We start from the raw sequence: 288,358 nt of genomic DNA on the forward strand, positions 1-288,358 counted from the left end.
AAAACGAACCCATCCCAGATTGGGAGATGCGGAGCCAGGACGACTATAAAAAGAAACTAGAATAAGGGGTGTGCGTGCAGGTTTTACGAGAAGGGCGACAACCTCTTGACGTGTGTTGCACCACCGTGAAAGGTCGAGCGGTGTGTGCGGAACTGAACTGTGAATATAAATTGCAGATTTACCTGGGCTGAGGGAGGAGGCGGTGCAACGGCGATCAGGGATAGATGGTGAATGGTATGCGCAGAAACCTGAAAGGCGTGGGAGTGCATTATGCTCTTGCAGTAGGAACGCCCATGCCCTCAGCTTTCCGTCGCGAAGGCGGATGTTCACTTCAGAGGCCTTATTAGCGAAACCGCGACAGTTCCACTGCACCACCACCGATGATGATGCGCTATCCATGACGAGGCCGAAGAGCTTCCACGATGAGGGATGTCACCTGCTTCATCAGCGCTAATATCTTGTCCACTGTCGGGGTAGTCACGGCTAACAGGTGGTCGGCACCTGATTGTGGGCCAGTGCTTACCCTAGGTGATTCCTCTGATGATTGCTCCCGAGTTATGAGAATTCTTCGAGAGGATTGAGAACGACGCTGTTCCCGGCGCTGGGTGAGTTCGTCTAGTCGGCGGCGAGCCTCCGCGATTGCATTGTCTAAAGCTGTGTCTTCATCTGTAGTATCCACATGTGATGGATGCACTGGACGTTTGGGCGTACCATTTGATCCGGGAAGGTGAGCCGCTTGTGCATATGTACGCTGGCGAGGAGACATATGGTGAGCAGCAGGCTCAGATAAAGGAAGTTCAGGGAAGTCGTTGTCGTCACATGCGAGAGCTGCAAAGCGATTACTTGTAGGAACATCCATTTTTGCAGGCGACTTGTGAAACTTCTTCGCTTGCTTCTTCTTTGGACAAGCGGGGGAGCGAATGTCATGGTCCGGCGATTTGCACAGGGCACAATGAGCTGTTGGTTCATTCATGTCGGCCACAGCTGCTGGATTAGGGCAGGTATTTTGCATATGTCCTTCTTTGTGGCAGTGATAGCAAAAAATACGACGAGGTCGGAAGGGCTGTGGTTTGACGATCGCACCGTAGTAGGTAAGGTACTTCGGGAGAGTCAACGGGCCTTGCAGGATGAGCAGGTATGAGCCCCGGCGACCCATAGGCCGTGCTTGCAGTACAACATGAGTTGAGCAGCGAATATTTGCGCGCACCTCCTCGGGAGGGCTCGTGCTGTCGACATGATAAACCATGCAGCGGAGTGTGTCAGGACCAGAGGCAAAATATATTTGCACCGGGACATGCTTGCTGTCATCCAGGGGGATCCGCGTAACTGCGCAAAGTTTCTGGGCGTCCATCAAGGATGACAAGTTTACCGTGATGGTGTTCGATGGGCGATGGACGACAAACCCGCAGTAGTTCGAAGAGCCAAGGGCATGGTCAATTGTGGCTTGAACATTCCGGGCAGGGATGGCAGCTTCTGTGTGTCGCAGCTTCTGTCGCAGCTTCTGTGTGTGTCCATCAACCGCCACATTCGGACTTCTAACTGCAGTAGCATGGTATCCGCTGTGACGTTGCCGGCATTTGCATATATCACTTTTTTTTCTAATTATTCATTTCGACTCTCTATCTTGATTGCTGTCTAGAAACTAGGTTGTTCACAACCCAGTGGGCAGGCTGTGATGACGTCAGAAGGTCACGTTACCTCTCTCGACCAATCATTTTTAATTTCCGCCTGCCGCGGTGGGCTGGATGCTCACAATCCGGTGGCAAAGTTGGCACCTGCCACGGTGGGCCGGTTATGATACGTCACAAGGTTTCGTGACCTCTCTCGTCCAATAAGCGAATTTCGTGACACCGGACATTGGTGGGGTTGTGGTGTGATGACAATTAAAATGCTATCGCATTAAAAATAGGGTTCAGCACGGTTATTCTATGTGATTTTTGTGTTGCCTGGGAAATTATTCCCCCAGCGCCCCATCGCACCCATATATATCCTCCCCGGTTATAGGAGGCACAACATTAGCTTAAATAAGCCAACCACCTGATCTCACCTGAACGTGTAGACTTGAACCATAAGCTGTGTGGTTGTGCATGGAGTGACGCCTACGCCAAGAACAAGGAATATTGGGACAAAGTGCTAAAAGTGCTTCACTACACGACCAGCTTCGGGCTGTCCAGGAGGCCCGCGCGGCGGCGGAGAGCTTCGGGCTCTCTGTGCCGACGTGGGAGCTGCCCTCTACACCTGGCGCCTAGCGGAGTGTCCTTCAGGACCCCTACTGTGGGATATAAAGTTTTACCACTACCACCTGATCTCAGCACGGCCTGCTTTTCTAGCTTCTAGAGGACGCTCAACAGCTGCGGTGTGACCCTGGGCGTGTACGTTAGGACGCGCAGCTGACTGCCTCTCACGTGGCGCCTCAGTCGTTCTACAGTCAGCGTTCGGGGCAGACTCTGATCAGCTGCGCATTACAGTTGTAACGTATGGGTCGAGCGGATATACCTCTCGAAGAACGGGAGGGACGTGAACAAGAAGGAGCGTATGCCCGCCGCGGTGGCTCACTGAATGGGCCTCTCGGCTACTGAGACGGAGTACCTCCATGGGTTAGAAACCGGCCGCGGCGGCCACGTTTCGATGGAAGCGAAATGCACAAGGCGCTCGCGTGTTGTGTGATGTCAGTGCACGTTAAAGATCCCCAGGTGGTCGAATGGTTCCGGAGCTCTCCACTATATCACCTGTTCCTCTCTTTTACTTAGCCTTCCTTCCTTCTCTCATGGCGCGGTTTAAGTGTCCAGCACCCGCCGCGTGGCGGCGCAGTGAATGGGGCTCTCGGCTACTGAGACGGAGTACCTGGGTTAGAAACCGGCCGCGGCGGCCACGTTTCGATGGAAGCGAAATGCACAAGGCGCCCGCGTGTTGTGTGATGTCAGTGCACGTTAAAGATCCCCAGGTGGTCGAATGATTCCGGAGCTCTCCACTATATCACCTGTTCCTCTCTTTTACTTAGCCTTCCTTCCTTCTCTCATGGCGTGGTTTAAGTGTCCAGCACCCGCCGCGCGGCGGCTCAGTGAATGGGGCTTTCGGCTACTGAGACGGAGTACCTGGGTTAGAAACCGGACGCGGCGGCCACGTTTCGATGGAAGCGAATGCAAAAGACGCCCGTGTGTTGTGCGATGTCAGTGCACGTTAAAGATCCCCAGGTGGTTGAATGATTCCGGAGCCCTTCACTATATCACCTGTCCCCTCTTTTACTTAGCCTTCCTCTCTTCTCTCACGGCGCGGTTTAAGTGTCCACCACCCGCCGCGGTGGCTCGGTGGTTATAGCGCTCGGCTGCTGACCCGAAAGGCGTATAGGTTCGATCCCTGCCGCGGCGGTCGAATTTCAGTGGAGGCGAAATTATAGAAGCTCGTGTACTGGGTGATTTGAGTGCACGTTAAAGAACCCCAGGTGGTCGAAATTTCCAGAAGCCTTCACTACGGCGTCTCTCATAGCCTGAGTCGCTTTGGGGCGTTAAACCCCTATAAACCAAACCAAACTACGTGTCCCCGGAAGAGTGAGACAGTTACTGCGATTTTAGTTTCCTTTACCTCAAAAGCCACTGTAGAAGGAGCGAGAGCAACAACGTAAACCAGAGCTCCGCTTTTCGGACAGAGGTACAATGTCAAATGCGAGCAGAGGAGCGCGCTAATAAAAATACTGTGCACTGTCGTTCGGGGAAATAATAACAAAGTGAGCTCTGAAGTCGCGCTTACACTCGCGCTGCAAGTGCAGCATTTTTTTGATGGTCGTTTGTTAGTTCTTTCTTTGGATTTCATATCTTCTTGGAGGGAGGGGGGATAGAGGGGTATCATAGGCGAGTGCCAGAGAAGAAATAGATTGATAATTGGAGCTCTCACAGTTGCTGGCAGACCGATTAGTTACTCGTCAATAAGCGACGACACCATTGTTCTAAACTCTAATTTCCGGCTCCTTAGAGGGCTGCTTTTTTAAAGCATGGCGCATATCGATGGTTTAGCAACTGTCGTTTTTGTACAGCAGTACAACATGCAGTTATTCCCACCAGTACCATGACCTAGTATTCGGCATTAAGGGCCTGAGTTGAGGAAACGAGTCTGTTCGCCGGAGGAGTCTGGTAATTTTCAGGCCCGAAGCAACACCCTCTTTCGTCGACGAAAAGCCTCTTATCATGCCAGTAGGCACTGCATCGATACAAAAAGACAAAAGTCACCGCCGGCGCACCAGTAAGGCTGGTCTTACCTGCAAGTATGTCAAGGCCGTCCATTCCTCCTCATCATCGTAGACATCATCCACGTTATATCCACTGCCTCAAGTTAGAACTCTCCCGAGAAACGGACGCTGTCACCTCTATCCATCCAAATGTCCTAATCAATGCGATAGCATTTAGGCTGTCGTCTCACACACACACACACAAAATTCCGGCTTCTCTGTGACGAAATTCTCTGATTGGTCGTGAGAGGTCACGTGGCAGTCCGACGTCCACACAACCTGCCCATCGGATTGCGAGAAAAAATGCCCACCTGGCAGGTGATATTTAAATTAATGATTGGTCGAGAGAGGTCACGTGGCGTTGTGACGTCATCACAACCTGGCCATTATGGTACGTGGCAAGGAAATTAATTGAAATAAATTCAGTGCAGCTGTCACCCGCTTACCGGGGTGCTGCGCATAAGCTTTACGGGGACTTGGGAAGGGCAACCTGGGTCTCACAAGCCACACCGGTGGCTGCGTTTGAAACAGCCACCTGCCAGGGCAGTGGCGCATCGCTTAACCGCTGCACCACTGCGTCAGTAGTGGTATGAGGACTCCCCGCGATCTATGAATGTGAGCCTCTAAGCCATGTGACCACCAGTGGATCAATCATAGGGAACCGCCAAATTTGAAGCACCCCCAAAATTGGCCCACGTCCAAAGATTCCAAAGGGTTCCCAAAAGTTTGGAAGAGGCTAACCCCAGAAAATGAATTAAGATAGATTAGTAGGTCGATTAAGGTTGGTTAGTGGGTTGGGTTAGTACAATCCCATATGATAATCCAATGGAAGATACTCGAACATTCTAGAAGGGAATGACTCATGCATACCATATAGGGACATAGATTATATTGGGACTGAAAAAAACAAGAAAAATGTGTCCCAGCCCTCATTGAAACGTTTCCAACCGCAGTTTTGACGGGAAAATTGGGCCCACCACATGGACGGGCGCTTGAAAAGAAGACTCATTGTATACGCCAGATCAGGCAATCTAAATGCTGTCAATTTTTATTTAAAGATGTGGTTAAGAAGTCCCCCAAGTTTTTTATCTTGCATGCAGTGCGTCCGATCTGTATCTCCGCGGCGCGTGCTAAGCACCGTTCTACAGAACAGCAGCCCAGCAAACGACAGGAAAACAATAACACGCAACACAGGGTGTTTTTAAATTGTTCTTTAATAACAGAGCCTCCTGTCTTCCTTTGGTGACAGCAGCACAGTCTTGAAAAGTCATGGCCACCAAGTATGTATGAACATTTGGTTACCTATGAAAACTTTCAAAAGGCGCCCGAATACAACATCCCGCTGTGAACACCACGAAAGAAAAAAAAATAATAAAAAGCTAGACGCACATTAATTAACATTAAAGGCGCATTAATTAACATGCTCGTGCTCATCATCAAACGCTCGAGGGAGAAAAAAGAAATGAGAGGAATAAAAAACAGCCTGTGTTCGACAACACGATGAACAACTCTGACAATCAGCGCCGCGCGCTCTCATAAACGAGCGGCGAAGATGAAACTACAATCAGAACTTTACGCGTGGCCCTTGTTCCAGTTGTATTCAAAAAAATGAAACGGAGAAGGAGACGGTATGCTATAGAGTTGCGTTCGACGGGGCATAGACCTCAGGCGGCATTTTTCTCTGCTTTTTTTGTATTCCTTTGATTTATCTGGTCTGTATTGAAACAACGCGAAATTAATCACAGTTGTGATTAGAGTATAATTACTGCTGCTGGTTTCGTAACAAACGCCATGTATTTCGCCTTTAATCTGCATGTGCCCGATGCAGACGTGAATGGGTGCGTAAAGCATGCGTGAAGCCAACGAAGCGTGATTGGTTAACATGACGTACCTGGCCCCGCTGTCAAAGCTTGCGGCCAGCGTTTTAAAGTTGGATGCACAGATTAGAATGAAATATCTCCGGATAGTAGACAATAATAAAGACAGACAGCCTGAGACAGATAAGATTACCCCCTACACTCAGAACATGAATTCTTCTATACAGGAGTAAGAAGGGAGTAAACTGCACTCTAGCGCACACCCTTGTATAAAAAAAGTGTGCGCTAGAGGACAGTTTACTCCCTTTTTACTCCTTTCTGTTTAGAGCATAGGATACCTTCCAGCCATAGCCTTCGGTTTGTCAGCTTATCAGCAGTCGCGAGGTTCGCTTTTCCACGGAAGTGCTAAACTGACGTCGTACAACTGTAAGAAATAGCGAAGGGAACGATCAATTCCCCCTCTAGAACCAAATTTATTATTACTTCTGTATCAGACTAGAGAAGTCATTATTGGGTTCGTGCGCACAGAAGGAAGTCACTGAAAAAAAAAAAAAGATAAATAGCTGGGACGTCTGCACTACTAGGCAGCATATTGGAAGTTCCCGGGTTAACGTGAAACATTTGCTGTGCATCAAAGGAGAATCGAGGGCTCCGAAAGCTTGTATCTGGACATATGAAACTGATGTGAATTGTCATGTTGAGACACGTTAATTACACTTCCTGCTACCTTAGTGCGTGAATTGTCACAATTCGTGTTGTTTTAGGTTGCTGCCATCCTCTAATCGAGAATGCGCTGATAACGGCAACGGCTCAGTACAAGAAGTCGGATTTTATTCAGGTGGCGTTCACAACCCAAAGATTTGTGCACGGTAACAAAACTGTAAACGCGATAAATACTTTTTTCTTATTCAGAGAGATAAGTGCAGTTCCAATATGCATAACTAAAGTTAAAAGCCTTCCAACCTACTAGAATCGTTATCGGCGTCCTTACAATAAGATAACATCACAGAAGTCATACCTTTAGGCGACAGATGTGTTAGGAAGGTTTTGCCTCACTACTGCGTGCCGTGATAACGTCACGTGACAGCATTCCGACAAAATGACAACAGGGCTTTTTATCCAGCCATGCATACGTCACAACAACATGCGACCGCCTTCTGGACAATCACAACCTGTTTCGCCGAGTTTGGGCTTTCAACGCATGGCTGCCTGCGTGGTACAGCTGTCGCTATAGCTTATTCGAGCAGTGGAGCGAAATGACAGAGCAACGATATCCTCAAGACATTTCAAGGCATCCAACCTGAAAACGCTGAACGAGCTTTCAAGTGACCATGCGGGCAACAAAATTGACTTTTATATCGCGACAAACGGCCCTGGGGAAAAGAAAAGGAAAGCTGACGTCACGGGTTTCTTTGTTTCGAGAAACGCATGCCAGGGCCGGGCAAAATCCAGCTTCCTCGGTCTTACTATTCTACAGAGGTTGTCGTTCCTGTACATCTTTATATGAAAAAATATGCTCAAGAAAAACAGCAAAAAGGCACACAATACAGACTCGAAGAGGGCGTACGAAGCTTTCCAACCTTCGTTTTCCTCCGAGAAAGGTTGTTTGTTTCTCAAGGTTTAGTTTGTTTTTTTTTGCCACATGAACAAGACGTCTTGTGTGCGTCTTTCAAGAGTAACATAGGCTTGTGTATATATACGCATGTAAATATATGTATATATATGTATACAAAGCCTTCTTGCGAAGAGTAGCGCGGCGGGTTATTTGCGATCCGGCGATTCCCTAGAAGCGATGCACACTAAAGCTTGAGTATATTACACACCTATTTTTAGCTTCACGGTTCCCTAATGAAGAGAGCTTGTTTGTGAGGAACATTATCTCGCTGGTATAGTAGTTTTAATAGCGGAGTGGTCGGCTGCTTCCAAGCACGTACGGTGAAGCCTACAGCGCCCGAGATAAGCCTATGTTCAAACCATTTTGAGAGAGAGAGAGGAAAAAAAAATGTTCTGGATAACGGAGCCTTCCGTTGACAGATCATGCGACGCACTTGTGCAAGAACAAGCGTTTAATAAATTAACCTGTTATTTAACTAAAATAAACTGTTCGCATCGACACCTGATTTTTGACCTGGTGAATTTTTATGTCCAGATTGTTTTATGACGTATGTTACAGGGTGCCATGATCTCTAAAACAGGCACCGTCGTATTCGATTTTCCAGCAATGAAAAGAATGGATATTGCAAGAAACCAATTCCCGCAGCATGAATTTAAGTAACTTTGGTTAAGTCCATGTTCTTTCGTCTTCGGGTATTCATCAAAAAGAAAACCGTTCTAAAGTTATCACAAAGCAGCGGCGACGATAACGAGAGAAATTTATAATTTATCACTGCTGCCGCGGCAGAAGTGCATCGGAGCGAAACGCCGCTAGTAATGCTAGTAATATATCCGCAAAAAAGATTTCCTTGGTTTGGCTATCTAGAATTAAAACTACAAATGAGACTTATGTGCACGTATGTTCTTCAGCTTCCTTCAGTTTCTTGTACGAGGAAACTGAGAATAAAACTTCAACATCACCTTCAACAATCATAGATGCGTGGCCTAGATTTCGCGAAGCGAAAAAAGAAATTACGATAAACTGATTAATGCGCGCCAACTTGTATCTGTCAATAACGGGGCAATCATTTCCTGGATTTAGCTTCTCGATCAGGACCGGTGACAAATGCGTATCTACACTCTGAACACAAATACGCCTATATGGGAGTAAAAAGATAGTAAGTTGCCTCTAGCGCAGTGCCTTTTATAAAAGGGAGTACGCATGAGGACACCTTACTCCCTTTTTTTACTCCTTTCGTGTTTAGAGTGTGTCCTGTGCACCCGACACAAACCGCCTAAGTTTACTAGCACAGAATGTGCAGTACTTACAACGCAAAGGGAGACGGAGAGAGAAAGAGAGAAAGAGTAAGCGATGCTGCAAGCTACAAGTATGTTCTGCTCGGCGCAAACAGTAGTGACTAACGCGCATAACTGCATGAGATCAATTTAAGGAATAAATAGAGAGACGCTAGAGAGAGGCTGTCCTCTGATGCAAATGTAGTCTATTTGTCGCACTGGTAACCTGACGTTTGGCGCAGGTTATAGTTGTGTGTCTTAAAGAGGAGCTAGCGAGAGCATTTGAAACGCCTATGAGGATTCTTGCTCACACTGGAAGAAACAAGGTGAACGGGAATTTGTGATTAAAAACCTAATTTTATGAGGAAGTAACGACTAATCTCACCGACTAATCCGCGTGAGAAAAGGTGCGCGCTAATACGCCCCTAATCTGCCCGAATCCACACATGCTCGTTGGGTTAAACTTGCGTCCATTACCTGTTTAGATTACTGTACTCGGGAAGAAAAATCAGATCAACGTAACACACACAAAAAAAAGAAGCATACATAAAAGTAGGACACCTGAGAATGAGAATGCATCTTTTCTCTTGGTAAAATGCGAATGCGCTTCTAGAAGTGGGAACGAACAAAGACCGCAGTAATTTCAAATTTTCTTCCTCACTGTAGACATAACGATCGATGAGGATTAGGAAAAAAAAGAAAAAACAAGAAGAAAGCAGAGAAAACTCGTGCAGCAAAAATTCACTCAAGTGAGACACTGCAATCCGCTAATGTGCGTCAAGGAGTAGTGTGGCTACAGGACACAGCTTGATCTGATTAGAACAGTACCGATACATGAACATCAGAAGAAATGTTAAAGAAAGATACAAAGTGGGAATTACGCTAATTACCAGCAGCATTTCATTCGTGCTTACGCCAATATTAAAATGAGTAGCACTTTGAGCTTCCGGAAAAAAAAAATGTATACATGCACATACAAATGCATACAATGCGACATTACGATGGGCGGCATTAAGAAATATATTTATTAATTTTAATATTTAAGCCAACATTGCTATCTGACGCCTGCTTTAAGCTAAGCTCTTGGTTATCAGCTCTGCGAGTCTTTTTTTTTTTCCTTTTTCAGATGACCGTATTACAGGCAAGCGTGTTCACACTATTTTTTTTTATTTGCTTCTGCATCTACTGCTCACAGGATGGCTACAAATGCTAACTTAGGCATCTTAATTCTCGGCTTTACCGGAGGTTGAAAGGGAACATAGAATCTCGTGGTTACTTGACGCCCTGTCCACTCTAAAGTCTGAAACTCTGATCATTGCGGGGTACGAGAATGACATCGCAGCGCCCTTGAGAACCAATGCCTGGAGAGCCTGTCCTGTCCAGTGCCGTAAGTCAGCGTTCTTAAAAAAAAATACGAGATTTTTTTTTCTTTCATACCATCGATACTTCCCTCAGGAACACCGACATTTCTAGCTCTATACTTGGTCTGACTGACATGAGACGTTGGTCCTTTGATTCCGCTTTTATATACAACCTGACTATATTAAACAAACCACAGGATACAACTATGCTTACGTACAACGTAATCCGAAATGTGCTATAGATTAACATACTTAAATAAAGACGCGCAGCTTAACAAGATCTGTTGTGTGTACCTAACCTCATTGGCAGATTCACCGACGCACCAAGAAACCGTTTTGACATAACTGATGTCCAAATAAAAATAACAACAGGAAAAAGAAAACAGCAACAAGGGCAGAGAGCGAGAACACAGGCTGGAAGAACAGGTCTGCAAGGGAGCTCGAGTTCTCGTCAAGGCAGACAGCGTTATCGCGCTAGTGAAGCGCTTCATGGATGAACCCCGCCCGCGACAAAAAGACACTACGGCGGCGGCGGCGAGAGAGTGTGGAAGCGATGACGTCACCACTGCAGCTATGTACACGAGTCCTTCGATGCTAAGTCGGCTAGCTAGCTAGGAAGTATACGCCTCGCGAGTGTTTATTTATAGGTAAATAAGTAGGGTCCTTCCAGAGGACACTGACGTCACATCCCCCATCGAGCGATTAGCTGCGCATGTGCGTGTGTGTGTGTGAGTGTCACATTGTCACCTCTAACAGCAGTATGGACGGTCGCCACGCATTTCATGTTTTCCTGCCCAAGGTAACGTACTGTATTCCACTGTGCCCCCAAGTCCGCTTCATTTTTCTTTTTTCGCAAACTCAGCACACGCATGCACCACACACACATATACACACAAGCTCTGCAAAGCTTCACAGCGCCGGAACTTCCTCCGGCGCTCATTTCTCGGATGAATAAATAGAAAAAAAGCACACCAACACCGCCACTCTGTCGGCTTTGAGAAGACGCAGCAGCAAGCTTGTCACGTCCACAGAAAATGCACACTGCATGGTTCCGAAGAGGGAAGAAAAAAAAATATACGCTCAATCGAACATGTTCTTTGCACTTCACTGTGTCACACCACTGAGGAATGCTTATGAGATGAACAAGCTCGAAGGTGACGCTTCATCAAGCTTTGCCGAAGGTCCTTTTCTTTGGTTAACTCTTGTACGTCTTCGTTTTCACATGCTATAGGTTGCCGCTCCTTCTGATCGCCGCGATTCACTTCCTTCTTCGTATTGCTTACACCCAGCAGCAAGGCTTCCGAAACATTAACAGAAGGACAAACGATAAAATAAAATCTGGGGAACACCTAAGTGAACATTCGGGAAAATGACTAGATGAGTAAACAACATCTCTATTACAGCTTGACGGCGAGGTGGGGGGAGGTAAAAAAAAAGGGGGAGAATAAAAGAAGCCGAATTAGGGCGACATATGCACTGCGATGCAAGCAACTACACCACGTGTGCACTTCAATCCAATTCAATCAGCTTCTCGGCACAAGGCGTCAATTTCTATCGAAATCGTGCAGTCCCCATGTACGCGCGCGTAGGCTCTGGAAAAGAGAAGCTAGGAAGGGGCACGTGGCTTTAAATAAAGTATGAACTGTGCCATCTCCGAGCCGAGCAGCCTAAAGATACGTGACACTAATAGCAGATGCGCAGAGCCAGTACTTGAGTAAGTGTAGCCAGGTTCCGTGAGGTGCAAGTTAAATGTTGCTACCGCTTTCGAAGCACTAAGCCTCGTTACGCAGAACGTTCCTAATAATGGAGCCGGAGTGAGTGCTTGGGTGGTTGTTTCAGTGTACTTAATTAGCACGCAAGTGATAGCTGGTTTATGCACACAACAGGAAAACAGGTTTACCGAGCATTTGGGATATATGCTCCTGGTGAAGTCGAGCCCTGAAAGAAGAACTTTAGCAAGTTTCTGATATTGCGACTCAAGTGTTAGTCCTCGTACGCATCTTCCTGCGCTAAACGATTGGTTAGCGCACATAACTTTTATTGCGCAAGTTAATCAAAATGAAATAACTGTCATTTGAATATGTGGCCGTGACAAGTGAACGAACATGCCTTGTCCCTTTGTTACAGTAATGCATCGGGATATTTTCTTTATTGATAAAATGAACATGCCTTGTCCCTTTGTTACAGTAATGCATCGGGATATTTTCTTTATTGATAAAATCGCGTAAGTGTTTAACATACTTAACTGATTAACTTATATGAGAAGCTTCGCTGTTGTTTGAAAAAAATGCGTGATAGTAAGCGAAAAACAAATAATTTTTTCTTCGCAGTGCATTGCATCTCTCTGCGATGGCGTTTCCTTTCAAAATTCTAGCGGCTCAGGTAAACCGTCCTTATCCCGCACAGAAGAGAAGGAAATACAATAGACAACGTTTTTAGTGCCACTTAGTGACGTCCTCTTAATCGCACTGTGAGTGCTCTTCAGGGCTTTATGAGTGGCAGAGCAAATATAGTATTATGCTCCCTCATAGCGTGTGAAGCTTCGGCGGCGGTGCGCGTCTCTAAAATCCAGTTTGTTCCATTTTGTAAAAACGATAACAAAAAACGGGGACAAATGTTGACATTCTTTTGCCCGACTCGAACAGAGCCTTAAGGATCGCGCCTTTCCCGAAATTTAAACGTTGAAAAAAAAAAAAAAGATCGGGGAAAACGTCTGCCCAGATAGTGGCTCGAAAAACATAGCTAAATTTTGGTTTCGCCCAAAGGAAGTTTGGAGACGATATGGGCTATATTAAGCCGAGAACATAGTTTGACACTGCTATACTGCGACATTAATAGTCTTGACGTCAGAATCCGGAACCATAGAGTGATTCATGAAGAAAAGCAAGGCCCACAGTTTACATAAAATGCACTGAATTTACTGTTATAGTATTATATTGTTTTTCATTCCGACGTCATTAAATGTTTCTCCTGCTCCTATAAAATATTATAAGAGCACCTTTTCCTTTCTTGAGCGACGTTCAAACGAGCAAGAGCTCTCGTAGAAGGCCGAAAGAGCTATCGACGAGATTCGCCGCAAAGGTCGGCCGTAAAATGCTAAGCCGGCGGCTTCTTGCAGCTTACCACGCCATCAAAGACAACCTAGTTGTAGTCAAAAGCAATATAAATAAAGATATCGAGGCGCAGCCCCTCGCGCTAACCTGGTTTACGAAAGGCAGGACATTATACGATCACTGAATAGAACTTAGGCTTAAGAAAAAGGCGAAGATAATTGAGCTCGAAAACTTGCAGCCGTAAAAATTTCCGGCCCTCAGCACCGCCAGTGCATACTCTCCCCAACTTAAAGCTTCTGTCTAGCCGTTTCTTAAATTGACATAGAAGCCGTAAACACTTTTAGCTTCTTTCTGGTCCGGTTTTCCTTCCCACTTTGTTCGTGGCGGACATCAGGTTGTCGGAAATACCTTAACCAAGCCCAATGTTGATATATTTCTGCAAACAAAAGGTCCTGGGTGAATATCACGCCTTTGAGAGGCTGAGGTTTATGTCTGGACTTTGACTCCGAACTTTGATACAGAGTTCACTGCGGGTGGCACAGCGTGAAACAGACGAAAGACAGAAGTAGAAGACGACACAGACGAGAGCTGACTGAACGCGTCTTCTACTTTTGTCTCTCGTCTGTTTCGCGCTGTACCACCCACAATGAACTATTATTACCCACTCGTCCAGCTATCCATTCTTCCTCTTAGAATAAAGAACGGCATGAATCAGCCAAACGTGAGTGCAAAATGACTAACACAAGCAGTAGGAGGTGATTAGTTTCGAACCGAGTGCTTCCTTTGGCATTAAAAAAAAAAAAATCCATTGGCATCACAAGGAGAGCGTAAGAACCTTCTGGAATGCTATTGGTTTCAGAAAATGCCATCAGTATGGCTTGTCTAGCCATGAAAGCGCTATGTTTCGCTCGCGAAGCTTACAGCTATTAGCGTGCATACTTCCGGTGATACAAGCTGTAACAGGTGGCGCGCAAGAAATCAACAAACGCTGAGTGGCAACAAACAACGGATTAATCTGTCTTCTTGAATAACTTAACAGGCCCAGCCGCTAAAGTTAACATTCGCTGCCTAGTTAACGCAGTAAACGCGACAATGATGCGTCGCAGCAACTACAGTGCGTCGGGTAAGTAGTAACAGCAACGTAAAAATAAGGCAAATAAAATCAATACATCTGGAAGGGAAACAACAACGAACATCTCTAAACGGAAGATACAGCCCTCATCTATATGCAGACTCGCTTAACAATCAATGCCAACAATCGAACGCTGTCAAGGCTTTCTCCGCAGGCACGATGCATCCCTTGTGCAGCGACCTTTCGCACGCCGATCACACGCTATAGTAGAGTGTGCCGAAGACCCCTGGCTGCGGAGGAAACAACAGGCAACAAACGCGTGTGCCGAGGAAACAAACGCAGATGCACACAGTTCGTCGAAGTTCACATGTTCTTCTTTGATTCCGCGCACGTTTTGTAGTATATTCCATTTTTTTTTGCTTCACGCAACCTTTTATATAGACGTCGAAGGAAGAGCGTCAGTTTCGCCCGGTTATACGTCGCGAACGACGAGCACTCGAAGATCACTGCGAAGAAGACTCGGTGTCTCGGCTGTCGTCGTTGTCAATGTCGCGAATCGCCGCACCATCCGCCTCGGCCGGCCTGTAGTGGCGGCGTGTGTCCCGGGTGAGGAAAGGCACGGCACTTACACGACACACACTCCTCATATATGAGGCTTTGGTTGTTTTTTTCCGGCTTTAACACAGCACCAGCAGGCGATTGAAGCAGCATCAGCAGCAGACGACCGCACCGTCTGAAGCTTGAAGCCAGCGCGAGCAAGCGAAGGGACTTGGATGTAGTGAACGGCGCTCGACGCCAATATTGGGCTGCGCGGGTTTCTCGCTCTGGGGCCTTCTTTACCCTCCCAAGATGCTCCTGCTAATGTCCTCCCTTTTTAAGTGAGAGCTTCATTAAAAGCCCGTCGCCCTATTGCTAATCAAGATATATTAACGAAGTTACTAATTACATCATTTTAAGTCAAAAACTAATAACTAATCACCAATTAAGTAATCAATTAAGTCACTTTTAATAGCGGCGAGATGTGTTGAGCAACCTGCGCCTGTTTTCGGGCATACTTGGTCATTGTGCCAATAAACCACAATGTGTCATATTGTCACACGCAATTTTTCTGCCTTGTCATAGTGAAAAAATTCTGGCGGCACAGCAGAACCTCTGGCCGAACTGCGATTTTGTACGTGGCAACATGTCGGCTGTTGAGGAGGTGTCGCGACTGGTTTGAGGTCTTTTGCAAATCTGAGTAAATAAAATAGGTTTCTTCTTTAGACAGCACATTAAACGAGTGAATTATATCCAGAAATACTGCTGTGCAACAGACTGCAGCGGGTGAATAAAAGAGCGGTCGCATTTGGCGTGTCTTTTCCCTCTTGCGTTTGGTCACTGAGTCAAGAGGTACGCTTAGCGAACGCAGCGCTTGATCATGTAAAAGATTAACGAGGTATTCTCCACAGGCGCATTCACTAGCAGTCTTGTCTTGCACCTTTTATTTAGCGAAGGAAGCGCTTCTGAAGTAGTGGTTAAGTTTGCGGAAGCTCACGGTTTGTCTTGTTACACGACCAGTGAAACCTGGAAGACGTAGTTACATTGAAACTTCGGCCAGAGCTAAATTAAACATGACGTTCCCTACCAAGTGCAGCTTACTGCAGGGTGTTCTTCGAGGCAAACACATGTCGCACATATTCATCAACTGGTCGTTCCGGCATTCGATATCCATCGGGTTGTGTACCATGTGTACACGTGACACCTGTCGGCCAAAGCCATCTCCCCTGAGGCTTGCTTTTCGCCGGATAGAGCAAATCAGTGGACAAAAACCTGACTGAAGAGCTTTCGCCCGTTATGTGCGTTATGTATGTGAAAAAAACACACTGTTTTTCCACTAAGAAATGGCCGGCGTGACAAAAAAAAAAGAAAAAGCCGTGGAGCACTCTGAAATTGCCAGGTCAAAGACAAAACGCAGCACCCCAGAGCGGTCCCACGCAGCCCCGGCGCCAGCCAAGCGAGCGAGCTAAGCGACTGCGCATAAACTTAAAAACGAAGGAGCGCTCGAGTCACGCAGGGGAAGCCGAGCCGGAGGCCCTAAGCTGGCCAGCGCCGCAGGCCGCCGCCATCGTGGCAACGGCGCGCGGAACAGCGCAGGGCCAACGGGTCAACGCAGGAGCCGACGGCCGTCGGTCGAAGCGGCTGTGGAATGAGCCGCTGCTGCTGAAGTGGAGACGACGGCGGCGGCAGCAGAGGTGCTGCCTCGTCATCCTCCGCGGTGCTGGTGCGTGGCTGCTGCCGGCCGAGCGGGAGGCTCCACTGACGGCGGTCCTGTCAGTTCTCGGTGGAACCCGAGCGGGCCACCATAGGCGGTTGGAGGACGCCCATCCTTCCCGTACCCGCACCTCCTCCCCCGGAAAGGTTGACAGTGGACCAGCTGGGCCGGCTGCTGAGCGAGGCCGCGTCGTCCGGGTGCAGGTGCGTGTGCCGGGGCTGGAGCGGCGGCTGCTGCGGCTGCGGCGGCAGCGGCTGCTGCTGCGGCCCCCCCAGCACGGCGCACTCCGGCATCGAGCCCGGCGGATAGGACTGGCTGGACGCCGGCGGCTGTGGCTGCTGCAGGACGTAGGCCCCGCACGAGCGCGCCACGGCCTCCGGCAGCGCCTCGAGCTGCTCGTGGATGGCGGCCAGCCGCTCCTCGAGGGACGCCAGCCGCTCGTCGAACAGCTCCTGGCGCGCGTTCATGTCCGACACCATCTCGTACACGGAATTCTGGGTCTGTCGCCACCGGCCGTCACACCAGCACGTCGGGTGGGCGAGATTGTGAAGAGTCGCGGCGGGCGCGTTGCAGCCGGGGACGTCGACAAAACGGCATCACACGATGGGGCCGATGGTCACAGGGGTCCAGGGCCAACCAGATGACCAGGGTGTTGGGGACACGGCCGAGAGATGCCCGCCATGGGCCCCGGTGGGTTTGCGACGATTTTGCCGTTCACAGGCCACCATCGAAATTAAACGAGATGGTGAGAGGTAGTTGTAGAGCGGGTGAGGTGACGATGACGACGCCACCAGAAAGGTTTTCAAGGAGTTGTAGCCGAAGACGGACGCCAAGGTAGCCGGGTGAAGTTTTGGTAGGGAAAATTGAGAGGGAGAAATGAAAAGAAATGTTTTGTTAATAAAATGCACTTTAGCGCAGTCGAAGCCGTATTTTGCAGTGATTATTTTCCGTATCCTTTATTAGGCTCCTTCGTCGTTTATCGCTACTACCGTTGACGTTAAGGTTGGTAACTAGCTAGCGTTGTGTGGCGCTGTCCCTGGCAACAAATGCAGGACTCACCAGTCACAAAGAATGCACCAGAAATAAGAATAATTACAAAATAATATTCATAGGGTCGCACTGTGCACTCATTTAGTGCTGCAGCCAGTGATGTCAGTGTTCATGTTAGCAAACAATGCCGGTCTCCGGCCCTGACCGGTCAACAGTGAGGCGAGAGAACTGGACGGAAAAAGAATCTTGACAAAATACGGCAGTTTGCCTCCCTTAGGTGCTAAGCGTATTGTTTTCTTTGCGTAACCGATGAAGATATAAAACAAACCCGGCCTAAGGATCAGCTATTCCAAAAGCATCGAATGCTAATGATGAGAACATATGATCAACAGAATACATGCACCTACAAAAGCACACCTCGAACTATTAGGAAAAACCCGTTAGGCCACACTTGCGTGCGAAATCAATCAATAGTACGTCCGCAACCGGAGCAAAAACAGAAAATAATGCATATGCAAAAGGTATTGGCCACTCCAAAAGATTCCAAATGACAAAAAGCATAGGAAATGCAAACACAGTTAACAGGCCGCTTCACGCCTGTGGGAACGTTGTAGCTACTTGTAAAAAAACAATTAACAAGATAGTGTAATCGCTCAACTGATGATTGTGACGCATGTTCTCGAGTACCACACCGTTCGCTTTAAGATAAATAAGCAGCCTTTAATGAGTGCGACAGAAATTATAATTTCTTCAATGCTAGCGCAAACTGAGTTCGTCCATTGACATGGCTTTCTTCTTTATCGTGAGCTTTTCTGCAGCGTAGTTCACGTTTCTTTGTTTCAGTTTCCTCGACACGTTATGTCTGCCCAAATTTATTCACTGGACAAGATTTAAGACGTAAAATTGTGCCAGTTACATAACGGCAATAGTGCAAGAAAAAAATATCGTTTCGAGGGCGTCGCGAAAGGTCCACGAAAGGAAGCCTTACCTTCGCCATGTCCGTAATTGTGTTTGCGTTGTCCATAAGCTTCCTTTGGTCCATTTTAACCTTTCTGAGGCTGCAGCGAGAAGAGAAAGAAAACTGTCTAAATCCCAGACACAAACAACAACAACAACGGCGAAAACAAGAACAGGTGCAACTGAGCACAGTTTGCTCTCACCCACAGGCCGATGTGAGGTCTCACCGCTAGTTCACTTAACTTTATCCGATCGCAAAAAGAATGAGCATAAAAATTAAAAGAAACTGTCAGACTTTTCGGCGAAAAACTGGAATTCACGGATAGTTGTACAGCGTCGCACGACTACAAGTGACACATTTTCGAGAGCCCATCCTTCGCCAGCTGATGGAGATGAAGGTCCTGGCACAGTGACCGCCAGGCCCGAAGGAGTGCCAGGCGGGCCAGGGCGTCATGTCTGCGCTATAGGCTCCTGACTTTTCCGCACGCATGTCCTTATTTGACATGCTTTATTTTAACTCACCTCTCTTTCATTGTTCAACCTTCACATTCCCCATTCCCTTTCCTCCACGGTAGGGAAACAAACCTGTAGCTTTTACTTGGTCGCGTGACGCCTGGGCAACGTTGGATTTTTTGAGCAGTAAGTAAAAGAGAAATACATTATTTGGCTACAACAAATCTGCATTCTTATTTTTTATTTTATTTTATTAATTCTTTTAGCCTTTTGAGCACCTGTCAGTCGCGGCCTGTGTCTTGGCCGATCTCCCGCATTGGGTATGCGCCATTATCCTATTGAGGACAACAACGACGACGACGACAACAACAACAACTGAACGACGCTGACTCCAAAAGCGCCGCAGTTTACCGCCAAGAAAGCGCCTGACACAACAATCACAGAAGAAAGTGGGAAGAAAAAGACAGGCTCAGTAGATAAGGTTTCAAGAGTTATTCGTGTCGGGAGATAAGGAGCCGCCTATTCCCCGCTGTTTTTGTGAAAGGAGCTGGACGTGAGAACGTAAAAAAAGACACGCCATTTGCTTGCACAAAGAGTGGTACACCCATTGGAGCAGGTTTCGCAATCCCACGCTGCTACCATAGCTCTGAGCCGTTGTCTTTTTATTCGCGCGGCACCATAGCTGAGCCTAGACGTGATAAGCGCTTTGGAAATCGAGCACTGAACGGAGACGCAGTGCAAAAGAAAGTCGCGATAACTGTGAACACTATAACGTAGCAAAGATCGACGCGTGGCGCGAATGCGTTAGAGGAGGAACTGCGCCTCTCACCTGTAAATTGCGAGGAGGAATTTGCGCTGGTGCGCTCTCACTTTGGAAGGGTTCACACGTTTCACAAGCCTAGTGTTTTTGTAGATGAGCCACGTCTCCCGTAGAACGTTGGCCGCAGCGTTTTTCAGCTGAAGGGGAAAAAATAAAAATAAAGCAAGTGAAGTATGTGACCGGGAAAAGGCAGGCAAAATTGTGCAACGGTGTATCAACAGCCCGCATTTGACTTCTCGTGAGAAGTGAAGTAAAGAATTCTTGCGTACGCGATCAGTAGCGCTGAATCACCGCAAAACCTGAAGGAAGTAAGGAACGATGCTGGCTACATTTTACGTGAACAGATGGGGTACACTGTTGCTGACTGGACGAGCATAACCATAGTTAAGCAGCATCTTTCTCCTCTGTGGGATAAAGTACTCTCCCAATGATCCCCAAATATCCCTGACCTGTGCCCTCTTTACTATGCCAACTCATCCACATTTTCCGTCGCATAAACTCTTCCCTTTTGCCACAGCAGGCTATCGATTATGTACTTTTCGCATCATATATTTAGCTCAAGGCCATTTATTCTTTTCGATTTCAGCTATGACAGTCATTTCCACATGTAAGATAACATTCTCTTACATGAGCAGGAGGAATGAACAGATAGCGTCTATGACCTTTTAAGTAACTAGTAGCAGATGAAATCAGATTTGGAAACTGGGAAAGAAGTGTTTCAAAACAACTTTCATAATGAAGAGAGGAAGACACAAAAAATAGCCAGAAATGTACATGAAGGACCTTGCTAACAGCATTTTAAGGGCTACAATGCTTACGAAATGGGGATTAATCTGCCTGCGCTGCAAAGGTGCAAATGCATATCATTTTAACTTCTTAACAAAAAGTTATAGCATATGAAAAAAAAACAAGCCCAAAAGCTTAGCGCAGATAAAACACTAAGCAAATTATCTGCGACTTCTGGGAAACAGCTGAGAAAATTTCCTACCCCGTCCAATATACTATTAGTTATATTCCGCTCTTGGCATTTGTTGATATTTTTAGTAGAACAAGGTCACGATTTAACGCCTAAAATTCTCTCTGCATTCTATGCTAGAACTGCTTGTCCCCTAGCATTTTGCACGCTGCTGAAAGAGCGGCAGTTTTCTCCAGTTTTTACGATGGCGCCCGACGAGTACACGCTTCCCGCAAGCACTTTCGAGAATTTACGATTCAACAGTCACGCTTGGCACACTGTATTTCAAACGCGAGATCAAAAAACGTAGAGAAATTGCGCGCGATAAAGAAAGCGCGGGGAAAAAAAGCGCGCGGGCAAACTCACCCTTTTCGTCAGCTGAGTGTCCATCATAAAATTGTGGACGTGCTTCTCGGCTCGTGTGAGCTCCAGCTTGCGCGCTATCACAGCAACAACCAGGGCTGTACAACCGGCCCCCTGCGAACGGCCCGGGAAGACACACAAACAACAGGCGGTGAAAAAACAAGCAAACACCAGGCGTTGCATTGCTTATACTGCCCTTGATTTTTTTACGACACGTGCTGGTGCCACACGCAGAACTATGACTGACGCCTTGTGTACGTCTACGGCTTCAGAACATGCCCGCGCCGAGAGTACCGAAAGTAAGACCCGAGTATACTGATCCGGAGTTCCCGGGTTCGAACCCGACCATGGCGGCTGCGTTTTTATGCAGGAAAAACGCTGAGGCGCCTGTGTGCTGCGCGATGTCAGTGCACGTTAAAGATCCCCAGGTTGTCGAAATTATTCCGGAGCCCTCCACTACGGCACCTCTTTCTTCCTTTCTTCTTTCACTCCCTCCTTTATCCCCTCCCTTACGGCGCGGTTCAGGCGTCCGCCGATATGAGACAGATACTGCGCCATTTCATTTCCCTCAAAACCAATTATTATTATTATTATTATTATTATTATTATTATTATTATTATTATTATTATTATTATTATACTGAGAAGGTAGCGACATTCTGCTGAATTTTGGTGTATGTGACTGCAGGGGTACTGAGAACTTTTCGTGATCATGAATAGGATTTAGCTTGTGCATTAACCTGCGTGCTTATAGGATAAAACTTATGAAAACAAGTAGGTGGTAACACTAGGCCACGGTCGATCCGGGGCGTCCTGTGTCACTGTGCCGGCCAATCACAACTGTAGACGAAATCAACTTTTTAACGTTTGGCTATATTAAACAGGCGGGCATCTAAATTCTAGAGCTCATAATTTCTTCTCGTGATTAGCGTCTTGTTTAGGTGACAAGAGAAGCTTCAACAACGGACTACTTTTTTCTCGTGGAGGAATTCTGTGCGCCGGTCCTAAATATGGGCGGAGCTTCACTGCAGACTTAAGGTGTATCCGAGTGTAGGCATGATAAGCACATCTATACGGGTGTTTCACCTTAGACTTTACACAATTAAAAAAAAAGGGTTTCTGAGTTAGGAGAGCGTTTTTTTTTCGTCATAGCATTGTCATCGGTTTGGTACAACAGAATGCGACTAAGACGTGCTAAATAGCAGACTGGTTAGCTAATATTGAGTAAACTTTTTAACTATTACTGTTCGGCTCCTTAATTACTGAGAGGCGTGTAGCTCACCTACATCGCGCCAAAGTACATGTGCTTTCGAGAAGCTTGCAGGCAAAGCAACCTCTCCAGTGAACGTAACTTGTTGACACAGCGAAAATTTGTTGGGCCACAGCGCCGAGGGTAACCGCGTTTTCGAAATTCTAAAGAAACAGATATGGATATTACATACGGTGGGCTATATGTCTTTCAATAATTAAGAAGCCTAAAGGTAAAAATTAAAAAGTTCACTATTCAACATTAGTTAAACAGCCTGCTAGTCAGCACGTCTTGGCTGTGTTCTAATGCACTACACCGCTGACAATGCTACGCCGAAAAAAGCGCTCTTCTAACTCAAGAAGTCTATTTAAAAAAATGTGCAAAGTCTTAGGTACCCTGTATATGCCATGGCTCTATCCCTTGTGCGACAAATGCGTGGCATGCACATTATGCGCGGAGTCTTGGTTTTGCGAGGGAGGACTCGATGGCGCCAGATTTCTTCCTCCAAGAATTGTGGTAACATTTATTTTCACACATATTCATTTTTCACTACGCATTCGCCTTACTACAAAGACGTAGTAGACGGCTCCGACTTGCGGTGCCCGCTTCTCTTCGAATCGCATCTAAACAAAATAAGTGTTGACAAATGGAAAGCGCGGGGTAAAACAAGACATGGGATGGACAGAAGACGAATGATGCGAGCGTTACTCCCGCCCCGTTTATCGCAATGGTAGCGCATGCACCCTGCCCATTCGCAATATCTTCATGGAAGCGAGCTGCAAGGAAAACACCAGCTTGTGAGAAACGTGGCTTCTTTCGCCCTTTCGAAAGAGGACGGCGCAGCCCGCGGGATCTCCACTGCGAAACGCAGCACCGTAGAGACACCCACACAGGCGTAGAAAGGAATACGCGAATGGGCCCGGTCATTTGCGAGGTCAGCTGATTTAATAATTCAAAGAGCATGTGTTGCTCGCCAGCGATGCGGGATAGCTACGCGGCAATCCGTTCCCTTAGATTATTCATGGTTTTTATTTATATTTATTTTTTCATAAACCTGTCTTTCGATCCATGTAGTTGTGCCACGATGTGGTCCATCAGCCGAAGATTGCACGAATTATAGGATATTCGTGATATGTGCATTTTACATGGGTCCGAGGAGCTGTAACGTGTAGAAGTTTTTTTTTTGTTGGAAGAAACTTCAAGCAAAACTGCACTCTTCTTTAGCCGGCAACTCAAAAGCGTAAAAATACATACATCGAAAGATCCCAAGTGACACTTCACGATGATGATACCAGCAGCAGTGAGCCGGGAACTCTGAAGCGATGGAAGACATTTAAACAATGCAGAGATACGTCGCCTTGCTTCACTGTCCGATAAATGAGCGAGTGTAACATTTTATTGCACAATCCACATCCTTGCTGTGAAGCGCAGGTGAGCTAGTGGGTCACACGTGAGCATGAGAGGGTCCAGTAGCATTGGTAACCTAACGCGTGGGCGATGTGAGCCGTTAGGTGAGACCAGGGAACGGCGCGAAGATCCAGTGATGGAGCAGCCCAACTCTCCGAGATGACAGAAACGTGGAAAAGAAGGAGGTAAGGGAGGAAAAAGTTTCTTGACTTCCCGTGCGTGTATTTTTTGCACCAGAATAACCACCCCAGACCTGAAAACGGGAAATTACCCCCCGGCTAATAAAGTGGTCCGTTATCAGAGCCTGCTCTGGAAGTTGTTCGACAAATGTAGTTTAGTATGCTATATACGCCTTCATAGTTCACGTGCAGCCCGAATTAATTCCGTGATAGTCGGCAGCCCCGTTGCAGGTCTTTCGAATATGGCTTTGCACACCCTCATCATTCGCTCGTGCTGCACAGAATTATTTGGCCGTTCAAAGAGGATGCGAATCGATCCATTTAGGGCCTGACCGAGGATTGCAGTGGCGCGTTTGCAATCGTTACGCCTGCATGGCTGACGTGGTGGCTCTGGGTATTTATTACCAAGCACCGATGCCTCGGCGTCATTCGAGAATTCCAACCGAGCCGAATGACGCCTCTCATAAAAGATACCCTGCAGGAATGTCTGTACTGCATCTGTCTATAACGCAACCCACTCGGTTGCCCGAGAGAATGCTCAACTCGTTTTCATTACATACGAACACATGAACGTCGTCAACGTCGTCCTCTCAGCTTTTTGCGTAGAGGAGCACCGCTGTAGACAGAAGCGCCCTCTTTCAGTAGCTCCGTTCTCTTGCGAATGCGTGGTTCTTCACACAACAACTGACAGTGTTGTGAAAGACGCAGTGGATGACTAGCCCGGAATAGTGCCAGCTATGACTTGCCAAGAATAACAAGCGGTATTTTGCGGGCGGGATAAAGATGAACGCACGTCACAAGCACCAGGCATCCAAGGGACGTTGACCGCCGGGTCGGTGTGACCGTCAGCACAAAAATTCAAACCCGTCCCTGAGAACAGCTGCTTACGATATGACTCATTCTGGCGAACGACGCACCCACGGCCCCGTATGAGAGAGACCCATAGAGCTCCACTCGACACAGACGTACACACTTAAAGATTGGAGCCGAGCGAACGACGTCACTTGTACACAGAGCAGCCTCAGAAAGACGCGCGACAGCTCTTACGAGTTTCCACAGCTTCCTTGCGACACGCCATAAATAAAGGGGGGCACGGAGCGGCGTTTATAGTCGATAAAAAGTTTTTACTTTGCCGTCGGACTCGACAGTTTAGTCCCACGGAAACAGAGTGTATGTATACGGGGCCTACGCACGTGAAAGCTTGCAGCGAGCTGGCGAGGGTTGCTACATGGTCCGGCTGCAAGAGGACATGACCGGCATATGTTTTATGGCGCCTGGCGGCCGGCGACACGACCAGAGGGTCTCGAAATCTCTCCACTCGAATTGTAAACGTCGCTCCAAGAGTTCGCCGCCAATAAAAAACGTGGAGTGCAGCAAGTTCGGTGTACGTGGAGAATTAAATGCACAGTGGTCAGTCTTGAAGCGGGTCCCATTGCAACCTGTGGCTGATACAAGTGGCCTCACTGACATTTGTCAAACTTTTTTCTTGAGATATGTCACGAGAAAAAAAAATGCCGCAAGAAGCAGGGAGCGAGATAGCGTCGGAAACCAAGCCTAGGATGGAAAGGTACCGAGGAGCTCCTACGAAAGCAGGAGAGATGACTGACTGCAAAAACGAGCGCTTTACCTAACCAGCTCAAGAAAATAGCCTAATTATCGAGGAGGCACAGTGAACACCCGTCATTAGAAAAGTTTGTATTGGCACTTGGGACAAGTGCTTCGAAAAAAAAAAATAGGGGCGGCAAATTGGGTTTATGCGGAGAAAATGTGATAGCATTTTTCTTTTACTCACCAGTCCATTTCAATTCTGATTCGATTCTACGTGTATTCCAGGTGTAATTCTATTCCAATTTTGATTCTATTCTCATTCTTTTCTTATTCCTATATTCGTAATCGCTTCTTTAATTCATTTTTGCTTAATCCTTCTTAGTCCCCCTTCTCTCCCCTACAAGTGGCGAGGGGAAGAGGGACTGTTGGCAGGTGGCAGGTGGACAGAGGAAAATGGCTCCCAAACACCACCGTACACCTGCCCCGGTTGCCAGGTGGAGGCTTCACACAGAAGTCAACGCTGTCTCCAACGCCAGTTTTCGCTTTCACGGCACTCCTAATGTTATCGAAGTGGGTAGCATAGTCAGAAGTGGGTAGCATAGAAATTCCAAAGGAATATGGTCTGAATGACGATAGCTATCCGAATACAGCGCCTCTGATAATAGCTTAGGCTGACTTTTTTTTTTGAAAAAGAGCGGTAAATGCGATAAGTTAAAAGAAGCCCAATAAGTAAAATTACGCACAAAGAGAAGACAGCTGACGAGGCAGTTCAGTGTACATGCACGAATAGATTGTCCGCGAACTCGAATCTTACATGAAAACATTTTGGCGGTCCGATCCTGAAAAGGGACGGAATTCGATAAAACAACCAGAAATCCTTCCCGCGTTAGATCAGATTAAGTGAAGTCAGGAGACCAAACCAGCAACTGAAAAAGCGAGTGTAAGCGGAAGCATGGCGTTAGTTTTATCTTCGTCGCAGAGTCTGCGATGTCTCGTCCAGCGGCACTGTCACCACGATGCGACGAAATCATGTCTTCATGGGACGAACTCGTGTGTTTACCCTTGCCTGCCCCACGAAGTTAGTCGAGCCGTCACTGCAGATAACAATAGGCTGACCGATTTTAGGACAGGCTGCCTCTTCCCTGGTTACATACACATATTCCGTGTCGGTCAACATTTACTTCGTCATCTCCCGTTAACCAACCAACCAATGCCAATACAATGAAAATGCGAGAGAAAAGTTCCAGCTTTTTTGTTCTTGCTAACCGCTACATTGCAGATCAGCAAGAGAGTCAGATTTTTCCGGAAAATATGAATACGATGTGATATGTACTGTATTGGTTCCTACATAACGAATAAAATTCGAAATACAAGGCTTATTTGTGGGCGCCTAAATGTGAAAAAGCTGCGCACATGTACTGATACGAACGCATACGAACAATTCACAGCAAAGTTTCTACTCCTTCCAACGCCTGCTCATCTAGCAGTGTGCCCTCTGAAATTGTGATCTTGACTGGATGATCTTACAGTACTGTGCCGGCCTTTCTGTCAGCCGATAATATGAATTTGTTGGAATAAGTTTGCTGTAAACAGCGGTAACAGTGTGAGAATTCGGTAATCATTTTTGAACAGAAACGAGAAATGTTGACATTCGCGCAGTGAGTCCTGTACATGATAATCAGAGCAGTATGACACCCCTCATAACGCACGTGCAGCTTCTTCACGTTTAACATAACATAACACAACATAACACAACACATCATAACACAACATAACATAACATACATAACATAACATGACTGAAAGAGACAAGGAAAAGCAAACTACAAGTGGAAGCAGCGGCGCTGCGAACAGCGCAGACTATGCTGCGCAGTACACTTATACAGCAGCATTGGAATGATAAAGTGTTGATATATTCCTTTCTTCTTCGAACATAGTCTCGGGGGAGCATTACACATTGATTTTGGTTCAAGTTATCTGGAGGCTAGACGTCAATAAGGTACAGCCCCGGATACAGTCGCTGAGCCTACTAATGTTCAGATCATGTCAGTCTCGCATTTGTCTATCAAAATATGACTCACGTAGTCTACATACAAACAAGCAAAATTTTTGTTTGGACTGTGCTTTTTCTGGGCAGCGTTTGCATAGCTCTAGCATGCCTTAAGTGCTATTTTGTGTCCCGTCTTTCGCGTTGTGTATGCTGTACTTTCAGTACATATTACCGCTCGAGTTCTTCGGTGCACTTCGCTGAATCGCTCTTTGGTCGTCTCGTTACCAGCAGAGGCAAGCCTGGGGCGCACAATCCAAAAACCAATTTCTCGAGACCGTTGATCCGGAGTTCCCGGGTTTGATCCCGACCGCGGCGGCTGCGTTTTTTTGGAGGAAAAACGCTAAGGCGCCCGTGTGCTGTGCGATGTCAGTGCACGTTAAAGATCCCCAGGTGGTCGAAATTATTCCGGAGCCCTCCACTACGGCACCTATTCTTCCTTTCTTCTTTCGCTCCCTCCTTTATCCCTTCCCTAACTGCGCGGTTCAGGTGTCCAACGATATATGAGACATACTGCGCCATTTCCTTTCCACCAAAAAAACCAATTATATATAGACCGTTAACGTTAGCGCCCGACGTGGTGCGACAATAGTGTTCTGCCGAGAGTCGTCCGGGGTAAGCTTAAATTATATGCGTCAGCGTCTTAAGGGGAAGTGAGATATAAAGAAATGTTTCAGTCGAATGACAACGCGCTTTGTTCTCTCTTCCCTCCTCCCGCAATTCCCAGACTTTCCTCATCTGGTTCCTTTTGTCAATCTTACATGCCCTCTTACTCGGGCCGCAGCGGAACAAGGAACACGCTAATTAGCCGAGCAGGCTTGGTCTCTCGCGTAATAAGTAGAAGAAGCAGATCGAAGAAAGAAATAAAGGAAGAAAAAGACATGGAAAGCGGGAACAGCAGCGCGCATAGATCGGGGGAATCTTTAGGGAAATCATGCGGAGGCCGGCAAGCACACGTCGCCGATATAGATAGAAAAAGAAAAAAAAGTTGAAGACGAAGTCGAGCGGCCGAAAAGAAATGCGGTGTCGTCAATGAAGCGAGAGTAGATCTAGTTGCTCGTCGGCTAGAATCAGGAGGCGGCACAGAGGCGACAGTGCAGCCGTTGCCGTCGTCGCTAAGTAAATGAGGCAGCCGACGCCGCCGCGGAGACGGAAGCGCCAGCTAGCGGCCGCGTATAGAAGAAAAAAATAGGGAAGGGAGTGGTGGTGGAGACTGGAGGAGGCGTCAGAGTAGAGACACTGGGCACCGCTAATTCTCTTATGTGCGCAGAGCGGAGGAAGAATGAGGAGCCGATATTATGCAAGGGTGGCGAGAGTATATTCTTGAAGCAGCGATATTCTCCGTGGTAACGTCGCTCGCTGGTTCACGGCTCGAGAAAAGATGAGGGGAAGAAGGGGAGACGGAGAGGGGGGGAGGGACGGTTGTGTCTCGTCGCTAATGCGATAGAGTCCCGGGACGACACAAGTCGCCGCGCCGGGAGCTGTTTCGCGTGGCGCGACGCGAGAAAGAAAAAAAAAACATCACCAAACGCCACACGGAACAAACGTCGTTAGCGTTGGCTGTTGCTGCTGCCCTCTGTCGTAGGGAACGAGCGATGTGCTTCCAGGCGGTGGCCGGGGTCGGCTGGGGGATGAAGAATAACGAATGGGAGAGGAAATAATTTGCAGTCGCGGGTCAGCCAGAAATAATCACACCGAAAAAAAAAAGATTAGTGAAGAGGCGAAGGAAAGAAAAGCAGCTATTGCAAATGAACTCTCGAGGAGATCGCGCGAGACTGCAGTACGTTTTCTCGGCGCTTGCATAAGTGCCTGGGGGCGCGCAGAAGCAGGCTTCCTTTTAATTCGGTGTCCGAAATTTCCGATTCTTCCGTTATCGTCGAAAAAAAAAAGCCAGGCAAACAAAGGAATAACCTGGAGCAAAAAAGAGGAGAAATTAAGGAATAGGGGCGCAGTGCCACTCATTGTACCCAGGGCGACGGTAAGACGAGTTCCGCTTCTTCCGACCTCCGGAGTTCGGCAGCCCAGGAAAGTGATCTAAACCCATTAGTCGAGAGTGAGCTTCGACCATTGCAGGGCAAGCTGGAAGCTTCGGAAGAAGGAAAATTTTCTCATTGTGTGTTCAGTTCCGCGAGGTCTAATTCGAGAACCCGATTCCATTCTAACTATTTTTCATTTGAATTCCTCTGCTCGTGAATCATCTCGGACAGCGCGACACCTCTCCCATCACCAAGACCGGCCACTCGTTGCAGAGAATGACAAGAAAGAAATAGGACTGCAGGAGAAAAAAAGCCTTGATACAAGCTTAGATGTCGTTCGAAGCGGCGTCTATGAGGCTGTCGCTTTCTTCCTTACTAATCATTAAAAAAAAATAGTATCTACATGCTTTCTTGCCTTTTCGACGCACAATAAACATAAATTGTGGCTGCTAACTCTCATTTGCTTGTTTATTTTATGAACTGTATTATTTGCCTCCAATTAAAATAGGAACCATCGTTGTTCATTACTACTAAAATTTTCGAGGTCTCATGTATTACAAGTGACCTGAGAAATGATACATTTGGCTTAGTTCCTACCCAGCTCGTACTTTTGGTTCAGTCGCGAAAATAATCGCAAGAGAGTGTATTAGCATAGCATAAACGAACACTAGATTGCCATATGCCTTGTGCGCATGCGCTGCGCCAGCTGCACTCCCAATCTGGCCGCGCAGCTGCTCCTGCGCGTGCGCAGCCGGCGTACGGTATTCTGGTATATGTCCATGCCAGAGTGTCTCTGCTGTGCAAAACACTTAAATAGCTCATGAATTTGAAGAACGGCGCAGAGCGGGTCGAGTATTTCTCCCTCCCTCCCTCACTCACTCACTCACTCACTCACTCACTCACTCACTCACTCACTCACTCACTCACTCACTCACTCACTCACTCACTCACTCACTCACTCACTCACTCACTCACTCACTCACTCACTCACTCACTCACTCACTCACTCACTCACTCACTCACTCACTCACTCACTCACTCACTCACTCACTCACTCACTCACTCACTCACTCACTCACTCACTCACTCACTCACTCACTCACTCACTCACTCACTCACTCACTCACTCACTCACTCACTCACTCACTCACTCACTCACTCACTCACTCACTCCTGTGCAGAAACAGGCATCACAATTTTGCAAACTGCGGCTGTTGGAGCGTTCAAAGCGAGGAAAAAGACATACTGGCATATTAAAAACCGCACTGTCACCTTCTTAACCTAAATTCCACAGAAGCCTTGCTGTTGGAACACACCCAAAGTAGAATCCCAATTCAACATGCCAATATCGTCTTCTTAGAGCACTACAGAATGAAGGGATCGCAATATTATTATATCCTGTTCTGTAAAAGAGCTACAGTGGTGTAAAAAATGGAGCTTTAAAGCTCACTATTCGACCAGTTTTGAAAATTTTAGATGTTCAGAAATTGAGGGCCTAATTAGATATTCTTTTTCCAGTTCTCACTAGATTAAGAAACGTTCTTTTAAATGCGAGAAGCTCCATACTCAAAGGCAGAGGTGCTGTCTAAAAAAAAAAAAACAATTTCTTCTTCTTGTATTTAGGTATGGATCCTGGGGGCGGAACTTCCTCTCATAACACAAAACAGATAGTAGCGCAGTTGACCTTCATACGACGACCGCCCTTTTTGAACCCTGTCAGTTTATCCTCCTCATTCGTGCTATGTCGGCAGCGACAAAAATACATAGCCATTCCGCTTCGCTCCATAGCATGATCGACCCTTCCAAGTGCAGGAACGTGCAGGCGAAGCAATAGCTAGCAAGTTGAACGAGAAGCATGTTATAGTATCCCTGTTATACCGTGAACTTGACTCCATCTAAGAAATTGGCAGGCGCCCCAAAAGATAAAAATACATAAATAAATCTTGAGGAGCCAACGCTGGCGTGCAGCATGAAAAGGAGGAATAATTTACGTCAAAACTTATCTTTAACTAATGAGTAGCGACCCTAATTAAGTTACAACAACCTCGTCGGAAGATTCATCATTGGAGCGTACTCTTTCCGACCAGCAAAAAAAGAAGTTAACAGAAAAAAATGATAAAGTCTGCATGGGCTTAAGACGCGTGTTCATTTAAACACGAATAAATGATGCAGTGATTTCGAAACGTGTTTCAAGTTTTCTAGTAACTTTGACAATGCTCATTTTTTCGGCTTCCAGGCTTACCTACGGCCATCGAATTTGTATTCAGAAATCTTATCATGCGCACCGAAAATCGAAGCAACTCCTGCGTCGCAATTTTCTTCCATTACCGTAGAAACCGGAATATGGTTTATTGTTTATGGGGGTATAACGTACCAAAGCGACTCAGGCTATGAAGGACGCCGTAGTGGAGGGCTCCGGAAATTTCGACCAGCTGGGGTTCTTTAACGTGCACTGACATCGCACAGTACACGGGTCTCTAGAATTTCGCCTCCATCGAAATTCGACCGCTGCGGCCGGGATCGAACCCGCGTCTTTCGGGCCAGCAGCCGAGCACCATAAGCACTGAGCCACCGCGGCGGCTCTAAAAACACGAATAATCCGAGGGTACCACAGTATTTTGTAATGCTCACCTGCGCGCAATACGAAAACGAAACGACTTCGTTCCAAACCAAGCGTCGTTTTTGCGTCATGTTTTAAAACGCGAACCACGGCAAGGCGTGACAAAATAGCTGCGTCATTGAAATAAACGTGCTCACCTCTTCGACGAATACTTACTTCCATGTTCTGCGAATTCGCCACACACACACGCGCGAACGAGGAAAATTTCGAAACAGCGCGTACGGACTGCTTCTATCTGCTTTCCCAGCTGTTTCTGTACCTCACAGGAAAGCAAAAGGCAGACAAGTCGCGAAACGGTCGTTCGGGCCAACGCAGTGTCGTACACAAAACCCAACCCTCAAACGACGTCCTCACTTCTTCCTATAATGCCGAGAGATCGCGTAGTCGGCATACCGGCCTAGCATACCCCGAATACTTGCAGGCAGCAGAAAGGGCGGGCAAAAAGCAAGGAAAAACAATAAAAACAGAAGCCGCGTGTTCAGCGTCTTTGCCTTAGTTTCTGCTGCATCTCTCCCTTTCTCTCTCAGGACATGGCCTCCACTTCCATAGCTTGGCTCGTAATCCATCGTCCCCTTTTCGAGCTTTTATAGCGTATGTGTGTCTGCTTCTCCGCCCCTGCCTCACTCCCTCCTTAGCTGCAAATTCTTAGAACAGCGGAGGATTTTAAGAACGCCAGCTTACCTCTAATCTGCACCGAAAGGGTGGAAAGAAAAAGGAAATTGAAAGAAAGAATGTGAAGAAGGAAGAGAGAGTGACAGAGAAAAAGAAAAAAAAAAACGGGCAGAAAATGACGCCGAGTTTGAAGGACCAACAACAGCGACAATAGCGGCATGACACTCAGTGGTATAGAGTAACGTGTAGAAATGAATGAATCTGCAGGCCACGTAAAACAAGTGCAAAAGGAAACTGACGCAACTTTTACAGAACGGCTCTTCAGCCTGCAGGAGAAAAACGTGAAACATTGAAAAGAAAAACGAGAAGGAAATAAGTGCTTGATAGAATAATAATAATAAAAGAGATATAGAAGTGGAACAGGATGGAACGGCAGGGCTGTAGCTTGTTTTATGTCTAGCGACGGCCTCGTCCTCCAGCACATGGTGCGCGGGGCTCCTTAATAAGGAAGAAGAGGTCAGAAATGGGTTCCTCTCCCACTTCTCACAAAACCCAGTGAAAACCAGGGTCAGAAGGCGGAAGATATGGGATGGGAAGAAGGGAAGATATGGGATGAAAAGGATGAGGAGCAGCAAGGAGATCCGGTAGGGAAGAGCGCCTCGTGAAGCAATCCAATGTTGCAAAACTGGGTCGCACGCGCGCCCTGGGCCGGCCACGTGGATCACACACTTTGCAGCTGCGGCCCCGCGGAGGCCTTCCGGCCGCTGTGCGTCGTCGGGAACGGAGCTTTCTTTCTTTCTTTCTTTCTTTCTTTCTTTTTCTTCCCTTCCTTCCTTCCTTCCTTCTTTCTTTCTTCCTTCCTTTCTTTCTTTCTTCCTGTTTCTTTCTTCCTTTATTTCTTTTTCTCTTTATTTCTTTCTTTTTCTCTTTCTTTCCTTCTTTCTTTCTTTCTTTCCTTTTCTCTTTCTTTACTTCTTCCTTTCTTTATTTCTTTCCTTTTCTCTTTCTTTCCTTCTTCCTTTCTTTTCCTCTTTCTTTCTCTCCTTTCTTTCTTTTCTCTTTCTTCCTTTCATTCATTCTTTCTTTCTTTCTTTTTCTTTCCTTCCTTCCTTCTTCCTTTCTTTCTTCCTTTCTTTCTTCCTTTCGTTCTTTCTTCCTTCCTTTCTTTCTTCCTGTTTCTTTCTTCCTTTCTTTCTTTTTCTCTTTCTTTCCTTCTTTCTTTCTTTCTTTCTTTTTCTCTTTCTTTACTTCTTCCTTTCTTTATTTCTTTCCTTTTCTCTTTCTTTACTTCTTCCTTTCTTTTTCTCCTTCTTTCTCTCCTTTCTTTCTTTTCTCTTTCTTCCTTTCATTCACTCTTTCTTTCTTTCTTTTTCTTTCCTTCCTTCCTTCTTCCTTTCTTTCTTCCTTTCTTTCTTTCGTTCTTTCTTTCTTCCTGTTTCTTTCTCCCTTTCTTTCTTTTTCTCTTTATTTCTTTATTTTTCTCTTTCTTTCCTTCTTCCTTTCTTTCTTTATTTTTCTCTTTATTTACTTCTTCCTTTCTTTCTTTTTCTCTTTCTTTCTCTCCTTTCTTTCTTTTCTCTTCCTTCCTTTCATTCACTCTTTCTTTCTTTCTTTTTCTTTCCTTCCTTCCTTCTTTCTTTCTTTCTTTCGTTCTTTCTTTCTTTCTTCCTGTTTCTTTCTTCCTTTCTTTCTTTTTCTCTTTATTTCTTTCTTTTTCTCTTTCTTTCTTTCCTTCTTCCTTACTTTCTTCCTTTCTTTCTTTCTTTTTCTCTTTCTTTACTTCTTCCTTTCTTTATTTCTTTCTTTTTCTCTTTCTTTACTTCTTCCTTTCTTTTTCTTTTTCTCTTTCTTTCTCTCTTTTCTTTCTTTTCTCTTTCTTTCTTGCTTTCTTTCTTTTTGTTTCCTTCAATTCCTTCTTCCTTTCTTTCTTCCTTTCTTTCTTTCTTTCTTTCTTCCTGTTTCTTTCTTCCTTTCTTTCCTTTTCTCTTTACTTCTTTCCTTTTCTCTTTCTTTCCTTCTTCCTTTCTTCCTTCCTTTCTTTCTTTCTTTTTGTCTTTACTTCTTCCTTTCTTTATTTCTTTCTTTTTCTCTTTCTTTACTTCTTCCTTCTTCCTTTCTTTTTCTCTTTCTTTTCCTCTTTCTTTCTCTCCTTTCTTTCTTTTCTCTTTCTTCCTTTCATTCTTTCTTTCGTTCTCTCTCTCTCTCTCTCTCTCTCTCTCTCTCTCTCTCTCTCTCTCTCTCTCTCCCCTTTCTTCCTTTCTTTTCTCTTTCTTTCTTTCTTTTTCTCTTGCCTTCTTTCTTCCTTTCTTTCTTTTTCTCTTTCTTTCTTTGTTTTTCTCTTACTTTTTATCTTTTTCTTCCTTCCTTTCTTTCTTTCCTTCCTTCCTTCTTCCTTTCTTTCTTTTCCTTTCTTTCTTTCTTCCTTTCTTTCTTTCTCTCTCTCTTCCTTTCTTTCTTTCTTTCCTTCTTCCTTTCTTTCTTTTTCTCTTTCTTCCTTTATTTCCTTCTTCCTTTCTTTCTTTTGCCGTTCAAGCATGACCAAGGAGAATGAGCGTGTCAAAATATTTAAATGTATTCATCATTATCATCACCCCGACTACGCCTACTGCAGGGCAAAGGACTTTCCCCACATCATTTCAATTAACCAAGTGCAGCGCCAGCTGCGGCCATCTTATCCCCGCGAACTTCCTTATCTCATCATCTACCTACTGCGGAAAGAGGAAAAGAAAGGCATCGCTAACCTTGCAGAAAAATTAGCAGTTCGAATACAAGAGAAAGGATAAAGTCTTCGCTGTATTCATGTCATATCGCTTACTCGCTTTGGTTAAAGGCAGTTTTGTTTCGCAAGGTGTTCTCTACTCTAATTCGGGCCCCTTCTTTTTATTACGCACTCCTAGATCCACATGTGTTCATGAAATGACCCTGTTTCGACCCCCCCCCCCCCCCCCTCTTCTCCGTTCTGGGCAGGGTAGAAACAAGGGCTTCAAACGACTGCCAATGTTTTTGCAGCAGGTTACAAAACCTACAAAGCGTTTCTCCATGGGCTTCAAAACTCCTCAGCCCGATCCTAAGAGATGTGCGACGTTCCCAAGAACAGAACAAAGAATGGCCGGAAACGCATTTATATCAGTCGCTGCTACTCGGGCGTAGAACACGGATGAGGACTTTGGGAGAAAAAAAAGGAAAGCGGGTGGAATGGTGGCTCAGAAATGTCGAAGTGTTTTGTTGAGATATCTGTCTCTGATGCGGCTATAGCAAGGTACTGCTTTATTTTTCTACCGATAGATGACACTGGAGGGATAATATCGGGCTGTCGGCCAAATGAGGCTGTCTGACCCTCCTGCTTTTATTTTTATCAGCGCGAACACTTTGGCATGTTGCAATTTTCGGCGACAACACAATTGTGAGTCTGGAGACTGACTTGCTTTATTGTGAAAACTTCTGGACGAAATTCACTTCTGGTTGGTAAATAATATATTAGTCGACTAGCCTAGAGATTGAAAGCAATATCAGCTCATATACAATATTATTTACTGACAATAATTTTTCTTTAATTTACTCACTAAGAACCTTACCACTTTTGTCAAAGTATCAATATTAGAAATACTACCGGCCTATTACCTAAAAAGCGAATAAGAATTGACTTAGTCATTGGAAACAACGCCACACAACGGGAGTTTCAGTTACATACTAGTGGCACCACTGCGTAAAATGGCATTTTTCATTTCACCTTCGCTGCGAATTGGCAACGAAGAGTGGCAGTTTGTCTTGTAATCATATAAATTTCCTACGCACCTCAGTAATGCAGGTGGCGTTGAAGAGAGCAAAAAGAAGAGAATGGGCAGCGGTTCGTACTTTTTGATTGTCTTACACGCCGCACCAGCCCCCCCCCCCCCCCCCTTTCGCTCTCCTTTCCCACTGGGTCCCCCGACAAGACTTTAATGAATACGTTTTCGATTACTGCTCCATAAGGCACCGGAAAGATTAGTAGGGTTTGACGATTTTAAGTTTGGTGAGTGGTACGTAATTGGCAACATGTTAATTTCATGACAACTTTGAACGACGAATTACATGGTAAGATTAATGATAAATCAGCCAAGAAAGAGAAAAAAACAATAAGCATCAGTGGCTGGCTGAAAGAGTTGGTACCGGTGCCGGCATTTGAGAAATATAACCCCCTTAAACCAATGACATTACTTTCTGCCTAGACACGCAGGTGTATCTGCAGCATTCACGTTACTGCGATGGCGTGGAGGGCTCACACAGAGGATGTGACGAATTAGGAAGGGCGGGTATATGCACTTGCCATGAGTCCCGTGGTGACCGCGATGCCCCTGCCACAGTACGTGTTGGGCACGATGTCTCCGTAGCCCACGGAGAGAAACGTGATTGCCGTCAACCACATGGTGTTCAGCAAGTTTGCATGCTCCTCGTCGTGGTACCTGCGCGGAGAGAGAGGAAGGGCGGAGAGAACGCGGTTAGGCACGGCTGGGCGCCAGGTATGCGGCGCGCTAGACGCGTACTGCATGAGGGACCGAGGGACACGTATGCTAGAGTTCAATTAATTTGTTTTCACGTCGTCAGAATGATTCGAACCCCGGTAAGAACAATGGTAGGCGCACTATACACGAGGCCAGACCGAATCGAGATATTAAGGCTAATTGCTGCTGGTAATAAGACAGCGTTAGATCAAACTTGTACGATATGCAGATAGGAAGACGCACGCACGCACGCACGCACGCACGCACGCACGCACGCACGCACACGCACACACACACACACACACACACACACACACACACACACACACACACACACACACACACACACACACACACACACACACACACACACACACACACACACACACACACACACACACACAATGTGCGCGTGAACGAATAAATGAATGAACGGAAGGACAAACAAGCCGACATCAGTCCAACCAAGAGCCCTCATGAATAATGGAATATAGGACATCAAGAATACATCTACTATTGAGCAAAATGAGTGCGCGCGTAAAATAGGATGCAAGGAGAGTGCGTAACGTACAGCAAAGACCCTCAGGTGTAAGGCAACTAGTACATGTAGTGGTAAAAACAGCTACGTGGTATTGTTTCGAGCCAATCTTTTTTTTCCGGGTTATTTAGGCAAATTCCATCAGCCGATCATGTAATCGCTGTTAAATAGCTATGCTCAAGAACGAAAATAGTGGACTCACTCCATTATGCACTGCACAAAAATACTTTGCAAAATATGCATGTTTACACGGAAGTCACTAGGGTTCCCTCCTGCGACTTACCTCTCTCCGGTATATAGATTTACATGCAGCCTCTAGCAAACATCGTAGTACAGTGTCCCGCATCGAGTATGTATGCTCATGTGCTCAATATTTCAGTAAGTCTACCATGCACACATTCCTGTAGGCAAACAGCTCGATTACGATCAGGTACTCAATTAAAGGCTCTAACGATTTCGACATGGCACGCCAGAGACATTGAGCTCGCGCTAACAGTATGCTCCGTTCGTGCCTTGCACCCTCGGTGCACTTACGTAAGGCCTTACGTAAACTTGCTCGCGTCAACGCAGCTCTAAGGTAACGATCTCGCGTTTGCAAACAAGAGGCTTATGAAACGTCCGACTTCACCCGGTTCGCATGGATGTGTCACCGCTTTGCGTCCGTTTGAGACTACGATGGGTTCGCGTGCGCTGCAATTGATGCGATCCCTGCTGATTACAGTCAAGTACCGGTGACGGCTTCCTCTTTGCTTCGCTCAAAAAAGAATTTGAGCCGTTGAAGAGATTAGCGTACATTCATAGACCACCCGGCTGTTTTCATTTTAAGGTATTTTACAGCCATTTAAACTTTAAGAATTTTCCCCGTTATAGCGATTAATCCAAATGCCTCATCATCATAAGCCGGGTTAGGCGACAACAAGAAAAATTCGTAGTGTTTGTTGAACTTTCCTTAGTTTGAAATGAAATGAACAATGAATCTTAATCCATTATGCGAAGCGGATTTGAAACCCAGCTATAGGCAAGTTATGCGTAGCGTATTTGTTAATTTATGAAAACTTTGTTTCGCTATCACAAGGCTGGCAGTCATTGCAATCAGTGGCAGTGACAGCAGATTTTTTTTTCTCTTTTCAAACCTTTCTTTGTGCCAGAGTTTAATGTCAGGAACAATAAAGGCAGAGAAGAAGTTTAGCAGGAAACGTACTTAGAAGCAAAGTTAGGGGTATAAAGCGTACAGAAATAAAAATGAAAAAAAAAGTTGCAGACGTTCTCACAACGTGACGTGGCTCGTAGGCCCCGTGGCCAATGACAATATGGCTCATGTGACCATATTGTGTGGCTACGTCATTTAATGCAGACGATGGCGAGGAGATCTTGACGGAATAGGGACGGGGTCCTGCCCATAATATAACTGGCACGGTAAAATGAAGAGATGATTAAAAAAATGATAACATTCCGGATGATAAGATAATGATATGTGATAATATTCTAGCAAATGGGCAAATAAATGGCAGCGTTCTCGGTTAGAGCATGCTACGGCGCCGTTGGTACCACTTAGTGCGAAGAAAGTCACCAATACAACTATCTTCGTAGTGCGCGGCTCGTAACTGAACCGCGCCTTTTAGTTTGACCATGTCAGAGGAGTCTCAGGTCAGGTGGAGGTCCGGAAGGATCAAACGAACGTGAGAGCTCTGCGCCAGTGTGGCGGGCAGGGACAAAAAGCGCTCTTACCCGCGATTGTGAGGCATGTCTTTTTTTTTTTTCCTTTGTGACTCTGAAATTCCTTATCGGTGCGGATATTCGCCATATCCGACGCCGCTGGTCCCAGTCACGCACATGTCACCCGAGGTGTCGCGCCCAACCATGACATGCGCGCACGTGCACGCTATAGCTGAGATAGCAGACACCTACGTGCCACAGATTTGTGCCAAGAGAAAAAGCGCTCTTGTTGGAAACCCTGCCAGTCTAGTCTAGTCTGTTGTTGCCAGGAAGAAAGAAAAGGAAAGTGCACAGGCCTGCCCACTGGCTCAAGCCGAGCCACAATCACTACCACGTGCAGATAGTAGGAGAGTTGAAAGATGGGATAGAAAGACAGGATAGTAAAGACGCGCTAAAGACAAGGCCGATCCCGGAGGTAGTGCAATACCGGGCGAACCGGTGGCGGGAGTGTAGCATCCTTCAAACTCTCCGCCACATTTGCAAAAATAAGTCCAATTGGACCCGTAACAGATACTCTACAGGGTCCGGACATGCTAGTTCTGTAGCTCCTTTTTATACCACTGAATGCCGCTCAGTTCGGCCGGGTTGGCGAACTTGTCCTTCGCGGCCAAACTTTTTTTTTGCCACGGCAGAGAGAGCGAGAGAGGTTAGAGTTAGTGCCAGTGAGCGCCTCCCTACAGCTTATAATTAGAGATTAAGTGAACGAGTGATTTGAGAGATAAAGCGACAGATAAAGAAAAAATCGCATCAACAGCGTCTGCGTTCTAAACTCTCTAAATCTTTTTTCTCCACCTCAAACGGTTTTTGCCTGCCTTTGTCACCGGTATTTGACACGCCGACGTTGGAACCAGGCACCATTTTTTTTTTATTTTCTGTCAGCTGTCGGATTCTGCTGCGCTATTTAAAACACAATCCTTTACCAATTTTTCTTACTTCTAGCGCAGTTGCTTCGTAATTGTGTCGTAGAGCGGTGGCGCGAAGCTGTCGCTCCCCAGTCCATGATTTGTTTACCAGTACACCGATCGAAGAGGCTTAGGTGTGGTTTCCAGCGCAGGCATGCGCAGAACACAAACAGTTTACACGCCCGCAGTGCGCGAGGCCTTAAAGAATAAATAGCAACTACATCTCAATACTGACGCTCCGCGCGTGCAGAGACTACACAGTAGAGAAGAAAAAGAACAGCGCACCGGTCCCTCATATTGCGCGCGCACCTGCAGCTTACGTAGCTTCAGCCTCCCTTTTCTATAGCAAGTTGCGCCACCACCGGCATGTGGTTAAATATAGCGGCACTCAGCGCGTCCGCAAAGCCCTCGCGTTGCGAAACTACCATTGTTTGGAGGGCGACACGCGCGCGACAGCTCTCTTTCACGAGTGTTTTTTTTTTATTCGCATGTCGATGGGATGGTCGCATCTTTGTTGGGTTAGTGTCGCTCTGTTAACAGAGTTCCTGAGCTGTTATCTGAGTTTCTGAGCTGGTACTTGAGTGAGTCTATCTGTGTTGCCTGTTACGTGACAGACAGACAGACAGACAGACAGACAGACAGACAGACAGACAGACAGACGGACGGACGGACGGACGGACAGACAGACAGACAGACGGACAGACAGACAGACAGACGGACGGACGGACGGACGGACGGACAGACAGACAGACGGACGGACAGACAGGCAGACAGACAGACGGACAGACGGAAAGACAGACAGACAGACAGACGGACGGACGGACGGACGGACAGACAGACAGACAGACAGACGGAAGGACGGACAGACAGACAGACAGACAGACAGACAGACAGACAGACGGAAGGACGGACAGACAGACAGACAGACAGACAGACAGACAGACAGACAGACAGACAGACAGACAGACAGACAGACAGACAGACAGACAGACAGACAGACAGACAGGCAGACAGACAGGCAGACAGACAGACAGACAGACAGACAGACAAACAGGCAGACGGAAGGACGGACGGACGGACGGACGGACAGACAGACAGACAGACAGACAGACAGACAGACAGACAGACAGACAGACAGACAGACAGACAGACAAACAGGCAGACGGATGGAAGGACGGACGGACAGACAGACAGACAGACAGACAGACAGACAGACAGACAGACAGACAGACGGATGGAAGGACGGACGGACAGACAGACAGACAGACAGACAGACAGACGGACAGACAGACAGACAGACAGACAGACAGACAGACAGACAGACAGACAGACAGACAGACGGACGGACGGACGGACGGTGCTCACTTATCTCCCCAAGAGAAAGGCAGACAGCCTCATTCTTATCCTCTCAAAGCCAAAGGCAGCTTCATTCTTATCTCCTCAAAGCCTAGACCGACAGCTTCATCAAAGTTGAAATTCGGGCTTGTTGGTTCATACTTCGGAGCAATAGCGCAAACAGGACAAGGGACCAAGAACGAGTAGACACACAGTGCTGTGTGTGTCTACTCGTTTTTGGTCCCTTGCCCTGTTTGCGCTATTGCTCCGAAGACAGCTTCATTCCTTTTCCCTCAAAGCCAAGGGCACCACTTTGGTCAATCCGCTCGATCTCGCATTTTCGCCTCCTAAAACCTGCCCCGCTCACCAGTGGCAAGGCCGGTCAGCGTTGAACACGTTTTCATGCCTCGCACTTTGCATGCGGGCATTGTTCTCGTCGCTGAGACGAAATGCCATGTCCCGTTTCGAAATCTGCGACAGGCGTAGCGAGGTTGTTTTAATTTACGAGTGGCTGGAATGATTAGCCGGGATCATGCAGCTCGGTTTTTCTTTGACGGGACACGCCGACGGCCGCCGGCGATGGGTCCGACCGCCACCGTGCCTACTTGCCGCGCGCGCAGAAAGGCCGATGCATGTTTCAACGGAGTATTTGCTCAGAGTCGACTTGTATAGAAGCACAGGCGGGCATTGCATTTTGGTGGTGAGACAATGAGTAGACAGCAAACACGAGCCTTGGACATTGTCACCGCGCAATTTCGAAGATGTATATGTGGCGCAACGCTCATGCGAGGCCACAAAAACAAAAATACCATGTGCAAATACGCCAGCACTTTCAAGGGCCAGCTGGTACACCTGCCGAGTATTTATGAATCGTATGCGTTAGCGCGAGTGCCAGTGCTTTTGTGCTCAGCTGTTCTGTATTCCCGACTGATAAGATGTTTACAGCTAGCCGGTACACACTCCCGTCAGATTTCGACATGAGGTGAACAATGCAACGTCCTTAAAAGGACACGTATGTGCACTCTAAACAGAAGGGAGTAAATAGGGAGTAAGCTCTCATCTAGCGCACTCCCTTTTATGAAAGGGAGTGGAATAGAGGAGTGCTTATTTCCTTTTTACTCCCATAGAGCTTCTTATTGTTTAGAGTGTAGGATTTTACATACAACACGATGTTTGCGCGTTCAAGTGTTGTCAGCAACCGGATGCTGAATGTTGACTAAATTAATCGGGAGAACCCTTAAAGTTAACGCGTAGGTGGTCTCGAATAATCGGCTTAATATTTCTACCCCGCCAACGGAGCGCATCGCTAGGGAAAAATCAGATAAGCAGTAATGAGCGTTTCGACTTGCGAAATCTGCTTGTTCGCAACGCTTTGCCTCGCAAGAGCCCATCACAGCTACTGCTTCCGAGGAGAGTGCATACCCACTCATCCGATTCTTTACACACTGCATTCGTCAACATTTCGCTGCGCTAACAAAGCAAATGAAGGCGGCGAATTATCTTCGGCGCCGCAATGCCGACTGTATAGATACGCGCGCGCTCAATTTGAGAGCGCAGAGACGTCGAACTGCGGGCTGGAAAGAATAAAAAGTTGAAATAATTCAATTACAAACGGCACCAGTGCAGGCGGGCTCTTTCGCGACGGCTTCATTAGAAGAAAAGAAGGTTTCAAATCGTCAGCGCCGCACAATTTGTAACGGCGGAGGCATATAACGCTTAAAGAGGCAGGAGCTCTCCCTCCAGCCGCTCAGTGTGGAGCCCCCAACACGCACACTGCCTCGACCATTGCCTAACAAGGAGAAATGAGTTCGAAGAACCGCTCCCCACGTATCGGCGGCGCGTGAGCTTGGCCATGCAGTTCGCTGATCCGTAATTCGATTACAACGGCGCTGATTGAATTTGTTCCAGACTTTAAAGCGCGCGTTTGAACGGCGACCCGACGGCGCGTGCGTCTTGTTCGGGACCACCGCAGTTTCTTAGTTGGGCAAAGACGCTAGGCGGATAGTGGGGGGGGGGGGGGGGGGGGAGAAGATGATAAAGACGGTGACAGTGACCCTGTTTATCAAGGCGCGCGTTGCATCAAAGGATGGATGAATGGACGCGGCGAACGAAGGGCGGTGATCGCGCAGGCCCTAGTTCTTCGCGAGTTGTGTGCAATGCAGCGGGATGAACACGGCTAGGACTGTCCTATAAAAAGAAATAAAAAATATGAAGAAAACACATATGTAAAAGCCGTCACATATTGCTATTTACAGTGGCTTCTCTTGAATGACGATCGAATTTTTATAGGGCAAAATGCGGGTTGTAAATGTCATAGAGAAAGAAAGAGAGAGATAGAAATAGAAAGAAAGAGAGCTAGAAGCGAGAGAGAGTGCGAGATGAACAGAATGGGTGGTTCTTGAACAAAAAGAAAAGGAAGTCGCATGACGCATGTAGCAGTTCATCGAGCTGATTGCTATCAAGGAACCTGGACCAGGTTGGGATAGTAGAAATTAAGAATAAAAAGAGAGATAGAAGGAGAAAAACAAAAGGAAAGAGAGAGGGAAAGAGAGGCATGAAGAGTTTCGAAATTTCTAGACGAAGAAACCGACAGAAAAAATGGCCTGGCTTAGCTTATGGTTAAGCCTAGGATGCGAAGCATACGTCGTTTGGCAAGCCGTACTTCTCGTTCTTCTCCCGTTTCCGTGGCTCTTTGTAACTTGCGCTTTGCGGTCTGGCGAGCCGCCTTCTCCCTGGCCGACATCTCGCTGCTCAACTGACTCAACGAGTGCGTCGCCTTTTATACAATTGCGTGACGTCAGTATCTCCTAGCGGTAGGAGCGGGAGTTAGGCCGCCGGCGGAGGCTGCGCGTCCGCAAGCGAGCGCACGAGTTGAGCCCCAGCTTTCACAGCTGTTGTGACGTCATATCACGTGGTGCGCCGATGTAGGTCAAGTGGTAGCTACGCGGCCGCGCGCGGCGCAGCAAGGAAGAGCTCGGTTGTGCGGCTAGTCGCTAATACGTGGCTATCGAGCATTGTGTTTCCTCGGCGCTTCTTTGATGGTTTAGCATGCACCGTATTAATCCACCCTCGTAGACGGTGGCGCAGTGCCTGAGGTCTTCAACGGGCGAGCACAAGGTCTTGGTAACAAATTATGCCCGCAGCGGTCGCATTTAGAGGGGTGCCAAATTATAGAGCGCTCTTGTGTTGAATCATGTCAGCGCGCATTCAAGCACTCCAGGTGGTCTTTACTGATTCAGACTCCTCCACCACGGCTTCTCTCATATACGTAACGGCCCAGGTGCAGCTGCGGGACGTCAAAGCTTCACACAAGGAATATTAGCCAGTGGGTGCAGTATAATGCAACGCGTATGAAACAAACAAATATCAGTACTGCCAACGTAAGTAATCTCATCTCATACGCGCCCAAAAATCGCTCGATGTTGTTATAAAAAACGAAACATTCTGGTGTTAACTAATTTCCGTTTCCTCGCAAAAAGAAACCTAATGAGCGTACTCTCCACAAAGTAATTTCGTCAAGCATAGTGACACGAAAGTAGCTGGTTGTCCCACGAGAGCAAAACGGGTTCTCTATTTCCGGTTGAGCATGCTAGTGCTCGAGCGAAGCGGTGAAGCAGGCTAAACAAGGCCCCGCTGTGCACTGGGGTGGCATAAACAGTCGCGCGTAAGAGGGCGGAAGCCTGCATAACGCCGTTATAGTCTACGCACGGCCGCCCGGAATTAACGAGACAGGGGAGCTTAGGCAGGGGTGAGGCCTTTGTGCGACAAACACCAAAGATGGCGCGTTTTCAACACAGCGTCGCCAACAGGGCCATTGTGAGGGACGCGTCGGAACTTCAAAGCGGCGCTTTATAAGCGGCGGGTGTCGCGCTCGACATGCCGCTGTTTTTCAGTTTATGGATGAGTGAGTAAATTGATTCGGGGTTGCGGGCGGTTACTCGCGACGGGGCGGCAATAGTCGCTCCAGAGGGCGCGTCGGTCGGATCTCCGCTGAATAGACGAGGCGCTCTATAGAAACCCACTGCACTATAACGCCTCCTTGTGCCGTTCCACGTAAAGTGAATGAGTTGCCCTATTAACTAGAACTTGACAAACTCGCTCTCCGAAGTGTGGAGGACGCCCGTGTGCTTTGCGATGCCGGTGAGCATGTTAAATAATAATAATAATAATAATAATAATAATAATAATAATAATAATAATAATAATAATAATAATAATAATAATAATAATTGTTTTTTTGGGAACGAAATGGCGCAGTATCTGTCTCACATATCGTTGGACACCTGAACCACGCCGTAAGGGAACGGATAGAGGACGGAGTGAAAGAAGAAAGGAAGAAAGAGGTGCTGTAGTGGAGAGCTCCGGAATAATTTGGACCACCTGGGGATCTTTAACGTGCACTGACATCGCACAGCACACGGGCGCCTTAGCGTTTTTCCTCCATAAAAACGCATCCGCCGCGGTCGGGTTCGAACCCGGGAACTCCGTTATAAATTAATTCTGAGCCCTCCACTATACGGCATCTCTTTCTGTCTGCCTTTCTCCATTCCCTCCTTTATCCCTTCCCTCATGGCGCGCTCATACTGTAGACTCCGAGTGAGAGTACCATAAATTTAACCGCCACCAGTTATTACTAACAATATCGTTAAGCGGCGAGCATTATCGCTTCGTTTATTAATGCTACTGCTGCGCCACGTTATATAGTCCTGTAGCTCTTCATAAGTGCCAGCCTCGAAGCATTGATGTGCGGCACCTTGAAACTTAGATGGGAATGCATATGGATTGGAGGAAGGATTTAAACAAATTTTATTCAGGGCATATTTTGATATAGCGCTGCTGGCTCCACTTCAAATTGACAAAAGATTGATTCGCCATTGTAAAAATATATATATGACGTGGCACTTAATCGGACGATTTTCAGTAGGCAGGAAAGACGAACACACTTGAAGCGTGATTATTGCAGATAGAGGAGTGGAAACTCCTGGAACTGTAGGACACACACATACTTTGCCACTAGACAACATAGAAGAAAATTATTCGCTGCGATAGCAAAACTAAACGGAGGCTTCTTCGTTCGCACTCCAAATCTGAATTCATGGCTTCATTTTCTTTAGTGACAGCGCTGGGGCAACAACAGTTTGCACTTAAGCGCTCTTTTCGCAATGCTTTTTTTTTACTTCCATGTGCCAGCCCTTCCAATCGGCTGCTAAGGACGACATATCGCCCGTCTTTCTTTCATGCGGACGATACACACGCCACCAATACTTCGAACGCGCCGCTTTGGGACCACCACGCGCCAACGCTGCCGTGACAACATTTGAGTGAATACAAAGCATACGCGAGTGACTTCCAGGAGAAAAAAAAAAAGGAACACCGTTATATTTTCCTCGACTTAGCTCTTTCGGGGCGCTATACGGTTGTTCGAAGGCCGAACGGCCGGCAGGCAGTCGGCTCGGTTCGGCTCGATTCGCCAGCGCCTGTCACTCTTATCGCCCGGCCGCAAGTGTTCTTGCGTTGTACGGTCCCCAGGGAACGTCAGCCACATCGCAGTCTATTCCGGCGATACTACGCACACAGACCGCGCTCTACGCATCTTAGAGCCCTTGGAGACTATCCCATAGACCGTCCAGCAAAAGCGCGGTAAGGGGACACAGATTTGCTCTTAAACGTTCGATCGATGGCGACAGTGTGCGGCTGTGGGAGGTGCGGCAACGCGATGGAAACGAAGCAAAGCCAGAAAGGAAAACAAAGGAGCGACCAGCACGCAGAAAAGACCGCTACGAGCCAAGTGTGACGTGAGTGACAAAGACTGAAAGGTCGACAGTAAGAGCTGGAGAGCCCAGCGATGCGATCGCGCGAGCTTGAGCGAGGACAAACATCGTGGCGTCGTCTCTCGCTGTGCGCGCTCAGTAAGCACAGAAAACAGGAAAAAAAATAGGAAAATAAATCAGACTCGCCGGGACCCTGCGGCTGGAGAGATAAAGGGAAGGGAAAACATTTTTCTCGGTGGCCACAAAGGCGCGGGACAAAGGGGCTTTAGCCGAGGAGGCGGAAGGAAGTGGGAAACGGGAAGTCGACGTGCGCGGAAGCGGAAGCGAAAATGAATAAAAAATTGGGCGCACTCTCCCGTCAGGAATAAAACGTGGGACGATCCGACAGAGCCAAAACAAACGTCAAGAGTGGCCTGCGTGAATCAAATAGAGCTAATCGAATAAGTTATGGTTAAGGGACCCTTCGCTATGTAAGCGTCACTGCAGGCGATAAAAAACGGGTCCGATATCGTGTTTGTAACTTCGAGTTTTTATTTCCTTCCTTCCTTCTTTCTTTTTTTATTCTCACTAGAGTCGGCTGCAATGGAAACACCACTTCACTCAGTTTTTCGTCTTTGGGTGCACACGATAATGCGGGAGGTGCACTCATGGTTTGGTTAAGCCCGTCCGACTGTGTCTAGTGTCAAAGTACCAGAAAGAAAAAAAAAAGAATACTGACGCACAATTTAACGTGGTTAGGCCAAATGCGAAATAGGTGCGAACTTCGGTTTTCACTTTGGTTTCAGTTGTCGAGGATTGGCTTTCAATGTCAAGCAGGCGTCGGACAAAAATCGGCGAAATTGCAGAGTGGGGTCTTCGTGCTGGCGAACTGAAACTGGAGGGGACACATAAGCTCCGCCTTAAGGATATGACGCAATAGCGTTAATGGCTTAAAGCCCATAAATATGGAATTGGTAATTCTCTATACTTTCATAGGTCGCTGGGAGTCGGCATACCACTCCTCGCACAGTGGCGCAGCGGTTAAGCGATGCGGTGGGCAGTTTGCTCACAATAGGGTGGACAAGTGATGATGTCACAAGTTCACGTGACCAAGCTGCCACCCGCCTGCCACCCACACAGGCGGGTGGCACCCAGCTCTTCAAGGTCGCAGAGAGACAGCACAGACAACGGCTAAGCGGCTGTGTGGAAGCTCCGGTCAGCGCATTAAAACTAATAAAAAGTAGGCAATGAAAGTCAGAACAGTGATAGCCCACGATAACGCCGAAACGGCTCGAAGGCAGCGTGCAATATTAGCGTGGTTTTAATTAGAAACAAGACAACAAACTAAAATTCAGGGGGCACTTTGTTGACCTATAAAGTGCGGTGAGGCGAAAGCCTTTAGCGCGGTGTTGCTGCTTGTGTCACTGGTGTGTGGTTGAGATGTTAACTAAGTACACAATTGTTTGTGAATCTTAAAAGCTGGATACACTGGAGGGCATCTGAGGGGCATCCATCTGATTCGACGCCTTTCCGCAAACACTCCCCAGCGTCCTAGACAAGGAGAACTACATATGCGTTGGCAGGAAGTAGCGGAGTCATTAGCACGCGCAGCTGCGGAAAGGAAGGATGGTGGTTCGAATCCCATCGTGCACAAAGAATTTTTTTCTTATGGAGTTGAAGAGTGTCACGGACGGACGGACGGACGGACGCCGCGAGCATGAGCCATTAAAGGCTTCCGCCTTAATAATCTTTGTGCACAGCTTCCGCGGTGGCCTAGTGGTTACGACACTCGGCTGTTGACCCGAAAGACGCGGGTTCCATCCCCGGCCGCAGCGGTCGAATTTCGATGGAGGCGAAATTGTAGATGCCCGTGTACTGTGCGATGTCAGTGCACGTTAAAGAACCTTAGGTGGTCGAAATTTCCTGAGTCCTTAACTACGGCGTTCCTCATAGCCTGAGTTGCTTTGGGACGCTAAACCCCCTAAATGAAATCAAATCTTTGTGCACGACATCTGCCGGCATTCAATATTTCTTCTGATTTGTATCGCGAAATAAACAATGAAGTCCTTACGAAATTAACTCTATTGCTATAAATGTGACTTTCTTTCACTATTATCGGCGCACAAAACACCGAGCTTTAATTACGCAAGCCAGCGCGTAGCAGCATTACGATCAGAATACACCAATGACAGCAGGCTTTTGAAATGAAAGTACTACAAACATCCTGCCCTCTAGTCTCCTTAAGTAACTTTCTCTAAAATTTCTTATCCTCTTCTAGGTTTCGCTGTGTGTGGGCAAAGAGGCATTAAAAACGAGGACAGCGAAAAAACAACACGGAAAGGGTGCGTTTGCTTGCCGGCTCGACTACACTGGAAAGACAAGGGTCAATACGCAATCTGAAAAGAAAGGTGAATACAAGTTAGCGCCTATGTACATCATGTAAATGTCTTCTCGTCCCATTCCTGTTGCACCATTATTTTCCCAGGGGAAGACCTAGGACTAGGCCTCTCATAATATTTGTACTATCCAATAAAGCTTTTATTCCTATTTTTTTTACCAGCAATAGTCCTTTTTATATAATCAAAATTTTAACTTTGCAACGTGAATTTGTGTGCGTTCGACGGGAATAGCTCGCGTGCGTGTTTTTCACTCACTAATTACATTTTCAATTCGATAGCTTGAGACCCAGTGCCGCGGAGGGCATGATGTTTGACATCAAAACACTTGACCAGAAACTCGTGTATCCTGCAGGCCTCAGCCTCTATATGCTACCCTCCAGGCGGCTCATTCGTCCATACGTTCGTAAGTGCGTGGTTGGGTGCGTGCTTGCCTGCATGCGTATGGCACGAGGGCATCCTCACTGCATGCCATTGCGAGAGCCCACACTTTTAAAAGCGATTGGGTGGGGGGACATCAATTTCGAGTTCCATTGAATGAAAGATTGCCTTAAATCGAATGGCCTAGGGTTCGGTCTAGAGATAGACAGCAGGAGGCGAAGGCTACCGGAGGTATGGAAGATGAGTTCACTACACAAGCACGCCGGAGATTCTCGAAGCCTAGCGGAGGGCGTTAGAAGGTCAGTTGTGCAGGTTTTGCAAAGTGGTGCTTTGGTAGGGAGCACATAGTTTTGAAAGAATGGTTACTACATGCCGCTTACACATCGTAGCTCAAAAATACCGCTTGATAAAATAAAATAAATAAAAATATCAACAAAAATGGCGTATTCGGCTCCTCTGTGAATAGCCCCCGGCTCCTTTCTGTGTCTCCATGTAAAAAAAAATGAAGTTTATGTTCTAAGCACCTTCGTTTGCAGTGACCACGGCAGAAGCTGTAACGCGCATACGGCTAGTCCAAGGGCTGGCGGCTCCCGTGCGCGGAGTAGTAGTACAGCGTCTGAAGCACGGTGCTATGCTTGACACTTCCCAGCAAGCTGCACGCGCTTTTAAGTAACTAGATCTTCCCCTCGTACACTGCGGATGTACTATCGTGACCTAGACTTTGCAGGAGGAGCGAGTGTAGGGAAAAAACTTTATTTCGGCGCAGTCACATAATCCAGCCATTTGAATGTGCCAAGACATAAGGGGACATGCATGGTAACAATGCCACGCGGTTAGTTCTCGAGGAAGAGCTACAATGAACTTCTTATCAGAGAACACGCGTCTCTTAAACTTTTGAATGCTATAGTACTGCGCTTGTTCACGTAGACTGCAGAACTGTCAAACAGAATAGCCCTCTGCAGGCTATTCTGCAGAAGGCTATTCTTTTGAGCTGTCCCTCCATGGAAATGAACCTATTCTACGAGACAGTTTATGTAACTCTAGAGCATTATCGAACGGGAATAGAAAACTATGGGGACGCTTAAATAACCTGAAGAGTGGAATGCGTAAGCATTAGATTTGACATTTGCCACAACTTATGTTGCAACTCCTGTGTGTGTGTTTGTATCAGTTTCTTTGGAATTGTCGGTCTATAAACCGCTGTATTTGGGCTGCTAGCTGCTGTGACGGTGCCGACATTTGCATATATCACATTTTATTCTGAATTTTTAATTTGGATTTTCTTTTTACATTGCTTATTGAACACAAGCATCCCTCAAGAGAAACGTATACAACAGCTGCATCTTACGGTACTCACCTGCGGGGCAGAAACATGGGGGTATCGAAAAGGATCCAGCTTAAGTTCAGCGAGCTATGGAAAGAAAGATGATCGGTGTAACATTAAGCGACAGGAAGAGGGCAGAGTTGGTCAGAGAACAAACGCCGGTTAATGACATCCTAGTCGAAGTCAAGAGGAAGAAATGGGCTTGGACAGGGCATGTAATGCGAAGGCAAGATAACCGCTGATCCTTAAGGGTAGCGGAGTGAATTCCAAGAGAAGGCAAGCGTAGCAGGGGGCGGCAGAAGGTTAGGTGGGCGGATGAGATTAAAGGGACACTGAGGAGAACCCTATCAAAAATTTTTTGTTAGCAAAATATGATAGTTCGGCATTTCATGGCTTTGTTTCCGCTTGTCCGGGAGCGAAAGATGCATTTATTTCAAATAAATTTGGATTCGAAGTTGAAAAAGCTTTTCTCGCCGCTCCGATTGAAACTCGAGAACTCTTATGACGCCACGGAGAACTCTTATGACGTCACAGGACGGAGTGACATGAAACGTTACGTAAACACAGGCTCCGTGATTTCTGGCCGCTAGCGGTGAGGTCTAGCAGCTGCCGAAATGAAAGCTACCGCCGCCGCACATTGAAGGCATCTATCGGGGAACTGTAGAAGAACTGAGGATTGGGCGAGTTGGTTGTGATCCATCGCATTAAGAACCAGCGCTAAAAAACACACAGAGGACGAGACGAGACACACGAAGGCACTGAACTTACAACTGAATTTTATTCGATAGTAAGAAGTCAATTTATACAATACACACACACGTGTAAGGTTGTCCAGTCAAACATAAATGCGCTGTAATCACCTACATGCGATAAAACCCCCCAAGAAAACACATTAAACAAATTTCCAAGGCACGTGCGCTATCGTCAACCCCGCTACCCACAATGAAGCAAGCTCATTTCTCTGCTTGACAGGCTAATCGACGTTTTGCTCACACATCCATCGCCCTTTCTGAGAATGTGGAATGTCTCAGCTATCTCTCTTGTGCATTGGTCATGATGTACGAACTGTACGGTCGTATCCAAAAAACGGAGTACAGTTACACGCAGTGCACTGTTGTGATACATTTCTATTTTCTTTCCTGCTGACGGAATTGGCATGCTCTGTGAGGCGAACATTGATACACCCCCCGGTCTGGCCGATGTATATACGCCCGCAGGACAAAGGAATAAGATAAACCACGCCTTTCTTACAGGTAACAAACTTGTTTCTATGCTTGATATTGCATTGTTTCCTATTAACCTTCCCCTCACATTTCTTCTGTACTGCAGCTCCTACTTTCCCCAGTTTATTGGGAGCAGAAAAAACCAATCTTGCAGCATATCGAGCTCCTACTCTTTTAAGCCGGTGAGACTGGGCGTGGATGTACGGCATAACCACGAACTTCCTTACTTTTGGACCAGAGCTAAGTTCTGAGGGGGGCCCGGATGTCTTCAGCGTTTTAGACACTTTTTCCGCACAGGACACGATAAGAGCATCCAGGTAACCTGCATCCCTGCACCTGTTGACCTGTGCGTTGAGGCTGGATCCCATTGTATGGGGGCAAGATTTCTTCAAGGCCATACCGATGCGGTTAAGCATAAGCACAGGTCAGCGGGCGCAGGGATGCAGGTTGCTTAACCGCATCGGTAAGCCCTTGAAGAAATCTTGCCCCCATAGAATGGGATCCAGCCTCAACGCACAGGTCAGCAGGTGCAGGGATGCAGGTTACCCGGATGCTCTTATCGTGTCCTGTGCGGAAAAAGTGTCTAAAACGCTGAAGACATCCGGGCCCCCCTCAGAACTTAGCTCTGGTCCAAAAGTAAGGAAGTTCGTGGTTATGCCGTACATCCACGCCCAGTCTCACCGGCTTAAAAGAGTAGAGCTCGATATGCTGTAAGATTGGTTTTTTCTGCTCCCAATAAACTGGGGAAAGTAGGAGCTGCAGTACAGAAGAAATGTGAGGGGAAGGTTAATAGGAAACAATGCAATATCAAGCATGGAAACAAGCTTGTTACCTTTAAGAAAGGCGTGGTTTATCTTATTCCTTTGTCCTGCGGGCATATATACATCGGCCAGACCGGGGGGTGTATCAATGTTCGCCTCACAGAGCATGCCAATTCCGTCAGCAGGAAAGGAAATAGAAATGTATCACAACACTGCATTACGTGTAACTGTACTCCGTTTTTTGTGGATACGACCGTACAGTTCGTACATCATGATCAATGCACAAGAGAGATAGCTGAGGCATTCCACATTCTCAGAAAGGGCGATGGATGTGTGAGCAAAACGTCGATTAGCTTGTCAAGCAGGGAAATGAGCTTGATTCATTATGAGAAGCGGTGTTGACGATGACGCACGTGCCTTGGAAATTTGTTTAATGTGTTTTCTTGGGGGGTTTTATCGCATGTAGGTGATTACAGCGCATTTATGTTTGACTGGACAACCTTACACGTGTGTGTGTATTGTATAAATTGACTTCTTACTATCGAATAAAATTCAGTTGTAAGTTCAGTGCCTTCGTGTGTCTCGTCTCGTCCTCTTTGTGTGTTTTAGCGCTGGTTCTTAACGCGATGGATCTATCGTGGGTCGGTACCCTTGCTTCGTTTACGTTTGCACCGGCGTCTTGCCAGCGTTACGATGGATCCCGTTCCCGAACCCGACGACGTAGTTCTCGCAAAAACTCTGGCCTGCATTTCAGCGACCTCCGCCCCACAGAGCGTGCGTTGGTTTTGAGGAAGCACGGTTAGGTTAGGCGCCGGCGGGTCGTTTCCCCCCTTCCCCAGTGAGCAGCCGTTGCAAACTAAATATCATAACCCCAGTGCGGGGTGTCGCGGGGGGCGAGGACAAGGTCGGCGCATTGCGCCCATCGGAGGCTGGCCGGGGCTTTGGGGACAACGGATTGTGATTCCATGAAAGGCGCGGTTGCACGGCGCAGCAGGCGGCGTCGAGGTCTCCCACGGTTGCAAGGGCCAAGTTATTTATTAATTTTTTTGCCACAAAATACGGATGGGTGCTCAAGGGCGGTCGCGTTTAAAGTTGGCGGCTTGAAACTAAAGCCGGCGCACGACGCTTCAACGGCTTCCGCTAGATCCAACGGGTCCACTTGATTGGGCTCTCTAGCCCACTTGCAAGTACCTTCGAATACGTAATGTGAATGAATTAAATTAGCCGAGCTCGAAAAGAACAGCTCCGCTCAACTGCCGAAGCTATTGAATTGCGTCACAACGCGCACCTCGCGGCGGAGCCGAATCAGTCTGGCCGGGCCGGCGGCGGCTGGCGCACTTGGCGCGAAATAGAGACATGCTCCAAGTCTCCACACCAGTGCGGTCAGAGTGCGCCGAAGCCGCCGAACGCGTCGGCGGTCAAGCGCAGTTGGAGTATAGAGGGTCTTCGCTTTGGCCGACGTGACGTCGCCGTGCAGCGCGCGCGCGCGCGTTGCGCGTTTTCCCGCTAATGTGAGCGCGCCTTTACGCGGGAGCATAAACGCGCCTTAACAGAGCCTACGCTTAACCGCTAACTAGCGTATTCGTTGGCGGCATCTATGGGAGCCACTGAAACCCCCCGCCCACTCACTGGATAAAAGAAGAAATCCTGTGCCGAGGTTGGGAATCGAGCCAGGGCCTTTGGTGTTTGAGGCGGAGACGCTACCACTCCGCCACGACAGCTCAAGCTGCAACTACCGATAAAGGCGCATCTAGTGAATGCACTCTTCTGATGCAGAAATCTCCGCGCTTTCGCTAGGTATATCCTGGCCTAACAGAGCTAGGCCAACAGCAATTTTTCTTAACTGCCTTGTACCTTGTCTCCCGTCCCTAAAAAACGATTTCCGTTAAGTAGTTTGAAGTTGACTGGCACAGCCGGGAATGTTTCGCCGGGAGGGCGTGGGAATACACAAGTGCTGCCTTGCACGATTACCGACCATCGTGCCATCATAGTTTTTCATCGACCTTGGCGACCATCTGACAAGCCTTAACAGGCTCCTTCAAAGGTTAACTAGCACTTGAAGCGGCACTTGGAGTTCCTATGCTGTTCGGCGCTTGTAAATCGAGGCGCGTCAAAAACAAAATCACGGGGCACGCAAAGCTCATAGACGCGAAGCGCCATAAGAAATCGAATCTCTCCTGGCCGCCTGTGGCGCCGCAAAGCATCGGTTTTCTTTGCTTCCAACATTCAGGTTGCCTTTTGTCTGCCTTGCTTGTGTGATAAAAGTGCGCTATTGGTTTTAAAACAAAACTTACTTCAATATTGAACCGCGCAACCTTCCTTTGTCAGCCTCAGAGATTCGCGAATCCATGTAGGAAGGGAAATTCCTCCAAGGTGGCGTCTCTTGTCTTATGGCGTCACCACGCTTGTACTTGCGAGATTGGGCTGTTTTCTACCTTATTTTATACCTTACAAGAGCTTTGTTTTCAGTAAGAGTAGCGTTTTTGTGATCAGGAGCTGGTATTTTATCGATACAAGCCAACCTCAATTTCTCCTCAGTGTCCCTTTAAGAAGTTAGCGGGCATACGAATGGCGCAGCTGGCAAAAGACAGGCTAGTTGAAGAGCATGGGAAGGGCCTTTGCCCTGCAGTGGTCGTAGTGAGGCTGATGATGATGGTGTCGCTTTGGTCATCATTTCTTTTTGGAACGCTACAAGGATGGCTTTATGGCCAGTGAAATGGCAGGTGATCCGGCGGCCAGGTCGCCCCCTGCCACGGTGGGCAGGTTGTGATGATGTCACAAGGTCACGTGACCGCTCTCGACCAATAAGCGGATTTCGTGACTCAGGACATCGATGTGGTTCCGGTGTGAGGACCACTCTGATGGTGTCGCACCATATACTGTCTCAACAAGTACATTTGGCGAGGTGTAAGACCCAACTGACTCTAAAAGGCTAATTTAAAGATGATTTTATTCTAATGGAGAAAAAGGTGCTTAACCAAAAATCTCCATGGCTAACAATGTTTTTGACAAGCTTGCAAGAGCTAAGGCCAAATACCGATTCTCTCAAGCATTTCACCCCATTGGAGCTGAGAACTGGAACGGGGGAAAGTGAAGCCTAATTTTAAATAAATATCTCATTCTCGTCAGGGCAATGCTTACGTCGGTTTGCATGTGTATATGACGCTAGCCAACGACACAATAGACAAAGACACAGCGCAATTTGAAGCTGCTTTCCCGAAAGTCTTCGTGATGCCGATACTAAACACCGTCTATACGAAGCCGACACACTGACGAAGCATTAATGAGAAAAAAGTACGAACGCGGCTACCAAACACCAAAAGCACCACGCAAGTTTAATACAGCAGCGCGCAAACGCTCATCCCTGCAGTACTACATGAAAGCGGCGATGAACGAGCATAATAGGCCCGAGGCAGATGCTCGGTTCGAAAAGCATAGAGAGACTCTGGCGCTATCAAGACGCCGGCTGCTGCATAACGGCGTGATACGCCAGCCTACCAGTAAAAGACGAGTGCGGGAAAGGGGGCGGGGGGGGGGGGGGGGGGAGTACACCCGGTTGTCCAGTGTCTAACCAGCGACATGGGGTCACAGCTCAGGGTCGTGTCTCGGCGCCGGGGCCAGAAAGCCAGGAAGTTACGGCGAGTCGCCCATAGCAAAGTCTCGGCAAACGCCAGCCTCTCTCCCATGAACAGGGACGCAGGAATGGCCACTCTGAAAGAAGACAACGGCTGCACTATGCGCTTCTTCCCCAATACACGAGAGCCGTGCAGAGAAACGCACGGCCGTCCGGAAACGATGCGCCGAGCTAGGGGAGACTCCCGAAACCTTGGCAAGGACCGCGACAACAACAACAACGAAAACAACAGCAGCACCAGTAGTAAGAAGATGCCTGCATTACTTTGGGAGGTCTCTTCTCGTTTCCTCGTCCCTTCTCCCCTCTCCCTGGGCATCAAAGCCGTGGCCGAGAAGAGGGCTGTGCGCCCCGTGGCAGCAATGAGATCGACAAAGGGCTAGACTACATCGTTACGGTGACAGCCCGTTCATCACCCGTCCAGGAAGCAAGCCACGCGCCACTAACTCGAATTGGCAGCGCAGCTACATGGGGCGCGCCGTTGCATCACCGCCGATGGCGACGAATGCATCACGATTTAATCGTTATAAGCGCTATAGCTGTCGGAAGGACTCGCGGTGAATCGAATGGGCATCGCGGCTATAGAAATGGTTGCGTCATAACCAGGAAGAGCACTGCCGGTGATCCCATCATCGTAATAGCGCTGTTGGTAACGACAGAACGAGACAAACTGACTGGCATTAATGCCTCTCGCAAGAACTTAGCCGATAGATGAACGCATGAGGTGCAGCCTCACACAGTGCTCGCTTCGTCATGACCATGGCTGCCCAGCGAGATTGCGATTAACGCGAACAAAATCATTCTACTTTTCAACAGGAATAATTTCTGAGCTGTAATTCAGCGCACTTAATTCAATGTAGCACGTCGAAGGCGATGGTGCATAACTCGGCGCCTTGACAGACTTCACCGCATGTGAGGCACTCAAATGTTGACACGGAAGCATTGGCTACACTCTTAAACCTGGATGCACAAAGGTTACATCTAATAACTGGAACTTTGCTGGAACTTTGAAACAATTCTACGCTAATAACAAATCGACTGAAATGGCCGCCGCGGTGGCTGAGTGGTTATGGCATTCGGGTGTCGGCCCGAAAGATGCGGGTTCGATCCCGGCCGCGCCGCGGCGGTCGAATTTCGATGGAGGCGAAATTCAAGAGGCCCGTGTACTGTGCGATGTCAGTGCTCGTAAAAGATCCCCAGGTAGTCGAAATCTCTGGAGCCTTTCACTACGGCGTCCCTCAGAGCCTGAGTCGCTTTGGGACGTTAAACCCCATAAACCAAATCAAACAAAATTGACTGAAATGTGAACAACGGTAAAGTTTAATTTAGAAAATTTTATGCGGAACAATGCTCCACTTACGTATATTTAGAACGTTGGTCCACCTATATTATGCAGAACAGTGATCCACATAAACTGCTAAACGAGCCGAGCCGAGCCCTAAGCGCATGCTACTGCATCGGTTTTATGTGGTCGACATCCCTTTTGCTAACTTGTTGAACGGATATAGCGTGAAGCGAGAGCCTGCAGCAGTGCCGGCAGCTCCGAACATCCAGCTCCAAACATCCCCCCCCCCCCCCCCCCGCCCCTTCCCTTCACCACTTTCGTAGACTCCCAGTGGTTGCTTCCAGAACAGCGCCTTTACGCACTGCTTGTTCTGTGGGAGACCACCAGTGATAGAGGCAAGCGCAGCCTGCAAGAAAACATATGCCGCATAGTGAAGGGTATTCGGACAAGCCGGTCGAGTCTAGGACGCGAATAAGTGCTTTTTCTGATTTGTCCCTGAATAGCTCAGTGCAACTAGGGGCGACTGTCGCCGTCTACTTCATTTCGACAGCTGCAGTGAAGACGTTACGAAGATGTCTCTAGGGGTCCTTCCTTGAAAGCGGAATAAATGCACATTGGTCGTTTTCAGCGCACTACTGAGCACTTTCATCGACCTGAACTATATCTACGGTGTAATTCCGTGTCTTCTAAAACTTCCGAATTTGCAATATGCGCAGTATTTGTAGTAGCTAGGGCATCTTGCGTCGTTCGGGTAGATGCGGGTGTTGTGCACCGCGCGTCTGTAACACGGCTCTCGGCTGTCTCCAGCAGGTGCAGCGACGTTCCGAAGTAAACGGGGCAAATGAAGGCTACGGCGAGCTACGCCCTGCTCAGGCCAGCGTCTGCATGCGAATCTCGGATGGAGCGGAAGTAACTGGGGCGCCGAGGTCCCACTCGATTTATCGCTCAGGATAATCAGTACAAGTCGGATAATAACGACGAATAACTCAGTAATACCACTTACGTGAACAAGCCGCGGGTCGGGTGACCGAAAAGAAGAGAACGCCGAGTGTTTCTTTTCTCCTTGCTGTTCACATTCTAGAAGGCCTCTCGTTTGTGACGGATTGTTGCCAACTTTCCCGCTTTTCCACATCACGCTCTGCTGTCGGGAAATCCGTCCAGCGCGCCCTTAGAATCAGCTCCTTCTGATTCATAATGCAACGCGATTTAGCCGCCCACCTCGCTTACTGAGGCTGCTCACGGAGCTCAGAGTTAAACGAAATAAAGTGGACTGCGTAGAAACCCTGGAGTACACTAACCAAACCGTGACGACATCGGAAGAAGAAAGCAAGAAGCGCTTTGCATGCGCCACTCGTTCATAGCGGCAATAGAAGGAACTGATACGATTACACGCTATCCCGTCCGTGTGATAACCTGGAAAAGGAGCCCCGTGTGCGCTACATATTGATCAGCCTCATGCATGATTCAACTCACTGCGACCCGGGGTCAGTAGGAGGCTGCATACATAAGCGTACGTTGTCATTGCGGGAAACGATGAGGGAAGCAGGGCAGCGGATGATCTTGAGTGCAATAAAGGATTTACTGCTAGGGTTGTTGCTTTTGTTCGGGAGTGGAGTGTTCTTTTATTGTGCCGACGGACAGCGGATCAGTCCCCCTCTGGCGCTTGAAGATCGGTCATCCTGAAAAAGCGATGTCTTGCCCCTTCTCATTTCCGTTTAAGACAAAGGAAGCTACCACTCACGGTTGTGGTGCCATCAAATGTCCGTTTACATATTCACATCTCGCTTCTCATCACATCTTCAACTATCACCACCATCTTTCTTCTCCTCTTCTCCTTCCCCAATGCAGAGTAGAAGGCCAGATATTTATCTTTTCGGCCGACCTCTTTGCCCTTCTAATAATTAAACTTATATCTCTACTGCTCTGTACAGAAACTGACTTGTCACTTGTCGGTCGAGTGGTAAGCCCCGCGGATCTCAAATCGTTGATGTGCTGGTCAAGTCGCTTTCGATTTGTTGCAACACGAATATTGTAACGAAGACAGGACTGGCACAGATCACAGTCTCAGCGAAGTCCAGCGCACAGCAGGGAACTCACAAGATGGCGGTCCGAACCACACGCACACTTCGTCTTCATCGTCGGCGCGCTCCCATGAGCACGCGCCATTACCCCCTCCATCAAGGCGGCGGCCCGACGCCGGAAACGAACACGGACAGCAAAGGTAATGTTCGGTATAGACGGCGGACGGCAGAGAATACAGAGAGCTGTTAAGCTGGTAAAGCGGCGGGTTGCAGCCTGTCATGGTAGGGCTTCATGCGCACCACGTGGACAGTCTCGGTCGGATGGCGCCGACGAGGTGAGGAGGTCGTATCCCGCGGAAAAACTTCGTATGTGACATCACTTATACGACGAACCACCTCGTACGGACCGAAGTAGCGTCGGAGGAGCTTTTCGGAGAGTCCGCGGCGGCGCACAGGTGTCCATACCCATACAGAGTCGCCGGGCTCGTACCGAACGCATCGGTGTCGGAGGTTGTAGCGACCAGCGTCGAGTTGTTGTTGATGTCGAATCCGGCACCTTGCGAGTTGGCGGGCTTCTTCAGCCCGCTGGACGAATGTGTCAACGTCAGCGTAGGGGCCGATGTCTCAGTCGTTGTGAGCAGCGGGTAGCATAGCATCCAGCATGGTAGTGACACACCGTCCTTAGACCAGCTGGAAAGGTGTAAGACGGGTAGTCTCCTGTTCTGCCGTATTGTAGGCGAAGGTTGCATAAGGAAGAACTTCGTCCCACGTACGATGCTCAACGTCGACATACATAGCAAGCATATCTGCAAGCGTCCGGTTGAGGCGTTCAGTCAAGCCGTTTGTTTGGGGATGATAGGCTGTTGTCTTCCGGTGACTGGTGTGGGTGAGTTCGAAGAGAGATTGCATTAATGACGCCGTAAAGGCGGTTCCACGGTCCATGATGACGACTGATGGCGCACCATTACGCAAGACGATTGATGTCATAAAAAACTGAGCCACTTCTGCAGCACTAGCGTGGGGGAGCGCCTGTGTCTCGGCGTACCACGTTAAGTAGTCCGTCACCACAACAATCCATTTGTTCCCAGAGGAAGACAATGGGAATGGGCCCAGCAAGTCCATGCCCACTTGTTGGAAAGGTGTTGTAGGCGGTGGGATGGGCTGGAGAAGCCCTGCGGGTTTAACTGGTGGTGTCTTTCGTCACTGGCAGTCACGGCAGGTCCTCACATATTGCTGGACTGATGAGAGCAACTTTGGCCAGTAATACTTCGCACGAATGCGGGCATACGTCCGCGTAACACCCAAATGGCCAGCCGATGGCTCGTCGTGGCAGGCGTGCAAGATTTCTGGACGGAGTTCGGATGGCACAACCAGAAGAAAGGTTTCCGTGTTAAGGGCGAAGTTCCTCTTGTAAAGGACGCCATCTCGGAGACTGTAGGAACCCAAACCTCGAACGAAAAGCCGCGGAACAGCGACGTTAAGGCCCTCCAGATGCTCGATGAGCGGACGCAACTCTGAGTCAGCCCGTTGACGCCGGGGCATATCGGACGACGTGACGAGAGCAAAAAACGGGAAGTCGTCCTCCGTTTCGGCCGGAGCAACGTCGGCAGGTGCACGTGACAAGCAATCGGCGTCATTGTGCTTACGGCCGGACTTGTACACTACCGTGATGTCGTATTCCTGGAGGCGAAGGCTCCATCTCGCAAGCCGTCCCGAAGGGTCTTTGAGATTGGCTAGCCAGCATAACGAATGATGGTCACTGACAGCTCGAAACGAGCGACCATAGAGATATGGTCGGAGCTTGCTAATCGCCCACACTACCGCAAGGCATTCCTTCTCTGTGGTAGAGTAGTTTGCCTCTGCTTTCGAGAGGGAGCGGCTGGCGTACGCTATGACTTTCTCGTTGCCATCCTGCCACTGAACGAGAATAGCGCCGACACCAACATTGCTGGCGTCAGTATGAATTTCAGTGGCAGCTCGTTCATCAAAATGGGCGAGTATTGGGACAGTTTGTAGGCGGCTGCGTAGCTCGTTGAAGGCAGATTCCTGATCATCATGCCACACAAAAGATACATTGTCTCTAGTAAGCATTGTAAGGGGCTCGGCAATTGTGGAAAAGTTTTCAACGAAACGTCTGTAATAGGCACAGAGGCCCAGAAACCTACGAACGGACTTTTTGTCGGTTGGGCGCGGGAACTGTGCCACAGCGGCAGTCTTCTCCGGGTCAGGACGGACTCCGTCAGCGCTTATCACGTGACCAAGAAAACTGAGCTCTTCGAAACCAAAGTGACACTTTTGTGGCTTTATCGTCAACTGTGCCGAACGCAGCACCTGTAACACCATTCGCAGCCGGTTGAGGTGTTCCTCGAAGCTAGGAGCAAAAATGACAACATCATCGAGGTACATTAGGCATGTCTGCCATTTCAGCCCAGAAAGAACGGTGTCCATCATGCGTTGGAAGGTTGCTGGCGCAGAACAGAGTCCAAAGGGTAGCACTTTGAATTCATAAAGGCCGTCAGGTGTCACGAACGCTGTCTTCTCTCTGTCCCTTTCGTCTACTTCGATCTGCCAGTAGCCATTCTTAAGGTCGAGTGAAGAAAAATATTTAGCGTCACGCAGTCGATCCAAGGCGTCGTCGATACGTGGAAGGGGGTAAACGTCACGTTTCGTGACACGATTCAACTTCCGATAATCGACGCAGAATCGCAAGGTGTTATCTTTTTTCTTCACCAATACCACAGGCGAAGCCCAGGGGCTCGTGGACGGCTGGACTACGTCGTCTGCAAGCATTTCTTGCACTTGGGATCGTATAGCCTCCCGTTCCACCGGCGACACTCTGTACGGGTGTTGTGATATGGGGCTAGTCTCCTCGTTGACGATGATGCGGTGTTTGGCTACCGGGGTGCGCCCTACCTTTGATGTCGTGGCGAAGCACTCTGCGAAATCGTGAAGGAGCTCTAACAAGCGCTGCTTCTGACCCACCGACAAGCCGGGATTAATGTCCACGGTAGACAGAACGGTTGCTGCATCGCGTCCGTCCGGCGACGGTAGCTCCAGAGCAGATATTTCTGCGGGCTCAACGAAGTCGGTAACGTATGCGACGGCCGTTCCTTTCGCAATAGGCTGGAACTCTGTTCCGAAGTTGGTGATCAAGAGTGTCGCAGAGCGATCCCGTAAGCGAACAAGCCCTCTTGCAGCGCAGATTCCTTTCTCGAGTAGAAGGCTGACGTTTCTCTCTGCCATAACGTCTCGATCACCGAGCGAGTCACTTTGCACGGGGACCATCATGCTGCACCGCGGAGGCACCGTCACGTCATCAGCAGCAATACGCAGGGCGGGTATCCTGGAGTCGTCTGGGTCGGCTATTTCAATTGCTTGCGTCGGCGAAAACGTCACGGGCGGCTCTTGTAAATTGATAACGGCGCCGTTAGCTTGTAAAAAGTCCAGGCCGAGAATGACATCGCGCGAACAGTGAGGTAGGACAACAAAGTCACAAACGTAAATAAATCCGTCGATTGTAACTCTCCCCGTACACCGGCCAACAGGGGTAATTAGGTGCCCACCAGCTGTGCGAATCTGAGGCCCAGTCCACGCGGTTAAAACTTTCCTCAGTTCTTTTGCTAGCTCGTTGCTCATAACCGAATAGTCCGCTCCCGTATCAACCAATGCCGTAACCGCTAAATCGTCGATATCGACCGGTAAGTTCGAAGCTGCACATCCTTTGTGATCATCACGTGTCCTCGTTTGATAGCCGTCGTCTGGTCGGGAACGCGATGGAGGATGTTCGGCTGTTCGCTCGTCAGCGGCCTTACCTCCGCAGGCCGCTGGGTCTAGTTTCCCCGGCGAGGACTCGGTGAGCGGCTGAAACGGCTTGTCGAAGGACGGGGACTCGGCGAACGATAGCGGGTAGAGGTTGGTGGGCGGTAGTCAGGGCGAGGGAAATCAGTGTGAGTGTGATCCCGGCGCGTTGACAAGTGCTCCTCAAATTCGCGGGACCGTTCGCCATTGGGCGGACAGGGGACTCGTGGATGAAATCCGCGAATTTCAGCTCGACGATAAGGGCACCACCGCAAGATATGGCCAGCCTCACCGCAGTGGTAGCGAAGAGGCCGCTGGTCAGGTGCCCGCCACACGTCCGTCTTCCGCAGCCTGGCTTCGGGCAACACAGGGACAGGCGGGGGCCGCGGCTGGAAAGCAGATGCAGATGGGCTGGTGCTCCAAGGGGCGAGGTCGCAGTTCTGTCGGAGTACCGACGCGTACGTCTGGCGCGGGGCCGTCGGTGTAAGGGCAGCAGGGGCAACAGGTTCAGGAACCACCTGCTGCACTTCCTCTCGGATAATTTGTGCTAACGATGGACACTGCGGCTGCGACTGGGCAGAGAGGCGCATTTTGTGCAGCTCTTCTTTGACGATAGATCGAACCAGCTCCCGAAAGGTGTCAGCGGAGTCGCTGGAGGCTGGCGCAAAGTCGGCAGTTGATACGGTGTTCACGGCGCGATTGTAATAGCGGGCGCATTGTTGCAGGGTCTTTTCGACGGTAGTGGCCTCCGATAGAAACTCCGAAGTGGTGTTAGGTGGGTTTCGCACAAGCCCAGCAAACAGTTCTTCTTTTATCCCGCGCATCAGGTGGCGCACTTTCTTGTCCTCGGCCATGTTTGGATCCGCCCTTCTGAACAGTCGTGTCATGTCCTCATAATACATTGCGACGCTCTCATTGGGTCGCTGGTTCCTTGACTGCAGCGCCGACTCAGCTCGTTCCCGACGGTCGGTGTTGACGTAGGTCGCCAGCAACTGGCTACGGAACCGTTCCCAAGAAGGAAACGTTGTCTCGTGGTTCTCGTACCACGTCCGCGCCGAGTCGTCAAGAGCGAAGTAAACATTGTGCAGCTTCCGCTCCGCATCCCAGCCGTTGTACCTGGCAACGCGCTCGAACTGGTCAAGCCAGTCCTGCGCGTCCTCAAACACTTCGCCATGGAAGGTCGGCGGCGTTCGCGGCTGGAGGACCAGGAAATGAGCAGCTGAGTTCCCGTTGTCAGCCATAGCTGCCGCGTCTCCGTTGCTAGCCATAGGTGCCGCGTCAGTCCTGCGCGTCGCAGCTGGAGCCCTGGTCCTAGGGGATAACGGACCGTACTCTGGTGACTGACCTTGGATTCGGCGGCTCGTACTGCGATGAATCGGAGTCAAATCCGTGTTCATAGAGAGCCTTCGGGGCACGTAGATGTTGGAAAGTACCCAGCACCTCCACCAAAAATGTAACGAAGACAGGACCGGCACAGATCACAGTCTCAGCGAAGTCCAGCGCACAGCAGGGAACTCACAAGATGGCTGTCCGAACCACACACACACTTCGTCTTTGTCCACCGGCACACGCACACTTCGTCTTCATCGTCGGCGCGCTCCCATGAGCACGCGCCAATATATACAGTCATCTGACATGTGTAAGGATACTTTACTCGCAATATCTATTGCTTTGTGTGAGCGACATGAAAAGTCCATTTGCTAACGCCAGTGAGAGTGCACTCTAAACACGAGTGAAAAGAAAGTAGGCTGTTCTCTTTCGCACTTTCTTTTATGGGCAGAGTATGGTGCGCAAGTAGAGGGGTAGAATTTCGGTCATTAAATACACGGAGTGCTTACTCTTGGCAATGGAGGTATAATCCCACCGCTGAGCAATGTAACTTCATACAGCTGGCAATAAAAATAGGCTTTTAAGGGGGGTACTGGGGGTCTGGAGGTTAGCAAAGAGAGGAGTTTGAAACCTCCGTTATAATCTTCGTAACTGCTAGAACTTGGTATGTTTAGAAGCAGGAATTTATTTTCGTGGCCAACGGTAAGTATATTCTAGCAGCATACACTACCCCCCAAGAGGAGTGCGCCAGAGCACAACCTACCCCATTTTTACCCCCATACAGGCTAGTTTGTGTTTGCAGTGTACTGCATTTTTTTTCTCAAAACAGACAGTCAGGAGAAACAGATAAATTCCACTGGTAATACAAGTGATGCCTCGTTCAGAAATCACGTCCTCACCCATTCCGACCCGCCTGCACTCACAGACACTAAGGGCAGTCTATGGATCGACTGTGGGTGGGAGTTCGGGTGTGCACTTAATGGCGAAGATGTCACCCTAAAATGCTACCGTGGACGCAGCATTGTAAAAAGGTATTCTGGTTGATGCTATACTCTGAATTCATTAAGCGCCTGTTTATCTAGCGCAACGGTCGCGCTGAACGACTACCGAAAACATTGAAGCTCGTAGCTTTTATCGGCGGCACCCTAATTTGCGCAGCTCAAGCGAACAAGTATAACAGAGAGAGACGGGCTAGTTGGTGATTATTAGTAGAGTGCATCTTGAAACCGCGCAAAAAAAAAAAAGACAAGGAACGAAGAAGAAACTCCGCGCTCTGTCCTGTTGGTTCCTTCCTCGTCCCTTGTCTTTTTTTCGCGCGCGGTTTCAAGATGCACTCAAGCGAACAAAGCCTCCAAAAATACATAACGCCCACCTCCGTGTGCAGAGGTGCATTTTTTTCTGCCAGTATTTTTCAGTAATAACGCTACATCATTGCTAGAACACTACATCGGGGGCGCCCTGGTCCTGATGTCAGACTGTCCCGTTCAGGAGAATAAATTTCTATGGTTTCTTTCAGTTCGCTTAACGAACGAATAATGTTCGACTGTACTCGAAGCATACAGATATTCAGTGATTGAATTATTCGAGTGGCAAAACCATGGTACTTTGGGCAATATACTTGCCTACATTAGCATCTATTCTTTTCGTTTTCCATGTCTTTTACTCGCAAAAGAGAAAGAGGTAGAGGGAAAAAATGACAAAGACGGAAAAGCGAAACTTAGCACTTAAACTCTGCGTCGAAAACCCGCGCTTCGAATACGCGGGGGCGAAGCAACTCTCGCGCGTGCGGCGTGATATAACCGCATAACCGGAAACGTTAACGCTCGTGCGCGAACTGCACCACAAGTCCGTAATGCGCGGCGTCGCCAATAAAAACGCGCGCCCCCACTTTGCATACAGCGTCTCGGAGGCGCACTTTTCTCTGCTAGCGCCGCCATGCGGTGACACGACGAAGCGCATAACTCATTCCGCTAAGAGCTGCATGGTTGGCTCGCCCGCTGGAGAGAGGCGCTAGAGTTGTGAACTTAAAATAAGGAAAAAGCGTGCGATCCTGCCAGTGAATTAAAGCTTCGCGTTGCCCGTAAACAGTGGCCAAAACTTCCTCGAGGGAGCACTTAGTCGAGTACAACCTCGATCTAATCTCGATTCGCCATGCTCGGGAATAATTTAGTGCGCTTCAGAGACAACTGTTTTTTTCCGAAAGAAGGTCTTTAAACTACGCGGTTCTTGCAACTGCGGAGGAGCGAAGAAATGCTTTTCTTTGTTCACTGGGACAACTTGCCCTCTTTGAGAACTCCTTAACGTTAAAGCCGGCAGTCACAACCGTCAGCGCGCAATTGTTTTTATGATACTGGGTGTGTAAGCGATTCGCTGCTTGCAACGCAGTTAACAACGCGAATTTAATGTGAGCCAGAGAACAGAGGCAGAAGCGCAGGGTACTTTAAGCGGGAGAAGTTGTAATGTTGGGTTATAACGAGCAGTAACTTGAAGACGCATTTTTTGTTTTACAGGAAAGACAACACAAAACACATTATAATGAAAATAAAACTCTTTTCACGATTCAAGGAGATCTTGAGAGCCACAACGCGTGGGCTATGAGGCAGGAAGTAGTGAGAGGGTCCCGAATTAATTCCGACCTCATGGAATTCTTTCATGCACCCTAATCTGAGTATGCACGGACGTTTCAGATGAGCTACCGCGGCGAGTGAAATTAAAAAGTACGCTAGTATAGTTTTTTTATTACTCACTGAGTCATGTGCAAGTTGCACAAACCGAAGGCATAGAGCGAGAAAGCAGAAGTGAAGGCTGGGAGATTATCAAGAAAAAATTTCTGGTTGACTGCCGTGCCTTGGAAAAAGAGAAGAGGATTCAAAACGCTATAAACGAGGAAAGAAATGGATTAAATAAGAACGAAAGAATAAGAATAGTCTTGTGCATCTCTCAAAGCTTAAGAGCGCCGCGTAACTTTCACCAGATTCTCCAAGCTGACAGTTCGTTGTCGAGAGTGAAAGTGGTCTATACAGCGCACTAGTTGTGTCTCTGGATGCCCCTGCGACGCCTTACGGCATAATCGTCAAGCAGGAGCACCACGGATCGAAGAGAAGAAACTAATATGATTTTAGATAATGACAGTCACCCTTTCCCCTATATCGGCAGCAGGTATCACTCGGAAACTGCGGGGCGTTGAAGTATACCCGAAGCTCGATAGGTGTACGCCACTTTTTTTTCTCGCAGCATATCTCTTCGCATGTACAGGGTTGATCAAAAATTCCCAGGCCACAGGGTCTGCTTTTCGTCCGTATATCCTGGCACTTGAGATGCCGATAAAGCTGTCACGGTTGTAAGAGGTTAAAACGATGCTTCTTTTATCCTCCACAGATATTCTGAGTTTCGCCGATGTCGTAACTGCCAGACTATATACTGCTCAAAAGCAGACCCTGTGGCCTGGGAACCCCTTTTGTAAAAGGGTGCGTGCTAGAGGACTGCTCACTGCCTTTTTACTCCCATATAGGCGTATTCCTGTTTGGGGTCTATGCAACGAGAGCTTTCACAAGCCTGGGTCCCGAATCTCGTCGCAAAGACAGATTTTGATTTAAATACCGGAGTTTTACGGATATACCGAGAAAAATTAATTTTCTTTGCTTACTTAAAAAACTACGCGAAGTGCTTGAGAGTAATTAAAACTGCGTAGTGTACCACGGTGCTCGCTTTAGCACGAATGACCTCACTTTCCACCTGGGACGCCAATCAAAATTCTTACAGCGCGTCCGAACCCACAAAAGCGAGGCTTAAGTAGGTTTAAAGCTTTTTTTTTTCATGTCCGTTAAAAAATGATCTCAGTTTACACTGTTTTAGGCTTGTGTACCAGAAAGTGTGGTGTGAAGAATAAAAGACATAATTTCTTAAAGATCCCCAGGTGATCAAAATTATTCCGGAGTCCTCCACTACGGCACCTCTCTCTTCCTTTCTTCTTTCACTCCCTCCTTTATCCCTTCCCTTACGGCGTAGCTTAGGTATCCAACGATATATGAGACAGATACTGCGCCATTTCCTTTCCCCCAAAACCAATTATTATTATTATTCAAGTTCGCACAGCAGGCCCCAGAGTGAATGAAGAAAGTTGATTACAAAATCTGTCGACCGAAAACTACTTATTGAGGTGTCGCAGAATGCTAGAAATATCACATTATACTGGAAATCCTTGGTTCACCCTCACGGTTTGTCACACTGTGTCATAACGTATTTTCGAAAGCGTGTGAAAGAAAACAATGAAAATGTCGCAACTCCGCACACTGGAAGGCAGCGAAATTAGCCGTCACTGTTTACGCTATGTCAGTTCATAAGAAAAAAAATAATGTTCATCGAAAAATTTATGGTCACAAAACACAAAAGAATAAATAAGCGTTTAACTTCTGAACACTGAAACTGATCGTTTCTTTAGTTAGTCCACAGCTCCCGAAATGTAACTTCTGCCACTCTGTGAATATAAGCGATCTGAACGGAAGCCGAACAAGAAAACTCTGAAACAACAAAGTCATTATACCCTAATCCGACAATACAAACAGAGAAGAGTGAAATAGGGTCTTTCGCAACAATTGAGGTTCTTTTATCGGTAGATAAATGTGAGCTAGAGAGCCTGGAGGAACAAAGAGCCTGATGGTGAGGAAATGTCACTGCCATGTAACTCGAAGATATACGACTCGGCCTGAAACAGAAAAGTAAAAAAAAATCGGAAAGCAAACCCGAGATCGCTTGCAAGTTACGTAAGAGAGCGAGCAGTGCGAATAGTTTCGGCAAGCGCAGTGGAACAAAGAAACAAAAAAAAAACAGAGGCGAAAAGAAGAAGAAGCAGAGGATGAAAGAAAACGTGACTAATTGTCCCCGTTTTTCGTGTATTAAGAAGGCGGAAACGGGGCCACGGGCGCGACACCTTCCTTCGAGCCGTAATGCGGGCTCGACCGATCCCCTCTAAAGTTTCGGCCCAAAGCTCGTTTTCTCTGTTCGCCGTTCATCTTGCGGAAAAACAGTGGGTCGACAACAACGACGTCAAAGGAAAGGGCTTAAGAGCGCGTAAAGTGCAAAAAAAAAAAAAAAACGAAGCACAACGGCAAAAAGAGAGATTTGACCGGTAGCCCATTATGGGATTTGTGACGCTCTTTCTCTGTCTCTCTACGCAGTAGAAACGTCACGGAAAGGAAACACACTGGACACAAAGGGAAAGAAAAAAAGAGGAATAATAGAAGAAAGTACACAGTGAGCACAAATTCTGTCGAAAAAAATATAAAGAAGGCCCAAGATGGGAATCAGACAGAGAAAGAGTATTCCCTTCGCTACTCCAGCCTGACCTCCGCATGTTCCCCTCTCCCCTCTCCCCTCCCCCCTCTCTCTCTCTCTCTCTCTCTCTCTCTCTCTCTCTCTCTCTCTCTCTCTCCGCCTCTTCTCTTGACTATCCTTGCTCCGTTAGAAGTGGTGAACGCACGTCCGAGCACTTTAGCTGCGCTAGCTGGGAAAAAAAAGAAATACACAAAAATGGAATGAAGGAATGAAATAAAAAATAAATAAACAAGAATAATCAGAAAAAAGAGAGAAAGAGAGAGGCACGTAGCCCTTGTCCGTGCTCTCGCCCTCTTCTTTATTCTCTCTATTCTGTGCTTCTCTCTCACTGGTGCCGCCGGTTGTTCTTTCTTGTCTTGGCGCAGTTCCCGCGGTCTCGTATAGGGGGACCGAACAGAAGAGATATTTGTCGTCCGGGGACCGCGCGGTCCAAACAAGACGAGGGGCGCTGCGGGCGTAGAGCGAGCGCCTGACCTAACGGAGGTGGCGCGCGCCCCAAGAGACTGCAGACACGTACGGCAGAGCATCGACTCCCGTTGGTTTAGTCGGAGAAAAGGAACTTTGTTTGCCGCCTCGTTAGCCCGGATGAGACACTATTTCTGCCGCTGCGGGGTTTACTGAGGGGGTGCTATATACTACTATTACTGTTATTAACGAGTGTAAACACGCCGCTGCTCGAGTTCGAGAGCCCCAAGCTTACTCTGAGAAATACTCAAGTATATGAGTTTGTTTTCACATTCGCTCAAGAGCTGGGACATTGGGAGACTCTGAAGGAACTATGAGGAAGAAAACTTGGACGGTTTTTCACCTTTCATGAACAGTCTCGGATCAAGGACACAAAAGTGAACGGCAGTTTAGCAGCCGCCTGAAAGCTTTTGAAGGGCCCTTGAACATACAAGTTTATTTTTTTTAGATTTTTGCTCTCCTCACAGTATCGGTATCACGGGGTCACCTTCACGTCAGGCCTCGCTATGGATGGAACGTATGCCACGATGCACGAAGATAGAAGGGCGCGACGAATGTAGCGCCGCACCCTACACTTCAAACAGAAAGGAGTAAAAAGATAGTATGTAGTCATCTAGAACACACCCTTTTATAAAAGGGTGTGCGCTAGAGAAGACCTTTCTCTCTATTCACTACCACAGAGGCGTATTAGTGTTTAGAGTGTAGCCGATACAGCCCTTTTGACACGCGTCCGACAATCAAGCAGTCCCCCGACATAATGATTCTTTAGCCTGAGTGCTATACGACGGCAGCACAAGTTATAATCTGAGGACTGAAAGGCGCGTTTCAGGAACTTTCACATATATAGGTACATTGCAGAATTTTAATGACAAAGACGCTATTTTCAATATTAAAACAGATACTGTAATATGCTGGGCAAGACAAAAAATAAAATGCAGGTATCGCCACCACCGACCTTTTCGCAAGCAAACTGCGTTGATGTGAAGACAGTGTTTGTAGCGCAGATCCCTGAGGATACAATACAACGCCATTCGCTTTCAAACGGTGATTACGAAGTCCTTTTTGGTATTGACGTCAAGGAGTATGAACCGAGTGACTGAAAAAAAATCCATTTAAAACAACGATTCTCTCAGCAATAAATGCGCCATTTGCTGTCGGACAAACGTCAACACAGCCAGAGAGAGCAACAGAATCGATTTTTGCCCCGAACAAAAACTTGGATGCCGTTTTTTTTTTCACTGGTCCTTCAAAGAACTTGGAATGGTAGAAATTAAACCCGCGTCCTCCACTTTCCCGTACAGGAAGTAACGCATCGATAGTGTTGTGCTCTTTTGAGACTGCCTCCAAGGGCGTTCAGAGCACAGTAGTTACAAGACCAATCAGCGCGCGTCTTTGACAGCGCGCGAAACGCCTGGCGGCATATACGCCACATGAGCGGTGCAGCTGCAGGTGGCCAGCGCGACGTTTACCTTGCGCGAAACTGCTACCTTTCATTAAGGCTGTCAACTGGGCGAGTTGGTACTGATTCATATTTGAACAGCGCAATAAAACTACGGGACACAACGAAGAATGGACACCACAAGCGTTGAGTTTTATTGCGCTGTTCAAATATGAACTGCTACCTTTACAGCTCACGCGATAGATGCACATCGTACTATCTAATGCCACGATGGCACTCTCCTTTCGCTAAGTCGCTTTCTAAAACCGACTCGCACCGGCGTGCCTCCCAGTGGTACGTGAGCATCTGGGGGCATGAGTCGACCAAAGTTGGCGCGATCACAGAAGAAGCAAGAGGGCATCGCGGTTAACGTGACCGTGACGTCACGACCTGGAGGTTCGCACTCGCGAAGCCCATGGAGTAAAACATAGATGAATGGACGTAGATGGAGGTGAACTTGACCAAGCTTTTGTGAGCCCGATCGTGTGACGCAATGGCGTCAAGACCCCGAGGTGCGCACTCGCGAAGCCGCTGTGCCGCTAACGCCGAAAACGCTTGTTCACAAGAATAAGGTTCCGTTATTTTTTCTCTTCACCCCACACAGCCGGGTTTCGGTTGGGTATCCGTCCAGAGCGAGGGAAATTCGTATCGCTATACCCTCCTCCCCTTTTGAAGTTAAGCGAATGTAACGAACCACCACCGTTAGCACGTGACGAATACTCCTATAAAATTCGTTGTATTGGCGGCGCTTCTTAACTGAGCACAGTTTCGCGAGTCAGACTTACAAAGAACCATCCACTTATTCAGGTATGAGCAGCAGATGCAGTAGCATTGGCTCGCATATCCAAAAACAAGAAAACTCTTAAACCATGCGCTCCGCTGAGAGAACCCGATTTATATCGTGGATGGCATAGACATCGAAGGAAGATATCTTGTGACTAATATGATGCTTTTGGCCACTTGCCCGCCTGTTCAATCCTATTTCATCGGCGTCCAGGGTGAATTCTGCCGGATGTGTTGCACTGGAGATAGGTGAAGCTGAAACGCCATGAAGGGAATACAGCGAAGTGGAGATGAGTTATAGGGAGGGAAGAAATGATCACCCCTATCTCGTAGAGATGTTAGCTATTGAGCTACGTTCAATCAGCAAAGGGGCTGCCCGAGCGTAATCCAAACCTAGGAGACTACGCTTACGTGAACTCTATGCATAACTATGGTAGGGAGAGATTTTCGCACGCACTTTTTCCTTAACAACAACAAAAAAAAGAAGCGAAGACTACGCTCACCTTCCAGGAAAAAAGTCTGCTCCCTCAAGCAGCCTACTTAATTCCGTGACTCGGATATGGGACGTTAAATAAGGTTTTTTTCTCTCTTCCACTCGTTGCATAAGAGCCGGGTGCAGGAGGTCACTTTCTACCCTTACCCTTGCTCAGCTTTACCGCTACTCGCGCCGTCCTAGGATTTGCCCGCGGTTAGATGGCAGAATAAGTCAGCGAGACCAACACAAATTTGTTTCGAATACAGAAACAAACGCAACATGCTACGTCCCCTCCAGTAGAACACTACCCTCCCGGCCTCCTGTACAAAGAGCAGGGAACAGGACAAATGGCCGCGCTGACCTTCGCCGCTTTTTAGCAGCCGGATAAAAGAGCGGCTCTGCTGTGGAAATGAACGAGAGAAGAAGGCATAGCCGTTTCCGCGCGTCGGAGTAAGTAAAAGCAGGAAGAGGCTCCTTCCTGGGTTCCATCACCGAGAGAGAGAGAGAGAGCCATGGAAACTGCCAGTGGGCCCGTCGCCGTGACGGCCTGCTGTATACGAAGCACACTCACTACTAAAGCAGAAGTGGCAAATGTGCAGTGGCCAAACAAGCTGAGAAGGGCAGTAGAGGACGTAGTAGTACACACATTTTTGTGCCGCAACCGCTATGGGAAATGGACGCGTCTCGGTCTGGGGCTTTCTTTCTCGGCAAAGTGCGTTCCGAAGAAAGACAGGGGAGGGGAAAGAGCTTGCAGTGGCTGTTTTTACCCTCTAGAGTTCCAAAAGATCCCTGCTTTCTACAACCAATGAGAAAGCCTCCCTGAAACGCGTTTTATATATGAGGGACTTTACAGCGCGGTGAGGGGAGGGAGAGGTTGCGGAATAGATTCACCTCAAAGCTCGAGTTTCGGTATCTCTTCTTGTTTCCGAAGGGCAACGCATTACATAGGCTCCCCTCTGTCCACTCTTGGTCTTGCAAACGGTTTTGTAAGCCCGCACAAAAAAGACATTTAGGATCACCCAGTTCCGGCTGCTGGTCTTCTCCCTGTAGTTCTTCAGCAGTGCTCCATTCACCTCTTAGTGCCCGCCTCGTTATAAGGCAGCGTGCCGTGTCCACGACAACACCATTTCGAAGCCTCAAATAGGCTTTATCTGTAGGTTAATAATTTTTTTCTCTCGCAGAACCCATGCTTCTGCTAGCCTTTATGACTAGGGTCGCGTCCGAAGTTACTGCCAGAGATTCCGTTTTTTTCCATCTGCCCGCCTACAGAGCGGCTGAAAAAGCCGGAAGGACGAACGGAGGCGAATCCCGGTAGCACCACTTCCCGCGCACTCAATCATTCCTCAAAGACCTCGCGCAAAGGCGGGAGGAAATGGATGCATGCCTCTCCGACCCTTCGCTATCGTCAGTGTCTGAGAAGCAGATGTGCAAACCACGCCGTGTCACAGATAAGTTGTGAGCTGGAAAGACTGTTCAATGAATGGTGCTAAATGCTTAGCTGTCACGCTGTTTCGGACATGTTTATCGTAGGTGCTTTGTGACGAGTCTTTCACCCTGTATTTTCTTCCGTAGATCTTTTCTTACTCATGACAGCCATGCAGGAACCTCGGTTTCTGCTTTCTACACGTACTGTTTCGGCAAAGAGCCCTCGCAAAGTGGCACCTTTTTGGCCAGTAGCCAGCGTACATCATCATCAAATCGTCATTAGTAGGACATAGAACATACAATCCATTGCCCCCCCCCCCCCCACCCCCGCACACACACACAAACACACGCTGAAGGATATGGCGAATGTTTCTTTAGTTCTGAACACGTAACCTTGGGGTCGGAATGACGAGCAAATTGCTCCTTGGTGATGAAAAGCACAAGAGTTGCGATGTGGGCTCGTTGGTTCATATTCTAGGTCATCTAGTAAAAAAGAACGGAGCAGAAATGATAAAAAATCAACAGAACTGGATCTCACTAAACAGAACTGTATCGTTAATCGTTTTGTATTGTCTCTGCGCTGCGTTTTTCTCGTGATGAGATACTTTTCATTCGTAAAAAGGGTGTTTGGTACGTTAACAACATATGGCGCTCAAAACTTCCCTCTAAAGCTATTTAGATATAAGCAGCCTTACTGGCTGCTACCATGTTCCCTCCATTCTCGCACCCCTGAATAAAATGCCAGCCGTGAGCGGTGTACCAAGGCATAATACCTCATTCCACTTGATATTACATGTCTGGTGGTTGAGGTTCAGCATGCCTGCTTGGTCCTTGTGTTTAGTTTCGCTTCGTGTTGCTAACTCTTACTCTTCAGCTTAGTGTTGCTGAACCAAACGGCCTTAAAAATATTACGGACAAGTTGTTTGCCCATGTATTATGTCAAAGTTCTGGTGTATGCTGCGTTCTAATATGTAAGTTTTTCTTGGTGTGTGTTTGACCACTTTTTTACAAGAAATAGTCGACTCCAAAACTAGGCACCAAGCTCTCTTTACATATTATTCTAAAAAAAGCGGGGGATGGGGGAAGGCATATACAGAGGAATTTACTTCGTTTTCATTGTTCCGATCAATGTGAAGGCACTTACGTCCCTCTGCTCTTCCAAAAACAAACAAGATATGTAAAAAGGAGTCCACACTTGCGATCTATTTTATCTGCTTGTTTGCATCGTTCAACGGAAATGCCGAAGCGCGGGACAAATGCAAGGTACGCGCAGGTAGGCGAGCTCTGAATTTTTCAGTGCTTCCTCTCCGGGGGGCCAGTGGTCCGAGCCAGAGCTTGTTTGCAAACGCGACGTTCAGTCACGTACCGGGATTCGAGGTAGCCTGCCGCGCATTCGCCTGACGAGCCAATAGAGAACAGTTCACTTCGGACAACCTAACCAGCTGCAGGCGCGGACGACAGAGAAAGACTAGTCCACAGAATGCCCCCGCGAAGGAACCAGGGCTTCAGCGCAGCACAGATATCGAGCGAGCCGTAAGCATTTGACCGCGTCAGGGGAGAACCAACGTTGCTGAAGTCGCCATCCCACTGAACAAACAAAAATAAAAAGAACCAAAAATACGCAGCGCCCCAATCGAAGAGAGCCCGGAAAAAAAGTTGAGGGGAAGGAGACAAACTGAGATGAAACAAAGCCCACGTATGTACACCTACGTGGGTGAGCGTGGGTGCGTGCGCGCTGAAAGTGGTTTTTCGCGGGAGTATGGAAACACTACTGAAGCTGACGCTCCGCATTTCCAAAGGTAGCAGCCTAGGGCCTCAGAAGGCACAGCTTGGATGATCTCACGCAGGAAGATCTCCCAGCAAATCCTATCGCGTGTGTGTGCTGTTCATACGCATGCAAGACACCTTCGGTAAATCGTAGCATCTACCCGAAACATGCTAGGTAAGCAGAAATACAACAGTGGCTAATTGGTTATGCAATTTGTAGCGAAGAAGGCGAGTTTTAGTGATGCAAGAGAACAAGATGAATATGAAATTGCTCAGGTACAATCAGGTAACGTTTTGCGCAAAACAAACGGCGGACCCACCAACGTAAACCGTGTTGTTCCTGTGCACTTTCCTGTTTGTCTTGTTCTTGCGTATCATTACAGGACCTCATTTATCGTTCATCGATGCATGACGAATGCTTGCCCACGCTCAGGAAGGTAATGGTTTCAGAACGCTGTTATACTACAAAAAAGCAGCGACGGCAGTCAAAGCTGCTATCGGCTATCTCAGTGCTTTTTGTCTTTTTTTAATAACCAGACTTCTTCACCAAAATTCCTACGCATTGGCACAATTTCTTACCGAAGCAAGGCGAACAATATGACAGCTGTTGCGCTGTGGAGGGCCGGGCGCTGTCAAAACTAGACAGACAACTTTTCGCGTGGCCCGAGCTGCTAGCAGAGCCTATGACATCTATAGTAGTCCGAGACAGTCGGCTGGAAGAGACCAGATTTTATATTCCACTATCTTAGGCTATACAGAACTCCCAGAGCGGTACGACAGCGGCACCAGGCTCTCCGGTAAAAACTGAGACCTAGGCAAAGGGGCCTATTTAATTTTGACAGCAAAAGCACATGCGGTTTGTTGAGTAGTATTCCGCCTCGCGAAAACCTTAAAGCAATGTCTACACTAGACTTGGCCATCTGCCCTGCTAAGCGTTGCATTGATCACCGAGAGAGGATGGAAGAGGGGGCAGACTGACCTTTCGCAGAGCCTGAGGGTCCAGGAGGCGATGATCCATAGGGAGACCATGAAGACGAGGAGCACCGTGCCGGGGCAGATGGTCATCAGGGTCTTGAGCACGAAGCGCGTGTTGAAGTTGATGCGGTTGAGGGCGCCAATGGAGCGTGACGAGGCGTCCGTGAACAGCTTCGAGTGGAGCAGCATCACCCGGCAGATGAGGTACAGTCGCAGGAACATGGGCAGCGAGAGGGTCACGTCGACGGGCACGTCGCGCGACCGCACGCGGTTGCCGTGGTTGGCCAGCTTGGTGGTCCACGTGAAGCGCTGGTCCCCCGGCACAGGGTGCACAGCGCACACGCACAGCTCGGCCAGGATCTGCGCCACTCGCCGCGGAGTCATGGCGATGCGCCAGTCGTCCGCGCAGTTGTCGATCATGAACAGCTGCGAACGAAGAGGCCAAGGGCTTAAGGAACGTCTAACAGTGATTGGGTGCATGCAGGCTAGTTGCAGTCACATTGACGCTTGAAGATCCTGAGCAACCCTGAACATAGAAGACGTAGACACTGGAACAAGTGTCAACAGCTTCTGAAGTGTTTGAGCCTTGTGGTGCTTATGTCCACGCCTACCGTGTTGAAGGTTGCGAAAAATTTTCAAAAAGAGAAACGCTTCATGGACCGGTACTCAGCAGTGGCAAAGGAACAAGGACATGAGGTGAAAATGGTAGGCGATGATGTTATAGTGCAATGAATCACATGAGGACGTAATGCATGCGTCCACGCGCTCGCGACCTTGCGCACATGCCATAACACGGGCCTGAGGGGTAAGCGTTCAACACGTAATGCGACGTTCACGCATACACGTTACAGCAAAGACGTCATCGAAAAGCCTTAACACGTGTCGCACAAGCATGCATGGACACACGTGAATGGTAGGGTGATGGCAGGCTAGTCAACTGTACGTACGTCAAGATAAGGTGCGCAGAATGGCAACGGAACAGTACAAATATAGATAAAAAACTGGATGCCTCTTTGGTATTCACCGAGGCCTTTCTGTTAGCTAAAAGTTTGTACAGGCTACGAGAGCTGCGTGCTTGAACGAAAGTGGAGGGTTGGTATTAGAGTGCACAAGAGAAGTATCTTGAGATCTGCTCCGTCTTGCCGCCGAGAGCGAACAGCGCCACACAACGAAGCCTCAGCTACACTGATCGCGGAGCAACAACCCCTGCACGTTCCTGCACATTCAGCATGCCTTCTGTTTTAGTGCTAGCAGGGAAAACAAACAGTGCTACCCTTGTTACCGGACCGAGCGAAATCTTCTTACCTCTGTCAAGGCTACATTGAACAGCGGACATTCATCAGAAAAGTGCCGCGTTAACTGGCTCTAAAATTTTCGATCACTTAAAGGAAATGTTCAGTGCATGAAAGCGAAACAAGTGTGTCGCGTCCACCAGCGGTCTCTTAAATGGTAGCGTTCGAGTTGATTTGACGCGGTCGGAACTACCTGTCGAGTACGTGAAAAAGAGAGCGGCTCGCCGCAACTTAAAAGTACAGCCTTCGTATAAAGTCTGAGCCCACTTCGTTCGTAGTTCAGCCATGTAGTGGGGCCCGTACACAAGCACTCCTCGCACTCAAAAGTTCGGGGCGGAGAGGACGACAGATCTTCCAACCTACTGGAGGTCTGGAACTCTTGGGGTACAATACCGGACTCACTGCACGGCCCAGCAACAACTCTGGTGGCCTGGCAGTTTTAGGCCGAAGCTGTACGGTAAAGGCGACTTCAGGCACGACCCACTGGCCAACTCGGCCCACTTCCAAATCGAATCAGCCCGCTTGGCGAGCTGGGCGCAAACGTGGCCCGGCTGATCAATGGAATTTCTAAATCGAACTGCGCTCACGTCGAACTCGTGAGAAGCGTTAGCGCGAACCCAATAAGACTGGGTTGAGTTAAACATTGAGCCGAGCAATAATAGCCTAAACTCGACCCACGTGCGCTGGCTGTCCACAACTTGATCACTCCAGCTACTAGCATGAAAGGGAAGTATCGGCAGCATTCGCTCCCGGCCTTTCTAGAAAATCAAGTGTTTACACTAGTGAACACACATAATGCAATATCTAACGGAAGGAGGCAGCATAAATTGAAGTAGAGAAATGCGATAAGAAAGTCTGCTAGGGATAAGATGGCCCCGGCAGGAATGAGCAGAGATAACTGGACAACGTTTGCCTTGCATGGGACTTAGATCAGATGATGTTGAGGACGATGGATGGATAGAAGAAACTGTACACAAAAATAGTCCCTAGAAAGCTCCCGGAGCACGTCGTCAAGCGTGAAAGTTTTCTCAAGCAGGCTCTTGTTTGTTAGCTGCTGCTCATCAGATATTCAGAAAAAAAAGATCACTCAAACCCATCGAGCCTGTATCGAATTTTTCCTTATGATGGACGTGCCTAATAAGTAAGAAAAAAACTCGGTGAGAGTTGCAGAACCACGACTACAGGCAGCGCGTCTGCCCTCCCACCTAAAATACAGGCGAGCACGCGATCTCTCCAGAGAACGCTTTTCGATTCACGGCCAACCGGCGGAAAAATATGAAGCCCGGAAACTCGTATCCTGCTGCTATGCAGCCTTTCAGGAAATGCCCTTCGTTCACATTTCGATATCGCATACTCTGAGCGTGTCGTTTTCATCTGAAGAGAGTGGACTATTTTTTAGCGCTTGCCACGCGCGATGCGTCTGTAAGAATAAAAACAAAGAACAACAACAATAACAAAAAAGAACCGGCAAGAAGACCACACAACGAATCAAATCACTTTCGTTGAATTCGAAACAGTCTTTGTTTTGGCAAGGCGCATTCAAACCGCTTAACAAGGAAGAAATGGCATACAGCAAACGGGAACGCAGCATATCACGCACCAGGGGCCGCCCCGCGATAACAAAGGGAAAAAGAGAAGAGAAATGGAAACAGGATGAGAGGGCGGCGGGGGGGGGGGGGGGGGGGAGCACAAAAAAATTGAGCGGCAGCGGAAGAACTCGCCAAGCGCATTGCTCGCCACGAATCTTTCCTTTGCTGGCACGCTACTGTGACGCGATTTACAAAATCATTAGGCAGATAAAAACCCTTTTTTTGTCGCTCCAGGGGCTTTCCTGCCTCAGCGCCTTCGCCCGCACTGAATAAAAGTGAAATAACAAAGGCGCTGAAGTTCCGAAACGGTTAATTATTCTGCGCTATCTGCTCGCGGCGCCGAAAACTGTTCGTTCCAGATATATTGAGGGCGCTGAAAAGATTTCATTTATTTTGGAGCCGTAGTGCAGTTGCTCGATTTTTTTTTTTGCGTTGAAAATGCTTGTGGTGAACTTAAGAAAGCTAAGAGAAGGAAGATAAACTCAGCGTCCGCTCAGCAGTCTTCACGAGAAGCTCTTGCTACCCGAAAGAAAAAAAAAAGATTTGATGCGATCATTGCATGGGCACGTGTGGACACGTGACCTCTTCAAACTTGTGTGAAAGTTTTCGCCGGAATAGTAAGCAGCAACCGCGCAATTCAAAAACAAGCATAGAAAGCAAGAAGTAAAAAAAGAATGTCGGAAGCGGAGATCACGCTGGCGCGGCGCTGTGTTTACGGCCTCCAATCGAAAAGTGTGCCCATTAAAAACTCATTTACAGAACCCCTCAACAAACCCCAGAATTTTGCAGCTGCGTTGTATACAAGCACTCGCAAAGAAGAGGAAGAGCAGAAAAACAAAGGAAAAATACACAAAGAAAATGATAGCGAATGCACAGACTCGCTCGGCTGAAAGTTCTCGGCTTCCGCCGCTTTGCGGCGCTGGTCGCGGCGGTGGCGCCCTTCGTAACAAGCGGGCCATTATACAAGAGCGCGCCCGATGCAAATTCCGCCGAAACGCGCCGCTCTCAAACAATGAAAGATTGAGGCAACGACAAGCGGATCGTCCCGGGCGCCGGTGACGTAGGTCGACGGTGAATAAAGGCCGGAAGAGGGATTTGGGGAGCAAAAGAGGAGAAGGCCGGAGGGAGAGAAGGTCCGGACGGGACGGTTGCGTCGATGCTCATGTTTTAAACAGGGCCTCCCGCTGATCACAGGATGCCGATGCCTAATGGAGAACTCGAGGAACACCGCGATCGTCGTCGCGTAACAAGCGGCTCGAACACAGAGGGAAAATTAAACGGCCATGCTTCGTTCCAAGAAAAGACAGTGGGGGAGTGGATCTGAAAGCATTACAGAAAAGAGGAGAACCGGTGAGGTGAAACATCAGTAACAAAACGAAGGCAATAAAAAAAGAGAAACGATGAAAGAGTAACGGGAGCAAGAAATACGAAAAAGGCACAAAAAATAATGAGAGAGGATTTTTTTTTTCTTTGGCGACAAAGTGAGGAAGGACGGCCTTGGCAGATCCAATTAGAATTTCGTCCCGACGAGCACGAATAGAGCGTGGATAAGAGCTCCTTTCGGTTTTCTGCTTTTATTATTTGTTTTTTCTCTCCCTTCGACGTATTGCATAGGGAAGAGGACACCCAGGGCTTCCAAAAGAAGGCAGGTAGGTGAGGGGGCTGGAACAAAAAAACTGCGGAGATGCCCCAAAACGCACTAAAAAAATAAAGAGAACGGACATGAAAATCTGAAGAGGCGCTCCTTTTTCTTTTCTTTATTTTTCCAGTGTTTTGCGAGAAACATGATAGTTTTCGCTTGCTTTTTCTTTTCGTTCCTGTCTTCGCTTTCTCTTCGAACATTCCTACTTCGGCGGTCCGCTCGTTTGGCCGCAGCTGTGAACTTTGATGTGTTTTTTGCTGCTAGCCGAGAAACAAAAACAAAACTGGACCTCAGCAGCCATAAAAACTGGGCAGCCCTAACAAGACATTCAGAAGAGAAATTTTTCGATTGGGTCGTTTTTCTTCCTTTACCTCTTCTTGTTTCAAGAGGACGTCCACGAGTGTTCGATAACTTGCTATTTCCTCGGGCGGTGGAGAAGTGAATGGATTTCCGGCCCGCACACAAATAAAACGGAAGCAGGAAAAGAGACGCAGTTTCCGCATCTCATTGGAGAAAGTTCTTTCCAATAGAAATATCTGTGCACGAAAGCTTTAAGCCTTTTTTTTGCTACTTTATTGTTGAGAAGCATGAAAAGATACGGCCAGTAAACCAGACTGCGTTATGTTTTCACAAAAGTTCAAGACTAAAAAAAATATTGCTATCGTGAAATTATCATGTTGCTATACACCTCTTAAAGGTGCTTACTTTATCGCCACGAACTCCGATTCGCAGCGCTCGAACTTTTTGGAGAGGATGGAGGGATAGAAAGAATAGCGCTAGTCAAAGACAACGTGGAATCCGGAATTTGTACTTCGCTCTGCGGCCTTTGTGATGCGCAAGAGAGCGAAAATGAAGAGTTAAAATTCTGGCACCATGCAGCAAACAGCGCCACGAACGTAAACATTTGCGCTGGGCATTGAAGGCGGGAAATGTCTTTTCGCAGCGCTGTTCAACGTTCAGCGAATAACGGTTTTCATTTTATACGAGAAAGATTTTTCTGGATAGGAAAAGCATCGTAGGCAAAGAGAATCTCAAAAGGTACGCTTTTTTTTGTACGAGAAAGCGTTACTATTTCGACAACAACATTTAGGTTTTGTAGCCAGAAAAAAAGTGTAATTTATTAAAGGTGAGGCGAGCTTCGAATATTCTTTCATTTCCTACCAAACGAGTTAGCATATTTTAGATAAAATGACAGCAGTTAATTTATGTGGCAGATAAATAATTTTTTTTAAAAACTGGAGGCAAGAATAATTGCGAAAGTTTTTTTTTCTTCTGCTGGAGAAGCGAACTACCGCTACTTTACTAAAAAAAATAGTGAGCACATATATACGGAGTGTTTCACGTAAGATGTTCTGCAATTTTTAAAATAGGCTTTTAGACACCGACGGAATGTGGGCGAGATGGCAACAATAGGCGCCAGCACTAGAGAAGGTTTCCAGTACTAGCAATTATTTTCCAAGCCACAGCTGCTCCCAAATTTTCCGTGTAGATAACAGACGTGCTGCATTTTTCGCGCAGCTTTGGCAATGTAAAAAGTGCCGTAAACTAAGCACGACTCATCGAGTTCATCTGATGTGAGAACGATATGTGATTAGTCGGATTTTTGTCTATCACAGTTCTGGCGGTCGAGATGAAGCACAGCAGATGTGCCAGTTTATTTCGGCGCTTGATCTATCCGCGAGCTGCTTTGTTGACAAGAACTTTAATTAGCTTCAGCAAGCGCTGCACCAGATTAGTTGGGTGTCACAATACCATAATGTGTCACTCTAGAAACATGCGTTGCCGTGAGCGTGAGCGCACATAGCTCGGTACCATTTCTCTGAAATGAAACGTTAAGACTAAACATTTTCAATCTTTTTGTGCAATGAAATTTGTAATGGTGACCTTGCTCCGATCGAGTTGGTTCGATCGAAATGAAGTGCCTACAGCCGCGAAGCTTCCCGAATTTATTTTGGATATTTGAGAAGACTCCAGGATTCAGTTCTATAAAGCTGGGTGTATATAGAATGTGTGCCAAGTGTTTTGCGCTAGCATTTGAGCTTGTAACATAATTGCGAACTAAAACCACAGCAATGATCAGGCTTCTTCTTTCAGCTTTAAAGCAGTGCGGAGAAGCTTAGTAAAGACGTCATAAATGTTCGGCTTTCAGAGCGTTCTTGCTTGCGTCCACGGGCGGTCATGTCTTCTTGAATGCCTTCAAACAACGCTCTGAGAGCTTTGCCTTTGGTTGCGTTAATTTTCTTCCTTCAGGTAAGCGTTACTGTGCTGAAAGTCTGCCGCCACCATAAATGACGTCATCACGCGGGCGCTGCACGCTGCGGTGAAGCGTGAACACCATCGCGGTTTTAATTGGCGATTACATCACTATTTCAAATGCTAGCACCAACAGACTTCGCACGCTTTCTCTAGAAGTTTCACACCTTCTACCTCTCAAAAAGCTTGTCGAATTCTAAAACCCATTCAGTAGAACTTTAATCTTCACATCTTTTGCATGCCCAAAGTTCGTTTTGTTCCGAGAAAATGTACTCAAACTTATTGTGCATATACTAATTTCCTCCACGCTTAAACTTAACCTTTAATTTCGGCTCTTAATAATAATTTGCTTCTTGTCAAAGCCAGGGTCCCAAGTAATGCAGTGCTTGAATCGAAGTTTTTTTTGCTCACTCATCCTATTTTCTTCTCTGCGATCACGGGTTATAAAAAGACCACAATATGCTGCAGGGCTGATCGATATACTGAGCAAGCTGAGATAGGCAACATTTTTTACCCGACCCGAAAAAAAAAAGTACGCGGCACAGCTTAACGAAAAACACAGATGTCGATCTGATAATGCACAAAGTGCACGGATTTCCAGGCACACGCCTTTCTTAAGACCCGCCATTCAGTAGGGCGGTGTATAAAGTAGAAACCGCACGTAAAAAAACTATAAAGAAAACACAAGAACATAAAAACCTCAAACTAGAGGAAAACAGGTTGCCAGTGGCGTCGCGCCCTGCGCTGCAGCTATTCGTGGCGACCATATCGATTGCTCTCGGCCTTCACCGCATTTTTCTGCTTATACGAGAAAGCGACACAATTTAAATAAGTCGTAAACTGGGATCAAAACGACTGAACTGTTTATGACCGTCTGCGAAGGCGAGAACTGCTGACCGTCCGACAGCGTGCATACCTCGGTTGACTGTTGAACCAGCGAGCAAGGGTGCTCTATAATGTGTGGACTCTCAGGGAGAAACAGCGTGTGGCTTAATTTGCGAAAGAAAAGTGTTTAAATTATGGCGTTTAACGTCCTAAAGCTATAAGGGACGCCGTAACGGAGGGCTCCGGATAATTGAGACCACCAGGGGTTCTTTAACATGCACTGACATCGCACAGTACCCGGGCTTATAGCTATTCGCCTCCTTCGAAATCTAACCGCCGCGGCCGTGATGAAACCCGCGTGTTTCTGATCAGCAGCCGAGTGCCATAACCACTGAGCCAATGCGGCGGTCGAGGGAAGAAAGAGGCCGCATTGACTGTCTGCTACGTTTACACGTGCCAATTTTCATTCTCTCGTCGCTACTTCAAACAACAGCTCGCTGTTTTTGTATTAAAGCCTGATCATGAACTATTTCCACGTAGGTATTCGAAGCTTATGACTGTAAAGAATATGAAGCGTAATGAAGATGCCCGTTGAGAAGTGAGCGCAAATAATTAATATGCTTTTAAAAATCACGCTTAAAAAGTCTTCTAGGAAATATTTAGCAAGGTGTCCTAAGAGTTGTGGAAAAACAAGTGGTTTTGAGCATAAAGGAGTAGGAAACCTGCAAAAGGTATTTCTTCTCACGGCCAGATCAACGCGATGGCCGACTTTTCTTTCCTGTTTTGATTTTTGCTGCAGCTTATCCGAAACGAGCTGGGATTTTTGAGCTTGAAACCAATAACCTGTACTTTTCACGGAAACCGTCAATGACTGTGAGGAAAATTTCACATGGCGTAAGTTTTACACTGCCTTGTAACACTTATTTATGAACCCGGAAGTGGCGCAACAGCACTGCAGATATATTTCTCTAACAAAATATGATGTAAGCACAAACCATGAGAACGCTTTTTTTGTTTATTTCTCCTTTGGACAACATACAGGTATTGCCCACGAGGCAAGACAAAAGGAGGTGCTAAACCTCCTGACTGGGTCTTGTCCTCGCTTGGGTACAGCAACAGGAGCGGTATTGCATTACACAACAAAAAAAGCTGTCCTTGCCATCACTTACACAGCAGACGCATCATAAACAGTTCTTGTAAATATATACAGATAATAGAATAATAATACACACTAAATCATATACAAAAATGGTACAGAAATTCAATACATTAGGGTTGTTCGAACCGACATAATATTACATCAAACAGAACCAGAAGTAAGCATTTGGTCGTCTAGGACACAACGTTAAAAAAGAAAGACGAACAGATGCGTTTAAAACCCCTGGGCGTGGAACTATTTTTAGCTGCATCTATTACAAACGTATGAGAATTACACATCAACATGATTTGGTGCTCAATTGATTGTGTTCCGTAGTTAGTACGAGGCCTATTTACCACAACAGAAGTCTGACGCAAGCTGTAACCAGTAGATCTATTTAGGTACGTGTTAAAAAAATTAATGTAATTTGTTTTTATTTCGTTATAAATAAGCACACATATTTTGAGTTCATACATGGTTTTCACAGGGATCATTCGAGACTGTGTATTTGCCGAGCAACTTTTTGTGTTGTTTCCTGCAGGTAAAAGAAACCGAGCTGCACGCGACTGCAGGGCTGATATTTTTTCTAAGTCAGTTTTGTTACAAGTACCCCAGATAAGAAGACAATAACTGATGCGAGAATGGATAAGAGAGAAATACAACTGTCTTTTCAGCGAGCAAGGTATAAGATCTCGAAGCCGGGAAAGCATACCAATAGCTCTCGCTATCTTGACACGGGTGTGGTCTATGTGGTCGCTCCAGCCTAGGCTGTGATGGAATTTAACTCCTAAAAAGGAATGGGAGCTGACACGCTCAAGGTAGCAAGAGCCGTAACGAAGCTTAAAATCGTAATCAATTGGCTTGTTTTCTGCACAAAAAAGCATAAATTTAGTTTTTTTCTCGTTGAGTTCAAGACTATTTAAGTTTAGCCATACACTAAGATTTAATAGCCACGTGTTAGCAGTGTTTTCAAGTTCTTTAAGATTTGTTCCAGAGAAGAATACATTCGTATCGTCTGCATATAATACTATATCATCAATTTTAGGAATGTTAACTATATCGTTTATATAGATCAAGAAGAGCAAAGGGCCTAATATAGATCCTTGCGGTACACCATATTTTACAGTCTTTGGGTTTGATTTATAGCCATGTAGGCATACGAACTGAAAACGCGACTCAAGATAACTGCGCATGAGTAGAAGTGCTATGCCCCTAATTCCACATATTTCCAGTTTTCTTAGCAAAATATGATGTTTGATGGAATCGAAGGCCTTGCGAAAATCTAGAAATATTCCAATGGTGTAGAGCTTATCCTCAATATTTCTAATTATTTTATTTTTTATTTGTACGAGGGCCATTTCAGTTGATCTTTTTTTCTGGAACCCGTACTGCTTTGTTGATATGATGTTTTTTGCAACAAAAAAGTTGTCGAGGCGTTTGTGTATGACACGTTCAATCACTTTCGAAAAAAGAGGCAAAACTGAAATCGGCCTATAGTTGTTCAGGTCACTGTATGTTCCTCCCTTGTGAATGACGACGACACGAGCTATCTTCATTTTCGCAGGAAAGATTCCCGAAGCAAGTATGCGGTTGCAGATGTAAGCGAGCGGTTTTGAGATTAAGTGGGCAATTTCTTTTATAGGTGCCTGATCAATTTTTTTTCTGCGTGTGCCGTTCGCGTTTTTTTGTCGAACCCGGGGAAACCTTCCGCCAGAACGGTTTATTTGACTGCGGTGCGTTTTTTCTTTATGTGGCTGACGTTTTATAAGTGAAGTTTTCTCTCCCAGCATTCCGTGTTATGCGCGTTCGTTTGAGGTCACGCACTATGAATGTGGCCAGGACTCCCCGCTGGGCACGGAGGGAATAAACTCTCTAGCATGTTTGCCGCACAGCTGTCTCAAGTCAGTCTGATACGCCTGCAAACTCAGTAGCGTATCGCGCTGCAAGTGGCGGCCATGTATTTTGTACCAGCAGAGCGTGTTCAACCTTCATATACGCTGCTCGAAGCCGGCGTAGAGGCCACGGGTCACCACGTTCACAGAAATAGCCATTGCAGCTCAGAACTCTGCATGTGCCAGTCTCACTGAAATGATTAGAAGGGATTTTTAAGGATTACCGCGGAAAAGGAAGCATTTTATGGACACATCGGATAAGCTTCTAGCTTATAGGCTTCTCTAATTGCACCGAGCTGCTCTGTGGGCTCCAGTAACGCGCGGTCAGCAAAAAACGTTGCATTGCAGTAAACTCCGAAACTAAGATATCACGCGACTAAGATTACATAGGGCATGCTCGAATGTGACTCTCCACAGTATGCTACAATAAGAATAAACTCTCGTGTATGTTTGTAAGCTTGTGGGCCCATTGTGCCAGAGTTTCATGAAGTGGGCACTTACTCCACCCATATTTACGCGCACATGCAAAGCGCTGTCGTCCAAGAAACTTCGACCAGCGTGTTGCGAGAGAGCTTGCGACACAAACACCCTCGGCTCTCCTTTCTACAGACGCTTGTACTTGACCGCAACCAATGCGTTGTCACGCCAGCACTTCCTCATTCGCTATGATTTCGCTGACACTAGGCCGATTTGTTGGAGTTTCCACCTTTTTAACGACACACGCCTTCCAACCTTGTGCCTGTGAAGTATTTAACGACCAGCGCTGTCTTTTATAAGCCATTGTGACCCTGCTCCTGCGAAGCTTGCTTTACCGTAATATGACCCTTCATGAGGAGAAGTACTTTCTTACAGAAGGTGGGACTACAATAAAGCAGGGCATTTTCTCGTCTGTATGCTGCTAATAAAGGGGGCAGCAGGGATAACGTGACACCGCCTGGAACAGGACAGGATTAACTGGAAGGACATGGAAAGGGTCTTAGTCCGGCGTTGTACGTAGTTAGGCTGATGATGATGGGGATACTGCTAATACGTAGCTTCCTTTTCCCTCTTACAGCGAAAACTACCAGTGCCTCTACTCCCGATACAGTGATCGTGTCGGTCGGTGTTGTGATTCAAAGAGAGGAGGAAAGGTGAGGTTGGGGGAGGGGGCGAGACACGCCGTGAAGTGGCGAAGGGGAAACCAGGAATCTGCTCCGAAGTATATTGCTGTAGTACACTATCGCCAAAGAAAGTTTACCTACAGCGCATGCATGTATCGCGTTCGTATGTGTGCGTATAGCACCGGAGAGGAGGAATTGGGCACTGTATTTCCCGCCTCCTGCTCTACCGCAGTTCCGGCAAAAAGGGCTGCTGTTCTGCGAGGCGGGTGAGCTGTCACCTCGCCTGCGCGGTGAGCGTTCTGGTGTCTGCGTCTATGAGAGTGCGTTGCCCCTCTTGTGATGACACTGTGCGCGCGCTAAGAGAGTGCCAGTATGAATTGTGATGGTGATATTTTGTGCGGCGCCTCAGTACTCATCACTGCAGTTGCACAGACATGATGAGTAGGCCGTTGTATCTTGCGCGGACAGTCGAAACAGAAGAGCTCCTGTAAGCTCGCCGCCGGTAAAAGGAACGCGAAAAAATTAAGGGTGTCCGCCAGACCGCCAAATGAAAACTTACGCGGCATATAAGCAGAGGTAAAAAAGTAACTGCAGATATCGCATGTCCGTATCCACTGCATGCACACCCGCTAAAATAGTGTCACTGAAATTCTCATTACACATTGTAACCGAACTGTTAGATTTTTTAAATTGTGACACATAACTAGCTAGGCTATAATATATAATAATTTTCTATCCTCTGAAATGCGGAAAAAATTGTTTGATGCATAAACCTGCGTAGTGATCTATGCGTTTTCACCACTCAGTGGCACCCGAAAGGTCTCACGCGTATTCTACGTTAAACGTTTCACTAGCGCTCTAACAGCGTTGATGTATGCGGTATCGTCGGTTTTCACCTAAATCACAAAAAGGCCAGACTTGCGGACTGGTTTTGGCTACCCCAAACGCGTGATTTCCTGCCCGCAGTGAAAAAACGCTCTGAATTATCGCCGGAGAACCTCTAATCTCCGACCCAGCCCATTCGTTCAACCCCCGGTTACGAAGCCGCGACGCTATGTGCGTACCGCGGAACAGAGGCGGCACGCATGCGCACATCAATAATGGGTGCGCCTCTGACCTTGCTTTCAGGGGTGGAACGATATATTTCTTATTTTTTTCCTTTTCATTCCTTTTTGCTCCGGCGGTAAAGTGATTCCAGGAAAATACAAGCAAATGTTGCTGCATACCGCACGCATTATGCGAAGAGAAATTAGTAAAAAAAAAGTCGAGCCTTCCTTCTTTCTCAGCCATCAGTATATATTTCACACACAATCATGGTTGGGGAGGTCGTGGCGTTGCTGAAAGCTGGAAAGAAAAGGAGGAAAAAAGGAAAGAAAATGGAGCTATAGAGGCGATAACGTGCTCCGGTGGAGTGGACGTGTGTAAATAGGAGCGGATGTACGAGTAGAAAGCACGATGCGGTAGATTTAGCGGTTGACAGCACTTCTTTTTTTCTCTGGTGGGAAAAAGCATTAACAAAATTAAAGCCACACATATTACATCTTATGAAAAAGGGATTTTGATAATATTGTTACGAGGTTGCAAGCCAAGGAACAGGACGACTGGACGACAGATGAAATAAAATTTAATGGCTGCGGGCCAAAAGCGAGCGCTCCAACATGCACCACTGCCCTCTTCTTCGTCTTCTTCATAACGATATTATGAAGCCTGCACTGTCAACGATTGTTCGTAACCTGCTAAGTTTATCGGTTTATCAGAATGCGTGACTGAAACCTCTCAGAGTCATCCTCATTTTTTTTTTTTTGGGGGGGGGGGGGGATCGCTGTCCAATCAATGAAAGCAAAAACCCAGAGGATTCCTCGCACTGTTTGACATGTTATGAGGGGATTAACATCCCAAAACTGCGCATGAGGCATCAGAGACGCCGTAGTAGATGACTACGGATTGATTTTGACCACTTGGCGTTTTTAACTTGCACTGATATCAAACAGCACACAGTAGCTTTTGCATTTCGACTCCACCAAAATGCGGTCGCCGTGGCAGGCATCAGGTCCCGCGACCATAGGCTCAGCAGAAGAACGCCATAGCTACTAAGCCACATCAAAAGGGCGCTTCGTCCTGTTTGAAAATGAATGTACTGGTCACAGCAAGGCTAACGTGTTTTGAAAATGTGTTCATGAAAGTGTGGTTTGTGTGCGCATATATGACGAATACAAAACTCTGTGAGAGCACAATTTTTCACAATCAACTCAAATATTTCTCCCAATGAGCGAACAGGCTTCGTCGGAGGCATTCTTCACACTCATTTAATTCCCCGAGAGCAGTAGGTTATAAAGTGCAACTTGATTTGATTACTTTTATTTTTTTGTGCACTTCATGATCTTCTTACGGAAGTTCATTTTGAGACCTTTTTACTCCATTAAAATTTCGAACAACTCAACGATCTGCGTCATCACCCCAAATGCAGTCCCTATAATTAGCCGTCGCTTCTAATATACAGTACAATATGTCGGTGAGGCTGAGGGTATAAAACATTGCGAACAAACGAGCCAAGTTTACGGCCAAAGAATGGACGTTTTAAGTCGGTAAATTCAGGACGTTGCGTTGGAGTTATCTGCAAGAGCTTTCAGGAAATAATCCCGGAAAAGAATAGGAAAATGGCTGCACTTTTCCGGCCAGTTTCCTACCTTCGTAAAACAGGCTAACGCCTTCACCATTCCAATACCCTGTTTAGTACTCCAAGCCTTAACGAGTTACTTTGTTTCTTTTTTTATAACTATCGGTCGGCTAGTCCTTTTCGTAGAGCAGCGACGGGACTAGCCATGATAGTTGCCGTGATCGTAAACCTAAAACAGGTGACCCAGAAAACCTAAATTGAGGCTATCAAAAGGCTCGCCGCGGTGGCTCAGTGGCTAGGGCACTCGGGTACTGATCCGGAGTACTCGGGTTCGAACCCGACCGCGGCGGCAGCGTTTCGATGGAGGCGAAACGCAAAGGCACCCGTGTGCTGTGCGATGTGAGTGCACGTTAAATATCCCCACGTGGTCGAAATTATTCCGGAGCCCTCCACTATGGCACCTCTTTCTTACTTTCTTCCTTCACTCCCTCGTTTATCCCTTCTCTTACGGTGGTGTTCAGGTGTCCGCCGATATGTGAAAGAGGTACTGCGCCATTTCCTTTCCCCAACAACCAATTTTTCCATTATTCTATCAAAAGGTTTGCTACTCCAGCAAGGTTGCAAGAAGACCCAAGCAATTTGCTGAACCAAAGTTTCAAGCTTTCCAATAGCAGCCACCTGTGTGCATCGTTCACGCTTATCGTCGGACATCCGCTCCTTCGAGGCATAGGTATCCGCGCAAGAAAAAAATTGTAGCGCGAAGGCGCGGCAGATCAGGCCAGGCTAGAATGCAAAACTGTAAAAGTAACGAGAAAAGCTTACATGAAGAGTAAAGCCGGGGGGCGGAGTGCAAACCTAGACGGAGTGACCGCCGGGAGGCAATATTCAATCGATGCTACGCACGAACGCGCGCTCGCACACACACATCTACCCTACGTGGAGCGAGCGGCTTGTTAAGCGATATTCACAAACAGAGTGAAAATGAGCTGCCGGCTCCATAAAGAACCGTAGCTGCGTGCCCGACGAGACAGAGGGGGAAAAGAGAGAGAGGGCGAGAGAAATAGAGCGAACGTGAATGAAGAGGGAAAGAAAAAGTAAGTAGAAAGGAAGGATGGGGAAAGGGCAGGCGCTTTTAGCTAGATGAGCACGTCCGTTCATAGCGCCGGCGTTGGAGTTCCAGCCGATCTCTCGCGCGGGGCCTCCCTGTTCAGTCTCTAGTGCGTACTTGTGCCAGCTAGGAAAGGAGGAGCTCGCACAGAGAGAGAGAGATAGAGAGAGTAATTGAAAGAGGGAAGAGGAAGCAGGGGACAGTACCGACGCCTTCCCTGCATGCGGGCACGTTTCGGCAGTGAAGTGTGGGAATTCGGGAAAATTCACTCCCTTCACGACCAAGAGGCGCTGGCTCGCTTTTCCTCTCCCTCCCCTCCAGTCCATGACAGGTTTGGTCGGGTAAACTGACGTGCCTGCGCGCCGAGCGAGGACCAGGAAGTGACGGTACTGCGAAGCTGTCGCGGTTCTGTCGGCGAACGGTGGTCGCGGCGTGCAATCTAGGAAGAGCGCGCGCTAGAGAGATATTGGGTTACGCAGGAGATTGCCGCGAAAGCCGATAACGCGGGACAGCGCGATCGAGGGAGAACAGTGACCGGAAATGTACCCGAGTTTTGGGGCAGGGCGTTTGCTCCGTCAGAGCGAATTTCCGCAATGTCACTGCAGGACACATGGAAATAAAGATTCTAAATAGCCTTCAATTAGTTCCGCCTAGTGAGAGTCAAGTGTTGTTTTTAATAAAGTGACGCTAAATTGTGTTCACTGTTTGCGTACAAAGATGGCTACCACTAAGTTTGTAGTACATACTCTTACTATCCAGGGGGATACTTCGAATGGTGTTGTCCTGATATAGCTTATATTTTTTGTTGATTGAAAACAAGGGATACAGTGTCTAGCCCAAGTATAGTATTAGTAGTAGTACTAGTTTAGTAGTTGAGGGCTATTGATGCACTGGTAATTCTGACCATAATGCAACCAATAGACGGTGATGTGAGCTAGTTATGGTAAATAACATTAGGTAAAACCATCAGAATAAATGAAAAGAAGCGAAAAAGATGGATGAACAAGTGAAATAACTATCTAGAATGCATGCGACGAGCTTTCAAATCCGCAACATCATATAGCTCTCACTGCAAGCACAAGTCATCTTAAACAAAACAATCCAGTATTGCGGTAATAACCCATTTTAAGGCTGCAACCAACGTGCCATAGGAGTTAGTACGTCTCTTCTGACGATTAATTTGTTTGGTTTATGAGGTTTAACGTCCAAAAGCGACTTAGGCTATGAGAGACGCCGTAGTGAAGGGCTTCGAATGATTTCGACCACGTGGAGTTCTTTAACGTGCACTGACATTGCACAGTACACGGGCCTCTAGAATTTCGCCTCCATCGAAATGTAACCGCTGCGGCCGGGATCGGACACGACGATTTCTATAACATGATACAAGCAAGCCAGAATGCGATACACTAACTTGGCGGAGTTATTAATCACTGTACCGTTACATCTAGGCTTTTTTTTCTGGAAGTAAACAGACACGTTCGGTATTCCGCTAAGTGTAGTAAATTAAGAATATCATAACTTCGGTCCCTCGTGAGAGGCTTTGGACCCTCGAAGTGCACACAGACTAGCTGAAGACGCGGAAGCCTCTCAGCTGCGAGTTGCAGAGCAGAGCGTGATTGTGCGAGCCGTTAAGTGTTACGCCGGTTGCTACCGAAATGTGCCCATTTCGGACACTTTTTTCTTGAAGTGTGGTTTCCGAAACTGCAGATAAGGCTTCTATATCAATTCGGAGTCTAGGAGGCGCGCCATTGCAGGAATTACGCAGTTTCCCGTGGCGTCAAAACCACTTGGATGTCGTCTGAATGCGCAGAAAGCAGCTGCGCTAAAAAGTACTGACCGAAAACTTGGTGCTCTTTGAAAATGCGAGAAATTACGGTTTCAGTCAAGCTTGATCACAATTATGATAAGCTTATGAGTGCATACAACCTTGTTTTTGAGCGGCTTAAGCAACTGCACAGATGTTCAGGTTTTTGTAATGCACCGGATCAGACGTTGTATACGACAGTACCACAGCACCTCCTTTCCAGCACAGACCTTCCAGGGACCAGTTCACCGAGGGGTTGAAACTATAATTTGAGCCAATCAACCACTCTCTATCGTGTACAAGATGCATGCCACGGGCTTCCTATGTAGCGACGTCTCGCGTACTCGCATATAGAAAGAGGCAGTCTTACCTGAACTTCTAAGGCATGGTAGGCTACTATGAGTCCCAGCAGCATAATGGTGGACACAGTGATGAGCGTTTTCACCGACATCGAGTACACCGAGCTCTGGAAGAGAAGAGAATGCGGAAGAAAGTGAGAAAAAAAGACGACGGGAAAAACGCTCGCGACGCCACACATAGTTCTGTTTACTGCATTTTTCGGCACCCTTGTAAAGTCCATGCCAACTTCTATTATTTGCCTCCTCTCCATCAATTTTACATGCGTTTATAGAAACCTTATTGATCGAGGTTTAGTTAATAACGCAGGATGAAGGGAATGGAGGTTGCCGAAAGAATCAATTTATTTTTGTGAAAACTTGTTGTTTTTTCTGTAATGAAGTTGAAATTATGCGCCTTTGAATAATCTTCTCTTCAATCCCTTTTATAAACACCCACTCTCTTTCGCTCTTTTACCACTCCTCGGAGCGATAGCTGAAATTGTCGCACTTTTCCGCTGTCTCCACCAACCGGCGTGACATAAGGCAACGAGCTGCGTCTCATCCTTCTCGCGACAGTCCCTAACCACAAGCTCTAATTTTCATGTCACGTGATACGCCTGAATCACGTGACCGCGTTTTGAAGCCTCTCGAGTGTGCCCATTTTTCAATCAACATCGCCTTTACAGCCTAGGCCTATTTGGTACCTTTGTTTGGAACAACGCAAAGGACGGGACACAAGGCAAAAGACACCATGTGCGCTGACTCGTGGTGTCTCCGTCTTTGTATTCCGTCCCTTGCGCTGTTACAAATATGAACGTTAACGGACAAGCCCAATTCACAACACTTGTGCAGTTGGATAACACCCTCGTTGACCAGTTGGTGAATGGAGGGTTTTCCTGCTACAGCTACACAGCCATCAGTGTAAAATGGATAGAAGGCTAGTAGTAGTTGGTTTTTCGCTTTCGTGCTTTTTTTTCTTATTCAAGCCCAGCAAACGATTTACAACAAAGCATTCATAATCATTTATGTTCGCATTTGTGTTTTTTTTTTGTTGCAGATTTCATCCCTCCGGAGGCAGTAAACTCCGCGTCACGGCATTCATGTGCCCAAGGGCTAAACAAACGGCGCTTCTTCTCTTCTAAGCCATGCAACGCACTTTGTTTCCCCAGCGCCAGAAGTCATGAATAGCACTCCGCGTATTTTGCTCTACGACATGCGCTGGGACGTAAAAAAAAGGGAAGGGCTTCCCTTCTGTTACCTCAACTTTACATTAGAACCTCACTTTGTTTTGGGCAAAATGTGCAGTGCACAGAAGCAGCCAAGCCCGGGCCGGCATTTTTCACAAGCGCGATGACATATACGGCAACTGAATGTAAAGCAGGGCTTTCCACATCTCCGAGGAAGCCGCAGCGCGCTCTGCTGATGGTGCGCTATAGTAGCCACTTTATGCTTTGGAGGCCGCTTCGGAGGCGTGCTCTTTTGCAGGGGTGCCAGCGTGAGCGTGGGCAGGAGTATTCTTGGCTTTCACAATTCATCCACGGCACCGAAGGAATTCTAACCGGATGCCATTTTTATCACCTTTCAAGACGCATGTATCACCGCGGCTAAGCTGAAAGCATGACGCTGTTGAGTACTATGAGGCAGCTTCGATATCAGGCCACACTTGTGGAACTTCAATGCAGATGATTCAAGAATGGCACTGTGCTGAAATTTTCTGGCATGTTAGTACGCACAATGGCATTTCCCGAGGTTGCTTTCACGTAGGTTTCTGCCCTCGCTTCATCCATGTTTATAGGTGGTAATAAAGATTAATTTCATTGAATTAAGTTTTATTTCGACTTTACGAAGCACCGGGTGTCGAAACAGGACACCCTCATAGATCCCAGCCACTTTTCCTAAACAAAAATAGTACGCTAGCTTTATAACTTTGATATAAAGAATCAAAGAAAACAGCAAGGAGTTTCACATATCGGAACAATTCAAATAAGGAATTGAAACAAAGCGGCATATCTCTGATATGACATAACGTGACGTGAGTAATAATAATAGTATTTCTAGTGATCTTAGCCAGAGAAGTACCAGGCTATGGTAGGCATAATTTGAATAAAAAACTTATAAAAAGTGCTGAACGTCGCAGGACTGTGGCATAAGCCCGAAAGATCCCCCCCCCCCCTTTTTTTTTTGTTCCTGTTATCAGAGAGTAGAATCCGGAGGTACAGTATGAAAGATATGTTCGTAATACTTCGAGCTGCAATAGACATTTATTTTAGACTTCGGCTTTCTAGCACAGTCACCAACAAGAAAATCGGCGAGAATTGGAACTGAGAGCAATAAAATAGGGAACAATGACGTTGGGAAAAACAGTGATGAATAACGTGTTCAGGTTTCTCCACATAAGTAAGAAAACGTAAGGCGTCGTGATCCACGATGTTCAGATGCACGATTGAATGAGCTAAATGAGCACAAGAAGTAATTGGGGCTCTCAGATAGCGCGAGGGACGATGCTTTTTGTTAGTGTTCGCTCATGGCGCGGTGTGCTTGCGCAGTTTAGTATTGCCAAATCCGGCACAACGTAGAAAACATGATAGTGAGGAATGCGAACGATACTCAACCACACCTGGAACTGTTTCACTGCGCTCGAAACGCAGTCGTATCTCAAAGCAAGCTGAGAATGGCAAGAGTTCTCTGACATTAGATAATATATTGGCGCACTAGTTTTATTCTTTGCCACAGTCTAGATTAAAGCTCGTCTCCACTTGTGAGCTCTGTCAATGCCTGTGAGCTCAGAAGCTACCTGGCTGACTCTCATTGCTACTCAACTTATCATCCTTCCTTCACGTTCTAGACTTGGTAGTCCAAGAACTCTGTTGAAAAACGGGGAATTTTGTTGTTTCGTTGAATAATAAAGATAAACAATGGCCAATAAGGCAAGAATGTTTGAAGTGATTCTGCATTCACAATCTAGAAACTTTGTTTTATGATATCGACGCCGTGCCGGAATGGCTTGGCCTTACACCGCATCTAGGTTAAAATATTTCTTTTCTGCAGTGCGGCCCCACTTCTCATCCACAGCACGGTTAGTATTTCAAAAAAGTAGGAATACTAGTCCAACATTCGGTGCCTGCTCCGCTTCGCTTCCCAATCTCAAACTTCTGTGTATACGGAGCTAGCCACTGAAAGGAGGTCGAATAACGAACTAATCCAGGAAGAAACATTCTGGTAGGACTTCCTGGCTGAAAAGCAGCAGTAACTGGCGCAAGTGTGACCAAGCTAACTGGGGTCGCATACCCGGTTGACACCAGTTATATCTTTATCCCTGTTTCTTTTTGTTTGCCACTTTTAGCCCAACGCAACTGTAGCACAAGGCACCACGTACTGAGATGATCACGACGAAGTGTTTCCAAAACGATGAGGATAGCACCTGACACTAAATACATGAGCAAATAGTGTTTCTGGGTCAAATTCGAATTTCGAAAATTCATCGTGGAGTGTTCTCCAAAGCTAGTCGGAATTATTCAGGAATGTAGAACTCAAGCAAAGACGTACGCCGCAGTTAATATCCCGCAGAGCACAGGCTCTATACAATTAATAGAGATTAATAATGATTCTTGTAAACGCTAAGTGAGCGCTTGCCCGACTACATGAACAGAAGTGTGTGTAACAGCCATTCTTCGGAAAGGTTGCAATTTTTCCAAAAGCAGGCCGAGTGCATCGCGTACCAAAAATAGAGAAAAAAAGAAGACAGAAGAAATAAATAGAGATGACAATAAAATACTGAGGAAAAAAGTTGACGCACAGTTCATATGATTTGACATGAGTTTCCAAGTCAGCTGCTGAAGGGGTCTTACTCAGCAAGCAGGTTATGGATGCTATATGTGTAAACGCGTCAAGGCCACGTGTAAACGTTTGAGCCATTCATATTGTCACGTAGTGTTGACTGCAGTCCGGGGAGCAGAAAGGCTGTGAAAATGGCGTCTAAACAAAACTTTTTATTTGTGCAGACTTGCGCCCACAATGGACTGAATCACTCGGCGGCGGCGTAGCAACAACCGTGCTCGGCAGTCGTCGAACCGAATGCCCGCCGCTGTCGGCCATGCTCAATATAAAGCTGATAGCGAACTTTCGAGATAAAGCGTGCAAAGTTACTATAGAACATTCTGGAACAACGTCGAATCAGCTCCGCCTGGATGCGGTCAATCGAGATAAATCTGGTCGCGTCTTGTATCGCAAACAAAGCGACAAAGTGGCGTGCCGGCAGCTTTGAAGAATGAACGAACAAACACTACAAATATTCGCGGCAATAAGATCATACTACCCACTGACGAGTGGCGACACGACGGGTCAAGTGTCTGTTATATGGTGACGTCACTTCGTGCGCACGACGCCCACGATATCTCAGGGGGTTTCAGGCTGTAATAACTGAGGCTGCAAAATAATGAACTAAAAGTAAAGGCTTCATCGGGCTGAAAATGCTGTTGTAGCAAGCCCGTCCTTGCAAAAACTTACGACACAGCACGCTACTCGATTCGCTGTATGCACGTTTCCGTCGTCGCCATCGCCGTGTGGGCGGGCGTCGCGATTTCCGGACGGAACGTCTCCCTTCATCATCGCCACCAGCGAGGTTTTTTTCGCCGCAGCGCCGAGCGGGGCGCGCCACTCGTGCCCGAAAACTCCGCGCTTTGCCTTGCCTGGCCTGGCACGGCACGCCAGGGAGCTCGGGAGAAGAAACTTGCGCATAATCGCGCGCAAACATTCCCTGGCATGGCGCCAGGCAGACGCCGCTTTGCAGCTGGATGGCCTCGCATCGCGCATGGGCAGCGCGGACGGCAAAAAGCAACGGGCACGCACACACAACTCGCATAGCGCAGAGAGCCAAACGAGAGAGACACTAGAGGCGCGTTGAAAACAAAACAAGACAGACGAGACAGCTCGGGACGAAAAAAAAATGGACTAGCAAAGAACGGGAGGACAGAAGAAGAGCCCAGAAAGAAGAAATAGAGAGAGAGAGAGAGAGAGAGAGAGAGAGAGAGAGAGAGAGAGAGAGAGAGAGAGAGAGAGAGAGAGAGGAGGAGGTGTCGTGGTGTTTGGAGAGGTGTATCTAAGCTATGGCGGACACGCTTGATGGTGTTCCATTGTGAGAAAAGGAAGCGTGGGCACAAACGAACAACAAAAGTAAAGGAGGGAGTTGGGTAAGCCGGACTCGGAACAAGCGCTTTTCTCAGACCTCAGCGCCTCCTGGTGAAAGGCAGCGGCAGCTACAAAGCAGAACTCGCAACTCGCGCGCGTCTCTCGCGTTGACAAACAGCTAGCGCGTGCGTTGTCGGCGGTGCGCACTTGGATCACGTGATGCGGAGGAAGATGTGGACAAGAGTGCTCACATCGCGCACCAGCGAAATTCTCGCATCGCTGCGCTAGCCTTCCATCGGACGGTGGGTCTTTTAGTCCTTGGTTTGGAGGCGAAAGGAGACAGATGTTCAAGCCCCATTTTTCATCTGTCGTACTCAAAACACGAGGATGCGAGCATGTGCTGAAAAAAGAAAATGAAACGGTGAGAGTGAGCCATTTCTTCTTCGACGCCAACGTTTAGGAAACTGAAATAAAGCTTACTCTACAAATTTTATTTTGTCATGGATTGCTGTGACACGGTTTTGTGGAATTATTCGCTCTATTTTAGGCCATATAATTAGAAAAGTGCAACCGCGATTCCTGAAAGTTGTATCCTTCCACGGGGGTTGGGGGGGGGGGGAATCTTGAGCAACTAAGCTATGAGTCTCAATATATCAAGAGCATAATGTTGATGTCATCTGGCTTGCTGAGCATTTTCCAAAGTGGGCTCATTACTGCAGGTTTATAAAAATAAAGAAATATTGTTTTATGTTTCTTTTCGCTTTTTTTCTTCGCGAAAAGCTTTCAAGCGTTAAGCACTCGCTTATATCAGTTGCCGCATTGCAAACTGAGCGGGCAGGAAATTTTAATTAAAGACTCGAACCCTAGAGGCAGCAGAAAGTGCGGCTAAGTTCCGCTCCTAAAGCAAGTTCCTGAAACTAAAGGAAGCGCGACGTAAGTCGGAGCAGGGAAATAACTACCACATTGTTAGCCTTGATTTTTTTTGCAAAGACGAATTCAAACCGTTCAATAACGAGAAAGTTAATATGATATGCGACTTTTAAACGTTCGTAATAGTTGGAAGACGACGAGCGAGCAAGTCAGAAAGCAAGCATACAAACAACCATGGTATGTATGAAAATCTATATGTTACGGGCAAATCAACTATTCAACAAGACGAAACATCAAATGTTTGCAAAACGTAAGAGAGAACACAGACGGTGGTACTCGATATACGATTTTCCACTATTTTTTCCTTTTGGTATGACAAAATATTGAAGCAGAGAGGAGACAAGGAGACTTATAAAGCGAAATGTTGCTAAAAGCTACGCGTTGCTCAAAAAGTGAATTCGTAGAGGAGCCCGCTTTTGCACAAAATGATGAACGCACTCCGGAAAAAGGAAGCCCCCCCCCCCCCCTTCCGCCCCCCCCACAAAAAAAAAATAAAGGCTGCATCGAACTTAAACGCACATTTATGAATTTATTAACATCTTTACCAGTTTTGGCTTCTTCATTGTTTATTTTAATTATTCGCTTAAGCTGCGAGAGCCTACCTTCTAATACATCCCTAGTAATCTAAACAGTTTTGGTTTGGAAAACTCTCATCAACCAAAGAGAAATCTTGCATTGCTGAGTAGAAGAAAACGACAAACGTCAATAAATAAAAGAAGACCAGTCGGATACCCAGGGATCAAATGTGTCCTCGACAAAAGAAAAAGGAGGGGGCTGGCACAAGCTTTAAAAATACACCCTCCAGAGAGTGAGAGCTCGACGCTTAATTAATAGAGAATAATAATAAAAAACACTGCTGCTATTGAAAATACGACGCACGAAGACGTGCAGTCAAGCGAAGACAATGTGAAAGCTAGGCTGGTCTTTTGCGTCACGCGCGAGCATTGTCAGAGGCTCAGGTCGTCAAGCTCTTTTGGATTCGCAGGTGGGGCGACGCTTGCAAAAACAATGCGATTTGAGGAACGGTTGCTCAAGGACTAGCCGTTCGGTATCATGGCGGAAGTCCGACGCGCATTGCCGTTGGCCGTTCGCTCACACAGCACTCAGGCCTCCGAGGGACAAATCGTACGCGAGGAAATTTTCGAAGAGTCAGTAATGCTCCCCTGTGAATTTGTCGGCCTGTTTGCATTACGAACTATTTGATGGAAATACGACAGTGGTGACCTTGCTTGTCAGCTTGGAACAGAGAGAGAGAGAGAGAAAGGGAATGTAAGGATGTTAACGAAATTAACCGGGCACAGTTGGCGGCCGTAATGAGCAGTCCGCTACTGTGAAAAGAGGATGAAAAGGAAGCAATTAACGAGATGGTAATAGGATGAACATCCGGCCTGCTGCCGGTGGGGACGTCGGGGACAAGAAGAAAGTCTATGATTTTCCGGAAGTATTAAACTTCAAAATGCGTGATTCGACGAGCTCGGGACAAGTAGTACAACCGTGCCAAGAGATAAAGAAAGGATTTATCTCATATCAGCACTTGTAGAACAGTTCTGCGAACAAAGTTGCAAACCGTATTGCTTAGCAATCTTTGCTATAGATGCCGCATTGAAAAACAGTCGAACTGACGCATGACTACGGTCATTATATGCTCAAACTTGGCTGCAGCCTGTCATTAGAACGAAATTATTTTACGTGAGAGTGAGGAAAAAAACCAGTACACACAAGGTACTGGCCGGGTCGTTTAATTTTTAATTCTTTTTTATGAAGTCCTACATTAGTTAAACCAAATCAGTGTCATGACAGATTGCTATTTCTCTACTCAGTAAGTTTTATATCAGTGCTCTAAGAACACATGACTTGCGAATGTCAAGGCTTTCCTGAATAGTGTTATAGACGCTGGCATTGAATACTCCATCCTTTAGTGATTGCCATTTATGCACGTTTTCTTACAAAGCACAAAATTCATGATTATTATGGAAGAGAACCCGATCCTGTAGTAAAGGGGGGGGGGGGGAAGCTGACAGACGTCACTGCCAAACAAATGCAACGTTCCAAAGCCCAGCCGCCCCACTGAAGAACTTCAATTAAAAGACGCCCGCTGAATTCCTGGTCCTTCCTTCCCCTGAGCAACCAGGCCAACCAGAAAGAGAGAGGTCTGAGAACTAAGACAAAGAAAGAAAGAAAGAAAGACAGAAAGAAAGAAAGAAAGAAAGAAAGAAAGAGAGAAAGGGCAGCACTATAAACCTACCGTACAGTGTTCGTGATTTTTCTGATTTCGTGCTTAGGAAAAACCCGCAGTAGTGCGAATGCCCCTGCCGCCCTCCTTCACAGAAAAAAAGCAAAAGGGGAGGAGGAAAAGGCGCTGCCGGCGAGAGCCGCGGGGGTGTCTGTTCAACCCCATCCACGCTTCTTGTTAGTGTTCCTCCTTCCCTCTCTCTCACTGCGTGCTAGCTCTTCCACGTCGGCCTGCCTCCTTGGCCTGTTCCAATTGAGTCGTCGTCGAGATTGCAGCGCTTCTGTTGCGCTTGCTCGCGTTCCTCGCTGCCGCCAGATAGCTTTGCCGCTCGGCTGGGTTGCCCGACGGCTTGAGCCTAAGCAAAGCAGAAAGCGCGCGGATCTTGCCGCTGTGTTACCGTCCTCGTGCACCGACGCGCTGCCGCGGCCCGTGAAGCGAGTCGTTCGCCTGCTGACAAGCGACAATTACGAGGCCCAACGACTTCGCCAGGAAATGGAACGCTGTCTTCTTCGATTCCTTCCTTGCTGTTTTTCTTTTACTTTTCAGTTTGAACTAGCGGGAACTGGGCCGCAGTAATGAAGCAGGACGGATAGAAGTTGCGCCACGGTTTTGGTTAATCACGTCCAGTCACAAATTCGAGCGACACTAATAAACTTTTTTTATGCTCGTCGATTGGAGCAGGATGGAAGATCGAAAGGAAGAGCTACGCTACTTCAAAAAAGAAAAAGAAAACAAAAGAAGAGAAATATTCGATGGTGACAACTGTGCGCAGAAACGGTTGACTGCCAGATTCAATATGATGCAAATGGAATCAACGATGTTGCAAAACATTCGTTGCTGTCAAGGAGCGGAATGCTGCAGCTGTCGCATATACTTTATAGCAGAATGTGAGCGCGATCACAAGCAAATGGTAACTGATTCTGCATTACTGGAACGAAGTTTAAATGGAGGCGGAATGATGCAGATGCCCACACAGTTCGAGACTTCTTTCACATTTTCTCGTATATCGAAAATTTATCCTTACTATCTATTTAAACACATTTTTGTGTATCTAGTTGGCAATGCTTCAATCCCCATTTTTTTTTGTTGCCGATTCATTGACTTTTACGTACTGCTGCCCAATGGCATGTGAAAGTTAAACGCAATACTTTTTTCGAAAAATTATTTCATCGAGACATCCTGGACGGGGGGGGGGAGGGGAGATGCTCTCGTAATTCTGTAACACGTTCGTTCGCTCGTTCAAACGGCACATAGAACTGTAGCCTTTGTGCTCTTTGTCGAAAGGTCAAGCGAAAAGAGGCGCTATACTATTCAATAGGCAGTTCAGTTTGTGAACCTGTCGAGGCGGAAGAATATATTGAGCACTACCCACCATGGTTGGCCACCATAAATTCTTAACACCTTCCCTTATCCAAACTCTATGCAGCTCATTCATTCATTCATTCATTTTTGTTTCTGCACGTGCAATTTTTTTGTCTATTTTCTTTGGCGCGCTTTAACAGCTCTGACTTAGAGATCCAGGTGCACCGACCATATAACGTGCCTAAAGTGGAAAACATTAAGAGTGGAAGATGTGAAGGAACAAGTACATCTGAACTGCATGAAGTCATCGAAAGATTTACTTCACCAAGGCTCAGAGGAGTTACCAAGAACTCGAGCTGCGCTTTAACACCGTAAACAACAAAAATTGGTCCCGTATATTGCGACGGACTAGCAATATCAGCACCGATATTTCTTCGTATTTTCCGCAAGGCGCGTCTCTGAAAAAAAAAAAAAAGTATTTGAAACCTTCAGTGCAGCTTACTTGCTGCACTTAAAAAACGAAATAGAATTTAACACTCTATGCGCTTAATATAAGAAAAAAGCATTAATTCAATCCTTATCATTTTATAACAAACGAGAAAATGTCTCCTGTTTAATACCCACTTCCTTCTCCTAGCAGGATTCTCATAAATTGTGGCTGCCTGCCATTAGTCATCTCGAAACGTCCCGGTCCCTTCAGCGAACCGCGTACCTTCATTTAGAAAATTAATGTATTTTAGAGATAGAGCCCACCGAGGCGGAGGTATAGCGGAGTTTTTTTGTTCACAACCACTGTCTTTGTTCTCAATGCCTAGCAAGTGACGAACTGCGCCGTTGAATCGTAACTAGCCTTTATGCAAAACATCGTATAAATGAACAAAGTTTTGTTCCAACGAAACGTCACCTCTGTATAGTTTATACCCTACAATAAAAATAGAGGAGCTGTCGGAAGAAGCTTTATTTTCAAATCTTAGCTCTTCTTGCCGGCAACGTTTCGATGACGGTGCGAGTTTTTCGTTTACTCAGGTCGGTTACCCCGTCCTTTCATCCGCGATAACCACTACCGTACCGAATTAAATGTTTCGAACTTCGCAGCTTCGCAGAACTTCACACCTCGAAAAGTACCGCCAGCCGCTTCATCTTCACGAGAAAAAAAAAAAAAGCACAGAGTAAAGGGCGCGACAAAAGCGGATCAAATTAAACACAAATCTAAAAGGTCAGCGCGCAAAACGTCTCGAGAAGCAATAACCCAACGCACCGTTCCAGCGGGGAAGGAAGCAGAGCCGGGCTAAAACAAGAACTGAGTCGTCATCTTGAACCTGAATTAAACCAGCGAGCGGGCGGACGGCGCCAAGCGGTATAAAGCGTGAGCGCTCTCGCCACCACCGCGAGGGACGAACGCCAGTAGCAACTTCAAAGACCTAACGCGGTCTCTCTGCGCATGCTTCAAAGAGGACGCACAGCAGAGCCGCAGCGTTCGCTCCATCTTTTTGTCTGCGTTTTCGTTTCAGTCCTTGTATCTTTCTCTTCCTTTCCTTCTCTCTCTCTTCTACGTTCCTAGCGACGCTATTTTGTCCGCCCACTTTTTCTTTCCCCTCCTCACTCCTGTCCCCGAGAGAGTATTTTTGGGACGTCGCCTCGAGACCACCGCTTTCACGTTCGTTGCCGCGTCGTCTACGTTCTTCGAGAAGCGTCGTCCGCGGCCTTTTAAACTTTATGCGCAGGCTCATAGCGTTCGCCGGAGCCGCCAAGGTAGCTACCGACAGTAACGTGGACGCCGCGGGAGAGACCACGCGTTGGGCTTGGAGGCGGTGGCGGCGCCGTTGGGAAGACAGGAGAATGGAAGCGCCGTCGGGGCCAACCTTGAATGAAGCTGCGCAAGCAAAGACAAACAGGCCGCCCCCCCTAGCGCCGTGCCATGCCACATACACACACACGCACGCACGAACATACTGCGCGTTGTTTGCGCCCTCCGCCTCCATTTCTCGGCGTGCTGCGATGCCGGGAAGCCGGGTACCTTCTTCGCGAACGTCGTAGTGTTAACCGAAGGTAGTGAACCCGTTATCGCAACTTACTCACTACTTTCAGCTTTCCCGCTCTCTCGACAGCGATGCAATCGTTTTCACTACACCGTGGTTTTGAAGGCTTGAAAGTTTGGGAGTTAAAGGCGTCCGGGCTGAGATGAGGGAGGTTATATGCGAACTTCAGATATCGGCGGAGGCAGACACCTTTACGAGCGAAGAACTAGAGCGGTCGCTGCGGGCTCGCTGAAAAGAGGCGTCAGGTTTTGTTAAGGTTAACTCCTTTTGTCCTGAATACGCTCGGAAACATCAAAGCTCAGGGGCAAAGAACTTTGCAATTGGAGAAAAGTGAAAGCGAACATGAAAAAGAAAGGTGGGAAAAAAAATAAATATCGAAGCGTGAATAAAGAAGTGAACGCGCCGTGTACTGCGTAATAAAATACGCAAGTTGCGCGTGAACCACGCAGGCAGAAAAAGATTAGAAATAAGTTTTCTTCTTAAGATGGTTTGCAATTGGATGGTGCCTTTATGATTAGCTATCTCGTATCGCTTGCCCTGCTTTTATCACGATTAGCCACCACTCGTAGGACTGCCATGGCACTGCAGTTAACATGTGGATGATCTGTTCTTCCATCTAACGCGAGAACTGTGACAATATGCCCGCAACGTGATATCTGAAATCATCATTTTTTGTAAAAGCACTTCCTGATAACCCGAGGGCAACTCTTAGCCAATAATGGCTGCAAACGAGGCCCTATCCCACTAATCATGGCTGAAGAGCCATGTATGAGCGAATCGCAAACCATGATTATGCAAAAAAGTCACTTTCGTAAGTCTCGCTCCTCAGCCAGTACAATACAACGTTTCAGCTGTTTTGATTCTACTGCAGTGTCATTATCTAGAACGTCAGCTTACCGTGACCACCACCGCGGTGTAATGACCGCGCTTTTACCCAACGCCAGCCAGCGGTAAAAGTTAGCTGATTAATTAAAATTTACAAGCTAAAGGAACACTGGGTTCGATGAGGCACGCAGTACAAGAGGGCTCCGGATCAATTATGACCACCTGGGATTATCTCACATGCACCGGAATGTAAATAAAAAAGTGCTTCCGCAATTAGGCCTCTATCAAAAGAATAAACATCAGATTATTTCAGACCGAAAATTGGAATCACTACATTATTCAAGCCCTGGAACTTGAACCTTAAATTCGCTATCTCAGCTTTACAAAAGGACGAAAAACAAGAATAAAGAACGCACACGGCACAGAAAGGTTATCCCTCAAAACCACGTGCATCTATTTGCCATTCGTGATCCTGTCTCCTTTCAGGTTTTCAAAGATGATGTCACTCTCAGCTCCCTCGTCTTATTATCTCCTCTTTACACATTTTCCGTCCTTTTAAGCATACGAATTGGTTTGTTTGTTTTGGACAATCAACACGTCTGGCCCAGCTCCTCCCTCTTATGTCCTCAAAAACACCCCGAAATCTCGGCTGTCGCGCACAGTGTTTGGTAAGCACCAGTTCTAGCGTGTTTCGAAACGGCGCGGTATTCAAGGGTTTCTCTGTTCTTACAGCGAAACAAGGACGGGATTTCTTCACGCGCTCCTTGAGAGGCGTATTTAGTCGCATCGCAATAGTGAGAGCGTAGTTTGGGCTTCGCCGCATGGCGTCTTTGATGTCAGCCACAGGCTTCAACCGCGGCGTCTACGCGCAACAGACCCCAGCTCTTTGTCGCTGTATAACACTCAAGTACGCTCAAGAACTGGAAAACTAAATGTCCGGAGAATGGCCAGTTCTCATAAATAGAAAGAAAACCTGGGGCCCGCATTTTCGCAATCTTCGTTAATGAATAGCTATTCTAAAACGATCAAAGCTGGCAGCTGGGGCTTAGTGACGAGCTGGGAATGTGTCGTCCTATTTGAAGCGCTCTCAGACTTTTCATGTCCTGAGATTGGCACTGTGGGTTGTGCTGCATCCAAAGCGCTCCAGTTCCCTTGAGGATAAAGAGAACTCCATTTCTCACTCCTTCAGAGATTAAAATTGCCAGGCGTGCTACCACGGCTCCTTCCCAGAGCATGGCAACAGACACCCTGCGCTCCAGTAGCAGCAAAAACAACGTGTCAAAACCCGCCCGGGAACTGCGTATTCGTCATACAGTTGGGAAGGAAGCAGTCCGGATAATTCTCCAGTGTATTTAAAAGGCAAATATCAGCGTCACAAAAAGTACGCGCAGCGCCTCTTGTGGCTGTCGCGAGCATCGTACACATTCGGAGAGCTTAGCGAGTAGGAACACGAAGCAAGGGTCTTCTCGTGGCGTTCGGCCAAAGCGTTTCGGGAACCGAGAGATTGTGATCGCCGTAGCAACTACCTTTATCATTAGAGCAGCTTTGTTCTGAAGTCATTAGAGGAAATTGTCAAGCTTTGATCAGATAGTCAGTCTAATGATGGCGGCTCGACTGAGGATCGGGTTGTTAGACGACAATCGCGGTTTTACCGAGCTCTTTGGCGAGTGGACCTACCGAAAAAGACAGCTTCTGAGCAGCGCGGGCCTATCGGATCGTTGCTGCGTTCATTTCGAGGGCGAAAGTTTGCGTAGCCATGCACTGTACACAATATTTACTTCAAAATTTTACCTTTTTGATCTGCGAAAATGCGGAGTTTAAATGAATACACGATAGAGTCCTTTCAGTGATTGTTCGGCGCGGAAGTCACTGAGAAATGTACTGGAACACAGTGTATAAATTGCAACTGTTTTGTAATGTCTCACAAATCTCCGATACTTTTAAGCATGACGTGTGATGGAAGTGAAACCAGAAACTGCGCACACACTGGATAACTGTGCGACTTTAAACATCTGAAAAAGAATTTATAGCGTGCAGCAGGTTCTCGGTAAATTGGCGTTTGGTTGTTCAGGTCAATAGTAAAATTTACCCGTATCAAAAGTGGAGATAGAGAACACAGGAAAAAGTGAAAGACAAGTGCACCACGAAATCCAATCGCCGTTTTAAGCTGCGCCGGTTACCGAGCGCCCTTCTTTCCTAGCCTTAAAAGCCACACTACGCAACACAAAAACAGATGTTACTTTTGAATTGTCCTGCCGCCAGAGCTGAGCTTACTTCATTAACTCCTACCTCGTATGAGGGACTAGTGCCTCGTGCTTAGGTATACGAGGGGAGCGTACTTTAGGAAAGTTAATTTCTGGGCTAAAGAGGAGATGGAGAGCTCGTCCTAATTATCTCCGGAGCGCTTATCCGTATGAGGGCAGTGTAGCTGCGGATCGTAAAAGGCGACTGTACGGAGAAAGAAAGTCGGGTCAGCGCATGAAAGCCCAGAGTTGAAGGAATGCGGAGGTAGAAAAAAAGAGAGACAGAAAGAAAGAAAAGAAATGAACAAAAGAGAGGTGGACATGAGCGCAGTAGCTACCCATTGAAGACGTCCAAAAGAGGGTGCTCGTATGTGAAGACACTGCTCGCGCGGGGGCGGATCGAGGCAGAGTACCACGTAGCACTAAAAAGATAGAAAAAGAGGGCGGAATGGCAGGAAGGGAAAGGGAAGGGAGAGGAGGCAGCAGGGGATCAAGAGAGAACGGAGCGCGAAGCTATTGCGGGCCATTACGCATCCCGACTAAGCGCCTCGGAAACGACGGCGGCCATTGCGAGACTGAAATGTGCGATAAGCGGGGACGCATAGCTGGCTGCTCTTCACGCCGCTCTTCCATACACCACTAGCAGCTACTGCCGACTGCTTCCGCCCTCTCCCTCTACCTCCTTTCTCTCTGCAGGGTCTCTCTCTCGAACCTCGACTACGCTCTCCAACGCTCAGGCAGCGGGCCGGTCGGTAGACGGCGATTATGCGCTGGACATGCCACGCTGGAACGTGCGAAGCCGGCCAGGCGTGCTGTACTGCGGACGTGGTGCCCGGCGAACTAGCTGAATAAGAAAAAAAAACAAGACGTAAAACGAATAAACTACGTCGAGAGCGCTAGAAGGGCAAAAGAAGAAATATCTTATTCCCCCCCCCCCCCCCGCTCTTTTCCGCCAACCCACCATTAAAAAAAGAAAAGCATAGCATACACACAAAAAGCAAGAAACCTAATATTAAGAGGAACAAATATAATAATAAGGTAGTGGAAGAAAAATATAGTGTGTGTGTGTGTGTTGGGGGGGGGGGTGATACATAAAGCGCTGCCTGTCTGTTTCGAAAGCTCAAACTCTCTACGTTCATAGTAGAGGTCGCAGAGATGTGTTTCGTCTCTTCTTTTTCTGTCTTGATTCAATTTATAAAATAACGCGAAGCGGTGTTGCTCAAAAATAAAGGTCTCTCAATTTACATAAACATGAAGTAGGCGTGATGCGCACTCTATATCCCCTAGGTTTCGCTGTACGTTGCGTATATACGTATTCGGGTCTCCTCCAACTCCATGGAAATTTCATATTTGAGGGCTGCCTTTCTTTTCTGCCCCTTCGCAGCCGTCTTCTCTAAGGCTGCCCCGGTGAGATAGACTGCATGGGCTCTCAAGCGACCGCTGCCACCCCCTTTACATTGCCCGGAGATCAATCAAACGCCGAGTGGGTGATGTCGGGGCGTTGCGACGATGTCTACCCTTTTACGGGAGGGTCGCTCGGCGCTCTCCGGAGACTGTAGCGGCAGCGACCGAGTGACGGTGCCACGGGAAACGATTTACACAAACGCAGCATTGGTTGCATTATTTGAAACGTTTTTCCCCCTCAAACCGGGAGCCCGTAGGGCGCTGCCCCATGCAAATATAAATAAATACATCTAATTTTCCGGGTCGAGTTGACGATATCTTATTCTGAATTAGAAACAGTAAACGAATGTGCGCCGTCCCTATCTATTCTAGTATCTATAATAGTGTCGTTTAGAGTGTCACAGTAGGCCTTGTAATAGACTATATTTGAGTTTGTTGGAGTTAAATGGAGTTGACATCAAAAGAAGGGGATCAATCAGCTAATCTAGACTAAAGTGACAAGCTTGGAAAGTTTTCTAGGATTACGTGGCACCGGCCGGCACAAAAACATGCACAACTGCAGGAAGTTATTCTGAAAGCGAAGGGAGGCTTCAGTCCTGCAGATAACTATGTTCAGTTGATGATGGTCATCATACAAACTGTATTTTCACGAGTTTTTCGACGCAAGTCTTCATAGCTGAACTTGTGGTTAACAATGACTGGGAGGCTTCAAAAGCTTTCTGATTCTTCAACCTTCCTATAGGACCGAAGAATAGACAGTGGCAGGTGCGCCGCTGTCAATGACAGTGCTATCTATATACGTGCCACGAATTTGCATGGCGTACACACCATTACTATAGAACAGAAAAAAAAACAACCGAAAAGAGGATCGCTAGGACATTCGACTCCCTGCATTCTATGGCAACGGATGACGCGTTTTCATTAGCCAGCAGGTGAACATAGAAGCGCTCCATCCTCGTTGGTTAAAATGGGATCACGTGGTTGCAAAGTGGTGACGTCACTGAGTTTTTCTCCCTCACGACAAGCGCACGAATACCACTAGTACTACAGCGATGACGCCATAAGCCCCGCAATACATACACGACACAGCTGACGCTGTAAAATCAAGGAACGAACAGCTCGGGCAAGCGGATACAACGTACTCTAGAAAAAGCTGTCGCTTGAAGTTAAGCAGTAATTGACGACCAGACGAATGTAGGTTAGTAGTTGTGGAAAAATAGGGTTGCTCGAACGCTTAGAAATTTGGCATAACCTTGAACGTTCTTAAAACATGCCCCAAAGTTTCACTAAAGAAAGGCAAATTTTGGTTGCACGACTATAATTGATGTGCAGTCTTGCTCAAAAGTCTTCGGGACACAGGCTCTATTTTGAAGCTTTATAGTGTAGGACTCACTGCATCGTAAGCAACCACGGTGGCCCAGTGGTTATGGTGCCTGGCTCCTGAAAGGAGAAACACCGGCTCGATGCCGGCCGCGGCGATCGAATTTCGATGAAGGGGAAATTTAAGAGCCCCGTGTACTGTGCGATGTCAGTGCACTCTAAAGAACCCCAGGTTGTTGAAACTTCTGGAGCCCTTCACAGCGGCGTCCCTCATAGCCGGAGTGCTATGAGGGACGCCGCGGTCGGATTCGAACCAGGGTACTGATCCGGAGTTCCCGGGTTCGAGCCCGACCGCGGCGGCTGCGTTTTTATGGAGGCAAAACGCTAAGGCGCCCGTGTGCTGTGCGATGTCAAAGCACGTTAAAGATCCCCAGGTGGTCGAAATTATTCCGGAGCCTTCCACTACGGCACCTCTTTCTTCCTTTCTTCTTTCACTCCCTCCCTTATCCCTTCCCTTACGGCGCGGCTCAGGTGTCCAACGATATATGAGATAGATACTGCGCCATTTCTTTTCCTCAAAAAACCAATTATTATTGTTATTATTATCATCCTAAAAGACCAAGGTCGAGAGTTCTTCTCAGGTTATAGAGAATTAGAGCTTAAATGGCGCCTTAACGACTCTATCACACAGCTGAAATGCAAATCACGTGGTGGACCGAAGGATTTTGACCAATGGTGTACGTTCGTTCAACCACTTAGGCACGGTTAAAAACATCTAAGAGGCACGATTGTGAGGCCCTTGTTATAGAGGTTTGACTCAGATCGCATTTAATCACACATAACGTGTAGTAAAAAGTGAATCTTTAAAGCCGTCGCATAACGTGATTCGGACACGAGAAAATAATTTTGATTCCTCTGTTTCAGTTTCGTATCTAAACAGCAGGAAAGATTATATAAGACTTCATGTAACACAATCTGGAAGCCAGAAAATCGTTTCCACTTCCAGAGCGTTTGGGTATGCGGATATACAAATAATATATGGCCAACACTGCGATGCATCTATCTTCAGTGTTGCCAGCACCTTCCTCATCTCTTATAGGCGCGTGCGTCCCCTCCATAGTGGGCGCATAAAACGCAACCCACTATAACCAAGGCCGTTCGAGTAGTCGGTATAAGTAGCTATAGGAGCGGAATTTGCAGGCAAGCCATGTATCGCATAAGGAAAGGCACGCGCAAAACAAATTGCCTGGCGTCCCTAAGCGAAAAGTTCCCCCGCTTCTCGAAGTCCTCACAAGCGCAGCAATAAATGCTAGACCGAAGGAAGGAGCAGGAATCGTTTGGAAGGAAGAACCATCCCACGCAATCTAGGACTAACAACAGCAAAAGCAAACAGACGCAAACACAAACTGAGATTGAGCACGAACGAAGTGCCCTTGACTTTGAGATATCCATCATTATTGAATTGCTATCGCGGGCGCAGCATTTTCCGTCCTCTTTGAAAGCTCGAATAAAGACAGCCTGATCGCCCTCATCCGCAAAGGCACTCCGGACCTCCTTGCGTATTCCGGATAAAAGAACACATCAGTCACGGTGCAGAGAAAGCGCCAGGCTGCGTTTGAACTGTCTCTGTCAAGCCACCTATATGGAGGCCATGGAGATTTTTTTTTTATTTACAATACTGCCGCTCTCAGCCGAGAGCCTAGCAGAAGGGTATAAAAAATGATTTCTTGTACGCGTACAAGTATACGTGTGAGTGACACAAATTACGAAGAAACAACATAATTCATCAAAATACAAGCGTGCATGTATAAGCGTGCATAGAGCAACCGCCTTCCCTCTTAGTGAGGATCGTCGGGAGACAGCTAGAGTGTGTTTCTTTCACTCTGTCTAAAAAAAAAAAATCATTTTGATTCTCCCCGACTTGTGCGTCACAGGCCACGCGCTGAAAGCCACCGATCCAGCTCGGTGTCGCAAAGCATACATCAAGCAGTTCGAGTATAAAGTAGACGGTACAAACTTTTTGTAGTCATCGGTGCAGGCACACGTGTGGTGCTAAGTGCGTCTACGATCATTTACGCAAACTCTGGCATCTACACTCCAAACACGAATACGCCTACATGGGAGTAAAAAGGAAGTATGCCGTCCTGTAGCGCACTCCTCTTTTATAAAAGAGAAAGCGCTAGAGTACAGCTTATTTCCTTTTTACTCCTATCTTTTTAGAGAGTACGTATAGTTTAAACGTCTAAGTCATCCACATGTAGTTGTCGCCTATATTATTAATTATAGTCATCATGATCTAAAAAAGAAAATTGGAAATACTGGCTATGACAGGAAGCTGCCTTTCTTGTGACAGAAATGTTTGCGTGGCAAGAAATGCAGTTTTTCATAATCATTTCACCAGACCTCGTCTTCGCATTGACCACTTTTTGGTTCTAAACCACTGCGACCGCTTCAAACTATCCCAGTCGCACAAATTTAAATCATAATGCCACGCCTAATCCGAGCTGAGCTCTTCGCTAACCTAATATATAACATTCGCTAATATGGCTTGTTTTTGTTGGGTTACTCCATTTTGTAATTTTATTAGTTATCGGGTAGCAAAGCCTTGGCAAGGGTATTTCGCGTATTCTTATCACGATGTGTTCGAACTTTCGCGAAGCCTATTTCGTTTCTCTCTATTAGTCCCCCGTGTGCCACGTGCTAGGATATGAAATAAGCAAGGTAACACCTTTCCGTTGCAATCTCCTCCGCATAACCATAGGCTGTAATCATGATTGAGTTTTCATGAAACGTGAATACTCACAAGCCGAAACACTAAGTGTTGAAATGAATATGAAATAGAATATCAAATAACGCAAGGCATTCAATATTTTATCATCCATTTTATTATATATTGTACAGAAGAGAATATACAGGAAAGGTGAACTCCGAAATATAGCACCGCTTTCGAATTCCCTGCCAAAAAAGAAGCACCAGGGGTCGCTGTTTGGCGACCACTTTTTTCATCAATTGATTTTATTCTCGCTTTACGAATTCAAACTGCTACCCGAGACGCCATCGACGATAGCTAGCAAGCATAGTATACCGGCGGCTCTGACATCAAAAAGTGGGGATGGCCAAATGCCAAAGAGAAGAAGGAACGAATAGAGAAAAAAGATGTATCTACGAGATACGTTGCCAAACCCGCGATCTTGGAAACTCAGGAGATGCCAGTGCTACACCGAGCGGAACGATCCAACTTATTCCCCGTGAAAAAGAAGATATAGTGAAATGAGAGGAGAGCTTCAGACCGATACGCACATCTTGAGGATGACATTTCCGGAGGCATATAAAAGTGGCGGCCGGAATATGAGATTCGAGAAAAAGCGTTCTTGGCGTACGCTCCCAACTTCTAACATGACCAAAAACAATGCGTTCGCATCATGGTCGCATTTTAGCTTACGTCTTTCACTCGAAGCCGCGATAGAACGAAGGAAAAAGAAGTAAGAGGGGATGGTTGCGATAAATGCCAAGGTTGCCGCTGTCGGCGAGCATTACATACGCCGCCCGTTTGTGAGCGGCCTCCAAGAACGCAGTAGCCGGCGCGCATCGTAGCGTCAGTAGCGCTCGCAAAATTCTGCGCACAGGCCTACAGCGTCTTGGTCCTGAAGCAGTCTCCCAGAGGGGCAATCTGATCGGTCTCCTCGAGGCTTTCCGTGTGTTTTATTTTTCTTAATGCGAAAAATATACCTACTCATGCTTTTCTCGCCACAAAGATTGAAGAAAAAAAAAAGGTAAAGTATCGTTTAGTGTTTTCGGCATGGCAAGTGCAGTCTATGCTTTTTTATTTATTTTATTTTTATCGTATTGTATCCTTTCGTACACGTTCCTTTAATTTTTTTTTTCTCGGAAAGATGGCTTACGGGATGGCATTCTCCATTTCTGATGCGCGGGTTAACTCTTTTCCGCCTTTGCCGGAATCGTTGATAAAGCCGTACAGACGGGTAAAGGAAGGAAAGAAGCTCTTGGTAAATTTCGTGATCATCAGTGTTGCGTCTTGAGTTTGCAAGACAGCGTAGGCCAGAAAAGTAGGATTTTTTAAGCCGATTTTGTATGGTTTTCGATTTATGAGGTATTAGTTCCTTGCTCGGCATCACATGGTCTTAGATCGCAGGCTTCCAACCACGCTATCAGTGTGTGCCGCTATGAGAAAAAAACAAGACTGGTTTTAATAACGGGCACAACTTCGCCTGTTTAGCAGTTGACAGTGGTGTAGAAGCAGAACCGATTTGTTTTCTGGACGTCCCTTAACTTCATGGATTGGTATTTTTTTCCTAGTCGTGGAAAAAAATGGAGCGGCGGCCTTGAAGCTAGAACTTAGATTGTTGAAAAATTTTTTTTCCGATCAACTTTTTCAACACGCACATTCAGCCACACAAGTCCGAATAGTTATACATTCCTGAAACTTTCTTAAATTGATATCTTAACGCTCCGTTTAACAAAGCGTAAATCTCCCCGAACAAGTTAAAGCTGTCGCGCAGAGAGACTAACCTGATTTTTCGGTGGTGTCGCATGTTGTTAAAATTACGATACGTTAGGATTTGTGCCTCGGTGTGTTGTGGACGGGCGCTGAACATACTGGCGTCGACAAGAGGACGCTTTGGCGGGCTGTTTGGTTAATGGTTGGTTCGTAGTTGCTACAGAGCCCGGAAGGCTTAACTACTGGTTACCAGCGTCGCCAGTCATTAAGCATTCGTTTTCTTTCGCATGACTCTTCAGAGACCTCGCAAAAATGTTTCCATTACGTACGAATTCGCACACGTGTGATGTGGGACGTGCTGCACAGAAGTGGCATTCAGTTCTGGACGCCTGCAGTTACTGCCCGATAAATTAATGCATTGTTCACATAGGAGTCAGCGCATACGCGTCGTCAGAGACAGTCCTAACGGGCTCTACGCCGTCAAAGCACACATCGGTTAAGTAATGGATGTTTTTGTTTAACCAAGTCTCGCGCAAGATAAAGCTGACAAAAAAAGGACCACAAACGCGACTACTGACTGATGGAGGAAACGAATGCCATATCCCATTCTCCAAAACATCTCGCACGTATAGCTAGTTTGCAAGGCAACGAGGCAAAAGCAGTGACTGCATGAATAACGGACTGACCGCCCGTTGCTTTACCACCGTATTACCATGCATGAACATGGTTGCACAACGCTTTCCCAGCCTGTGCTAGACTCATCCATTTATGCGTCGTATTACACGAACAGCCGCCCGAGACTTGACCTCGCACTGTTGAGGAGATGTGGAAGAACTCCCCGAAGCTGCTAGGAGCACCGGGAGATTCGAAAGAAAAGCGAGCAGGCGAAGTCAATAGACGAGCCCGGGGCAAAGAAAGACGAAAAACAAAGAGGGCAATGAACTGCCTCAGGAACGTACCTCGCAAGCGGTGGAAATAGACGAGAACGGTGTTGCAATCGCGAGCTGGAAAATTAGCACAAACAAAAAGGCCGCCAGGAAGGCAGGCCTAAGAAGGGATGGAGAAAGACAGAGACAGAAAAAGAAAGAACTTTACAAGCAAACGCAAGGAGCAGGATGCTCTGATCTGGAGGAGTGGAACCCAGTGAGGCGAGATTCACTCCAACGCTTCGATTGACGCGGCGGGGCAACGTTCAAGGATCGGAAATTTAATTAGGCACGGGAAATTCTTGAATAAAGACTAGACACTTCGTAACATGTGCTATTCTCTCCACGTGCAATCAAGGTTTCCCAACCATCACCTTTATTCGACATTCAGATTCCGTTTTCTGTGCACAGTTGAGGCACCAATTTGAAACGTCGATAAAAAAAAGTCCCGTTCTATATTCTTCCCGAAAGAAAGCTTGAATTGTTTTGATTCGAACGAAGTTAATTTGTCCCATAGATTCGCGGTCATTAACGAAGGATATCAGATTGAAATCTAACATACTTATCCAACGAACAAAAAGATAACAAGGGGTAAAATCGAAGCCTTCGTCCACTGGCTAACGTTTTGACAAGCCCCGCTGGAGATTAAAACCCCCAGGAACATCCTATAGACGTCCAAGAGAGGTCTAATGCTCATTGAGACGGTCTTGTCTTCGTATTAGCCATACTTAAATACTTACGCAGTTATTGTTGATTCTTGAGTGCACCCATAAAATAGCCACCTTCGCGTGTCTACTGATGTTTCACCTTCATCATCATCGTCATCATCAGATTGACTTCGCCTGCTTCAGGATAAAGGCCCGTTCAATATCTTTCTAATTAACCCTGTACTGTGCCAGCTGCGGCGATCTTATCCGGCAAATTTCTTAATCTCATTCACTCTAACAACTTTCTACCGCCCCCTGCTACGCTTGCCTTCTTTTGGTATGCAGTCCGTCAGCCTTAACGACCATCGGTTATCTTGCCTTCGCATTACATGTTGTGCCGAAGACCATTTCTTCTTCCAATTGGTGTCGCACATCACGTTCTTTATGCTAGCGATGTGTTCCTGACTGAGACAAAAAAAATTACAGCGTTTTACACACACACACACACACACACACACACACACACACACACACACACACACACACACACACACACACACACACACACACACACACACACACACACACACACACACACACACACACACACACACACACACACACACACACACACACACACACACACACACACACACACACACACACACACACACACACACACACACACACACACACACACACACACACACACACACACACACACACACACACACACACACACATCTATTCTGTTGCCTTAGAGTAAGTTAAATAGGAAGGAAATTTTCAACGCCAACATTCAATTCACCTCGCCTTACTTGTCCGACCAGCAGGTCTTGTATGAAAGCAAACAGACAACTAAAAAAGGAACCTCTGCTTATTTCTAAGGCGAAATCGGGCGAGCCCAACTTCGAGCAAGACGCAAAGGCAAGCGTGTAGGCAAATCAGACGCCACACTTGCCCACCACGCACCTGAAAGACGAACGACCTGCTTCTACTGCCTGGTTTCGGCTTTTTTTATTTTTTGTTCACGTATATGGGACCGCGGTACACACTGCTTCTCCATCAGTGGGCGTCCACATCGACGCATATAGTCATTCCATCGCGGACTTGTTCGGACCGCGCTGGGCATGTTCCGGACACTCCCGAAGTGTGTTTACGTCTGCAGGAGGAAATAAGCAGTTTCCGTTCCACGGATTTCTGTACCGCCCATTTCAGCGAAGCTTACACGGCGCGAAGGCCGCTAAGGAGGAAAAAAAAAGAAACAAACGGTCGCACAGAGCAACCACTAGGAACAAAAAGAGTAAGAAGAGAGGGGACAAAAAAGAGGAAGAAATCTAAGAAAACCTAAAACGGAAATACAACTGGCCACCCAGAACCACGACGCATCGTTGAATCAATAGAGCGATTTCCAACCCGTCACATGCACGACTGGACGAGGCGGAAGAAGTGGAACACGCGATATACAGACGGATATAAGCAAGAGTACTCGAGGCGAACACGCCGGCTCCCAAAGTTCCTTCTTCTCTCATTGGGTGTCCCCACTTGTGTCCGCCCAGCGTGCCTTACGCACGCGTTCATGCTAGTGAGTGCCCGAACTGGGCGTCCGACTCCACATTTCCGGCATCACTTTGGCCGCTCCGGCAGAACCCTCCTCCAGCCTTCCTATGCACTCGGGCGACGCCACACTCCGAAGCCTGCGCGTGGGCGATGCTTTGAATCGTTGCTTTCACGGATGTCCAGCGCAGCTGCGCAGCGTACAGTCGTATGTCCCGGCTGGTGACGTTGGTGAGCCTGGCGTGTGCGTGTGTGTGTGTGTCGGGTTCTCCCAGATGTCACTCGCTTGTCCGAACTCTGGCGAAGCAAGGAGCCGAATCCAACGACGCGTGCCTCGAGATGTGGGCTGCGATGAATGCAGATTTATGCAAACTGGGATACCTCGGCTCTAGGCGCTACGCAGCGCCCCGATATCCTAGGCACGGCTTCCGAGACGCGGAGTCGGAAATGCCCGGGGCAGAAACAGGCGCCGCCATGCTGCCGACGTAATGACACCTCGGATAGCAATTACTCTTCTCTTCCTCTTGGTCCAAAAATAACCGGGAAAAAGGACTCGGAAGATTATAATGACGAAGAAAGAGGGGAGCACCGCGAGTAATGCGATGCGATTCAATCGAAACTGGGCATCGGGTTTTGCGAGTCTTCGAGTAGAAACAGGTGCCCGGAGGCGCTGGTGCGCTGCTATGGTGAACTGTAACGGAGACCGGAAATGCCTTGCACTTGCTCGGGGCGTCTAGGCATTCGTTTCTGACATCTGACAAAATGGCGGCGTGCGAGTTCCCTAGACAGCTTTTCCCCAATTAGGAGAAATTTCACTGTGTGGAACATATCAGCGAACGTCATAAGCTTGGAGCATTTTGTTTTGGGCTTCTTCGACATTGTGTATATTTAGTTTTTGTTACTGTAATTTCTGGCATAGTATTTGTAAAATTTTTTACACTATTTATTCAAAGCCGTTTATAAAAATGATCTCATTATTATATTTGAGAACACCTAACAAGATCAGTTCACAGAAGGAAATGCTAGATATTGCAAGAGGCATTGATAAGAAAATATATGACTGCAGCTAGAACGAACATAGAAGCTACAAAAAAGATTAGTTTCGGACTATCTCTGATGCTATATATAAGCACACTCCGATACTATTTCGATGGACGTGAAATGCAAAAACGCTTATGTGCGGCGCGTTGCCACTGCACGTGAGGGAGCCCAAGCTGGTCAAAATCAGTGTGAGGTTCTAAACTACGGCTCACCTCATAGCCTATGTGAGCCTTCGGGACATTAAAGCCCATAAACTAAACGAAGCTAGATCATACCCAAACCTGATACTATTAATGCCAGAAACACAAAATTAATGATGAAAACGAAAAAGGAGGATACGACGGTTGAGAACTTCGCATGTGAAACGCCAAAATACCGCAGTCTCATTGTTCTTTAAGTCCCGTAACAAGGGCTCCAAGGACAAGACGACTACATAAAGTTGGTCTAACGGCTACCCGTGCCTGAAAGGCAACACGAAGAGCCGGTGGCTGCTCAGGTTTCTTCATGAAAATAGCCTCCTCGACCTTCCACAGTTTATTGACTGCCCCATCTTATGCCCCATAGAAAGTCCTAGAAACAAAAAAAAATATACATTAACTCAGGAGAACTGACACTAATAAACAGAAAGAAGAGGAAAGAAAAAGTGGAAAGGGGACAGCCAGAGTGGACAGAGACAGCGGGAAAGAGGCCGAGCAGAAAAAAAGCTAATAAACAAAAGGAACATGCCAAAGGGGTAAAATAAGAAGGAACAGTCAAATTTGTGTCGACGGCGGGCACGTCGATGAATGAATTCTCTTGGCTCCCTGTAATTTCTCCACGCGCCTGCTATAAGCCAGGAGAACAACACTTTTTGTCGCGCTCGAATAATCGACCGTCGTCAATTCCGGTGGAAGAAACGACGACACGTGTCCCATCCGCCCCCTTTTTACTCCCTGTGTTTTTGCTGCATCGCTTAAGAAAGAAAGTCCGAGAAAAGAAGGAAAGAAAAACCCAGTTTGAAAAATAAAAGAGGAGCTCACGAAGTTCGCGCGTCACCCGGAAGGCCATTCCGAGTCCTTCCACACACCGAGCCTCCTTGAAACCGGAAAGAAGGGAAGCGCTTTGAAGATAAAAAAGATTAAAGGACAGGACGAAAAAAAAACCACGCAGAAGGGGAGACCGGACACCAGAGACGAGGTGGGCTGTAAGGGCAGAGCTTCGCAGGAAGAAGGCCGAGAGACGAACTGGGAGGGACGGAAAGAACTCGACCCGGTTTATTATCTCGCTTATTAACTGGCACGACCGCTTCGCCCGAGCAGGGAAGAAGTGTAGGAGGACCGCCGGGAGGTAGCTGCGGTGAGCGCTCATCCCCAGTACGTGTATACGCCGGGATACGTTGGAAACGCTGCCACGCAGTGCTCAGAGCTGTGCGTGTTCTCCAAACGAGAATGAGAAGGAGCGGCGTCATCGAGGAGGACTGGGCTCTGGTCGCCGGAGGCGCCGGCGACTAAGTATTATATCCCGCAGCACTCATCTCGAAAAAGGGACTCCGATAATTGCGTGCACGGCATCCGGCCTCGCTGCGCTGGCTGCAGAGCGGACGCGCGCGTCCCGGACGTGAGCTCCGCCTTCGTGCTTTCTTTCTTGTCGCTGGTTCTTTGCGCGCCCGCGTGCCGCTTCTATATCTCGCTCGCTTCGAAGAACGGCACCGTGGCTTCTGAGCGGCATGCTGCGATATTCGGTGGTAACCGAGTTTGGGGCGCCCAGTTTGCTCGGGGACGTCCCTGCTATTCGGGATCTCCCCCCCCCCCCCCCCCACCTCCTGAAGCGACAAGATGGTGGAGCTCGCGCTCCTGCGTCCTTTGTTTTATGACCTTGCGACGCTGCTGGGTGAGAGAGAGAAAAAATCTTGTTCCCGGTGCATATCCGCGGACTCTCGAGGGGAATGCGGAGTTGGGCAGTGTTTCGCGAATGAGCAGACTAGATTCGCGATGCGAGCGCACAGCCGAGCTTCTACTGCCCACGGTTCACTCGTCCAGACAATGTTTCCCGGGCAGTATGCTGCGAAAGGTGAAAAGCGGGCGAGGAAAAAGTGACCCGGTTTATTAATTCGGCATTTTATTTTATGCCGAAGATATTAGTAAATCATTCCCAGTTACGAACTCAATCAGAAATTCACGAACTGTAAAAGCATAAATGACAAAATCATAGACCGCAAAATGATTCAAATGAAAACATTCGACAGAGGTCTGTCTGGTTTGGAAAGGAATTTAAGTTAGGAAGAACGCCAACCAAAACGCCAAGATGAGCTTGAGTTGAGGTTGTTAGCTACTGATTAGGTTAGCTTTGCAATTATTTTGCCAGTAATCGCTCCCCCGTAGCAACCATTGGATAACAATTAAGCTCTAGAATTTGAGGCGAGGAGCTGTGACCTGGCAGGTCTACGTCGCCACGTGCACAATCACCCACACTTGTCGACAACTGCTGCTGTCACCGACTGCAGTCCGGCCATAAATGACAAAAGCGTACAATATCTTCGCTGGATAATCGCACAATATAGTATAATTGTCTAGGCATTGTTTTTTTTTTTGCACCAATACCTGTTTCAAGAACTTTCTCCGGAACCTGGGGCGTGAGCTTCCTAATATGTCGTATACTCGTTGTGTTGGATGCAGCCAATCGCAATGTGTTGGCCCACAGTAGTAATAATAATAATTGGTTTTGGGGAAAGGAAATGGCGCAGTATCTGTCTCATATATCGTTGGACACCTGAACCGCGCCGTAAGGGAAGGGATAAGGGAGGGAGTGAAAGAAGAAGGGTGCCGTAGTGGAGGGCTCCGGAATAATTTCGACCACCTGGGGATCTTTAACGTGCACTGACATCGCACAGCACACGGGCGCCTTAGCGTTTTTCCTCCATAAAAACGCAGCCGCCGCGGTCGGGTTCGAACCCGGGAACTCCGGATCAGTAGTCGAGCGCCCTAACCACTGAGCCACCGCGGCGGGGCGCCCACAGTAGTCAGGTAACGTAAAACGACGAGCCTCTGCTCACGCAGAGACGAATGGTCGTTGCGCAGATGACGTAAAACACTGACAAGCACCAGCCTTGGCTTCTGAGAGTTAAGCGAAAGAGAGAGAGAGAGAGGGAGATTGAAAAAAAATCAATGTCTAAAACTGGAGAACGCGACATGAAGAAGAGGTCGCCCCCTTTAGCGCGTCCTGAAAAGCTATAAAACAAAGGATGCACGTCCAGGGATAAATATAGAAGGAGAAACAAGACATATCCGTGGAGGCGCGACGCTAAGGAGCGACTAGCCAGCCGCCTCCGGACTGCGTGGTGCAAGGGAGCGGTCGAACGCCGCTGGCTAGGCCAGAGCGAGCCGGGGCTCCGGACTCCAATCTCCTCAGACGATCTACTTTCTAAATCCAAGACTTGGAAGAAGGCGAGGGAGAGTGAGTGAACGGGTAGGGGGGCGACGTCCTTGCTTTATTTATGCTTTTTGATCGTATCCTGGCAAACTTTATACTCGTTTTCTCTTTCTGTTCGCGAGTTTGTTTCCAGAGTCATCTCCTCCGCGTGTGTCTCTGGGGATCCATTTCGAGTGGGAAACGCGAAACTACTCCAGAGAGCTCCAGAGAGCCTCATTTGTTATTACCTTTTTTCGTTCTCGAAACTTTGCGAGAGCGCTTTGAATGGGGGGCAGACGCAAAACAAGTCGAAGAAAAAAAAACTGTTAGAAGCAAGCGCTTATAAATGACTTTATTTTAGTTTTAGTTCCATTGAAAATTTGTTCCATTGAAAATTTTCTGTTCTGTGCAGAAGATTGCAGAGATTTTTCTTACGTCCGAACATAAAACCACTAACCACTAGTTCGATGCAGGGAACAGAAAGAACAAAAGGAGCGACTGCCTCTTCGCTGAGATCGACTGGCTCTACCAGCGACACAAGAGAAAACAACAAAAACAAAATCGCAAGGGAGAACGCCTGCGCAAGGCGCATACGTCTCCTTCGACAAGCTTGTTTGCCCTCTGCAATGCAAACTAAATCTTTGCCCCCCGTCCTCGATAAGGTTACGTTAAGGTCAAGGCCGCAGGGCTCGATCTTAAGACACTGCTGGTTACGCAACGCAAAAGGCGCTAACTGAACGAGGAGCCATCGCAGAGTTGGGAAGAATCGAATGACCCATCTTCGCCGCTCTGAACAAACGAAGAGCGCAGGGAAAGCAAAGGGATCTGCTGCGCTGCGGATAGTGACCAGCGGAGACCAGAGAAGTTGGTCAAGCCTTAAATTCTCACGGCTCTCTCCTCAAAGACGGCAGCCAACAGTGGGCTCCGTTAGTACTTATTAAGCGTGTTGAAGAATGAATTAGTCGCACACTTCCTTCCTCCCCTCCGCCTCTTAAAATCCCTTTATCCTCCTCTCTTTCCCTTCTTTCCCATGTGTGGGACAACTAACGGAGCGTCGTGTTCGATCCAGCTCTCCGCATTTCATCTCGCTCTCGTAGGGGAAGTGTAGAGAGGAGCGTCGGGATGAAAATGTCATTTTTAGTTTTCCTCGGCTTATAGAAAGTCCATCTATTTTCTTATTGAGAAATAAGCTACCGAGTCTATTCTGAATCATTCAAGACTCTCTGCTTGTTCAGTGGCTCGTAGCGTCTGAAAAAAAAATTATTGGCGTGACTGAGAATGTCAACGCATTTCTGGTTGATGAGCATTCAGGGTCAAGAGGCAGGTGGTTAACTTCGTGTTTCATTTAGTGTCCCACTCAGGAAATCACGAATGATGTCCCTCGACCCAAAAGAAGCGACTACTTCCACGAATTTTGGGAATTTCTGAGACAGTGACACCGTCTATTTCCACGTGCGCCTTAAATACCGGTAGGCTAATAAAAAGAGCCAAGCTGTGACTGAGTAGAAAAGGTACAGGCTCTACTCGAGTCTGATTAGACACTGGATACTTGGGCGCGCTGTACGCGGGGAAGAAGGAAATACATGTACACTGGAGAAAGCGCGTACTGTCTGTGCCAAATGTACCCAGGCAGGATGGTTTCCTTTTGACTCGTATAGTGGAGCCCTTACGGCTTCCCAGAGGATCGAAAGGTCTTGAAAGGTGAAGTAAATGGCTCTCTTCACCATTCAGATATCTGGTGCTTGAGGGATGGCATACGAGATCCACTAGAAGCAAATCATGCAGCCCGGTTACGTTTGGCAAAGACGGTACCTATTTATGCCTTCCCAGCGACAAATAACCATTGTTTCCGCTTGATGATGTTACCCTATCTTTCTAACCCGCTGCGGTGGCTCAGTGGTTAGAGTGCTCGGGTACTGCTCCGGATTTCCCGGGTTCGAAACCGACCGCGACGGCCGCGTTTCGATGGAGGCGAAACGCTAAGGCGCCCGTGTGCTGTGCGATGTCAGTGCACGTTAAATATCCCCAGGTGGTCGAAATTATTCCGGAGCCCTCCACTACGGCACCCTTTTCTTCCTTTCTTCTTTCACTCTCTCCTTCCTTAATTCCCTCACGGCGTGGTTGAGCTGTACACCGAGTAGTGAAACAGTTACCGCGCCTCTCAGTTCCTGATAATCATTGTTCAGATAAGCGTTTGCGTCAAAGCAGTGTTAAAGGAAACTACAACAAAAATGTAAACTAACATAATTATAATGACAGAAAAGTTATGAGCCCTGTGTACTAGATAGTGCTTTCCTTGCTGTTTTCATACTTCGCTTCGCCGTCATTCCAATCTAAAAAGCTTTTCACGCAGGCCATACAACCAGCTGTAGCCAACGCACGGGAAACAAGTGTGGTTCATTACGCGGGGGTAAATATGCTTAGAGGCAGCAGAAAAAGCGAACTTTCTAGTCTAGTATGGAAGCAAAGCTCCGTCGATCATCAGCATTTTTGTGTGCGTGCGTTTGTGTGTGATAAGGCGACTTGTGCGCCCCATGGCAACAGGGTTGTTTTTGAAAGTATCCATGCTGCTTTTGACGATGAAATTACTGGCAGGAAAAAAAACAACAACAACACCGAAATACACGGTTAAGGCCTGGTTATAGACTGCCTCTTTTCAGTGACGCTACCAAGCACAAGACGTAGACGAAGGCAGTGCAAGCTTATCAGGACGAGCAAAGGGGCGAGAACGTATAGAGAGAGAGAGAGAGAGAGAGAGAGAGAGAGAGAGAGAGAGAGAGAGAGAGAGAGAGAGATAAAACAGTGCTGAAGTGAGCGATACTGCAGAAAATGGTGCCACTATCACGCGATCTACTTGTTTCAGCGGACCTTGAACATTGTCTGCTCTTTGTCAAGGTATTGAAACGACAAGACCGGTGCCACCGGTAAGAGAAAAATCAAAGGCAATCCTCATCCGGCAGCTGTGAACCTGGTTTACCCTTCGATTTCTTCTCAGTGGAGAAAACATGACGCAGATCCGGAATCTTGAGAAAGACTGTCAAAGCGAAAAAATGTATACAAGCTATTAATAGTCGCCAAATTCATTGTAATGAAGTGCTTCCTTTGATATTGCGTGCTTGCATGCTGGCTTGCGCGACACAGCTACTCCACCTTGGGGCTTTCCCTTAAACATTTGACCAACACTGTTCCAATTTCGAGTTATTGATGGATTCGGTCTCGCCCTACCACAAACTTGCCGTCCCGGTTAGCTCAGTTGGTATAGCGGCTGCTTCGATGAAGCGGTAATCCCGGGTTCGAACCCTGTACCAGGACGAATTTTTGTTTACGAAGTTTCTGAGAAAACTGTTCAGCTTTGCTTTGTAGCCGTATGGCTGCGCTTGGGTAATTACTCCCTTAATTACACACACACACACACACACACACACACACACACACACACACACACACACACACACACACACACACACACACACACACACACACACACACACACACACACACACACACACACACACACACACACACACACACACACACACACACACACACACACACACACACACACACACACACACACACACACGCACGCACGCACGCACGCACACACGCACACGCACACGCACACACACATTGCAAGAATATAGAGGCCACTCAAAACCGTGCTCCTGGTGTTACGCGCCGGGGCAGCTCATCCACGGCACCGAGCCACGCAAGCTGAGCCGCTACGTCGGCTGCCGTGGAGATTTAATGTTGCATCATAGGCGCCTCGGGGGAGCACTTGGGGCGAAGAACCGTACTCACCGCGCACGAGCGCCCCCTGGCCGCACGGCAACGCATGCACGGCGAGGGAGTGCGCAGCGCCCGCGCAACAGCGTTTCCATCACGCCCGCAGTGATTTACAGCCGCTGAGGAAGGCGCGTTATGAGTGAGGGAACCGAGACTGCGGTGGGAGGAGATCGCTTAGCCGCGAAAGAATGGAAGGGATGGAAGTGGGATGGGAAGGAGGTGAGAACCCCTCGTCGTTTCTGCGGCCAGCGCGTGGTGCTCGGGCGTCCCGCATAATCTTGCCCTGGTCACCGAGGGAGCACCGGAGAAGATCCGGGCTTGCATGGAGTGTGAGCTGAGCCGGTGCTTCTCGCCGTTTCCTCGCCCGCAGGGCTCGCTTTAGCGTATTTGTTTTGTTTTGCTTGTTTTCAAATTTCCTCTTAACTTTTCACACAAATACACGAGGCTTTCTTGATTTACATGCGTTATTATGATTACACTAACTTCTATACTAATCTTCTCCGTCACATTGTTTTAACTTTTTCGTTTAGTATTTGAAAAGACAGGCACCCTATCTTTCTTGTTTTTCTAGCTATCATTCTTTCAGTTATCGCCCTTAAGCAGCTGGACCTTGTGCTTGCTACCACAGGGAGAATTTTTGGTGTGTGTAGTTTGCTTCATCCGTCCGCATGCTTCCCTTTTATATGCCTGCATTGTTTTCTACGTCAACATTGTAAACATATTCCGGGGAGCCCTTAATTTCGGCTCTCTGCGGTTGTGTAGCAATGATGCTGATTGGATCCCCCAGAAGGATGAGAAACACTGCGACGAAATCCGAGATCCGTAGCGCGCCGGGCCACCGTGATTCGCTGCGTGTATCCGCTCGACGACAGCCGTGATATGCGAGAGCTGAGCCGCGGAGAACAATGCCATAATGGGCAACCAGACGACAGCGGCCGATGAACGCGGTGACCTGATATGCTACCTCGTTCCGGCCCTTTGGCTTTTTTTCGATCCGAAATTTCGGCAACGAGCAAGCCGAAACCATCAAACGAGCGGCCGCGACGGCTCATGCGAGGTTTCTCCGCCATTGTGTACAACGTATGGAACTGCCCACGTGTTGCGCAGAATGCAACCGCACCCTACATACTTCGAAAAAGCCGTCCTCCTCCTCTCCAATGGAGGGAAATGGATTCATAAAAACAATGGTAGGGAGAAAATAAGGAATGAAGCGGGAAAAAGGAAAGAAAACGAAGGACGTGAAAGAAATAAAGGAAAAGGAATGTGAACCCAAAGGAGGAAGGAAAGAAAGACAAGAAGAAAAATAAGGAAAGAACTGAAAAACAAGGAAGAAAGAAAGTGAAAGAAACTAAGAAGGAAAGAAAGGCAGGAAGGAAACAGAACAAAGAAACGAAAAGCAAAAAGAACAGGAAGAAAGAAAGGGAGGAATGAAGCGAAAGGAAAGAAGAAAGGAAGGAAAGAAAAGAAGGAAGGAAAAGAAAGAAAGAGAGAAAGAAAAAGAAAGGGAAGGAAAGAAACAAAGAAAGAAGGGAAGGTAGACGGAAAGAAGGGAAGGAAGAAAGAAACAAAGAAAAAAGCGAGAAAGAATTAAGGAAAGAAAGAAAGAGACAAAGTGGTAAATTGCATCGCAACGAAGCCCTCCCCGCAGAGCGCGCGGGCCGCAGCGCTTTGAGCAGGCAGTTCCGCTCTTTTTCCCAGCGCTGCAGCCGCGCGCGTGGACCGGGCCAACCTTCTCTTCCCCAATTCGGGAGAGACGAAGGCGCTCGGGCGGGCTCGGACTCGGCGGGCGCTGCAGATTCGCAGCACGTGCACGCTACTCGAAACGACGTTGAAGGCGGTCGAGCCAGGAATCCGAATGACGCGCGCCACGAGTCTCCTTCATCGGCCCCGGTAGGCTCGTCACGGACGCCCAAGAAAAGGGAAATAAAGTACGGGTGACGCACGCTATACGCATCAAATAGGCAGGGGATGGGGTGGCACGGTAGGGAAAAAGGGAGCAACGCGGAGACGGGGTTGATGCGGGGATGCGAGGGGAAAAAAGGAGCAAGGTATGAGGCACACGTATATACGCCGCAGTGAGAGTTAAGGAGAGCGAAAGAACAGAAGAGAGAGGAGAAGGGATGAAGGAATGAGGTCAGCAGGATGAGGTGCCCACCGGATGGAGGTGAAGGAACGAGGCAGGATCGGGGAACGGAACGCGGTCATAGGAGCGAAGGCACGAGAAAAGGCAGCTAGGGAAGGAGTTAGCGAAGGCGGGCGATTGAAAAACAAGCAAGGAGGAGATTCTTCATTCCTCAGTATTACTTGGTTGAGTGAAAATCGGGCAGAGCAAAAATTAAGAACGGCGGACCCGAAAGGACGTACACCGCGACTTACGCTTGGCGTAATGTAAAAATGATTTAGTGGACGCCATGTTTGTGAAGGAAAGCGCCAGGTATGAGCCGCATAACCAAAGAGGAGGGGAGGTTAAACATTATTTTAGAAAATCAAGCACGGCTCGAAATATCCGAGCCATGCCACCATATTCGCGGCAAGGCTAGTGGAAGGATATCCAGATTTATACGATTATCTGGATAGCCATGCATCTGTCTTGCTGGCCAGGAAAATTTAAATACTAGAGAAGAAAATAATCTTGCTTCATGTTTTGAGTAATCAACAGTTCTTGTCTAAATCGATTAACGCAACTCACATGAGACGACAGTCAAAATAACCATCACATTTCACTGCCATCCACAACTGAATTGTTCATGGCGCAGAAGTGTCAAATAAATGACTTCGAGATTTCACAACCAATAGCTTTAGCACCTCTTAGTAATGTTTTTTTATTCGATTACTTACCACATTACACATGTTGGCACAACTTATGTACTGCAAGCAACTATGAAGGCTGTTTGGATGTGGAAAATTAAATAGGCTTCGGCTACTGTTGTCTATCATCGATCTGAAGATGCGTTACTGCCTAATGACAGTGAGTCCGGCTTATTGTAGTATTCAGAGTCTTAAGAACTTAGTCCTTGCGCACGTCGCCAGCAGATAGAGTATGTCCACACCAGCGGACGAGATAAGCCATTTCAGGCCCGTTCTGGGCCCTACCTCTATGAAAGTGCTACATCGGCTCGTGGGTGACGCAGTAAAAACGACCCTAGCCCTTATCCCTCAATGAATGACCCGGCCTTCTTCAGGCACGATGAAGGCAACGTATTCAATTGCCTTGTCCTCGGGAAATGTCATTGCGTCACTACCATACAGATTGTACCGACAATGTTATTGATTCTCAGCAATAAGCTTTTATGCTGCTCCAAATAGCCCTCGTCAATTTTTTATTATTGCAGAACCATCACGAAGCCTTATCAAGTAATAGACGCACCGTTTATCTGTGCGCTGACGACATCAAGTTCGCCCGTTGCTCCCTGGCAAAGGAAGCGCGCAATGTCGAAACCTTTCAGTTCGTAGACACAATTCCTGCGCAAATACCACGCAAAAAACAAAAACAAAAACAAAAACATCTTCTCTTATGACGCAGTCGCAGCAAAACGTACATTTGCGCAACCTTAATCTATGCCGTGAAAGCAGTCCATGATGGCCACAGAGACGGAATGCCCAGAAAATAAGAAACGACAGGGGCGTTCGACATTCGCAGTAAACTAAACATTTGCGCACACAGAGTTCATCATAACATACATACGTGTCGCGCAGAGATAACAGGACCGCCGCAATTCGCGGCCGCGCGGTCAGAGACCTGCGGAATGCACTCTCGTTTCCATATTGAGCCCACGTGCTCAGCGAGTCTGGAATAGCGAAATGAAAACCCGTCGCTCCTTTCTGTCTGCTGCACCGACAGCAAAGTAAGCAAGTGCAGCAGCCGCCATTGGAGGCCGCCGTGGAATGCACGAAACGCGAAAGACATGAGGGGGTAACACGCAATGTCGCCGGCACTCCGGTCATTCAAACCGCTGCCACGACTTTAGCTCTGTAAACAAGAACTAATATCAGCGCGACGAACGAAAACTGAAAAAAGAGAAAGAAAACTGCGTCTAACTTGCCTGCGACATATCACTCAGGCAAGGCGCACGGCAGAGAGGAGAATTACTCCGCTGATGAAAACTTCACAAACTACTGACAGTGAATGAAAAAAAAAAGTGGAAGGGATGGAGAAAGAAAAGAGGCCTCTCAGTGATAGCTTCTGCGACGCAAAAGCTCCGCTCAACAGCTTCATTGCGGACGTGAATGCAAAACTCCTTGTCGCAAATCAAACTCCCTTGGAACGATGTGCTTGCGTTGATTCTTTTCGGTGAAAACACACACTTGGAAAGTGTTTCGCATTTTTCACGCACGTCCATTCATGACGCGGTTACTAACACAATGTTATTCTGCGCACTGAATCAAGCGCTCTTTTTTTAATCTCTATTAACCACGCGCTGTCGGTTCACCCGTTCTTCCTCTTTCAGAAACCTCGGTCTACTGGTTTGTTTGCAGTTCTTAAAGAAATAGCGACACCGCACTGCAAGAGACCGCTATGCGAAGCGTCAATATGCACCAGTATGCGCGCCCATCCGACCTCGAGCTAAATCAACATGCCTGGGTGGAAAGCTGCCACCTGTGGAATACGACGTAACGCACTAGTACGCGAACGAGTTAGTGCCGTACAAAGAGTGTTGAACGTGTCGGCGGGCCTAATGCGATACGAGCGGAGTAGTAACGACTGCCGGTTTATCTCTGGCTTCTTAAAAAGCGGTGAACCACTCTAAATAGAGGCGCCCATGGCAACATTATGCTGTCTTGTCGTTCTTTCGAAGTACCGTTCAAGCTCAAAGCCAGTCTCGGGTGTTACTGAGATTTCAACAAATATACAAACAAGTACGTGATGAGGCTGCAGTTTCCTTTGCTGACCTTATTTTGAGTTACGTTAAGAAGAAAAATATGGACAGAGTAAGGGAGCAACAGAGTAAACACAGGGACAAGAGAAAACCTGCGCAAGAAGAAAAATAAAGCGCATTAAGACAACCTGACAAAAGTGTTGACGGGTGAGCTGACAAGCGACGGGATAAAGTTGGCCTGGAAAGAGATTGCAGGCATGTCGGGTGAGAACAAAGGAAAGGTTGCTAGTGTGGGCTCGTGCGGAGGAAGAGACAGAGACTGGGCCAAGCTCCAAGTCTTTTTCGCCTCGTCGGGTGGACTATCTTCCGAGGAAAGACGGAATCGTACGCTTTCTTCTCTGTTGTACTTGCCAAATCTACGCCCTTGAACGGGAGATAGCACTAGAGTGGAAAGCCTTTCCACTTTAATTTTTACTACCCTGCAACATTCTTCAACATGCACTGAGCACGACGTCACACGGTAATGCCTGTCTTACTAAACCGTTCCCGTATCTTAGAAGTATTTCGATCCTAACAGTATTCGCGAAGTATGGAGCCCAAGAAAGAATTTAAAATGTCTCGTGGCTCTTAACCTGTATTAAGGTTCCGTGCGGTATCTGCTAACTCTTTCTATGTCCTTCACTTCAATCTTCTTTTTCGCTTCCTTTATCATGACCACACGTAGTGGACTACTTTCTGGAGAATGCCTCTTTAACCTGCCTGCCTCTCCTCTACATCAGTGACCGTTATAAGAAACGGCGATGGCTGACTTTCTAAAGGTCTCTTTTATATTTTCATATGCATAAACATCTAGGCTCCGTTAGTAGAGTGTCGCACCAGACATGCGAAGGTCTTGCATACCATCCGCATCAGCAACACATTGTATGCTCTTCTACTTTGTTCAAGTTCGTACAGACTGTAAACAAACAACAAAAACCGCCTTCCAGTTACAATCAGAGGTACAATCACAAAATCCACCATATCCCCTTTTCTTCATTTGGTCTCGCAGGGTGTTGGTTGCTTCGGTCCATTCATCGAACAAGTCCCTCGCCTCCTCGTCACGTTACGCGCGCTCCTTATGTGCCACACGACTACCATTTCATTCAACAGCACCTACGTACGTACGAAATCAGGCTGATTTATTTCTTGCATGACATTGGTGAGTGATCAATTATTTACAGCCACAGCCTATCCTTTCATCTTATGCCGCGTGCGCTCCTGGGGTTTCGTATGCTCAGATTTAGTGAAATCTAAGCAGACCTTCTATCCCGGGGCTGCTTCAGTTTTCGCGCTTAGCGAAACCCTTACACACAACGCAAACACCGTAGCAACAGTGGTACGCGGGTTGGAAAACGAAAATAAAAGTGTCAAAAGTGGAATACTGCACAACGCGTGCGTTTAGCAAAAGGCAGCACACGAAAAACGCGTGTGCAGCGATTTGTACAAAAAAAAAACAAAAAAATTCGAGCCCAACCGTATGTTCAAAACCAACAGAAAGCCGGGCCCGGAAGCTTTGAGCGGAAATAAAAACGCGATAAAATAAAGGAATGCAAAAAATACCAAACATTGATCGCAGGAGGAAGTGGCGTCCGGTAGAGAACGGCGTTAAAGGGGAGCGTGATCAGCGATAAAAAGATGTCAGCCATAATCCGAGGGCTTACGCACGGCGTTTATCTTTGCCCGGAGATATCCCCAGAATTAACGCCAGCCAAGGGACAAAAGGGCTCGACGTCCCTGAGCAGGGATCAAAAATAGGGAAAACAGGAGAAAAAATGTTCGAGCAGAGCGACGGACCATCGGCAAGGCCAAGGAGATCACGGATCCGAATTAAGACCGAAGCCGAAGGAAGCAGCAAGGAGCAGAGGTGGAGAGGAAGATTGGGGAAGGGGGTGGACACGGACGCGCGCACACACACACGCAAGAGAAAAGGGTAACTGGGGCGGCGATAAAGGGAAATAAATTGATGCGGCTTGGGAGGAAAGTTCAGGGAGTGCCGGGAATTCCCAAGTAGCCATCAGCCGCCCACGGCGGCTTTTCGGTGCCGCGAATGCGTGGCGCAGTAGCACACTGCCGGCGTCGTTGACTCGTGTCCAACGGGCGCATCGATCGCCAAACGGCGTTTCACTTTAGCCGAAGTATACACAAACTTGGGGGATGTGGTGAAAGCCACTCCCTTCCTTCTCACCCTTTTTCCCTTTAAACAAAGAGGAGCAGTCTGTGAGTACGGTAAAATCTCTACTATTAGCCGAAGACTACTACTAACGCGTTTTCTTTTGCTCGTATTAGTTGGAAGAGATTATCGCGGACAGACGAGTATAAATAAGATGAAAAGTATATGAATTGCGCACAAGTATTTGTCAGGGAGGTCAGTACAACGAAATTTACAACAAACGTGTGCAGGTTAGTTATCACACTAAACACTCGTAAAATTCTAATGAACATAATAAGTCAAAGAAAATATAGACTAAAACTTACAAAGCAACCAATCACTGGTCACCAGCTATTGGTACAAGCAATGTCTGCGTATTTTTTGTAGTGCACCAAAGAAAAAAATGAAATAAAGAAAAGTGGCAATAAAACAACAATAAAATAAATACTGAAGCAACATTGATGTATTTTCCACTCTACTCGTATAAAAAAAAAGGGACTCGTTAAGACACACATGTAGGAAGCCAACAGCCATCGAAACCAAGGTAAGCATAGGACATCTTTTTTAAATTCTTAGCGTCGATCAATGAAAATTAGCACTGCAATCACTTTAGGGCTGAAAACAGATAAGAAGGTATATGAAAATACAACCACACGCCACCAGTGGGATCTGAACCCACGACCTTCGTATGTCGCGCATGGTGCTCTACCAAGTGAGCTATGGCGGTTGCTGTCCAATATTCTACACTCGAATCTAACGACATGACCCTATTATCCAGATTTTACGCGGCCCCCAAAGGAGCGCCGGTGACTGCAGTTCAAAACTTCCGTCCTTTATTTTTGCAAGCAAGTAATGAGGCACTTTCATTCAGCCTCTTCTAGTACGACGACAGCCTATTTAGTTTTTGTTGGTCGTTTAAAATGGCAAGACATGGATTCACCATTCATATCAAGGCAGTACTCCGGACACTTAAGCGTTACAGAAATAAAGAAACACGTCGGACTAGAACCGGTACACATAAGACGCCAGAAGCAGCGCCTGAAACTACTACATGCAATATACACTGAATCGACAGGCATTGACAAGCTTACATACCTCAGACCACCCCATTAAGTTTGAAACAGAAAAAACGACAGTTTCAAAATACGCGAAATTACCTGCGAAACAAACTACTTGAAGAATTCTTTTTTTCCCCGTAGTATTTCTGAATAGAATAAGTTGCCGGTTGAAGTAGTGGGTGCTCCTTGAGATGTATTTTTAAGTCTAATCAGTGATTTGTAATTAGACAGTTCTTTTAAACTATTGACTGTACGCTTTGTCCTGAAGCGCATGCATGTTTTTTGTGTTTATTTTCAGTTATACTGATATTGATGCATTGCTACTTTGTCATCCCTCCCTTTTGGTGTGAATATATTCACGTAATCGTCAGTTTATGCTGTACCCACTCCCCTACTAAAATGCTTCGGCGCTGCAGGGTGTACTGTAAATAAACAAAACGTTAATGCTGAAAATCGCTACGTGTCCACATAGAGCGTAGCCTGTGACGCCTGCCTTTTCACGCTGTGATCACACATTCGCACAACATAAGAAGCAGAACTTAGATGCCCTAACCCTGAGAAGCGCTAACTTCGAAGGTTAAGGTTGTCAAATGCCTGTGAGACATGAAGGATGCGGGCCATGAAACCGAAATGTGCGCAGTTTGAACATACCACTACATGGAATTATTCCGATGAGCCGCATCCCTCTCTCGTTTCTCCTCTGCTCTTCCTCTCCTGCCTAAAGCAAAACATGAATCAGAATAGATCACCGATCCATCAAAATGGTATACGACCGCATTCTACACAAATGCGATGCCTACATTTGCTTTATTATGGCAGAAACACGCCTGCACCGCTTATTTTAAATTCAGCTATCGAGAGGAACAGCCTGCATTGATCATACCACCGACGCGGTAGTAAGAGCTATAAATACTAATAACAAAGATATCAAAGACTGCGTGTGCGTCACCCTCCCCCCTCTCTTCTTTCACTCCACTTAGTCTCGGTTTTAGTGGAAGTTCTAAGAGAGCCTGCTGTTAGTCTACCGCTCACTGTAACGCGGAATTTCTAATACTCGGCGCCTGGTAGTGGAACATTTCGCACGGGAAGACGGTATAATTATCCGCGGTGAAGTTTCTGATCACCGAACACGAAGAACGGATGGAACAAGGGAAGAGAGAAAAAAAAAGTGGTACAACCCCGTTGGTTGTTACGAAACGGAAGTAGCGAGGCGAAACATGCGCAGCTACTACGCTTGGAAATATGTCTGTAGTTCACGCTTCACCGCCTGTACCTCGAACACCATCGCAGTCTCGCTTTCCGCGTCGCTTCTTCAAAGCAAAAGTAAGGCAGCCCAAAACATGCGCCATCGTGTATTAGCAGCAAGAGACTCTGCTGGCATAAACTACACGGTTGGTCTTGTTCTTGTTGCTGGCGTGGCATGGGGGCCGCACCCGAGATACTTTTTTTTCCGCCTTGCCTTTCGCTGGTAATGATGTCGGCGGGAAAAAGCGATGCGTGGAAAAAGGGGCATGGAAATAAAGAGGGGGGGGGGGGTGCTCTAGGAGTGCAGGGTTTAAGGTTAAGGCGATAGGGGCAAGGACTGAAAGTCTGAACACCACCGATAAAAAATACTTTAAAAAAAGGGAAAAGAAAAAGCGAAAACAACGTTTGCCCTACCCTTCTCCTCCCCGCCTCCCCTTTCATCGTCAGGAAAAATGGGGTCATCACTGCAGAGAGCTCGGGAGCGCCAGCGCCCGTTTCTTAGTTGATGGGGCAGGCTTCGGCGTTCATTAGGGAACCGTCGAAGGAACAGGGCTTTCGCTTCCCTATACTCCCGTTCGCCGCCACTTCCCTCGGGACATGGCAGCACAGCCACAAAGCAATTACAAACAGCGCAGCACAAATCGAAAAAAAAACGCAGTAAATGAAAAGCGGAATCGGATATTCGGAAGTAGGACGGACGGACAGGAAGGAAACATTCTGAAGACAGGGTTGGAAACGTGGCGCAGTTCGGGCGTCACATAACCGAGAAAACACGAGTCAAAGAGAGCGGGAGGTGACCGTGGAGAAGCGGGGCGCAGACACGACGATGAATTAATGAATAATCTTGAACGTATGATGAGTCATTCGCTGCTTTCCTGCTGTATACGAAAGGCCCGTCGCGCGCTGCAAGATTTGGGAATTGACGCGGCAGCTATACAGCTCGCAGAAACCCAAAGTCCTTACGCATGCGCGCGCGCGTGCGAGTGCGTATGTTTTCGCGCGAGTTGTGTGGTGGTGAAGTGCCACCGGAGAGAAATTGCGTTCCGCTTCGAAGAATTACCGTGTCGCTGAATGGAGGAAATAAGTTTCCGCAAAAGCGAGCTCCTCTGGCGCTGACGTTTCAATCGTCTTCGACGCTAACACACGGCGCCGGAACACGCTCACGCATTTCCGACTTATCCTCCTTTCCTCTCATTAAAATTCCTTTCTATCTCCCTCTCTCTCCATCTCTGCACCGAAAATCGCGTTTAATTGCGAAAGTCACACTTAAAGTGTGAGCTATATAGTCAGGTTAGCAAACCTCCCACAGGTACACACGAACGATTCGTGTTTGACAGGTTCCAGTGCGGGTTTACTAGTGCAAAAAAAAAAAGAAAGAAAGAACGAGACATGTATGGAAGACGCAGAAGACAGGCGCTTATTAACAACAAACGTGTTTTGTTCCAACGCTCGGTATAAATATTTTCAAGAGAAACAAAGAAAAATAAAAATTCTATAAACAACAACAAACAAACCGAAGCTTAGATATCACAATGAAAACGCAAATTTTTACACCGAAAGCAGAATGGGTGGTCGGCTGACATAGTCATTTCCTGTCTTGGTAACGTAGTATACACTCCTACTACTTCACGAGTCCTCCGGTCGTGACGTGTGAAGGTTACAGAGGTTTTCTCCAGACATACTCCGCACGGTTTATCTTGCGCACGGTGGTCACGCTCATGAATTGGGAGGTGCGTGTCTGAGCCATCTCTCAAAACTCTGCAATGCTCTGTGATGCGTGTGTGAATACAACGCCCAGTTTGGCCGAGGTACTACCAGGGACAAAAGTTTGCGAGACGCGAATGCCCTGGAAAAACGTTTGCTGTAGCTCCACCTCGCTACCCAGACGCCTGATATTGTTACCAGAGGAAGCAGCATTTAGGCCTTTAATGCCTTCATATAATATCAGGCGACTGTGTAGCGACGTGGAGCTACAATAAAAGTTTTTCCAAGAACTCGCGTCCCGCGAACTTTTGGCCCCGATAGTCCCTTAGCACCTGTATTATGTACGTTCTTTACGCGTCTCGTTTATTCGCGCTGCTGTACCAGCAATGATGCCACGCCAACAAGGGCAACTTTCCGCACCGCACCGCAACGGTTGGCTAGAGATTTGAGCATCCGCCTTTTATGCGGGAGGTGCGGGGTTCGATCTCTATTCTTCAGTGCCACAGGATATAACCAACAGTTTTCATGAGTACAAACTTTTCCCTGGCCTGGTGCTCGGTGCCTCTTGGCTGATATGCTTGTAAAGTTGGTATTCGACCCCGCCATGCGTACATCAAAATGCCGTGCACCAGGGTGTTTTGGTCAATCTGCCTTTGCGCTATTACGATTCGTCATCGCTGCCCTGCGACAAGTCCCGTTCTGCGCTGGTCAAGGGACCCAAGAGCAACAAGAACGATGCACATAATTATACGAGCAGGCTTTGTCAAAAGTAAAGAGGCCAAGAGGTTTGCTTCTAACCTGTGTATACGGAAGGCTCTTGTACCATCCATGGAAGTCCTAATATTCAGAAAGGTGAGGAGGAGGGTTTCTCTCACCTTCAACAGATTGGTACGCTGGTGATGCACAACTAGCGACACATCATTGTCTAGAAGAGCACCCCTTGGAAGAGAATTTTTTGTCAAAGAATGAAAATGTATGCCAATGGCCTTGTAAATTTCCCGGCCTCGTTCACAGGCTAAAGCGAGCTCTAGCTTCACAACGCTGTACGCCATTTTGCGACACTTAATGGGGCTGCGACGCCCCATGTCCGGTTTGCATTTGATCGCTTTCCTCGCATCCAACCACTGTTCTTATACGGAAAATAAAAGCGACATCACTATCATCATCCTTATGAGCAGAGTCACAGGAATAACTGCCCCCAGGATCTCCCGTTTGCGCCTGGTTTACGTCAGCCGGGGCGACAATATTGCAGGGAATTGCTTGAGCTCATCACTCGATTTCAATCTCTGCTATCCTCGATTTAGTGCTCCTTCCCGTGATGTCCGTTCTGTCGATCTTGAAGGGGTAACGAGGACAAATTGAAGTTGGCCTCTGTATCGCTAGAGTACCATCTTCCAATGACAAAGGTACAACTCTCACCATAAATGAAGCTACAAGATAGAGAATTATAGATAGAGAAGATAGAGAATTATAGGTGTTGCCGTCCCCACCCAATTTCGCAAGCAAAATTTTCGCGAGGACATCGATTTTTCGACGTGGATCTCAGAGGCTAGGCTGCAACGCGATTCACGCCAAAAAGGAGCCAACTGGGCCTTTTCGGGTGTGGACGTGGTAAGTTTAAATCGAGTGGCGGGAAAATGATTAATATGAATTTTATCATCTATGAATGCGTCTTTCGCTCCTGGAGAAATGTTAACATAGCCAGAAAGAGACGGATAATCAATTTTTTTACCGAGTTTAACATTTGGATGAAGGTCTTATCAGGTGTCCCTGTAAAACAGCAGCAGTTGTCAGTTTTGCGAAATACATGCGGTGCCCATTTCCCCATTTTTGATTTTATATCGGGAGTCATCGGCATGTAATTATTCCGTAATCCACACTGCGCTCTTCCCGTCTTTTCACCGAACAGCTGCCTAATTATAATAAGAAAATGTTGAGCGCTCTTCGGTAAGTCGTTAGCATTTGGTGGTGGGGGTATGCTTAGGTTCGTTATATCTGAGGTTGATACTTAAGTTCTTTATATCCGAAGTGGTGCACTGGTTCATTATATCCGATGTCAACACACGAAGTTCGTTATATCTAACGTCAACACATGTTAGCTCGTTGTATCCGAGGTGGAATACTTCAGAGATAACATACGAAAGTTCCTTATACTGAGGTTAACACACGGAAGCTCGTTATATCCGACGTGAGATGCTTAGGTTCATTATGTCCGATGTAACACTGGAAAATTCGTAATATCCGAGGTTAGCATACGAAAGGTCGTTTTATCCGAGGTTGCATACTAAGGTTTGTTTTAGCCGAAGTAGTATACAACAGTTCATTACATCCGAGGTAGCCGCGCGTGACGGCGGTCGCTATTTTCGCTTACACAGACCCTTCTCCCTTCCTCCCTTTAGCAACACTTTAAGCACCTTTTTGTAAGTCTCAAAGTTTTAGTGATATTATGCAGCCCTGGTGTGATACTGTGGTTGCATACCTTTATTTTGGGCATGTCGATAAGTTACGGCTTATATATTTGAGAGTAACTTCCAGATGCACTCAACATAGTTTTCTGGATATAGCTTGACAACCTCGTCTCGATAGATTTTGTGCTTCTAGTAATCTATTACGTATTTCAAACTATTAGTCGTTCGCTTACGGCCAATGATTTGTGAATGGTGAATCATATAATATTGGTACAAATATTGAATAACGTGGTCAATGGTGCAGATGCGGTCTATCATGGAATATAGCTTCCAGGAGTCCGCCTATTGCTTAGTCTGATTAAAGTGGAGCGTTTCCTTGATTTAGCAAATGTCGTGGTTTCAAGAGGCTCTGAAGAAACAGGTGCATAGCTTTTTCTTCTTCTTCACCCCAGGTGCATAGCTTTTTAGGTCTTGAACATCGTCTTTCTTTTGGTTTAGCGCTATGCTAGCGTACTTCTCCACCTGGTACACGTGAGATTATGAAGCGTTAAGGCACACAACGTTGAACAATATTAGAGCACCATACCCCACCGTCTTAAATGTGACTTATTTTAACCCCAATATTTTCGTTGGAGGCACAAATTATTAACATTATTATTATTATTATTACTATTACAAGGGGGTTTTACAAGAATGGAGAAAAAAAAGTGAATAACAAGTAGCACATTCTAATGCAGATATTTGTAATAATAATAAAGCAGGCTGTTAACAACACTTAGGGTTAGAAACAAAATATTTGCAGTTTGAATGAATTAAAAGCGTACATAGCAGGTATATAACGCTGGATGCGCTTGCAAATGAAAGAAACTCAATGGCTGGAGCAAATAACCCAGCCTAGAGCAAGCGACGCTAACGAGGGCCTCCGAGCCGGCTGCTTTCAAGCCGCGCATTACTGAAACGCATTCGAGAAACGCAGAGGCCTCACGAAAGGTAAACGTAGAGGCCTCGGAGAGAAAAGCCGGAGGAGGAGGAATCGTTTCCGCGTTCCGAAACTATAGGCGCTTACGGCCGCGGTTTTTTCGCGTCCCTATTCAAGAGCGCCTTCAATGCGCCGCCATCACTGCCATACATCTTCCTCCATTACCGCTTCTCGTTACGCGGAAGAACAAGGTGCAGGAGGAGGAGGATGGCTTCTGCGACACGAGCACGTGCTCGGCCGAGCCGCTCGCTACACCGGAAGACGGGGCTCGAGAGAAACTGGAGTCACTCCCGTTTACAGATGAGCGCGCTCCGCCTCGGCGTATATACCTGCGCTCTGCCGCTGAACGAACACTGCCTCTCGCAGGAAGGAGCGATTCCGTTCGCGCCAACGGCACGGGAGGGGCTAATTAATGCCACACAACACTCGCCAAGAACCCCAGCTGTTGCCACACAGCGGGCTTCCCGAACTACCGGCCCTAAATGGTCAGCGCTACGCCTAATGAGCGTAAACGTCAATGTGAGGTGGAGGAGGAGAGTGAGGGAGAGAGAGAGGAGGAGGAGGAGGAGAAGGAGGGGGCAATGCGCTGCTTCTAGCGTCGAGCCGAGCCCATTAAAGAACAAAGCCGCCACCACCAACACCGCCGGCGAGGTACAAATGAATAAAAAGAGAACAGAACAAAAGAGGGACCCACTATTCTTTCCTTCATTCCTCTTTCTTCGCATTCCTAACCTCTTCTTTACTTATTGCCCGAGTGGCTGGCGTTGGCCACGTTGTGGTGGAGTTCATTAGCTACTTGTTTACTCTGGTGGGTGGTTGCTGATATCCTTATTGTCTTTTACTGCGAGGAGTGCGCGAGAGCGCCTCGACGCTTTGGGAAGCTAATTCCCTTAAGGAAGACGTCCACTGAACAGCTCTCTTACGGCGAAAATTTAGTGCACCTCTCTCTCTCCTCAGCCCCCTTTGTGAGCACCTAATTTCGCAGTGCGTTCCTTGGTTTAGCATTAGGCGACCGTGCGAGCATAAACATAAAAGTAAACTGCTATTTTTTTTTGTTTTTAATCCAACGTACAATCTCGTTAGCGTAAACAGAGTCGTAAAAAGGCACGCTGGCAGACCCAAGCAGGGCATTATTTAGTACAGTGATTTCATGACACAAGCACAAGGGAATAATTAAAGTTGAATCGACTCTTTCGAAAGACTGCTAAATAATATAATGGGGTTTGTGTCTCTTTATTTTCTATTCGTTTGCGCCAATTTGGACGAAAATGTCTTCTTCGGAAGACGTCGGTGTCTACGTCAGTTAAAACGTGATTTTCGCATGATGGTTGGTTGAGATTGCTCAGAATTGGAGCCAGAAACGTTTCATGTTTAAAACACTTGGGAAACACTTAAGCTCCGCCTTAAGCGTATGACGCGAAAGCGTTAATGGGTCGCTTCAGCGGCTTTTGGTCTTCTTTGCTTATATCACTTCCCAGTGTTGTGACTTTGAGGTGGTCCCAGTGCGCTCGCCACCCGTTTTGTGACAGAGCGTTGCCAGCTCTCAAGCCGGTAGCGATCGACGGCTCCGAGTCAGGCGTCGGTGAGAATAACAAAAGGGGATGTTATACACTATGTAGAAGTCATTACACATTATAAGGTCGCCACGGGGGCCGAGAGCTAACAGCAAACGCAACTGTTCTCGCACGGCGACGTCCGGCGAGGCTCCCACGCGTCACACATCCCACTCCCCTTGTGAGCGACACTCGGCTCACGGTGGGTCGGTCTCTCTGTAGATCGGGCTCGGTGGATCGGAGGTGCTCTCCAGACGGCAGCGTTGGGGCTTATAAAGCCCCGAGAAACGGTTGTCACTCAAACGGTCCAATTCCAAAGCCAGCACTTGACGGCCGTCCGAGAGGCCCAACCAGCGACCACGCTGGTCACCCGCTTCAAGTCTTCCGCGCGCGGTGACTTCCAGGGGGAAAGGGGAACCGGCGCCTGGCTTTCTAGCAATTTGCTGCACGTTTGGACATGTCGCTCGCCGATGCTTCTTCATAAGGCGCCTCTGCCTAGCGGCGCAGCATCTTAACTTGTAAAGGAAGCGTTAGGGCTCAGTTGCCTTGCGGCGCAGCACCGGGCTTGTCCATGGGCGTTCGCAGGAGAAATTTTGAATCTTGTAGATTTGGAATCCGGGCTGGTTGTCCGGACACAACACCAGACAAGGATATTGTTCTTTATTTTATTTCTTAACTAATTTTTTTATTCACCTTAAGACACACAAAGTCCTCTTTAACCAAACCCTTCGAACGTCTATCGCCTAAGCGTAGCGTGTCTGATTCGCGACGCAAGGCTCTCAGGTTCGATTCCCATATCACCGCAATTTGCTTTTCAATACAATTAATTTACTTTACATTCTTACATGCCATAATGAATTTCGAGTCCAGTTGCGACCTTGCTTTAGTCAATTTCAATTCATTGCGACGTCTTGAGGAGTTGTGTATGATGAGGAGTTGTGTAGCGACGTCATCACTGTTGTACTTGAAATCGTTGCGGGGTGTTTGAATTACCCGCGCGATGTTAAGTGGTTTCGACGTCGCCACCCTCATGCCCAATCCGGATTTTCTTCAAAGGACATCGGGGGTTCGCTTCGAACATCCGTTCTAGCGCTATCGCGTTAAAGTATTGCAGTGCTCGGTGCTTCCAGAGTCAAACAAGAAATCCAACACACGCTGGCGCATTTTCCGCAAGTTTACAACAAGTTGTCTTTATAGCTGTCGTTGCTTTCAGCGATCATTAATATGTAAAGACAGAGCCATATGAAGTGATTGTTCGTGTCTTTTAGTTTAGCGTTATGGGTTGACTGGTCGTCAAACGCTCTAAACCTTCGGAGGAATGACGGAGCCTTAAGTCATACACCTCTCAATGGTAATCGACGTTGCAGTCCAGCAACAACACAGGGGCCACATCTAAAGAGTTTGAGAGTGTCGAACGCTCTAGGCTTTGCTGCCAAGTGGAAGTGCCCGCGTGTATAACATGGATATGATATCAAACATGAGCAATAATTCAAGAGAAATAGGTCGTCCCCTAGTCTTTATGGTCGTCTCGCTCCACGACCATTTTCAGCATTTATAAAGAAGTCACAGGGTCGCTGCTATTTGCTTAGCCATGCATTTTCAGTCTGTATACACTGTGTTGTTATTAAATTATAAAAAAAATCCGGAAAATTGGTCACCATAATCAGGTTTAAACGAAACAGCAAACACGAAATCAAGCGCTGTATCAGTTTCACAGCTTTTAGTTTTGTTTCTTAACAGCTCAGAAAGCCTCTATCTTGAATTTTCATTTCTATTTTTGACGACGGCCGTTAAAGCGTTTTCATCAGATTATGCGCCAGTTTATAATCCGCCTGCACGATATTTTATGCTCGTTATAGTGTTGCTGCTGCCCAGAAAGAAATTCAGCACAATGATATGACGACCACTCCTAGTAATGGTGTCGCGTACCCCTGCCCGTGACCTTGGCGTACATTCGAGGACAACGCTAAGCCCTTCCATTTTGTATTAGTTCGCCTCGTGAATAGAGCCAGTAAGAATGCCTGTAAAACAGGAAATGTTCAGGCCTATATATCGAAAAAAAAGAACAACATAAACGAAACAGGTATAACGGGAAGACGAAAAGTAGAGAGTGAGAGAGAAAGATTCGACCCGGAAGAGGCGCCAGCCTCGCCGCCGAACTTCAGAAGAGGTCTATGCGCCTGGGCCTTCAACACTTACACGAAGAAAAACCTAAGGAGAAGATAGGTGGATATACATAACAAAGCAAAACGCTGAAGCAAAATACAAAGTGCCGATGAGGAGGACGATACCAAAAAAACGGAGTCAGCAGAAAAAAAAAACGTTGACGTCACTGCTCATCTGAGCTCACACGCGCGTACTCACGCACGCAATGTCGTTGCTGCGAATGGCTGGCACCGAAAACCGACGATCAAGACATCGAAGAAAGAAAAAAGCTGTACAAGAAAAACAAAATAAAACCAGGAATGAAAGAACAGATCAGAAAGCTAGGACGGCCTAAGCGTTAGGGTCTCTTTCTGCGATTTATATTGTTTTCCTGACACTTTTCTACGGCTCTCCCGTTTTAGGAAACTCCGGGAACACCAAACCGGAAGCCAAAAACCTAAGTAATCAATGACGCTGTATCCAGACACACTGCCTACTCTACGCAAAAAGAGAAAGAAAAGGGAAGAAAAAAAGCGAGCAAATAAGGGAGAGAAGGACGGATGGAGGCCGGAAAGTCGTTTGCCAGCCAGCGCGTACGGGACTTGTTAGGGAAGGATTTGTCTACCTACGCTCGCAAGTGACTGGGGGAATGTTAAACGCAAAACCGGAGGCCTAAAATACAACGAACGATCACCAGAAAGGCAGGCAGCGTCAAACGCAGACCCGAAAGCAGAATGTGCGAACTAATGAAGGCGATGAAGAATGGATAAAAAGTCGTGAGCACACGCGAAGGATTTGCCGCGGGGTGGGAGTCGGTGGAGAAAATGAGAGATGGAGAGAGGGGAGAAAAAAGGAAAACGTTTCGCGATGACAGCGCTGAGAGTAATACAAAACCGGCAATGAAGAGAGCGAACGTGAGTTCTGTGCCATTATCGACTGAAGCCGCGCATTTTGTTGCTACTGCTGCCGAGTTACTAAATTCGCTGCTGCTGCTTCTGCCGTAACTAATCCCGGAATAATGCTGCTGGTGCGAGTATGGCGACGTGGTTCGCAGCGAAATAGAACGGTCCGCCTAGAGGGCAAAGGTCTTATGCGCGCTGAATAGTTAAGTAGGGCAGCTCTCTGGCGGGGGTGTCCTGGCGATGCGGGAAGGTAGCTGCAGGATGATCTGAAAGTGCGTGGCACCAAGCTCTCATGCATCAAGACAGATGACAAATACACGCCATAACGCATTCTTGCTGGAAGGAAGCACAAGTTAGTGAATATCAAGTTTCTAACGTGCCCTAATACCTTCGATTTTTACTTAACTCTTGTATTCGAAGATATAAACGATTATTTTTCTTGCGCCTATTTTCCCGCAAATTTCAGCGTGCCACTTTTAGACTAACAGGAATCCCATCCAGAAAAACACAACACCTCACCTTCGGCTCATTTTTTTCCTCAATCGCAAGGTCAGAGGCTAACTACTACACGTTTAATTCTATAAACTACTACTACACGTTTAATTCTCTAAACTTTGAAGCAACTTAGCAATGCTACCGATATGCTTTTGTTACCTGGCGCAAAAGTTCGCCACTGATGCACTAAATCGCCCGCTTGATCGCTCGCTCCCTCGATCACTCGCTCAATCCCTAAATCGCTCGCTCAATTACCAATCCACTCACTCACTCACTCTCTCGATCACTCGCTCAATGCGTAATTCGCTCACCCGCTCGGTAACTCGCTTAATCCGTAATGTACTCACTTGCTCAACCCCTACATCTCTCGCTCAATTCCTAAATTTCTCACTGAATCCCTAAACCACTAACTCACCCGCATGATCACTCGCATAATCCCTAATTAGTTCTTACACGATCATTCGCTCAATCCTTAAATCACTCACTCAATCCCTAAACCATTTACTCAAATCCCCAATTAGCTCACTCGCTCGATCACTCGCTCATGCAATCGATCGCTCGCCCAATCCCTAAATAGCTCGATATATCCCTAATTCCCTCTCCCACTAGATCACTCGCTCAATCTCTAAATTGCTCGCTCAATCTCTAATTCACTCACTCACTCGCTCAATCTCTAATTCACTCGCTAAATTTCTGAGTCACTCACTCACTCACTCTCACTCAGTCACTCACTCTCACTCACTCACTCTCACTCACTCACTCACTGACTCTCACTCACTCACTCACTCTCACTCAGTCACTCACTCTCACTCACTCTCACTCACTCACTCACTCACTCTCACTCACTCACTCACTGACTCTCACTCACTCACTCACTCTCACTCACTCACTCACTCACTCACTCACTCACTCACTCACTCACTCACTCACTCACTCACTCACTCACTCACTCACTCACTCACTCACTCACTCTCACTCACTCACTCTATCTCGTAGTCCTGGGTCCTTTCTAACTTTATTTTGCCACGGATGCTATGCCAGACGCCAACACTAGCAAAGCCTCCCAATGTGCACTAAAAAGAGAAAAACCAAACCCACCAGGCGGTCACAAATATTGCCCTCGCTATAGATGCTGTCTCCCACGTCGGAATACCGGGCGACAGCTGCATCGCCGCGAGCACAGATGCTGCAGCGCAAAAGCGTCGAGCACCAGGCGTGAAAGCAGCAGAGCGCTTAGTTATATTCGCCCTCTCCCTTTTCTTTTCATTCCTCCACACTCTGTCGCTCTCGCCCACCACGGCGAAAGAGAACGGTGCACAGCGCTACACTGCAGCCCCATGATTGGAACAAATGCGCTACGTGCTACCGCGGCCGGAAATCACGAGCACTGGCGCGGCAAGCGAGAGAGACAGAGATTTATTTCAAACTAGGAGGAAGCCGGAAGCGTGCGAGAGGTACGTGCTCCTAAATCAGCGACTTGCGTGGTGTTTGTACTTATTTTGTCCTCCTATTTTGCCCCACGCCGCCACCCACCCAGCTATCCCCGACGTTCCTTCCGGACTCGCCCACGCCCTTGGGCAAATCCTTCCCTGTGGCTATGCGGATGGTATTGAGGGAAGGAAAAAGGAACGAATGACAAGGGAGGAAAAAGGTAGCGGCGAAAGCAATGGCGGGGAATGGAAGGTCACCAGTGCTGACAACGCGAAGGAAAGGAGAATCAGAGGTCGGGGCACGGAGGAAATTGGCGCAACGGAAGGGGTGCAGGATACGGGGAAGGAAATTGAGCAACACCTGTCTTGCGACGCAGTCGACAGGTGCACTTTCCTAGAACTGGTGATGAAGCTGGAAATCAGGTCGGCCCTTCCTAACATGCCAATCAAACGCCATTTGCGTTGACATTGATAAAAAACAATAGCTAAACCCAATACGCAAGCTGTGCGCGCCTACTGGCTTTTTTTACGTTCTCCAAGGCTGGGGATATAATTGCGTAGGTGTTAAGGCGGATTTAGATGAATATAACGCGCCGATGTGCATCGCCATCGTTGGACGGTACGTACACAAAGCACTGCTGATGATACCGTGAGAAGACAGAATTAGAAGCGAGGCTATTAACAACAGAAGCAACCGTCTTATTGTACAGCTAATATAATGCAGGCATATTATGGTGAAAACGATAAAAAAAGCGAATCCAAACATTCATGATGTTGGCAATCAGCGCATTGTTCGCGTAGTTTCTTTCACTATCGATGTACCCTGATGTCCCTCGGCCGATTACTTAGCAAGACATTCAACAACAGGTGCCGTGGAAACTTAGCTAGGTATTCTAATGCCCAGAAAAAAAAATAAAGAGTCGGTGCATTATCACTACCCTGAGCCCCCCCCCCCCCCCCTCTTCCCCCTTCTACGTTATTATTGTTCTAAGGCGGCAGCGCAGGTAGAGAAATTTCCAATAGGGGCGTAATGGGTGTCGCGGTATTGCTCCCTGAACTGAACTGTTGTGTACACATGGCGTTAACACGATGGAAGCATCAGCGGAACCGGTTTGCAGTAGTCAAGAGAGGATAAGTTACGCGCAGTAAAGCTTAGTAAAGCATCAAGTTCTGCTAATTGGCGATGGCTCATGAATGAAGGAACGTTACTGCGCTACAAGAAATTGACACAACTGTTTTGACAACTCCCTCACCCGAAGGAACGGTCTATAGAAACGCCTTGAAGACCGGGAAATGGGTGCTGATATGAGGTCGGCATCCCAAGCAGCACAGGTAATTTGGTCCAATACTGAAATCGTATTGGCAAAGGCAGGCCCTACAAAGGACCAGGATGGAACCATCCTGTTGCAATAATGGGCCGATTACCTGTGCTGCTTGTGCAACGGCTTGACATGATCGCTAATACCAACAGCATGGCGAACGGGGCTGGTTAGTGATAATCAAACTACTCTATTCTCATTAGTTTCGCTATGAGACACCACGATCCGCTAATAGGGATCTACCAGGATGGCACATAATCGAAAAGTAGAATCCATACATTGTACCAGGCCTGGTTTCTTCTACTGACAGCCTCTTAACACTCAGTCTGATTAATTAAGAGAAGCGCGTCTTCAGCATTACACGACAGACATATAGTTCAAGTAGTCCAGTGTAGCATTGCACAGGTCACGCGTGTAGCCTCGCGTACGGCGGTAATTGGCGCACGATTGTCCGAGCGCTCTGCTTCTCGACCCAAAGGCCCTGCATCGCGCTGACGTGACTGGCGACGTGTTCCGTCGCTGCCGGGTTCGCCCAGAAAGCCGGCAAGGCTGGCGCCCGCAAAGAAAAAAGGGGGGCAGCACGGCGGAGGCGCCCATGACACATGTGGCTGCTGCGTGCGCGCTTCGCATTGACCGTCGCCCGAAACAGCACCAGCAATGGCGCACAGGCCGCAGCAGCAGCTCCACCGTTATAGCGTGAGCTTCCTGGGGAGCGCGCTCATGAGTGGCACTCACGAACGCCGGGCAACCAACCCTGCGCGCCGAAGCCTGCCCCGGCGAAGCGCGGGTGCACAAAGCGTGTGCGTGGGCAGCGGCGCTTATGAGTAGCAGTCACCACGGGGCTTTGGTCTCTTTTGATTGCTCTAGAGATTCATTATTTATTCCCTTCCTTTGCCGGTTCTTTTCTCGCGATTTTTTTCTTCTCTCTCTTCCATTCTGGTGCGAGTCGGCGTAATTCCCCTGTCTCGCCACACCCTCTCTTTTTTCTCCTTACGCCCAGTCACGAGAAAGCGTGACGCTGTCAGCGTCAAGCGGCGCAGCGACACGCAACCAGCTTCCAGCACCACCCCGCGCCACCAGAATTAGAAGCCACTGATGGCCCCCAGCGACGTTGCTCAAGGTCACGAAGCTCGGGGCGCTCCTAACGTCCCCGATAAACTAGATTAAGGCAGTTGCTTAACCAAGCCATGGAGGACTGTGATGGTAACGGGAATCCCTGGGGTAGACCCGCGAAAGACGGTCTCTGGTAAGACTTGCTGCGATAACTAACTTGATACGCTCAGCCCTGCTCAGAGGCTGCAGTGATCCGCACGTTCACTATAATGTCCCATTGTGTGTCCACAAAGTAGAGTTGAGCTTTTCCAGTGAAGCACGCTGCTATGCCTTAGAGGAGCCACTGCGGGAGTCTGTGAGGAAAAAATAATAGATAAAAGAAACGGTAACAGCTGTTAATTGAGTCCGTATTAGGCTGCAGTGAGAGTGAGCGAGTACGCTAATTTCCTGTACACAAGTATTTACCTGTGGCCTCTCTGGCGTACCTAGATTTCGCGCTCGCTGGATAACTAACTAACTAACTAACTAACTAACTAACTAACTAACTAACTAACTAACTAACTAACTAACTAACTAACTAACTAACTAACTAACTAACTAACTAACTAACTAACTAACTAACTAACTAACTAACTAACTAACTAACTAACTAACTAACTAACTAACTAACTAACCAACTAACTAACTAACTAACTGACTAAGTAACTAACTAACTAACTGAGTGAGTGAGTGACTGACAAACTACCGAACTAACTAGCTGACTAAGTAATAACTAACTTGCTGAGTAACTAACTAATTAGCTAACCAAACTAACGGACCAGCCAACCAACCACAAATTAATTCGCTCACTCCCTCTCTTCCTCATTGATTAAAAAAAAACAAATAAGTAAGTAAACAAATAAAATAAATCTAGACCGTTCGATTATAAACTACAATGCGCAGCATCATCCTCTATGAGCAGGGTTCAATGTTAAAGGGAGAGATGTTGGCTGGCGCTCTCTAGTAAAGGTCGTATACTCCTTCACAGTACGCAGACAAGTGAAGAATGATCGCATGCACTGCACGAAATAGAGACGACGTGACCGATTTGGACTACGGAAAACCGACCACCCGCCTCCCTTTTGAGCAGCACAGTGGTTTCAACGCGCCTTACGTTCGCTTCAGATTACAACGGTATCGTCTCCCTCTGATTACTCACGCGAGAATAACAAAGCTGCTTTAGCTCGACTGGCAGAAAAAAAAAGAAAGAAACTGACCGGAACAGACGTGGCATAGAAAATGAGGGCCTAAGAAGCGCATTCGCTGTTTATTCCACGCGCGTTGAATTCTGAGAGAAATTCTGTTGCTCATGTTGAATAAAGAGATCCATACCGGGCCTCTGCTTCAACGTGTATTGAATGCGTGAATCTGCGTGTTCGTATATTTGTATAATCTCTACGTGCTAGGATTTCTAGCCGCTAGGGAGCCTACTTATACGGTCGCCATGCAGAAGCGCGAAATCGAGTTCGATGCTAGATCCAGACAGCGCCGTCACTTCTACTATACGCTTGCAGGCAGCCCGTTGCGTCCGAGGCTGTCTGGAAGTCGATGCGGTGCCGCTGAATTCGCGGTCGGTTTAGCGCGCACTGTGGCGCGTTTGAATTCATGTGTTAGGTGACAGCCCCATCTGGCGAGAGCTGTTGGCCCCGATATAGCGTGCCCAACGCACGCTGGCCGATACGACAGATGTCCGCAATGCTCCAATGGCGTACGCGGGAGGCGCAGAAACGACGTTAAAATGGGGCTAACCGATCGACTTGAGGCACGATGGCTGCCAATGCGCAGAATGCTTCACACACTTGTCTAGAGCGTGCGTGTAGCACACTTCAGAGTGCACTGACGTCATTTTCGCCCTGTCTAAAGCTTGAAGCAATGCCCTAGTTCACATGGCAAAAAGGTTGTAGCTGTTGTGAGCCACAAACGGGACTAGCCCAGCGTAATACCACCAGCCTTCGCTCCCCCCTAGCGACATTAAGACGTAATGATTTGAAGACAACTAACGGTCCTCTGTCACCACTCCACATATGCGCCCAGGAAAAGTCTCCAGCTGTCACCGTCACTATTTATGGCTTAGTTCAGTGTCACAAAGGTGTTTTAGAAGCCAAGAGGACTTCTTCCGTATTGCCCCGGTTCCTCCGCGGGAAAAGATGCATTGCACAGAACCCTGTGATGCCCTGTCCTCTTGAAAGGAGAGAACAGGACCCGCCTCTCGGCGTTCTGCTCAGGATGGCATGAAAGAAAATGGTGTAAATCGCCCTAAACGTCACACGAGGAATACAGGTGTGACAAAGCGAGTCCTGTCTTACGGCAATCGCCTTAGCGCATGCCATTTAACGGCGTTCTAGCGCTCCACGCCAATATGTAGCGCACAGTGCACTACATGACTCGCTGCTTTGCTGCGCCTGTTTTCAAATCAGTGTCCAATGAGGACGCACTGTTGCGAACGTACTTGAGGAATTGAGTCGCTTCGGAGGGGAGGAGATTGGGGAAGAAAGTGGGCTTGTAGACGACCACATGGTGTCTGCACTGTACTACACGCGTGGGTCGGAAAATGCGGCTCTAGTTCATCGCCTTCGGAAGAAAGTAGGTATCGAGTATGACGTGTACGCGTATAGACACCTCCCCATTCCCCCCTCCCCTCTCGCCCGATAATTTAGCTTGATGAAATAACGCACGAAGCACAACACAGCTTCCTACGTAGGGACTGGCATCCCAACTCCAGTGCTGTTTTTTGGTCCTGCATGCTTCATTTTCATCTCAGCCCTTTTCTCTTCTCCTACTTTATATCGTTTTCCCTTTTCCCAGTGCACAGTAGCAAACCACTACTTCCTATTGGTTAAGCTCTCAGCCTTTCCCTATTTCACTCTCGCTTTCTTTGCCGCTCTGAGGAAAAGGGTAGCCGGACGTCCCCACTGTCTGGCCCTAACCTCTCCTTGCACACATTCATCTAAATGAAAAAAAAGAAGATATATAGAAATGACCGCGAAGTTGAGAGCACTGATAACGTCAATTCCGAGGGAGCCCCCTTCTGTTCCGGAGTACAAATAGACCACGTCTCCCTGAGCCCCGTAGCAAGACCTGCATCGTATATACCCATCCGTGTTCGGGTCACGTCCCGCAGGCCACCACGCGCTGACAGCGCGGGTTTGTGGACGGTCGGCGTTAATTACGAGCAACCATCCAGCCGGCCAGCAGCGAGGATTGATGCTTGAAGCGCTGGACGTGACGCTTGGCCACAGCGACGGTAGCCGTTGTTCTGTCCTCCAGCTGCGAGTTCGAGCGATAATTTATTCTCGGGGCATGTATGGATGGAACTGCGGGGCCCGATCGATGCAACGGCCGTATACCCTGGGAATGGTTTTGGCATACTTCTTTCCCTGCCGGACTTTTCTTTAAACCTACCTGAACATCAATGCCTGAAAGCGCAACTTAAATTAACAAAATTTACCTGCGCATTTATAAAGACGCGAAACTTTGGCATTTCTTTGCCCTCCGATTATAAGTTCATGATGCAACACTATTTCACGTTGGGTAATTGGTCGCGCAATCTGTTACGACGACTTGATCTTGAGAGTGCGCTAAGGTTTCGATCCTTTCCAGGGGCGAAATAAAAATCCCCGCTCGCCGTGAGATGCATCGCATTGTTACACTGGCCAAGCGCAAGGTGCAGAAGAAAAGGGGGAACGCGAATATGAGGAGGCCGGCAGCAACACGAAAGAATAGCGATACCCTCTCAGTATATGGGACCTTCGCTAGACACTGCAGGCAGCGCCCGTTCGGGCTTACCGCATCTCACCACAAGAAACTTCGATTTCCCTGAAATCTTTTCGTTGTAATTAAACTGAGAACGGCAACCCGAACGCGGCGGCCGCTTCCTGACGGAGGCGAAATGCAAAAGATGCCCCTGTGCCGCGCGAATTCAGTGCACGTTAAAGATCCCCAGGTGGTCGAAATTATTTACCGGAGATCTCCACTACGGCACCACTTTCTCTTTTTCTTCCTTCACTACTACCTTAGTCTCTTCTTTACGGCGCGGTTGGTGTGTCCAGCGGAATGTGAGACAATTACCGCGCCATTTCCTTTCCTCAAAAACCAATTCTCATTTAACTCCCAAATAGGAACGAATTCTTAGTAGCGTTTCGATGCAGGCGAAACGCTAAGGTACCTGTATGCTGTGCGATGTCAGTGCACGTTAAAGATCCCGGGTGGTCGCAATTATTCTGGAGCCCTCCACTACGGCACCTCTTTCTTCTCTTAGTCCTTCCTTTATCCTTTCCATTAAGGCGCGGTTCAGGTGTCCGCCGATATGCGAGACAGATACTGCGCCATTTACTTTTCTTAGCTAAAAACCAGTTTTCATTTTCCTTTTAGTAGCCGTTCGAATTTAACCCAAGTGACCTTTACTGCAAACAATGTCTTCTTTCTGGTCGCGACGGCGTTTTAACCAAGTGCGGTGTAGAAATGTGCCGTTTAAAAGGGCGCTTATATGTCATGTGTGCTGCTGAAAGCTCTTTTAACCATGACTTTGGGTGCCAGAGTGGTCGAAGTGAACGTTCCTTTCATCTTCCTTACTAAAACGAGATATTATACAAGAGAACTACGCTGTTACAGAAGTGTTCCTTGCAGTGTCAAAGGCTGCACAACATATAAAGTAGCCGTCCTCGCCACCTCATCTACGTCCTTTACTGGCTCAGCTCAGTACAAGATTTAACTCACTCACTCACCCTCACTCCCTGGCTCACTCATTCACTAGCTCACTCACTGGCTCACTCGCTTGCTCACTCACTCACTCACTCACTCACTCACTCACTCACTCACTCACTCACTCACTCACTCACTCACTCACTCGCTCGCTCGCTCACTCACTCACTCACTCACTCACTCACTCACTCACTCACTCACTCACTCACTCACTCACTCACTCACTCACTCACTCACTCACTCACTCACTCACTCACTCACCGAAACTCAGCAGCAGCTGCCACTAATACACTCCAGTTCAACGTAAATCTGCAAACGTTCTCGTTATCATTCTCACGCTCCTCTTCCGAAATACGCGTCGCGCTGTCTCCGAGCGCGTAGTGCTCAAGAGTACCTCCCTCCCGCTCAGCCTCTCACTGCGCCCAGCAGGTATGGTATCCGCGTGCCACGCAAGAGCAGCACGGCATTCGTTCTGACACGAAACAAAAATAATAGCAAAATAGAGCGTAGCTGCAACGCTACCCATCGGCGAGAGCGCAGCACAAGCGCGCGAGAAGCCCACCATCGTCGGTAATGTTCGCGGAAGCCGCGTGGCTTTTCATCCGGCCGCTCGCGCGCGTCATCTGTCTTGGCGAGCTTCGCGGCTGAGACCGACCACCATCGCCGCCACGCCGGCCACCAAAACAGCAAGAGCTACGAGAGGCGACCAGAACGCGCTTGGGGGGGGAGACCGCGGCAGCCGCAGCGTTGTCATCCGTCTTCCCGCGCGCTGCTTCCGGAAGGGGGAAAAACAAACAAAAAAAATACGGCACGAGCGCACGAAGGACAGCCTCGCCGCCTGTCCCGCGCTCTCACGCCTCTTTCGCATCTCTCCGCGAGCGGCAAGAAATATCAGAGGCGCTCAGGCGAACGTTCCCTGCTACGCGCTGTGTTTCGCCTGTTTGATCCGTATGAACACTTCTAGAGCCTCCCGCGAGTAAGAAGGAGCGCTCTTTTGCGTGACTTCCTGCGTTCTTCTATAGCACTCTCCATTTTTGCTTGTTTTTGGTTATGCTGCTGGCGTTACAAGCGTTGCGTATGACAGCACCGACGCTGCAGACTGTATAAGTTACACACCACGGTACTCATGTGAGGTTTGTTCGAAGGCGGAACAGAGATCGTCGAATTCTTCGGCATATGCAAGTCTGAAGAGCTTCGTAGTGACCGCGCGGGTGATGACGAATCGAGGACGACAAAGCGGAAAGCTGCGCGTGTTGGATCTCGTTGAGAGGTAGGTTACAAACCTTGCGCAGAGAAAAGGAAACGAAAATGGCAGAAGTACATGGATTGAATACTTGAAATGTCTTTTTTTCTCTTCTTTTCTTTGTCCGCGCGATAGATGTGTCTCTTCCGTATCAACGAAGCAAAGCGGTAGCAGTTGCCTACAATCAAACCCTACCCCGCCCCCTAACTCACCGTCTTCCCTCGGGCTTTACAGGCATATTTTTAGCGCAAAGGACGGGACGAGATACAGACAAGACGAGCACGGGCGCTTGTCTGTATCTCGTCCCGTCCTTTGCGCTAAAAATATGCCTGTAAAATCCGAACACCAACTAGCCCAACAACTCACCCTGTTGAAGTATATTCCCTCGGGCTCTACGCCCGACGAGGCAGAGGAGACCGCCCTAGCCCTTGCACATTCGTACGCCCAATACATCCTCAGCGACTCCAAAACGGCTCTGTGCAACATTGCCAGGGGCAGGATTCACGCCCCTGCCTGGCAATTGTTGAACACCCGTACCCAAAATTTACCGTGCAGGGTAGAGCTTCAGTGGGTGCCGGCTTACTCTGGGAACCCTGGAAACGAGGCTGCCGATAAATTCGCCCGAGGTCTGATTTGCCGGGCTCAGGACAGTCTCGATCCAGGATTCTCAAGGGAGCGGGCGCACACCTTAGCGGAGCTCACGCAAATACCCCGTTTGGACCGTCGGACTTACCTTCCTCCCCACCCCTCTCTTACGCACTCCCAACAGATCCTCTTCAGACGCCTCCAGACCCCACTCACTCTCTGTCATTCCCTCAGCTGTTATGCCACTGTTATGGCACATCCCCTGCATGCTCCCTATGCGGTGACCATCACGCCACACTCTCCCACATCCTTTTCGGCTGCCCTGCTGACCCTTCCCCGCAGGGACAGCACGCCATCTCGAGCTGGGAGGACTGGGAGGTCCTGCTTACGTCTGCAGACCCGACATCGCAGCTTGCTGCCGTGACTCGGGCTGCCGAGGTCATGTCCCGACATGACTAACATCATGCTGTGCGGGACCGCGGAGTGGCCCAGGGATCCAGGAGCAGGGTCTAAAACTCACTTGCGGAATAATTTTTTTTTCTGTCTGTCAACGAAGCAGTGCGGATAGCACAAAATAATTAATAGCTTGCATTTTCATTCGTATTTCTCCCGAATGCAGATGCTCAGTGCTTACAATGAAAAAGAAAAGGAATGCATTTTGAGTGGTCCTAAAGATGGTGCGTATGCACACTAGGGATAATTTTTGGAGTGAATGTCGTTTAGTGCAAGTTTTCGCAGGATCATGTACCACACATTTCACATAGGTTGCACCACCTTTGCTAAAAGGCTGTATAGGTTGAAGTCGATCAATTCGTACAACTGAGGCTACTTTATTCAATGACAAGAATGCTTACCACAGCGTGATGTTAGCTGTGATAACGTGTCCATAACCTTTACTTTGACGAGGACTGCATATGACTGGGGCATAGGAAGGAGTTCGCAGTCAGAAACCACTTCTTTATTCTGAATAAAATATGAAAAGGCATGAAAATGCATCATGAATATGGCGGAGAACATGTAGGAAGGAGCAAAATTTATGCTCTTCACTTTTACCTGAGCAATAATATCTCGCCGCATGCTAATACAGCGTTTGCTTACATATTGCTTTCTCCTCTAGAGGTCCCATGGCCTTAAAGCCTACTATTTTTCTCCTCGTTCCAAGTTTGATTGCAGAGCCTGCATCACGCGTCGCATTAGCTCAACCTACTTATGTCTTTCTTGGCTATTCTGCTTTCGCCCAAATCGATGCAACAAATCCTGCGTGCAAATCACAACAGCGTCAGCGAATATGACCGGCAAAACAAAACAGGGCCGCCGTATATACGTCCACCTTCCGGGTATATAACCATATGCTTTGCAGCGCGAAACCGCAGCGTTCCCAGCATCCCAGGCTGGGTAGACTCGCCGGCCACTCGAAGATACCGGAGAAACTGGGACGTCGGACGTCACCGCCGGCTAACGAGAGAGAGCAAACACTGCCTCAACAACGCAAAACCCAACCGGGCAGACACGGACACAGCCGTAGGGAGAAGCTGTGAGTGGCGATCGACCGAGCGAGAAGTGGACACAGATCAGCGTGCCAGGATGGGGCGTGACTGGGAAGCAAAGTACGTACGACGCTTTCCTCCCCCGAGGCCCCCGGAGAGCGCCGTGCACTTTCTCTCCCCCCCCCCTTCCCCCTTCCCCTCATGCCTCGATCAGATGGCAGCCACAGGCTTATGCGTGCCTTTTGCTTCAACCTGATAGCCAGGGATCACGCCAAGGAATAGCCTCGGGTGGTGATGCAACCCGAGCCTTTTAAGTGAGCGCGTTCAGATTTGCATCCGATGTGCGTTGAAGCGGGGAACGGACTCAGGCAGCAATGGAGCGAACGAGGTGTAGAAAAGTGGGCGAACCGGTGCGCTCCCTTGCGAGTGAAACACGCGGAAAGCGTATAAAGCGGCGTCTGAGGCGCTTTAGATGGTAAGGGTTAGAACACGAAATAGCGCTGAAGATTCCCACTAAGAACAGGGCACGCTACACGAAGAAATTGAGATGTGCGGAAAAGCGGCCTTGAAGGTGTTCTTTCTAGTGATGCAGCAGCTTTTGAACTCCCAACGCAAACATCAAAGAACGCAGCAGTATGTCGAGGCTTTTTTGTTTTGCTTTCGGTAAGAGGCGGCAACAGCCTACCGGGTTTTCTGCACTTTTCAAAAGTTTTCGTTTTAATCGAGAGCGTGCCTTCCTGGCAGCTACACTCCTCCGCTTGTACTCTCGTCCTCTCACAGAAACCAAGGTTCTGGGCCCTCGGTCTAAACCTTCATCACAAAGAACAGCGGTGAAGGCGCTCCTGAAGTTCTTAAAGGACTCGGGGTTGAGTTCCCGACTGTAACCTTTAGGATCTAAGTGTGCGCCCTCTGTCCCCTTGTCATAGTGGTCGATGGACAGTGAAAAACCCATTTCGTTGCCGCTGTGTCTTTCCCTTTGTTCTCTTTGTAACCCCCCCCCCCCCCCCCCCCCCCCCACGTGTAGGCTAGCCTAATGGGCATCGCCTGGTTAACCTGCTCTTCCGTTCTTCCGTTTCTCTCTATCTCTCTCTTTCGAGAGAGTTTTCTTAGCAGTGTCGGATCTCTCCCGTGCCTTCTAATGGGTGTACTGTTGTTTTGAAACGCAGATGCATAGGAGATTTTTAGAGGGGAAAAACCGAGTCACTCTTTCACTGCCACGTGACTGAAAACCCACGAGGTCATCAGCTGGTCACTGAGGATGCTATCCATGTTCATTCATTTACTCTATCCATCAGTGCCGAGTAGAAGGGAAAACTCAGGCTGTCTTTCCTTTTATATCAAGGAAGAAATGAAAGGCGATTTGGACGCAGCGAAAATTCCAATCAAATGCATTGCTTCCCGACTCGAAATACGCGTTGTGACACGTACCAAACTCGCGCTAAGCGACACGCAACGAGCGACGTTGCACTGCCGAAGATAGCAATGTATAACGAATACTGCATACTATCTAATTGATTCCCCACGTACGAGATTATCGCCGGCGAAGGCTGTGAAGGCTAATGCTGCTCTGAACTCCGTCAGCGGCAGTTTGGCCAGTCGGCTATTTGAGATTTCCCCAAACGGCAACACAAATACCTCGAGTGAAGATAAACAACTGCAGCTAATAAGTGGTACACGGGCCTCTCAGAGCGTCGAGGCATTTAAAAACATCTTTGTAGAAAGCTATGTACAGAAGTTTTCAAATTTTTGTCCTCGTCGCTAAATGAAGCGGCGAAACGGGCATTTTGAGGAGGAATGAGAGCCATTGGTACGTTACTTTTTATTTGTAGTTAGTCAATTAATGGTTTGGTTTATGGGAGTTTAACGTCCCAAAGCGACCTAGGCTATGAGGGACGCCGTAGTCAAGGGTTCTGAAAATTTAGACCACCTGAAGTTCTTTAACCTTGCTCACATCGCACAGTATACGGGCCTCTAGAATTTCGCCTCCATCAAAATGCGACCGCCACGGCCGGGATCGAACCCGCGTCTTTCAGGTCAGCAGCCGAGCGCCATAACCAATGAGCCACCACGGCGGCTACTTAGTTAAAAAATGTATAATTAATTTCGTACTTGCGGTCAATGTTGTATATGCCAATGCTTGTCACAAATGCATCAGTAAATTATTCCAGCCTTTCCTGGAAATTCTTAAATGAACGTGCTCTTCAAGTTGTTAGACTGAAAGTTTGAAACTGTTCCTGACGGGACCCTTCATTGCGTTAAGCCGACTCAACGCTCCCGTGTAATCATTAAAGAACCTTCTATTTATCCCCCTCTCTTAAAGCATAACGCAAAAGCTTCTTGAGCCGCACGAACCATCCGGCTGTTTCCAGCGGAATGCGGGGTCCTTTCGATAAACGCGAGAGAACCGGGCCGATCCTGATGATTTATAGTCGCGGGAGGATGACACAGGCGCGTCGCAGCCGCCTCGCCCTAATTTATCGCCTTATGTCGCCAAAGACCGAAGGACCCTGCTGCAGAACGCTTCTGCTCAACAGCCAGCGCAAGCATGCTCCTCCCTGTTATCGATGTGTTTGCAGAAAACACGACTCGGTTCGGCGACGCGGGCACAGCGTCAGCCGGAATTTCGTCTATTGAACTAAGCATACAGCTACAGCGCAGACCCGCGTCAGCGGGGATTTCGTCTGTTGAACTAAGTAAACAGCTACAGCGCAGACCCCCATGCCTCTCGCCGCCGACGGACTGCGAACATGCATCGTCAGTGTTTCTCCTACACGTCGTACGTTGCTCGCGGCACTGTAAATATCGTTTCGGCATCAGTGAAAGCGCTAATGCTGAAACAAGATAGTAGAAGAATTTCAAGCAGATGCTTTCAGGCGGAGCCGATCATATAGCACGTAAGGCTTTCGCACCATCAGCCAAATGCGGTTTGTCACCGGACGCGCTGGTGTATTACCCTCCTCTACATGAAGCCGCTCAACCCTGACTGCAAAGCCACATCCAACCGCAGCTGCAAAACATGCTGAATCAAGACCGGCGGTATGCCGACGGAGCCATGCGCCCATATTTTTCCCGGCGTGGTAATTACAGGAGTGAAATGACTATATATACCGCAGCTACTGACAAAGCAACCATGAAGTGATACCATGAAGTGATTTCCCTAACAACATGAAAGACGTACGCGCAAATTTACGCATTTGAATGCCGGTGAAGATGACGAAAGTGGTGAATAGGGACCCGGAGTCCGCGGTTCGGAAGAAGCTTAGTTATGCACTGCTCATATGTTGATAACATTTGGAGGTAATCAACCGATGTATAAATGTTCCACATGGTATTGAGTTAAAGGGCAGAGAACATGTGCAGAGGTGTGCTGAGTGAAATCGGACAAAATGGGTGTTCAAATGCGCTTCAAAACCTTCTCTTGAACGTATCCACACAATATCGCGTCTTGAAGACATGGTACAGTCGGAAAACTTCTGGACCGTATTTAAAAGGATTCCTTACCCGGTTATTCTTTTCTCCATGTGACATTGGTAGTTGCGATTTTTGGCGCGATAACTGATGGCTAGACAAGCTAATGGCATTCGCCCCCTCCAGGACTGGAGGTGAGGCTGACCAGTTGGAAAGAAACTTGAAAATATGGCGCCCCAAGTAACTTATGAGGAAATAGCTTGTAAGGTATTCTAGTTGGTTTTTGTTCTGCATGACACAGGAAATAAAACGTTGTGCTTATGTACCGCGATATAGTGTGTGCCTAACCAAAGCAGTATTGTGGAAACTGTGAAGAAGAAGAATGGCACTAGCCTAGCCTTTCAAAATCTCATGTTTTTGGCAGCATGCAGCCCTTTAAGGCTCCAGATGCTGTATAGCTGCAGATAACACGAATAACATGCACTCAACTGACAGTGTTCCATAATAAATGAACGCCCGCTCAGCTGTCAGCAGTACTTGTTGGACACACGTGTATCGAGAGAGGAGACTGTTGCCGCTAGTGCAGCCTGTCAATACAGGCACTGTTCAAGGAGTTTCTAAAAAAACCACTTCTGAGACTTCAAAAACAAAAGAAAATCAGGCTATGACAAAAAATGTCTCGTTTGCTGACACCGTGGCTCACGCTGTCTCCACGAGTGTCTTACATCAAAGGATACGCGTTACAAGATAAGCAAGCACCGGGAAGATTCGATCAGGCGTCGAGTTAAGTACGCAGTGTTGTAGTCAGTTGGCCACCCACGAGCAAACACACGCGCGCGCGCTCACGGCGCTAGCATAGCGAACACGCAAAGTGCACGGCGCCACGAAGACCCGCTGCGCGAAAACACTGCCGCCGGAGCAGGGGTCCTCTCACGCGCCAATGGAGCCGGTGTTTGGGGAAAAGACGCGGCTGCTGCACGGGACAATGTTTGGCTTTCGCGCGCCTGGCTCATCGACAGGTCTCGCCCCCCCCCCCCCCCCCCCCCCCCCCCCCCCCCCCCCCCCCTTTCCCACACCAAGCACGTCGGCGCCTGTCAAAAGATATATTTCAGCGGTGGCGCGGCGGCGGGAACGCGTGCGAGAGAGCACGTTCGCGCGCTTTCTTTCTTTTTTCTCTTTTGGCGGGAAAAGGATTCCCGCGCTCCGTCCGCCAACATTACACCTTCCCCCTGGCACCTCCTTTCTTCCGTTTTTATTCGTACTTGAGCGCCGTTTAAGCTGGCACTGGAGGAGAAAAGGAAGGTAGGGGAGGGTGGTTTCGGAAACCCGGCCAAGAAACAAGGCGAGGAGCAAATGGGTTTACAGAAGAAAATACGATAACTCCTCCTGTCGGTTTGAGCAAGAGCGCGGGGCTCCGGCGAGTTTGTTTGCTCAAGCACGCAGCCAGTGGCTCCCGAGCAAACTGCGCCGTACGGAGGCTCGTTACCGAGACCCTTGACCCTCTGCTGTGTGTGTGTGTTTGAAGTTGTCAATCCTCGCTTATACATCGTGGATTTATATTGTTGTGGTTTTCTGGCATCCAGAGTTGAAATATACGGATACTCGAGGTTGGAGTAAAAGCGACATGTGTATAATTGATATCGCGGGTATTTCGGAATCGCGGGTTTTTCGGCACAGACCGCATGCATACGCACGCATGCGGTCTGTGCCGTCTCATTTTGAGATCGTGGATGTCCAAGCATTGAGGGGCTTCATCTGATGGGAGGTAGCCAACAGGAACTGTGTGCCGATTACCCTTCTCGCCTTTCCTCTTCCTCCTTTCTCTCTCTTCTCAAGGCTTGGGCAGTGGGTGATGCGCCTGCTAGGGCCCAGACAGTAACGCCGTTTCTCAAGTGCGTTGTCGCTTCACTGAGTTATTCAGGAAGATATTTGATAGAGCGCAATTAATATTTAAGCGTAAGATCAGTGGGCATTTTCAAGCTTCCCCAGGGGAAAGGAAATGACATTTAATACTGTGAAGTAGCCCCCCCCCCCCCCCCCCCCTTAATCCACCTCGATTTCTCACGGCAACACTCCCTTCTATCAGGCCCATCTGGATCAGATGAACACTCACACTGCGGGCAGACCGGAAAACACAGATCGGCAAGACGATCTGCGGAGGAGTTTTTCGTCAAGATTGTCAGTAACACCCTAGTGAGGTAGTGGTTCGAGCATCAGCTTAGTACGCGGGAGGTGCCGGGTTCGATTGCTAGTGCCGCAGGCTTTTCTAGAGTTAAATGGTTGTAAAAATGGGAATTTTCCACCACTCGTGCCGAGCAAACGTCTTAGCCGTGGCGGTCTTCGACCAAGCCGCCTTGGCGCCAACAAAATATTCATTAACTGCAGGACATGCGGTGACAAAAAATGTCATAATGTCCGAAAAAAAAAAGTCGGGGGGGGGGGGGGGGGGGGGGGGGGGGCATACAAATTTGTCTGAACAGAAGAGAGAGCAAAAAAGGATGAGTGAAAGGAGAACTATGAGTCATCTAAATAAAAGAACAACCCATTTCAGAAAAAAAAAAGATATTAAGGATAGTCGCCGGGGCGAAAGCTTCTTTTCGCCTTATAGACTTCGTATATTGAAGAATCGATGCTTGACTGATTAAAACCAGTGCTCAAATTTCAACATCATGCCAGTTAGAAATAAACAAGAACAAAATCGTAAAAAAGTCTTCAGTGCGCTGTGCTCTTGCCGCTGAAAAAATAAAACTAATAAAAACTCTTAGAAAGGGAGGAACCACGCTACAGTGCCACAGGCGGCAGACACGAGATCACGACCGTACTTTTTTTGGCTATGACATTAAAGTCGAGCCTCATCTATGCGCTCCGCTCCTGAATTTCTGCTAGCCGCACAGGAAATGATGACCTTTTCAACCCTGCTTTCGCTCAAAGGTTTCTGTCTGGAGCTTACGATCGAGTTTCTATTGCAGTGGAGCTCTGTTGAGCTGCGAAAAAGTATTAGAATATAAAAGGCGAACGTTCGCTTTCATCTTTCTATTGCGAGCAGAACACGAAAAAATACAAAGCTTTCATGGACAGATACTTTTCTTTGAAGATACAGCTGGAACCCAGCGCCACAACAAGCAAATGACTAAACTTAAGGACACAAAAAAAGACGCTGTTAGGTCTGCGTAGTGCTTCTTGCTGAGTACGGGTTCAGGTTTCGACGGTGGTTCATGCATTCGGAGACATCACCATTGAGCGATCCTAAAGCGAGAAAAGAAAAAAAAAACATTCGTAATGTTTTTTTCACCACAGCGTTACACCAGTATATTTTGAAACAGACCTTGCTATGACATGCCTTGCGGACATGTCTTTGAACAGGCAACTGATCGAATCCATGATGAAAATCGGTTTAGGTTTAAAAACACGATACTCTATATGCGGAGTGCTCCGAGTTCAGATCTATTATACTCAGATTCAATTTCCGACGCATTTATGCACCAGAAAAATTAAATACACAGAAAACTTCCAAAAACTGCATCGGATGCAGTGCATCTGCCTTGGAGCTATTGTATTAGCTTTTCCAGACCACTGAACTCTCCTTACGGGCAGTGGCCATGATAAGCAGTACCATGGTCTCTTTGCAGCACTTCCGAAAAGTGAAATCGACATTGCTGCTTCGAGAGGCCACAAAATTGCACCAAACCAACTGGGAAGAAAACCGTACCGTGTATGCACGGCAACCCCGAATTGGGAAACGTAGGTCATGAATTGTTGCGAAACAAACAAAACATAAAAGCAATACGAACATTTAGATCAACGCACACGCTCTACATAGCTCCGCTCGCATTTAAAAGACGGGAAGAAAACGAAAAAGAGAACTATAAAAAAAAAAAGCGCAGGAAAGCGGAACCTCGTCTTTACGACTCGGTTGCGGCCACTAGAATTTAGCCGTTATGGGAACACCTTCACGGTAGCGGCGAGTAAGCGGCGAAGAATGTCAAAGGGATGTGTAAGGTATTATGAAACGTTCGGTAACACTCTGAAGCGACCCGATCGAGTGAAGAACGTAAAACTGGCGAATCGCTTCGCCGTTTAAATACAAAAGTAGTCAGAGAGGAAGGAGACAGTGTGTTCGTCTAATAATGAAAAAAAAAACAACGCGAGGGAAGTGGGGGGGGGGGGGGGGTGTCTGATAAATGCCCGCGGGGTGCTAGGAACAACGTACGCACAAACATACCAAAAATAACAATAATCGTCACTCTGCGTAGATCATAATGAAACCTTGCGGTGCAGAAAAAATATTTCTGGTAGAAAAAAACGCTTTTACGCTATAACAAAGCATACAGCGCGCCGGTCGAAACAACAAAGACGCTCTCTCGGTTGTCTCCGATGGGCGGCATTTTGCGGAAAAGCGCAGTGAGAGAGAGCAAAGTGAAGAGAAAAGGAAAGAGAGAGAGAGAGAGAGAGGGGAGAGGGAGATGGAATAGAACGACTCTCAGAGATTCCACGGGATCTCACGGTGCCATTCGACGGGCACATCGTGTCGGCGAGCACAACAAACCACGGCCCATCGTCTCCACTGGAGAGGAAGAAAACAAGCCGCCTGAACACCAATTGTGCAAAAGCCCGCGGCTCAAAACTTTGTGCGGAGCGAAAGGCGAAAGAGGCGGCTGCGCCACAGCGATCGAACTATTCGCGACCGGTTGTTATCCTTCATGGAGCTGCGGCTGTAAAAGCAAAACAAGTGCTGCGCGCGCGCGCGCGCACCCATCACTTCGTGGCGATGACGTCACGGTTGCAACGTGAGGCGGTTGCGTCGATCGACAAGCGACGAAATGGAGGTAGCGCGCCGCTTTTTTTTTTTCTCCTTTGTATAGGTCGATGGGTTTGTCCTGGAACCGCGATGTGCGCACAAAAAAAAAAAACGGGGTGAAAACAACGAGACAGTTACAAAACAGTGAAAATAGTGCGCAAGAGAACAAAACACAAAACAAGAAGAGATGTTCTTGTGCTGAGAAAAAAATAAGCTACCGCTCTTCGGAATTAAGTTCTTTCGTCCATTTTTTTTTGAACTGACGTCCACTTCAGGCGTAATGGTCCACTTGAAGTTCAGGCTAGTTAGTCCGCGTCAATTTTTGTGCTCCGTTGGAATGGCGGGCCCTTTGCTATTCTGCCTAGTTCATCGCTTTAGAAAAAGAGGCGGAACTGAAAAACGGAATAAAAAAGAACACTAAAAACCCCGACCGAGGCGGCTGCGTCCGCACAGATATGAGCCGAGAAGACGCGGCTTTCGAAAGCTATACAGTGTCAGTCTTCATGCTCTTGGTTTCGCCGTCGTTGCCGTCTCGTTTTGTGCTCTTCTTTTCTTCCTGTCCTGCACTTAGAGCGCTGTTTCCTAAACCTTCTTTCTCTTCCCTCTCTTTCAGAAAACAGCCCCTCGAAAACGCGGGAATGCGTTTTTTCAGTTCGTTAGCGGAAGCGTTGGACTCGCAGATCTTGAGCTGAAAAGACATTATGTTTGCCCTTGTTTGAATTTTTGGAAAATAAAGGAAAGGCATTTCTGTCCAGTGAATCAGAAGTTGATGCGGACGTAAACACCTTCCGTTAGTGCGCAAGGAAATCTGTGTCCGATATTTAATTACTCTATTTAATATCTATTGAATAGACCCCTATTGAATACTCTACTGAATATTTCTGTTGAATACCTCCAGAACTGTGCATTCTTTACTTACATGTCGAAGCGTACAAGGTTCAACTCTTCAACGGAAATAAGTAGCAACTGCATGGACTAATGCACGTTCCTTTTGAAACAAATTGGTGCCGTGTAAGAAAAGGCTCTTCGTGTGAGAAAAAGAACGAGCGCCATCTGTCGGAACGTGAGTAGTCCTAACAGCGTGTCTAATGGCGTATTCCAATCGGTGATCTGGAGAAGTTCTCAGAACCAGCGAAGGAGCAAGTTGTTCGTCGCTGTACAATCGGAACTCAGGATCTGATTTCAAACCGCCATTGAAACACTCTTCGGTTTCGCGGAGTAAGAATACTTGCTCCAGACCGTCAGCTGTAATACACCATAATGTTCATCGTTTACGCGGGTGCCCCATAGACTTTAGGTGGCCCGCCATCGCTTCAAAAACCATTACAATCCTCAAGCCACATAAAGCGTTATTTTGAAGCGAAAAGCTTCACTACGCTAGGTAAAGCAGTCGTCGCGTAGGCCGTACAATGACCGTGAACGACCTTCATCCCAACCACATTAGCCGTGTATGACCATATGTGGCACAGTTATGGTGTCGATCCCTTGACCCCTGACTTTGAAGCATAACATTTGTTGACATCTGACCTTTAGTGACCTCTGACATTAGGTGACCTTTGGGTTGAGCTTTGGCCGTAAGAACATCTGATGGGGGTGATGTCAAGCCAGGTGATGACATCCGATGGGGGTGTCGGAAGACCATGAGATACCACGTCATATCCACTTGGTCGTGTAGGTTTGTATAAAACAGCTGTCGCGAGCGTGTAGCGGAGCTGCCATGGACGAGCTTCCGACGTTTAACAAGCGTCCTTGCTTATCGCTGAATTCCGAGGCTAGCCAAGTTAAGCCATTGCCAATTTTTTTGTTTTAAAGAAATTCTGCGGGATATTGAGTAAACAGGGGAAACACTGTAAAACACGCATTAGTTCTCTATACGAGTGCATACGTGTTCTAGGCTGTGTGTTCTAGAAAGGCGAAACAAAGTGAGAAAAGTGCCGGAGCAGCTGAACGCTCCTACATATAAGTGGTCGCCCAGTTTGCGGCGCCTTTCGCGCTAGAACCCAGTCCCGCTAGATTTAAGCTTAACCACGTTAGGTTAACGAGACAGCAAAGCCTGTCTGGAACAATGCATAAAAAAGAACCCATGAGCACATCTGCCCCAAGCTGAGCATTTCCGTTTCGTGTGTGTGTCCTTCCTTTGTCTGCTTATACCGCGCAGTTAGAACTTGATGAGAGGGGCGGACGTACAGACAGGCGCTAATAATCGAGCGAGAAAGGGGGAAGTTGGCCAACTATAGGTACACAGGGAAGACATTTGGCAAACTTTAGTAAGCACCGTATGTCCGTACGTAGTATCGTAAGCGATAAATTCTGATCTCTTCTGTGCGAAACGCCAAAGACTTGACATTGCTTTCTTGCAAATGGAAGAGGCCATATATATGAACATAAATACTGACCACAGGAAACTCTCTACTCTTAAAGACGTTGGTGATACGAGAGTGCGATCTCGTGCCTGTAGTCTAAGCTACACCTTTAGGCGATTTTAATGCAAAACCTCATCAGTTATGCACAGGCTCGTGAACACTGCCAGACCAATATGAATATTTGAGCTATGTGGGCGGAATCGATAGTGGTCGATAAACGAGCCCTATACCGTCCGCAAACAAACCTGAGGACCGGATGTAGGAATTATGGGTTTGTTTTTGTTTTTTTCGTCACGATTTCTTAAAAAGGAAATGAGGGAAAAATAAGAAAGGGAAGCAGAGCGAGCCCAGGCGAGTTAGGAAAGGCCGGACCGGCGGCTGCCGCGGTTCCAAATGGCCGAGCGGTTGCCATGACTACGCGGTTTATCTTCTCTCCGGGAGGGAAAGAGTTCGTTCCTTCGTCCTTCCCACTTCACTGCCCCCCCCCCTCCCCCCTTCTTCCCACCAGGCGGCTTTTATACGGGCTTTTTTTACATATTTTGCCTTCTGATTACCGCGTTGTGCTCGCTCGACGACCAGGCGTCGTCGCCTCTTTGTCTAGCTCTTTGTTTTTGCCCGGGAATAGTCCCACATAAAGGGGAAAAAAAAACATAAACAGAAGCAAACAAAAACAAAATACAGCCTCACACTCCCCTCGCAGGAGAGGGAGGGTAGGTCAGACATTATTTATCACCCCGCCAGAGACCCCCGCCGCCGAGCATTTTTTTTGCCTAGCTCGCGCAGTGGCACCCGGACCTCCCTATCTTTTGGCTGGAAGTGCTCAGAGCATCGTGAGATAGCGGAGCAGGGGATATCAGATAAGCGTTGCGTAACAGGCTGGAGTTAAAGATGAGCGAGATTCCGAACCCTTTCAGAAACGCGGACCTGCAAAATAGTGAGGAACTTTCTCTGACTTTAAAGACGCCAGAGTAAGTTAAGTGCCTATCATTCAAAGCGACTAGGCCTAAACCTGATGTTGCTGCAATTTGCACTTGACTTTCAGACGAGCGCATTATCAGAACTTTGACGCATTGTCCGCAAGCACGCGCTGCTCAGTCTCAATCGAGTGCAAGCAGTACAACCGACATAGCCAGTTTTTACGAATACGTAGATTAAGTCGGCTATAGGGAAGGCGAAGAATTAAGCTTGCTAGTTGTAATAAGTTAAAAGGACACCGAAGAGAACTCTGAATATTTTTCTCAGTACAAATATATTCACTGTCGCCCCACCATCTCATTCAAACTCGTGACCTGTAGTGAAGTAACATAGCCTCTGAGATCAGCAACATAGATCGGTGTCACGAGCGCATTTACGTTCCCAAACTTGCCGATGATAGCGACACCTCAATTTCATTTTTCGAGGGTGTTTTCTAGCTTATAAAACCCCCGTTTTATGCTAAAGTGGTCTAGTTGTGCTTAGAACGCGGGGCCCTCTCGATATAGGCCGACTCAATGTCTCCTTAAGCTGCGCGCTCTAAACACTACATCCATATGGGAGTAAAAAGGAAGTAATCCATTCTCTAGCGCACTCCATTTCATAAAAAGAGTGCATTAGAAGACGGCTTACTCTGTTTTTACTCCTTTCTGTTCAGAGTGGGAGGGTCTCAGGTTCAAGGCCGGTTGTCTATACATCTCGTCCGAACTGTTAATATGGCAGTGGCATAGCAAGCGTTCATTATAGCGGGCGGCTTTCGAAACGCTATCAGAGACATGATTCCGCCATCCGTAGCTTCCAGATTTAACTGTACAGCCTAAAATAAGCATGCCAATGTAGGATTCTATGACGGAACATTGGGTTTAATAAGCCACCCATGTAAACAGGTTAGTCACACGAACCATACCGGATACCTTTAACAGTAGTGACAAGTATGGGAAGGCCGGTCTTAAGTCCTGATGAAGCTTTGATAAATGCCAATCGTGATGCTTCAGGAAAGTAAGAAGGAGCGATTGAATGCGCTATATTTGTGCAGGGGATAAAACACTGGGGCCGGGTTGTTACTCGTACGAAAACTTCACTAGCTGCATAGAAATTGTGATTCAGTTTATTTTTTTTACCGAGTGAACGTTCGTTTTAATGTTTTGCCGTTTAAAAATGCAAACTTGTCTGAGATTTAAAAGAGTATAGCTTGAAAATTTTAAATGAATACATGAACGACATAACCATTTCGCGCCAGTACAGGTATCATAAACTTTGACGTAAAGGGTAAACCAAACACCAAAAGCAATAATTATGCAGCATTGATAACTGCGAAGCGCTCGCAAATGATAATACTGTGGGAGAGTCATGTCTATATGACGCTGGAAACACGTGATAAGCAAAAAAAAAAAGAAACAGCCTTTCTAGTTCGTTGAATGTCTTTGTGAAAAAAAAAGGCTAAATCAACAACAGTTCTTATTCTTCCGAGAACAGATGCAAAGTTAGTAGGAAAATCTCTTGCTTGAAGCATCGAACGCTGCCAGTTTCAGGGCGTCTGGAGGCAGCACACAAACTCCCCTAGGGAATCAGAATCAGAGTGCATTTCGGCAATGTGCCCGAAAAGAAAAAAGATATTTAAAGAAGGCGGACTTAGCTGACAAAAAAAAACAAAACAAAAAGACATGTGAATCTATTTCTTCGATAACGCACTCACTGCTACCAGCCAACACAGCCCTTCCTTTTTTTCCTTTCTCCCTATTCAAGACGCCATCAATTCTAACGCGAGTTTCAGGAATAAAGCGTTTTCTTTTTCACGCTCTTGAATGCGAGAACAACACAAAGCTAGCCACCCACGCTAGTTGTCCTTTGTTTTGGAGGAAGACTGGCTTTTTTCGGTTTCATTGCGGAAGAGGGGAGGAGGGCCTATAAAGGCAATCTCAACGCGCCTAACAGCGTCACCCAGACGGCCTACAAGAGCGTCCTGCGCAACTGCTCCCGTCGTTTTGCGCAACGACTCGAACCGACGACCATGGCGCGCGGACGCTAATGCGTGGAAACGCAACACCGACTCAGTCTCGCACAAAGAGAGGGCTCATTGGGGGGGTCTAAGAGCACGCTGAATGCCTTGACCCGTAGAGAGATGGTGCACTCGCTCAGTTATTTTTCTTCGTACTTCGGTAACACCTCTTCGGACGAAAGCTCCCTGGGTCACTGACTCTGTCTCCACAATTGAAACCCCCTATAGCGCGACGCACCCCGAGTACACAGGACACGTCGCGTTCAGCGCTTTTGCGCTACTCTATATAGCTGCCCGTGGAAATGAGATCCCACGCTCGAGCAAGGTCAGCGCTCGCAATTCATCTACTTTCGCTTTTCCTCGGCAGGCTTCTCTATATCCGGCCGGCAGGAGAAATCCCCTGATGATGCCTCTGTGCGGAGCTATTTGAGGATTCACGGAGCGCCTCTCGTTAAGGGGGGTAAAGTCGCTCTCAGACTTAAAGAGTACATCTCTGGTGCCGCGGCTCAGCTGATGATGCTTCTGAACCTTAGTAGGGGAGTTAAATAAACAAAAAACCGTTTCGCTGATGCGAAACGTTTTGATGCACGCTCGCTTGAAAAGAATTTAAGCGCTCACAAGAAGACGTAGACTCACCGACAAAGGAGAAGGCAGGTTTGTTTGTAGTTCAGACGTCATAAGAGACCCCGTGTCCTTGGCCGTCGTTCTGTAGTTTTAGTCCTTGTGAGTTGATCGTTTTGAAAGGATTTTTCGTTTACGAGAAGAGAAACTTGTGTTGCTACGCTTCTAGGAACAACTGCAAGGAATCTGCGGGGAAGCTACCCGAAATGCTCTTTTTTTTTTGCAAAACTGAAGAAGTTGCACCTGAACAATGCAAGTAAGAAAACAAATTCCTGGAACTTCTCTCCAGCACAATGATTATGCGTGTTAGCGTCAGTTAAGGTTTGTGAATATTATGTTAGTTACGGAAATTATTTGGTTATAGTATTATGAGGCTGGACACGTGCCCACGTCATGTCTTCTCCACTTGTTTGATATAGTTTAATGTCGACTGACAATCAACGTTTACGCATATGCGCAATTTGTCGGGCCATGACGCATCCTGTTCCTGGCTTCACGGAATATTTTGACCACCTTGCCGGTTTTTTTTATTCTTCACCAAAATCTCTGTGTACGGCGTGTTCTCACTTTGATTGTATTAAAATGCCGCTGTAGCTTTTGGGACCGAACCCGCTACCCTAGCTCCAGTAACTGAATGCCGTAGGCTAGGCACTGAGAAAACGCAATGGGTCTTGGTGTTGTTTCTCTGATCACAGTACAAAGGAGCAGGGGGCACTGTTCCAGCACATAGCTGTAAAAGAATTCTTGGCGTTAAGACTTCAGCCCCATGTTGCATCGAAGCATTAAGCATACAAAAGAAAGATCGAGAGCCTGAAGAAAGCCATCTTTAAAAGGGCTCTGAACATTTTTGCTGGCCATTCACAGTGTTTCTTTTAAAACACCGTGATTATGCATGACCACCGCCAGTAGTGGCCTTCGCTGTGCTCCGAAAAGTCAGGAGTAATCAGGCTACACGGTCTAAATTACAAACACCTTGAATCGATAGACCTATTTGTAAAGGGCCAAGCAAATCGCGAGATATCTGTCATTCGAATTCCCGGGATGTGGATTCAAAGTGACCTCCGCGCTGGACATATCTTGAAGACACTCGAAAGAACAACTAATCGAAACACACGTACGATCCTTCGCATAACACGCCACAAGGTAAGGAATGAGAGAGGAAGTCACTGTCCGTCTTGTACAGGCGTCCGTAATTTGCAGAATAGCATACGGCCTTCTATATCACCAGTTCACAAACGGAGAAATTAAACAGGCCAGCACCATCATTCGCAGCGCGTATAAAACAGCTCTCCGTCTTCCTCCCAAAGCCTCGACCAAATGCCTAATAGAAATCGTCGTCACACCCTCTTCGATGAGATCAGAGACGCGGTATTAGCATCGCAGAAGGCCCGACGCCGGCAGACCACTAACGAAAGAGCCAATCTTGAACGTATCGCAACGCCAGGAGATCTACGATAATTCTGATTACAACACTTCCCTTCCTGCAAACATAATAGGACAGATCACGGTGCCTCCGCTCCCCAATCATATGCATGCGAAAATCCACAAAGGCAGAAGGGCAGCTAGGGTCTCTCGTCTACGCTGGCGCATAGAGTCAGATCCCGAGCCAGTCTATGTAGATGTGGCGGCATACCCAAACATCCTCGTCACGGTCGCGCTCGACCACAACTACCCACTACTGACGAGCGCCTCACTCCAGGCCGCGGGTCCTGCCAGGGTGGAAACTTCCGCCATCTCCCTCGTCATAAAGCATTGCGATCTGGCGGATAAATCAGCCCATATAGTAACTGATTAGAAGCGAGCCTCTCAATGTTATACTACTGGACGAGTTCCATAAACTACGGTGGCCCTGCTAATACCATCGGGCATTTCACCCACTTTACATCACTCCCTAGGATTACGTGGACCCCGGAACACGGCAGGCTTGAAGGCAATGAGACGGCAAACGATCTAGCTCGTGAGCTGACAAACCGAGCGGATCTTTACGCCAGCCACCAAACTATGGTGTACGACAAGAAATCTCAAGACTGAACCGAAGGAAGCATCCCCCCTCCACCCATTAAACTCACCACAGAAGAAGCCACATTTTGGAAGAGAGCACAAACAAGCATCTTCCCTAACCTGACTTGTACAGCCTCATTCACCCTTACAGATACCACCCCGCCTGTCCCTGGTGCGGCGGTTAAGTACACGGTATTCCACACTTCGTGGATTTGTGTGAGAAAACCTTCCCACCTGACAACATCGCAAACATCATACGAGCAATGGGAGAAAGCCTTGACCAGCAATGGTCTGGAGGACCAACGTCAGACCATCCGACGGGTTCAAACATCAGCGCAAGCCACCGGAATCCTGAACTATAAGTGTGCCCACCTAACTCGTCTAACAATTAAGAAGTGTATAACGTTTTTTCTTTCTTTCTCTCTCTCTCTCTTTGTCGCTGCGATTTAATGTGTCTCACTGATAATGAAACGCCACTGCCAGGTGGTCTTCTTTCGAACAAAAAAAAAAAAGGAAAGTCGACAGCATCCTCGCACCTGTATTAGGTACGTTAAAGCCGCCCCCCTCCCCCCTCACCGCCCTACAGCTAGTTCATTTATATTTTTCCCGTGCTAACTGCGTCTACCCCATAAGCTTCCAGCAAGTGAAGAGAACAATTAGGTGGTAGGAAGCTGCAGGAACAACAATATTGGAAACTCAGACAACGGTGGTGCAAGGCTCCTTTAATGTAAGCAACTCTCCTTGTCGTAATTAACCCGTGCAGTTTTCTGAGCAGATTACTTAGTAAGAAATATTAGCCAGACAGGTGCAACGCAAAAAGGAAGGAACGGTTTGTAAACATTTAAGACCGAGCAACTTCCCGTTTTTAGCACACACAGATAGCAAATCCGTAATTAAGTTTTGATAAATCAAAATATTTACCTTAGTTAACGTGCTCAGAATACCTGTCTTTCCTGAGTGAGCGCACGTAAAAGGACTGTCTGCCGTCCCCTTGGCAATTCTTTCACTCTACACTTCTCACAGATGGTGGAAACACCGCACATTCCTGTTCAAGTGAGTGCCATGTCAATTTCAATTTACAAGGGGAAGCATCATGCACACATTCATTCATTCATTCATTCATTCATTCATTCATTCATTCATTCATTCATTCATTCATTTAATCAATCAATCAATCAATCATTCAATCAATCAATCAATCAATCAATCAATCAATCAATCAATCAATCAATCAATCAATCAATCAATCAATCAATCGCTTGGTCGGTCGGTCATTCAAGGAACAATTGTACAGAACATTTGGACCGATAGCCTACATAGCTAGTATCCGCTTGGTTGCGATATGCGCGTCTTGTCTGCGCGCTACTGCAGAAAGCACTCTACCCCGGTTGAAGAACAACAAGAATTTTTCTGTCGTCACAGTAGATTTTTGTATTATTTTGGCTCTCAATCTGTAGTAACGACAGAAAATTTTGTAAGAATAACAGATTTCTCTGTAGTATGGGGCTGTCTCTTGTCGTAGCCACAGAACTACAGACACATACATACTCCAAGACTAAAGAAAAGACTGTCGTTACAACAAAACGACAAAGTAATTTGTCGTGTTTTGGCACGATTGGGCCGCTTTTTTCGACTGGGCACGGACAAAAAAGAATTCGACTCTCACGTTGGCTAAACAAATAAACAAACTGGACGGAGGCTATGATTCGTCACACGTGTGTAATATTATGGCAGCACGAGTGATAGCTACCGAGCATGTAGGACGCGAATGTCAACACCAGCTGCACTCACTGAAACCACGAACCTTGCATTCGCGAATTCGCAGTAGTGACCACCGAATTCGCGGTATGACGGCTGCGAAGAGAAGCCCGCAAGAGGGTAGTAATGACAAAACATGAATACGACAGCGCTGAACCACCTGAAGACAGTCATAGATAAAAGCTCTGAAAACTAGGTGCACAATTTTCCAGATGCAGGCTATTGCCTTCGCCGATGCTGCACCTTTCTTTTTAGTGGCAGGTAACACAGCCTTATAGCCTCAAGGCTACTGCTCGGTTATGAAACGATGGCTGACGCGCGTAGGCTGACCGAGACAAGCGTGTTAGGCGCACTGTTTCTCAGTTTTATGCGTGTCGCATGTTGGGACGATCTGTGCAAACATAGTGGTCCGTAATGCCGGTTCGCAGAAAACACAGTGAATCAACCTCCTATTCGTGGAACAGTGGACATCCGTTGCAGATATTCCTGCTAACCTCCGGACCTCGCAGGAAGCAGTGACACCTTTCTATATTGCATGCGGCTCGGTGACGCCTAAGCGAGCTGTATGCAATAGCGCATGAATTGTGGAGCCTGACCGCCTTACACAACACAGGCCACGTAAACATAGAAATTGCTACTAAAATTAAAAAAAAACAACAACTCACAAGCAGGGACAGACACTGAAGAGGTGCGTTTTTATAATGTAGCCTTCGGAATACGTCAGAGGCATAACTACACGGAGCACTTATTCCCACAAAGTAACTAATCACTTTACTGCTGTGCACCAATGTGTTTCTTATTTTGGTAATCATTCGTGTTAGTAGTCAATTTCGAGTGAATGAAGTCATGCTACTAGATGCGTTATTAGCTCTTAAAGAGCTCTAAAATATTACGCGATGATCAAACGATGTAGGCGCCCATCAGACGGAAGTAGGGTGCGCCTGAAACATTTTCAAACTAATTTTATATGATGACAAGTCCAAGCTCACTCATGACTTCTTTAGAGTTACAGATGCCGCGCTGTACGCGGCCTGAAAGAGCGATCGTTTAGCAAGCGATTTTCTTCCTTCCTTGTTTCAACCTTTCCATCACATTGCTGTCGCCATGAAATTATTTTCTGGTCTCATCTGTAAATGCCTAATTGCTTTTAATGGGCATATAAAGCATTTTACTAGCATATAAAGGCGGACAGGAAGCGCAACGGAGGTTTTACAGCACCAGAAGAGTCATGAACTTGAGTCAAAATGGTATCAACGGCTCATCCTCGATCGAAATTTCCAGTAACGTTTTCGAACAACGCACCAAGAAAAGAAGGAGTTATATTTTAAGAGCTTTCACCTTTCCCTCTCAAGCGATGTCACCCGCGTAAATCGAGTTCAGAAACACAATGCTTCCGACGTAACTCTGTCATGGCGCTGGAAAACGGTGAAATTCTGGGTCTTGTTGACTGTCGCCAGAAAACCGAGGCTTGGGACATCAGACGAAATACCGAGACATCGGATACGACAGACGGGAACATCTACGCAATCAGAGGCTTCTAATATTAGTTGAGCGCGCGGAATTGTGACGTGGCTTTAGGGGAGGGTCCACAGGCTCGGGATTTATTGCCTGGCTTAGCGCCTACCACAAACCACCGACATGGTTTGCCGTGATATAGATGAGGAAATGAGGGAGGTTTACTCAGGAGAGAGGCTCGTTGCCGGTTAGACCGGGTAGAAAAAAAAAGGCGAATAAACGGGAAAGGTAACGACACACAAGAGATGTGTACCGGAGGCGCAAGTGTCCACACCACAAAGCCGCGGGCGGGCTTCAAGGACCATTAGCTTCGAGTGTGGAGCCTCACTGCGAGCTGGCAACGAGGAAGCGAGTGCCTCCCGAGATGTCTTCGACCACTCTGCTTTCTCGCTCAATAAGGGTGAGCGCCAAGTAGGTCATTTCTTCCCCCCCCCCTTCCCCCCCTTCCCCCCCTAGATACTTAGAAAAACAACCCCTAGTCACAAGGCTGTTAGAAACCCAGGTCGAGGCCGGCTGCTATCGCTGACCACTGCAAGGAGTTATTTGATAAGCGAGCACCCCGCGAGGTGGGAGCAACGGCTGGTAATTCACTGGGAGAGAGAGAATATATGGGAAAGAAAGAGGTCAGTGTGGTTGTTAACAGCAGTCGGGACCTGCCTGCCAATGTCAAAACATAGCGGCAGGACCATCAACCTTGTTTTACATCTATAGTTACATATATATAAAACGCGAAGCATTCCATGAACATGCTTCGTCGGCAGGAGCCTTTATGGCGCTTGTGAGGTACTAAAGGGCGGCGCTCGTGCACCTTTAATGGCACACGTGTGGTACTTCTTACATCTGCCCTCTGTGTGTGCATTGCAGTTGCGTCATAATCCGTTGGAGAATCACGCTGTCCTGTCGTTATTCGCTACATAAAGAAGGGCGCTCATTTCAGCTTCATATAATACCCACAGTATATAAAGAGCTCTAGCTGCGCAACCCTCACTCAGATACATGCGCCTTCACTATTAACAGGAGCAGTCTCAGGGCATAGCTCATGGGTGTCTGTGGCGGTGCCGGCTGTTGTAAAGCGCGAGAAGGTAATCTTTCTTATCTGCCGTCACTTTTTCCTCTCCCCTTTAACCGCTGCTTCGTCTCTTACGTCACGATGTGGTTCGCGAGCGCATCTAAATCGAGAGGGTTACTGCGCCATTCCTCCTCTCAGCTGAGCTCAGAAAAATTGCTAGTTCTTTCTTCGACAACTTTTTTTAATAAAAAGGCAAACGAGAGCAAGATCCATAGAATTCAGATGAAACCGCGAGAGATTTTGTTTTGGAAAACGGGACTGCTCCGGTTCTAACAGAGGGTGGCAAAGCATGTGAGTCACCGAATAATGTTTAAGGAGATTTAGCCGTGAGAGACTGGTTGAAACAAAAAACAAAAATTAGGAATCGTTATCAACTTTAGACTACTCTGCGAATTTCAGCCTTGTGTCGAAAGTGCCTGAGCATTTTCAGCAAGGACTTTGCCATCGGGTTCATAAGTATTCCAGATGCTGAATGTAGGAAAAGATACGAAGATTTGTGGCACTTTTCAGCGGGATAGTTCGTACATAACACAAATAGGATTTGGCTGTGCGAACTAGATGGAGACACAGAAAAAGAAAATGAAAACCGGCAATTCTAAGACCTATCCAGCAGCAGATAAACAGCTCAGTAGGAAAGAAGGAATAATGTGCAGGAAATTGCAAAGCCGGGTGTTTCCCAACCCTCCACTGTACAGTAAATGGCACCCAGAAGTCTTTAATCCTAGATGTACGCACTGCGATAGCATTGCAGATCTAGTCCACATGGTCTGGACCTGCCCTTTTTATAACGGCCCGAATAGAAATGGAGAATCCTGGGAGACCTGATTACTCCACCACGAAGCAGAAGAGCAACGCAAACTCATCGGTCTCGCTCTGGCCGCCGCCGAGTCCCAAGGGGTTCCGGCCGACGGTTAGGGGGGGTCAGGCTATAGCCTTCTCCCCCGTCATTTTTGACGGGTGGGAATTGAAGTTAATTCTCTATCTCTTTTGTTCTTTCTGCACTAATTTGATAGAATTGTTTTTGGTTATCATTCTATTTTTTATTTTATTGGCATCTTTCACTTGTGATACCACAATCGTGCAAGGTGATGCAACTCATCCGCCTTGATCATGCCGCCCTTTTCTCCTCCTTGTCGAACTCGCGGGACAGATTGCGACTTCGAAGCCCACATGTCCTTCTCATGTCCTTGTTCCTCAGCCTTTCCTTTTACATTCGCTTATTCTTCTCTCCTAGTGCTGCGTCGCCGACCGGGACACCTTTCTGGTGGTTTTTGTCGTCGAAACTTAATGGCCCATTCCCGCAAGAAAAAAAGTATAGAGACAGAAATCGGTCTATTGAGCGCACACCATTAAGCTGTGAGCAAGTCGGTAGCGTGTTGGACTAGGTCTAGCTGACAATTTCTATTCATAGACGCTATTCAGGCAAGGAGGATATGAAGAAGGGGGGGGGGGGGTGAGGTGAAAAAAATAGGGACAATGCCATTCTAATCACTGCTCACTCTGAGCAGAGAGTCAGCTTGGAACTGAGCTGTACAGGCTACGGTTCTACGCGCGGCTCACACATTACGCTCGTCGATTCCAGGACGCTTGTCCCCGGTGCAGGGTAGCCCGCACTTTCGCCGGTCTGGTATCCCACAGATGTTTCGAATCGATGCAACCGACAGCGCATGCGCCTCTCCCAAGACGAATCGAAGGCGGCAGAAACTGTGCGATGGTACCTAAAGTCCTTGGGCAAACTCAGTCCCACTGAAAGGCCGATATAAACAAACTAAACATAAGAACGCTTAGTTACCAGGCGGATCTGAGCTTTACACAAGACCGGAGCAGTGCAGCACAACATTGCAAAAGCGACGAGGACCGCTCAATCAGGGCACCATTCACCTGCTCCAAGCAGCTTTACGCTGTTCGTTTTGGGACGCGGGCATCGCTTGAATACGCAGTAGCAAGGCAACGTAATTTATTTATCGCTCTTCGCTGCGCTCTACAACCCCACACGGTAGGCAAATAACAAGTGCGTGGTAGGCAGCGGTGAAGAGTCTATCATGCGGGAATGGTTTGGTTTGGTTTATGAGGTTTAACGTCCCAAAGCGACTTAGGCTATGAGAGACGCCGTAGTGAAGGGCTCCAGAAATTTCGACAACCTGGGGTTCTTTAACGGCACTGACATCGCACAGCACACGGGCCTCTAGAATTTCGCCTCCATCGAAATTCGACCGCCGCGGCCGGAATCGAACTCATGCGGGAATGGAGACCGCCTTGCCAGTGGGTACACCGACTGGTACACTGGCACCATTTTTACCTGTCAAGCAGCTAGAGTTTGCCGCAGATGGGTGCTGCCTGAATATTCATATTTTTTTTACTCTGAAATGTCGATATTTGTTTTGCATAGCCACCTGCGGTTGTACGAGGCATACGGAATTGCGGCGTGGGTGTTCCGCCTCACTGCGCGTTAATGTGCATTGGCGACACCCGACGCCCCGGGGGATGACTGCAGGCACGCTTGCGTACACGCGACGGAGAAACGCCCCTGTGACGTAGGGAGAAAGAAGCTCCGCTAACGTCATGTGGTCGTGACTAGTGAATTCTGACGCGCGTAGGGTACGTTGGCAATATAGATATAAATGCCACTAGCCGGCCGCCCGTCAGCTGGCAGCAGCGACAGCGACGCTGATGGATCTATGCTGCAGTTGCGGTGGCTACCACGCCTCGCGAGGGCGGCTCACTTGCGCTAGAGCAGACGCAACTCTCCGATTGGCGCTGGCTACTGAGAAAGCGCCATTCTTATCAACTTATGTGTCACAACTGAATTCAGAAATAGGGCATGAAAATGGAACCAACAGGTTAAGGAACCACGAGGGTGATCTATTGGTTCTTATCGTTTCCTTCGTGATAGGGTAATAATAGGGACAGAAGTATTTGGTGCCCAATGGTGTTCAGCAAGAAATAAAGAAAGAAGGAAAAGAAAGAAAGACAGAAAGAAGGAAAGAAAGAAAGAACGGAAGAAAAGAAAGGAAGAGAGAAAGAAAGAAAGAAAGAAAGGAAGAAAGAAAGAAGGAAAGGTAGAAAGAAATAAAGGAAGGGAGGAAGAAGGAAAGGGAGAAAAAATAAAGAGGGAGGGAGAGCAGTAGAATAAAAGTGAAGCAGTGAGGAAGGTGGCGTTGAGTACAATGCTTCATATTGTCTCCAGGATGAATGCGGAACTTGACGTTTAATGTTTGCTGTCAGCCTCTTCAAAATTTGTGCGTTATGTATTCACTGAGCTCATTTGTAATGTGCTGTGCATAATTTGCTTTTGCTACCCTGCTTACAGTCCCAAAAATAATCAGGCATTCATTTCAAGGGCACATTTAAAAGGCGAAGATATTGCCTTATTATGGAAAAGATACAAGCCGATTGATAAGAGCCAGCAGCAAGAGAGCTACAGATAAAAAAGCGTCAGGAGAGAACGACAAATGAAAGACGGAAGGACGTGACAAGTGCACCTTCATAGACACACAAAAGAAAGCAAGAATGTCATCGCTACCATAAGACACACTCTCTCTACCGTCATCGTCTTCATTGCTTCCCGCACCTTGCCGAAATAAACGGGATATGCCAGCTTTACCACTCAGCTTTAAATGACAGCAGCCCCTTCTTACATACGAGTGGTCGATTAGAAGGCACAGTGTCGCAAGGCATTGGACAACATTACGTGCCATAATTTTTTTTTTCTCGGAAGATTGCCCCCCCCCCCCCCCCCCTCTCCTTTCCTCCACACACGAGAAAAAAGAAAGAAACAAGACTGAGCAGGAAAAGGTATGAAGACAGAAAGACGGCGAAATTAATCACTGCTGTGAAAAATGCGGTCAGATGGCTCTTTAATAAAACATACTTAACGCCAGTGAAAATATATACAAACTCGCATGCAAGGTTCGAGGTATAAACAACAAAATGGACGTGTAGAAGGTGATAATGGCATTTACAAACAGTGAAGGCAGGAAACACGAAGGCCACCCATCTGAAATGTTTTGAGGGTGCCATAAAACATGGCGGCACCAACGCAATCTTATAGGATTGCTCGAATAAGTGACATTTAGACGGTAGACGCGTTTCAATCTCACTAAGTGCTTATCTTAGGCCAGGGAATTGAAACACTGATGTCAGAGGTACTTAACCTTTAATTGAAGGTAGGCAGTGTTGGAAAGAGGGTAATGATCCTGGCAGTCAGTGATTTCTAGAAGTGATGTCGGAACTTGAGAGCTGGAATTGCGTCTAGACTTTGTAGAACATTCCCTTTCAATTTCACTTTCGCACCGTGAGCAAACAGAAAAATTCTAGAAGAAGACTGAAGCTGTAGAGTTTGGGTGTGGAAACAGCCAACATCGCATAGAAAACATGAATCCGAATATTACAATGGTCACTTACTGCTGCTGGCATTTGTAATAAAGAGTGTTTATGAGCAAAGCAGTGTACAAAGCTATTGAAACTGCGCCGGCCCCCAACAACGCTGGTCTATACGAAGAGCCTAAAGATACTAGCCTTCAAACTTCAGATAACGAAGAAGCCCGTTACAAACATTGTGCACGCCCCATTCTCAGGTTTTTAAAAGTTTCAGTGCGAAGTAAGGGCAATCATGATTTTATGTATTATTTTTATCTCGGCTAGACATGATGAGAGGGCCTTGTCTACATCACCAAGCACAACACTTTTGCAAGCAACCGTTCATCGGTGCATTCTTTTGATTCTATTTCACACATTCACAAAAAACATCGGGGTGGCAAGCGGAACAAACAAACAAAAACAAACAAACAAACAAACAAACAAACAAATTTATCCACTGAATCTATGCACACCTCAGTTCTTTACTTCAATTCTTGGCCTGTTTCAAACACTGAAATTTTAGAACTATAACTAAAAACATCGATCACGCTTTGACGCCGCAAACGGACGTTCTCCTTACTTCTAGCTGAGAAATTATTAGATCGTCTTGTCCGTCGAAAAGAGACGGCCAGGCCTTGATTTTCCTTTCCAGCCATCTCTGTCTAACGGAAGCTGAGTGGTTTCGGTCACGCGACCTTACTTTGTCCGCTGGATGTGGCAAAGCCCACTGTTCTCTCCTTCTTGAAACACTATAAATTGCTACAAGATGCGAGCGACTACAGTGAATAAGAGTTGCACAATTTCGGGATTATGATTGTGCGACTTTCACGCGCATTTTTTGCTGGTATTCTCCGCCTCCGTTTCAATTGTTCTTTAAAAAAGAAGAGAGTGCCTAAAAGTCGGATCCACTTACCAACAGCTTTACTACTTCTCACCCCACAGCTTCCAGAATTACATTCGCTAAGCCTCTGCGGCCAATCAAAGCTCGTTCGTTACGCATGACATCATTACCGCCCCCGGCCCCGTCGTTCAGGTTGACCGCGATCGTCGGGAGCCGGCGAGTGTCCCCCAGCTGATAGCAGCTAGCTCCGTTAGTGGGCATGCATCCAAGCCCCACGCACGCACTTGCACATACACTCGGCGGCCACACTCGTTGAGCGGCCTCCTCACCTATTTATACACGCGTCCAGTGGAGCGCGATCAATCAGGCGGCCGCGCGCGGTGCCCGCCGCCGCTGCGGCCCTTTCCGTGCGCCGATGTCGCGGCGACGTGCTCGCATTGACCCGCGGCCGGCATAGCGGCCACCTGCGTCGTACGCGCTGCAGGTTGGCTTTTGGGCGGTGGCTGTCTCTGCCACCGATTGCGCCGCCGCCGCCGGGGTGGGCAGGTGGAAGACCAGTTGCGTCCTGGTCGTCGCACGGCTGCAGCGGCCGCGTTTGCCGACCGGATGCGCGCCGTCGTATCGTTGAGTGAAAATTCGCATAGTCGGATACAACTCAAGAACAAAGTGACTTTTCCCCGTCAAAAGGCCTCCTTCCAGCCAATGCCGTCGGCTGATTCTGTGAGTCTACTAGCGTGACGATGCTGGAAGGGGACAATCCCCTTTCATCTGCCACTCCTTGTATTGTCACGCTGACTGGCTCATGAGAATCAGTCAATGCCATTGGCTGGAAGGAGGTCCTTTCACGGGGAAAAGCCGCTTCGTTCTTTAGTTGAATCGAACTATAGACTTTATTAAATGCTCCGGGGTGACAGGTATAGATATATATCATTTACAGCGAGAGCCGTTACTGGGAGCCCATCCTGAGTCGCCGTGTAACTGAAGCCCGTGGTAGTTGTAGATGTAGAAATCCGCAAGTCAAGCCAAGAGAGACAAGAACAAGGGACGAAAGAAGAAGCTGAAAACAAAGAATAAAAGGGAGAATGTGGAGGAACATGAAAACTCTGGCCGAATGTTTGAATTATGCCGCAATCCAGGATACACAGTAATTTTTATCACGCCCACTTGGGCAAGGATCACCTGCATTGTCTTTAAACCAGAGCCAAACATTCGTTCGTCCGCGTTAATGAAAATATATTTCTCATGTTTGTGTGTCCCCATGAATGAAGACAATTTTTTTTTGCAACCGTACAGGTCCAACAGTTGTTTCTGTACGAATTTTCTGCATTCTCTGCGTTACGGGTCTTTGTGGATTCCAAAATAAGCAACAACGCCTGATTACGAATGCTTTGATTAATACACACGCGGAACAATACGCATTTAAATCAAAATTACAAAGAGGTTGATGGTGAAGCACGGGAAACTTCGTAGTTATTTGGTCGCTTGAAGTAGGACGCTGATTTAGAAGAAGCAACAAATTGGAAGGTTGCTCAGGGCGTGCCTATTCCATAGCTGCACAGCCCTTGAAAACGTGACTGCGCGGGAGCACGGTGAGTACTCTTTGACATCTAATAGCACTTCGGGTGTAGCAAAGAAGCCCTGTCGTCACAAGGAAGAAACTATTTGTGCATTATAATATACGTGCGGTCTGACGGGGATGTTGTACGACCACCCAGGACATATTCTCGACATCGCCTGTAACGTGCTCGGAGAACAGATGTTGAAGGCTGGAGATTTTGGTTGCAATGTACAGTCGGGAGATATATGCGAAGGAAAAAACTTGTTGCATGAAATTGTGATGTTATGGGTTATTTTTCTACTTAATTTGAGAATGACATTTTAAATATTATCCGAGACGAGGTGAACTAGTTATAAAACAAAAAAATAAAACTGTGCCTGTCACATATAAATAAGCAGTAGTAAATAAATTAATGCTCAAATATTGTTCCCTTTTATATTTTTACTACTGTACACTAATGGCGACTGGCTTTACCGCGGAGGAAGCCTTCTATACGGACGAGGAGTAGAGAAACGGCACGAATAGCATAGGCGCTGATAACTTCGCAAGTTGGCGCAAGCTCATTTTTAGACGAGCGCAGTGCCTGTCCCATCCGTTTCGTTTGTGTCGCGTCAACCCTTGTTGCGACGGTCTAAAAATGAGCTGACACGAATAGTATACCACATGCCACCCCACCCGACGCCACCATGAATGCATCGAGTTTCGCAAGTGTTTAAGACCGTGTGACCATGAATGGCACATTTTCGAAAGTGGCCTATGACCGTATTGGGTAACTTTTAATTTCGTCCTCTGTCATTGGTCCTTGCTCCCGGTGACGTAGGCCATAGCGTATGATATCACGCTGGTAGTGGAAGAAACACGGCCATGATGTCACTCGCTAGCATAAATGCTCTGCCACTCGTTGGCGCCGAGCCGTATTGCGGGACCGGTGTAGACGCCGGCGAATGAACAGATTACGACGACGCATCTGAGAAGTTTGACGAGGTTCGTCGGGGACGCTTCCGTATCGGAAGAGGAATGCGAGGTGGTTGTGTGACAAATTGGAGGGGTATAGGACAGGACCGCTATCTGCGGCACCAGATACAAACCAGCTGTGCCCATGATTGGCCTTTTGATTCCCCACATCCTTTTGCTTGCTTTCGTCACGACAGACGTCACGGTCACGTGAAAAGAAAACGAACCGGAACGTTACAGAATGCGGCCTCTTAATTTTAGATCCCGATGATACTCGTTCTTGAGGCAGTGCCAGACAACTGTGTAACTTTGTCACGATTGCATCGGCAGCTGACCTAAACAGAATTAGTATTTTTTTTCTTTTATAGCGATCAGTGTCACCCTCAGCAGTCACCGGCAGCTGCCGGCTCGCTTCCACGCATTTTTTGTTGTAGAGCTTTCAATTTTTTTTTCTCGAGCGATAATACGCTGAGTGCTCGCCCTGCAAAGAATTTTCCTGCAGACGTCATCGTGTCACATCGCGTCTTTACGGTCCTTCGTTCTTTACAACATTTTCGAGTGCCCGTAGTCAAAGAAAAGAGCAGGCGTAGCTTTCACCTAAAGCGGTGCCAGAAATTTCTGCTTTCCATTTTCTACTAACAATAAAACCGAATAAATAAAGACAACGCCTCATACTTAAGAGACGGCGACCTCAGATTTGAAATTACCGCTCCCCAGTCAAATTAGCAGTGTGTATTTTAAATCTTGATACGAGGCACTTCGTTCATGGCGTCGGTTAGTGTAAGCCTAGGATGAAAAATTTCCAGAGGCTAAACCATCCGCGGAAAAGAGACAACAGAAAGGAACCATAGACAACTGCTTACTCTTCACTCTTCAAGTGAGCCACTAATAAAACATCGGCTTCGGTATCGCTATGAAAGAAATACACACCATCTTGTCACTCGTAATAAATCCGTACTAAAAAGCAAGGTACGTATGGAATATTTAGCGGGCAAGATAACAACTTTGGGAGAAAGCAGAGAAGAAATAAGCAGTGAGCGACGAAATATCTACAAGGTCATCTCCCTTTAAAACAACCTGCCGTCAGTGTTCTGTATTGCAGGGCCATACGAATGCAATAGGCACCGCGTTTCTCGAAGAATGCGTCGGGCGCATGTGTTGAACTACAAAACGCGCGCAACACCCGTCCGCCATTTGCATAACAACGGAAGACTGATAGCGAGGACAAGAGGGATCCCCATTCTCAAGACACATTACCGCACCCAGCGCATACTCACAAAAGAGGACCCCAGCTGGAGCGTTTCGATAAGCGCCCTCCGCGCTCTAAAAGGCCGCGCGACCCGAGGAGACATTACCAACAACAAACACTGCGCAGTGCTCGCTGCCCCCGCCTTAACGCATCATGCATCGGCGGCTCGCCGCAAGCCGCAAGTTCTCCTAAACCCTTCTCATATCGTTCACCGCCACTTCCTCGGACACCACTCACCTCCTCTCCTTTTCTTCTCCTCCTCATCCTTTTACACTGCAGTTTACAAGGCTGCTGTGTTTTGGCGCCTCGAGCGAATTTATTGCCAGGCGCGCGTGAACGCGGGACCGCAGGCTCGTTTGCGGAGCGAACGAAACCAGCGAGACGTGCTGACCTCTCGCGGCATGTTTAGCAGCCGCGATTGCGTTTCTAAGCAGCGCCACACCGCCATGTTCTCGTGCAACTGAGCCGCGGAGGTTATGAGTGGAGGTCGCTAACGTGACCGCGGCTCGTTAGTGTTAACGCGCGTTCGACGACCCACAGTTTCTTGCCCCGCTATGGCCACGTGCCATGTGGCGACGCGACAGCCTCGCGTTCTTGATATCGCACGACGGGTGAGCCAATCACCGTGAGTTAGCCGAAGGAAAGGGGTTGCCCTGTATTGATACGCATATAAGGTAGAAGAAATTGCCCTTTCTGGAAAAAAGAAAATGTACAGGGACAGTAAGCCGAGCCCCGTGACAGGTTTCAATGATGACAAAGCGCATTCTCATATTCCTTCCATACTTCCTACTTTCAGCGCTGCGTTCTTACGACTAATATCCGGCTTGAATAGTTTGTCGGCGCCCTGATCACAGACGTTTGGGGTTCGCTTGCGACAGTGATAAGCGAGTGTGTTCTCATTTGTGAGCTCCGCTGTCTCCCTCCGTCCAATTCCTGCAGTTGCGAAACGGCTCATTGTTTTCACGCTGCTGTGATCAGCATAGGCAACGACTCGTGCCAAGGTTACGTTGACTGTGAGTTGTAAGGTGAATCATACACATGCGAAACAAAGCCGTGTTCATTGTTCATTGTTCAGCGTGTAATCACTAGGGTGTGTCTTCTTTCGCAGGTTGTACTTTCTGCTTGCGTTTGAGCTGTATGGTGCGCACGATGCTGGGTTTAGTAAGAATTTTTTAGCACCTATAGGGTGCTACATGACAACATTATAAGAAATCTCAATGGCTAATGGCTACGTCGGAAATTTCAGCGCTATAGTGGCCTGATTTCTTATCGGTACAAGCTGTTTGAACAGCCGAAACAAGAAAAGGGACCAGCGCTGTGGCTCCGAATTCCTTAGATTGGCGTCATAAATGATAAGTTCAATGTTGTTTCGCCCATGTTTACACAAACGAGGTCTGTATCTCGAGTGCAGCGTCTGTTTTAATTTCCCTGTCCATACTGCAGATTCATCAAGAACTGAATTCCGCAACGCATCCGATACATTAGCTTCTAGGGGGTCCTGTGCATGTGCTACGCCACCTGTGCCTTCTTATAAGGAAGTTCAAGTCAGTTCCTTGGTGGCTGTGTCATTATTTCGCATTTGTGCTCGGGTGAAAATCGTCTGACCTCTGCAGGCGAGTAAGTTTCCACAGCTGCGTTTGGCTCAGCTGCGCAAGTGTTTATGCGCTATGAAAACACTCGCTTTCCGACCGGAGAAGTTGCCTACATAGCCAAAGGTTCCCTGCAGAAGTGAAGTATTACGGACGCAGGGACACATTAAATCACGGGAAGAGCTTCGACGACACTTACGCCGAGAAATAAACCCTGCTCGTACGTTGAATACCGTACAATGTCATCTCAGGGATTAGGATGGGCGATACTCTTTAGGAATGCAGAAAAGCATGCAGTAGGCTGTTTAGCAGGCAAATAGCTTTGGTGAAAGCCACGAGAAGGCTTCAGTGCCATCAAGTACATCTCTGAACTTTAGTGGTACGGGCGAGGTCTCTCAGACCTCACGTTATAACCTGCCATCAATGACAAGAACTCACTGTTCCCACCAACACCTCTCTGACCTTGGGAGTTCTCGCAGCATTACCCTCTCCACATCTTTCCCTGACTCGTCGGCCAGTGGCAGTCTCTTCAGCTGGAAAGGAACGCCTATTCGAGATCCTCCTTCCTTCTTAACCTCAATGCCACGGGTTCTCTTGCGTTGTCCACACTGTGAGGACTGTTTCCCCTTTATCATGTATGTACCCTGGAAATGCCACGCCATGCGTCCCAGGTCTCCCATCCCCCTCTCCAATGCCTCTAGAGAGGACAATTAGACTGACTGCACCAGTCAGATATAGCCGGTGGAGAGGGTGAAGCTCGTTGCCTAGCCCTATGTAGCCACGGTCTAGAGGTCCCAGGAAGAAGAAACCGCCTTATTTATTAAACATTATGTCGCACAGTGAGCGGCCTCAGCTCCGTATGGTGCATTTGGCTTTCTTCTAAGGTTTCGTCCCTGATAACAGTTTGCTTTTAATGTCGCCCCGACAAGGCCATCATATTATTGTCTCTCTACTAGACGAGGCCGAAAGTACCCCCTCCGCCCCTCCCAAATATACAGCACTCTGTCCCCAAGCAGAGAGTTACTACTACTTGCTCAAGTCCAGCGCTACCATACATAAATAGTGCGCTGCTTGAGTTGTCTACGTCTTCCACATATTCACGAAAGAGAGAGACAATCATCCACACATCCTCCAACTGTCTACGTAAATCCCCTTCAAGGTGGGAGGCAGTCAGAGAAGCAGGCAGGTGCAGGTACGCACCTTTTCGTAGACGTGCGCCGCGGAGAGCTCGTTCTCGACGACCATCATGATGATTCCGAATAGGGCCATGACCAGGGCGTAGTCGCTGATGCGCTTGCGCTTCTCGAAGAGCGCCTTGCGCCGGCCCAGCCGGTAGCCCACCGAGGGCTTGTGGAAGCGGCCTCCCGGACCGAATCCCCCGCCGGTGGCGCCCGCCGCGGCGCTGCCGGACAGCGAGCCCGAGGCGCCCTTGAGGAAGCGCCGCAGGTCGCCGTCGCCCCCGACTCCAGCGTCCGTGTGCACGCCCACCAGGGCGATGCCCGCGCCGTCGCTCTCGGTAGAGTGCTGCTGCGCCTGCTGGAGGCCACCGGGAGGAGACGGAGAGAGAGGAAGGGGAGGGGGAGGAAGGTGGAAGGAAGCGAAGGTAGACTGTCAGGGCCTAGTCGGGTGCACCATTGGTAAATAAGACGAGCAAGAGAGCAAAGCCTCAGCGAAAGCCCAGAATCATGCAGTGAGTGCATACGTAAGCCGTCGGAAAGCTGACAAGAGCGAAAGCTCCGTGCGCGCATGCAGCTTTTTTGTTATCTGCTTGTTCTTCCAAGGCGATGTCAGTCCACACGATGATGATGCGACGTCACGGGAACACATGAGTTTAAGGCCGTATGTGTAGCTCTTGTGCGCACGCATAGATCCACTTGCTGCAAGCTCGCTAAGTTATTGTGATCATTCCTCTCCCGTCGTATCACAATCAATCAATCAATCAATCAATCAATCAATCAATCAATCAATCAATCAATCAATCAATCAATCAATCAATCAATCAATCAATCAGCACACGTCGGTCATCCAGTGGCTCAGTCATTCAAACCTGTTTCCTTCCACATTTAACATCTACACATTCAAATACCGATGTGCCATTTCGCGAAACATATATTTACTGCGTGTAATTAAGCGATGAACATTTGAAACTAGACGCATGTTATTGTTGTGTGCAAGCTACGTTATATAGTATTGCTCGGCACCAGGCTAGCAGCCTCCATTTGTGGTTAACTGTAGTCCATTGACAAATTAAAACGCAATGAAGTGAAACGTAAAAACATAAAATGCAATTAATTAAAATAAGCTCATACCATTAAAAGCAGATCCCATGTATTGGAAATGCTTAGCCACGAAAACGCATATTCATTAACTCGAACCGCCTACTGAACTCCAAACAATTCATATTTCTTTAATGCCACACTCCAGAAATAATTTACTCGTTTTCAATGGGAGTCGCTCCTTTTGTATGCATAAATTAAATGCACGTGAATTACTTCAGATAACTATATCAAGGACAGAAGAGAAACGAAAAATAAAAACTGCCCACTTAGTTCACGAAGTTGCACAGTAGGCCACTAGGGACGGCGCAGCTTCTCGAAAGTCAGCGTCGGCTGGGAACATTTACGGCGCAACGCCCCGGCTGTAATTCGGCTGCCACGGTCGGAAATCATACATCCCACTCTATGTTGAGCAGTGAAGTATAGCTGCAGCAGAACGCCGTAACAGAACGCCGTAGAAGCCATCGTGGACGGTACAACAGCGAAGGAGCGCTCCAGTTGTGTTCTACTCATAGTCATCTGGAACATCACTGTACTGAACATAGTGAGGAATATACAGTACTTCTAGAACGACCTGAGCGCGCGGCCACTGCTGCTGTTTCGCTCATTACAGATTCTCCGTCGAGGTTGCTGCGGCGGGGCTGCGGGTGTTGTTCAGGTATGTGATTAGTGCAGTGCTGTGATATGAAGCTTACTCTGCAATAATTACTTTGGTGTTCAGTGTGGCGTCCTTCTTTCTTTGAAGTGAGAGCGCAGGCGTGCTTTGAAGGCTGGTTGAGCCTTCGACTTCGGTTGGGCCCGAACTCATGTTATGCGAGGCAGCTGTCTTGATTCGCCAGCCTTCACCATCTAGGTGTGCTTGACTCCGTTCACCTGTGTACTCGCTGCGTTGAAATATTTGCCACGTCGAAAGAAATGGAAAGGAAAAACAGCGCTATAGAACACAATCACTTAAAAATTAATCATTCGTATCAAGACATTTCCTTTCCTTTCCTTGTAAACATTGTCGGGCTTTAGTAATTCCTCAAAAACTGTTAAACTAGACGCACTTCGTGACGACAGAGTGCCACCCGTAATGTACGAATAATGCGATATAGGAAATTCGATTTACTTCACTTGGCTATCAAAATGCACCTACTGTTGTGCGATCAGTGAAAAAACAGCGCAGTGTTTCATTTCATAGCTTATGCATTGATAGAAGGACGAAAAAAAGGCGCACAGACAGGGGAACAACGAATAAGACTCAAGGAGGTGATGCCACTTTCTCGAAGAATGACGAAATGCGGATTGCTGTAAGTATTATGACGACTCTACCCATGTGAGGGACGTTGGCTGGTTTCACGGCGTTCGAAGACGGCGCAAGGTGCAATTGCGCACAGGTGCCGTGAAGAGGTAGATTGACCTACGAGCCTAGCTCACGTGATTCCGTGATATGACGTCACGACAACATCCGCTGCATAATACCGTCCGTTTTGTAGTGGTTCCTCAATTAGCCTCACGTCCATTCATGAACGCACCGTCCCACAGTTGCGTTCGTTACTGTCCCACAGAAAATGGAGGGCCTGGAGCGAGTCCCCGAAGCATCGTTAATGGTCGTCTGGTATTTTTTTTCAAGAAATTAGCGAAATAAGGTCAAGTATATTTTTCTCCCCGGAGCAAGAAAAATATCTTATTTAACAAAAATTTCTACACAGTTATCAACTGCAATCTCCACAAAAACAAGCGCTAAAAATGCAAATAGTGTTGTCGACGTTACCAAGACGGAAGCAACAAAGCAAGACTAAAACGAACAATCCAACAAATCTGGCTCTTCAAAGTCAAGCATATACAGTGCGTTTCACCTGAAACTTTACACAATCTCTAAATGTATGCTTTTTGAGTTAGAACAGAAGACAACTTAGACGTGTTAACTAACAGGCTAGTTAACTAATATTGAATAGATAACTTTTTAACTATCACTTTTACACTTCCTAATTATAAAGAGGTGCGCTGCCCACCGTGAGTGATATACATATAAGTTTTTAGAACTTCAAAATACGGTTACCCTCGGCGCTGTGGCCCAACAAATTTTCGCTATTTCAACGAGTTGTGCGCACTGGAGAGATTGCTTTGTCTGCTGCAAGCTTCTCGAAAACGCTTGTATTTTGGAGCGACATAGACAAAATTTGTTGCGCCATACTGCCGAGGGTAACCGCGTGTTTGAAATTCTAAAAACTGATATGGATATTACTTACGATGAGCTACACGCCTCTCAATAATTAAGGTGCCTAACGACAATAGCTAAAAAATTAAGTACTCAATATTAGTTAAATAGTCTACTAGTTAGCGCATCTTAGTTGTATTCTGATGTACTACATCATTGAGAATGCTGTGCCGAAAAAAGAGCTCTGCTAACTCAAAAACATCTTTTTAAAAATTGTGTAAATCTTAGGTGAAATACCCTGTATGATTGGATGGGAACTCCTATAGCCTGTGTCAACGTTTCTTTAAAAAAATGGAATAATAATTATAAAGGCCTAGTCGGATACAAGCGACAAATGGAAATAAATTCCTGTAATCGGCGCGTGCTTCGTGTTGCAGCCTGCTACGCACTTGTTTGCTTTCTCTGACAGGAGCGCGTACTGCCAACGTCTGTTATAGTAAAGAGTATTATGGCGCTGCCTCGCCCTATACGGACAGTTTTGAAATGCTATTTTCAATCATGCTACACGTTAAAGCCAAGGCAGCAATCAAGGGGACATCCCATGACGCAAGCTTTTACTTTTATTTCGCTCCCCGATAAGCGCCAGGAATGAGTTTTTCTCAACACGCTATTGCGCAGTTGTGGAACAGATGTGATTGCTGTCGGGCTGAAAAATGCTGGTTTGTACAGGAATCTAAATACCCTAATTACAGCGCCGAAACATAATTTGCAGGGGATGACCCATTCTCCCTACCCGCCGGAAGATTGTGGAAGATGAAGTTGAGAAACATAATTCGTACGCCAAACCAAACCTACCGCGGTGACTCAGTGGTTAGCGTGCTCGGCTAGCGATCCGGAGTACCCGGGTTCGAACCCGACCGCGGCGGCTGCCGGGTTCGAACCCGACGCAAAGGCGCCCGTGTGCTGTGCGATGTCAGCGCACATTAAAGATCCCCAGTTGGTCGAAATTACTCCGGAGCCCTCCACTACGGCTCCTCTTTCTTCCTATCTCCTTTCACTCCATCCTTTATCCCTTCCCTTACGGCGCGGTTCAGGTGTCCGCCGGGATGTGATAGATACTGCGCCATTTCCTCTCCCCCCCCCCCCAAAAAAAAAATCAATTTTCATTTTCATTTCCATTCTCCCCAGTGTCGTCAGGTAAAGCAAGTAATTGCTTCATCGCGTTCAAAATCTCAAGCTCCAACGAGCTTTACAACCGAAATAAAGCCTTGGCCTATGCGTTTTATCTCCTAGTAATTAGCATTTGCGAATATTTTCGTCCTATATATCAAGATTCGAAGTCTACTTTAGAAATTGATATCCGCAATAATGTTACTTAATGAGCGTTTTTCTTTATTTATTCAATCTCCCTTCTATGTTATTTATAGACTGTGTATCTCCCAAACCTCCTCCTCTCAGGAGAGTGGCATGTCAGCGGCTTTAAGCACGTAGGCTGTAATTGCAGGCTTCCAATCAAATTTTCTCTTCGCCCAGCGATGGTTCAGTGGTTATGGTGCTACGGCTGCTGACCCGAAAGACGCGGGTTCGACACTGGCCGCGGCGGTCACATTTCGATGGGGGCGAAATGCTACAGCCCCGTGTGCTGCACGATGTCAGTGCTCGTTAAAGATCCCGGAGCCCTCCACTACGGCGTCCTTGATAACTTGAGTCGTTTGGAACGATAAACCTAATAAACCAAACTAAACCAAACCAACCGAAAATTTTCCCTTCCTCTCGCCCTTCACACACAAATATTTCATAATCACCGCCCATGGCTGCGCCTAGGCTTGTGCTCTAAGGTTAAGCGGCGCTTAGATCGTCATGAGAGGTTGCTTGTATTTGCCGGGTAATTATTTCATGATGAATAAGCTGCGAGCTGTTAATGTCACAAGCTCGGAACAACGTAGACATGCACTGGTAATGTCACACTTTGCCAAACGCAGCGAATGCGATTGTTAAAGCTCACGAATCAGCAACGTGATGGGCAACCGTGACAACGGCAGCACGCAAACAGTTAGTATGACGAAATAAACGTTAGATGTGTGCAGTAAGGAAGCGTTGATGAGCGTGTATAGACCGGAATCGGATGAAACGTAAACTATGATGAAGGCGTGGTTAGTCGGAGCGTCAGTAGTGCACAGCTGTGCTGTGTCGGAGTAGATTGAAGACGAGATCGCAGAATGCAGTCAGTCATGATACATGTACAGAACGAACGTCACAGGCAGGGAGAGCATTAATGTTGCGGAAAAAAATTAACGACGTTCGCAGTGGTCAGGTTGGAAGCGCGAGTGCGGTGACGTGTAAACTTGCATTAATAGAAAATATGCTGGTAGATAAACTGCGTTTCTATAGCACACAGCTTTAAAACAGCACACGAGCCACAAAAGCGTAAAGCCTCTCTGCGTGCTCCTTATTCAGACGGAGGCAAAATATTGCTCACTTGGTTGCAGTCAGCGCAAAGCTCTCCAGCACACAAGCTTGCATTGGGATTCGCCTGAAACAACGTGATCGGCACATACGTCAACCACATCTCCTTGCTCTAGTAAGGCCTCCCTCGCCACGCCCACAATCCAGCCGTTCCTATGCATCCATCCTACATGATTCCTACCCAACTTGCAAGTAACCATCGGAATAGAACACTGGTTAAACAAAACATACTAATATTCGAGCAAAGGCGCTAATCCTGCTTAACCACATGTGTGGCTAGGTTACAAGTGAAACGAGGTAAAGAAAGAAAAAAAGTACACACGGAAGGAGGCAGAAAACAAACGTATATAAAGAGTTGGAACACGCGTTAAAGATGCAAAGTTCAAATTCTGCCACGTTGGATGAGCAACGAAACGATATCTGGTCACTCTTAACACATGCATAAGGCATTCAGACTTGCGGTTCTCGAATGAGGGCGAATTCAGCTGCGCAGCCCTGTTTCCCTCACTACGTAAATATTTTAACACTCTTTAAAAGCCAAACTCTCGCTCACCATGCTTATCCGAGGCACTTCGAAGCCTTCTCTCTCCATCTCTTTCTTTCGCTCTCTCCCTCTTTCTCTACATGCCCTGAAAACGCGTCCTTAGGGTCGCGGAGAAAAGAGAACTGCGCAACACCGACACTGTAGGGCGAATCCTGCTGCTCTAAGTGAAGCGACTAGTTAGCTCGTCCGGCTCGGCCACGCGTGTACAGCACGGCCGGAGAGAAAAAAAAAGTGGAAGGAGAAGCGGGGGTGGAGAGGGAGAGAAGGGGGGCGAAGAGGGGGCGAAGGTGGGCGCGCAGGGGGGGCAAGCGATCGTGTCGCTGCAGGCGCGCGCACGCTGACTCGTCAGTTGCTCGTCGTTGTGTATCGCCGGCAAGCCGACAGCACGTCCCGTTCCGAGCGAAGGAACGCAGGGAAAAACACGCCTGTCACGTGCACACGTACCTTTTTTTTCATTTCTTTTTTGGAAGTGGCGCATGAACGGTTCCGCATAGCTTTAACTAAACAGCTGCACATTGGGTACAGAGCAGCGAGGGGATCATTAACTGAAGTTGCCGGTTACAATGTGGTCGCAGAGGGGTGCCACTGCCGCGCAGATCGACAATAACTGACCGCAGCAGACTCCGGGCAATTTGGAAATGCGCTGTTGATATATGTTTTATTTGTCACTGCTAGCCGCCGTCGGCGCCAATTATTCCACACTGATAGTAGCCGAAAAGAAGTCGAAAACAAGAAAGAAGCACCGTAAGACTATGATGTCTTCAAACACAAAGCGGCTGGATGCAGAAGCCAACGATGACCAGTTATCGACGCTGGCGTCCATCTATAGTGTTCTGCATGCTTCTACCCTGTCTTCATTCTTTCCCAGTATTGCCGTCGCCTGTTACTATCACTGCCATATTGTGTTCGAGAACGGGTGCATTTATATACGGTTCATCCTTTCAGGTCCAGTGATTCCAGTTGGAATCACCAAATTTAGAGGACCCCAGTCTTAAACTGAGCGAGAAAGTCCTGCTGTTTTTGCAGTATTTCCGACATTAAGCAATTCGTCTACACCCTTAAGCCGCCTTTCACATGACTGATGTATGCTAGTAGGTAGGAGAGGGATATAGAAACTGCGCATGCTTTGCTGTTGCCATCCCCTGGTACCACGCCCTCTTGAACCGTGTAAAAAAAATAATTTTTCTTTCCCTCTACTTACGTGAAGGCGTGCAAGTAAGCACCACGTTACTCCTTCAAAATAAATTCTTTCGGTTAAACACGCTAAAACATTTCGGTTAAGCGCTAAAATATTTCGCAAATAATAATAATTCTAAATGGAATCAGTGGCACCTGGAGGCCCTATTGTAGAATAAGCAGCACGGTCGTATTTTAGGTGCTTATGACTGTTTGTGTCGCGTAAATGCTGCCTCTTTCGCAGTCTATACTTAACAATACACGTTTTTTTCCTAAGAAGATGCGTACATTTAGCGCAAGCTCTTTTCATACCGAAAGGACAAAGTTTTAAGAGCGGCCCACCACTCGTGTTGAGGAGCAGATTCGTCTGATGATGAAGAAATAGCATTCATCTTACGTAGATCAGCAGCAAGAACAACTCAAAGGCAAATCATAGCATAAAAGAATTGAACCTCTATAGAATATCGTCCATGCCAGCAAACTGAAAACTACAGGACGATGCAGAACCAAATGGTAGCGCAACTACACCGAAGGTTGAAAGCCATACAGCTATCAACCTCCGAAAAGCCAACAAACTCCCCCAAAAGTTCGTGTTGTGCAAAAGTCATCACAGAAAAATCCGTATTGTGGATGCAGCACGATACTGCTCAACAAGGAAGAAATGAATAGGAATCCCCACAAAACAGGAGCATCTTCACTGCACGAATACTTCAAACACTTCTACATCGACTAAATCTTCGAGCTATTCGCATTACAAATTTTCAGTTTGAGTAGTTAGTAGACGCTGTGAGCTCGAGGCTGGACATCTGGATACTTCCAGCCTGATTGCCCTTCTCTTACACGGCATGTCACAAAAGCGCCAGTGCTCGTCTTCAGTCAACTCAAGAATTCGCAACATAGGACCGCACACCGGCCCGCACACAATGAGAAAATAATCCCAGGGGTACGAGCAGTGTGTCATGTCATTCTTGCGTATTCGTACTAAAAACTGTGGCATCCTCTACTCCAACCTAGACTAGCGAAGCTCCAAAGAAGTTAATGTTTAAAGTTTCAAAGAAATCCCCAAAAAACTAAGTACTCCGCAATGCCTAAGTCCCAATGATTTCATTTGAATCACGCAAAAAAAACTTATCAAGAACAGACGAAGCCTTGATTTTCTGATGTTATTAAATTATCTTGCTTCTAGATATGCTAGTTTCAGGATATCAAATATTTTGACTGAACAATTTTCATTTGGGCCTGAAAGGGTTAAGGGCGCTTGCAGTACGTTTCAAGATGCGGATTCACAATCACGATTTGAACACATGAATCAACACGGGTGTGCATGGCGTTGTGCAGTTCCTTCCATTCTTACCAATCGAGGGGAAAAAAAAAAACTTGCATGAAACAGATTGTAGCGCCGGTGGTGCTCAACACAGAAAAAAAAAAGAGTTAACATTGACGTTGGCACCCTTATGCAGGCGCCGTAACGCTTACTTTTCCAGTAATATAATTTTTGTAATGTTATTTCGAATGCGCCAATACCTCCAGTTTCTTATTCATGTTCTAAAATATCCGTCGTGTCTCTAAGAAGGTTCCCTCATGGTTCAATGCTGTCTTTAGCTTTCTTGTGCATAAGAACTAATCCGAAGGGTACCAACCTCGAGCAAAATCGTTCGTCATCTGTTTGCAGCTGGCCCAGCGCGAACACTCCGTCCCGCGGCACTGCCCGCTCATCGTCGTTATCTACGTGGCACAAATCCGTGCTTTCGCACTGATTTGCATGTAGTAAACAATCTGTGTAGTTTTTCTTTTTTTTTTTTTACCATGAAGCACCCAATTCAATCTCCTCAACCTTCCCGTAAGCAACGAAGAATGTCACACCGAGCACTTAGTGACTACAAGTAAGGTATTACATCCACTCTAATTACGAGCCCACTCCCGTTCCGTGCTGAGCAGTCTATCAGATGAGCGGCAGCGCTCCACGGCAGGAAACGGCGGAGGGGAAAGTGTAGACGCGCGCAGAGCGAAACGCCCGCTTCAGGGAACACGCATGCTTGCGTGCGAGCACAATGACGGTAAACAAACGTGGGGAGCTTCGTCGTTCCGACTCAGCAAACATTGAGTGAGACCTATAACGCTGCTCGCGTGAACCCTTCGCTTTTTATTTTTTATTTTTCTTCTTTCGCCAGACGATCTGCTTAGGCTGCCAGTTTGCAGGGCCGAACACGATTTCAACCGGCCGAGTTCTATATCACGTTGATGCTATCTCCACGTCGCCATGGCTGCAAAGCATAGCTATGGCACGTTTCCGAATTGTTTACCTCGTGTGATTCGAGCGCGTCCGCAGCCAGATGTGAGACTTTGTAATTATTTATTTCCCCCTCACTCAGTAGCAGACAAGGGAATGGAAAGAAGTGCTCGTTATGACATACATGACGGACGCCAACAGTCACCGAAACCAAGGTGCATAGAGGACGTCATTTTTTTGTAGTTTTTATGAATGGAAGATTAATAAAAGCAGAAAAAAACAACCACACGCGGCCGGTGGGGTCCAATTCCACGACCTCCAAATTTCGCGTCCGGTGCTCTGCCAACTGAGCTACGGCGACGGCTGTCTAGTCTTCTGCTTTCGGGGGGATTTGTGTGCACTTTGACCGAACCTTGACAGTGTTCATCAGCACCATCCTCGTCCATTGCGGCGGACTTAGTGCGTTCCGTATTACCGCGGGTGCCACGTAAGAACGTGGCACGTAGGAACGTGGCACTGAATGTTATTCAAGCGCGCCAAAAACCTTAGCGTGGATTGAAAAGTGCTCTACGCGAGCTCCAACCGCCTCTACAACCTCCTGAACAATTTCATTAAAATATTTTCACCACCACCTACGCGAAAGCATTCTTAACGTCATTTTCATCATTTGATTTCAATTCTAAGCGCCTCCACAATAAGATCTTTGCTGTGAATCTATTACGTGACCTCGTTTGGTTAGAATTAACCCATTGTGCGGCTGGGCACAGAAGTCTCCAAGATGCATGAGCGGCAAGTGAAGCTAACACCTCGCTTATTAGCCGGTGGATTAAGACGATGTGGGGGAGAAACTGGGGTTCACGTGCTTCATCGAGAGACAATGAAATGAATGTGAAGCTGTCGTCGATAGAGGTGTGGTACCTTTGCGCGCAGATAACCTTCTGAGCGTTCTGTGGGCAATCGCGGACTGAAGAATACGGACCGCGCTTCGGCTCTCAATGTCTTCTGACGCGTTACCTAACGAAAGTTAATTAATTATTGATGTATATTAAAGTAAAACTTACTTCTGCGCTTTCACCACTGACCAGTAAATATTTGTAGCCCCGTTACACAACGCGACAGAAGAGTTTGAAAGCGGAAGAGTGGTCCAAATTATTCTGTCCGCTACGACACGGGCATCGATTTCCAGCACCTTTATTCACAACCATAAGTTCAACGGAAGCGTTTCACGCTTAGGAAGTTTTTTTACGACAACATTGCAGTACCGGCAGTGAATAAAACACGCTGAAAAAGTGAAAAAAAAAACGCAAGAGAAAAACCGCAGCGCGAAGGGCATTAAAATTTGCTCTTACGAAGACAAAGTGAAATAAAACTCTCTCCCAACTCCCCTTTGCGATCACAGCGCCCATTTTACACAGCGGCGTCCGTTGCAGTGGGCGTGTTGGAAACAGAAGCGAACAAAAGGCGAGTCTTGGAATGAAAGAAAAAACCGGTCCCAAAGTTTCGGCCAATTAGGCTCGAAACGGCCACCTTGTAGCGTTAAAGGTTGTTTTCCTATCCGTACTTGCTGTTTTGACTTAGCCTTTCAGTATTTGCTGTTCACGCCCGGACACGGCCAGGTGGTCTAGGCAGCGCACAAAACAACTGCCGCCGGGTGTTTTGGACTCTGCTCTTCTGTGGGGTCTGATCGATCACAGCAAGAAGTTCGGTTCCAGCTTTGACTGGCACAATAGAACGACACAAGGAAAAGCCGTAAGTAGGGCGTAGTCGGAGGTGATTCCGCTCAGGAAAGAAGTGGGGTTGTTTCTTTCTGTTCTTCGAAATTCAAGGTAGGGCCTCATTTTTGCATTTTCAGTTTGTCGCTGACTGATTGGTACCAAACGTAAATAATTCAGTTTACAAGAACCGCACCCCTCAGTGCTCCTCGAGTTTTGCACGCTGATGAAGATTATCTACTGGCCTCGTTCGTGTATCGATGTAAAGAACAATGTCTAAGAAATAGAAAACTACTGGATACACGCTTGTTGTCAAATAACACACCGCAGTAGCAAAGCAAGAGGGGTATTTACATTTACTACCGGCGGCAAAGCGTTCAGTGTCGCCTTATTTTGTTTGCTGTGAATACGTTTGACTGATCCTAATGCATATTCCGCCCGGAAAACTCCAGTAGGAAAGAAATAACAAAGAGGTTAAGCTGTAAATCAATTCTAGTTACTTGAACGTTGACTGCTGTTACTTTGCTTTTCACCTGACTATAGTTTTAACAATCAAATATACATCGCGTTATTTTCCTATTAGGGCAGATGCGTCGTCTACCGTTCGAAGCCGTAGGATTCTACGCCGCATAACATTAAAATAGGCGACAGGATAAAAAAAGTAAGCAGATGGAGGGAGGGGAGCTTCATAACGGTTGTACTTTTCGCACAAAACGAAACAAGCAGTGATAGACCCCTTTACTCTAGTTAGCTTAAAGCTAACAGTATAATCTGACGATTTCTTCAGGCAATGCGCACCTTTCAACGCTGGCCACCGAGACACGCCTAATTCGCCCTGGAACATTACGCCTGCAGGACGCAGGGATTATGAGACGAGGAGCGATCGCGAGCTTTCCTGCACGGGAGTAGTTAGTACGTAACGCGCAAGTGCTCCACTAGTGTGCTACTCAGCAGAAGCTTCGTTAATTACGATAGTTCTTTTTTCCTATTTAGCCGCCTTCCAGAGCCTACTTCTATTTTAGTTTGCCCTTTATTATTTGAGAGAAAGCAGGAGCCAAAAAACCATGCACACATGCCGCTGGATTGCATTTTGTACACATAAGTAGAGCGACCTCTTGGATTGAAAAAGGAAAGAAACATTTTTCAACCATTTTTGCGCCTCTCCTAATTTAAAAATCGACTCTTAACAGACGCGAACATCCTTCAGTAAAGATGTGAATTAAAACTCAGTGCATTCAACATTTATAGCACCAGCATAATGACAATAATAACGGAACAGAAGTATTGTAAATGCACCGACAACCATAACCATAACCTAACACACACATAGTAATTCTAGCAGCTACATAACTACCGTGATAAACAAAATAAAGATACAAAGGTCATCCAGCTGTGAGTGCACAGGGAGACCGGTAAACCGGCTGCAGCATTAACCGGGAAATTTATCACCACAATGTAACCCAAGATAGGAAGTAAACGTAAGCAACAGTTTAGTGCAATTCAGGTGAATTGTCTTCATACCTGAACTGTTCTGCGCTCTATGCGAAATTTATTTCGCGATTCAATGCTCAAGACACTGCATCACATCGACCGGCTTCACCGCGCACTGGACGGCGACTTGCTGCTGCAGCGTATGTGCTCGCACCCGCGCTCACGAATGGGCACTGCGCTGCTCGAGTATCAGCACTTGACACAAGGCCCACCCCCCTGCGGCTTCTGCACGCCCTGGCCTGCTGCCTCGGAGGTACAGTGAGATATCGTCGACATCGCAGGAAAGCGGAGCACAACCCTCTGTGCTGTGCAGTAGCTGGCCACAGCCGTCATACGCGAGGAGCTCCAGGACCATCTCCTCGTGTACACCGACGGCTCAGTGGCCCGCGACAGCTGCTGCCTTGCAGCGGCGGCTACCATCCCCGCCCTGCTACTGCACAGCCAGCAAAACGCAACCTTCCTGGGCTCCTCCACCACGGCGGAGTTGATGGAGATCCGGCTCGGGCTGCACCTGCTGCTCGCCCTCGGCCCTCCACCGCCCAGGAGTGCTCTGCTGTGCGACTCCCGCGCCGCCCTCAGCCGCCTGTATTCTAACGGCCGCGGTACCCCACCAGTGCGGGAAATTCGCTCGCGCATCGAGCGTCTCGCGCAGAGAGGATGTGCCGTGCGTGCACAGTGGGTGCCCAGTCACTGCAGCATCGCCGGCAACGAAGAAGTTGACGACCTCGCGACCGCTGTACACCAACTAGCTGCCAGCGATCTGCCCCTTGCGCTGGAGGACGTGCGTGCGGCCATCCACGACCATCTCCGAAAGCAGCATCCCGACCCACGCATCGCAGGGGGTGAGCGCATCGACAGCATCACCGGCTGTCGCGCACTTACGCGGTCGCAACGTGTAATGATACTCCGCGCGCGCATTGGCGGCGTGTGGCCCGGGAAACGTCGGGAGCGTCACGGAATCGCGACGAGTGATGTGTGTGACGGATGCGGTGCAGTGGAAACACTAGAACACCTGCTCCTTCACTGTGCCGCGTTCGCCGATGCTCGTCGCGATATGCTTGCGGCCTATAGCGCGCTGCAGGCATACTACCAGACTCTCTCAAGACGCTATTGTAGCCGCAGGGCAGTGCGCGCACTCGTGAGCGAACTTTAGTGAGCCTCTGTGCATTCCTCGAACACACGGGCTTGTCGTCATGTCTGTTCTCCGTCAGGTAGTTACACGCAGTGACCGAACGCTCCGCGAGTTCTACCTTGAACGATTAATAACTGGACGCCCCACTCCAGTTGTAGCCAATACAGTGCTGTGCGCGCGTCTGTTAATTCTTACAACATGAACTAATCACGCGCACAACCTGGACACATTTCTTATTGTGTAAATAGTTTGTATATACTTCTCCCCCTATCCTCTCTTCCTGTCCCCTCACCTCTTTCATTTCATCTCTCCATTCTGCCTGCTATCCTTTATTCCGCTGCCCCAGCTCAGGTGCTTCAGTATCGATGGCAGATGCCGGGGCTAGAAAAAACTTTTCCTTCCTTTTTACTATTATTTTTAATAAAACCACTACCACCACCAAATAATTAACGTTCACCCTTCTACGGGTCCATGGTACCCATGGCTTGATCCGAGGAACGCGTGGTGTTTTTCTAAAGCATGAAACATTTCATTCAGCCTGGTTAGAGATTAAAGCAGTTACCTTATATCAACATTATCAAAAAAGAAAAAAAAAACTGCGTTGGTAGTGACGCTGTGAAGTGCCAGCAAAAAGCTCTTCAAAGGTTTTAAAAAGACCTGCGCACAGCTCACTGTGCACCAGAAGTGATGTCTCAAATAAAGTCGTCTTACACTAAGAATTTCCGCGCCGACATAAACCATAATATAAATAAAATGTACCTTATGATTTCAACATAACGATAGCAAATAAGCGGTGTTTCCTGCAACATATTGCAGTTTGTGATTTGGAGCTTGAACCTGCAACTACACTGCAATCTCTTATTCTCACTTCCGGAAATGCAGCCATCGCTGCATCCAGAACGTTGCCTCATCACGGGTATTTTTTCAACGCAGAAAAGAAGTACAATGAACAAAAATACAGAAAAAATATTTCAAAACTGCTTTCTTCTCTTACAGCAAGAAAGTGAGCACAGAGTTTCATGAGCCATGCCAAACTGAATTCGATGTTCTGAGGGTAATGTTTCTTTTAATTGATTATCGATCTCAAAGGAAACAATTGTAACGTCCCAGCGGCTTATTATTGATTACCTAGGTCAAAACAAATGACTGCGTCGTCGTTGTGGCATTGTTCTTTTCAGATACAATCCCCAATTAGACAAAAAAAAATGTGTGCGGCGCTTCCTGAAACTTTTTGCGAATCCACAGCTGATCAAGGTTGATGTCGTTATCTCGTGATTGCTGTTTCGCGCGCAGCTGTCGTTCGTTGCTTTCTTAGACAAGATTTTGAATAAAATAATTGCGTTTTCTAGTGCACAACTTAAAATCACGTTACAGGCGTGATGTACCGCGGAAGTGACGCTGAAATAACTTATAATTGTTGATCTCTATCTTCTCAAGCTGACAATGTTCTCTTTCCCTCATTCATTTCCCATATGTAAAGAAAACTATCAAAATGCAAGTTTATAAAAGAAACGGATGGTAAAGAAATATCACCAAAGCAGTGAACTACTATTTGCTATACTATTTGCTATAAATAAAAGCGTGATTCTTCTGCATTTCACTAAAAAGTAAATGTTTCCATTCCACTGTATTTAGTTCTTTACACATTTGGTTAACTCCCTGCTGTTGTTAACATTTCCGCAGAGCGTTGATAATAATTGGTTTTTTGGGGAAAGGAAATGGCGCAGTATCTGTCTCGTATATCGTTGGACACCTGAACCGCGCCGTAAGAGAAGGAATAGAGGAGGGATTGAGAGAAGAAAGGAAGAAAGAGGTGCCGTTGTGGAGGGCTCCGGAATAATATCGACCACCTGGGGATCTTTAATTGCCCCGCCGCGGTGGCTCAGTGGTTAGGGCGCTCGACTACTGATCCGGAGTTCCCGGGTTCGAACCCGGCCGCGGCGGCTGCGTTTCTATGGAGGAAAAACGCTAAGGCGCCCGTGTGCTGTGCGATGTCAGTGTACGTTAAAGATCCCCAGGTGGTCGAAATTATTCCGGAGCCCTCCACTACGGCACCTATTCTTCCTTTCTTTCACTCCCTCCTTTATCCCTTCCCTTACGGCGTGGTTCAGGTGTCCAAAGATATATGAGACAGATACTGCGCCATTTCCTTTATCCAAAAACCAATTATTATTATTATCTTTAACGTGCACTGACATCGCAAAGTACACGGGTGCCTTAGCGTTTTGCCCCCATAAAAACGCAGCCTCCGCTGTCGGATTCGAACCCGGGAACTCGAACCTGACCGCGGCGGCTGCGTTTTTCAGGAGGAAAAACGCTAAGGCGCCCATGTGCAGAGCGTTGTTTGTTTTAACTTCTGATCATTATTGTGTAGCTTCGTTTATCGCCGGTGGCCCATGGGCTGATCACTTTGTCTGCTAGGTAAGAAGGCACCAGATCGATCTCCGCAAGTGATAATCACACGCTGCTGTTTTTAAGCTCTTCGAGATGACTGTCGTTACTCGGTGTCCTTTACCTCGAATGTTCAACGCTGTCTTTAAATTTAACGCCTCCGAAAGCTGCAGTGATTCTGTTATTGATTCGTGATGGCGACTGCCGATCACGTTTGCAATTATCGCCACCGCCAATATGTTCAATTATTTGTGGGCACAAGTCAGCCGAGTAAACAGTTTCAATTATACGGCAATCCTGTCTGCGTTCGGGCTGCCATTGCAAAATACAGTGTAGTGTGCTGAGCCGACTTTAGAGTGGTGTGCGCGCAGATGCCAGACAAGTGTTTTTGCGTCACGGCTCGCCATTTCTTCAATAACATTTATTTTTATTTATGTTCTGCGTTTTATCCCCCCGATATGCAAAATGTTACGGATTTACAGGCCACAGCACACCGGACTATATATACGAACGCCATCATATGGAGTACTTAATTGCCAGTGGATCGTGATGCATCGAAAAAGAAGAAAAAAAAGTCCTAGGCGTTACTATTGTGTTCGCTTTATCAGCACGATCTGACTAAACAAGCAGAACGAGACGCCGTTTGTACGTAGTAGTAAGGAAACAGGAGATGCTTGACGCAGAAGAAAAAACAGATTTGCTTGAAAAGGAAAAAAAAAGTATCGATTGCACATTCAGGAAATCCTGAATGAGCTACAGCTGGCCCGGTGTTATAAACAAGGAAATGATAGCGCAAGAAATTGTTCTACTAGAGATACCGTGGCTTTAATGTTAGGTTTATGGGATTCAGTACGACTGAAGTTGCCACTATCGGCGATGGCAGACCGGGCACCTTCTCGTATGAACCTCATCCCAGAATCTGTTATTATTACTAAAGTTATAATTAAAAATCACTGCAGTGGAATGCAAACGTGTGAAGCATGTAAGGAACTCGCACGTTAATATGCTTAGGAAATGCCTGTTTAGAGTCCTTGAAGAAAAGTAAAAAGAAAGAAATGAAGATAATAAGACCACGCAGGTGTTCAAAGTGAGGACAAAACACCAAGACACGAAACGATAGCGCCCAAAAAAAAACGCATTATCAGTTATTTGCTGTTACACACGTTTGAAGGCAAATGCAACGGCGTAGAGACTCAGTCCTTCAAGCAGCCGTTGTAGACATGCTCACACTTCGCCTTGGCTGGCAGAAAACCTTAAGGCTGCGTCACGCAACGTTATCGAACCGTAGCCACAAATAACGAAGAGGGGAACGTTGTGTACGTATCTGGGTCGCAGCACTCACATGATCGAAAAAACGAAAAATTACGTATAAAAGAGACAGGTAACGATCTGCGAGAGGTATAAACATTTAAATAATGGCACACTTTCATTTATGATGAAGGTATAATTAAGAACACAAGTAAGAATTAAGTGATAGAACATGGCCTTCAGGTATGGCGTGTTCGAACATTGATTTTTGCTTCGCATTTTGCTGATATATGCATCAGGTATGCTTTAATGCACAGAGGAAATCCTTCTACTAATTAGCAGTCAATGTTTCGTGATAGCCGCCTCGTTTCTGAGCCGTTTTTGTTTGTTTATTCCTGTTTACCCGTAGAGCGACCTTCACAACTTAGAATGTCAGACTAGGTACCCAATTTTGTAGCTATGCTAGAAGACCAGAAACTCGGCACCGCACGCGGTTGTGTCACGTGGCTACGTGAGAGCGCATTTGACACACAGCTCTGCTTATATGCGAGCGTTGATTAGGAAGTGTCGCTTTGGCGCGAAATATTAATTACTTAATTAGTAAGGCTGCGCGTTCTATTGAAATACCATTCGTGGTACAAATTCTAGTGGTCGCGAGCTCAGGAGATTTCGGTGGGCTGCGGATGGAGAGAGAAGCAAACTACTAACGAAACGGCCTGGCCACAAGTTCGCTTGCGAACGCCACATCTGCCTAAAGACAAGATCTTTCCGCATTTCCCCAGCTTCACATAGAGGCCTCTAATGATTGTATCACGTATATATGCACCGAAACTGCGGCAGATAGAGGGCCTCCTCAACGCATGATTATCTGTCACTGCGAGAGTTGTTTAGTTGTTAGTTTTGCTACGTGGCAGCTGCTATAGACAGAATTCTTTACCACACCATGACGTGCGACGTTTATGGGGAGTAGTGACAGCCGCAAAGCTTCCCGCTAAGAGACAAATAGCGTCAGGCCCACGCGCTATTTCGGAACGCATCCACTCAAGCGCAACATGTTACGTTATTTAAGAAAATAACTGTGTTACGTTGTTGAGCAATTCTGCTAAGATTGCCACACGAGGCTAGTCTGCGTGCCAAGTAATGTTAGAGGCTTTTAAGTTTTGAGTCCTTTTGGGAAATTTATTTTGTACGTTTTATTTTTATACAGTGCAATGCGAAAAACCTGGCTGTTGTTTTAATCTATACTTAGTTTTCTATTTCTTTTTTTTTGCAGTGTATTTTTGTAATCCTGCAATTTAATCCTGGATGTGTGGCCAATAAACTAGTTGTAAGTTCAAAGACTGCAGTTAAGAGTCAGGAAGATAAAAAATTATCTAAGGAGCGAACGCGAGGTATTGATATCTTAGTTGAGAGAAAGAAAAATAAATAGGCAAGCGCTTTGCATGTAATATGTAAGGAAGATAGCCAATGGTCGCTTAATGTAACAAACAGGATTTCAAACGCAAAAGACACCCCTGGTACTGTGCGATGTCAGCGCTTGTTAGAGAAACCAAGACAGCCGAATTATTCAGGGGCCCTCAAAAACAGCGCCTTTAATACCCCACGCGCAGCTTTTGGACGTTAAACCCGACGCACCATACCCTGCATTTACAATACTGATCCTTTCCATCTCTCGGTTCTCAGCACCCACAGCAGTGTCGTCGCTTGCAGTGCAAAAGGACGCACGCCGCTTCAGTCGAGGGGTTGGTGACAACGCGTGTCGTGAGTGACTTAGCGCGTCGAGACCGGACTCGACGCGCTAAGTCGACGCCTGCGATCGTCAGCTGGTTCAATAGACCTTGGCCGCTCTGGAGCAGCAGCAGCAGCCGCAAGAGAAACGGGGGCTACGTTGCGCAAATCTCGACGCATGCGTTCCATACGCAAACCTGCTCTCACTCAAGTTGCCGCACGTCATGGCTTTTGGACGACTCGACTCGGCTGAGGGCACCGATGTTGACCGAGAGAATCGATTCGCATTGAGCGTGCTGCGCCGGCTCTCTACCATTGTGGGCCTATTTTAACAATACGACCCTGGAGGGAAGAAAGGGAAGAGAAGGGGAGGAGGAGGCGATTCGCCATGCATAGAAAATGCCTGCGCGAGGGAGATTGTCTCCCGGAATGGACGGTACTGCCAGCAAAGGCCAGAGAAGAAAGACTGCATTGTGATAGGGGGGGGGGGGGGGGGGGGGGGGGAGGGGGCATTCTATTTGCGAAACTGCAAAGCATGTAGTTTGGTGCGGCTTTCATCCATCTTTCTGAGTCCGTATAGGCACGCCACGCGCTTTGGACAGAACGTCGTGTTCGACTGTTTTCATGTGACAGCGTGTTACGAGAGGCAGGAACCGGTGGTTGAGGGCACATTTTGTTCATGTTTATCTAGTTCTGCGCGAACACCATTGGTCTATGTTGTAGCTATCGCGTCTCTCTTATAATTACGGTGCCCGCTTAACGTTTACCGCGTCGCTCTGCAGTTGCTGTCCTTCATCGAATCAATCTTTGCTTTGTTAAGTCGCAAAAAAACCCCGCCTGTATTGTGTTGCACAGCCTTCTATAACAGACTGCGATCCCCGCTTTCGAAAAGAAAAGTCGGCAAAGAGTGGCCGAAGTGGAAATACAAAACAAGTTCAGGCACTGGGGTCGAACGGCTCTTGGGAACTGACGATAGAATGAAAAGACGTAAAAACGGTTTCAAGGGGCAAGGCGCTCATGAAAAGCAGACGGTAAGACTTCGCCCGGGTCGAGATTGGGCCGGGACCTTGATCAAGACAAATCGGCCGGCTCGGTGGGCAACCGGTAGCTAAGGCCGGAGAGGAGCCAATCGGTGAAGGGCTGAGTCTCACTGCGTGTAATCCTGAGTGCATACGAGGGAAACAAGGAAAAAAGAAAGCGTGGTGTGAGGTTTCAAGTAAACTGCCTTTCTCCGCAAAAAAAAGAAAGGATTGCGCCGTAAACAAACAAACAAACAAACAAAGCCGCAACTAAGCGCACGCAAATTGTGCTTTTTGTTTTCGAATATGATAATGAAGATAAATTTCACTGGCGAAAGGATATTTGCGGCCGAAGAGCGCCAAACACAAGGCTACTGGTAAACTGAGGTCAATAGCTTTCTGTTTTCATCTGAAAATGAATGCAACAAAGCAGTTGTGAGGCCTTAAAACACAAAAGTACGTTTGGGACTACTTGAATCAGAGAAATTATACATTGACATTTGAACCCCAGGTGGTAGAAATTTCCAGAGCCTTTCACTACGGTGTCCTTCATAGCCCGAGTCACTTTGGGACGTTAAACCAACATAAACCAAACATTAACATTTGACTATTATTCCTTGAAATAAATTTTTCGTTGTCATATCGCTTGTAAGATTAAATCGAACAAGAAGTATGAGCCTTGAACAATTTGTTTCCTGAACAGAGTCGTGCATAGATCGGGTTACGTTCGATTGTATTAATTCCAGCCTAACGCACAGTGGAGTTCGGATGATAGTAATGATTTTCCAAGCACACCCCTTCACATAAGTTCAGCACCAGACCAGGGAAAAGTTTGTACAGCCTACATACTTTGCGTTGCCTTACTTAACATGCGACATAACGAGTGTAACTCAGGACAGCGCAGCTGAAAGATACTATGTAAAGCAGCGGTCACTACTTCAAAATTTAAATCGTCGTAAAATAGGACCTATCGTTTTCCTTGTACAAGTGGCCCGGGATAAGAAAATATGGAATTAAGGTTAAGTCGACCCATGCTGCATTTTTTTTACCGGAGACTTCGGCAGAATACCCATTGGTGGGGAAAGAATAGCCATTAACGAGAACGGTACCCAATAAGAGACTAGATTACCGGCTAGAATTAGAACTCGATCGAACTAAGTGGTAGACTATATTGAATCAGATTGTCCATTAACATACCCCTGTCACGTCGCGTTCACATGGTAGAGAACGAGCGTTCAAATACGAAGTAAATAGTATGTGATAAAAAGGACTACAGAAATACAACGTTTACAGTTTACACACACAAAGAAAGAGTATGTTTAGCGTAGAAATCTAGCTGCATAGCTGCAAAGTACTCTACAACATACCGATGTTCTCTCTCTCTCTCCCCCCCCCCCCCCCCCTGTTAAATTTTGCGTAGCACTTAATTAAAAAAAAGGGAAACATTATAAAATTCCGGGAAAGAACTAACCTAAGTGAAGCAAAGAAGAATGCGTAAGAACGAAAGAGAAACGTATCTAGTTGCGTTTGGAAAAAGAAAACTACCACAAGGTTTTTCGAACAATATCAGTTGATAGACAAACCACATAACTTAGAGTAACTCATCTACACTATAATGGTTTTGAGATACCATAGAAAACCGTGTTAAAACAGCTGAAACGGTAAACAGTAAACCGAATCTCAGTCCGCTTCCAGGAACGGTGCTTCATGTAACGCAGCGAAGAACTGACAAATATTACTAGAAAAACGCTTGCCCGCACGCTGAATGGCTGAGGCTGTGCAATTTTTTTTTACTAAGGTTGGGGAGGGGGTAATAATGTGCATTCCGCTGAAAACACAGTGTCGTCTTAGAAATAATCTAAACTGAAGCCAGGGAAACGGCAAACTCTAAAGTCTATTTGCGCCATAACGAAATTTCGCATGACCGCCATACTACCTTCCTGAGGAATGTCATAAAAACCTGCTGTATAAGTTCGATTACGATATGGTAACTTAGAAAAAAAACCCGAGAGCTGCCTTTCAGCGCTTCCAAGCTACATGCGCTTCAAGTGCTCATTACGGGAATTTGAAAAAAAAATATGGTTCTCTTTAGAAATACAGACGTACACTTAACACGCACCGCAACTTGACCAATAATTCAACATTGTTCGAGCAACGCAATCGAGCCACATTGAGTTGGCTCGATTCAGTGTATTTGGGTTCATCTTCTCCCAGGCCCGTGTCTAACTTGCCTTTATCACGGTCGACTCGTTACGCGCTAGGTTGACGTTTCGAATTCGCTACGGCTAACATTAGCGAAAAAGTGTGAAAGCAAAAAAATCATGTCTTTGTTGTCTGCGCTGGCTGAGTCTTACAAGTCTTGAAAGCTTTTGTTGTCGATAGCGCAAACAACTTTGCAATCGCACATGTCACACCGTTAAGATTTATGCATCTAATGGAAATTCAGCACTGCTTCCGTCTCGCGGCTCGACGTCACCATCATCGCTTAAGGAATTGCTTGAGATTCGTCGTTTGAATAAAGGAGAAGAAACAGCTGTTGTCTACGAAGTCATTTTTTTTTACTGCTGAAGATTTCCGTGACACGTGCAATACCACACTGAGCACAAAGACGTCGGTGATTTGCGTCAATGCTGCACCGAGGGCGCTTAAGCTTATTGCTTTGCGCCGGCTAACCATTACACTCTGAGCGCACAATATTTCAGCCGTGATGATCTTCAAGCGCAGCCGTGCTGTTAATCAACGCAAAACTATATTATAGCAATATGCGAACCTATATTACTAGAGAACAGCGCTGATATTCGTCCTGCAATTTTACCAGTTATACGAGAGACGGTATACGCAACAAATTTTTTTTTGTCACATTTGCAAAAGGAGTTCCACAATGTTGGGCGTGCTATCACGTTCGTTATTCCAGCAGATATGTGCATCTGTCGAAGTTTGCGGGAATGTTTGTTGCTCCGAGATCTAATGCGCCAAGGGAAAAATCGGTTCACCACACTCTGAACCACACATGCGCTCAGCCGACAATCTTTCACGGCCCAGCACCCGGCACAAACAGCACTGTTCGTTCACATCCACTGCCATTCAGACATGCAGTCCACCATTCATGCACTGCCAAAGATCGAGGTGCACCAAGCGAAATACGCTGCGCATAGCTTTTAGCACAAATATGCAAAGGCCGACTTCCCTCGGAATATTATTGTCATTAGACAAAGAACAGCACTTTCCAAGCACAGTGGTAAGAACATTCTGCCCAGCGTACGAGAGAAAAAGAGAAAGCGGTTAGAAGCACAAAGCACCTGTTAAGGTTACATAGGGCAGAGAATAGCTTTCTGCGCAATAAGCGAGGGATGCATTCTGTCACGGCACGCTTGTCTAGAGGCTAGGATTATTTTAGGCGAAGGAACTACAGGCGCTCTTCCGTTCCCACTATCATTAATAGTCCCCGGTTGCTTTGGTAACCCTCCGCATGCTCTAACACGTAGGACACGGTAGCAAACACGCCGGTGCGTACGTAAGCATTGCGAAAGCGTGAGCTCCCACTGCAACCTGGAGTTGTGAAAGGAGAGGGGAAGATGTGTAGTGCGGGGGCCAAGAGAGAGGAGATGGAAAGAAGGCTTCCACTCTGGCGCAGCTGTGCTTCGGGGACGTGAGCTGCGACGGAGTGAGCGCGCAGAGTGCATTTCCAGCGCAGCCGCATTGTTCTGACTCTGTTCGCAAAGACGCATATCCCCACGCACCGCTGTGCCAGCACAAGAAAAGTTTTCTAGAGTGTTAGGGGAGCCCGAGAAATAAACAAAAGGCGCAGGGGTTGGAAGGCGTGTTTTTTTTTTCTTCCCGAGTCGCATGCAGCTCAAGCAAGACAGGTGCGTGCCGCCTGCTGCGGGGAAGCTCTGCCTCGTGGCAGTGTGTTGTCGCGGAGATACCTAGCGGCGTCCTACCCGCCGTGTGGGTCGCGTCGCGCGCGGCTGTTTTTGCGGAGAAGTGTGCGCCCCTCGTCAGGGTGCAAAGCACTGAGAGAGAGGACTGGCCTACCTGTGCAGCAGCAGCAAGCTCCTTATGTACCACACGAGTCTTTACTTTTTTGCCGACGGCTGCCCATCGCGATGGGGCGGCCGCGTACTGCGGCGGGCACTCTACGAGAAGCACTTTGCGGCGCGGCCTGCGAGCGGCGGGCAGAGGCGGAGGCGGTGGTGGTGGTGCGGCGTGGTTGTGCATGGTGCGGGTGGGTGGTGGTGGTGGCAGCGTCAACAAGCCCTCGGGCGTTTCGCACCTTCATGGCCGCCGGAATGGAGAGCGTCGAGGTGGGCTTGCGCAGGTGTTTGAAGTGGCGCAGCGCCCCATTGATGCGCATCGAGTCGGCCGCGATCTCGGCGATCTCGTTGTCCCGGTGCAGCTGGCGCAGCGACGTGGTGAGCGGCGCCGCCGCCTGGTGCGACGACGGCGGCTGCTGCGACGACGACGCCGGCAGCCCCGCGTCTGTCGCGCAGCGCACGCTCTCGCGGGACACGGTGCGCGTGAGGAACGAGTGCTCCAGCCGCGCGCTCAGACCCAGCCGCGTGTGCGGGGTCCATAGGTGGGGGCGCTGCGACGGCGCCGGCTGCTCGCCGACGCCGCCGCCGCACGCCCGGGCCGCAGGGGGCGCCCCCGCCGAGGCGGGGGCGCCCCACGCGGACGAGCGCCGAAACCCGGTGCCGCCGTCCTCGCTGTCGACGTCGTAGCCGCTCGGGCAGCACTCGTCCTCCTCGCGGACGCCCCCTCCTCCGCCGGTGAACTGCACCACCTGGATCTGCGGCCCGATCTCTGGACAGGACCGGTAGTTCGGCGGCGCGGGAGGTTCGAGCGTCTTGAACTCGACCAAGGGCAGCGACCGCTCGGGCTCCGAGTGCATGCGGCCCAGGACCAGGACGGGCTTGCTCGAACCGGACGCCTGGAGCGGGTAGGGCCAGTCGGGAGGCTCGGGCGGGGGCTGCGGCGGCGGCGGGGGCGGCTGCGTCGGCGGAGGCGCCGCGTGGTGGTTGTTGTTGTTGTTGTTGTTGGCAGCAGCAGCGTTGTTGTTGGAGCCCGGCAGGAAGTCGTCGTCCACGGCGGGCGTCACCATGACCAGGGACATGCTGGAAGTCGGGCTCCGGGCGCCACCACCCGGCGGCACCGCGCTGCTCTGAGGCGTGGTTTCTGGCACCGCTGTCGCGGCCGCCGCACCGCTTCTTGGCTGCTGCACCGGCCGCTTCTCACTGGGGGGACGGCCTCCGTAGGGCCGACGCGAGGCCTAGCCCAGGTCTAGCTGCTGGCTCGGCACCTTCACCTGCTGGAACTGCACTGTCGTCTCCGCCTCGGCCAACCGACGCCTTACAGCTGCTGGCATCTGCGAGCAGGGGTAGCAGCAAAAGAAAGACGAGCATGGATGTAGTTCCTTCACCCTCAGCGTCGGTCTCCGCCGTGTACATACAACAGCTAACACTCCGATCGTACATCCTCTGTATTTACACCCGTCACAAAGAGCAAACGCTCAACAGTCCACCCCGAAGTTTCTACATGTGCTGCTTCTGGCAATGATCTAAAGAGGAGTTAAGCGAATTCAGTATTCACAGGAATCACTCATCGGCAAAAACACAGTTTTTCAGAAACTGCACTTAAAGTACAGACTCATGTAGGCATAGAAAAAAACAAACATTTATAAAGACAGATACGTGAAATTTACTGCATACCCCCAGCAAATTCATAAATGTGACGAAAGTGGCTCACCAAAAGCAAAGCGTGTAAGGACATCAGAACAGAAGGTGTACAAAGCGAAATGGAAGAAGGAATTTCTTAAAATGAGAGCTGTACATTAAACATTGCACCTACTCTGTTTCGTTGGAGGCGAATATTGCATGCTTTGGGGAAATATATGATAACGCAGCTTGTTTCATTGTCCGAACATTGCAACTTGCGCAGAACTTCGAAATATTTGACAACGCAAGTGCTGCGTGACATTTTTCGTAGCAGAGTAAGGAATTCACATTTATTAATTATAATTGCTAATGAAATGCACAGAGTTGACATAAACCGAAAATTACCGTCTGTACGCCCGCCCCTTGCCAAGAAGAGAAAAATTAAGACAGAAATACGAAATAAATACAGTGGCTTGCAAATGTCTAAGCAGCTAAGAAACAAGTCACAACTGCACTAGGGAGGTTCCAGCTTAAATTGAATATCAGCGCGAGTGTTTGCAGCATGCGACTACCACAGCAATTAGTGCTGCATAAAAATTCTTTGTGAAGACCACTGTTCAGTGATGCTTCCTCTATTTTCCCGGTCTCAAGCAACGCGCTCTAGTGGCACAAAACTCTTGTTTTTTTTTTGTTGTTACAAATCTTGAAGCACTTCTTCCTTGTTCGCTTGTCGGTTACCGTCTTCGCCCGTGTTTGCCTGTACATGCGAGATTTTATCTCAATGAGACTGTACTGGGCACTCACCTACGAGTGCCATCGAGCCTTTAGCGTTCCAATATCGGACCGAAAAAAAGCTACAGCTTTGTACTTGCCCTTAAATAGCACATAGATTCGAATCACAATGCTTAAAACACTAAAAGCAAGTGATGATGGCAAGGTATGTTAATTTATAACTCAAACAGCTTTTAAATAACTAGACATCAAATTATCCGTAGATGCTTTGTCACGGTCAACAACCAGGTACATCACGCGGCGCTATATTAAGCCAGCTGAATGAATGGTCCGCTACTACATGTCTCCGCCGAGTCCAGCTTCTCACTGACGCGCTAAATACTGGCAAAACCTGCGAATATTGTAACTTACGCCAGCCGTGTCTCCGTATTGCTCATCTTCACAATTCTGCAGTATGTCTGTACATACAGGCTCGGTCGTTCGGAAGAGCTGTAACACGTTAGGTAAACACGTTAGCGTGCTGGAAGTTGGCTTTTATTACAACGTAAGTTTGCTGTGTTTCGCATCAGACTTAACGTGAACCCACTTCCTTCTCCGCTTCAGCCTGCTCCTGCCCGAGCCGGCCAGGGCGACTAATTCAGGGAGAACTTTTCTTGGCGACGAAGGGGACAGCCGGAGCGTTTGCACATTTGTCACAGCGCCAAGTAGCTTGAGGCGTTATGGCTTCCTTGTTTCCGATTGTGTTTTTACACTAATTTCTGGTCTAGCCTTAAAAATAAAATAACAAAAAAACACGCACAAGAGAGCGTTGGTTCATTCAAATGAAATGGGCTTTCAGTTTGATACAGTCTTGCTAGTATAAATGAGGGGCTCCCGCGGCGTAGAACTAAGGTCAGCTCTTTGACACGCTTTGTATACAACTTTGTACGGAGCAAACTTATCGCCTTTTCTCTGAGTGTGCTGCATATATGTATTGATTTCTTTCTTTGAGATCAATTTAGCAACCTTATTGTCTCAGAGGAGATTGTTTTTTTCATGACCTCTAGCGAGCCTCGTAAATATTATTTCCCAAAACACTGAGCTCCGGTTGCTCGTCGTTCGCCGTTTTTATGCACAGAGATTTTGCTGCCAGAACGAGATCTTTTTTTTTCACAATTTGAACCGTAATGTGTAAATTCGAAACGAAAGTCAATTCCACGATATTTCGGGTGTTTAACTGACAACTCCTGGCACTTCGATGTTGATATTTCTATCAATTACGAGAATTCGTACGAAATTTAATACATCCTTGTAAAACATTACCGTCTGATACATGGAAAGAAAAAAAATGTTTTCAATGCAAACAAAAAATTGCATCCGGAAGAATTAGAGTAATTACAGCAACGAAAAAAAGTCTTCAAAAAAATACAAAAACGCGTTGCTTTCTGCGCCAAAATGGCGACCAGTAGAGACAGCGGCTTAAACTGGTGTAAATATAATATAAAAAAAAACCAGTGGTAGGCTTTTGTCTTCGTAGGGATTATTGACACGTGTGACTGCATTCAGCGAATGTGTTAGATGGCACTGAAGTTCTACCAAATTTTTGCCGACGAGCATGGCATGCGCATTCGCGTTCACAATCGTTTGTACATGTGAACGTTCGGACGTGTAGCCACTGTCCGCGACTCTTTGGTTTGCATGTCGTGGGCAGACCCCGGAGCTTCCTTTCCTCAGGCATCCTTTTCTCTGTCCGGTTTTTGGTGACTTAGTCGTCCAACAAGTTTGTGTGTGTCACCCAATGGGAGTACACTTTTCACTGCTGAACGAAAACGCTTACCATGTCGTCTTCCTCTTCATAACATCCGCCCCTCGGAACGGCATGAACGACCGAGGTTGAGTGACCGATTTTTCGTTTCTAATGAGGTGTTCACAGTTAGCGCGCTTTTCCTCGCCTGTTAGCCGATGACCTTGGCTTTCACGTTCGCTGGTATTCAGAGAAGGACAACAAAGGTAACTGCTCCAACAAAGTCCCTACCGCTAGCTGTCGGCGGTAAAATTGGCTTTTCAGCAACTCAGGCTTAAGTGTGCAAAAACTAGTCATTGGCTCAATGTTTTAGGAGAATTCCTCACGGCGGAATATGCTTGTAAATAGGGGAACACCGTTCTCACTTCGCACTTACATACATGTATGTGAGCCGTCCCGGTTAGCTCATTTGGTAGTGTGACTTCCCTGGTGGCGCGCTGGTCCCGGGTTCGAACCCCGGACAAGGACGAATTTTATTTTGACTACGAAATTTCTATTTTCTACGAAGTCTATAGCTTTTCTCTGTAGCCATTTGGCTGCACTTGGATGGATGCTAATGAGTAATTACTCCCTTATTGAAAACTGGGCATGAATACAAAACTGTACAAGCGTGCAGGAAACAGAAATTGGCGCGTAATAGAAGAAAGCAAAGAAAAACTACAAAAAGCAGCAGAATATACGGGAACGCGCGTGTTTTTAGGCAACAAAAACATTAATAACACAGCAATATTAAAAGAAAAACGCTATGCAGGTGCAACGCACACCCACCACCGAGTACATACTGCAGCGCCAACTTCTTCAGAATTGATTAAAGCCGTGTTGAAAGACTAGCGCATTTACTCGCATAATGAACGCACTTTTTTGCATAAAATTCACTGTAAGAGGGGGCATAAGTAGGCTGGTAGAATAAACACCACGTTCAGTATAACGTTTCTTCTAAAGAAAAAAAAACCGGATTCCTCTGCACGATTTCCAGGCTCGTCAGTACAATTAGTAACGTTTATTTATTTATTTATTTGTTCAATAAGAAACCCGCAAGTGCTACTCGCGCCGCAGCCTATTACGCTGCCAAAAGAGGGCCCAACTAGATAGAGTTCCCTCTAGCATAAGTCGCAGCTTTCAGTGCGAATAATCAATCAATCAATCAATCAATCAATCAATCGATCAATCAATCAATCAATCAATCAATCAATCAATCAATCAATCTTTATTTTCGGTGCCCAGGAACAACCCAAAGGTCTTGGTGCCGGTACACCATTCACACGCACAAAATGTAAATTTATTTCACTACAAAGGAAGACACTCAGGGGAGGTAATGCAGCAGTCAAGGCGATAGAAAAAAAAAACATATAAACTAGGCGTGACAGCAAGCATGAAGCAAAAAAGCGAAAACAAGAAAACAGCGAGAACAGCGGTAAATGAAAACAGCTAGAACAGGCAACAGACATATAAATAACTAATGAAACAATAAACAAAGAGAATGAACGACCGATAACAGCCAAGTACAGCATATAGCAAAATACAAACAAGAATAAAGCCAATACTAATATGAACGAATATGAAACCTATAATATAATAATAATAATAATAATAATAATAATAATAATAATAATAATAATAATAATAATAATAATAATAATAATAATAATAATAATAATAATAATAATAATAATAATAATAATAATAATAATAATAATAATAATTTTTTGGGGAAAGGAAATGGCGCAGTATCTGTCTCACATATCGTTGGACACCTGAACCGCGCCGTAACGGAAGGGATAAAGGAGGGGCTGAAAGAAGAAAGGAAGAGAGAGGTGCTGTAGTGGAGGGCTCCGGAATAATTTCGACCACCTGGCGATCTTTAACGTGCTCTGACATCGCACAGCACACGGGCGCCTTAGCGTTTTGCCTCTAAGGCGCCCGTGTGCTGTGCGCTGTCAGTGCACGTTAAAGATCCCCAGGTGGTCGAAATTATTCGGTGCGAAGCAAAATCGAAATAATTTGCTACAGTTCATAATTTGGCAGCTCAAACAGATAAACTTTTTGTGATTATGCTTGATTTCTATTGCTTCTCTGATTCCTCACAGAACATTTTTACTGTCTGTTCATCCCTTAAATTGAGGTATAGTACTCTTGAAATTTGTCATAAAATAGTGTGGGCAAATAGTCAGAATGAAATAAAAATATTATTGCCAGATGGATTTTTGCAGTAGTACATACTTAGTTGTTTGGGTGTTCAAAAAAGGGCACGTGCCAGGATAGGCTATCATCATCAGCAGATTATGCGCAAAAAAATAAGATATTATGCAAGTGAAAAAAAAAACTTTTCGGCATTTAAAGTGTGGCGCGCGTTCATTATACGAGCACGTTCATTACCCGAGTGAATACGGTATTTGCAACGTTAGGCTACTCTGTTTATTGCTTGTCTCCTATTTCAGTTCGCGGTCGAAGCCCCTGTACGTAAGAAGTGGGCTTTGCCTCAATAAAGGTTACTTTACAGAGAAACAAGCTTCTAGTCAGCCGCGCTGACCAGAAGGTCTTGGCAAACCAATTAGATTCGAGTGCAGATGACCATCTAGTCAGGTGACGAGAAGATCGGGCAGAAATTTTATTTCCACAGGAGGGTAGTAGTAGTAGTAGTAGCGGAAAACATTTATTCACAAAAAAGTAGGACAAAGAGGAGAAAATACGGGTTTTGGGTCGAGTCCTTTCTTCAGGACCCCAATGTCCACCAAAATGTCCACAGGAGGGAGTGCATGATTTATTTGATTACAAGCATTTAAAACACGCTCGAATGCTAAATGCAGGGATACCTGCCCTGATATAACACGATAAGACAAGCTCGAATGATTTCGTAAAATTGATTTTGGGGATCGTTTTGCAAGCCTTCAGCCAGTCGCATTACTATGGGTGTAAGGTAAATGACTTACAGAAGCGACACTACTACTTTTGACACTACTACTCCTCCCTTGTGCCCACATGGTAACCCATCAGACCACTTCTCCCTCCTGTTCCGCCCATTTCCCTCCTAGTGTAAAGTAACCTTGGACACGCGGAAAAAAGTAACGATGAAAAAGAATCCAATAAATTTTTCACTAATTCCCAGGACCATATTCACAGAACTGCTGTTTAAAGTTAGCGTTTAAATAAGAAGCGTTACGAGGTTGGTCCGCGCAACACACTAGCCAATCATGCTAGTGATCGAGATGTCAGCCGAATTATTCACAATTTGACTCATAGCCCGCGCTTGCTACGAACGATTTAGAACGCCTCGTTCCCAATTTGCCTTCACGTGCCACGTATTCACACATGAGAATGAAAATTAGAACGCGTGCGGCATTGTCAACAAAAAAGAAAAACAAGATATTGAAGAAGCCTTCTGTGTGCACATACTTCACATCAAAAATTGGCATAAAATTTCACGGCTATAAGAACTTTCCGTGAACAACCAATAATTACATGTCGTCTTGTTAAGAAAACTGCCTTTGCACCAGTACAGTTTTCCGAAGAACTTAAAGCAAGAATTCAAAACTTAGCGGGCTGAGGCAACTGGAAGGTACCGACGTCGCCATCTCTCGGTAGGCAGTGGATGCCGGCGAGAAGCGTCTTTTCTTCTTTCGTCATCGAGAGCCTTTCCACATGCCATTTTTCTCTCTCCCACTTCTTTCGAGCGCGAGTTGTTCGCAAGAGTCGGTAGATGTCGCCAGCGTGCCGCAGGCGCTAGTAGCCGCTTTTTCGATGCGGAACCGGAAATTTTTACCGCTTCTTACTGACTCCTGTTTCCATAGTAACCGCACGGACGCCGCCTGACGACACGAGGGAACGCCCGGGCCGATAAGTAAACACTCGGCCGCTCCCTGTCGCCCCCGCGGCTGCCTACCTTGCAGAGCTTGTTAGATGTTGGACGGTTTAAATGGACGGGTGAAAGGCTTACTGCGACGGATAACACGATTTTAACGCGATAAAGGTAAAGGACCTGTTACGCTGGAAATCCGGCGTCGGAGCTGTGGCCGTTGCGAGCGATAAATACAGTGGCGTAGGGTGGCTCAGGCAATCACTCCCGGAGAAGCAACCTAGGTCACGTGACGTTGTGAGATCTTTAAAACCTACCCACCGGATTGTAAGAAAAATAACCACCCTAGCGTGCGGCAGTTAAATAAATGGTTGATCGCGAGAGGTTGCTCGAGAAGGGCAACTTGGGTCGCACAAGAACCCACTGGTGGCAGCACCTGCCATCGCAGGCACTGAGTGGCGCACCCCTTAACCGCAACACAGTTGCGCACCCCTTAACCGCAACACAGTTGCGCAAAAAGTGGCATGATGACTCTCAGGAACACATGAATGTAAAGCAGAGAATGACCAATTCCACATATACGGGCATTAACTCATTAACATAATCGCGTCATATTCTTATGGCTGAACTGAAGTGTCCCCTCATTTTTTTATTTTGCGTTTTTACTTTCGCGATTGCTGCCTTTCTCCGTGGTCATCAGCGTGAATTACGAATTTTTGAAACTTTGCGTTGCTTTCTTGAATTTTTCTACGTTCGCACATTCGGAATCATTTCAAGAGGTATCTTAATAATATGGTGGTCTGATTATGCCACGTAAATATTCATTTTTTCACTGTGTTCCCAGTTGTTATGATGAAATACGATTGAGCTGTGTTGACCAAGCTGCGCAAGGGCCATATGCAGTTTCAAGAAGTTTGCTTGTAGTTTTCCGCCTGAGGTTTTTTATTCGTTTTGAATGCAAAAACAGCGCTTCTGTAATTAATCATGTAATTTATTAATTCGAAAAGGAAGAATATGACATGAGTATAAGCAATATGAAAGGGAGGTTTCACACAACAGCCGGTTACCTTCAAGAAGCCAAAATCCTATCGTACATTGAGTAGCTCTGCACTAAAGAATGTCCTCTGCAGTACCAGTGTCTTTTTACAATGTAGTAAAACAAAACTGGCTCTTGAATGTTAACTTGGCGGTCCCTCGCTACCTAGCCTTGCTGCATTGGCGCTGCCTTTACCTGAAGACGAGTTTGATGTGATGAAGGAAGCTAGATGGGTTACACGTATTGGCGCTAGCAGAACGACGATTATAGGGCTGGAGTGGCGGTCGTGCTGCGACAATTTAGCTGGCATTCGATGTGGGGAAGTTGCTCTGACGGGAAGTCTGAGCAAAGGTGACGACTATGACGGTGTCCGAGGAAGAGCGCTATCAGAGGACCGCACAGACTGCTGTATCATGCCGCTGTGGGCGCAGGCTTTATCAGTCGAATTTGGCTATGCGTTTGAGAGGGACGTGAGGCGGGAGTTTGAAAGAAGTAACGCTTCGGAAGAACACAACTAAGCTACTTTTCTGGAATGCTCATAGTCCTCGGCTGACGCATGACATCCGAGGTAAGAGTTTGTCATTGAACATAGATTTTTATCCTTTTTTCTTGAGTGGCGGATTACACTAATGATAGCAGTATCTAAGAGTGAGACGAAGTAGACAAGAGCTACTGTAATGCCCAATGGAGCACCAGTACTCTTTATCCTTTTTTTTCCTGATTGTAGTGATCATTTTTGATAGCTCAAGGCCACCTGTGGCCAAAGAGCTCAATGACGCAAGATGTTTTTCGTCTACTAAATATGTCGTCAGTGTAGTAGTAGGAGTGGTTTATATAAAATAATTATAAATAGGAAGGAAAAAAGTTTTGCTAGACCCGGCATCTGCCTATCCTACTGGAAGCACCTGAGCTGGGACAGCGAAAATAAAGGGATAGCAGGCAGACTGGAGAAATGAAATGAAAGAGGTGAGGGGACAGGCAGAAAGGATAGGGAGAGAGAGGTACAGTATACACGTATTCTATTTACACTATAAGATATGTACAGGTGGTCAAAGACCCGTTCTTTAAAGAATGTCATCCCACAGATGCCGAGCATCAGACAAATGGAAAGGTGGTACACATTGTATCACCGGTTGGTATCCGGCGGCACTGGGGATGGAACGTCGCACATACCGCTTGCTAGGAGAATGCTCAAACAACGAGGCCGTCGCTGCGGTCAACATCCTCTTTTGTCTTTTCACTCAACACTCAGAGCAGTGGGCAGTTGTATGCATTTTATGACATATCCCGGGAACGAGACATAGCAAGTAATTAAAGCACCTAAGATGCAAACATAACATGCACATGAAGCAAAACATTAGCATATAATTTATGAATATAAATATAAAAGTACCCCGAAAGAACGTCACATTTATCAATGTGGCTGTTACAGGACAAGCCAAACAATTTTACATAAAATAAGACTACATATGGATTATTATCGCAAGTAGTTTAGGCAGATACACCGATATTTCCCGTTTACTATCACCCATACATGTGAATAAGTTATACATGAGCACTATTTCTTTTCAGCCGTTTTCTTATATACCAAGGAAGTCTTGAAGTAAATTGCCGCAATAACATACGTTTCTGAGCCAAATAACAATCAACGTGAAGCAAAGCCGCGCTTGAAGTTCCATCAGTGACGAAGGGCACTCCTGGGTCCACTACCTCTACACTGTCTACTAAGCAAAAAGAAACTTTGGCCTCCTGCAAAACGCAACGAAGGGCGCACAGCCATTGATTAATGGCTCTCTACGTGCTGAAGCGAAATTGCTTCTTGCGAGGAGGAGGAGGAGAAAGAAGAAAATTTATTTGGGCAAGCACTAAGGCTTAGTGAAGAAGACCACTTGCACCGCCAAGGCCCGCTGATGGTCTGCCGAGCCTGAGTGAAGCCAAGCACTCCATGAATGAGGGGGAGGGTAAGTGAAATAAGGAGAAGTAATGACAGTGCTACATGAGTAGAGAATGTGTTCAGTGTCTGCTTTGATCTCTGGACAGCTGGGACAGTGAGCTGTGTGACGCCATTCGAACTTGTAGAGCATTAGTGGAGTGAGGAGAGCGTTAGTTTGAACTTTGCGAAGGACGTGTGCTCGATCCGTGTTCAGGGACGAGTGAGATTCCCACAAGTTCAATGGGCTCCCATCGAAACGGAGGCTTCCGAATTTCTTCTACCTGGAGTGGTTTAACGTTTATTTCAGTACGCGGATGTTTTTGCACATTCCGCCTGCATAGCAATGTTGCACCCTAGCTGGAATAGAACTTCATAGACGCCCGTCCGAGTGCCTAGAGCCGGAGCCGAATGCCCTCGCTGATCGTCTCCCCCATTTCACCCCGCACCCCTTTCTGGCCGCTCAGCCTGCCCGATGGGCCACCTTAAGGACTTTTTTTATGCATTTAGAGCTTTCGCGTTTTTTTACCCAGCTTATGACTAGTGCAAAACATGTTCCGATAGTTTCAAGCTCGCCCGTTCTTAAAATATCAACACAGGTGGCCAATAACAGCGCGCAGGTGTCTTGTCACATGCAGTTTAAGATTTCCATATTAATGCGCAGTACCCTGAAAGCCTATTTAACGTTCCCTGCTTCCTAGCCGACTAAGGCGATAGGAAATTAGCCTTTAAAATGTACTTTAAACAGTGACAGCTGTTGGTGCCTGAAGGCATAACAGCTGCCTACACGTTACACACGAAGACCGTAGACATTCTGAACTAAGCTGATTTAAAATGTAAATGCGTTTAGCTGTGCACCGGTAAGAAGAGTGGCAGGATAATTCCTTTTTAATACACAAGATGTTTCAAACGTTTCTGCGACGACATACCGTAGCGGGTATAAATATTCAGGAGCGAAGGCGACCAAGCTGTCACAAACTCGCGAAGTCAACACCGCGGTTGTCCGCGCAAAGAACAGTCTGCGTACTGGAATGAGGAGCTTTATTTCAAGCTAATTAAGCTTAAAGAGATCGAATGCCAGTTGCGAAAGCAGGCGGATTGCTATGATGGCAAAGAGTTGAAAGAAGACGTCTAATTCATGCTGACGGCAGCGTCTCAGACGCTAACCAAAACTAGGTGCCTAACTTAACAAATTCCAACCACCACCTAACAAAGCAGATATCTTCCGTAATACGCTGTCGGCAGAAAGGGCTCAACGACTTTAGTGCCATACAAAACACGCCCTACTAAGAGGCACATGCCAGCTATGTTTTTTTATTTTCAAGCCAGAATGTTTCGAGGACATCAATAAAGGACGAAAAACTTACGAAAAAGTGAAACTCTGGGGAATAAGAGAATTAAGGGCGTAGACACCCTGAGGACAGCTTTGTGAGGAAACGATTCAATATTCTTGTTTACGCTTCTGAAAAGCCTTACGCTCCCGCAAAGCCAACGTGCTCAGCTCTCCCTTCTTCTTTTCTTTTTTTTCAGCTTCCATCTTTTTCCCCGCGTTGTCGCGCTGAACAACGAGGGTACCGGGGGTGAAATAGGAAGCGGCGCATCGCATTGCAGTGCAGAACGTATGAGATATCGAACCCGAAATTGTACTGCAGTATCGATCTGAACTATCACGAAACAGTCAAAAATGGTTTTCGCGTGTCGGCACATATGCCTGGCACGGTCTTCCACAAAAGAAAAGTGCAAGAAAAAAATGGGGGGCAAAGAACAGGCACGGCTAATAAATAACGCAGTCCGGCAGCTCGCGGCATTTCTTTATTATTTATTACTGGAAGCTCGTGGGGTTTCTACGAAAGGGCGGTGTCGTGTTTTGTGCCGGTAACGAAAAGACCAATTTCGGCAGCAGTTTGTCTGGCGCACCGTGACCGCGGTCGACGATGAAAAGACGCAGTTTTCGCCGAGCAACGAACGGCACATATGGGCGCCAGGAGAGACACGTGACAGATTGGCGCGTCCGGTTTCAATGAAATAAAGATGTACAGTCGGGGTCAAAAGTCTCTGGACCGCTCGTTCCGTAAAAAGAGCCCATTGCTCGGTTATTAAAGAGCTGACTAGAGGCCACAATAGTGGAGTTTAATGAACAAAAAATTGAATTTCACCTCTACAAGTGTGGTATCCATCCGCTGGTAAATAGTAGAGGTAATGGCATCATTTGCGGAACACGTGGTCCAGAGACTTTTGTCCCCGACTGTACATTTCACGATATTTTCTTGTTACGTCCGATGCCGTCGGACGGGCAGTAAGAATCAACTTGTATCCCCATAAAGACTGGAGGTGGCTCTAGCTAACCGGGGTTGAGATAACAGTGCCTAACCTCGGAAGGTATGAATGTAGGGAATCTGGTAAGACATAACAAAGGCGAGCAACCGAAAAAGACTCGGGACGGAGACAGTAAACAACACAAAAAGAATTCATCCCAATTTTATTTTGTTTTGTTATTCCTTCGCACACTGTTGCGTTGTCGTCATGATATACCAGTTGAGGAGGCAGAAAATGAGAACGGAACAAAGTTGAAAAAAAAACAATTGTTGTAATAGAGCGGTGCAAGGTTATACAAGACCGTTGGGAAATAGGCTGATATAGCTACTGTGCAAAAAAAACAAAAAAAAACAACGTTCGCCACAAAAGAGACAGTCAAAGGCGGGCACTGCACTCACAAATGGATCCCAATGCACTCACTCAGGTTATGAGTGCAGCGCGTGTCTGTGTGTGCGTCTCCTTTGCTGGGAACGGGGCTCTTTTTCGCTGCAGTTATGACAGCCAAGTAGCCGGCCAAACACAAACGGGACGCACCAGTGAATAGCTCCATGAATAATTTAGGGTTGTGGCTAGCTCGCACGAGATCGAGGTTCCATATAACTGGAGTTTCTTTGCAATGGGACAAATGTGGTAGAAATGACGACGACAAAGGCGCACTGATGTAGCGACAGATCGTTGCTCAAGCAACGGAAGCTGCCTTTCGGCTAGCAAAGTAGCCCTCCACTCACGGAGAACAAAACAATGACCAGAAGGCAGCGCATACCGGTCTCTTCAAGACCTTTAGTACAATGACCACTTTACAGTGATTTTTTTTAACTGCTCGTCACGGTGGCTGCAACGTTCAGCAGCTGAGCACAAGGTCGGCGAATCGAATACAATCCGAGCAGGCCGCATTTCGATCAGTGTGAAGCGTGAAAAGCCACCGCACACTGTGCAATCTCAGCGCACGTTGGAGAAAACCTAGGATGTCGAACTTAATCTGGCACCCTTCATAACAGCGTCATGGCCCCAGTGCCACTTCGGTACGTGCAAACCGATATGCCGCCCCTGCGCGCTTGACATGGCGATACAGATGTGGCCCGAAGCAGAAGCCCTATGAAGAGCTTGACGAAAACTAAGCTCACAAAGAGCTCAGGAGCTGTAACGCGCCTTGTTTGCAATGGCAGGGACAAAAAGTTTTGTTAGGGTCAGGAAAACGGTCTTCAGCAACATTAAGTGTTTTGCTTACTAGAAATATATAGTATAATACTAGCAGCATCTAAAGGCATATAGAAGTTGTAACTCGAGGGCAAAACAAGGAAACACTGCAGCCAGTAAGATTTTCAGGGCCATTGCAAGTTTTCGGCACCGCACCACTTTCATAGAGATTTTTGAAAATTATATTGAAAGATGACATAGTTGGTTCCACATGAGACGTTCCCCTTGAGCCATAAGATCACGGATCCCATTGCTCAGCTCCGGCCGCCGCGGTGGCTGAGTGGTTATGGCGCTCGGCTGATGGCCCGGAAGACGCGGGTTCGATCCCGGCCACGGCGGTCGAATTTCGATGGAGGCGAAATTCTAGATGCCCGTGTACTGTGTGATGTCAGTGCACGTTAAAGATCTCCAGGTGGTCGAAATTTCCGAAGCCCATCACTACGGCGTCCCTCATAGCCTGAGTCGCTTTGGGACGTTAAACCCTCATAAACCAAACCAAACCAAATCAAACCATTGCTCAACTCCTCATGAGTCTTCCTCCCACTTTGAAGCTCTCAGCTTGTGAAGGAAGCTTTTTCCCTCCAAATGCACTGAAGGTGAATCAACCAACGCACGTTGCAGCTCATCTGAGCCTGTCCATAGTGTGCATCGAAATATGCTGTGAAGTAGCACGGAAGTTGCTTTGCATATTGATTTAAAGACACGCATAACGATGACCTGGCAAGAATTCTGATTGTAATAAGCAAAGCTAACATCTTGTTCGTGGTGCTTACGAGAAAAACCACGTTTCCGTGGCTGCATACAATAGAAAAACATGCAAACTAAGCCGCTTTCTACCCATTTAGGTGTTTTTGAAATCGTGGTGGCCGTGCAGTCTCTGAGCACTACGGAGACTGCATACAATAAAAAAACACGCAAACTAAGCCGCTTTCTACCCATTTAGGTGTTTTTGAAATCGTAGTGGCCGTGCAGACTCTGAGCGCAGGTTACTCTTCAAACTAAGCAAGGCCTTCGACAAATAAGCTGCAGCCGAGGACGAAAGACGCTAGTGTCAGTAAAGCATGCGCAGAAAAAGGCGCGTGCACGGGAGTACGTGGCCATGGAGCGGCGCCTTCTGGCAATAGGACAAAACAAAATGCGATATCGAGCGCACAGGCACAAAATCCCTCCTTGGCCGGACGCGATGAGCTCTGTGAATTCGATTTCAATACATCCGCCGCCGCCACATTGCCTCTGACGCAACCAACCCGTGTGGCTTGTCGCAGCAAATCTCATGCGATCGCTATCCGCTGAGGCACAAAAACCGAGCTGATGCAACGAACCAGCTTGGGGGGGGGGGGGGGGGGGGGGGAGCAGGCACAGATGGTCTCGAAAAGCTTTCGCGCGCGCGCTCAGCCTGGCGAAACCAATACATTCCAATTGAATACAGAATTGGATTTCTGCCTTCATGTGAAGCACAGCGCGTCATTTTCTCAGTCTTGGACTTATTTATTGATGCTGTTCCCACGTTTCTCCAGGACTGGCTCTATGAAGGACAGGAGGTTCGATGAAAAATATATTAAAAAAAAAACTAGCTTAGAGGTAGAGTATGCGAAAGAGAAGACGTTAAGATGATTCTGCGCTGGCTGGGCTACCGACCACTTTTCATTTCGTTCGCAGATAATGATCACTCGAATATTCCACATCAATGTGCGCTTCAGCGCACTCTGAAAGTGGCCCTTGAAAATACGACGGTCCAGAAATACTGGAAAGTAAAATGAATTTTGCATTTTTAAGGATGTACAAAAAACGATCGATTTTGAGCTATCACTGATCAGTGAATGTATTGTATTTGTTCATCTCTTAATTACGATTCCGGTTTTTGAAATGTCCCAGAAGCATAACGTGGTACTAGTGTGCGCGCATACGGTGGTTCGATTATCCTTATTTCCGCCTTCATAACAAGGGCTGGATCAATGTTCTCCGATTGCAGCACGGCAGAGTGAGTTTGAGGAGGAGGAGGAGGAAAAGGAACAAGCGTGTGAGTGAGCCACGCGAGAGAATGAGGTGTTCGCGCAATATACCGGTCCCGATATGTAAATCTCCGTTGGCAGAACCTAATTTTCGAGCCGTGCAATCTTCAAATCGACCTGGACGCGCGGCAGAGGGAAGGAAAAAGGGGTAGCGGGGGGCGGAGTGAATGATGGAATAAAATGAAGAAGAGAAAGAAGGAGGAAAGAAAGAGAACAGACGACAGAGTGTGTGCGAAAGCCCGCTGTGGAGCAGAGAGAGGCTTGGAGCGGCACCATAGCCGAGACCGCGAATACTGCCGGACAGCTGAAGCGAGCACACAAAGAGGGAGCTGGCACTGCGAGACGAAAACGTATGCGCGAGGAGGAGGAAAAGAAGGAAGCGGAGGAGGTGAAGCGGCGCGGTTGCCTGAGCCCGCGCCACCCGCGCTTTCGAGCAGAGCGCGCGCGCGAGCGAAAGTCAGTTCGCGCCAAATTTCGGCCTCTCGGGGCGGCGTGTGGCGGCGTTTTAATAAGGGCCGTGACGGCTTGCCGGCAATTTGCGCGGGCGAGGAACGCCACGCTCGCTCGGAGAATGGAGAGTGAATAACAAGTAACACCCCGGAATGAATCGTATGGAAAGCAGCGAAATCCTCCCAAGTTGTGAGCTTATTCAGTGAGCTCTGACTAATTTCGCAGCTACGTTAAGCCCGCTCGAAACACTGCCATCTGGAAAAGACGAGAAGTGGTTTTGGAAATTCAGCGAGCGCAGCTTTCTTTTGCGACTGTTAAATACTAAGAGAGAAAGTGAGGGAAGGAAAGAGAGGTAATGAGGCTAACGACGAAAATCTATGCAGTTCTTACGCAGGCTGGAAGCTTGAACGACGCATTATTTTCGAATACATGACGCGGCTATGCCAAATATTTACGAGAAAAGAAAAAAACGTATCCGATGTGCCACCTCATCATACTCTATTTTTAAAACGATTGTTATTTTATCGCAGTCTGCAAAGAATAACCATCTATAACAACTGGCTCTGAAAACGAATTTACGAGTGCCAATTATGCGAAGATTCTTACGTACAACCACCCCACCATCAGTAGAATGATATACGTGAGATTGTAGTCTCAGTGGGCTTCTTGTGGTTTTCCTATACTCAGCGACAACTTTTCTCGGTAATGAAGTTTAGCTTGCAGGGGCGGAGCGTTACTAATTGTGTCAGTGCGCCAAATAGTTGGGCCGTACGGCAGTGTGCCTGGCCGCCTGGCGCATTGCTCTCCGTGCGGTAGCTCACTATACTTTGGTAGCGTAATTGGCGCCATCTATAGACGCTCCTGGTAAATTCCTAGTAATGAGGAAACTTTTTTTCTATGACTTTCTAAGGTCGAAATTGAGCAGTTGTGTTAGAAATACGCCTTAAATAAGGAATATTGACAATTCATCACGTTTTCAGAGAAAAATAATAACTGTGAACGGGACTACATCACGCTGCGTAGGAAGGTAGTTTTTCGGAACCGTAGGTTGTTCTCCATTGCCAGAAAAAGTTTTCGCGGAGTATAGTTTCTTAAGAGTTGTTCATTAGTAGCCTGCGCAGCCTGTGAAAACGCGTCTAGTCACTAGAGTGGCATTCAACAACTGCACACCCCCAGGTAAAAAACACAAGCAGACCTGGGCGCTACGAGTACTCAAAACTCGCCGAGAAAACAAGCTTGAGGACTCAGCTATTAAGCTTGAAAACACTTCAAAATTCGAATAGCGCGTACAATGAATAGTATCGGTAGTTAACAACGTCGATACTGTTCACCCTATCACGGCCGGTACAATTGCGAACGTATACTTTCTTCCTTGAGCGGCTGGCGCAACAATGTGTGATGGAAGAAGCCTTGAACAGTTCACAGGACCGTTTGGTTGGTGATGCGAATTGCGCTAGTTAAAATGCGAAAGAATGCACTGATATCCCCGACAACGGCGGTGTTTTATCATGGGACTATTTCACCTGTAAGACCATTTGCATAAAGATCACATTGCTATACTGCCGAGGCTCTTAAAGAGAAATGATCGATGCGCACCAGATGTCCACTCATCGGTATGTGATCAACACTGCCGCACTTCTCTGTTCAAAACTAGCCAGTGATCAGTAAGCAGAGATTAATGATAAAAGGAGCCCCGCCGATTGAGAGGAGGTTTGATGATCAAATGAATGAGACAAAAACGCAATAAATATACCAGTTAACCCGGATCCCAAACGCCTTCCTGTACAGGTACGCAGAGTGGTGCTCCAAATACTTATCTGTTATTTTTAGAATATCCCGATCTCAAGCAGCGCTTCCAATTGACTGGAAGTATGCGAAAATTACGCCCATACCGAAAGCGGAAAACAAATCACTTCTAGCATCCTATAGGCCAATTTCTCTATTGAGCACAAGCGCTAAAATAATGTAACATATTATTTTCAAACACATAACTTCTTTCCTGGAGGAGCACAACTTAGTCGATTCCCGAGAGCACGGCTTCCGCAGGGGTGTGTCTACGGTCACGCAACATATAGAAGCAGTGCATTATTTTGCAGCAGCTCTCGATAAACAAAGCCAGATCGATATTATTTTTTTAGCTTTTGAAAAAGCTTTCGACTGCGTGTCCCACCCAAAGCTGCTATTAAAACTGCGAACCATACTCAAGAACGACACATTGCTTGCATGGATAGCAGCTTACCTCTCCTGTAGAGGCCAATGTGTGGGAATTGATGGAGTGTGCTCGAGCTATATGTTTGTCCAGTCGGGTGTTCCACAGGGATCTGTTCTTGGGCCCCTTTTCTTCCTAGTTTTTATTAATGATATTGTTAGTGTAGTACCCGTGAAAATAAAACTTTTTGCTGATGATTGTATTATTTATCAAGAAATTAAAAACTCGAATGACCAATCTCAACTAAATTTTTCGCTAGCTCAAATAGAAAACTGGTGCTCAACGTGGCAAATGAAAATAAACAGGAAGAAAACGGTAAAAATGACAGTAACACGCAAAAGAAAACCCCTCCTATTTCCCTATTCCGTCAATGGACACCCTTTATCTTCCGTTAAAAGCTGTAAATACTTAGGTGTAATCCTCACCTCAGATCTCAGATGGAATGAACATGTTTCATACATTACAAAAAAGGCTATGCAGAAACTAGGTTACATGAGAAGAACCCTGCGCAATTCTACACAAGAGATAAAACTCCTTGCCTTCAAAACTTTTATCAGACCTGTTCTTGAATACGGTTCTGTAGTCTGGGATCCGTGCACTCAATTAAACAATGCCAAACTCGAAAGCATCCAAAAAAAGGCAGCTCGATTCATCTATAACTCATATAGCTGGCGTACCTCAGCAGCTGCACTTGTGGAAAAAGCTAATTTAGAACCATTACAATCGCGACGGTATTTTGAGGGAATGAAATACATGCATCTACTCTACAATAGTAAGCTAGGTATAGATAGTAGCATTTATATCGAACATGTTATACGGCGATGTACACGATCAAACCATTTCAAAAAATTAAAAGAATATATGCGCCGAACAGATACCTTTCAAAATTCCTTTTTTCCGAGAACCGTCCGTCAGTGGAACGCTTTGCCTTGTGACACTATGGAATGGCCGACTGTCGAATCTTTCTTATCAAAATTGAAGTGCATAAGTTAACTCAACCTAAGCGTTTTTGGTTCCCGCTATTGATATTGCTTTGTGGTTGTGATTATTGTCATTGCTGATGGATCAGCGTACGTCTACCGTTAGTGTTTATTTACTAAAGCGTGCTATTGATGCCAGTGTTCTTGTGTTATGTGCCAGTGTTGTTTCTATATGCCTGAACAGCGCGAGCTTGTACAAAGCATTTTTCTTTTTTTCTTTTTTCTTTTTTTCTTTTCTTCTCGGTGTTAATCTGCTCAAGCAGGCGGATGACACCACTTTTATCATTATCATATCTTGTAGCGCTTTTTTGTACTTTCTTCACCATGTATGCTCACTCCTGCCAAAGGCCTTCTGCGAAGGCTGGCAGTACCTCTGAAATAAAATAAAATAAGTTGGTACTGTGCCTGTATTCTTTTAAACCGGCTGGATTTCTAAATAAATATTCAATCATACGCATCCAGCACTTAAATCACGTAGCGAGAAGGACCACCCTGAATGTAGGATTCTTTCCATTACATCCTGAATTGAGCGGGTGTCAGTTTTTCATCCACGCGCACTGACATTTTATTTTTCGCTTTCGATGCAAACAGTTCAATCGCCTTTCAATCGATCGTTACCTCAGCAATATTTCACGCCTTCTGGACGTCAGGGACATCCTGCACGAAATGACAGTCTTTTCAAATCAAAGTCGACGTTGACATCTTACTTCAAACTTTCAGCTAGTAGTCCCGGTTGTCCGTGCACTTTATCTTATTACTGGTTTCCCCTTTCCTTTCAATCCCTCAGCATGTCGCGCCGTACTCTACAACCGACCGACAAGGGTTTGAAGGTCCAGTGCGCAGCTGTACTTTTCGGTTTTCGTCTCACAAAACTCGCTTGAGCACAAGACATTTTTGAAGTGCCCCATTCCACCAGAAACGCTTGCTTACATGTTGCGTGTTCAGCAGAGTTACGTCCTCCTGCAGCCTCTCCTCTCAACCCTCAGACTTTAATGTGTTTTGGGAAAAAAGGCACAGCCTTTCAGCAACGACACTAAAACCACTCTTGGACACTTCGTGTTTTTTTTTCTCTCCCTGCGAACCGGACGAGAAGATTCGTATTTGTGCTGAGACAACGGCCGGAGTGCCAGGCTGAAGAATAGTTTGCAACAAACAAAAGAAATAATAAAAAAGGAACGAGCGTGGTGAGATTCAGGCTGTTCTCTTTAACGAGGAGCCAACTCGTCCGCGAGCGTTTGTAGATCCGTCGTTCTGACCCCACAGTGCGACATAAAAGCGGAAACTGGACGCAGGAACAGCGATAAGGCTAGAGGGGAAGATAAGAAGATAAGAAAGAAGAAGAAGGAACATAAAAGTGCAGGCAGACGCGTTGAAAGGACGTGATGGAAGCACCTCGACTCGCGCTCAAAAAGGGCCGTAATTTCCTGCTTGACATAAGACGCTTTAACGATGCTTTTGCACGACAACCGGAGTGGGAGGAAAGTGACAGAGCTGAGAAGGGGAAAAAATACACTTAATTTTTTTCAAAAAAAAAGTTAGAAGAAGCGCGCAGCTAAATAAAAAGATGCACCTTGAACATAAAAAAAGTAGAGGGTGGGTGGAAAAGGGGGTGGGGCGGATCCGTGGAAGCAAGACAGAAATCTTTCACGAACCGTCATTTCCTGCGAGGTGAGAAGGAACCTCCAGAGACGCGAAACGCACACATGAAAACACGGGCCCATGTTTCTTTCGAGCGAGTGAGAAAATGAAGGGGATGGAAAGCGAAACGCAGCAAGTGAATTTTTATTCTATACTATACCATCCACAAATCAGATTTTGCTAATTCTAAAGCTTGCAACGTTGTTTTGCTAAGAAATGCGTATTTCTTGCTGCGCGTTACGGTAATGGCTGCAGTCAGTTTGCTTCAGTTAATCTGTGCGATCCGGTTTCGAGGCGTTTTTTCACCAGAGCAAAAATCCGGCGGTGACTGCCCAGAAAAAATCCTGACTGGCTGGCAGGGAGTGATGTCATCAGCGACATAAGCAGAACGCGCGATGCCGACTGGTGAAATGCGAAATGTCAGCCAATAATAGTCAGCCCTAGTACTTACAACTACACCAACTACATAAGAATAAAATAGAATTAGAATGGGAATAGAATTAGAATAGAATTAGAATGTATATAAAAGAAATTTGAATTAAACGGGAACAGAATTTCAATGCCTTCTCATTACTCGCTCGTAAGTTCATTAAGTGGCCCAGGTAAGTTTTTATTGATACCTTCTGGGTAGAAACATTATACAAGAAAAATTTAACTCTTGCGATGAGAGTGTTTCTTGACGCCTTTGATAAAGAGTGGCGAAGAAAATTGAGAAATGAAAAAAATCGAAAATCTGACAACGTTTTCTATGAAGTTTTATAATTGAAATCGTTTTTCTGACTGCAAGCCCGTTATACTTAGTGGTACGGGCAGGGGCACTTTCTTTTTCGTTCTTTTTATCGTCCCACAATAATTTTTGTTGGAAGCTATATTAGTAGTGCAGGTAGGGGCTTATTATTTTTCATTCTTGTTAGGTTGTCCCAACCTAACGAATGTTAGCAGCTATTGAGAGCCGTTACGGGGTAGTCTATTCTTGCATGACTACAAGATATACATTACTAACACACTAACACATTGACAGAGTAGAAAATACGCAATCTAAATGGCCAAGCAAACACAATCCTAACACTTCATAATAAATACACGTGACTGCTACCATTGGCAATCAATATAGCCCATTAGAGATTTGTTTCAGCACCGTCGCGTGCAGAAGCAACTTTTTTGCTATCTGTTTGGCAACAAAGGCCGGAACCCGTCACTATAACTAATTTGGTCTTTCCTTCCTAGCAAACACTCCTTCCCTCAGCGCGCGGTTCGGGTGTCCACCTAGAGTTAGTTCCTAAGCTTTTTCCTTCCCGGTAACAAATTATACTTATTATTTGTTACTTGGCAAGAAGGTACGCATAAATTGGTTATGAGGAAAGGTTAGGAGTACTAACTATCTCACTCTTGGAGGACGCCTCAGCAGCGTCGTGAGAGAAGAGACGAAACAGGGAACGAGAAGTAGAGAGAGAGAATCATCATAGTGAACGGTTCCGGGTAAAGTCCGAATTAATGGCGTTCTTTAACACGCTCTAACATCAAAAAGCACACGGCTTCGACCCACCGCGATGGCTCAGTGGTTAGGGCGCTCGGCTATTGATTCGGAGTACCCGAGTTCGAACCCGACCGCGGCGGTCCCGTTTCGACGGAGGCGAAACGCAAATGCGCCCGTGTGCTTTGCGATGTCAGTGCCCGTTTAAGATCCCCAGGTGGTCGAAATTATTCCGCAGTCCTCGACTACGGCACCTCTTTCTTCCTTACTTCTCTCAGTCCCTCCTTTATCCCTTCCCTTACGGCGCGGTTCAGGTGTCCGCCGATACGTGAGACAGATACTGCGCCATTTCCTTTCCCCAACAACCAATTTTCTAATTTTCCGTTCTCTGCATCGCGCCTCCATCGAATTGCTGCCGTCGCTGCCCGGATTCGAACCCGCCTCCTCGCGATCAGCATACGGACACCATTGCCACTCAATCACCGTAGCGGGTGCACCTGCTGGACTCTAAACGCGCATGCGCATATATGGGGGTAAAAAGGGAGTAACTTGTCCCCTAGCGCACTGATCCCTCTTATAAAAAGGGAGTGCGCTAGAGGGCGGTTTATTCCCATATTACTACTTTCTCTTTTGAGTGCGTAGCAAAGGTCGGAGGGAGTCCAAGTATTACAACGCCCGGAGTGTAGTTCTTCCCATAATTTTTTCATACTCATGAATGTGTATGAAGAACTTTAATTTGCAATATCGCCATCGGTTACTCGTTAATTATGCGAGTCGACGCACGTGGCTATGAATGCGCACAGCACACGCCCGCGTTCGAACACACGCGATCGCCTTTTCGCTGCGTGCAGCGGCGCGCCCATTCCAGTAGGACGCAAATTGTCGCTTCGCGGTCTTTCGAAATGACTTATTGACCGCCATTGTATGGTGGGCAACGGAGAGCCGAATTAGGGGAGTTGCACAGGCGGCTACCTGCATGAATCTTTGACCGTCCTGCGCATTGCGCGATGTCGCATAGGCCGTCGCGGTCATTTGGGACGACCGCGAACAATGTACACCCGTAAATTTGTTGCTGTCCGAGTGGCCGCCAAAATGGGAGCAAGCGACATTTGCGTCACGATCGTGATAAACGCCCTGCGTAAACAGGAATGCTATACGCGGATATTTATAATATTTATGCGCATAAGCATATCGCTTATCGTCGCTGTGGCCTGCTACGGTACATGTACTATGCGCGGTGAGCGGAAAGCAAAACCACCGAGAGTTTCACAAACATGTTTCGCGGATGCGCGAGGACGATCGAGCTCATCAGAATTCACGGCGCGTTGCTCCCATTATCTCTGTCGCGGCGTGGATCCGGCGATGGAACCCAGTGGTCGCGCTGCGCCGCCAATCAATCACTCTCGGGGTACGTGGTGAGTTATATATATATATTGTTACGAAGTTTTTCGAGCGGCGGCAACGCCACTCCAGTAGTGAACGAGACGGTCGCACCATACAGAAGACACCAGGTTTATTCATACTCGTGAATATAAAGGAAAGTAAGGGGAAGAGGGAAAGCGTGACAGAGATCAAGGAAAGAGTGCGCACATGCGCACTAGAGGGAATAGCTTGGTCGTCAAGTTCATGGGTTACAGCATTTCTTCACCCTTAGCAGCCAAAACGCACGTCAGGTTTCTTTGATCGCGTGGAGCGCCGTAGCTCCTGGGGTTGCGCTTCTGGTGTTCCCTCAGGTGTGTCAGCCGCCCTTGGGTCCTTTATTACCGGGGAACCTGGTGTAGGAGGCCTGGACAGGTCGACGGCTGCGGGTGTCTCAGCTGTGCTCCGTTCACGAACTTGATCCAAGTGGCGGCGGACAAGCCCGTCCGCAGTCTTAACATCCAGGAGGCGAGCGCCGGAAGTATATAGCTTCCACAGTGCCCGGGGACCACTTATCGCCGTCGCCGTAATTACGCACATATACTTCCCGGTGCAAAATTCTAGCCCGAGTCATTCGCTGCTTTGACAGGGCAGGCTCTGGAAGGAAAAGACATGTCCGATCTTGTACGCAAACGGTACCCTAATAGCATCTCGGCAGAAGAAGGGCCTGCTTGGTGCGATGCGTTTCGAGAATTGCACAACAGCCGGGCCAACGACGTTATAAGGCAAACGCCTCCTTTCTTCTTCAAGCCTTCTTTGACTGTGCGCACGGCTCGCTCGGCTAGGCCATTACTCTAGAAGTGATAGGGAGGTGTTCGAATATGTGCGATTCCATTGCGCTGCGTAAACTGCTCGAACTCCCATGCTGTGAATGGCGTCCCGTTGTCAGACATCACCGTGTGCAGTATGCCGAAACGTCTAAATATTGTCTTGAGGGCATTTATTGTGCTATGAGAGTTCGCCTGCGACACTGGAACCGCCTCAATCCACTTTGTGTGGGAATCGACGACAACCAGTATCACTTTCCCTTTGATTGGTCCCGCATAGTGGATATGCAAACGCGACTACCTTTCGCGTGTATCGGGCCAGTTTACTGGTTCTTTCGCCTGAGGCATCGGTAATGATTGCACGCGGTTGTGGCATGTCGCAGCAATGGGCTCAATGTCCTGCTCTAAGCCGGGACGCCAAAATAAAGACCCGGCTTTTGCCTTCATAGCGGACACGCCTTGGTGAGCTGCATGTAGTAGCCATAGCAGCTTCCCTCGCGCATCTGTTGGCACTATACAAAACGACGACCCCAGTAGAGCATTTCCTCGCTAACAGACAGCTCATGCCACTTTTTGTAGAAATGTGCCATTCCTTTCGTTTCCATGTCCAAACTGTTCGGCCAGCCTTCCCGTGTGTACTTGCGTACCCGTGCGAGTACCTCATCAGTGACGGCGAGTGCTTGAAGTTTTTTAATGGCACGGCTGGCTGATTCCACTGGTCCAGGGTCAGTACGATTTGGGCCTCATCTTCCTGGTCCGCTTCATCCTGCAATGGTTGAGGTAGACGGCACACAACATCGCCATTGCAGATGAATTTTCCAGGCTTATGCTGCAAGCGATATCGGTAGGCCCCGAGTATGATGACCCATCGCTGAATGCGGGCAGCGGCCATAACCGGCGTTTGCGTGTCCGCCCTTAGGAGACCCAACAATGGCTGATGGTCAGTTACAAGTGTGAATTGTCTGCCCAGCAGATAATCTCGGAATCGTGTGACACCGTAGACAAGAGCCAATGCCACCCGTTAGATCTGTGAATAATTATTTTCTGCGGCAGTAAGCGTCCGAGATCGGAATCCTAAGGGCTGATACTGTCCTTCAATTCGATCGAGTAGGGCGCTCCCACACCGTAGGGTGACGCATCACACTCCAAAAACAACTCTCTTCCATGGTCGAAGTGAGTCAGCACCGGAGCGGAACACAAAGCGGCTTTAGCTTTCCGGAATGCATCATCTGTAGGCCCATCTCAAGATGGTCATTTGTATTTCTTTTCCAGAAGTCGGTATAAGGGGCTGAGAAGCGCGGGCAGATTAGGCAAGAATTTTCTATAAAACGTAAGCATGCCCAAAATGGACCGCAGCTCCGTAACATTCCGAGGATTCGGAGCCAGCTGAATTGCCTCGACGTTCTTCTCCGACGGGTGCAAACCTGCCGCGTCAATTCTATGTCCCAGATATGTAACGGACGCCTCGCCGGCCCTTGTCTGCCCGGAGCTTGATGCCGTATTCTCTGAAACGCTGAAGAAATGCTTGCAGGTTCGTATTCGGCATATCATTGGCATCTGCTATTAGGACGCCATATAAGTACGCTCGAACCCCTGGAAGGCCTTGCAGAACATACTCAATTGTTCTTTGAAAAATTGCAGGGGCGGATGCAATTCCAAATGGCAGTCGATTATAACAGAAGAGGCCCTTGCTAGTTTTTATAACAGCTAATTTACGCGAATCTTCGTCTAGAAGAATTTGGTTGTAGGCATCGCGTAAATCCAAGATGCTAAACTGCTGTCCGCCGCGAAGCGTAGCGAAAATGTCGTCTACTATGGGCAGGGGATACCTTTCCATTTCACAGACTGGGTTCAGGGTTACTTTAAAATCACCACAGATGCGAACTGTCCTATCGCTTTTCAATACGGGAATTACCGGGGTTGCCCATACTGCATAGGAAACAGGCGAAATAATGCCCCTGGCCACGAGTCGGTCTAACTCTGCGGGGGCATTATCTAGCAGAGCGAATGGAACGTTTCTTGCCTTGCAGAACCTTGGTGTTGCTCCGTCCTTTATATGTAGCCGTGCGGGTGGCCCCTCGATAATTCCCACGCCCTCCGTACAAAGGTCAGCGTACTGGTCCATCACGGGTGCAGCTCCTTGACTCTCCAGTTTCAATTCGACTGACTGCGACACGATGTGAAGAAGTGGCGCCCCTTGTATCTCGAGTTTCCGCAATAAGTCCAGGCCGCAAAGGCTAGGACTTTCGCAGTTTAACACTACGAGGTTGCAGTCAACTGCCACTGACTTATAGGTAGCTTGCATTTGCAGAACGCCAAGCACTGGTAGCTTTCCAAGATTGCATGAAAGGGTTAACGTAGCCTCACAAAGCGGTGACCATTTATGATGATGGGCTTCGTATATTGCTTTGGGCACCACGCAGACAGGCGAGCCTGTGTCGATTAACATCTTCAGTGAAATTTCATTCCACGTGACAAGCTTCCGTAGGGGCAAAACCATTCAGTCATTGCTTTTTACTGAGCATATTTGCAATGCGTTGCTGCCGTTATCTTCACTATCTTCACTTTGCGCTGAACATTCGGTTATCGCCAAGGATCGATGGGCGGAAACTGTTCGAGAGCATACTCGCGCCAAGTCACCTTGTCGCCCGCATTTGTAACATCGCCGCCATCGCAGCGAGCACGCAATGGCCTGATGCCCCTGTCTGCCACAGCAGCTACATTGTGGCGATAACATGCTCGGTTCATTCCTTATTATTGCGGGTTCCTCTTTACGCTGAAAGTTGAGCCCACCGACGGCGTCACCTTGCCTGTCCATCTGTTGCGAACCTAGCTCTGCGCTTTCTGCTGCTAGAGCAAGTGCTTCGGCTTCAGATAGAGTCAAGTCCTTCGCTAGCAGCTGTTTCTGCAGGTTTTTGGACCGCACTCAGCAAACGATGCTGTCCCTCAGAATTCGCTGCAACATCGAAGGGAAGTTGCAGTTATGGGCTAGCCTACGAGTCTCTACGATAAACGCCTGTATAGACTCTCCTTGTTGGTTTCGATGAAAGAACTTGAAACTTTCCGATATCTCGTTAGGCGACGGATCATAGTGCTCATTCAATGTTGAAGCGACTTCTTCATAGCTCAGCGAGCTGGGTTTTCTCGGCGCTACTCTACCGCAAAGAATATCAATTGTCTTTGATCCTAACGCTGCAACCAACAAGGCCCTCTTATTGGCGTCGTCTGTAACCTCGTTTGCTTCAAAGTAACCGTCGACCTTTACGAGATACGCGTGCCACTTATCTGTGTCCTCTACGAAATCCGGAAGCTTGAGGGCCATGACTGCGGTTGGGCCGATGGGCGTCTCCATTTCGTGGCTGGTACCTGGCGGCTGTTGCGTATCGGTGGGCATTCTCGTCGCCAGTGTTACGAAGTTTTCTCGAGCGGCAACGCCGCTCCAGTAGTGAACGAGACAGTCGTATTATGCAGAAGACACCACGTCACACTCGCGGTAATACAGGATGTGTTACGTCCGCCGCTATGGACGAGGGTGGCGCTGGTGAACACTCTCAAGGTTCGTTTACACCCAACAAACATAAATACCCACGAGAGCAGCAGATTGGACAGCCGTCACCGTAGCTCAGTTGGTAGAGCACCGGACGCAATATTCGAAGGTCGTGGGTTCGGATCCCACCGGCGGCATGGTTGTTTTTTCTGCTGTTTCATAAGCAAATTTATTTAAGCGACTGATTAATTGGAGTATTATTCTCCCGCTGATCAGCACTACATATTAAAAAAATAGAAACATTCCCCTGTGCACCTTGGTTTCGGTCACATTTGGCTTCTTTCATGTGTTTGTGAAACCAGCCCCTCATTTTCCTTTAACTTGTCTGCTATATATGTGTGTGTTTGTGTGTGTGTGTGTGTGAACGAAACCAACAGTCACGGAAACCAAGATGCATAAAGGAATGTTTTTGCTGTTTTAAATTTTTTATCATTATTTTTTAATTTGTAGTGGTGAACAATGGGAGAATAATATATATAAGTTAGCCAGGACTGGGGGAATCATTCCTCTGGATTACCGCTCATCGCAGTGTGCGGGCACAGACAGCTAGCATTAAACCTTCTCTCTTTATTTCTTCCGCTAGTGAATTGATTAATTGATTGATTGCCTAATCTTTTCAGTATTCGATATAGTGCTCAGAACATTTATCTTCTTTCATTAAGGTACACCCATATCCTCAATTACTGATGCGGATTCCTGAAGGCCTTAGAAATTATATGTACCGCGTAAACATAGCTCCCTTCGGACTTGCGATAAAGCTGTGCGGTTATTTTTTTACTTAATGTCGAAATTTCTTTAAAGAGGTTCCTTGACATTAACTAAACATGACATATTATCTTCACTGCTGGAAAAACAGGTTGTTCATTTCCATCCTAACGCATCCCATCTTTTCAGATCGGCTTTCGCAATATGTCTGCAGCGGATCAACATCAAGAAACCGAGAGGACCACGGTAATTTTACAGAAAAGAGACAGCTGCGGCAGGAAATTTAAGGAAGACCGGAGTCTGAACTTAAATCCGTTGGGCTTGAAAAACAGGCGGCCCTGTGTGGTAACCTAATCTCTTCGTAATCGAGTCCGGGGCCGGCGTATGCACAATTTAAACCCGCGCTCCGGAACACCACCTGCGCCTCCGAAGTGATCGCAGCCAGTTCAAACAAGGTAGTTTTGCTGAGACACTACAAGCAGCACCAAAGCATACTGAATAGCAGTCGCTGAGTGGAACACGAGAGCTTAAACTGTTGAGCTAGATATTATTTCGCATCCTGTTTGTGAAAGCGAGAGTGAAGTGTTTAAAAACATTTCAGAAGTAATGGTACGCCAAACTTATATACAGGATGCTTGTATCCAGCTGCGGTTTCCCACGTTTTTTTAAAAAAAATCCTTGGATCATGCTACGTGAAACACCCTGTATACCTACCGTGGAGAGTAATGGCTATGACGATCGGTTTCTGAGCCCAAGAACGAAGTGATCGAATCCTGGCTGCAGCGGCTGCGTTTTTATGGAGGCGAAATGCAAAAACCACCGCGTTCTGCGCGGCGTCTGTGCTCTCTGTGTAAGGCACAAGCTGTAAGCATATCTTACACGCGTACAAATAATAAAACTGCAAATGACTCTAGAAATTGAATGATATCACTTTCAAGCTATTCAGATTGATGGTTTTGTAGAAAAAAGTGTAGATATTTGCACGAATGACTTCGCAAAGAGACATCAAATGTGGTACGTGTCCGCATCTCAGTCTTATCGACGTGTAGAAAACCTGCTGTTGAATTGGAAATTGCCTAAAGAAAAAATTTGAGGTTGTTGTCTGATGGAAAAGGCTCGAAAGCTCAACAATATTCCAGGTTTTATTTTTCCGGTCAAACTGAGCCGCGTTGAACTGTAGGCCCGTGTTGATGAAAATACACACATAACCAAGGAGGCCTTTTAGCGAAATATAAGAACACACTGAATGACTTGTTTGACATAAAGCATTCAATGCAAAAAAATATCCTATGAATGTGTACCGTCATTCATTTTCTCGCAATTGAAGGAAGCGAGATGGCATTTTCCCGCGGCCCTACAATGAGTTAAAGAATCCCAGGTTATTGAAACTAATCAAGAGCCCTAAACTAGGGCGCCTTTCATAATCCATAAGGAGCTATATGTATTTAAACTGCTAATATTATTACCACTACTTGCCAACAGTTGAAAATTTTGAGAAAATTTTGCTGCTTTTTCTTTTGAGCATGCTGGCAAAATGCACAAAGGGCGGTGAAGTGACGATAATAGCTGTTCCGCTTTCCTCCCTTTTCTTGCTAAGAATCAGTTAGCCCAAGTGCCCACCTCTGCCGCTTACCTACAGATGGCTCTGCCCTGAGAGCTCCCGTACCTCATGGTGTAGATCCACCTCAACAAAATTGTTGTTAGGTGGCAAATTATTCAGTTATTCGAAAAGAAAGAACCGGCGCCGCTGTCAGATACCAACGTCCCGTTTTGATGTGCATGTCAATAAAAATGATGGCGATTTAAGCTTAACCCCGCAAGACCAGCTTGGCCAAAAAAGCTCCACGGCTAGCGCGTATGATCTGCGCGAGGTACGGTCAAAGATCAGTTTTGAAGCGAAAGCTTCACTACGCTAAGTAAAGCCGGCTTCGCCGTGCGTTGCCGGTTGACCTTCAAGTGAACCAGAGGTCAAGTGTGGCTATAGGCCTTAGCATATGTGGTCGATCATGGTGTCGCACTACTTGACCTTTGACCGTTTGATTCGCCGGCAGAGGGTGGTAGAATAGGCTGCAACGCCCCTTGGGTGACCAACGTCTTGAGATGAGCTAGTAACTTCACTGCCACCTGCCAGGGTGGAGGGGTGGAAGCGCTGATTATCCAGTGTTCGGAACGCACTCAACGTTACAGACGCCAAGCCGCGTCTACTTGCCCGATGCACCACAGCTTTCGCTCTCTAACCAGGTTCAGCGGTAGTTAAGCCACAGCTGATTTTTTTCCTATGCACTTCACTCTGCAGAAGCCGAGAATCAGCCCACGGGAAATCCTGAGACCATTGCTAAACAAGTGAATACTAGAAGGAAATGTAGAGTTCTAACCACGGATCTAAGGGACACCAGTGGTGACGGGCGATGGCATTCAGCCCGGGTAGAGGATGTCCTAAAGATGTCTTTGTAAAAAAGTATGGTTGGCGTTGATAACAATTTCTGTACTTCATTGCAAATTCTTTGCACGAAGAATTGGTTTCGCTTGAGCTGTTTCGATGCTCTTGACTATCAAGAAATAGTATGAAAGGAAAAAAATGGAGAAAAATTTGCACTATCGTGAACATTTCAATACCCTCACGTCTCTTCGGGTGCATAAACTGATAGGCGTCTCACTAAGGGCTATTTCAAGAACGGTAGAGCTGTTAGATCCCAGGATAAAGAAGACAGCGTAACATCAGAAATCCATTAAGCTGGAGCTCCGTCTCAAAGAAAGTGTGGGTTGGAGTGCTCCTCCTTCCTTAAGGAGAACTGAGGACTCAATAGCCTTGTCATCAAAATGGCGTGTTGCGGGAGGAATATTCAAGGAAGAATGACAATATAAGATTGTCTTTTTTTACTAACCAAGGATCTGTCCAAATCCCCCCCCCCCCCCACACACACATACACACACAATATACATACATATGCTGATGTCTTCTGCACTGAGCGCTAAGAATTCCAAAGCGGTTTTTATGCGTCAGTGGTTGGCAGAATAGACCAACCGCACTCAACGCCCACGCATATACAGACCTTTGTATCGGGCGAGGAGAATGCCGAAAGCATCCTCTCTGGGTTGTTGAAAACCTGTTTCGCTGCCGCTTCCACTGGGCTCACATCGTGGGCACACAACTGCGCAGCGAGCAACATGGCGACGCGCGGGCAGCCCTTATTGGAAAGGAGCATAGACACACATACACACGCGTACGTACGCACTCTCACACAATCTCCTGCAGGAACATACAGGTAACCCAAAACAGTAACTTGACTAGTCATTCAAAGGTTCAACATATTCGCTCATACTCGCGTGACCTGACCACGCGTCCTCCTGCGTGCGTATTGATTGTCACAATGGTGACTAAAAAGTTGACACACACGGTTGCAAAATGAACACCGATGGCATGAGATAGAAGCCATCTTCGCTTTCAGAATGGTTTGAAAAAAAAAACGATAGAAATATTGGTGATGCTCCTATTAAAAAGTGTCCCCTTAGACACTCTGTAATAAGATTAACTTGCCGGTGCTGGTTTGCGCTTTGCGCTTCAAGTATTACCGACAGGAAGCGCTGGGAAAAAACAGTTTTCGCTTGTTGTTCGCCTCTGAGCACCTCTCCTGCAGACGGAGACGAATACTATTTCTCATGATGAAGCCGAAGTGTCCCGTTCTGCCGAATTGAGCAGTAGGGTCACACGCACTGTCTTTATAGTGCGACACACACACACACACACACACACACACACACACACACACACACACACACACACACACACACACACACACACACACACACACACACACACACACACACACACACACACACACACACACACACACACACACGCACACACACACACACACACACACACAGGGTGTGTGTGTGTGTGTGTGTCGCACTATAAAGACAGTGCGTGTGACCCTACTGCTCAATTCGGCAGAACGGGACACTTCGGCTTCCTTCACATATATATATATATATATATATATATATATATATATATATATATATATATATATATATATATATATATATATATATATATATATATATATATATATATATTAGCAGACAAGTTAAATGAAATGAGGGGCCCGTTTGACAAATTTATGAAGGCAGCTAACAGTCGACGAAACCAAGGTGCATACGGGAACGTTATTTTTTTTTTATGTGTTATGCTTATCAGTGGGATAATAATACTTAGATTAATAAATAGCTTAAAGAAAATTACTTATAAAGCAGCAGAAAAAACAACCATGCCGCCGGTGGGATCCGAACCCACGACCTCCGAATATCGCGTCCGGTGCTCTTACCAACTGAGCTACGGCGACGGCTGTCCAATCTGCTGCTCTCGTGGGTATTTAAGTTTACTGGGTGTAAGCGAGCCTTGAGAGTGTTCACCAGCGCCACCCTCGACCATAGCGGCGGACGTAGCACGTCCTGTAATACCGCGAGCGTGACGTAGAACGTCATCTAACGGCGAGGGCGGAAACTGTGCGAGAGCCCTCTTATGCTACCTATGGCATCAAGACTGCCAGAACCGAGACCCTCGTTAAGCTATTAGCAGACAAGTTAAATGAAATGAGGGGCCCGTTTGACAAATTTATGAAGGCAGCTAACAGTCGACGAAACCAAGGTGCATACGGGAACGTTATTTCAATAACGAACATTTCAATAAAACGAGTCCATTATTCACCAACCTCGTGCTAATCTACTTCAGTGCGTCCGTTTACTTTAAAAATTAAATACCAGCTTCAGCAGGATGCCGTCTACTCAAGGCTTTCAGAAAAGACAGCGCTGTCCAGAGTGAAAATGCTAGTTCCCTCAGTCTCTGATAATGACAAGCGTAAACCTTTTGCCCCAGTCTGCGGTAAAGACGTGCATGCCTGCCCGTTTTACCGAAGTTCTACCTACTCGCGCTGCTGATCGCAAGTTCTTTTATACCTGCTCGGTAGAGCATTCTCTCGGGCTCTGGCATACTACTTGCGTAAAGAGTGAACATACTATCACTCTGTGAAAATTGTGCTCCGCGAGTCTCGCCTTTGGAAAGTTTCAGCTACCCTTTACGTCGCACAAAGCAGTTTTGAGCCAGTACGTCTCGAGCTAACTATAATTTGCAGTTGCTGAGGCACTGTCTTCCATCCCTTCTCAATGATATAACGGTTGCTGTTTTGAGCGTTTCCTCTTCTAGCTCATCGAACTTGTTCCATTATCTTTGTTTATAAGTGTGTGGTCACCTGTTCATCTGATAAATTCAAAGTGTTGAATTTGTCTTATTTTTGTCTGGAACTTCCTTTTTTGCCTTTTCAATGTATATAGTATCTTGTCATTGTCGCATTCCTGTATTCATTTTGATAATCTGATCCGTCCCCATCTCTTCAACTTAACGCTATGTTCCTTAAGTCATAATTAAGCTTACTCTTTTTGTTCAATTTTGATAGGAATTCTTGTCTCCGCTTGCATTGGTCCCGCTATGTCGTTGATGTTCTTTCCTTATGTGTATAGACGATTGGTGTGTTGCAGTCCTTTTCAGTGTTCGAGAGCCCGTCATGCTCCTGGCAGCTTTTTATCTCAATGTCCTCACTCGCTGAAGAGTAAATAAACGACAAGTTCAACTAAGCGTAAACGCATAGGACGCAAGGAAGCGTTTAAAATGACTCTATTGAGGACCCCAAGTATCTGGTTATTTTGGCTGACATCGAGAATCTCGAGCGGATGCGCGAGGTGCTCAGTTTGCTTCCAGCCTCAAGGTGGGGAAAAAAAAAACAACACTCACGGCTCATTTTTCGCCTACCAGTCCGTGTAGTTCTATAGTTTGTCACCAAGGCCAAATGTATTCAGTGTTCTAATACTTGGCAGGCGTCGCCAGAAGCCTCCCCCCCCCCCCTTTCCTCTGACACCACTGGTGACCCACGGTGAGTGAGCAAGGAAACCTACATATCCTCACCTGACGCCTTACACAGCTTCACCTTATGACTTTACGAAACTCGCGTACACTGCTTGCATGACCAACTCTAGTAGGAGAATAGTTTATTCCTTTTGGTGAGGATAGTTTGAAAGAACAGAAAGAGGAGGCAGTAGTACGTAGGCAAAGAAGACAGCCCCTTTAGAATACATGCGCTTCTATGGGAAATCGGCAGGAACTAATATCCGCAGCGCTTACGCCCAATATAACGTGTGCGTATCTGCGTTTTTAGAGAGCAGTTTTCAGGCGCCCGTTGCTGCTTTCCATGTCGTCGTCGGCGCAACACCTGACAGGTGGCGTGCTACGGCGTGTGACAGGTGGCGTGTTGGCAGGTAATAGCAGAGCGAAGCGCCACCTGCCACGGTGAGAGCGGAGGAATGGCCAACCGGAAGGTGGCTACCGCGGGAAGAGTTGCTAGCAGCGTAACACGCCACCTGTCAGCGGTGGCAGGTGACGTGTGAAGAGCTGCGCTCAAGTTTCGCACTGCCGACTATCGTAATCGTCTGTCAATTTATTTTTTCGACCATAAATATGAGAATATGCGCATAAGGTAGTTGTGGATAGCTCATTACCTAAAAACGTCAATGTTATTCTCTTCTTACACTCGGCACACGTACTAGACGGGCGCCAACCAAAAGTTACCGTCGTCCACGTTACGTGTGCGTGGGACTCTACAGGAAGCTGGGAAGTGAGGAGGAATGCCATAGGGCAGGAGCCGCGGCAGACACATGTCGTCAATGCGAGGCGTTCTCAAGGACGCCGCAGTCCAGGACGTAACTCCACAACGCCAGTCTATATCGGGACTCAGCCTTAGATTGCTGTCTCCCTCTATATATACATGCTTCGGGGGGCACACTCATCGATCGCTGGCACTCTTCAATACGAAGGCACCCACACGGTAGCGCGCACCGACCGAGCGACCGATCGGGAAAGACGCCGTTACCTCTCTCGCCCCTTCCCCATTCTTTCTGCTACGCTCTCCCCGAATCTGTCAGAAATAGGCGCCGAGTGGGCTCTGGTCTTAGCTAACACCGGCCTGCCGCTCCACAGAAGAAAGGGCGAGGTCAGTGGGTTCCGCGCACGACGTACTTCCAGGGCGCAACGCGTAACAACAAAGGCAATTTGTAGCTGCGTGGGAGAGGAAGCACCTGACTTTCACTAAGGAAGAGAGGGAGGGGGGGGGGAAATGTATTTTGAAAAGATTCTCTTTAGCACTCCGTCCTTTTGTTTCTGCGCCTTCAGCCCGCACCGCATTTGGTACCAGATGTTATGAAGTGCATTGCCTGCTGGATAGCAATCGTTACGTTACAGCGCCAGCTGCAAACAATAAAGGGGCGAAAGGTTACATCTGCAAATCAATCGTTACAAAGTATACGACTGCAGATAGAATAGACTTGAATAGACCGAAAGAATGAAATTTACGAGCGTTGTGCTAAGTGGACGAAATCGCGTTGTCTTCAGACATTCTTCACGTGTAAGGAACTGCAAGCTCGTTACCATGGTGACTTGCAAGTATAGGTAACCGCTTGTGTTAGAAGGGCTGTTGGGTTTGGAGTCAGTTTCCGTGGAAGTCTAAAGCAGAACTAGTGCTCAGCCGCGGTCGGAATTAGACTAAATATTTTCGTATTTTTCCCGAAAAGGCAGTATGTATTGCAAAATCAGGAAACAGTTCAGTTTAGAAAGAAAAAATATAAACGGCAACAGAATAAGGTGCCATTGCATTTAGTTTAGGGTTTCCCGTAAGAAGATTCTGTCGGGTCTTAATTCTTTATTTTGCGTGAGAGCGAGCCAAAACATCGGTTCCCATCATTCGAAAGAATATATAAACCATAACGAAGGATTGAGGGTATGGCGACATGAGGGTTATGAGAAAGAGCATGCACACGTTCCTTTTATATTGTTTCTTCTTATTCGTAGGGTGTGTTTTCATTACTCATTTATCGCGTGCTAAGAGAATGCGGGCTAGCCGAGCACGTTCTCTTACTTGTGGCGCGGGCAGGGACGCTTTACTTTTAATAATTTTAACAAGTCTCATCATAACAAAACTAAGCGAAGCAAAACAAAACACACTCTAACTCTCTGAGGAAAATTTCAATGCACAGGGCATGCGAAATACATCAGCTATAGAAAGGTTTTCACGTTACGTAGAGAATGAACACAAAAAAAAGGATAAGGAGGGGGGGGGGGGGGTGGAAGTGAGAAGCGATGGACGGGTAGCTGGCGCTTAAGGCTTCCGCTGTCCGATTTGATGCGAATAAAATAGAAAGCTGGGATTTGAGCCGAATATTACACGTGTACATTTCCGGTCCTCACATTTCCCTCCTCCCAGCCATACGACCCGTCGATCCATCGTTATTTACTAGATGGTTACGAAAGCGTGAAAAATTGCACACACAAAAAAAGTAAACTATACTAATACCTTTTTGGGCAAGATCAGAATGCCCCTGTTAGTAACTGAGTGCGCTTATAATGTTTTCATAACTTCCTTCAACCCATTTTTTTTGGCACGTACAGCTCCCCACACTACGTCAGTAAACACCGGTAATGTATTCGCAAGCAAATAACTGCATTACATATAGACCTACTAGGTTGGTATATGTGAATGTCGTTAAAGTTGAAACGTGTAACTAAATTGTAGGGCTGTGTTGCGGCTTTATACTTCAGAGCTGCTTGATTTATACTTCGGCACCAGCCTTTAAGGGCATGAAATTTGCATAAAAAACTTCAGTAACAATTCACCGAGCAAAGTCCTAGTAGTTCCATTTCCCAGATAGGAATAAATGAATGCCAGCAGCAGAGTAAAAAAAACAAAAAAAAAACAGAGCGGTCAAAACTACAATCTACAATATCAAAAACTGTTAGAGTGACCTTATAGCCACTATCCTTGAATTTTAACTTGATAGGAGGTGAGCTCACAAAGCGCAGTGAAAGAGAATTAAGAAAAGAATAAATGAGAAGATATCAATAAAAAAGTTGTCAGTAAAAATATTTCATTCTTTCTTGTCGCATTCCTTTTGAAATCTCTCGAATGGAGATCTATTCATAAATGTCACCACACTCTGCACATTTTTGGCGCTGCACGTCTACTATCCCGAACCAGCCTTCGAAGCCATTAACCCGGACCGACGTCTTGAACTCCCATTCGGAAGAGAGGAGGGAGCCGCGAGGGTGAGGAGGAGCAGACAAGCGAGACCGACTCCCATCGCGGCATTCGGAAACCCAAGTGGCTTGGACGGCTGCCAGCGGGACGTTATTGCCTGTTAGCTTTCCTTTCAGCGACCCAGGCGCGTCTCGACGGCTGAGCGACACGAAGGACTGAGAGAGCCACTTTCTCCGTTCCACAACACGACAGATCCCTTTCTGCCTCCCTATCACTCCGTAGCTCCTACACGGATAGAAGAAGCACGAAGGACAGTGCTGGGAGAGATGCTCGAGCCATGGCTCTACACGCGTCGGCATCCTGACGGCCGCCCTGCTTTGTGACGATGAAAGCGACCGTTTACAAACATTTCAACACGCGAGCCGTCGCGAGAGGCGCAGATTGCTGAGTAAACATACAAGGGGGACAAAGCTTTGGTTCTTTTCTGAATTTCTTTACCGTAAAGACGAAAAAAGAACGGCTGCCTAGAGTAAGAGGAACTCAAACACGAAGTTCAGTGCAGAAAAGCAACCGCGGTGACTCAGTGGTTATGGTGCGCGGCTGCTGACCCGAAAGACGTGGGTTCCATCCCGGCCGCGGCGGTCGCATTTCGATGGAGGCGAGATTCTGGAGGCCCGTGTGCTGTGCGATGTCAGTGCACGTTAAAGATCCCCAGGTGGTCGAAATTATCTGGAGCCCTCCATTACGGCGTCTCTCATAGCCTGAGTCACTTTGGGACGTTAAAGATCCCCAGGTGGTCGAAATTATCTGGAGCCCTCCATTACGGCACCTCTCATAGCCTGAGTCACTTTGGGACGTTAAACATCTATAAAACGATTAAACCATGAACCAATGCTCAGAAGAAAAAAAGCTATACGAATATGCTTGAGAAAAAAAAAGCAACAACGATGCGGCGTTTTCGCCGTAATTTGTTTCTTTTCTTTCGTGCCGTTTCTGTAAACTAGGAAAAGAAAAAAGTCCATGATAAAGTTCATGATAAGTCCATGATAAGTCCATGATAGCAACCCCAAGTTAAATGGCGATTATTGCTCCTGCTCCATCTGCACCTACTTACAATGGCACGCCAGCCAAGGCAATATTTGGAGGCCAGAGAAGTACAGGGAATGGAAATGTGAGCTGACATGGCGAGGTGGCTGCATCGTCGACAACTTTCATAAAATACCTTCCCCGTGGGGTCCCGGCATGAGTGATTACAACCTTTGTGCTCTGCTTTTAGAATGTACGAATACAGGGAAAGGAAGAGGAGATATACTTAGAGCGCTTTTCAATCACAGTAATAAGCCGTACATTAGCGGCAAAATATATCAGGCAGCGCACCGTTTCACATTTGGTTCCAGGTCACCGTAGCTCCACGCAGCAGTTTTCGCACATATAGTCTTTTGAGGTCGTTGATTAGGCCCTTGTCAGTTACATGAAAGTGATCTCAATTTAATTTTTGTGTATGTAGTTCGTTTACCTGCGCTAAATCAGCGATTCATGCCATATCATGCAACGGTATTCGCGATGCTGGAAGTTTTTGCTCCTCTTTGCGTTGCGTTCTCTATACCTTGTTTCTTCTTGTCTCCGGGAACAAAACAGTAAATGTAAACCGTCCTGGAGCACTGGCATATTTTTAGCTGTCTACCCACTGCTCATTTATATATCATGCTGTATGACCTAGCAGTGTAAGGCACAAAATGATGAGACATAATAAGACAAACCAAATAAAATAATAAAGCAAAAGGATGAATGCTGCTTGAGGAGTGATTATAAAGTAAGCCAACCCGAAGAAAACCTCACCTAATGTCCACTGTGCACGAACAACAACGCCATTATAATAAAATAAAAGGAACGCGCGATAAGTAAGGAAACATTTCTTCAAGCAAGCTTTCAACGGCTGTACTTCGATACATTATTTTCGCTAGCGCTCAGTAAATTTACCGCCATCGATCACAATGAACCGCCTCGACCAAAAAGGTACAAGTTAGACATATATGTTATTTAGAAACGTTGCGCAAAAGAACTTGCGGATATAAATTACGGCTTGGAAGATGTCTTTGCCATGCTATTTGTCATAAAGCGCATTGCTTTTGCATTTTTTTTTGTCAAAAACGCATTGCCATGCCACAAAGAAACATGAATCACAAAAAAACCTAGTTCTCATCTTTATCTAAGCTACACGTGCTCCGGAAACGCGAGGTGTGTGCGGTAATATTTGCCTTCCGTATTCCAGCAATTTTGCCAAGCTTCTTTTAACAGGCTTTTAAGAGATAATCGTACAGTGTAGTTCAATTTCAACTAAACATCTGCTAACCAAGCTCTGAATGCACCTAGCAGCTCGCAAGTAGCAAAAGCTAGTTATCGGTCGGCTTCTCGGGTCAACGTATATGTTGTATTCTTAAAACTATATGATTCCTGACTCTGCCAGATTAAAATGGGGACTTAAGCAGGAATTTAAGTTGCAACGTGAGGCACTGGAGCCAGATATGCGCAGTGAAATCAGGGAGCTAAAATTGGAGCAACAAAACATTACCAAAAGCCTTGAGTTTGCTTTCAGCACTGTTGAAGTATTAAAATCTCAACTAAAAATGAAGCTGCAGAACACAAAAAGCTAAAAAGTGAAAATAAGTTCTTGCATGTCAGGTGAATTAGCCTTGAAAATAAAAATCGCGATATTGAAATCCGTCTGGTAAACTAGGAACAGTATTCAAGAAATTTCAACCTCGAGGTACGTGGGGTAGAAAGCACCAAGATGAAAACATTACCAGCATCATCTCCCAAATCGGCTGGCTCATAAATGAAAGCATTTCTGAGTCTGACCTATATGCCTGCCACCGTATGCTTACGCGAGATGCTGATAAAAGCCATATCATCATTCAGTTCAAGTCAGGTGCTAAGCGCGACAGGGCACTGATTAAGGTAAGAAAGCTATGGCTTAAAAATACTGATCTTGGATTTGACGAGACCACTGCCATATACATAAACGAACACCTTTTCCCCACGCTTGAACTGCTTTTCGGAAAGGCTATCAGCAAAAAGAAAGAGCACGAATGGAAGGCTGTATGGACACAAAATGAAAAAAAATCCTTGCCCGGAATACCGATGAAGCGCCGATCATTCAAATCAGACATTAAGATGAGCTTGACAAAATACGCTGAACGCTTTCGATATTGCAGCTTGCTCCTCAAACATGGAATATTTTGAGTTTGTGTTGCCCCATAACCTTAAACTTCAAAACACCTTGCAAACATCAGTTCTGCATATCAATGCTCGGCCTGCATCTAACCACACGGATGAGATATCTTACTTTCTAGATCAGTTTTCAATAAAATTTCATTACATAATCATGTCTGAAACATGGTACCACAGTGACATTAAATAGTCGATTTTACTGGTTACAATCGGTTTCTTGTAAATCGGTCATGTGGGCGTGGAGGTGGAGTCGCAATCTATGCTAAAGATAGCCTAAAATGCGAAATAATCTCCAATTTCAGCGTGACAACTGACGACTATAAGCTTATCACCTTGCGTCATTACAAAGAAGTTGTTTCCGTCTTGTACCGTCCTCCACAAGGAAATATCAAAGCGTTTCTGAATAAACTTGATGACTTATTGGAATATGCCAGCAGAAAAATTAACGTTTTATCAGATAATAATCATGCAACTGAACTTAGAAATATGATTCAAAGTTCTGGCTTCACAAACCTGATCACCTCGCCAACCCGTGTTACATTTTCAAGCTGCTCTGCCCTTGACCTTCTAATTACCACGAACACATGCATTGTTACCAGTGCTGGCACTGTTACAAGTGACATCAGTGACCACTGTCCTGTTTTTATGACCTATGTCAAAAACACAAACTTAAGCCGAAAACTCGCAGAATCATTCAGTTTTCAGCATATCTCGAACAACTCGCTCCAGTCGTCTAAAAACAGTATTAGTACGTGTGACTGGAACCCTGTGTTTAAGAAAACTAAATTTGATAAAGCATACTCCAAATCCATAGAAATATTTACGAGAGTGTATACAGCACACTTCTCATTTAGAACACTAAAACGTTCTAAAAAGGCGAAGAAACCTTGGGTGACACGCGGGCATCTGGAAAAAATCCAACAAAAAAACCGTCTGTACTTTGTTTCTTTGCACACAGACGGAGGAAAACCTTAAAGAATTTAAAACCTTTAGAAATAAGCTAAATACTACGCTTAGGCAGGCAAAGAAAGCTTATTACGAGCATGTTTTTTTCCCACATAGGTCAAAAAACGGCCAGATATTATTTGGAAAACATTAAGTAATGTACTCGGTAGAGGTAAAGGTGATTCGTCTCCAGAAACTTTAGCAGTTAACGGCGCCGACCTAAGTGGAGAAGCTCTTGCTGGTCATTTTAATCACCACTTTACCAATGTCTCAAATCATAGCAACTGCAGCTTAAGAACATTGCCCGCAATGAGCATCAGTACCCCTGAAACCATCTTACTTCGCCCGATGGACAAAACTGAACTACACAGATCATTTCTATGCTTAAAAAACAGCAAGGCTCTTGATTATGACAACATACAAATACAGCCAATAAAGTACTCGATTGAATTTCTGAGCCCAGTACGGTCTTATAAATTTAAAGTAGCAATAGAGCCGGAAATCTTTCCTGAGGGCACGAAGCAAGCAAGAGTCGCTGTAATCTTTAAAGGTGGAAGCAGAAATGAAGCAACTGATCATCTACCGATTTATATAATACCTGTTTTCTCCAAAAGACCAGAAAAGATCATTTGCTTACGCCTAATAAATTTCTTAGATAAATCTAGGGCGCGAACCGATTGCTAGTATGGATTCAGAAAAGGCAAATCTACGGAACCAGCGCTGCTTTCAATAAAATAAAATTTATTACAGGGCATTGAAAATTGAACATATATGCTTGGTCTTTTTGTTGACTTAAGCAAAGCTTTTGACTGTATCGACCATACCATACTCCTTAAAAGATTCGTTTCATATGGCACCCGTGGAAAATCTCATGCCTTCCTTAGCTTGTATCACATCAATAGAAGCCAGTGTGTCTGTATTAGCAACCAACAGTCATCCTTACTTTCAATATTTTCTGGTTTACCACAGGGGAGTGTATTGGGCCCGCTTCTGTTTAACTTATACATAAATGACATAGTTCATATTGACAACAGTGTTAAGTTCATTATATATGCTGATGATAGTACTGTGCTTATTTCTGGTAATGATCCCAACGCCCTCGTGTAACATTGTAATGATGTAGTTGAAAAATTGTCTGTCTTGTCTTAATTAAATCGCATAAAAGTAAACGCCCAGAAAACGAAAGCTATTTTATTTTGAGCAAGAAATAAGAAATTCATTTTAGAAAATTCTCAAATGATTCAAGATAAAAATACTGACCTTGTGGAAACTCACAAAATTCTCGGTGTCTATTTTTCTTGCCATTTGAGTTGGGACACTCATGTCAACTATGTTACAAAAAAAAAATATCTCTTCACTGACTGGAGCTTTGTCGCTATGTCGTACTGTTCTGCCGCAAAAAAGTTAAACTTGTTAAACTTCAGTTATATAACGCATTATTTGCCCCGCACATGAGCTACTGCAGTTTAGTGTGGGCAAGAACCACAAGAGCAAATATTAAAAAGATAATAGTTCTGAAAAAAAAGGCAGATTCGCTACATAGCTCATATTGATCGTCAGTCTACGACAAGACATCGCTTTGCAAAATACAATATTATTAGTCTTGGCCATCACTATGAACACCGCTTGTTACATGTTTTCTATTTTTCTCAGCATAACAGCCAGAGTTTCCTTCGTTCGATGAATTGCTGCAACCTAAAGCTACACCTTCTTTAACTCGAATTTCTGAACCCTGTATAGTCCCATACTTTCGCACTTAGTACACATTGCAATAATTAAAACAAACTCTGCCGGTCTGATTAAAAAACCCACGGCAGCGAGCGTGGCTCGGCTTGGGCTAGTAGGCAGGCCCGTGAACTTTCCTTTTCCGTCTTCCTCTAAGCAACAGCAACGCAAACATGCAGCCCTCACATCCCCAAAAGAGCTACGAGTACACTTTTCTTAGTTGTAATTGAGAAGAATCAATTGTGAAAAATCTTGCAGCAGGTCTGTATTTTCTGATGCCTTCTACTACACAGTGCTGTAATTGATGTTACTGTACTCTGTCATCAATGTCTGATGCCACATTGTAAACGGCTCCAGGGCCCAGTCAAGTTGCAGGCAGCAACTTTTAGCCCTGGAGACCGTCCAGTATTCTGGTAAATAAAGAACTGAATGGAATTGAATTGAATTGAAATACAGAGTGTATGTATATTTAGATAACGTGACTCTTCGGACATCAGAAAATGTTCCTCCGTGAGAGCAGTTTCGGGGAATTTGGTCCATGGTTTCTAGACTTCACAGGTTTATGGTCGTATTCGTAAGCACTGCAATCTATTGGTGCGCTTTGAGTTTCGTCCTGAATGCCTCCGGGTAGGGAAATGATAGTTTCGTTTCGTTTAGAGTGAACTCGATTGGGACTCATTCGCACAGCTAATACTGTCGCCGGTTTGGAACGAAAACTAGATTGGCTGGCCTGTTCAAATTCAAGTCTACTCTCCAAATACGCCGGCAGAGTTTGCAGCCACGGTTTCTCTCATGTGATAAAGCCGTAACAAGACGACATTATCGATCAGCCCATTAAACCTAATTTCTACACCCAAAAACTTATTACAGCTAACGATGTCGAAAAGTAAAGAAGTTTTCGCCACTCGACTCCAGAAGGCGGGATTGATGCCTGGATTAATTTGGTTCGTCCTCTTACGTTCGCACACTATAATCTGCAAAGTAATAGCATTCTCTGTTTCGAAAACAATACAGCAGAATTGTGAGTCGTACGCGCTTTACTGAGAGCAAATGGCGCTGCAAGTGTATATTAGGCACCGGAAAGTAATTATTGTGTTCGACCACGCGCAAGGCTCTGTATGAGCATTTTGCTAACGTCTCGGCTACAGTGTGGTTTATACTGCCTCTCTGGGACCCTATAAATTCAATATTTTGAATCTGGAGTTCCCGCCGGGCATACGTGGGTCGTAATTAATGTGTCATATTGGAAACAGCGTGCCGCGCATTCCAATCTTACTTTTCGGCGAGAGATAAAAAAAAGAAACTAGGACTCGTTTCTGTTCTGTTTATTTTTAATTTGACACTTTTCTAAACTTTATGGCTTGCTTCTTTGCTATGTTGAGGAACTTACGGAACTACTAAGTAATAATTATGCATCGTGTCCTGTGCGAGAACGCAATAAAAAGGCACTTGCAATTATAGCGTTAATTAACGAGAATCCTACCGGGCAAATGCCATTCAAGAACAGATACAAATTACAGAACTTTTATACAGGCGTTTGGCGTTTGTTTTCTCTCTCTTCTGTTTGATGGGGAGTGGCGCTGAAACAAGCATACTCCGGTGGCTCAAAAAGCCAGTAATGACAATCACGAAGGTAAGAAGATAATTTGTCTTCAGATCTCGCGCAGGAATTGTTGCATTTATAACAGGAACGCGAAGAACTCGCGTAAATTTGGAGGAATGTTAAGGTATCCGGCGCCTGTTCGAAATAACGTAATCAACGAACTATTCCTTGCAGTTATATGTGGAACAAGAAGCGGCTGCATTTAGCTTCTTCTGAAAGGACGGGTGATTTATCTGGTGCTTGTTTAAAGCTTCCATAAAAAAGAAAATGTGCATCCCATTTTTTTCAGCAAATGAACTCGCTAGCACGTGTACATTTGCTCGCCTCTGATGTCGACAGCAGAATCTTCACTTTTGATCACGCCGAAGGAATCAGCTTTTTCTTACTCCCGAGCGGCTGGGCAAGACTTCGCGGTTGGTAAGGTGTATTCCACTACAGCCCTCTGATAAAAAAAAAATGATAGTGTCTTTGGTAAGCCTAATGTGGTGTACATGCAATAACATATCTTAGTTCACTGAAATACTTCGAGGATAAAACACGCCGCATATTTTGCTGATGCCCATGGATTTAGTTTACACAGTGCAAAATGTGTAAGCCTGTTACTTCACAGGCTGCTTCAATGTCCTTTAGTTTACACGAGCCCAAACTCACCCCTATGAAGTAGTAGCGGCAGGTAACGAAAACAGACTGCAGAAACGGAATGAATGAATAAGGCTTTTCTTGCAAGCAAGAGATGGTTCCCGGCTGCTGTTGGGGAATTAGGAGGGATGGGGAGTGAATGTGCAGAGACAACTTTTAGGCGGTTTGTTTCAAAGCCTTCCGAGCTGAGCGTCGCGAGTATAAGCGAAATAAAAATATTATTTCTTGAGGACTGGCAGAACAGTAAGGTATTACTGTTGGTAGATGCTAAGCATGTTTAGCATTGTTTGTCACGCTTGTAATTTTCTGACTGCAATGCTAGACTGTCACGCAGTAAAATTATGTTGTCACTTTCGTGGTCCATTTACTTTTCCGGCCGATAGTACATTCACTCAATTACGCACGAAACAAGTTTGCGTAGGCTTTAGGAACGGACAAAGTCTTGACTCCGCAAATGTTGCTCACGGCGGGGAAGAACACTACTTACCTGCTGAACTATCGTATCGTGTGGTCAGCCAGTGTGCATTACATGAGTGGTAAGCAGTACTTTTTTCCCTGTGTATTACGAACGCAGTTATTCGAGCATTCTTTCGCATTGATGTTGAAATTCCCGACGATGACCACAGGCGTTTGGTGTTGTCTTGGGCCGTGCACATAGGTGAACAGTAGTCTTTTAAGATCAGAATAGTAGCTTCCATGGTGGTTTAGCGGTTTGTTCGGGTCGAAGAGTTCTTGCAAGGCAAAGAGTACCTTCAAGCCATTTTCGCGCTCAGTGGCAGACTGCCTCACGTGACGCTTGTTCTTGTCACTTTCGCACAAGTACGTCGACGCCTAACGTAACCCCATTTTTCTAAGCAAGGAATCGGCTCGTTTCTCTTTTAGCAATTAATCACTTAACAAGACTCACTCACTCACTCACTCACTCACTCACTCACTCACTCACTCACTCACTCACTCACTCACTCACTCACTCACTCACTCACTCACTCACTCACTCACTCACTCACTCACTCACTCACTCACTCACTCACTCACTCACTCACTCACTCACTCACTCACTCACTCACTCACTCACTCACTCACTCACTCACGAAATTCTTTCCTTCATTCTATGCAGAGCGAGCTGTCTGGGCGCCGACCCCAGATGACTGCCTTCACTTGCTTTGAAGGGTGACGACGCCTTTATACTAACGCGCAGTACGTTTAATCGCTCCTGAAAATAAAGTTACCTGTCTCGCATTCATAGCTCTCATTCCTAGTTCAGAAGCAAGCCTCATAGCGATTTTTCTGCAATATGCGACAAAGCAACCCTGCGCCTTCGCCTTCGCCGATCATGAAGAGGGATCTCAGCCTCGCGCCGACGCCCGCGTCCCGTTAGCGGCTGTCGTTGCAGGGTCGTCGTCGCGGTCCCGTGTTGCCAGTCTCCCGAGGCGGCCACCAGTACCAAAATAACGCTCGCCCCAACGGCGCGACCTGCGCGCGCAGAGCGTGCATCTCGCGAAGCGGCTTCACTGCGCGGTGGTGCACCGGGCCAACGCCGCTCAGTCCCGGCTGTTGCTGCGCGCGAAAGAGCGCTAGGCTTCCCGCGAGGAAAAACACGGGGACGCTGCGAGCGCGCGAACCGCCGTTCACTGGATTAACGCCAAAGCCTATACGTGCGAGAGGCACGCATTCCGTCGCCCGTGTGTGTTTGTGTGCGTGTATTTGGCGCTACGCAATTTTCGCAGAAACCGCGAACTGGACTTGATGAATTGCTCTTCAAGCCACGATTTTTTTTTTCAATGCTGTTTTAGCCCTTTGCTTGAACTCACTCTGCGCGTTGCGTTTGCAGCCCGGAGAAAGTAGGCTGACTGAAGGAAGGCGGAGCAGAAAGCGTGCAGCTGTTGGGAGGCAGAGAAAAATTAAAAGTAAAATCGTATTTAAACGATTCACCCTGTTCCGTAAACAATCAAAGTGGCGTGCCGAAAAAAAGGTAGAGATGAAACCAGAACAAAATAGGAATGAATTAAGGAATTCGGGCCAGCGAGAGGCACGTTGGGATTGGCTGCCTCAATTTCGCAGACCCGCGCAGTGCTTAATGAATTGCACTCGGTAGCCCGCCTTCCAACATTGCGTTGCTGTTTTTTGATTTGCCTCGTTCTGAGCTTTGAGTTTGCAGTTCCGAGAAAGAGGGGACCGGAATAGCGGCAGGTATTGGAGGAAGTTTATATGTTAAGCAGGCTATATTTCACAATAAGAGATTAAAAAAATTTGAAGAAAAGTTGAATGCATCTAACTGACTCGACTTGTTCTGCGAACGATGGAGTCGGTGTGGAGAAGACGGAGGGATTTTGAGACGCGCGTGCCGTGGTTTCGCTTTAGGTTACATGCAGCTTTGATTAAGGGGGTTTGTAACGAAGCGATACACGTTGATGATTGCGATGCCAAAGTTATGCAAATTGAAAGTGCTTCGGTGAAAATGGTTCCAAGAAGGAAGCACAACGACCAGGCGCGTGTGGTCAGCCTGTCGCCAAGACGAATATGGTACACGGCGACTGTACGACGAAACAAACAAGCATGTCTGCCGTATACCAGCATTCAAAGCAGTACCTGAATTTTGAGGCGTGCAGTGGTAGTTTGCCTGTTAGAATTTTTTTCTCATCTTGAAGACATTTCCTCCTTCAGAAGCTCGATCCTAGTTACCAAAACCTGAATACTTATTTCTGAAAATTCACAACTGCGATGGTTTTTATTCTCTTTATACAAGTTATGTCTCATTTTAATTTGCTGCCCTTTTCTATTTCCAAAGAGGCTTTTCTCTCCCCGAATCCCCTTCAAATGAACAGGGTTGTCATTCAGCGGGTTTAAAATTTCCTCTAAAATCTCTGTTTTTTCTATTAAAGAGTTTTTTCTATACCGGTTTCTTTTACCCTTCGTTCGTGTTAGTTCCTGTTCTACTTGCTGAACATGCGGAAATGCATTGGAAGAAAATGATCAGTAAAAAATCTGGCTCATTAGGAGATACTCGACAGGACATCTAGCGTACTTCAAAGATACTTTACCGTTCAGCAGCCTATCTAGGAGCGGCGACAAGATGTTGCGTCAGCTGATGCGTACCGGATAATTAATATGCCGTACTTCCTACTGTAAGGGCCATGCCGTATAGAATACATGCTTCGCGGTCGCATGTCGTTTTAATGCAGGTTTTTTGTCCTCGGCGTTTCCTTCAAGGACTCCGACGAGCGTTTTCAGGCTGCTTTTATTTTTCAGTTACTCAGCAGCGTGTTAGGCATTTCCGTTTGTTTGTATAGCAAACCCAGTTGAAGAAAGGGACAATTTTTGTCGGAATTTCTAAAGAAAGTTTTTCCTGCCAGAGGATGTCCTAAAACCAGTGTGTGAATATGTTCATGATTACATCATTTCATCAGGGAGATTTTTCTATTAGTTATACTTTCCAAAATTATACCCGCCGCGGTTGCTCAGTGGTTACGGCGGTTGTCTATTGAGCCGGAGTTCCCGGGTTCGAACCCGGCAGCGACGGCCGCGTTTCAATGGAGGCGGAACGCAAAAGGCGCCCGTGTGCTGTGCGACGTCAGCGCGCGTTAAAGATTTAATAATAATAATAATAATAATAATAATAATAATAATAATAATAATAATAATAATAATAATAATAATAATAATAATAATAATAATAATAATAATAATAATAATAATAATAATAATAATAATAATAATAATAATAACAATAATAATAATAACAATAATAATAATAATAATAATAATAATAATAATAATAATAATAATAATAATAATAATAATAATAATAATAATAATAATAATAATAATAATAATAATAGGTTTATTGGGGAAAGGAAATGGCGCAGTATCTGTCTCGTATATCGTTGGACATCTGAACAGCGCCTTAAGGAAAGGAATAAAGGAGAGAGTGAAAGAAGAAAGGAAGAATGTGGTGCCGTAATGGAGGGCTTCGGAATAATTTAGACAACCTGGGGATCTTTAACGTGCACTGGCATCGCGCAGCACACGGGCGCCTTAGCGTTAAAGATTTCCAGGAGGTCGAAATTATACCGGAGCCCTCCACTACGGCACTTTTTTCTTCCTTTCTTCTCTCAGTCTCTCCTTTATCCCTTTCCTTACGGCGCTAATCAGGTGTCCGCCGAAACTGTGCGGGACAGTTACTGCGCCATTTTCTTTCCTCAAAAAGCAAAAAAGGCTTGACATACAATTTCATGCACGTCTACCTTAATTGCGTCAATGAGTCACTATTGTTTGAAGGTGCAAGTCACCTTGGCCAACCCCCCCCCCCCCTTTCCGTGGGAATGTGCCACTATACCAGAGGTCAACAACAAGAAAATTTCCTATTAATCTGGTACATAGATGTGTCGCAACATCTGAAACGCCTGTCTAGGAAGCGAAATTTTCTGTAATACCCCACGGTTACGAATCATTACTAAAGAAACTGGCTCTTTCTCAAAGAGAAAGTTTCCACATCATAAGCTACAGAAAGTATTGTCGCTATCACCAAAAGGTTGTGCTTACGACAGAAAGACAAATTCATGCGAGCGATGGGCCGGGAGCCGGTGCTTCCGGTAAACACGCATCTCCTGCATGTTGGCGTCCGTCGATAAGAAGCGTTATTTCTGACAAGCGCTACTCAGCCTTTCCGAGCCGCATCGCACATCCATTCGCCCTGGTTTTCGCATGCAAATGAGAATCAGCCTTGACCTCGAAAGTAGAAAAGTCAACAAGGCGTTTGCACTCCTACCCTATTTCTCCTTTCCGCGCGTAGGCACACACGGGCGAAATTTCTCAGTCCCGTCTATCGGATGCAAAACAGGCTGCCACAAGAGCAAACCTGCAGAACAAAACTAAACGCTGCAGCGCTGTGCGCTCTGCAACATGCCACTGCACTATGCTATAAAAGCACTGATGAACGTAGGAAAAGCCGGAAGCGACTTTCGAGCAATGGCGTTGTTACAAACAAGCTCAAAATACAAGGTCGCTGTAGATAAGCTGGTAGGAATAAAGTGGTAGCGAACAGAAAAAAAAATTACGCGTGCGCCAGTGTCGCATACGCTTCAGTACAAACCGTACATACACACACGTGCGTTGACAGAGAAGGGGAGGGTAGGGAGGTAGTAAAGATGGCCTTGAGTTAACACTTCTTTCTTTCTCACGCCTCGGGGGTTCGTGCCAGAGTGAGAGAAAAAGCTAGCCCTTGGCAGTAAAATGTTCCCAATGACCGAGGCTAATGGGCCTTCCGCCTCTAGTCAATGTATACTAAAGAGAACGCCCCGTGGGTGTGCAGCTGGGAGGGGAAAGAAGGAAAAGAAAGAAAGGGGATTGACGCGTTCTGTTTGGTTTTTCACTCCTCGGCTCTTCAACAACCCTCCTGCTCGCGTTTCTTTTCTGGTCGCGAAAGTGCGGAAAACAACGGGACGGTTTTAACGACTCCCTTGTTTTTTTAAGCTCCCTCATAAACGAAGGCCACACATTGTGAAAGGGAAAACATGCCGGATGCTTGAAAAAATGTGGGATAAAAAAATACCAAAAGGGAATCTTTTCTCGGCAACAGGAAGAACAGTATTTTTGGGAGATTCGCATGCAGTGTGCATACCATGGTGTATGTAGTAATACACCCTTGTTCAGTTGCTTGGATGCTCAGGCGCCATGCATGACGTCAGTCTCATTGGGAGCTTGTCGAAGAAGAGTGGACTACCTTGCTCTATACTGAGAGCAAATTCAAGGTGATGCAGAGGGCATGTATTATGTTGCTTGCCCTTTTCACTTGAATCTGAATGTAAAATCTCTTGGAGTGACATTACTATTTTTTTTCGCATGTGGGAGGTGCAGGGTTCGAATACCAGTGCTGTCGGGTAACCATCGGGGATACAATGGATACAAGCCTTCCCCTTGCCTGATGTTCAGCTTCCTTGAGGCGAAAAAATCATGTGCCATGACGCTTTTTGGCTACAGACGCTGTTGCGCCATAAAAATCATCATCATTCCTGCTTTGTTGGTAACATTGTGGGCTGTGATTGCGACGTCGCCGCTGCCAAAATAGCTCGTGGCTTAGTCAAGCTATGCAGAGAGCTTTTTGCCAGAGATGCCATTGACATTGGGGAAATGATGAGAATAAATTTGATTTGATTCGAAAAAAAGAATAAAGAGATCAAGACTAAGAAGGACCGGGATTAGACAAATACTGAAATCAGAAGTAGTAACAAGCACCATAAAGGTGCTTTTTGTTGTCACAGCTGGTTCAATCTTTTAAATTTTAATTCGTTTTCAGCATGCGATTAGAGTGCTCCATAATTGTTTGAGGGAAGAATCATCGATGAGAACACGTACCCCAAGTAACTTTCTGGTATTAACATTTCTCTTATTATTTTTTTCTTTGCAGGAAGAGGGCTCCAATAGGTACGGGAGCTTTATCAAGGTTTGTGCGCCTCTGAGTGTCGTACGTTTCGCGATATGAGTTCGGATAATAAAGATAAATTCAATTCAGTGAAAAACTTAGGTCAATTAGTGTTCGCCTGTCGGTTCCTTAGGCCTCGTTGCCGCGTCCAAATGCATCGTCGCCTCTCCGCGACAGAACAAATATTGCAACCTGGGGAAGATATGTGCTTAAAATGTCTCTCTAGATGACGCTTGAGGAAAAATGGGACATCAACACCAATGGCGAGAAAGCACATGCGCGCTGGAATACTCTACTCTGCCGTGTCATTGAGTGTCCCCAGATTTGATTTTCCTTCGAGAGCACGTATTTTCAAGAAAACACAGGCTTACAAAACGGCAGCGGTCACCGCGCGGAGCGCTTGCCGTAGAGCAAACGCTACCAATTCCAATCCGTCAGAAGAATGAACAAGGAAGAAAGAGAGAAAACATTTATTAAACGTCACATTTACGCCTCGCTGCATGTAGAAGGCACACAATCTAAACAGAAAGGAGTAGAAAGGAAGTAAGAGGACAGCTTACTCTCTTCTTACTCCCATATAGGCGAATTCGTGTTTAGAGTGTAGGTGTAGGCTGGTATTGCTGGTTGAGCGACAAGTGGGTGATGCAGGCCAGAAGACTGCTGGCCAGAATGCAACATGTGCAGCAGCCCAGTTCTTTTTATATGTAGGCAGGAGGGTGAGAAGGAAGGAGGGTTGAGGTAGTGTGTTGAGGTTGAGGTTGTGCCCGGGGCCCGTGGGCAATGGAGGTCGAGCATGTGGCGGTTGTAAAAGGCGCACGGAAGATAATTATGTCACGCTTGTCCAATGTAAGCAGATTATGACAAAACTAATGCACCAGAAGCACTGAGTAGGGACTGAGAATTTGAATTCTTGAGGCGTAATGTATCACCTTGTATGAACTCAGAAAAAAAAAGAAACGGGCAAATGTTTTGTTGCTTCTTAGCAAAAGCAAGACACTGGTCATAAGTTTTCGTCTATAAATTTTACGGGCTACATTAAAAAGCGTTTCTGAGTATTAAACCAGTGCCCTGAACGTTATCAGTAGTCCAGTGGCAAGTTCCTCTGCCAAACCCCCGCCTTTTCCTACTATTAAATTTAATTGTTCTGTGGCGATGATGTCAACAGCCAGCCAAGTAGTCAAATAAACAATAAAGTTGTATTGTATAAAGCAAACATGAACCCATCGCTAAAAATACATAACTGAGGTCAAAACTAAACAACACAGAATTCTCACGTTGTTCTCGCGGAAATATGTTTTAGTTTTTTAAATGTTAGAAACAGCTACTTGAGATCTACCTCTGTGCCATATATTCACGCCACTTGCCCTCATTCCACTGGGGCTACGTGAAAAATGAAACAGCGATCCCATGTACAAAAGCGGGACAGGCTGAAGGAAGAAGAATATTCAACAGTTAAATCTTCTCTTTATGAATCAACGTTTCCACCTTGCTTTTCCGCCAGCTGTGTCTTGGTTTCCTCTAGGGTTAGCGCATCTCACGCCTGCGGGCCCTGCAACGTAACCACGGGCAGTGTGCACACTTCAACCGGCCGTCGAGTCAGTAGATTTTTTTCTTTCAACTAACGCTTCCCGCTGCTACAGCTCGCTCACCCTCGGCCACTACAAGCGGTGATTCGTTTCTCGGAGCCTCGCGTGCTGGCAGCACGCAGCGTCGCCTCTCAAAAACACAGACACCCCTTGCACGCACCCTAGTCAGCTCTCTCAACATCTGCTGACGCGGTTCAGCGGTGCAGGCGACCGCGCGCTGCCTGCTAGCACCGCTTGAGCGATCGGTGTTGTTGACCGGGGGATCGGTCACGGGCTGGCCGCTCAGACGGCTACAGCGAGACGCTGCGGTCGGTGGCGTGCCGACGTGCGTAAGTTGTTTTCGCCTACTCGCGCAACCGACGAGGGTGACAAATTGAGAAGGCGGCTGCGTTTCCAGCGTGAAGGCTAAATTTGTAGGTCCCAATCGTCGTTCATTACTGCATCTCTCAGAGTATGCAAGTTCTCAGTGCGGGTTTCCATCGATCAAATGAACTCGGTTCCGATTCTGAGCTGTAGAGCGTGACAAAAAGCGCCTGTGGTTGATAGCGATGCGCTAAATAATAAAATAAACTGGCCAAATCTCAGTTTGGCTGGAAATTTAACGCAGTGCGCCCAACATGGGGAAGCGCACTGATAATCGTGTCGACCAATGCTGCTACGCACGCACGCACGCACGCACGCACACACGCACACGCACACGCGCGCACACGCACACACACACACACACACACACACACACACACACACACACACACACACACACACACACACACACACACACACACACACACACACACACACACACACACACACACACACACACACACACACACACACACACACACACACACACACACACACACACACACACACACACACACACACACACACACACACACACACACACACACACACACACACACTCTCTCTCTCTCTCTCTCTCTCTAGTGTTCCTGCATATGCTCCCGCAGGGGAGCATATACAGGAACACTAACACACATATCTTGTGCGCGCCCTCTACAAAGGGACATGCCACAATATCATCATCATAATCATAGGATACTCGCGGCATAGATGAAACATTAACGAGCTAAAGAAATTGACCAATACATTTTTAGTTATTCATGTGATGTGCGCAGTGGTGACATAAAACCATCGAGGTCAGATCCAGCAGGTTCTCACTGTTTTTAAGCGGCTATACGCTGTTTCAAAGACGGCGATGTTTTAGAAAGCATTTTGTTTGGATACGATGGCAAAACTACCGCAGCGGTGGCCTAGTGTTCTGAGCATCAGCCTCGCATGCGGGAGGTGCGGGGCTCGATCCCCAGTGCCGCCAGGTGCCCACCGGTGACACAATGAGTACAAGCTTTCCCCTAGTCTGGTGCTCTGCTTAATCAGGATGAAATGCTTGGGAAATAATTCTTTGACCTCAATTTGAGTAGATCAGAAATACTTTGTGCCAAAGATGTCCTTGCGCCATAAAAATCCATCATCATCATCGTCACGACGGCAAAACTCAACTCGCTGACAGGAGGCAATGAAGAAAGAAAAAAAGCTGGAGATAAAGAACGAAAAAAAGGAACGAAGGAAAGGAAGGAAGCAAAGAGGGAGGAAAGTTATAAAAGATTGAAAGAAACCGCCCAGGATTGCAGTCTCCTTAATCCATAATTCAGCATTATCAGACAAACAAACGAGTAAAAAATTCCCAGGAATGTTTATTTACATTATGAGTAGGCAAAACGACAACATTAGAAACTGTGGATGCCTTTACGAGAAGTGACGTCACTTAGTCTGGTGACTTCACTTAAATTCAGCCAATCGGAATTATCCAGTTTGATGACGATATTTTTCTGCAACCAATTGGTGGGTTTGGTGACCGCCGCCGCATTTTGGCTCCGTGAGGCTTCTAAAGCTACCGCATTAAAAATAAATGACTGAATCCTTCCATTTACATTTATGTGTTCGGTAATAAAAACCACGTTCCGCAGTTCGCCTTCTGCACAACCCATTTTGCGAGCTGCTGCAACTTTCGGGCAGTTCTTAACTATGACTGCGAGATTTGCGAGCTTATTTTATGCGAGCTTTCGAACATGGCTTCGTGCGGGCAGGCTACGGTATGAACTTGCGTGGAGTTGGGCAACCGCTGACTCGGAAAACTTAAAATTGCGCTTCGCTTCTTGGAAGCGTTATACTGCGAAAGAAATGCGGAAAAGAGAAAATTATAATGCGAAGGAAATGGGTTTTCGCGCAATACGAGTTTCGCAACACAGCGAAAGAGCACGAACGGCCTCCGCGTTAAATAATTCGCCCCAGCTCGCTACAGTGGTGCCATTTGCGGGACATTCCCTGGTAATATTGCCGTATTGCCCAGCCTCCTCCACTACTGAATAATCTCTGCGAATGCGTCCAAACAGGCGTGGCCTTCTTGCTGATAAGCCAAGAAGAAAAAAATGACGGCGAATTGCATTCTGCAGCGTCTCTTAGCGCGCAACCGTATATGTGACGTTTAAGCGGAAGAAGCCGAAGAAAAAGACAAACTTTCACAAACCGGGGAAAGAAAAAAGAACAAAAACGGCGACGTACAGTCCAAAAGTATTTTTGCCTTTCTCTTGGAAAGGTGCAGTTTTCGTTCGCGAAAACTTGTACATAATTTGTGTGAGAGTCTGAATAACTACCAAAAAGCCCTTTTGACAGGTGCCTTATATCGTCTCGCTGCACACGGCGGTACAGACTCACTAGACTTGACTCATCGATCCATCTTGATTTAAACGAATATATAGCACTCTTAGAGCCATTTTGTGGGAACGACCAGGTCATTTGGGGGCGCTGCGCACTATTATGAATTTATGGATCTCTACCTGACTCGCCTTTTTAATTAATTTTTTTTGTAGATAACAGTGAATTTTTAAAGTGCAAAGTAAAGAAATAAAAGATGGATGATGGAGGCTTCCAGAGTTGGGCCGGGTTCCCAGACTCAAAGTGCACTTATATTTTGGACTTCCCCCCCCCCCCCCCCCCCTGACTAGTGGGAAGAAACGATATTTGTTTTGTAATTTATCGCCAATATTTCCTTTTCTTGTGACCCGCTGCCCTCTACACCAACGCGGCAGCCCTGGCTAGCCTCGGACCAGCCGGCGAACTCATGCCCAGAAATATTGGACAAGGGAATTTTTAAACAGGGAATAGCTTATGAACGAAACTTTCTCATATATCGTAAGATTTCTCCACAAGAATCAATATACCCACAGATCTCCCCTCGGGAGTGTTGCATTTTTTTTGCTATTAAGATTTTTGGTATCGTCTAAAAATTCCCCTTTGGTTTTCTATAGCCGTCTTAAATACTCGATGCGAGTGATGGACCAACATAAAAAACAAAGATTTTGCTGCGAATCGGAAGAATAATTCATTGCCATCCATATTTTCATAAAAGTACCCTACAATATTCCACACAATTAAAAATTGATGCCAAGAATACTGAAGTCGAGTTGTCTTTAGTGAGCCTAGCGCAGCATTTCCTCGACGCTTAATGCCGCTTCCAATTACAGGTATTCCTCTATTTTACTCTATTGCTGTTATGGTTATTATGAAAGAGAACACTGTGCCAGTTGACGGGAAGAAAATTGTGAGCAATGCGCCTTCGTACAGATGCTCCTAAGGGCAGAAAAATCTCGACAAGTAAGAGAATGTTGAAGCAGTACCGCTTGAAGCAGTTTCGCTTTTAAGAGTTTATTCCAGGAAAACTGAGGGGTTTTTTAGAGTTCAAATATCCTTACAAAATTCAGAAATCAGCAGTTTTTGCTTCGCGATGCGCAATACAAGAAGTTTTATAGTTTTTATTCTGTTGCAAGCTTGAAGCGACAGTCGTCTCATACAGAAATATATGCAGCGCCGCTAATATACATGCGAGACGATTTAGCAGCTAATGTGTTCCGCGGCTGTTGTGCAACTGGTTGTAACATCTGCAATCGTACTTTCGCATGTTTGCGCCCACATTTGCTGCACGATACTTTCTGTTTAGGGCCGAGATTACCGTTAACGTCCTTTCGACTTTCAGACTGGGTGCGAGAAAAGCCTGAGCATTCAATGCTCAGCCTGAAATAACCGGGGCGCCTTGACCATGCGTCCGCTAGAACGGCATTGCTTCGACAGCTCTCACACCTTATACAAGCTATGCTTTGCAGGAACTCTGGTGCAAGACAGGAAACACTGTTGCCTTTTTTTTTTGCAGAGAGAGCAAACACTGGCTCGCATTCGAGCGTAGAATGCTCCAGTTCATTCTGTACCTTCAAGCTCGGGTTTATGACTTCCACTCGGTGCCGGAATGGCACGCGAGCATATGGCAGTTCACTTGCCCTATTTCATTTTACGGTGCTCCTTAACTTTTATGCCGAACAGACAGACAGAAAAACTTTATTGAGCAAGTGAGTTTTAGACCCAGCTGGGTCCCTGGGCCACTGCGCGGTCCCGCACTGCATCAAATAGGTCATGCCGGGACATGACGTCGGCAGCTCGAGTCACCGCAGCAAGCTGCGATGTCGGGTCTGCAGACATGAGCAGGACCTCCCAGTCCTCCCAGCTCGAGATGGCATGCTGTCCCCGCGGGGGAGGGTCAGCAGGGCAGCCGAAAAGGAGATGGGAGAGTGTGGCGTGGGGGTCACTGCATAGAGAGCATGCAGGTGATGTGCCGCAATAGTGGAATAAAAGTTGAGGGGATGACAGAGAGCGGGTCTGGAGGCGTCTGAAGAGGATCTGTTGGGAGTCGGAGCGCGGTAAACTACCGAAATGTAGAAATTTCAATAAACTCTGACTCATGCTCGCATTATGACCCCTAATACATTTGCAATCGTAGATGCCTGCTGGAAACTGGTCCATCTGTGGATACGTCCTGGGAGAGATACATTTACATGGCAGGACTTCTCTGCTGAAGAGCTCCAGCTAAATCACAATTTCCTCGTATAAATCCAACTTGCAAAACATTTTACTGAGGACTGTTTTTTGGGAGTTTTCCGAATTTATCCGGAAAAGCAGAACCCAACTTCCAACTTGTTTAGAGGAATCCACAAACGTGCGGTAGATTTTAAATAACGGAGTAGTTACAAGCATCCACCTCAGCTCAATCATAAGGTAGCTGTCGAACCTGATTAAGACAGCATTCACAGAAATTGCTCAGACGAAGAAAAAATCGTCCTAGCGCGGTGACTATATCCGGTGATATCTATAATGTCCGGAATGGATAACTTTGCGTAGAAGTATTTAGGTCCTCGCGCCCACCCGGCTGTGGCTCGTGGATTCCGAATAGTCCTCGGAACAAAACTGCCTCGCTACTCTATAAATACTAAAAAACTACAAATATACCCCAGAGTTGGAGTTAATCTACATACAACAACAATCATTCAGTTTCATCTCGACTCAGAAACCTGCCAGCAGCCATTTCAGATTGTTTCGAAGAGAGGGTTGACTTTTTCGGAAAGCTTTTTTTGCCGCATACATATTTTTTGTGATGCAGCTCAGCACAGTAACTATGCCTCAATCAGAATTCGATTTGCGTAGTACTGATGAAATACGATGCTGTTGAGCGCGCGAAAAAAAATACTGTACTGTTCTCTGAATTGCATTTTGTATGCACAGAATTATAGATCGTTTGCAGCGCACAGTCCTTACGTTTGAGACCTGATGGCGCCCCAGACGCGCTCAGAGCATGGCGCCATTACGGGCCTTTACAACCGTATCAGCCAAAACACTGCCTGTCGAAACGGAACCATCAGACGCTGCAGCCGTCGCGACGAGGCGCGCGCCGAGCAGTCAAGAGGCGTGTAATGGCGGTGTGCTCACGTGATCAAAGATGGCAGCCCCCATAATACGGCGCTGTAAAGCGTCTATAGAGAAAGGAATTATACAAACACTGCAAACATTTAATCTAGCGAGTTCTAGAAACTGTGAGCCGAAACATATGCAGACATTGGAGCAAAGGAGTAAGAACATTACAAGGAGGGAGACTAACGACATGCCAGGTGCCTTATTACCAAAACATGTCTCATATAAGTACGTGGCGTGACCGCCCGGCAAATAGGCGCTGGGGAGCTGTGACATTCGGCGGCACGATATTCCGGTCACCCTTCCTTGAACCATGGTTTCTGTGCTTGTCATGTAACCTCCAATAGTTTGATTATCTGGAGCTGTCCACTAGGGTATCGCAGAAGTCATAGTAGCACGTAAGAATCAATCAATCAATCAATCAATCAATCAATCAATCAATCAATCAATCAATCAATCAATCAATCAATCAATCAATCAATCAATCAATCAATCAATCAATCAATCAATCAATCAATCAATCAATCAATCAATCAATCCATCAGGTCAGTCAGTCACGCAAGAATCAATCAACTAAGCAATCATAGTGGTCTACTTCAACGATGGCGGTCGGTCAAGAACTGCACTCTTGTTAAAGGCGACTCATTCCTCGTTCGCATTACTGACCTTCAACGCATGTCGCATAGCATGCCTATCGCCTTGAAGAATGAACTAAGACGGACGAACACGCGTTGGGACAGGAATGCACCCATGTTGTGCGACTGCGGTGAGGGAGAAAAAAAACAGTAAAAAAACTCGTTCAGTGATTTGCGAAGTTTCAGCTATTTTATGAAAGTAAATGAAAGGAGCTCGTGAGCACACCGCCCAACGCCTCAAGCTTTACATGTCTACATATCAAACCGCTTGCGAACGAAGGGCACCAGAAGAGAGAAACAGACGGAAAGAAAGAAAAAGAAACGACCGACCCTCGGCGAGCAACGAGCATAGTAAGACGAGCTCGGAGCCAAAATTAGGCCCCCTGTTTACTCACTCTCTTGTTTTTCTTTCCATTCAGTTCTTGTGTCAAGCCAGGCGTTCACTTTTTCCTCTCCACTTAATAACGACACAAAAACCCCCTTGCGTAAGGTCTCAAGCCGCATATTCTCAGCTGTTTCTTTCGTCTCTCTTGGCGCAGGACGGAGAGAGTAAAATGGTAAACTGCCTCAATCCAAATGAGTGAACGGGCAGGGAAACCGCTATCTAATTAGCTACCCATCGTGGTTAGGAAAGGAAGGTGGCCCTGAAAGACGGCCGCTTCCAGCACAACCCGCAGGGGAAGGCGTGCTCATGTGAGCATACTCCTAACGATGCGCTCATGTGGAATCTTTCCTTTCCTCTCTGTCCCTCTTAACGTACCAGTGTTCCGGGAGCTCTCTCGGACAAACGCGCCCAACAAGAGCGCAGTCGCTCCAAACACTTCGTGCGTCTCCTCCCTGTGCGTTTCCCGTATACATTTGACCGTGCCAAAATGAGCCTTGTTCCGGACCGGAGCCTTGTCCCAAACAGGGTGCTTTCGAAAGATGCCCTTAGTCAGTTCCCTAAAGCCATCGTAAACACTTTTGTCTAGTTCTGGGAGGCAAGAAAGGTAAAAAAAACCAGGCCAGGGCCTGATCGATACTCTAGAGGAGAGTCGCGTGCCCAAGATTAGCCACGCTGTTTATTCCTTCAGATGAATGAAGGCCGATGGCAGGACTGGGCTCGTCGAGGGGGAAGGTTGGGGAGGGGGCGCATGCTCCTGTCGTCCCGTTTGTCCAGCGATGCATCGAAAGAGGTGAATTACAGTTATTATCTTTAATTGATTGAAAGCGCGAGAGGTGGAAAAGGATGCCCTTCGATACAGCCGTCTACTAGTTGTGGGTGCGGCAGCCGTTCAGTAGAAGAAAGAATAAGTTATGACAGACAATCAGGGTGTAAGAGAAGTAAAAATAGCGCATCTTTTTGGGCCGAGAAGATTGCACCGAATGGTTCTCGTATAATTTAGGCAGTTCTGCGAACAGATCTAGAGATAACGAGCACGCCAAACTATACTCTGTCTCTCGAGAAACTTCCCTGCAGTGCGCAACATACAGCTGCTGTACAGCGCCGAGCAACCACGGATAGATTGCACCGAGTTGTTCTTGGGCGGCATCAAAATCTCAGCGTCGACGGACTAAAAAGTTACGATAGTCATGGAGGAGTTAGCTTTGATGTTGGCCCAATCATGGGTTGCTATTGCACTTGGGAATTTGTTTGTGGGTTCGACCGAGGCCTTACTGGGGCCAGTCCTACGTTCAGTGATGCTGCATGATTTTAATCGAAATGTAGTGGAAGACACGGCGTGCACCGAAGAGAGCAGTTGAGCGGCGCAAATAATCAAGCGATGCACGCCCATACAGGAGTGCCTGGGGAAGTGGTGCTTTCATTTGTCTTCTAAGGAGGAGCAGGTGCTGGTCATCGAGCATGATTGAGCAAATATATCATGTCCGCAAGAAGCATCCAAAGACGCCCCTTCCCCCCTCCCCCTGCTTTTTTCCCTGCACCAAAGGAAAGACAAAAAGGTGGATATAGCAAGATGGGACTGTATGCGGTGTGCGCCGAAAAGAGAATTGCCAGCTCATTTTCGAGCCGAAGAAGGGTTTTTGGCGGAGATGCACTGTAAATGAGAAGAGTAAAAAATGGCTGTGGTTTAGCTCTGGTTAAACATTGAGGGACGCGATAGCTGCAGCTGGCTGAGTGGAACTAGCTCAGTCGAATTGCAACGTCAGTCTTTCGCCGCTGTGTTTCGCTGGGCGTTCCTTCTTCATCTTCGTCCCACTTGACAAGGCGCATGCGCACAGCTGTTGCAGCTCTTGCGCGCCGCGCCGCCGGCAGCAGCAGCTGCTCCGCACCACGTGACCAAACGTGTGACCAACCACCGCACCACGCGATCAACCCACGTGACAAACCACGTGACCAACGGCGTCGCCACGGAGCTCAAGTGGTGCCACGCTGAAGGTTCGATGAGGCGGCGTAGTGCAGCTATCGCTACAGAAATATCAGATGAGAGCACAAGAGGCATCTTCTTTCCATTCATCTTCTGAGACAATGTGAAGGCAAGAGAAGAATATCCTCTGAGCTGCTCTTCTGCATGAGGCCATACGGGTGTGCTTGTTTGCCAGTTAGCGCCAGGTATCCATTCGATATACATCTATGCGATATGATCCACATGATCAATCTCGTCTGGCTCCTGCACTCTCAAAGACGCGAACTGCCATGCGCCCCTTCATCGTATTTTGTACGAAGCTGAGGGATGCGCATGTGCGCACTATCGCATAAGCATAGATCACGTGTTTGTTCAATCCGATGCTGTAGAATCATAGAAACTACACGTGAATGCCTGTAGAGGCGTGGGATTTTGTGCATTCGAGCAATTGTTTTGGAGAAATCAGTGAGGCTTCAACGTGTCAATCAGGGATAGGAGGAGCACTTCCGATCTTTGTAAGCGGCCGACTCGAGAAAGGTTTTGGTTTATGTGGTTTAACATCCCAAAGCGATTCCCACTATGATGACCGCCGTAGTGGAGGCCTTAGGATAATTTCGGCCACATGGGGTTTTTTGTAACGTCCGACGACATCGCACAGTATACGAGCCTCTAGCATTTTGCTTCCATTGAAATGCGACCGGCGCGGCCGGGATCGAACGAGGGTCTTTTGGGTCAGAAGCAGAATACCATATACACTGAGTTACCGCGGCGGCTGCATGAATTTCTTGCATACTTCACGTTGAAGCAGAAAGACCACAATACATAACAGAACTATTTGTGCACACAGGAACGTAAGCCCATACCTCTTCTGCTGCCTATGGAACTTTTGCTTGCCCTAAAATTTCTACTTCTTAGCGCCCTCATTTCTACGTCACTGACGCCCAAAGAAAAAAAAAACCAGTACGGGGTGGAGCGAGCTCGTCACACGCGTCTGGCGAGCTAAATTGCCAATTACGTCGCGCCCTTGAACTTTTCAGACTTGTCTCCATCGCAAATAAGGGAGCTCGCATGCGAAGCGAAATCGGGTTCGATCCTTCTTTCACTGAGACGCCTCTTTGTCACCCTTCGAATTCACGCTACGCCAAAGAAGAATGCAAGCAGAGTGTGCGTTAGCGCCGTCTAGCACTCAATCTTATTTTCTTGGCACCGTCAACGCAATAGTCTAAAAGGTGCGCAATGAACACGTTTGCTTTTATTTTCGCGAAAAAGCCAATTTGCCGTTCAAAGAAATTTCGCCGGTCGCAAAGTAGAACCCATCTTTCGCTCCGGATTGCCGGCGTGTTGTCGAAATTTTCGCCTCAATCTCCTAATTTCTTCTAGTTCTGCACTACTCTAAGTTTTGGTTCCTCCCATGATAGCTTCACTGATTTGCTAGAACTGCGTTGTTTGAGAAGTTATTGCAGCGCGTTTTGTAAGTTAACCGCTTTATAGAATTGCGAAAGGATTCCATGACTTCACCTGCAATGCTGCGCATTGCAGTTTCGTATCGAGTTCTTCTCGGTTCTTGACTTGCATCAGAGTATAGTCAGTTTGGAACACTCGCATTTGACGCTGCCACTGAATGCTGCAGATTGCAATAGGCTTCGAACGCAGAAAGCGTGGAAAAAGGGCCAACGAATCCTAGTATTGGACGCACGCAGGAGAAGTAATTTCAATATACTGTGTGGGTGACTACGCACACAGCAGAGTAATTTTGTTTGTTTGTTTGTTTTTTTCTTAAATAAAACGAACTCTCCTGCGCTAGATGCAACCGTAAGACGACCGACTCCGTCATAAAAGTCCGAGCCGTAACATTCCACCGCTTTTGTCTTCGTTTAGGGGCCTCCATTTACGGCCTGGTTTCCTCCCTAAAAGAAAGGAGGTCATGCTTCGAGCGAAGCCACACACCGCTGTCCTTAGTGGGGGCTAACTTCTCAAGATTCAGCGGGGAGTGCGGCGGCCTGTCGGTATCGTCCAGGCTTCCACCGACGACCCCGGAGAAGAAAACCCAGACCGCGTCTTGTTTCGTTTCGATGTCAACCGTTTTACGACTCCACGGCCTTGAACGACTTCGAAGAATAGACTGTGTATCCCCCAAAGACCACACTGTACAACGCGTGGTGGAGACCTAGGCATCGCCGAGCCGGCGACTCGTTTGCAATCCCCATTTCCACCCTCCTAGTATCCAGGGCTGGCATTCGGTGCAGCGGGTGTAGAGCACTCGTACGCGTTTGCAGCGCCACCACAGGACCCTGCTTCTCCTCCGTCCCCCTCGCAGAGACCTAGGGGCGCCAGCACTCGGAAAAGCGGAGCTTGAAGCGAGCGCAGCGGCTGAGCCCGAATAACGAGATTAGAAAGAAACTTCCAAACAGCAGGTGGCGCAGCTCACGTGCGTGACGAGTATTGAGAGCATGGCTCAGAGCTGCTCTTCCCAACTTTTTTCGCCAGCATGACCTGCTCAAACAGGGCGCACAAGAGCGCGGGTGGCAAAGACAAGGCGAGCTCAAAGGCGGACCCAGTGCTGGCGCGGGGTAATTGGTTCCACGTTGCACTACGTATGTTGTGCGGCGAATCGTAGATGTCTCGCACGCTGGAGGGGCATTCTTAGCCGCCGCTTCTGGCTGCCGCGCAACCATTCTCTTTTATCTCGTACGGTGGCAGCAAATACGACGGCGAATGGAACACCGTTGGTTCCGGCCAAAAGACTCGGTTGGTGGGGGGGGACGCCTACGGTTGCTCTCATCTAAATCGGGCCCGCGGGCCATTGGGCACGCATGGAGGAAGGGCGAGAGGCTGCGTTGCCGCTACGCAGAAGGAGAGCGGGCGAGCGACCCCGTAGACACGTAGGAGCATGCCAGAGGACAATTGGTCGCGCTCAATTTCCCCTCCCGCTGTGCAGTCGTCGGCAATGCGCTTGTGTGCGAAGCGGGGACGTTCTTGGAAGCGGAGCCTATTCGGGCGAGACACGTGCCGACCCGAGCGAGAAACCTATCGGCGCGATTCGTCGGCGCTGCTGGCGTGGCCCGTTATTGAAGGTCGACTGGCCACGGGCGTATGGAGGCTTACGGTTCGGGGTACATGGTCATGTGTGGTTGTTAGGAGGGAGGAAATGGGAAGAGGTAATGTGGTTTTGAAAACAGCATTGTCAGCGGCTTTCCGCTGACTATACTGGCGAGCTCCGCGAAGCTAACAAGAGCAGGCAGTTAGCAGAGACTAATTGCTCTAAACCACCGTGCACAACACAAAATCAGCCACCAATCATCCACATCATCATCCCAAATATGTCCACTGCAGGAAAAATAACTCCTCCAGTTATCTCCAATTAACCCCATCCTGCCCCGCGACCGGCAGTCCTATGCCCGTAAACTCCCTAATCTCATCTCCCCGGCTGTCTGTCACCCCCTGCTACGGCTGCCTTCTCTTGCAATCCGCTCGGTTACCTATACCAACCATAGGTTTTCTTCTCTTTGCGTTACATGTCCCGGATTTTATGATCTTGGAGTCAGATGCGATGTCATTAACTCTTTTTTATTCCTTGACACACATTGCTCTCTTCCTGTGTCTTAACGTTAGCCCTATCATATTCCTATGCACAGATCGTGGTGTTTTCTCCAGTTTAATTTCGATAATTTTCGTTAGCTTTGAAGTTTTTACCGTAGATGAACAGTGGCGACGTACAACTATTTAACACTTTCTTCTTCAGGGCCATTGATAGACTGCTGTTCATGACCTTGGAGTGCCTGCTATATGTTTTCCAGCTCGGTTTTATTCTATTAGCTGTTTCACTCTCTTGGTACGGATCTGCAGTCATTATTTTCCCAGATAGACGTACTATTATTTCGTTACCAATTCTGATACTTCGCTGCGTATCGTGAACTCTTGTTTCCGGCGCAGAGTGTTAAGCACGAACTTTGTTCGCATTAGTTTCTTTTATTCTGTCTAAGAGCCTCAAGCTGACAGAGAACGTCTTCATGAGTGGATTTAACTGAATTTATGCGTACATCAGCAGGATCCAGCTCATTTTTGTTTTGGAATAGCATTTATGCGTAGAGTTTCTAGGCGCTGCTGGGAACCTTTCATCGTTTTAAAAGCTTCTGTAAAAGTAAGGTCTATGGATGAGCTTTCCATACGAAAAATAAAACCCCTAAAATTTGGACCGCCTGGCATTCTTTGCCGTCCACTGATATCGCATAGCACACGGGATACTTTTGCGTTTCTCCTCCTTCGAAGCGCGACCGCCGTGGCACAGATTGAACTTGCAGCTTTTGTCATAGATTAAGTACGTAGACGCTTTTTGTCCCACTACAAATAAGATGCACAGCAGTGTCACAAAGGCTAGGCTAAAACGAGAAAAAAAAATGAATTTTTAGTTTCCTGCCTGTTTAAAATGCCGAAACCTTCCCGACCAGTATTCAGTGACCCACATGTTTTTACTTCCTTTAACACAGTCAGTGCAGCTCAGTTTTCAAAAACAAGTTACCAGCGGGCATGCCTTATTTCTTTGGAGCTCGCACACACTCGCCTTTCTGCTATAAAATTTTTTGCCGAACGCTAAGCTGGGAATTTTCTTGAGCCCAACGGATTCTCAAACGACACCTCAGCATAGAAAGGAAGGCACATGGTATATTTTACTGACGCTGGCACGTTTAAATCTGCTCTCGTCTTACATCCTGTGAGGCGCACAATTTAAACAATCCTGCGTGATTATGTTGAACCTGCTCTTTTTCTTTTTATTTGCAGACTTAGAAAACAATTTAGGCAGTTTGGGTCGAATATTTTTGCATTCTTGCTAGCGGCAGCGAAGCCTGGCTCGCGCGGGGTTCGAGAGACGGCGGCACTTAGTGTGTGCAGAAGAAACATACGACGAAAGAGCCTTTTGTGCAAAAATTTTCAGCATTGCACTTACGTCTGCTTAAGAGCGGGAATGGGAAAGCCTTTCCCGGTCCTCTGTTTCTCCCTCAATTTTTCATTGCTATTTTACTTATTGTCTTCATTTTTGCTTTGTTCTTAATTTTTACGGTTTAAAGAATCTTATTATTTTTTCCCCTTTATTTCTATTTCTTTCTATTTTAATTTAAATGTTTCATTTTGGCTTTTATTCCATTACATACACGTTGCTTATGAACTTTTGCTTAATCAAATTTTTCATTTCATTTTATTTGCATTACAACTTATGATTGACACTTCGTGCGGACAACTTTCGTCCCCAAACTTCCGTCCACGCCTCTCATGAGCCACGAAAGGCTTACGCCCTAAAATACCCGAACACGTCAGTTCTTTCCCCCACAAAGCCTATTTTCGAGAAGCTAGCACAGCCAAATATTCCCAGGAATTATCACCATCGTCGAACCGAGCCCGCTAAAGAGTAATTTAACCAAATCGTCTGAGAGCGTGTAAAAATAATTTTTACTGCCTTCGATCTTCGCATAAGTACTTTTGACCCAGCGGTCACCTTCACTGACGACAGCATGGCTCGTGTTAACGCCCTGTGAAGTTACAGCCGATAACCTAAGGTATTTGGTATATCCCCGGGGTGCTGTACATCATAATATGGCCGCGTGAGGTAGACCGTCGTCGAAAGAAGTTCACAGGGAGATATGCAGAATAGGGTCACAGAGAGGACAATATAAGCAAAGTGAGAAGAAAGGAAGCGTAAAATTGATGCTGTTCTCACAATATGCCTTGTGGCTATTACAGTGATGTTCTGAGTGGATATTTTTTCCACCGCAAAACTGAAGTAAAAGCGTGTTTATGTTTAATTCAAATATCTCAAACTGACATTTTTCTTTGCATTTTACTTCTTATTGAAGAAATCTGAAATGACAGCTTATTTCTTCCAGCTTTATGTTGAGTCAGATATGTCGTTTATTTCATACGCGTGAGCATTTAGAACACTTCAGCCCTAAGGAGAATAATAAAAACATAAGTAATGGTTTTGTTCTTTTCATTGTTCTTAGTTATTTGCTTACTTTTTTGTACTCATTTTGTACCTGGAAGGATCACCTCTGATGCATTGACTAAAATTAATTTGCGGAGCCCTCACACAGCTGAGTTCTGCTATGCCTCCTTTATCAAGCATATAATGTAAAACAACGGAATAACAATGATTCTAATCTGCACTGAGATGCAAATCTACCTTGTGTTTGGCGCTTTTTGGGCGTAGATACGCTTGCGCAAAAAAAATTCCAGCATCATCATAGACACAAAGCTATTGCACTAGAATGGTACACATCTAAGGAGTAGTTTTTTTTGTGAACAGTTTCTTGCTATGAAAACACCAAAAATGAAGTTTCGCGATAGAATGTGTCAGAACAGTAACTATTTGCTACAAAACAATAATTATAGCACATACAAAAATAGAGGAGATAGAGAATAAAAAATTCACAAGGGCACCTTATTACCTTATGTGTTAGTAATGCGATATTATTAGAACATGTTGATGGCTTTACCGGAAGTGATGCCATATCCAGCCTGATGACGTCACTTCCCTCGTGCCGATGGGCGAATTTTATGCTGACGACTCATTTTTTTCCCCCGATGAGGCTTTTAATGCTACCGCATTAAGAACTACAACAACAACAAAAAAACCAATGAGCTCTGTGCAGTAGTTGCGAGGAAAACGGGTTTTCAATATTCCTACACGGGCCTGCATAGGGCCTGCACCGGAAGCAGGCACAGGGAACAACGCAAACAGAGACTGAGAGCAAATCGAGGAGTGTTAACACCGAGAGAAAGTGGATTACACAGATTAGAGAAACAAAGCGCTTTTGTGGCCTTCTAGCTGAAGCCAAGGGGAAGAAAGCGGACCTGGAGAGGACGTGTAACGGGTGGGACAGATTACGGGCGCCCTATTAGAGTGGCACAGAATGAAGAGGAGGATTAGTTCACGCAATTCTCCGAGTACATGTTGGACTACGGTGGCCACAGCTGGCACATTACCGGGGGTGGCTAATCGCAGGAGCAGCCCATTACCCTGCAGCCCACATACGTCCAGTAATGATGATGAGACAAGAAAGTCCTAAGTTCCTCTCTTTCTTGCTTGGGCACCGTAAACACTGCACACAATGCCCTCCCGAAGGCACCCATTAGGCGAGTCGATCGGAAGAAAAACAGCGCATTTTTCTCTTTCGAGTGCTTTTTTATTTTGCAGAGCGAAACTAGGCGGATGTGTTGAGCTCACGGAAACACAGAGCACAATTCCATCTAATTTTTGATTTTGCGAAGTTCGATCAGTTGGCTTTTTGCGGCACTATTGACGCTCGTTCGGCAGCGAAAGAACTATTTATTGCTGAAAATTTCGTAGTGAGCACTGAATGTTTTGGGACGTTAGGGATGATATTGAAAGGATAATTGACTCCTCAATGTCTAGATAGAAGAATATTGCGATATGGTCTATCTTTACAGCTACGCAAATACAATGCATCAGACATCACTGCGTTTGCTTCTGAAAACGGCCTGTGGCATCAATACTTTGATTTTTTGTTTTTATTGCTT

At 47.0% G+C, this 288,358-nt stretch overlaps 1 protein-coding gene and 2 non-coding genes across 6 annotated transcripts; 2 read left to right on the forward strand and 1 right to left on the reverse strand.

The window, feature by feature from the left end:
- Positions 1–15,857: 15,857 nt before the first annotated feature.
- On the reverse strand, positions 15,858–218,420 carry SK (small conductance calcium-activated potassium channel). Of its 4 annotated transcripts, none has more exons than XM_077654681.1 (10): positions 217,433–218,420; positions 198,502–198,555; positions 192,804–193,136; positions 96,005–96,100; positions 78,379–78,800; positions 37,148–37,283; positions 21,207–21,317; positions 19,895–20,022; positions 18,644–18,713; positions 15,858–17,165 (listed from the first exon to the last, which is right to left on the reverse strand). In XM_077654681.1, the coding sequence occupies exons 1-10, from the start codon at positions 218,270–218,272 to the stop codon at positions 16,725–16,727; spliced, it is 2,631 nt and encodes an 876-aa protein (XP_077510807.1). In that variant the 5' UTR covers positions 218,273–218,420; the 3' UTR covers positions 15,858–16,724. The 4 variants fall into 4 exon arrangements, with proteins under 4 accessions (XP_077510807.1, XP_077510806.1, XP_077510809.1 ...); XM_077654680.1 differs by having other exon boundaries at positions 192,804–193,139; XM_077654683.1 differs by lacking the exon at positions 198,502–198,555.
- On the forward strand, positions 208,645–208,716 carry TRNAS-ACU (transfer RNA serine (anticodon ACU)). The gene has a single exon. It is a non-coding gene; the product is annotated as a tRNA-Ser (tRNA).
- Positions 218,421–246,157: 27,737 nt separating the features above from the next.
- On the forward strand, positions 246,158–246,233 carry TRNAL-CAA (transfer RNA leucine (anticodon CAA)). The gene has a single exon. It is a non-coding gene; the product is annotated as a tRNA-Leu (tRNA).
- The last annotated feature ends 42,125 nt before the right edge of the window (positions 246,234–288,358 follow it).

This window comes from Amblyomma americanum, chromosome 2 (genome assembly GCF_052857255.1).
Source record: "Amblyomma americanum isolate KBUSLIRL-KWMA chromosome 2, ASM5285725v1, whole genome shotgun sequence".
NCBI lineage: Eukaryota > Metazoa > Arthropoda > Arachnida > Ixodida > Ixodidae > Amblyomma > Amblyomma americanum.

Bases quoted from the DNA above. Each gene is read 5' to 3' on its own strand.
- SK (XM_077654680.1), bottom strand. From the start codon at position 218,272: ATGTCCCTGGTCATGGTGACGCCCGCCGTGGACGACGACTTCCTGCCG. The intron at 198,556-217,432 runs GTGCGAAACGCC...ACGTTGTTTCAG, and splicing joins CCATTCCGGCGGCCATGAAG to GCGAATCCCAATGCAAGCTT. The intron at 18,714-19,894 runs GTGAGAGGCGCA...TTCTCGCTGCAG, and splicing joins TTCCTCCTCGCAATTTACAG to CCTCAGAAAGGTTAAAATGG.